General features: G+C 36.8%; 13 protein-coding genes, 4 long non-coding RNA genes and 1 pseudogene across 31 annotated transcripts; 11 read left to right on the top strand and 7 right to left on the bottom strand.

The window, feature by feature from the left end:
• Positions 1 to 886: 886 nt before the first annotated feature.
• LOC109108031 (tumor necrosis factor receptor superfamily member 6-like) lies at positions 887 to 7682 on the bottom strand. The gene is made up of 10 exons (XM_042773983.1): positions 7600 to 7682; positions 6568 to 6597; positions 6430 to 6473; positions 5953 to 6061; positions 5533 to 5661; positions 5144 to 5258; positions 4623 to 4708; positions 4339 to 4451; positions 4197 to 4212; positions 887 to 3023 (listed from the first exon to the last, which is right to left on the bottom strand). The coding sequence occupies exons 3-10, from the start codon at positions 6469 to 6471 to the stop codon at positions 2731 to 2733; spliced, it is 903 nt and encodes a 300-aa protein (XP_042629917.1). The 5' UTR covers positions 6472 to 6473; positions 6568 to 6597; positions 7600 to 7682; the 3' UTR covers positions 887 to 2730.
• A 6999-nt stretch (positions 7683 to 14681) lies between these two features.
• LOC109108030 (phosphatidylinositol 3,4,5-trisphosphate 3-phosphatase and dual-specificity protein phosphatase PTEN-like) lies at positions 14682 to 29529 on the bottom strand. Of its 2 annotated transcripts, XM_042773984.1 has the most exons (10): positions 28691 to 29529; positions 25306 to 25390; positions 25071 to 25115; positions 24939 to 24982; positions 22491 to 22729; positions 22197 to 22338; positions 21380 to 21448; positions 18226 to 18392; positions 17508 to 17831; positions 14682 to 15801 (listed from the first exon to the last, which is right to left on the bottom strand). In XM_042773984.1, the coding sequence occupies exons 1-10, from the start codon at positions 28773 to 28775 to the stop codon at positions 15616 to 15618; spliced, it is 1386 nt and encodes a 461-aa protein (XP_042629918.1). In that variant the 5' UTR covers positions 28776 to 29529; the 3' UTR covers positions 14682 to 15615. The 2 variants fall into 2 exon arrangements, with proteins under 2 accessions (XP_042629918.1, XP_042629919.1); XM_042773985.1 differs by lacking the exon at positions 21380 to 21448 and having other exon boundaries at positions 28691 to 29510.
• Positions 29530 to 33307: 3778 nt separating this feature from the next.
• Positions 33308 to 48777, bottom strand: LOC109108419 (bifunctional 3'-phosphoadenosine 5'-phosphosulfate synthase 2-like). Its single transcript, XM_042773988.1, has 12 exons — positions 48162 to 48777; positions 44987 to 45101; positions 44228 to 44463; positions 43760 to 43898; positions 43533 to 43651; positions 42286 to 42399; positions 41887 to 41998; positions 41045 to 41250; positions 37053 to 37188; positions 35889 to 36157; positions 34955 to 35184; positions 33308 to 33916 (listed from the first exon to the last, which is right to left on the bottom strand). Exons 1-12 carry the CDS (start codon positions 48186 to 48188, stop codon positions 33775 to 33777), a joined length of 1845 nt encoding a protein of 614 aa, XP_042629922.1. The 5' UTR covers positions 48189 to 48777; the 3' UTR covers positions 33308 to 33774.
• A 139-nt stretch (positions 48778 to 48916) lies between these two features.
• Positions 48917 to 61592, bottom strand: LOC109108025 (multiple inositol polyphosphate phosphatase 1-like). The gene is made up of 5 exons (XM_019121200.2): positions 60852 to 61592; positions 58306 to 58497; positions 55112 to 55209; positions 54588 to 54718; positions 48917 to 49678 (listed from the first exon to the last, which is right to left on the bottom strand). Exons 1-5 carry the CDS (start codon positions 61444 to 61446, stop codon positions 49318 to 49320), a joined length of 1377 nt encoding a protein of 458 aa, XP_018976745.1. The 5' UTR covers positions 61447 to 61592; the 3' UTR covers positions 48917 to 49317.
• Positions 61593 to 62611: 1019 nt separating this feature from the next.
• Positions 62612 to 81551, top strand: LOC109108029 (annotated as a pseudogene).
• Positions 81552 to 85225: 3674 nt separating this feature from the next.
• LOC109108417 (potassium channel subfamily K member 18-like) lies at positions 85226 to 89832 on the top strand. Its single transcript, XM_042773989.1, has 3 exons — positions 85226 to 85933; positions 86184 to 86318; positions 88367 to 89832. The coding sequence occupies exons 1-3, from the start codon at positions 85705 to 85707 to the stop codon at positions 89203 to 89205; spliced, it is 1203 nt and encodes a 400-aa protein (XP_042629923.1). The 5' UTR covers positions 85226 to 85704; the 3' UTR covers positions 89206 to 89832.
• A 964-nt stretch (positions 89833 to 90796) lies between these two features.
• On the top strand, positions 90797 to 107125 carry LOC109108023 (synaptic vesicular amine transporter-like). Its single transcript, XM_042773990.1, has 16 exons — positions 90797 to 90912; positions 91227 to 91401; positions 92724 to 93060; positions 93605 to 93663; positions 93860 to 93943; positions 94520 to 94612; positions 95319 to 95408; positions 95621 to 95664; positions 99153 to 99213; positions 99678 to 99773; positions 100941 to 101019; positions 101894 to 101945; positions 102398 to 102461; positions 102934 to 103053; positions 103152 to 103285; positions 104613 to 107125. Exons 2-16 carry the CDS (start codon positions 91269 to 91271, stop codon positions 104715 to 104717), a joined length of 1551 nt encoding a protein of 516 aa, XP_042629924.1. The 5' UTR covers positions 90797 to 90912; positions 91227 to 91268; the 3' UTR covers positions 104718 to 107125.
• Positions 107126 to 107773: 648 nt separating this feature from the next.
• Positions 107774 to 142701, bottom strand: LOC109108021 (PDZ domain-containing protein 8-like). Its single transcript, XM_019121197.2, is given in 7 exon segments — positions 107774 to 113119; positions 113253 to 113415; positions 127430 to 127532; positions 129564 to 129612; positions 129615 to 129688; positions 141603 to 141638; positions 141640 to 142701. Coding segments are annotated over 7 exon segments (3534 nt in total). The 5' UTR covers positions 142488 to 142701; the 3' UTR covers positions 107774 to 110858.
• Positions 142702 to 147233: 4532 nt separating this feature from the next.
• LOC109104722 (peroxisomal membrane protein PEX13-like) lies at positions 147234 to 150639 on the top strand. The gene is made up of 4 exons (XM_019118005.2): positions 147234 to 147471; positions 147904 to 148625; positions 148899 to 149021; positions 149241 to 150639. Exons 1-4 carry the CDS (start codon positions 147401 to 147403, stop codon positions 149597 to 149599), a joined length of 1275 nt encoding a protein of 424 aa, XP_018973550.1. The 5' UTR covers positions 147234 to 147400; the 3' UTR covers positions 149600 to 150639.
• A 471-nt stretch (positions 150640 to 151110) lies between these two features.
• On the top strand, positions 151111 to 161628 carry LOC109105272 (uncharacterized protein KIAA1841-like). Of its 3 annotated transcripts, XM_042773992.1 has the most exons (21): positions 151112 to 151642; positions 152524 to 152675; positions 153316 to 153505; positions 153675 to 153768; positions 153858 to 154105; positions 154348 to 154406; positions 154790 to 154950; positions 155348 to 155434; positions 155596 to 155706; positions 155847 to 155970; positions 156898 to 157050; positions 157134 to 157267; positions 157388 to 157493; positions 158331 to 158363; positions 158596 to 158695; positions 158844 to 158932; positions 159112 to 159140; positions 159645 to 159718; positions 160068 to 160156; positions 160313 to 160404; positions 160906 to 161628. In XM_042773992.1, exons 1-21 carry the CDS (start codon positions 151591 to 151593, stop codon positions 160940 to 160942), a joined length of 2214 nt encoding a protein of 737 aa, XP_042629926.1. In that variant the 5' UTR covers positions 151112 to 151590; the 3' UTR covers positions 160943 to 161628. The 3 variants fall into 3 exon arrangements, 1 of the variants encoding a protein (XP_042629926.1); XR_006162136.1 differs by lacking the exons at positions 160313 to 160404; positions 160906 to 161628 and adding an exon at positions 159317 to 159380 and having other exon boundaries at positions 151111 to 151642; positions 159112 to 159196; positions 160068 to 160134; XR_006162135.1 differs by lacking the exons at positions 160313 to 160404; positions 160906 to 161628 and having other exon boundaries at positions 151111 to 151642; positions 159112 to 159196; positions 160068 to 160134.
• Positions 161629 to 163897: 2269 nt separating this feature from the next.
• Positions 163898 to 166747, bottom strand: LOC109104726. 2 transcript variants are annotated; one of them, XR_006162138.1, is made up of 2 exons: positions 166621 to 166747; positions 163898 to 164487 (listed from the first exon to the last, which is right to left on the bottom strand). It is a non-coding gene; the product is annotated as an uncharacterized LOC109104726 (long non-coding RNA). The 2 variants fall into 2 exon arrangements; XR_002020277.2 differs by lacking the exon at positions 166621 to 166747 and adding an exon at positions 164881 to 165037.
• On the top strand, positions 165801 to 179840 carry LOC109105273 (exportin-1). 5 transcript variants are annotated; one of them, XR_006162137.1, is made up of 25 exons: positions 165801 to 166175; positions 167816 to 167947; positions 168271 to 168372; positions 170671 to 170743; positions 171683 to 171744; positions 171833 to 171877; positions 172066 to 172247; positions 172360 to 172408; positions 172862 to 172981; positions 173319 to 173447; positions 173541 to 173699; positions 173797 to 173994; positions 174089 to 174227; positions 174318 to 174499; positions 174580 to 174736; positions 174997 to 175160; positions 175295 to 175429; positions 175530 to 175713; positions 176204 to 176310; positions 176910 to 177104; positions 177252 to 177420; positions 177513 to 177647; positions 178195 to 178354; positions 178602 to 178705; positions 178857 to 178953. XR_006162137.1 is itself a non-coding variant. In XM_042773995.1 (25 exons), the coding sequence occupies exons 2-24, from the start codon at positions 167822 to 167824 to the stop codon at positions 178636 to 178638; spliced, it is 3009 nt and encodes a 1002-aa protein (XP_042629929.1). In that variant the 5' UTR covers positions 165801 to 166175; positions 167816 to 167821; the 3' UTR covers positions 178639 to 178677; positions 178857 to 178953. The 5 variants fall into 5 exon arrangements, 4 of the variants coding, with proteins under 4 accessions (XP_042629929.1, XP_042629927.1, XP_042629928.1 ...); XM_042773995.1 differs by having other exon boundaries at positions 178602 to 178677; XM_042773993.1 differs by lacking the exon at positions 178602 to 178705 and adding an exon at positions 179319 to 179840 and having other exon boundaries at positions 165802 to 166175.
• A 3814-nt stretch (positions 179841 to 183654) lies between these two features.
• LOC122148154 lies at positions 183655 to 185923 on the top strand. 2 transcript variants are annotated; one of them, XR_006162140.1, is made up of 4 exons: positions 183655 to 183879; positions 184529 to 184635; positions 184798 to 185117; positions 185227 to 185923. It is a non-coding gene; the product is annotated as an uncharacterized LOC122148154 (long non-coding RNA). The 2 variants fall into 2 exon arrangements; XR_006162139.1 differs by having other exon boundaries at positions 184529 to 185117.
• A 717-nt stretch (positions 185924 to 186640) lies between these two features.
• LOC109104730 (kinesin-like protein CIN8) lies at positions 186641 to 190359 on the top strand. Its single transcript, XM_042774005.1, has 7 exons — positions 186641 to 186912; positions 187037 to 187117; positions 187547 to 187578; positions 187732 to 187755; positions 188236 to 188340; positions 188688 to 188717; positions 190270 to 190359. The coding sequence occupies exons 1-6, from the start codon at positions 186744 to 186746 to the stop codon at positions 188709 to 188711; spliced, it is 435 nt and encodes a 144-aa protein (XP_042629939.1). The 5' UTR covers positions 186641 to 186743; the 3' UTR covers positions 188712 to 188717; positions 190270 to 190359.
• Positions 190360 to 190964: 605 nt separating this feature from the next.
• Positions 190965 to 192069, top strand: LOC109104729. Its single transcript, XR_006162141.1, has 3 exons — positions 190965 to 191245; positions 191445 to 191540; positions 192005 to 192069. It is a non-coding gene; the product is annotated as an uncharacterized LOC109104729 (long non-coding RNA).
• A 563-nt stretch (positions 192070 to 192632) lies between these two features.
• LOC109104727 lies at positions 192633 to 200851 on the top strand. The gene is made up of 5 exons (XR_002020278.2): positions 192633 to 192770; positions 192885 to 193073; positions 196239 to 196738; positions 196969 to 197026; positions 200336 to 200851. It is a non-coding gene; the product is annotated as an uncharacterized LOC109104727 (long non-coding RNA).
• LOC122148153 (protein FAM161A-like) lies at positions 193972 to 197049 on the bottom strand. 2 transcript variants are annotated; one of them, XM_042774004.1, is made up of 4 exons: positions 196909 to 197049; positions 196442 to 196713; positions 196227 to 196308; positions 193972 to 195032 (listed from the first exon to the last, which is right to left on the bottom strand). In XM_042774004.1, the coding sequence occupies exons 1-4, from the start codon at positions 197017 to 197019 to the stop codon at positions 194568 to 194570; spliced, it is 930 nt and encodes a 309-aa protein (XP_042629938.1). In that variant the 5' UTR covers positions 197020 to 197049; the 3' UTR covers positions 193972 to 194567. The 2 variants fall into 2 exon arrangements, with proteins under 2 accessions (XP_042629938.1, XP_042629937.1); XM_042774003.1 differs by having other exon boundaries at positions 193972 to 195035.
• Positions 200852 to 200929: 78 nt separating the features above from the next.
• LOC109104724 (N-acetyllactosaminide beta-1,3-N-acetylglucosaminyltransferase 2-like) lies at positions 200930 to 223729 on the top strand. 5 transcript variants are annotated; one of them, XM_042774000.1, is made up of 3 exons: positions 200930 to 201063; positions 217727 to 217857; positions 219754 to 223729. In XM_042774000.1, exon 3 carries the CDS (start codon positions 219772 to 219774, stop codon positions 220963 to 220965), a length of 1194 nt encoding a protein of 397 aa, XP_042629934.1. In that variant the 5' UTR covers positions 200930 to 201063; positions 217727 to 217857; positions 219754 to 219771; the 3' UTR covers positions 220966 to 223729. The 5 variants fall into 5 exon arrangements, with proteins under 5 accessions (XP_042629934.1, XP_042629935.1, XP_042629932.1 ...); XM_042773998.1 differs by lacking the exon at positions 200930 to 201063 and adding an exon at positions 209034 to 209593; XM_042773999.1 differs by lacking the exon at positions 200930 to 201063 and adding an exon at positions 216527 to 217166.
• Positions 223730 to 232515: the final 8786 nt, after the last annotated feature.

The following is a 232515-nucleotide window of genomic DNA, read 5'->3' on the forward strand; positions in this document are numbered from 1 at the left end:
TTTTTAGCAGCTGTTACTCCAGTCTTCATTTTAGATAATTTAAAAATGTAATTTATTCCTGTGATGGCAAAACTGAATTTTTAGCAGAGGATTCTGAAAAAATATGAGAGACTACTGTGAGAAAAAGTTTTTAAGTCACATATAATCAGAGCGCGGGTAGATATAATATTAGAAATGATCCAGCTACAATGTTTTATAATTGTTGTTTATTTTTGAAAACAACCACATGTAAGCAACATTTCAAAATGAAGGTATGCTGGAAGTTTTTCAGTTTCAATGTTTTATAATAATGTACATGTTTATTATGTTTGATACAGCTACAAGTTGTTGTTGTTTTTTAAGAATTGAAGTTGTGATGGGAGTTAAGGTGTTTTGTAAGTGTTTCTAATATAAACTAGTCATGGGAAATTTATATAATTGTCCCATTTTTATGTTTAAAAAAAAAAAGTGAATTGTTTTCTGCATAGAGTGACATGTAAAGAGAACGTCCTCCATAATGATTTTTTAAAGGGTTGTATGATGTTGGGACAGTGTTTATATTGTCTATAGCATTAGAGCACATTTAAGTCTCCATTCCTTTAAGAAAATGCTGAATTTACCAAGAGTAAGGGTCTCTCCCCCTCATTGTGATATTTTTAAGTATTATTATACTCTTTTGTTTACAGTCTGTCATTTCTGGGATTAAATAATACATTTCCTGCTCTTTCTTGTTGTGTGACACACAACATTTGGATCAGAGGACATAGAAGAATTGGTTTGAATGTTGTACAATTAAAAAAAAATCAACAATAAATCCTCATTTAAAGAGAAGAAAAGTAAAGGAGGCTAGTCATAAGTAATCCTAAAAATAAAAGTATTCGCTCTAAAAATTACAGCATACAAATTATTTAAAATAAAAAACTAAGACATATTTTTTATTGTACCATTAATTCTTACAATATCCACATTAAGACATAAAAAAAATTTAAAAACTCACTCAATCATGATGGGCAGCAGTGATCTGGTTTGGTAATGCATTTCTCCAGCAGTGGCGATTAATGACATGCATTGTTATCATTATAGATATGTTGTATTCTGGTGCAGCTTCACGCAATCAACAAGGTGAATGGAAGAAGTCAAAAGTAATTTAAAACAAAACCAGCAACATTTGTGTAGTGGAGAAATCACACTATTCAGAGAATGGAATTGAAAAAAAATTACTATTTTGCCAACGCTTTTCAACACAAAGTCCTTCATGAAAGCTAAATATATATATATATATATATATTTAAATACTTGTGTTATTATAGGACAGACTGTTAATGAGATCTACTGTATGTAAAAACACCATTGAGATGTTCAGAAAGATAAAATAACATTTGTGAAATTGTAAATTGATATTGCACTATATGCTGGACTAATTAAGAGAATTTGATGGATGAGTCTTTGTGGCTTTAAATATGCCACATTTAAGGGCTTGGCCACATTTGTTACAAAATAATTTTATTTTGTACAGCAAATGTCCTCAGAAAACAGGGCTGCAATTACTTGAAATATCATCTTTTATCATTTCAAGTGAAGTGACCCAGCATTTACAGATGTCAATGTAAGTAATGATACAATGAGTCCTGAAAGATTACTTGTGATGAACAGTATAACGTATTAAGTAAATAAAGTAAGGGTGGAAGTATACTGAGAGAAAAAGAAATATGACACTTAAATAACACTGATTGATTGATTGATTGATTGATTGATTGATTGATTGATTTTGTTTATACAGTAGATCAGTCTAAAATTACATATTATTTTGTTATCATTCTGCCAGCTGTTAGTGAAGGAATCTATGATAGTCTTATCAGAAAGCTGAAAAAACTATATATTTGGGAAACTGCAAAATGATTTTGCACTAAATGCTGGACTTATTGGGAGAATTTTGAAGGAGTTTGGTCGAGTCTGGGCCGTTGTGACTCTGGATATGATAATTAAGAATTTGACCACATTTGTTAAAAAAATATATTTTGTTCAGAAGATATATTCAGCAAACAGGGCTGCAATTACTTAAAACATCATCTTTCATCATTTCAAGTGAAGTGACCCAGCATTAGTTAGCATTGTAGGGCTCGCAAAATTTCAAAATCCCTATAGCATATATAGAAATTAATTTAGCATATACATTTACTTAAGCATCTAAATATATTATAAGTTTGTCTTAATTGTTTAGATAATTAGAATTCAGATTCTTTCACATTTACAACTCTGTGTGTTTGCTGTGTAAAACATGGGTTGATGTTCGCATTGATCTGAACATAAATAGCAGATGGGCTTATTGAAAATGCATATTCAATGCCATAGATATGTAAACGTAGATGCCTCATTAGCGACTTTTTCTATGGGCCGCTTTACATAAGCTGCCTGCTATATTTGAAGGGTCTTGCAGTATTGATTCAGAGAGGAGGGGGGCCTTGGAGTAAAAAAAGGTTGAGAACCACTGTTTTAAGACTTCTATGGCCTTGAATTTGAATTTAACTACATTAAAGACTTTTTAAGGACCCGCAGGAATCTTGTATTTAAGGCGGTGATACATTTTGGTAACCTGACTGGAAACACAATAGCCCTGGGATGTCAGGCTAGAGATTTTGCGAGCCCTGAGTGTAAACAAAAAGTCATTAAAAATAACATTACATTTTCAAATAAAATCAGGGTGGAGGTAAACTGAGAGAAAAGGAAATTTGACACCTTTGCATCTTTAATTCACACCTCGTTCAGTCTGTCTTTCTCAACTATTTTCTTGATCTCATCTGCTGTTTTTCGTTGATTCATTTCACGCAGAGCATTGATGAGAGCTGGGTAGGCTCCACGTAAACCTTGTCTCTCGGACCAAGCCTGCAGAAGTGTGTATTTCTGTTCTTTTACATCATTTGTGTTGTTAAGCTCATGTTCCTCAATTTGAGTATTTCTCATGCCACTGCGCCTGGAAAGACGTTTCACTGTTTTCCAGTCCAGAACTTCAACAATATCTATTAGGTAAGGGTCCAGGTCTAAATCTACACAGAAAAAGAAGACAGCACTGATATAAGCTTCTTGTCCTGCTATTACTGTGATCTAATGTCTTTATATTCCAGACACTTTCCATTAGTAGGGTACAAAACAAGGCATGCATTCATTTTAATGGTTATTTTAAATAGTTTATTAATCAACAAATTACTGCGCAAAGAGGTGCTAATATTACATTATTGATAATTGAAATTGTTGAATGAACTGAACATTAATTCAACAAATACATGATGCAAGAAAATTACCATTATGAAGTTCTGAAGCCCCCCTGCAAATACCCACCCCTCCACCCCCGGAATGCGTTTTTAAACGGGAAACCAATCTAAAGCATGTGCTGCTTCCCAATGTGCCTACTTATACTACGCCCTTAAAGTATGTACTCTTTTGGTGAAGAAAAAGTACCCCTCGGATCTGATTTGTACCACCTCAGTTTAAATTAGACCCGCTCCTACCCCCTGAAACACCTCAACTTTAACCATTCGATGTGAAAGGTCTCCGGTGTATTTAGAACATTTACTGCTAAATTCAAACGTGCTTTCGAGCTTTTGTCTGGTACTGAGCTTTTTGCGCTTTTCATAGCCTATATCACAACAATGTTTACAACCACATAAAATGTATTTTAGGTTTCACACATTTAAATTAATTACTAGCAAAAAAAGACATTTGTTAAATACACACTGATGTTTGTGAGTTTGTTAAATACACTGGTGTCTATGGAAAGCAGCGATATCCTTTCAATTCAAATCTGACAATGCGTTTTATTCATATAGTACACGTTGTGTAGGTAACTATAAAGTTTACTCTATTCTTCTCTTAGTTCAACGGTGACTTTATGTTGATGATACACGGGGCAACTTTTTTTGAGCAGTGTGGCTTTGGCACTTTCCCATTGAGAATGGGTCACAAATTTCTATTTGGATACTTTAGATCGGTCATGGGCCATGTGTACCACCTGGTTGCCTGTTGATGGCAACATTGCTCAAAAAGTTGCCCCATGTATCATGAGCCTTACTTTTATGGATTTCGGGAGAAATTGATGAATTTACGTGATGCTAATCCAAAGACCTGGTGTTGGGACTGCTGATATTTGATTAAAAAAAATATAGATATATATATAAATAAATATATAAAAATATATAAATAGTTCTCAGAAGCAAACATACCTTCCACAGGTTCTGGCTACATGGGGGGGGGGGGAAAACAAGCCAATCCATCAGTCTCAAAAGTTTTAAAATGCAATTTAAAAAATTCCACTGTAACACCACAAGGGTGCAATGAAAGTTTAGAACAAGAGAATTGACTCACTGGTTCGATCGGTTTGCCATTAAAACAAAACTTGCGTTTTCTCCTTAGCCAAAAGACCACCACACCAAAAACAGCCACAAGTATGAGTAACACCAAAACAGCTACAATGGCACCTGAAATAAGCAATCATATTAGTCCATTATCTGTAATATTCTTAGCGTTTATACTGCATAAGCTTTAGAGGACTCTTTTTCAGTTATTGTTTATACTGTGTGTACACAGAAGTGCTCTTGTGACAAGGGCATTTTAACATGTACTGAAATCAGTGATAAAGCAGCCCTTGCCTTGCTGCTGTACGGGCTCTTTGGCATCATGGCACACAGTGTTGGTGGTCTCTGTACATTTTTCTTTCACTCCATGTTCCTCGCACCTGTTGTGTAAACAATAGATAAACAGAGAGAAGTCTGAATAATAAACTATAAAAATGCTTAAAATGTCAGATCTTCGAGGAACTGTTAGCAAACCCCTTAGAAGAAACACTCCATGGCCAACTGTACCAGGGTTACAGTTATTTAATATTGCTATGTATTATGTAAAGCACAAGCATTGCTGTTATTTTTCTATTTTGTCTTTTTGAGAGAGAGAGAGAGAGAGAGAGAGAGAGAGAGAAACTAAAGATAGCTTATGTCAAGAACATTTTTCCCCAAACTAAGTCTTAATATTAATATTTAATATTTTGCATAGATTTTACTTGGTTTGAATGGAAGCAACATAAGAAATCTGCATGCACAGAGCTTTTTACAGTAGTCTCCATTCTAACTTTATAAACACAGAGAGAGAAAAGGGCATTTGGCTGACTACATACGTGTCACAGGGATAACAGGCCTTGCACAGGTCACCCTTGTCACAGTAATAATTTTTCTTGCACCCGCAGACAGTGTTGGAAGATGGCGAACAGCTCCGCATTTTTTCCATGTTTGCTATTGCAAGGACAGAAAGCAGAAATAAGACTTTTTAAAATTAGTTTTGCCCATGCTTCCATTTGGGCTTCAAGAAGCACAGTACTAGCCTTTGAAAACAGTCTCTAGCATTAGTTACGTTTTGACTAATATTTTCTAAATAACAGTTGACTGTCTACTGCCCATTTGTTAAATGTCATGTTTATTAGATAGTATAAAAAAAAATAAAAAATGATTTGCAGAAAAATCTCAATTTAGTGAACAAAGCTTACAATGTTCAGATATTAAGACCTACCATTGGAATTGCAGATTTTACAAGGCCAGCATTTGTGCTCATTGTTCGAGTGATCTATATAGGTGTCAGGCTCACACAGCTCACAGACTCTGACATTTGTTTCTGTGCAGTCACTCAAGACCCTATAACCTGTAACACACACAAACACACACTGGTATATAACCTAGAGAACATCCTTTGGTTCCGATCTTATCTAAGTGATCCAGAAATAACTCGGATTGCAATTACTCTAAGTTTATCTGATCACAAAACAATATCCTATTTCATATTTTTTCACATTTATTTGTTAGGTAGCCATGTAATAAGCCCTGCTGAATCTAAATCTATTCAAACCCTATGCCTAGACTTTTGATGTGAAATAAGAAACGAAGTCCACCTCGCTAACAATATATACTGTGTATAGGCTATATTAGATCCTACCTGTGGCACAAAGGCAGCAATCTCTTCCCTCATGCTTGTAAGTCCCGTACTCACAGACGCTGCGACTCGTGCGCAGGCGCCTGCCTTCTGTCAGTCCTACAGTGAGCATCTGAAACACGGAAAACTGCACTTTACAGATCAGTTGTGAAATTAAAGTTATGCTTTCTTGTTGAAATTCTTTTCAGGCATGCTTTGTCAACCGCAGATGGGTAAATCGACCATAAACCGCTTCAGAATGCTAAGCGACAAAACGAAAAGCGAAACTGAAACTATAACATAATAATTTTTCAGAACGTTTATACTATTTTTCTCGAAATTGTATTCAATTCTTTTTAAAATAGAAATCAACAAATATAGTAAAAACCGATTGCATACACATGTATGGTTCTCGTTGTAGATTTAGATATTAGAGTAAAGTTATACAGTATTATATTCGGTAGGCTATAAAATCTAATAAGGTTTAAAGGCTTTACTTACCGCACAGCACAGAAACACGACGACATGTCGTCGTACATACATGTCTGAAGAGCAATAGGCACAAAGAAAGAGTTTAGTCGTGTTAAATCCCAAAAACAACCTTGTTACACTATCAACAACATTTACTAGGTCACCAACCCGGGAGAGAGGAAAAGGAAATGGAAGAAGCAGGGGCGCCCCCAAGGGGTGGCCAGGGGTGTGGCCTGTGGCCACCCCTAGGATGATTTGCAGTGGCTACTATTAATTTAAATCTATTTTAAATCTATTAATTTTAGATCTATATAATTTATATATCATTTAATATAGTTACTATCACACGAAGACTGTCGTTTTTCTCCAGAAGTCTGCATAATTGCAAATGTGACATTGATTTTATACAACAGTTCAATAAACAAGAAGTTAATATCAAGAGTTTTACGTTTTAGACAACATATTCACTTTTTGCGCTCTATTTCTAAAAACAAAAATCGTTCCAAACACAGCCACTGTTTTGCGTCTCTGAGCAACATGATAGTGTTTCGTTCCTGAATGAATCAACCGTTTAAATGATTCGGTTCAATCGCAATGACTCACTTATTAACAGTGACTCGCTGCCACCTACTGGCTGTTTTAATTTCACATTTAATGTACCATTTCATTTTTTTAAACAATTTCAAAAATCAGTTTTCAATGTTTTATGTTTAAAATATCAAAACATTATTTATTAATCTGTAACTCTAGGTTAAAGTATTCCATGTCCCTCAGAGCTCCATTAAACAGTGTGTAAAAACATCTAAATGGCACCTTCAGATGCAGTTTCTGTTTTCTCTGCATTGCAAAGATCAATTTTGTTGATACTGATTGCATTTGCTTGGTAACAGCCCAAATGCAAGTGTCTGACTTAAAAGATGGTGCACACTTTTAGAAAAAAATGGCGTAAAGGTTAAAAAAATAAAAAAGCTGTCAGCACACTTAGAAATAAGATATCAGCACAATAACACACACAGCAAAATATTGTCTAATTTTCGTTATCGATAAAATCCCAGAAATCACAGAGATATAAATTTTTTTTTGTCAATATTGCAAACCCTTTATTTATTTATTTATTTTTTGATGTGCCACCCCAAGATTTACTGTGGCCTCATCTGGCCACCCCTATTAAAATTTTCTGGGGGCGCCACTGGGAAGAAGGCTGTGTTATTCGCGAGCTTATTGTTCTTTTGAACCGAATCTTATCAATCGGTCTAAACAAAGTCGCTCAATCATGGTCCAAGCTATTCTCGAGATAATAAAAAATCACATACTTATTGAACTGAGTATATAATAGTTGGTTTTAATGAATAGCATTAATTGTATAGACCTCAAGGAGCGCGTGATTTCCTAAATACGGTATGACGTTAACAAATCAAACGAACCGGTTCACTGAAACGAACTGTTCAAAAGAACCGATTCGAGGTAAGAGATCGGACTTTCCATCAACGCTACTTACAGTGCTGTGTTAGGCTAGTCTAGGGAATCCCCATTATTGAGCTTTATTCAGATTTCAGGTCGGTCTTACTACAAACATTTGTAGACCAAAAATGATCTTTAAAAACTATTAATTTCAAGCATTAGCATCTGGCATTTTTATCAAACAACACTTAATTAAGATGTACCTTTATGAGGCTTTGTACAGCTGTTGCACTGGAAATGGTCATGTGATTTACAACAGTTGTTCAATAGAATGCCAGCTACAGTTTATTTCTATTTCTCATTCTCTTCTGTTACACTGTGTGAACCCAGGACATACCAGGGCAATGCACGCCATTTCATAAGTTTCTTGAAACTTCTCATTCTCCAAACACAGGATCGGTGTGTTCACTTCTCACTGCTGTGTGTGTGCACTTGCATGGGTAAAATGCAAAGCACCAATTCCGAATGCAAATCTCACGACTTTCACTTTCACTTCCACTTCAAACTGACAATGCTCCTTTCCATAACTCGGTCAGTGTTCAATAAACTAGCCTACTATATGCAATGACTGATTTATAGATTTAATTTGATTTAAATTTCAAATACACCAACCTTTGCAGGTTAAACAACAGCAGTTTCAGTGAATAGGCTATTATCTTGTCTTCAAAACTATAATTTTACCAAAGTATAATGTGAGGTACCGTGGTTTTCCGTAAAACAATGCCTTTAAACCAGTATGGCAGACAAAAATTAGGGTAGGCCTACCTGGTAGCTACTACCCAACCTTTTTCAGCATGACCTTTTGGCGGTTATTCTATTCAGAAACTGCACGTGTTTGAGCGTGTGCTCTCTGTTTGGGTGTTACCATAATGTTGCATCATCTTTTTTTCTGAAAACCACACAGGAAGGTGACACGTGTGGGGTGCATGTGGGGAGGTGGGGTTAGGTGAGATAGCCATTTCAGATCAACCCCTTCATACCTGAACAACGAAAAGGAGTTCTTAGTAACCAGGAACTCTGACTTTGAGATAATGTGTGCTTGTGTTCTTATGTAACACTGCGGCCACACACATTCTTTCAAAGACTGACTCTCAGCTGTGTAACCCAGTTTCTGTGATTTTCTTATTGGTTGAGCCCCTGCTGTGAATTACTGGATTTTTTATACTTCTGCTTTGTTACTGGCAGATGGCACCAGAGGACAATATACATATACACTTCTCAGTGACAATATCAATGAGACTCACACAGTATGAATATGAAAATTAGTACATTTAATGTATGGTGATATCATTCTATGGTTCCATTAAGAATTTTTAACATATATGGAACTTTTCCATTGTACAAAAAATGTCTTCATAATGAAAAAAAAAAAAAAGTTATTTAGATTACTAAAATGTTCATTACAATAAGAAAAAATTATTCTTTCAAGAACTGTTGACTTAAAGGTTCTTTGGAAAACCCAAATGGTTCTTATATGGCATCACTGTAAAAAAATTAAATAAAATAAAACCCTCTTAGGAACCTTTATTTGTAAGAGTGCCAAAGAGAATTATTTTGATTTGAACAAACATTAAAGCACTAATATCACATCAAAACAACACAGAGCCCTGCTGAGTTTAGATTCAATCCTAATTAAACACACCTGATCCAACTAATCAAGTCCCTCAGGCTTCTTTGAGAACTACATGGAATGTGTGTTGGAACAAAACTCTGCATGGCTCTGGCCCTCCAGGAATTGAGTTTGACACCCCTGTCTTACACATTACCCATCTAGCGCTGCTGTAGGCCATAAAACTGACACATTCATTGATTTCTCACCCCTTTATTCATATGTAACAATACAGTGCAGGAAACCACAAAAGTCTCAACTTAGTCGGCTTTCTTTCACCTTTCTACTGTCATTGTCAGCTATAGAAGTGGAGAACTGTCAGATGAAGCTTTTTGCTACGTGACAAGCATTGCTAGTTAGAGAAAACTGGAGGGGGTAAAAAGACATGCTGGGGTCTAGTATTTGCATTAGAAATCCTAATTTGCAGTATTATCGGTCCTGCAGTTTGTTAGTTAATGACAACCTATTTCCTATGCAGCCATAATAACTCAATAAATTCCTGTTTTATTTTTTTTGCTTATTGTGTCTTCATGATCAGTTCTCTTTAGCTATAGGCTCCTATAGAGGATTTTGTGGCCTTAAATACGTATAAGCTGGGAATAACTGCACATTCACACGTTATCGTTATCCCTGTGTGTTTGTCGTTGGGTATTAGTGTGTGTGTTAATATCATGACGTGTTAATGTGTCACATCAACAAAGTCTGAGAAGTTTTCTGAGGTTTTCATAATCTGGGGTCGACTCGAAGCCATTTCAAAACTCTTTATGATCGCCTTTGTGCACATATGAGATGTGTGACAGTAAGCTGAGTTCATGCAGAGGACACACTCCTCTGCACTGATATGAGAAGTGTTGGTGTCTGTTATCTGAGCCCCATATTAATTTGGCTGTGACGGATGTTAGCCTGGTCTAGCGTAGCCGATCGTCTTTGGGGAAAAAACGCCATAATCCTGTAATCCTTTCCTCTTGGGATTCTGTCTAATCAAGCACTCTTTAAAATGAAAGAGCACACACACTCTGAATACTAACACCCATACATTTACAAACTCTTGTCAATCGGTATCTGCCACAGCTCTTCTGTAAGTACAGTGCTCAGTTTTTCCCTCAGAGACTTTGAGACATCAGTTCAGTGTCTCCATTTATACAGGTAACCTACTTGATTTAATCATAGAAACTTGAAGAGGCTGTTTATTTATTGACACTGGAGCAAGTGTGCTGTCCACAAACAGACAACCATAATGTTTGAGCACGACAGACCTTAACAGGATTATTTCTGGTTCAACATGTTAAGCTCGACAGCACTTGTGGCGTAATGTTGATTACCACTAAGAATAATTTCCACTTGTCCATCCTTTTCTTTATTAAAAAGGCAAAAATTTGGGTTACTGACAGTGAGGTACTGACAGTGAATGAGGCCAGAAAGTAAATGTTAAAATAGGAAATGTTCCAATAGTATAGGCATAAATCATAACATCAGTGTTTACTTCCAGAACATACATTCAAAAGATTATGGAAAGATTATGGAAAAAGAAAAAAAATTACACCAAAGAGAAATATGTTGTTTTCACCAGAAGATCAAGTTATTACATCCCAAAAACAACAACAACAAAAAAAAACTTAATTGGATAAATCATTCATAAGATCAAGGTGCTTTTACAAAACATACATACTTTAGTGCGAAAAATGGCTTTTCATGAACCTTTTCTGTGTATTTAGTTGCCATGATACCCAAAATTTTCCATAAAAATGGTGTGAATTTTAGAGTTCTAATAGAATTGTAGAAAATAATCATCTTATTTCTGCTGAATATTGGCCCCATTTACTTACATTGAAAGTGCTTCACTGTAACCTCAATATTTGTTTGATGGTAAACATTGCACCACAAATGTGGTTTACTGGGCTAAATTTATTAAATACAGAATACCCTCCTTTTAGGTCAACAGAGGTAATAAGGTTAATTCTGAAACTAGCCTACACTTTCAGATTTTATCTTAGACCATAGTTATATTTGTTAAAAATGAAGAACAAAAAAAAAAAAAAGACAAAGAAAAAAATAGTGCAGCCCCTGTACTTCTCTCAGGGCTGTTTAGCTCTTTTAAAGAAAAGCAGAACCTGTCACCCAGGCCAGTTAATCCCCACTTCCTGTTTCATTCTGGGCCTAATCCAAACTGCACAGCTGTGCTCTAACAGCAAGTTTTTGCCAGATTAGTTTCATACTGTCCAACAGTGTTGATGAAGGGTTGCCAGGTTGAGCAAATACTTTCCAAACTGAGAAAGAAAACAAGAAAAAGGTGAACATGCTAATGCTGCAATTAACTGAAATACTGAATAACTTAACTGAGTCAAAGCTAAGGGATTTCCATGCTCTAATCAAATCACACTGCTGTATAAAGCTGCTCTTAAAATCCCCCAAAATGTGCATAAGAGGGCATAGCGGTTGCCAGATTGTCATGCCATTGCATCAGCAACAAATTCTAAGATGTCAACTGGAGGCGCAACCGTTCTTGGTGACTGAACCCCTCTCTGATGGAAGAAGCAGTGCTTGCCGACAGATGAGGGCAAGCACCTCATTGGTCATTCAGGGCTGGTTTCTATGACTCCCCGGTGGGCAACCAATTACAGTGTAGCAGAACAGTTCTCGTCTCCATCATTAGCTGGTGTGACTGAGTCTAGTTTGATGTTTTTATCAACATCAGAGGATATGAGAGCATGGTGTAAATGGACAATAGGGCATAAAATTGACCAAAAGCAATAGGGAAGACAGAAATGAAGAGAAAGACGGATTATATATCTATGTCCTCTCCTCTTTGTTATGAGATTAATAATTTCCTCCATGTCTATGTGCTCTAATCTAATGACTGCAGAAAGCTATAGTTATGCAGAGACAGCATTACGACTGGACAGACTAGTCAGATTACCCATTCCCACAGTAACTATCAAGATTTTTTTTTTATCATCGTAATTATGAGACAATTTTCACTACTTATGAAGCACTAAACCCTAAATAGCTGCCTGAACCAACATCTGCTTCAGACTACTGAAGTGCTGTGCCGAAACCCATCATTTATGGCAATATGACAAAAATATCCTCATCAACCTGGAAATCCGATAGAAGTCCCCAATTTCAAATATGTATTATAGTCTGCATTATAGTAATAATATATTGAAATGCTTTCTACATTCCCAAAAGAGAAAGTTTAACACCACAGACAGACAGTAAGACAAGGGAGAGGGAGCTTCAAGCAAGCACCTTATTTGAAAATGAAGTTTCAACTTATAGGGATAGTTCACCCAAAAATGAAAATTACCCCATAATTTACTTACACTCAATCCATCCTAGTCGTGTATGACTTTCTTCTTTCAGACGACTCCAATCTGAGTTATATTAAAAAATAAATAAATGTCCTGGCTCTTCCAAGATTTATAATGGCAGTGAAGGGCTGTTATTTTTCAATAGCCCAAAAAAACATCAGAAAGTTCATCCATCCATCCATTATAAAAAAAAAAGGTGTCCCACACAGCTCCGGGGGGTTAATAAAGGCTTTCTGGAACGAATCGATGCATTTGTGTAAGAAAAATATCCATATTTAAAACTTAATAAACCATAATCTCTAGCTTCCGCTAATGGTCGTTCATTCAATTTTTCTATTGTGAAGGTGCATACAACAGTTAGCGAAGCTAGAGATTATGGTTTATAACATTTTAAATATGGATTTTTCATACAAAAACGCATTGATTCACTACAGGAGGCCTTTATTTACCCCCTGGAACCGTGTAGAGAAAGATATAACGCATTGAATGTTATAATTTTAAGTTTATGGTTATTTTCTGTTTATGATAAGTATTTATTTTTAATTTTTACTAGTAAATAGCTAATATTAAAGGGTTAAAACTCATTTTATATAGTTAAAAAAATTGGGGTCAGTAGACTTTTACATTGTTACAAAATTACATTTCAAATAAGTGCTGTTCTTTTGAACTTTGCTCATCAAAAAAATCTGGGGGGAAATCAGTTAGCATAATATTAAAAAGCACAGCTGTTTTCAACATCAAACATGTGTAAGAATAATTTCTGAAGGATCATGTGACACTCAAGACTGAAGTAATGGCTGCTGAAAATTCAGCTTTGCACATCACAGGAATAAATTACATTTTAAAATATATTAACGGAAAACAGTTTTAACAATTTTAAACTAATAATATTCCACAGTATTTCTGTTTACTGTATTTTTGATTAAAATAAACAGCCTTGGTGAGCACAACGTTCAATAATAAAAAGTCTTACCAACTCCAAATGGTAGTCCACAGTTTGTAATCATTGGAAAAAAAAACACTTTAAATTCTCCAATTTAGGCAACATTATAATGTACAGTTTGAAAACAAATGTAATCTTCAGTAAATAAAATTACCATGTATTGTTAGTGTTTTAAGGCTCAACTTGTTAGATGATGGCAAAGTAAACAATGCAGAGGAAGTGAGCATAAACTTAATATCTGACAAATAATAATAAAAAAAATTTGGTGTGTGTGTGCATCAGTATCAAAACTTCAAGCTATAATAGTTTATTGCACTATATATATATATATATATATATATATATATATATATATATATATATATATATATATATATATATATACATATATATACATATATATATATATATATAATTGTGACCACTTACAGGACATTGTGACCACTTACAGTATATATATATATATATATATATACATATATATACATATATATACATATATATATATATATATATATATATATATATATACATATATATACATATATATATATATATATATATACATATATATATATATACATATATTTACATATATACATATACATATATATATACATATATATATACATATATATATATATATACATATATATACATATATATATACATATACATATACATATATATATACATATATATATATATACATATATATATATATATATATATATATATACATATTTACATATATATATATACATATATATATATATATATATATATATATATATATAGATATATATATATATATATATATATATATATAGATATACATATATAATAACAATTACAGCTCGAATATATTTATTATATATATATATATATATATATATATAAAAACAATTACAGCTCGAATTTTTTATACTGACTTTTGTAAATTGATCTCAGACGACTGTTTAAGAGAGTTCTGACACTTCTGTTTTAATAAAAACACATCATATAGCATTTATTAAACATGGACACTGACTCCAATGACATGCACACCAATTTGTCCTTTAAATGTTGAGTGTTAACATTATTGCAAACACTGGTTCCCTGCGCTTTCATGTATTATATTTTTTATTATCTTAGGATAAAAAAGAAAAAAATAAAGAAAAAACACAGACAATTACATGGGATGTCGTGTTTTTCTGCATAATTTATCGTTATACACAGTGGGATGGGGGTGGGGTAGGTTGTGAGGCTAGGAAAAAGGAACGCTGGCGTGCCGTAGCCTTTGTACAACAGCCTAAAGGACTACGTACACCAGCAAACACCGCGCAGGAAGGGGTCAAAGGTCTTAGCGCCTGCAGACAGCACGAGAAGCATTCACAGTAAGGAGGGGAAGAGCGAGGGAGAGGGGGAGAGGGTGATTGCAGCACTGGCCTGGGTGAAGACAGGGAGAAGGAGAGATGTGTGTTCTGCTCTACCTCTCCTCCCCTCCCCTCTCCTCCCCTCGCCTGATTGCCTAGATTTGTAACGTCTTTGACACAAAAAAGGGATTTTATATACACAGAATAGCTACAGGACCCTCCCTCCCACCTCAGGCAACGGTGTTGTTATCCACACACAAAATTCATCATAATCAAAATGAAGTAAAACAATATATTGGTCAGGATATTTTTCTTCGTCTGTGATCAATGGCATTCGACACGGCTGTCCTCGAGCTGTTTTTAGGGGTAGAGGAGGAAGGGTCCTTTTCTCTTCAGTTTATTTTCAAGTTTTCTCCTTTTTTATTTCACTGGTGTTGGTTGGTTTTTCTTGTTTTTGTCCGGCATGTATTTGTTTGTGTATATGAATGTGTGTGTGTGTGTGTGTGTGTGTGTGTGTGTGTAGATGCCAAAAAGTGTTCAGACTTTTGTAATCTGTGCGTGTTGTTCCTCATCAAAAGGTTCATTTTCCGGATCGGAATCAGTGGTGTCTGAATAGCGGTAGTGATCGGGTTCATTATCACTCACATCTGGAGTGACAGAAGTTGAAGTGCTCGCTTCTGAGTTTGAGGGCTCCTCCACGGTCTTTGTGAAGTACAACTTTACCTGACAGAGACAAAAGATAGCATAAATATGCGTGATTCTTAATGTATGCATCAGTGTATATATATATATATATAGAGCTGTTCAAAAGTTTGGGATCAGCAAGACTTGTAATGTTTTTTTAAAAAAACAAAAAACAATAAACAAAGTCTCTTCTGCTCATCAAGGCTGCATTTATTTTAATAATCTTTTAGTAATCTTGCAAAATGTTATTACAATATAAAATAATGGTTTCTATTTTAATATCCTTTAAAAGAAAATGTATTTCTGTGATGCAAAGCTGAATTTCCATCAGCCATTAGTCCAGTTTAAAGTGTCATATGATCCTTAAGAAATCCTTCTAATGTGCTGATTTATTATTAGAATTATCAATGTTGGCAATAGTTGTGCTGCCACGTTTTTTTGGAAACGGCAATACTTTTTTCAGGAATCTTAGATGAATACAATGTTAAAAAGAACAGCATTTATTCAAAATATAAATATTTTCTAACCATATAAATCTTTGCTATCACTTCTTAAAAATTTAACATCCTTGCTGAATAAAATTTTTAGTTTCTTTCAAAAAAAAAAAAAAAAAAAAAAAAGAACAAAAATTTACTGACCCCAAACTTTTTTTAACTGTAGTGTGTATTGTTAGAAAAGGATTCTATTTTAAATAAATGCTCTTCTTTTTAACTTTTTATTTATCAAAAAATCCTGAACAAAAGTATCACAGGTTTCAAAAAGCAGCACAACAATTTCCAGCACTAATAAATCAGCATATTAGAAGGATTTCTGAAGGATCATGTGACACTGAATACTGGGCAAATGATGTAAATTCAGCTTTGCATCACATGAATAAATCAGATTTTAATGTATATTAAAACAGAAAAACTTTATTTTACATCATAATAATATTACACAATGTAAATTTTTTTCCTGTATTTTTGATCAAATAAATACAGCCTTGATGAGCATAAGAAACTCCTGTAAAAAAAACCTTAAAAATCGTTCTGACCCCAAACTTTTGACTGGTAGTGTATATACACACACACACACACTTGCTCTCCAAGGCTGCATTCGTTTCATCCAATTCAAATCAATAATGTTCAAATAACTGTTTTCTGTTTAAATATATTCAAAACTGTAATTTATTCCTGAAATTATTCTTATATGCTGATCTGGTGCCAGAAATTTTTTTTTCTTTGCATCAATGCTGAAAAATTTATGCTGCTTAATATTTTCATGGAAACCAAGATTAAATGTTTTTCAGGATTCTTGGATGATTAGAATTTTTTTTTAAATAAGTATTTATTTTATACACTTTTTTTTTTAATCATTTAAATGTAAATGTCACTTTTCATCAATTGAATGAGTCATTCAGAGAAAAATAACATACTGAGTAATATTTGGAAAGTCATGTGATCAACACCTTCAACCCAAGAGGACAAATAAATCATAACTGTAAGTGTACATCAGTTTAAACAAAAGTACTGAAGCTGCACAACTGAAATTAAAAACACATTCAATTACTTATTTTTTTTTTCAGACATTGCGATTTGAATTGTGATTTAAACATTAAAAAACCCACACTGCTGAAGTCCCATATTGCTGCAATATTTCAGCAATCTTGTGTCTCCAAATTAACTCATGTTTTACTGACAGTAGATGAGTTATTATAAAGCTACTTTGATCAATCCATTGTTCAGTATTGAATGGTGTGCCCTCACCTTGAAGTTGGGTGAGAAATATCGGTTAGCTTTGTCCTTATTGGCCTTATCCAAGTCGTTTTTCGTTAAGGTCAGAATCAAGTAGTCTTTATCTCCATCCGCTACTCCTGCTCGCTCTCCTCCCCTTTCTGCCCCCTTTTCTCTTTCAAATCCTCCCACTGCGATCCCTCGCTCCATCTCTCTCTCCCTCTCTGCCAGAGAACTCTGGCTCTGAGAGGAGAGGCTGTCCACATCGCTGACCACCGAACCATTCTCCACTTTCTCCCCAGCTTCCTCGGGACCCGGGATGAAGAATGTGTTTATCCAGAAATGGAACATTTTATCCTGCGAACGCACATGAGCACACAGCAAACGGTTTACATTTGGGCATTGGATGGCCAGAAATAGCAAGTGTTTACAAACACAAATACACATTCTAACAACAGCACTTATAAACACATTTATATAGAGCAGAAACACAAACACACACAGGACAGACATGCTCTGTTGGAAGAAAGAAAAAACTAAAATGAGGAAGCAAACATATTTAGAACAAGCACAAAAGGACGCAGTAGCTGCTAAAGCAAAGACCAAAGACATTAAACAATAGGAAAACCACAAACTGCCAAAAGGCAACGTCTCTCTGCAGACTTGGTAAAGGGGTCAAGATCCTGTGATACGGTGTGCCAAAAACATTATGGTATTGAGAGAAGGGTTATAAGTTTACACAAGAACTTACCTTCTTCATCATCTTGCTCAGTTTGTGGAAGAATTCCACTTTGATGTCGCCACAAACTGGAAGAGGCTGAGGGAACTCAAAGATCATGTGCTTATCTTCCCTCCGTGTGTGGGCTGGGTTTGACGTGTGGATTTTTACCTTCAACTGATACACAACGAACTGAGGGTCTGTTAGACAGAACAGAGAGATGGGGAGAGTGAGAAAGAGACGGAGACAGGGAGGAAGAGGAGAATGGTGGGAATAAATTTAAAATGAGAAAGAGAAAATAAAAGGAAAAGGCAAAAGAATTGTATTGAGGAAAGAGGAAATAAAGAAAGGTGTTAATTATCAAGAAGCCCACACTAAGTGAAATAACTCCACCGCCAGTTCTGACATCCTCAGTCAAGGCAATGTCAGTGATTAGGAACGGGGCTGATGCAAAGGGAGATATGGATGTCAAAAGTACTGACTTCGGACGATATCAGCATTTCCCGCTAGCATTTTGAGCGGATTCTTAAACACCTCTGATTGGCCACTGTTTGAAAATGTTTTTGAAAGCTGTGTCAGTGGATCAGTCTATGAGCAGATATATTAGGGATCTGCTGAAAGAAGCGCTCCTGTGTGTATCTGTGCAAACGCTCAGTGAAGAGCGTGAAGAAGCGATGATCACTGTAGCCAATCACAGACATATCTGTTGAGCGTGTAAACACAATGACCAATCAGAGGTTTTTAGGAATCCGCCGAACAGCACTCAAAATGCTAGCGGGAAATGCTGATATAGTCACATTTTTAAAAATTTCTGTACCGACTGATAGGGTTGAGTATTGTTTGAATTTTTTCAATTCTGATTCTTATCAATTCCTAATTTTTGATTCCAATAAAATAAAAAAAATCCCCAAAAAAAAAAAAGTCAAACACTTAGGTGTCAAACATATTTATTCTGTCTTTTCACAAAATATTCTGTTGCAGCTGAATAACATCAGCAAAACTCAGCAACCTACTGAGCACTTAGGCCTACAAGAGGAACATTTGCCTATGGTTTTAACAAAATACCACAGCAAAAACTAGACTAACATAAATTTAAAAAATTAATTGGTTAAAGACAAGTAGACAGCAGTAATAAAAAAGGGGCAAAAAAACATTTTGCAATATAAATAAGTCCAATAAATCCGGTTACACACGTGTTTTCTTTCGTGTCTGTTTACGTTCACTTCAGACAAAAAACAGCTGTGTTTACAAGGATACAGACGCAATTTTGTATTTATTGCTTGCAAGATATGAAAGATTCCCCAGAAATACCTTTTCTGCAGTGGAAATACACTGAACGGTTTGAAAACGAATACGGTCCATGACACCCGCACCGGGATCATGTTCTCTATGCTAGTTCTTTCCCTTCCTGCGCTTAAATCATTTAAAATCAAATGAAAATGCGAACACGAGAATCGTTAAGTGGAATCGAAATGCATGTTTTATCGAATATCCATAACCAAGCCTACCGACTGGTACTGAAGTCGTTACTTTTGACAATCCTAAAGGGAGAAATGCATCCAAGAACAAGCACCCAGCCACCAAACCCCTGCATGCACCCAGCACAGTCAGCATGTAACACAGGGAGGTTCTTGTTTGAAATAAGTACACTAGGTGTGCGGCATGACAGTACATTGTCAACTAATAGATTGTTTTTCTATTTACACACACTACTGTTCAAAGGTAAAAAATAAATAAATAATTAGTTTTTGTTTTTGTTAAAGCAAGTATACATTAAATTGATTAGGTAAAGACTTTTACACTGACACAAAAAAAAGAAAAATTATTTCAAATAAAAACTTACTTTGAACTATTCATTATAGAATCATGAAAATAATTTATCTTGATTTCCACAAAAAATTCAACTATGTTAAAAAGGTTTTACCACTCGCAAACTTTTTACTAGGTAACTAACCGGTAGTACATATTTAACATTGTAAAAAATTAAATAATTAGTAACAATAATGTAATAGTAAAAATAGTACATTTACTTAAATGGATACTCCACCCCAAAATAAAAATTTTGTCATTAATCACTTACCCCCATGTCGTTCCAAACCCATAGAAACTCTGTTTATCTTCGGAACACAATTTAAGGTATTTTGGATGAAAACCTGGAGGCCTGACACTGTCCCATAGACTGCCAAGTAAATAACAGTGTCAAGGTCCATAAAAGATATGCGCTATTTTATTTCAAATCAAAGCTAAATACATGTAGAAACAGCGCATTCTTGTGGTGCGGATGACACAGAAGAGCATATGCAGCATATGGTGATATGTAGAGACACAGAGGAGACCATTGACAAAGTAATTTATCAAATAAAGTCGTTATTTTTGTTTTCTTCGCTTACAAAAAGTGTTCCCGTCGCTTCATATAACCCAGATTGCACCTCTCATGGCAGATGGAATATTCTGACGACGACTTTCATACCTTTTATGGACCTTGACACTGTTATTTACTTGGCAATCTATGGGACAGTCTCAATCCTCCCGGTTTTCATCCAAAATATCTTAAATTTTGTTCCGAAGACGAACGGAACAAAATTTTTATTTTGGGGTGGAGTATCCCTTTAAGACTATAATAAATTTGATACTTTAAACATTTAATTCATAGTTTTTACATGACGTCACACCCTTACAGGAACGCCCACCTGGAGGGCAAAACAAGGTCAAAATCACATTAAACTTCCACTTTCACATAAAATTTTAGAATGTACCGCTATTTTTAGTGATTAAAATATTGCGGCTGGTGCTTTATATGGATTGCTAATGGCTAGTGACTGAAAACTAAGAATTCACCAGTATTTAATTTCCATACCACTACCATAAAATAAATCATACCATGATATGAAATTTAAGTCATACCGCCCACTTAATGCACAGCAAATTTATTCAAAGAGACATTTATAATTCTATCTCTGTAAGAAAACTGATGTTTTTTGTTCTTGATGAAAATAGAGCATCTCTATGGGTTTTAGAGCAGATAAAATATTTAGGACTTCTTTCTACCTGTTTTTGGGCTCCTGCCTGAAAGAGACTACAGCAATAAATGCTGTACTGAACTGTACTGAATGCAGTACAGGGCAGGGCCTGTCTGACATTTGAAGATATTTCCCTTAAGAGTAGTAGTAAAGTAATGCCATTTTACCCCAGTGCCAGTTGCCTTTCTTGAAGCCCTGGGGATTCACCTCACTCCTGTTTTTTACAGTACTGTCCCCTTAGAGAGAGAGAAGGAAGTTAAACACCATCACCATCAGCCTGGCCAAGAGCTCGGCTGCACCGCACTGGCCCTGGCATGACAGCCATCTCTCTCAAACACACACACACACACACACACAAGATCTGGAAATCTGGAGTCTACCTCTGAATCATGGGAGTTCTGAGACTGAATCTGCACTTTTAGTTCCAATTTTGATACATAAAGAACTTCCCAAAAATGGGTGTAATGTAGGGTGCAGTTCGGGTTGGCGTTCAGCCTGGCTGTGGCGCACAGTTCCACGAACATGAACAAAACATGGAATAGCACATTATGTATGAATGGGGGAATGGGAAGACAGAGGGCGCGATCTGTGATGTCATTATACGCGAGACTGTGTTGTGGGCTGCAGGAGCTGATATGTCAGAACAGAGTCCTCAAGGGAAATTTTTAAAGAAAAGAAAACAGGAACAGAGAAAGACAGCGTACCCATGAGTGTTAGTGTTAGGGACATAGCCAAAAGATGTGGTACAGGATTAAAATGGCAAACACAATGGCAGGTCCTTGTGAGTGTGACCACAACCCCACATGACAACATAACCAGGTCAGTTTTATCAAATAACACACTTTCAAAACATCTCAGGCTTTTGTATGTATAACATAAATACAAATATGCTTTTAAAATCACTTTACTACACAACATCATTCCAAAAAGCTGAATTGTGACATTGTCATGTTTAAGACAAGGTTAAAGGAGAATAAGACTTACTGCAGTTTCCCCCACTGAACATCGGCAGAGTCTGGAATACCATTTTATGGAAGAGGAGAGCAATGGGTTTATATTCCAGCTTGTTCTTCAGCAGGTAGCTGTAGTAATACACATACCTGCGCTGGCTGGGAATGGTGACCCCCTGAAAAAGAAAAAGGAAAATGGCTTAGTGACTTACAGGGAAAAATGTTTGTGTTCCATTAAAACTTGGGAATGTTAAATAGCTGTAATACCTCTTCTTCAGTACAACAGCAGTTACGCATCATAAATAGAACAAAGAAACAAACGTTGTACCTTTTTATCCCTGGTCCTGACTTCCCCATAAAAGTCCAGTGCTTCTTGTGCCTCTGAGAACTTCCTGCGATGCAACAGGTAGGCGCATATCATGACCCCCGTGCGACCTTTGCCTGCCTTGCAGTGGATGGCTGCCACGTGGCTCTCATCTTCAGACAGCCATTGGTCGAGATCCTCGCAGAAGGGCTTTATTAATTCCAACTGTGGCGGGTTATGGTCCTCAAAGGGATATTGAGCCACTAAAGACAAAAAGATTTAAGATTTAGTACTCAGGAGATTTTTGAATTACCTTTATAATCCTTCAGAATAGGACAAAGAATTAAAACATAATGCTTGAGAATACACCGGTATTGATATCATGAAATACTGATAACATGTTAACACTACACATTTGATAATATGGTAAATTATCTGGTTGACACTCAAAGTAGGTGGCAATATTGGACCTTAAAGGGATAGTTTACCCAAAAATGACAATTTGATATTTATCTGCTTAACCCCAGGGCATCCAAGATGTAGGTGACTTTGTTTCCTCAGTAGAAGCCAAACCAAGATTTTAAACTCAAACCGTTGCAGTCTATCACTCTTATAATGTAAGTGAATAGGAATCACAGCTAAAACATACAATATAATATTTACTCAAACAAAACCAGATTAAACCCTGCGGCTCGTGACGATACATTGATGTGTAAAGACAGAAAACGATCAATCTGTGCAAGAAACTGAACAGTATTTATATAGGTTTTTTTCCCCTCTGATTCACGCAATGTCCGAACTGTTAACACTACCCTACCAAGTATTGAGTACATGTACAGTAAATGAACATACTTTCCAAAAGGCCAACAATTCACTAAAAAATGTTTTTTTTTTTATTGGTCGTATTCTTATGACGTATTCTAATTTGTTGAGATAGTGTATCGGTGGGTTTTTGTTAAATGAGAGCCAAAATCATCACAATTAAAAGAACCAAAGACTTAAACTACTTCAGTCTGTGTGCGTTGAATTTATTTAATACACGAGTTGAATTACTGAAATAAATTAACTTTTCCACGACATTCTAATTTATTCAGATGCACCTGTATGTGCATTACCGGCACCTATCTCTCAAATGGACCATTTGAGAGAAAGGTGGCGGAAATGCACTTATAAGTCTGCGATCCGCCATAAAGGCATAGGAGAAGACACTCAGGAGAGTTATGACAGTTCGTTCGTTTGTTGTCTTTACACATCAATGTATCGTCATGAGCCGCAAAGTTTAATTTGGTTTTGTTTGAGTATTTTTTTGTTTGTTTGTTTTATTGTATGTTTAGCTGTGATTCCCATCCACTTACATTATAAGAGTGATAGACTGCAACGGTTTGAGTTAAAAATCTTGGTTTGTGTTCTTCTGAAGAAACAAAGTCACCTACATCTTGGATGCCCTGGGGGTAAGCAGATAAACATCAAATTTTCATTTTTGGGTGAACTATCCTTTTAATGTAAGTTGCCACCTGTCAAGAAACACAAAAAAGACAACGATATGACGCACAAAATCATGTCGGAAGAGATGACAGATGAAGGCAAGACACTCTGGCGGCATCTAAAAAAATGTGCTTATTTTTTTGAAACGCGTCAAAAAAAGATGTTAGACATGTTCTGAAGGAACTGTTGATCAATTATTTTGAATGGTTTTTCTAGTCCGCTTCACTCATACTTTGAGGGCTATCCAAAAAAAAAAAATAAATAATAATAATAATACCATTATTGCGACTTCTTTTGGCCATAACAATCATGTAATGAAAATCTGATATTGTGACAGCCCTGGTCACTAACTAAAACAGACATCAAAACAGTTGCTTTTTGTGTTTTTAATAAACAGCAGAAAAGCTTCCGCAATTCAAATTTAAAAAAAAACAACAACATTTTTTTTTTAACAGTTTCAGGTTAGGGAAGACTTGACACCAAGTGTTGCTTCCTTGTCACTGCATGTGATTAGCACAAAACTCATTCCTAAAAGCTAAATCTGCACAACAATTTCCCATCAATAACCATCAATAACAAACCATCTCATCAAACAACTGAAGCAGACACTCAAATATCAGTTAAATATGATGTGTTATATATAATGTGTGATATTAACTGTGGACAAAGCAAATGTTAAAATGTGCCACCCCTCATCTCTTTCTAAAATCCTGTATTGTACTCTGAATCTAAAAAAAAAAAGAACTGTGCTTTATCATACATGAGGCAATTTTCGGTCAACTCTGATCACCCAAAATCTGTAGACTAGCTAAGACTTTCCGTAACTTTCCAACTCCATTCCAGACTGCAAATCAGGGCAAATGTTATGTAGTGTATTCCAGCCTTAAAAATCAAACTGAAAGTACTTGCCATCACCACTTTTCAGACAAAAAACAAAAACCCCAAAAGCTCCAGTTTAAAAATTAAAATGAAAGTAGAAGTACTCACCCCTACAATTGAATTTGGATGCATCGTAGTGTCGTTCAGCACATCTGGAAGGAAAAGCACAGCTCTGAGCACCAATAATCTTACAATAATAACTCATATTGTGAATTTAACCAAAAATAACCAAATACTTACAGATTATAAATTTTATAATGATGTTTGTGCTTCGAATCTAGGAATCTGAAAAAAAAAAAAAAAAAAAAAACACCACCATATGAGAAAACCTGAAATGACAGTATATTCTTTTGGAGACTGTGGTTGACAATGTTTAACTTAAGAAAAGACTTTAACGTCAAATTTAAAGTGGGATGAACTAGAAGAAAAAAAAAAAAAAGAGCTAGAGATTTTGCGTTTTTCCAATTGGACTTACCGAACCACATCATCTATATTGTTTCTGTAAACTCCCTCCAACCGTTCTGCAGGGAATCCCATGGCAATGATATTTGGGTAGATGTCTCATATGCTAGTTAAGGAAAATGAAGTGACTGTACAACACTTCACAAGATTTAAGTTAAGATTATACTCACAAGTGACAAGAACAAAAACAAGATGAACATCAAAAAGATGGCAAGACATTTTCGCAGCAACATAAACATGGAACGATATTGCATGTTTGGACAGAGATTCCCCTGAATGCTGAAAAAAAAAGACAAAAAGTTCAGATGGCCTGTAGCTTACCCAAGACTTCAAAATCAACAAGCAGAAAACAAAGGTAAAACTTGTGATACAGATGCTCAGCTGTCTGTAAAGTGTAAATGTCACACTCTCACCATCATCATTATGCATTGACCTTTTAGCAAAGCGTCAGACCGTAGGCACAAGAGTGTCTGCACTTTCTACCTACACAAACCAGGTCAAACAGCTGCACAACTCTCAGCTACACCAACCAGGTCAAAGGTCACCAAGCAGCTAGAGCACTCAAATGCAGCTCACATGTAATCATGCAGCCTTTCTGACATGGAGAGACAAAGCGGTCTCCTCACAGAGCCTTATTCTCGTCCACTCTTTCATTTCTCACTTCCCTTGCTTGCTGTGCATCTGCAGGCATTTCTACTGTATGCTCTCGCACCCATGATGTGTGCAGACTCTGGGGGATGTTCACACCTCAACCACAACACGGAGGAGAAAGAGGGAGATAAGCAGGGCTTCTCTGTTCTGTTCATTTCCTGTCATACACTGTCAGAATAGAAAGCCAGAAGCTTTTGAATTGGATGAGTCACGCTTATTTTTAGCCCAATTCCTTTAAAACAGTTAGCGACTCATGCATCATAACTACTGTTAAAGAAATCTAAAGCACTAAAATAGCTGGTGCTCAAAACCAATATACCCTGGAAAAAGCAAAAGGTGGATGAATGTGCACAGTATTGTACATGGAAAGGAAAATGGCATGTTTTTAAGGTTAGCACACCTCGAAACAAGATGGATGATGAACAAAGCATTTAGAAGGATTCTCAAATCACAGTAGGACAATATAAGACCCTCCGACATCAAAATTAATAATCAAACTTCTTGCAAACAACCTTGTTGTTTAATCGGTAACTGCAATACTGCAAGGCAACTGCAAACTGTATTGTGCACTCCTACACCATCATAGTAACAATCACCACAAGGTTGCATGTGTTTTGGCGATGCCATTCATTGTCTTGTGTACATTTTTTGTAAGTAAAGATGAAACTTCAATGTGAATAAAATATACAATCAACCAAGGCATGTTCTTTATGTGTAAGTAACATACCACAGACAGCGGAACAATATATCTGCATTGCATCCCTCTCCTTCAGCTGCTAAGCAGTATCTCAGTGTCAAGCAAGCAATGTACACACACACAGTCACACTGACAGAGCCAGTGGTTTTAACATGTAAACCATTTCCACCCAGAATGCTAAAACACCCTCCACCCATTCTGAACATAGCTGCATACTAAAATGACACTTAAACCACTCACACAGACTAAAAATAAATCTCAGAAATCAAGCAAGAAAGTAAATCTTTCAATGTTCTACAGCAACAGAGAGCACACTCATTTAAATAAATATCTATGATGAAGAGACTACGGCATTAAACATCTGCAGCTCTGACCGCTTGTATGACATTTGACCTTTCCCAGCATGCTCAGTACGCCAGTGGTGTAGCTTTGCAAAACCAGAGGGGAGATTTAATGCAGCGAGGGGAAAAGCCAAGGGTGGACAACCATGACCATCAGAGTTTAACAATGACCAGCTGGAGTTTTCGATTATTTAGAAAAACCCCATAAGTTAGAATTTATCAACCTCACTTACGAATCTGATAGATTGCTCTTATACCTGCCATCTCACCCCATTTAAAAATGCTTGTCTAAGACAACAGCAGGCCATTTACTGTCAAACACCTGACCTGCCACACTTCCTCAAATCTACGAGGCTTAGCAGCAGTAAAGTCAAACAGCTTGCTGCTGCAAAAACTGCACGGAACAATCACATCTGCTACATTCTCGGAAATGTGAGTTAAAAAGACCTCACACTTTACCTACATTCCCTTGCACTAACGGTGTTTGCACACAAGGGCCAAATTGTTAAAACAAAAGGCTGTCTGATATTGGCCAAATGAAAATGAGGAAGAGCAAATGGAGACCTAACATAATTCCTTCAATAGTCACGATGAGTTCACAATCAAAAGGGAATTTCCACCAAACTTCTGTTTTTCTGTTAACAATAAAATATCCCTTTTGTTTTATGGATTAATAACACATCATCAACCAGGCCAATCTGACTAATCAGCCGACATATGGACGTTTTGAGAGTCAGTGGAGATTAGTCAGATCCTAATTTAACTGACAGCTTTGTCGATTTATATTAAATCATTTCTGTTTTCAAAGTTTTCATCAATTTTGTGTAAAACTAGTTCACAGGCATCTCTATGATATATATCAGCCACTAACCAACATGCTTTCAAGAGTTTTTCAATGGCCGATATCGGTCAACCACTTTTACTGATAAAGTAAACAAAATGTTTATCTTTCGTACATCAGAATCATTACCATAATTTATCATTTGCCCACAGCATATGGACTTGATGACAAAGCAGGTGACATGCTGACCTAGACACATGACTGAGTAATTACCTTTTTGATAGGCTAAAGACGTTCAATATTTTATTGTAACGAAGACCGAGTTGGACATTCTATGGAGTCACAGGACATCCCGGCCAACTCAACTTATCTTCACAAGTGTGTATAGAAAGAGTTTTAAGAATGGCAAGGTTTGAACACACTCCACACTGCATTGTCCACTAAGTCCACTGAAAAGACCTCTCATGTATTTACATGATCAATAGTACTGTCATTAGATAATGGAAGAAATCACGGATTTGTCAATACACACTGATTCGTTCAATCTCTTCAGTAAACTGTTGTGATTGTTGTGCTAAGCACCTATAGAAGCTGTCAAACAGCAAAACGCACTGATGTTCAACAAAATGACAGGGCATCCCATACTGTATGTAAAACTGGCAGACTGTAAAGAGAGTAGCTGTCAAACCAGATATCTGCATCCTAAAAAAAGATATTTCGTTATTAGGACAGTAAGAGCGTCATGACTAAGCATTTAAAAAGGGTTTGCCTAACATATACAAAGACATTAGGAGGAGGAAACCATGTAGGGACAGCATACCCATCATTCTCACAAAGCTCTGACGTTTACACGATATGACACATATATTTAACATAAAGCGAAAAGAAAAATTAAAGTAGCTTAGACAGTAAATAGGAGTAAGGATACATGTTAAGTCCAAATCGAACCCATCTTCTTGGTAGCGCCTCTTATTCCGACTGACTATTTCTTTAATTTTTGCAGCCATTGCCATGACAGCAGATCAAAACACTTCAGTTTTATTCCCGGTTTATTGTTAGAAAGGGGGTTAACGTTATGTTTGCTCGGAATGGCTCCGTGCCCCTTCTCACCCTTGAGTGTATATGTGTGCTCGCGCGGGCTGGCCCGGTGGGTTTCGCGCAGCGGGCCGGATTACAGCTTTTCGCAGACGGGCCTCTATCCGCTCCGGCGCAGCAGGCCCGACTCTATCGGTCCCGATCGCTCAGTCCTCCGAGCTGGTGAAAAGGTCCTCCGATCCCGCGGCCCGGTCAATCCGGGATGCATCCGATACAGTAACAACAATAGTAAGGCAGAAGTCTGTGTATCCGGCGCACGCGCCGTGATCAGGTCCAGAGAGAGGAGCGAATCCTCTCCATCTCCACGCGAAGAAAACACACAGGCGAGCCTTTCCCGACTAGCATCGCCCGCTAGCCACCACTGCTAAACCGCCCCCCCTCAAAACCCTCCTAACGAATGATCATCGTCGTCGCTGGATGGCCAAGTTGGTTCCGTGAAAAATGACAACTGCCAGTCTCCACCTGAGCTGTGTGTTAGATATACGACGGTAGCCGTTGGGGAAGAGTGAAGATGTGCGGTTTATCGGCGGGACTCATCTCTCCTCAGTGCGCTCCGCTTTCAAACTGCCATCATGGCTTCCCACGGAGGAAAAAAGAACGTAAATCCGGCACGTTTACCCAGAGAGAAAAAACATATCTTTCCGCCACGAACAGAAATAGTGCGCGGACGCGTGCCGTTTAGTGTTAGAAATAAGCGATACGAGCAGTCGCTTTTAAAAATATCAGCTGAAGGAAAAAAAATTAAACGAGGGGAGTTCCAAAGCGCAGTGCTGATAAAGCGACATTCGAGTAGAAGGGCGGAAGGATATGAATGTGAGGATGTAGGTGGTGCTTCTCCCTGTCAGAGCGGTCACGTGCGCGCACGGTGTTGGTACATTGTTTCGTTACGTGCAGAGCGCTGGTCTCACCCCCACATACAGCCAATAGAATGAGTAACCTATATTTTCGTAGATGATTTAACAGCGGAGTCTGTGGGCCTCGAGGGTCCCTGATGGTGCACCGGGGGTCCACGGAGAAGATAAATAAAACATAATTTTCTTGCATTCTCATTGCATTTATAACTATTAACTTATTTCCATCTTTAAAACTAATGCAGTGGTTCTCGACCGTTTTGACCCCATTATCGACAACAGGGCACCCTCTTATTGAGGATAAGAATAAAAAACAAACGAACAAACGAACAAAACAAAAAAAAAAAAACATGTTTTACTCACAATTTCTACCCGATATCATATTTTAGAGCTGTGGTGTAAAAATGCATATTCATTATAAAATGACCATGTCGTTTTAAGATTTTATTTACACGTCTTTCTGGGTCTAGAAATCACACTGGGAAAATTAATTAATTAATTTAAATTTAAATTATTGATCTTGAGGCCTCTTGGAAGTTTGCTTGGATGAAAAGCACTTAAGTAATGATCTGTTAAGCAATCATTGATACTTGATTATTGTTAATATTGTTCAGCAAATAGTTATGTAAATGTTTATAAGTTATAATTAAGGTTTTTTATATATATTCTCTGGGTTGACAGAGTCTGCAATGCATGATGTCCCTGTATCTATAAGATTTTTTTAGTGTGTTAGAGTTAGGCCTGCTTACAACAAAAAACTACCACATTAAACATCTTCAGCAGCATTTTGAGAAATATGAGGACATAGGGTCAGGTCATTTAAGAGCCATTTGGTGTAGGTTCAAAAAACACATACTGTACATTATTGTTTCTCCTCTATGCCCCGCCTTTCTGATTTTTACAAGTCTCATCGCTCTGAAAAGCGAGGTGTGTTGTGTGTGTTGTGATTGGCTGAATGCCTCAAGCGTGTGACGGAAATGTTACGCCTCATAATATATTGTGGTGCCTTGTCCGGCCAGAGCAACGAGACATAAACATAAAACCCATTATAAACGTGATATAAACATGATTTCTATTTGTGTCTTCTTTTGGAAGGCCAAACAAAGTAGTTTCGCTTTCTCAACGAAACAGCGTCACACACCGCGGCCTTGAGTGAGCAGAGGCCGGAGGCATAGAGTGAGCCGCGGCCGGCTTGAGTGAGCAGAGGCTGGAGGCCTAGAGTGAGCCGTGGTCTAGAGTGAGCCGCGGCCGGCTTGAGTGAGCAGAGGCTGGAGGCCTAGAGTGAGCCGTGGTCAAGAGTGAGCCGCGGCCGGCTTGAGTGAGCAGAGGCTGGAGGCCTAGAGTGAGCCGTGGTCTAGAGTGAGCCGCGGCCGGCTTGAGTGAGCAGAGGCGGGCAGCTTGAGAACGGTGCGGCAGGCGGTTTCTACGAAGGAGCGTACCTTGTGCTTGTGGCAACCACATGTGACGACACCGGGCTGGATGCCGCTTCGTCCACGGTGAAAACATATTCTGTGATCCACAGTGCAAAGTTGATGTATTTCCTCAGCGACCAGCACGGGTCAGCTCTAGGCATGACGAAGCGGATATTGTCCTCTTTTGGAAGGCCAAACAAAGTAGTTTCGCTTTCACAGTGAAACACACAGCGTCTATATGACATGGAGGCGGCAGCAACGACAATAAAGCATAAAATAAAATAAAGCATTAATGTAAATATTAAATATTAAAATAATAACAAAAAGTTAGAGTTGAAACACTTGTTAGTAAAATTACTAACTGGAAATAAATAAACTTAAATAAAAATAAATTAAACCTAAACAGTAATATTTTCTATAAATTAAAAGCTATTTAAAAAAATATTAATAAATATTATAAAAGTATATAAATAACACTAAAATAACACTGATATAAAAATGTGTCTATTTCAACATGAAATAAGTGATATACAATTTTATGGGGTCTTTAAACCCATTCAGCACTCAGTAAGATCCTAAAAACCTTTTATTAACCCAGAGTTTAACAACCTTGTTCCTAGAACACTTCTTGCAGTCTCCCAAATCAAACACACCCGTTTCAACTTGTTAGTACTCCAAGACTTAAAATGAGCAAGGGAGACATCCAAAAAGTGTTATGGGGGGTGGGGGCACTAGATTTAGGGAAATGGGTGAGTGTGTCCTGTCCTTAACCCAGAGTAGGTCTCTGTGCCTCTGGCGGCTTATTTTCTAGATGCTTGTTCCCTGGGAAAATCCATGCCACACATTCTCTGCATACTCACTGTAACCTTTTCAGAATTGCACAGCACTGCACCAGCAGTTAGCAGATTTAAATAGGGTTACAACATATTGAATCTAATGCTCTCATCCGCACTAAGTCTAGTTGGGAATCTCCTAAATCCATTTGGGAATGCCTAGGGTCTAGCGGAACACACTCACAGCCCTGCTCCCTAAATCCATCCATCCGTCATTTTAGGATTTATTCACCCATAACAGATTTTGAGACTATATGTTCTAGGGCGCATCATGGCTGCATTCGGCCTATGACCTCATATAAACCAATTATGAACTGCATTTTGAATCATTAAGGAATTAAAATCTCCACAAAACAGCTTGCTTATGTACTGTAACTGTTAGCTTAAGTTATATTTCAGGACTCAACGCTAAGGAGTTTTTCTACTATAAATTAAATATAGATTAATAATTATTAAAACTACAAAGTTACTCGACTAGACGGGTATTTTGACATGCTTGTATGTATTTGTCCATTCAAGCGCAAGCACGAACTGTGTGCACATGAGTACTGAATGTTATCTTTTTGCTTGAATGCTTTAAGAACATGTGCAAATGATAAACTTTTGTGACAAGCGTCTTTTACACTGGCCTGGCAAGTCCTTATTGTCGAGCCCTGTGTTTGCATAATTTTTCCCATGGTGCTATGTGGGTTGTGTACACTGGTGACCACAAGATGGCAGTAGAGAGTCAATATTTACGTGGATGTGTACAGCATTACTCATTTACTCAATCCATCTCTTAAATGTAACTTTTGCCCTTGTTTCAGAGAACAGAAAGCAAGCTGTACGTACAGTCACGCACTGTGAACATCTAAAATCAGCCACATGATCAGAATTATGTTATCACATTGAAAAGCTTTAATTAAAAGAGATAAGATAAACAGAATAGCCAAATAACATTATATTGCATTTGCTGTTAAATCTTTAATAAAACAATGTTATTCATTATTGTCTTTGAATGAATAAAATAAATAGTTTCCCTAGTATGCTTTCCGGAATATGATCCCCAGATAGCAGCCCCTTTTTTTTTTGGGGGGGGGGGGGGGGGGGGTTCAGTAAGATTTTTTAAAAGAAAATAATATATTTAGCAAGATACATTAATCAAAACTGACAGAAAAGAAGTTTATATTGTTACAGAAAATTTCATCAAAGAATATTGTAAAGTTATCAAAGTTTCCACAAAAATATTAATCAGTACAACTGTTGTCAGCATTTATTATAATAAGAAATGTTTCTTGAGCACCAAATCAGCATATTACAATGATTTCTGAAGGATTATGTGAGACTGAAAACTAATGCGATGGCTACTGAAAATTCAGCTTTGCCATCACAGCAATAAATAAAATTTATAATATATTAAAACTGTTATTTTTTAATGTAACGATATTTTACAATATTACTATTTTAACTATCTTTTTTTTTAAAAAACGTAAAAATCTTATCCACTTGTTCATTTATATTACGATTGCTATACTTTTTCTTTTAAATGCTTTCTAAAGCTTACAAGACATGTTTCGAAATACAATAATTAAAAATAGATCTCATAATCTCTTCAGGATTGACAATCTGTTAATCAAGGCACATCAGTTTAAATTTCACAGTTGAAAAACCATGTTCATATTCACAGGAAATCTTGACCACCTTTGCTACCAGCTTGTTGTAAGTGTGTGCCTTCATTTTTCAATGCCTTGATGTAGTTTAGTGAACTGAGTCATTCTCAGTGTGGACCACATGCACTGTGATCTGAGGTTTTCTGTTTGTTGGAACTTCTTGTATGTGTCATCACTCATCTTTCTGTAGAGAAGTATAATAATCTGTGAGGACCTTCCAGGCTTTAGGGGCCATGAAGCCATCTGGAGGATTCTCTCCACTGCGGGCCAGTTTGCGCATCTTGGTCCCAGAGATGAACTCAAAATCAGCATGTCTGCATTGTTTGGAAAAAAAGAGATGTAAAAGCAGCCTATTTTTCATGGTTCACAATCACTAAATAACCACTTTCACATTCAAATAAGGTTTGCTTAAGTTCCTGGTTATTGGAAAAAGACATTTACATACATAACCGCTATTGAAATTCTCCTGAATCAGCATATTTTAAATAGTCTAAGAGATGCACATTCATCTGTTTGTGTTAATTTCTTATCAAATCTTTCCATTTAAGTCTTTTTATTATTATTATTCATTTTGCACAGTAATTTAATCGATGAGCACAATGAATTGAAATATCATAAGTCAAGTGTTGCTTACTGTGCTTTTACTGGTCTGTATATTTAATCACATTCATTTATTTTAACATGTTTGATTTATTTTGTATCTTCTTTCCTCCAAAATATTTCTCTATAATTAGTGATAAACATTTTTGTTTGCATGTAAATGTGGTCAGTTTGTGGTATAAATCATTGCTATAGCCACTTACAGGAATAGTTCACCCAAAAATTTAAATTTGCTGAAAATTTACTCCTCAGGTCATCCAAGATCTTAATGAGTTTGTTTCTGCATCAAAACAGATTTGGAGAAATTTAGCATTACATCACTTGCTCACCCAAAGGTCCTCTGCAATGAATTGGTGCTGTCGGAAGGACAAACAGCTGATAAAAACATCACAATAATCCACAAGTATGGCTCCAGTCCATCAAATAATGTCTTGTGAGGCAAAAAGCTGTGTGTTTATATTAAACAAATCCATCATGAGTTGTGTGGATTGCTTGAGGATTATTGCAATGTTTTTATCAGCTGTTTGGACTCTTATTCTGTAGAGACTCTCAAATTGCAGAGCATCCATTGGTGAGCAAGTGATTTAATGCTATTTTTTCTAAATCTGTTCTGTGAACTTTCATTCAATTTTCTGTTCATTTTCATTTTTTGAGTAAACTATTTCTTTATTGGATACCAACAACAGAGAGTTATTAGCAGTATGCTTTAAAATATTTTTAATACTGTTACACTTTATGCAGTTCAGTCTTACCTGTCTTTGTCATAGAAGTCCATAGCCTTTTTGGTCTTATTGTATGCAGCCACTCTGAAGGGGATAATTTCCACAGAGGTGAGTCCAGGGGCCATGGACAGAACTGTACCTCCATGAGATGGATCATACAGGTCCTGTCTTGTCTCTGGGTGGGGCATCCCAGCAGGATCACGACCCACAATGTAGAAATTAGAACCTGATACCATCCTTGCACGGCAGTGCCACTGGACCTGACAGACAAATGGAAAAGTTTAGCTGTTTTATAAGAGTGGCACCTATATGTAATGGGTGAAATGACAGGAGTTCATGGGAATCTTTGGTGGCATCCGAAATCACATACTTCTCAACAACATTGCGATACATTCATTACCACATTCATACTATATAGAACATACTGTGTTTAATGGTCACAAAGTAATTACTTGTTTTAAAGAAATACCTAATATTACTTTATTTACACTAACATTTAAAAGTTTGGGGTTGTTAAGATCCTTAAAACAAGAAAGCATTTATTTGATCAAAAATGCAGTAAAAACAATAATACTGTGATATAATTACAATTTAAAAGAAATGTTTTCTATTTAAATATATATTGAAATGTAATTTATTCCTGTGATGGCATTAGTCCAGGCTTTGTGTCACATGATCATTCTAACATGCTGATTTGTTGCTCAAACAACAACAACTGATTTGTTGCTCAAGAACAGCATTCATTTGAAATAAAAATCTTTTGTTTATAATAACATTATAATTACCTTTAGTTTCACTTTTGATCAATTTAATGCATCCTTGCTCAATGAAAGTAATAATTTCTTTCAAAGAAAAAAATTTGATCCCAAAACTTTGAACGGTAAACTATAAAGTGCTTAAAAATGATTTCCATTTAGTATTTCATTTTCCTAAGTGTGTGTGTGAAAGACAACCGTCTTCATACCTCTGTAGGCCCAGAGTACATCATAGGGGAGGGAAAGATGGCCACAATGGTGGATTGTGGGTCTAGAATCCCATCCTCCAGGACGGCTGCATGTTGTTTCATCCTCCAATCTAGAGGCACGTCATCATCTTTGGTCCAACCACCCAAAGGATGCAAAAGTAGCACTGGCCTTCGATACCCACGTTCCTCCAATCTTCGACGTGTGTCAGTCATAAGCAGGGAATGGCCATTGTGCACCGGGTTCCTGAGCTGAAAAGCAAACACTGCATCTGGGATCAATTCCAGTGCTTTAATTAGTCGTTGCATAACCATGGTGAAATCCAGAATATAGTACTTTTTTCAATTGGGAGCTAAGGATCTAAAAAGCCAGAAATCCAAGACACTCATGTGGGGTATAAGATTAACAATGCTGATTTCTTATTTGACTTTTTCAAATTGAAACCAGCCAATGAAAAGGAAAGGAGAGGACATAGTGTCCCATACAGTACTTGGAATTTAACTTTTAACCCATCCAAGTGCACACACACAGCAGTGAGTAGTGAACAAATACACACATACACTGTGAACACACACCTGCAGGCAGCCAATGCTGCAGCACCCGGGGAGCAGTTGGGGTTTCAGTGCCTTGCTCAGTGGTCTCACCTCAGTCGTGACCTGAGACTCGAACCCGCGACCTTCGGGTTACAAGTCCGACTCTCTATCCATTAGGCCAAGACTGCCCCACAAATGTGACTTTTTTAGCCACACCCTATCTATGAACAATCCACTCTATGCTGCAATCCACATGCTTTATCAAGCCAAAAAAGTGTCAGTTTTGTTTTTTACTTATAGGTTTAAAAGCCCAAATTTACTATTATTACATTTTTAACATTGTGCCCTACATGAGTGGTTTAGATTCTATGCTTCATATACAGCCACAACAACCCTGATACAATATCTTGCTGCCATATTTTTGGCTGCCAAGAACCTGTTTGGCTTCATGGTTTTACAAAATCAGGTCTAGATCAAAATCAGGTCATTCTAGGTCTAGAATGACAGTGAGTTTCATTGGAGATGCATAGGTATTGCCAAACTTAATCAAGTTAAAGTGTCTCCAGAAGAACACTCTGTAAACGTAGTTACTTGTTAACTCTTAACAGTCCTCTTTAACCCATTTGCTTTTACCTGCTTTCATCTCTTTAAATTTCTGCTTCAGCTCCCGTGGAGTGAGACGGTACTGATCCAGCCCATCGTTCCATCTGATTCTCTCCAATACCTCTAGTTCACCTCCTACCAGCCAATCACCACTTTCCAAAACCATCTGTTCATAGGTGAGCAGTTAAAGCATGTATTTAGTGTACATTTTTAACTAAAAAAAAATCAACCATTGCAACAGCTGTATTTAAATAAATAACAATATATATTATATATTATATTATTTTCCGTTAGAAATCCTTTTATTATTATTATTATTATTATTATTATTATTATTATTATTATTATTATTACTATTATTTAAAAGACAGTGTTCTGCTGTTTCTGAACCCTCTTTTCTGGTACTATTAATTTAATATTAATGTATTAAGTGGAGTCTTAATTGCAAGAAAGTTTAGAGAAAGTTTCCCTCAATACTTTGGTGGTTTGTTATACATTCATTCTCAAGGTTTTTGCTTTAATTACTGTGTGTCTTACCCTGGTAAATACGTGTGAATTGTGGCGTTTAGTTTTGCGTTTGCCTATCGCAGGACTGGACAGTTTCGGTCTGCTAAATAGGGAGGCGTGACAAGCTGACTTCAATCACAGGTAATCAGGCAAATATATAAGTGGTAGGTGTCACCGGCGGCAGCGGTCGCGGCAGCCCTCGTGTGAAGCCTCCTCGTGTGAAGACCGACGAGTGTAAAGACCATCGACTCTACCTGCGCGACTCCACCGAGCAAGGACACCGACAGGGCACTTGAGTATTGCTTTTCTCCCCTTCAATTTTTGTACAGCTCGTCCTCAAATACTTATTTTGGTCACTTGTAGTCACTTTGTGCTTTCAGATCTCTAATATCACTACTAACACTCGGAGAGCATGCTATGTACGCCGAAGGAAGGCCTGCCTGACAAATCTAAGGCCTGTCCCTCTGACCTCTACTCCAATGCTCTCTATTCCAGTTGGTCTCTGGAACTGCCAGTCCGCTGTTAACAAAGCAGACTTCATTTCTTCTATTGCTACTCATTCTGGTCTCAGCCTCATGGCACTGACTGAGACCTGGATCAAACCTGAGGACACTGCCACTCCCGCAGCCCTCTCCACTCATTTTACTTGTTCCCACACCCCTCGTACGACTGGGAGGGGTGGAGGTACTGGTCTCCTTATATCGAAAGATTGGAAATTTGATCTTCAACCACCACCTACAGGTCACGGTTCATTTGAATCACATGCTGTTACTGTAACCCACCCTGTTCAAATCCACTTTGTGGTCATTTATCGTCCCCCAGGTCAATTGGGAATCTTGGAGGAGTTGGACGTGCTGCTATCAAACTATCCTGAAGATGGTACTTCTCTGGTACTGCTTGGTGAATTCAACATCCACCTAGATAAACCCCAGGCTGCTGACTTCAACACTCTGCTCGCCTCATTTGATCTCAAGCGAGTCTCTACTACAGCGACTCACAAATCGGGCAACCAACTGGACCTCATCTACACGCGCTGTTGCTCAGTGGACAACACTTTAGTTACTCCACTGCACACCTCAGACCACTTCCTCATTACTGCTAATCTAGCACTTACTCCTGAAGCGGCACACGCTCCAACGCGGGTCACCTTTCGACGGAACCTACGCTCACTCTCTCCATCTCGCCTATCCTCTGTGGTTGCATCCTCACTTCCTTCACTCTCGCAGTTTTCAGCTCTGGACACGAACAGTGCTACGGACACTTTTTGTTCCACTCTGACCTCTTGCTTGGACAACTTTTGCCCAGTGTCGTCTAGACCAGCACGCACCACCCCATCTGCCCCCTGGCTGTCCGATGTACTCCGTGAACATCGCTCTAAACTCAGGGCTGCAGAGAGGAAATGGCTTAAATCAAGAAACTCTACCGACCTCAGTGTGTATCAGTCTCTCCTCTCTTCCTTCTCTGCATATGTCTTCACTGCTAAAACATCATATTACCACGACAAGATTAACAACTGTTGTGACGCTCGGATACTCTTCAAAACCTTCTCTTCTCTTCTTTGTCCTCCTCCACCTCCTCCTCAATCGACTCTTACAGCTGATGACTTTGCAGTTTTCTTCACAAATAAGACAAGAACCATCAGTGACCAATTCTCCACACCGGAGACTGAGGATAACTTCATAACGACTAATGCTCACTCGTTCTCCTCCTTCTCTCCACTCTCAGAGACGGACGTTTCCAAACTTATCCTGTCCAGTCATCCTACTACTACTTGCCCACTGGATCCGATCCCCACTCACCTCCTTCAAGCGATTTCTTCTTCAGTCATACCTTCACTTACTCACATTATCAACTCCTCTCTTCACTCTGGAACATTTCCCTCAGCATTTAAGCAGGCTCGGGTAAGCCCACTGCTGAAGAAACCATCTCTAAATCCAGCACTTCTAGAAAACTACAGACCCATATCCCTTCTTCCCTTCATTGCAAAGACACTCGAACGAGCTGTGTTCAACCAGCTCTCTGTGTTTCTTGTACAGAACAACGTCCTGGACAGCAACCAATCTGGCTTCAAAAGTGGCCACTCAACTGACACTGCCCTGCTCTTGGTTACTGAAGCCCTGCGACTGGCAAGAGCAGCTTCAAAATTCTCAGTATTCATTTTGCTGGACCTGTCTGCTGCTTTTGACACCGTTAATCACCAGATTCTTCTATCCACCCTCAGAAAGATGGGCATCTCTGGAACCGCACTCCAGTGGCTTAACTCCTACCTGTCTGATAGATCCTTCATGGTGTCTTGGAGGGGTGAAGTTTCTAAGTCACAACAGCTTGCTACTGGGGTTCCTCAAGGCTCTGTACTTGGACCGCTTCTCTTCTCCATCTACATGACGTCATTAGGATCTGTCATTCAGAAGCATGGCTTTTCCTATGACTGCTACGCTGATGACACTCAACTCTACTTCTCATTCCAACCAGATGACCCGACGGTAGTTGCTCGCATTTCAGCCTGTCTGAGTGACATTTCTAGCTGGGTGAATGACCATCACCTTCAGCTCAACCTTACTAAGACTGAACTGCTGGTGGTTCCAGCTAACCCATCGTTTCATCACAACTTCTCTATACAGCTGGGTTCGTCAACCATAACTCCTTCCAGGACAGCCAGAAACCTAGGAGTTGTGATGGATCATCAGTTAAGCTTCACAGACCATATTGCTACAACGACCCGGTCCTGTAGATTTGCCTTATTCAACATTAGGAAGATTAGACCCTTCCTGTCAGAGCAATCCACTCAACTTCTTGTCCAAGCTCTTGTTCTCTCCAGACTGGACTATTGCAATGCTCTCCTGGCGGGCCTTCCTGCATGTACTATCAAGGCTCTACAACTGATCCAGAATGCAGCAGCGAGGGTTGTCTTCAATGAGCCGAAAACAGCCCATGTTACTCCTCTCCTCATCAGGTTACACTGGCTACCAGTAGCCGCTCGCATCAAATTCAAGGTACTGATGCTTGCCTACAAAATGACCACTGGCATGGCGCCAACTTACCTAAACTCACTAGTTCAATCTTATGCACCCTCCAGAAGTTTGTGCTCTGCAAGTGAACGACGCCTTGTGTTGCCATCCCAAAGAGGTTCAAAATCACTCTCACAGACTTTTTCCTGGACTGCTCCCAGCTGGTGGAATGACCTCCCGATCTCAGTTCGAACAGCTGAGTCTTTACTCATTTTGAAAAAACATCTAAAGACTCATCTTTTTCGCCTGCACTTAACCAACTTATACTAGTACTTACCTTTTTTCTTTTTCTTTTCTATCATATTCCAAAAAAAAAAAAAAAAAAAAAAAAAAAAAAAAACCCTGGCTACGTGTTCTGTACTAGACTAACTGAGACTTGTCATAGCACTTGTATACCGTTGTTGTTTTCTCGTTGATCTGATTGTTTCTACTGTTCTCATTTGTAAGTCGCTTTGGATAAAAGCGTCTGCTAAATGATTAAATGTAAATGTAAATGTAAATTCATACCTTTATGTAAGGGTGTTTGGGGCAGGTTGTCCCCCATTGGCGAGCACATCGCTCTTCTTTTCGATGCTCAAAGAACTCTGGGTTGCGTAAGATGGCGACACGTTTTCCCTGATACTCCAGAGCCACAGCCATGCTGCCTTGTAGACATTCTTTAATCTCGGTGGCAACAGGAAGGACAATGGGTACTGAGAGGTTGATGGTACCACCTGTATTTAGGAATAGGTAGGTTAATCAGCATAGAAATAATTTTAACAAGATGACTGAAATCACAGAAACTATTTCTTTATAATTATTTGTATTTTTTTAATTATAGAAAAAACCTATCCAAATACCTTTAACACAAAACAACTAAATTCGATATGCATCAATAGCTGCCTGCTCCACTAAATCCCACTAACAGTGTATATTAGTGCACTTTGAATGTTATTTGCTTGCATGCAATTGCAACTACTATTAAAAAAAACAGCCTCCTCCCCTGACCGATGTTCGCTGACCAACCCAATTAAACCAAACAAAGCATGAGAATTTCACAGGAAGCCAGATCATTGCATCATTCTGTGTCCTGAAAGCAGCTTCAGCTCTGGCAACTGCTATTTTATGCATGAAACATCTTCTAAATAACAGTGCAGAGCTTAGATCAGCCTTCTGTTGCTGGTATAAGTATTGCCAGCATGAATACAATTAACCTAACTAAGTCTGATTGCTGTGTGTACTGCAGAATAAAAATGAGTTGTGCTATTAAATGGAGGAATATGGAGGGAGGTGTTTAGTACTGCAACAAGAGACTGGCAATGGCTAAAACGTTTCACCTCTGGTTTTAAATGTGTGTGCTTATATGTTACCATCCAGTAGGGTGTTGAAGTGAATGACTTGTAGGTATTCTCTCTCCCTCATGAAGCCCTTCAGAGGACTAGCCCATCCTTCAGCCAAAACCTGCACCCACTGTAAGTCTAACTGCACACACAAATACAGAGAGCTGTGTTTACAAACAGAACAGTTAGCTAATATTGCATTCTTCTAAAAGTCTGTTATATTATATAACATCATGGAATAATAGGTGTGAGTAACTTTAAGGAACAGCATTCAATGTTGTGGTTTATGGAATAAATTTGCATTTTAAATTAGGCAACAGCACACTGTTCACGGGCTGATAAAGCAGTTGTGTGTCTTCTTGCCAATAATTCACTCATATTTATGAACATGATTGATCCCTGGCCTTGAGGACGAATGCTACTGGTTACCTTGGTGATGCTGATAGAGGGCAGGATGCTGGCGTCTGTCTGTGCCAGCTTGAGGTTGTTTTCAGGCACAAAGAGTTCATGAATCTCCTCTACAACTCCACTGGGAATGATGCTCTAAGAAAGAGAAATCATCAAAGGGTTGAATAAATATACTGTATTTTCCATCTAATGGCATGTGCAGTTGTTACCATAAGAAGCTATTTTTATCTGATCTGCCCATAAAAATGACTTTCATTAACGTAATTGCAATGTTGTCAGGTTTGTGTTTAATGGGAAGGTCAAGATTTTAAGTGGAAAAACTGCATGGACTTTTTTTTAGTTATCAACACGGCTTCTGAAGACTTGGACTGTAACTCATGAGTTTTTTTTAGTGTTTTATTACAGTATTTTATGGTGCACAACTCTTGTGTAAATTATAAACTTATTGTTATCTATGGGAAGATTCTTAAATTACAGTAGTGTTCAAAAATGTTTTTGAAAGTAGTTTTTAAGAAAAAACAGTAAAATCAGTAATATTGTGATATATAATTATATTTTAAAATAATAGTTTTCATTTATTTGTATTACCATATATTTTAAAATGTAATTTATCCCTGTGATGGCAAAGCTAAATTTACAGCTGCCATTATCCAGTCTTCAGTGTCACATGATCTTTCAGAAATTATTCTAATATGCTGATTTGGTAATGAAAAAAATTCTTATTTATTATAAACCACAGTTGTGCTGCTTAATATGCAAATTATTCACATGTTTTTTTTTTTTCAGAATATTTGCTAAATATAATTTTTTATTGCAGTATGTCTGTCAATTTATTATGTGTCAATTTTGCAGCTTAATAAATCATTGCTGAATACAAGTATTAATTTCTTAAATAGAAAAAAATCCTGACCCCAGACTTTTGAACGGTAGTGCATTTTTGTCTTTCACAGAAGAAAAAAAACCACACATAGGTTTAGAATGACATGAGGGTAAGCAGGTAATGACAGAATTTTATTTTTGGGAGAACTATCCCTTTAAGGAAGAACAGATTCAATTTTTACCACATGTGCACTGGAGTAAAATATCCTGCCCCATCTACTAATGCTGTGCCCTTCAGACAGATATGTTGACAGAGTCTTGCAGGTGGTTATAATGGTTACAACTATGGACTTCTGACCATGAGGTACTCCAAAGATAAAGGTACAAGCACCAATCTGGAAATGGCAGATGAAAGGTATTCTTAAGCCTGTGTTCGGCTCCTGACTAACCTGCTCCTTCAAATGGTCTACCAACTGCTGAATGCATTCGTTCACTGTGAGCTTTCCGGTCTTCAGAATCAGCTCAGGAGCCTCTGGACACTCATACTCAGAATCTATACCAGTGAAGCCTGAGTGAGGAATAAAAGAAGGCAAATAAATGTTTTGTGTTTTTGTAGATTTTTTTACTTACTTTTTGGAACTGCACAGTTTTAAAGTTTCCATGTTTTTTACATTACCTTTAATCTCTCCCGCTCTTGCTTTTTTGTAGAGTCCTTTAACATCTCTGCTCTCGCACACCTCCAGAGGAGCGTTCACAAACACCTCAAAAAATGGCAAACCTGCTTTCTCATGTATTGTCCGGGCCTCCGCACGGTCCTGCAGAGGCAAGATGTTGAGCATTATGTATTTTAAAGAACATTTTTATTAGAAATGGTTAAAGAAAATTAAAACACAGTGTTTGTTTCTCCATGTGTTTACATATTCAATTGTCTGCTTTGATTATTTTAGAAGTCACTTTGAACATCAGAATCTGCTAAAACGAACAAATGGGGGCCATTTATTCTGCAGTGGGTTTAAAACCTCTCAAAACATACTGATAATATTGTTATCTTAGTCTTGTGATTTGGATTTGATTTAAAACCTGATTTAACCAGTTTCACAGTATTAGTGATAAAACAATCCCAGACGTTGGTTTGTTTGCTCACTTTGGTAAACGGTGAAATGAAACTTGTAATGCAAACAAGCCCAGCGTCTGCAAACAGTTTGGCCACTTCAGCAACACGGCGAATATTCTCCTCTCGATCCACAGAAGTAAAGCCGAGGTTCTTATTCAGGCCGTGACGGATGTTATCACCATCCAAAGAGTAGCAGGGAATGGCGTGAGAGACCAGATACTCCTCTAAAGCGAATCCCACCGTTGTCTTACCAGCCCCTGACAGACCTGTGTAAACACACAAAGTAATTCCTTACACTTGGATATAATTTGATTTGGCTTTGTTAATCTTAAACTACTGTTTAAAAGTTAAGATTGTGATTAAATCATGATCATGACAGTCTTGAATTTTTTCACTTTCTTTTCAAGTAAAGAAACAAAAAGTGTGTGCAAGTTGTTATCAGGAACAAGGAACATGTTTCTGGTTCGTGTTCATGAAATGAAACTTGAGCCACACTGAGGGGGTAGTGGAGGTACAGAAGACAAAAATCTGTATTGAAAAACCCAGTGTGCTGAAAAACTATATAGTCAGCGCCTGGGGTTTCAAATTCAGACCAACTTGCTTTGCAGGTGACACAGGTTTGTGAAATGATTTCCCGAAATCTGCCTAGCCTGACATCTCGTGTCATTGCTGTTTTTAAACAGATGCATGTTTTGGATTTCTTTATTCAGACTTGTTGGATGTGGTTTAAGGTTTTTTTTTTTTTTTTTTTTTTTTACAGTTGTTTGTGTGTGTGTGGCCATGCATTACCTGTGAGCCAGACTGTACATCCTCTGAAACCACCTCTGGTTCCCACCACCTGCCCTCTCTTGCTGCGGCTGACATGATGGGCCTGGTAAACCACATTAGTGGACTTTTGCAGATCCTACAAACAAACATGCATACAACATTTAGTGCAAATTTTTGTGTAGTATTAGAATTTTATATATCTAAGCACAGGAATACACAATGAGCTTTGATACTCCATTTACATTTTCCACTGAAGTTATATTTATGCATTTGGTAGACACTTTTGTACATTTTGATATCAAGGAAGTTTTGGGGGAAAAAATCCATTAATGATTATTGTACACCTTTAATTAATAAATATTTGAAAAAAAAAAATGCTAACAATTTATGCAAAAAATTATGCAGATTATTAATGCCTTTTTTACAGTGTTTTAGAGGCTGTTCAGTTCTGGTATTTAATAACAATTGCTTCCAAGTTTTCATGAGAATCTGTTTCCTTGATTTTTTCTTTTTTAAGATGAAATGAACACTTTTATTTATCAAGAATGAATAAAATCAATAATCACAATTGTATAGAAGATTTCTATTTAATATAAATACTGTTCTTTGGAATTTTCTATTCATCAAAATCTAGAAAAAAATAGTATGTTTTTTTCCAAAATATTTAATATTAAGCAATTGTTTTCAAAATTGATAATAAGAACTGTATCTTGAGCACCAAATCAATATATTCGAATGATTTCTAAATTCAGCTCCCATCACAAGAAGAAATTACATTTTAAAATATATTAAAATAGAAAGTTACTATTTTAAACTGTTATCATATTTCACAACAGTGCTATTTTACTGCATTTTTGTAATCAAATAAATGCAGCCTTGGTGAACATAAGAGACTTCTTTCAAAAACATCTTACCAACCCCAAAATTTTGAATGGTATTTGTGTGGGGGATAGAAATCAAAGCAATGGACACAATTTTTCAAATATGTCATTAGTATTCCCAAAGATGAAACATATATAAACCAAATCACATGCAAATTGCTTAACCTCTCTTTTCCACAGTGTGCTGTAAAGAATGAACTATCACACTATACAAAATGTACAAAGGATTTATGGTATGAAGCAATAAGTAGTTAATATATCAGTGTGTGTTACTGCTATTGGTCTCAGATCGGGGATCATTAATGCAATGTGGTCAATATACAACCGTTGTAGCTGTAAATGTTGGTAATTCACATCTTTCTTGCTCTCTCACACACTCATATGCTGTATTGCCTCAGCCTCATTACCCTGCAGAGCTCCTCACTAAGAACCAAGGTGGAAAAATACTGGGTTTGTGCGAGATGAGCTGCAGGAAAACCGCTGCTTCATAAACAGACTATTATGTTCATTAACTAGGAATGCATCAACTTTGGACAGGACACACATCCTCACACAGGGTTAGATATGAATATGATATTCTTGCTGGCTGTTATTTGTCAGATAAAAAAAAGGACAAATCATGCATTTACAACTCAGTCAATGACATAAATTAGCTACACACAGCCTTTTCTTCCGTCTCGAATTTACTTGTGGACTGCTTGAAAAACAAATAGATTCATTCATTACTGACTTCCAGTGAATCCTATTGACAGAGCACCTCTCTTAAATACATGCTTTTTCCCTTTTATTTTCTGTTAAACCAGGCATGCAGTGCCAGTATAGCCTTTTATGAAGATGTCAAAGATAACATATGAATGACTGGCATTATATCAACTAAATAATCTCGGACCTCTGAACAGGGTCTAACAGACTCTGAATCTTTGTACGCCTGTCTTACTGGCTGCAGGTGTCATATTTCAGTGTTTTCTAACAGATCTGTGTAGAAAAATATTGTAATGTCTTTGTTTGAAGATGTTTTTTTTGTTTGTTTGTTTTCTGGCTATCCGTAACAAAAATGAATGTGGAGGGAGGGGCTTCTTTTTCCTTTTGAGTAATATGTGGCAGAAAATGCAGCCATTTAAGAAGCTTGATTCCGGCAAAGTGTCGGCAAATCACTGTATGAGTGAGTCACTGAGTCATCCATTCAACCGATTCGTTCAAACGGCTTATTGATTCAGTAACGAAACATGTTGTGTGCTCAGATGCAAAACAGTTCTGCTGTGGCTTTGTTTGAAACTATTTTAGTTGTCGAAATAGAGCAAAAACAGAAACTTGTCCATAAAATGTAAGGCAATTAATATTAACTATGTTTATTGAACTTTCATAAAATCATATCACATTTGCAATCGTACTGATATTTGGAGAAAAAAACTGTAGGCTACTCTTTGTGTCATATTAACTATATCATCTTATATAAATATAAAAGACATATAAAAGACAAACATGTGCATATTTGCCCCCTTCTCTTGAATTTTGGGGTAATTCTTAATGTATTTTAATAGACTAAATCACACAGTGAAAGCGTGAACTTTTTCATCATAGGCTACATGTCACATGTTACAATGTCAAGTTTTTAATGGTAGGCTATAAATGTATAGCTCAATGAAGGCTACTTATTTCAGTACTAATAAAGAAATATCAAACCATTATTTTGTTCAGTATTTCATTTTACAGTTTTCAATAATTGTTCTTTGCATTCCTTCATAATTAAATCAGTTATAAAGGAATGAAAATAACAATTAATGATTTTTTTTTTTTACAATTATTTATTTACAAGGCATAGTTTAATGGCAGGTTTCCATTATGGCAGCTGTGCACCAAAGACAACGTGTATTCAGTGAACTGTATAATGTCAATAAAGTTCAGCAGAGTAGTAGAACTGTAGTAGTCAAAACGTGTGAAAACGAGTCACATTTCTGTTTAGTATTCATAATTATTTTATTAATTATCTATTTATTTAGTTCTCTTATTTCAGTGTTATAACCTCACATTTAATGACTGTTTTTAAAGCCAGTGTGTCTAGCTTTACAGTAGGTCTACTGATTTGCAGCTGAGCGCTTATATCTCCCCAAATGATCGCCGGCAGTTATATAACACATGAAAAAAAAAGTTAGCTGACATTTCGAAGAACCCCATATCCGTGCATGTCAGACATCATCTGCAAAACACACCAAGTATCCGAGGACCGCCAGAGAAGAAAATACAGCCCTGACAAAAAAAAAAAAAAAAAAAATCTACTGAGGAGTTTTTTTGCTGGGCTTTCTGTCTAAGCTCCCCGGTTTTGGTGTTGCATTTCCAGGCATCTCGCTCCAGTAGTGAAGTGCGCTCGGGATTGGACCTTCGCTCGGAGGCGGGGCAGACTGAACTCGCAGGTAAACTTCTTGAAGGTAGTTTGTGGAGACGCGGAAAGAGAAGTGATTTTAAGAGTGTAGCGAGACACGTCGCATTCCAACGGCCCTGCCCTCGTCCAACCTCCCGGCTCCCGCAATCTGCATACGGCTGAATGGAGAGCAGTACCGGTGTGAGACTGCACTGAGGAGGAGGAGGAGGGATCATGAGCTACGGGATAGAAGGGGGCGGGGAGAAGGATGTAACGAGAAAAAGAACCCCTTGTTCTGCATTCATGTGTAAGTTAAAATGACTTTTTGTGCAGAGTACAAATAATTCAACGACTTTTAAACGAGTAGACTTTTTAAGGGACTTTCTGTCCATAATTTTCTATTTTCAAATTGCCGTCAAAAGACTTTTTAAACAAAACTTTTTGCATTATATAGGAAAAATAAAATGACGATATCTATCTATCTAGCTATCTATCACAAGAAACTTTAAAATTTTTCACAAAGTTGTTCCTAAGGTAACAAACTGACAAATCATACTTCATACAACATATAAAATAATTTCAAGGTTCCCACACTTTTTGTCCAATGAGTTTCCATGACATTTCCAGCCCTTCCTGATTAACGAAAAAAAAGTAATTGCATTCACAGAGTAATTCTACAGTCTTGAAATTTCAGAGCATAACTACAAAAAAGCATATTCACTACATTTTATTAACCTTCATTCATTTCGTAAGAACAAAACTGCATGGAAATTTTATCTGCTGAATCCGAAATGTTTTCACACATACATATAGACTTCAAATAAAATTAGATTAGATATTATATTAGATATTGTATATCTAAAACAATCTTTGGTCTGAATAAATTGGAATTTGAGGTCTCTTACAGGTCCGTAACATTAGAAAGTAATACTGTGGGGTCATATTTGGATATATATAATTAATATATAAAAATCTTTTCTTTCATTTACTGTTCTGTCAACAGTAAAATGTTGTATAACCTATTTAAAAGACATTTTGTTTTCTCTTTGCTGGTTGTTGCTTCTATGAAAATGTCAGTCAACTGGCCTTTGTGATGTGTTGAACTTTTATCTTCATGAATTGTTCATTTTACACACAGTCTCTTGGTCACAACCCTCCAGCAGAGCATGGTAGCGTTTCTTCACATCCTCATACATTGGGACGGGGTCATTGAGTCCAGGCAATGTCAAAGATTTCTCATTGAGTCGCACACCCATTCTAATCCCCTCCGGGCATTTATACAGCACTACCAGCAGGTTGGCAGCGTAGGGCACAATGTTCCCACTTCTAAATATTCTGTTATTCTGGGTTGCATAGTTAGTTGAGCTGAGAGGGATGTCATCCTTGAACAGATCCAGCAGGGTGAGGAGGGGTAACAGGGTCTCAGCATGGCCAACCTGCACTGTCACAGCTTCCGACAGAGCACCATCTGAGCTGAGAAAGAGAGAGAGAGAGAAGATAAACAATAATACAGAATTAAACAGAGAAACCTGAGAACACCTTGAACCCCTAAAAATGGGTATATATAAACATTAATGTAAGTATTTTTCTTAAACAAGTGTGTTACAACACTTCTTGTACATGCTTTACTGAAGCTCAAACAGTAGAGCAGGTCGTTTGCACTGCCAAAGTCATGGGTTCGATTCTCAGCGAACTGAACATGCATGAACTAATAAAAAATGTATGCTTTCAATGCAGTGCAAGTTTATTTTGATAAAAGTGTCTGCAACATGAATAAATGTTAATACAGATACCCTCTGAGGGTAGTTGAGAAACTTATTTCAGGTCTGTGCAGCTGCATTTAACTGTGTAAGTATGTGGGTCAAATTCAACGCAAACATAATAATTATAATATACATTTTGTATGCATATTTCATTACAGGTCAGTGTGTCTACACTTTGGAGGAATTATCATGACCCTAAATGAGAAAAGTCGCAAAATGTCAAGGAGAAAACCATAATTTACCTAGAATTACAGGCAACTCAAAAAATGTAAAGACGTAAAATTGACATACAACCTAATACAAGGGTTAATCTTGCCTCTAAAAAAAATTGCAATACTCTACATTATCTACCTTAAATAGTTCTGAATGCATGTCCTTAAAGTTTAATTCAGAGTTATCTCACATTGCACTTGGCCTTACATTGTGCTTGGTGTTACAAAGCCCAGAGGACTTGAATTACAAATCACTGTTTGGATTTTCCAGATGACATTAGTGTGTGTCTAGGTACTTATACGTCACTGTGGGTTTTTCCCTCACTAATGTTTACCACTACTGCTTGTGGAGTGGTGTTCCATAAACTCTGAACATGACCAAAAGTGATCTTTGAAAAGAAGATATAAACTACCAAATACATACTGTATATATACACATCAATGTCCTTATACTGAGAACAATGAAACAAACACAAAGGGAATGTGAACAGGGAGTTCACCACTAATACTGAACATAATGCACAAGAATACCAGCAATAAAAACTTCCTGCTGTGCAGTCATTCATAAAACACATTGACCATAAATGGGCCTGAGCAGCACTTTCTGAAAGTGTAGGTCAAAGTTATTACCTCATAAACATTTAAAAGCTGATGAATCCTAAATAAACAAACTCTTTCACTGCAAATAGGTCGACCAGTTAGGCAACACTAGCAGAGGGAGGAAGATTTGTTAATGGTGATGTCAGCACAAAGTAGTATTATGAAGAGTTTTAGAAAACACTATTTAAATATACACTAGACAGACGTGTTTGACTGTTGTGCTTGTGTCTTGCAACTCGCGCATGACATAGCATTTTACAAACATGATGCTAGAGTACCCTTAGTGAATCACACCTTAATGTACTTTGAGACTTCTGAGTGTTTTAAAACTACTCCAACAAAACATAACATATGATTGTTTTAAAGTTTTTCTTTTTACAAAAGCATCTGCAAATAGAATTCTTCAATACACAACTGTAAAGTGATAGATGTCTAGGCTGAAAGCTTGCTTGGTTGTCACTGATAGGATGTCTCAAATGGGCTTGTTTGGTCAAAAATTACCAGTTGTAGAATATACTCACTTGATCTACTGCAATAACATTATTTTGATGTCAAGCAGTGAGTTTTTAAATAACATGTACCCTGGACAAACATGTTTAGGCTTCAGCACATGTCTGAATATCATAGACAAGAATTTAGATGTGTGAGGGACGTTCACATCATATCAGCCTACAGTATTTTAGTATCTGGAGTAAAATTGTCTTATTTCCTTCTTGTCTGATGCTATTAGCTACTTTAAGATTTATTTAGTTATGATAAGCATCGGGGGGTGGGGGGGGGTCAGATTAACATCAAGAAGCACATGCAAAACCTGTTTGGCTGGATTTCTGGAAATGCCTAGAGATGGCTAAATTACGGTTCCGTACACACTGCATAGAATTTCTGTAAATGCAGTTGTCGCTACCTGTATTTTTCAGGAATTTATGCTCTTTTTTTGGTCAATTATGTGTGTACAGAACGCAGTTAAAAAGTAAAAGGTGAACTGACAACCGTATTTAGCTGCAGTGTGTATGTGGCCAACTTCATTTGAACATTCCATCATTTACTCACCGTCATGATGTTCTAAACCTGTATGGCCATCTTTCCACCGTCAAACACAAAAGGAGAAGTTTAGCACAATGTTCAAGCTGCTCTTTTCCATACTGGGAAACCAATTAATAACTACAAGCTTTCAAGCTCAAAAAAGCAAGATATAAGTATGAACAATTTGATAGTATGACTAAAATTTACAGTGTCATACTTTCAGAAGCATGGCGAAAGTATCTCAGCAAATAAAGTTACATGAAGTAAATGAGTAAATGAATATTCTCAAATGAATGAATGGCCAAATGTATACATGTAAATATAAGGACATGTATACTTATTTGTGGATACACTCAACCATCTAGTTTTATGACACAAGTTTGCCTAACTTTCGGTATGAAATTCAAACATAGAAAAGGGTGTTTAACAGACCCAAGGGAATGATGAATAGGAGGAATACTAGTTGAATTATATCACCCTAGTTCCGGTTCAGATGCTGTGTGTTCAGTGTAATGTGGTGTGTTGGCACTCTGTGTGTGAAGTGGGCAGTGGGCAGTGGGTGTGAGGCCGTATTTGTGGTATGACGCTAGTTAGGCAATAAATTTAACAAGAAACACCTTTTATTTTATTTTTATTTTTTTTGCATGCACGACTGCGCTCAAATAGATATATTACTGGTTAGCAAAACACTCTATCTTTCTGGCTACATTCACACATAGTATTCGGGATTGATAACGATCTTTGCTATAAGGTTTAACATTCAGTAGCAGACAGGAGCAAATCAAACAATGACAGATGGTGACAGATAATGAGGTTGACAGATGTAACATTATTAGTGACTGACAACAAAGAACAAATGAAAAATGCAGGAAGCAGAGGACAAGGTGTGTGCATTTATTGATAGATTGTTCCGATATCTGCATCTGTGCAATTCTTTGTCATAAATGCAGTTTACATAACGTGTGTCACGTATATGTTCCCATTCTCCTTATTTGTTTTTTCCTGTTCCTGTCCTCGTCATGTGAATTCTTCCCCAGTTGTGTTTGATTAATTAGTTTGTATTGTTCCCAGGTGTGTCCCATTAGTATCTGTCCTATTTAGTTCTAGCCCGTTCTGTTCTCCCTTTCTGGAATTGTTTGTGTCTACAGTGCTACGTGTGTTTTCCTGTCTTCCTTTGGATTTATTAAAGACTTTGAATAGGACATTGCCTTTCCTCGTTCCGTGCTCCTCACAGTAGCATCCCGTGACAGAATTCCAGACCAAACTGTAAGCGACACCCCCTCTCGCTGCGTTTATTTTCCACTTTTTGAAAAGTGTTTTGTTTTTTCTTCTGCTCGATCCACCACGCCTACATGGGTGAACGAGCAAGGTTCATTGCAGTGGCTCAGGCGAGCCCAGACCCCGTTGTCTTCGCAAGGGCCTTTGTGCCGCTTGCCTGAGCCAACTCCTTCGAGAGGGAAAACCTCACAATGCTATTCCGGATCGGGATGATGTTCCATCATCCCACGGAGCTAGACACCACCAACCTCGGCTGGAAGGAGATAGTCATCCGGTGTCTGGAGAGTCTCTGATCCCGATCCGGAACCCCTACACCGGCAGTTCCCAAGTCAAGCCTGCCATCCGCGGCTCACAAAAGCACGCCGGTTGTTAATGTGGCAAGCCCAAAGGACATTAATATGCCAACCCCAAAGCTCACTCCAGTGCCAGCTCCTCGAAAGCACCTTCCAGAGCGCCCTCCAGTGCCTGCTCCTCGTAAGCACCTTCTAGAGTTTGCTCCAGTGTTGGCCCAGACCATGCCTTTTCCTCCCTCGAGCCAGAAGAGGAAACTAGGGTTGAGGAGAAAGGTGTTGGCCCAGCCCCAGAGCAAAGCCCAGGAAGGGCTCCAGATCCTCAGTCTAGCCCATTCCTATTTCATTTAAATGCTATTCTTTTTAACTTTCCATTCATCAAAGAATCCTGGAAAAATATGTATAGCAGCATAACTGTTTTATAACATTAATAAAAATGTTTCTTGAGCACCAAATTAGCAATTTACAATGATTTCTGAAGACACATGTAAGACTGAAGTAATGGCTGAAAATTCAGCTTTGCCATCACAGGAATAAATTACATATTTAAATATATTAAAATATAAAACATTAAATTGTAATATTAGATTTAAATTATAATAATACTTCACAATATCACTGTTTTACACTATTTTGTCAAAGTCAGCCTTGGTGACCTTGATTGTCTACTGTTATTTTGTTCATACAGCTCATATCAGTTTAATTTGTTCCTAAAATTCCCTTGGAAAGAGTTTTGCAACCAACTCTTTTCCCCTTTTGCTCCTGTGAATTGGTTTATTAGCTGAAAGACTAAACAGAGACACAGGTTGAAACGGATGTTCCCACGACACCCTCACAGCTAAACTCCACTAGCTTTTTCCAGTGCTGTCTGTTTGTACCTGTTGATCTTATTCAATTACTTCTTAGCCATAATAACTGATACTGCTGTGAAAGCAGGTACTAGATTATATTCTTTCTCAGAAAGGAGAGCTGGTCCCTGGCTCTTTCGTGGGAAAATAAAATCCCTCAAGCCAATTGTGAAACAAAAATAAAAGGTTTTAACTTAAGAAACAACAGCACAATGGCAAATAAATGTAGATGGATTTTTGAATAAAACAGAAATTGTATTAGATTTTTCTTATTATAATTATATTATAATATGCATTGTATTATGCATTAATATATATAATATATAATATGCATTATATAAAGACAAGAGAGATGTCACTGATCTTACTTGATCTGGGCTACAACTTGGTTAAGACGATGGAAAAGATCATGGAAGAGGATGCAGCTAGACTTGCTGTTGATATCATGCCCATAGCTTCGCTTCCAGTACTGTTTCAGGTCACCAGCATACTCCATCACCAAAAGACAGAACACAGTACCTTTAAACATCTACAGGTACATAGGACCTTTCACCGGTGTGCAACAATATTCAAACATTATTAGAGTAGCATTCTGAATTTCAAATCTCAATTGGTCTAAAAATAAAAGTTTTTTTTTTTTTAATGTAGTCTCTTATGCTTACCAAGGCTGCATTAAAAAACAGCGATACAGCCTCATATGATTATTGAACTTTAAAAAAAGGCATCGATTTAATTTAAAGTTAAGCACAGATGAGTAGGCGGAGCTAGTGAAGGAGACACGCTGAATATATATAATATATATATATATATTTAAGAAATTTTTTGTTCTTTAAATAAAACCTCCCAGGAAAAGTAAACATTGGCAAACAGAAGAACTGCACTGTTCCAGTACCTGTGCATCTTCCTCGTCAAACAACTGGCACCAGGGTGAGTTCAGATCATGGATAGTAAACTCATATGCACACAGGAAGAAAGCTGCTTCCACTGAATCTGTGAAGCAAAATAAATATTAAGACAATGTGTCATTTGCTAACACGTTACACAGTAGACCAAATTAGACAGTACATTATATATTTCTTTATGTAATGTTAATTCTTTGTTATGTCTGGGTATTTGATAAAAATGTGTTGGTGTACATGACAATCTAATATTTTTGCACTTTCACTAAGTTCTTAAAAACAATAAACACTGCCATCTAATGGTCATACTAAAGACTGCAGTAGCTACAATAGGCGAAATTCTGTCCCTCTCTCACTATCTCTCACTCACTGTTTGTGTATTGATATATAACTGCTGACAGCAGCAGATCAAGTGAGCAGCCCTGACCTCTAGACTTTTTAAGTAAATCCTGCTTCATCCACTCTGGAATGGTTTTCTTGCTTTTGTGCTTCTCATTCCCAAATGTTCCCATCTTAATTCTATTCTTGAGAGTAAAAGCTACAGCAAACTGTCAAAATAAACTGAAGTGTTTCATATGGAAACCCAGTGCTTCAATCTATTTCAACAAAATAATAATGGATACTGTCCCATGATTTTTTAGTTCAAGAAGAAAATGTAAGTGCAAAATAGGAGATGTATTTTAACCTCATAAGTAGGGTTGGAGAACCGGTTCTGTTCTTTGAAAAGAATCGGAACCGTAAGCAATTTCTAAGTTTCGGTTCGAAACCGGTTCTGGTGCGACACGTGACCAAGCGCTGTGAGCAGCCTTCCGCCGGTGTTCTGACTATTCGGCGTTTCCCGTAAAGGATGTCACAGACCAAATAACAGAAACGCCGCCCTGCCTTTTTAATTACTGAGCACACTGATTCCAATGACGCGCATTCCACAGACGCCTCGCGTCTTTAACTACCGAACACATGTTTCTCACGACTGCACGCGCACTCGCGCCTTTGATAACTGTGCACGTCGTTTTGTCTGAATGTGCATGTTGCGTCTTTAACTGCCGGCCGCCACTAAATTACATTATATTTGTCCCATATTCTCATTAATATACATACTGACTTCAACTTGGGCCACTAAATAAATAGACTGCTATTGTTATGTAAGTATGAGGGTTAGATTATTTAGTTTAAAGGTCATTTCAAGAGTGATAAACAAAGTGATAAAAAATATTTATTTTCATGCATTTTAAATGTTTAAAAATTTGGAAACCACTCATTGCATCACACCATCTCCTGACTGCATTATTATTTGTAAAATAGGGGGCTTTATGGAGTGTGTGTATACATGGTTATAAGTATAACAGTTTATATTTCATTGATTTAGGGAAATGAACAAGTGTCTTAGCCCTCAAATGACTGTTTGCTGCTTGAAAAGCAAAATGTTACTGATAGTGTAAAAAACATCACCTTTGAAGCAGATGCTGATTGATGGACTAGCATTACTCAACATTACTTACTACTACCTTCCAGCAGCACAACATTCAGTGAAGGTAAAATAGTAAAAAAAACATAATAATAGTTTGTTTTTTTTGGTGCCGGAATCGGAAAATTTCTAACAATACCTAACCCTACTTATGAAGATCTGTATAATGTAATATATGTTGAATTTTGACATTGCCAACCTTTAAATTAAGTAAGTAATAGACAGTATTGAGCATTGAGAGGTTGAGTATTGTGCATTTTTCCTCACCACAATTTTTTAATAGTTATTTAATGATTTTAATGGAACCGGAAAATTTCTAACGATTCTCAACCCTACTCATAAGCATACATATTTCAACAGGTCAATCAGAAAAGGTGCTGGAATTAAAAAAAAAATTCAAATGAATGTGTGTCTGTTTGATGAAAAAGCAAGCTTAGCATGCAGATTTTTTTCTGTGGCTATCTAACCTATAGGACATATTAGTGCTGTGGTTGCAATGCATATGTAAAATTTTGAACTTTGGAAGCCCAGGCCTGTCAACCAGTTCAAGTTACGGACTTGTAATCTCTTAATCTTTTAGATTTCCAACCATTTTAATTTGTAGATTTTTTAAATATATTTATAAATAACCTCAAGAATTTCTAATCCAATATGCATGATGCTTTATATGCATCCTCACTGCACAGAAATATATGAAAAGGCAAACAATGGTAGTTACTAGAAAAATTATGTTTCTGTCTTTAGGTTCTCATCTAAAAATGTTTATTTCACATATCAGTCTCACATGCAATCAGGAAGGAAGTGTGTGTAATAATATACTGATGTGCAAAGATTTGTGGTTGAGATAGTCTTGCGTAGCCAAGACTGACGGCTGAAGGTCTGGAATCCATGGCGGCTTTCACTGGCCAAGGCCCACCCATGGGGCCATTTGACCATCATGTCAAACAGCCAATCACAGTTCGTTTCGTTTCAGCATCACATTTCAGGGCGTGGAAATGTCACCAAAATAACAGACCGGTGTGTAAAACTCTTGGACGTATTATAAAGATTCTATGCCGCAAACTAAAATATTTCACATACTTTTGAGAACCCAGCATTTAGTTGATCCTGATAAGCGCTCGTCGTCACAGTTGTAAACACGGCGTCTTTCTTCTTTCGTGAGGGGGTTTGGCGCCACAGTATTTTTGTGTCCAGGCAGAACGTTAAAGAATGCGACACACACGTCTCCTGGAAATCCTGTATAATTCAACCAATCCGATGACAACTTCAAAACTCCTGAAGTGTTTCCACTTTTGTGTGCCATATGCATTAGACCTTCAGCCAACGGTACATGGGCGTGATGTCTGAGGCTGAGACTAGGTTGCTGAGGTTGCAAGGGCATTACATTTAGAGAGAACTGAATTTGCAACATATTTTCTGAAACTGGTGGTAGTACAACAGCTCTTTCCATAAAACAAAACCAACATATCAAATTAAAGTGGTCTTCAAAGTTACGACGCTCAAAGGTCAATGCAAAGAGAGATATTTTCTTTTAAAGAAATCGTTAAGCACTACAACAAACTTCTTCCCATACGCCAATCTGTCTGCACAGCACCGATGCATCTTGAACAAGCCTATTATCACACTTCTAAACTGCACAGCAACATCTTCAACACTGCTTTATTTTAGCATTTGTGACTGTGTAAAAAGGTCATGATCATATTACTATAAGTCATCACTGACCATCGGTGATGCTGGCGTAAGGGACCTTCAGCCTGTCAGCCATTTTCGCCATTACTCTTTTCATCTCAGGGCCTTCTTTAAAACGTTTCACTTCCTCCAAGGCGCTCTTGTTGTTCTCCACTTCTTTCACAAACCGTTCACACTGGTCAAAGTAACGCATTAAAGCGTCATTAACAGCTGGTTCCAACTCAACTAGAAAAAGAAACAAATAAATACATTTAAAAAATAAAACATGATGGCCTTAGCAGAACTGACATTAAAAATTTACAACCCTGGCACTACAACTCTTAAAACCAGACTTTATGTTGTTTTGTAATCTTATTTTATCAGTTGAGGAAGTTAAATTCAGCATAGATTTCTAATAAAAATTGGGTTGATCAAAACACTAATTGATCAAAATATATTTGTTTTTGTGGATGTGTTTTCTGTGTTTGTTTGTCCATTTAGCTAGAAGTTTCTTTGCTTGTGTGGGAAATGTAAGCATCTACTATACAGGTTGAAGGTCCACATAAGCATATTTAAGTTTTAAGATGATGTGTAATCCATAAACAGGTATCACATCATTGAATATGCATTACTGTAGAGCAAAGTGTAGGTGATAAGACAATAATGATTTCTGTGAATATTGATATATCAGTCAGGAGACACATTAAGCTACTGTGGTCTATTTCAAAGGAAAATTCTGGAGAAGACTAAAGCAAAAGTCTCCATTTGCTCTTCACTGAATACCCTGTCAATGAAATACAACTGACTTAGTTATTTTTTAAAGTTTTATATGAGAATTGAAACAGGCACTTGATAGAACTGAAAAGTGCAAGTCTCCATTTTCTCTTCACTGAATCTCACAGCTGTTGAGAAAAACCAATGAGCACTATTGCAAACATTGTATGAAGAACCAAGATTATAGACTAGGGCTAAATTAAGCATACAGGTGCATCTCAATAAATTAGAATGTCGTGGAAAAGTTCATTTATTTCAGTAATTCAAATTGTGAAACTTGTGTATTAAATAAATTCAGTGCACACACACACTGAAGAAGTTTAAGTCTTTGGTTCTTTTAATTGTGATGATTTCGGCTCTCATTTAACAAAACACCCACCAATTCACTTTCTCAACAAATCAGAATACTTCATAAGACCAATAAAAAAAACATTTTTAGTGAATTGTTGGCCTTCTGGAAAGTATGTTAATTTACTGTACATGTACTCAATACTTGGTAGGGGCTTGTTTTGCTTTAATTACGGTCTCAATTCGGCGTGGCATGGAGGTGATCAGTTTGTGGCACTGCTGAGGTGGTATGGAAGCCCAGGTTTCTTTGACAATGGCCTTCAGCTCATCTGCATTTTTCGTTCTCTTGTTTCTCATTTTCCTCTTGACAATACTCTATAGAATCTCTATGGGGTTCAGGTCTGGTGAGTTTGCTGGCCAGCGGAGTTCAGCTAATCCATGGTCATTTAACCAACTTTTGGTGCAGTGTGGGCAGGTGCCAAATCCTGCTGAAAATGAAATCAGCATCTTCAAAAAGCTGGTCAGCATAAAGAAGCATTTTTTGGTAAACGGGTGCAGTGACTTTGGTTTTAAAAAAACACAATGGACCAACACCAGCAGATGACATTGCACTCCAAATCATCACAGACTGTGGAAACATAACACTGGACTTCAAGCAACTTGGGCTATGAGCTTCTCCACCCTTCCTCCAGACTCTAGGACCTTGGTTTCCAAATGAAATACAAAACTTGCTCTCATCAGAAAAGAGGACTTTGGACCACTGGGCAACAGTCCAGTTCTTCTTCTCCTTAGCCCAGGTGAGACGCCTCTGACGTTGTCTGTGGTTCAGGAGTGGCTTAACAAGAGGAATACGACAACTGTAGCCAAATTCCTTGACACTTCTGTGTGAGGTGACTCTTGATGCCTTGACCCCAGCCTCAGTCCATTCCTTGTGAAGTTCACTCAAATTCTTGAATCGATTTTGCTTGACAATCCTCTTAAGGCTGCGGTTCTCTCGGTTGGTTGTGCATCTTTTTCTTCCACACTTTTTCTTTCCAATTACTTGTGTGTTTAAATGATTTTATTGAGTAGTTTTTGATTGGCCAGCTTCTTTGGCAATGAATCTTTGTGCTTACCCTCCTTGTGAAGGGTGTCAACCATTGTCTTCTGGACAAGTGTCAGATCAGCAGTCTTCCCCATGATTGTGTAGCCTAGTGAAGCAAACTGAGAGACCATTTTGAAGGCTCAGGAAACCTTTGCAGGTATTTTGAGTTGATAAGCTGATTGGCATGTCACCATATTCTAATTTGTTGAGATAGTGAATTGGTGGGTTTTTGTTAAATGTGAGCCAACATCATCACAATTAAAAGAACCAATGACTTAAACTACTACTGAATTTATTTAATACACGAGTTTCACTGAAATAATACTGAAATAAGTGAACTTTTCCGCGACATTCTTATTTATTGAGATGCACCTGTATGTTCATGCTGGAAAACTATGATTTAACAGTACGGCATGCAGATGATTCAGTGCAGGGCTGGGTCCTCAAGCATTACCTTCTATGCCGAGTCCTTTCATTAGTCCCTCTCTGAAAGCGATGGTACTGTTCACACACCTGTGCTTGGAGCTGGTGATCAGTTTCACGCGTCCGTGACGCACATTGCCCTCGGTCAGCAAAGAAGGGAACCATTTGATGAGTCTCTGCGCTAGGTACCCGTGATCCACACGGCCCTTGTCCACCAGTCGCCCGTCCATTTCATCCGTGTACCACATCTTCCACTGCGACTTTATCTCTGACAAACAGTTTAAGTCGCCGGTCGCATCACGCACGACGAGATCATAAAAATCGCGCATCTTCTGAATGTTTTTAGTGGTCGGGTACCTCGTCCCGTGCCGGATTATAGCCGTCAGATGAATTTCTCTGCATTGCGAGGAAGGCAGCGTCACAAGAGAGTTGTTTGTGGCCAAAAGATTGTCGATTAAGTACGTGTTGACCTCTTCATAGCGACCTTTGGATCCAAAATACCTGGCGATCGCTGGAATGCTGATTTTTGGGAATGAGTGGATGCTACAAGAGGACATAAACGCCCAGTAACCTATAATGCAATGAAAAAGAGCAAAGCATATGGTTGTTACCACTTGTTTGACCATGTTTGTGTTTTGGGGTGCGTTGCTCGGTCTCTCTCTCCTTTTGCACAACTGAAAGGTGACTCATTTCAGTGAGATTTTACTCGCAGGCTGATGTTTGCGGATGTTTACACTGAGTACCTCGGAGATGTTGGCCAAATAGTAGCTTTCCCTGGTATATTGCTTTCTCTGTCTCTGCATTTGTATCGGTTGCGCTGGTACTGACAAATACTAAAATACGTGGGTAAAATAAATAAAAAATTAAATGGCCATGAAACCAACGAAATTAAGAGAATTTACAGAAATAACAGGATTGTGTTATTTCTAGGTCTAGGTCTATTTCTGCCCTGAATACTTTAGAAAAAAATAATTTTAGTGACGTAAAATCGGTGCCAAAGTGAACGTTTAAAGAAGGACGAAAACACGTAGAAATTCCAAGAATTATTTCACAGTATTATTAATACTTAAATGATTCTGTACAATGTATGATTTGGTTTGGGTTGTAGTAGGCCTAAATAAGTATGTATGTTACTACGTTAATTATGATTAATTACTGTGTCATAACAAAATAATATCCGGTTAATTCAAGTTTATTTAGTAAGAAAACACGTTTAACACACACACATTGTATTCAACACTAGAAATATATATAACTTATGAATGGGAGAAACTTATAAATGGTAGCCGACCCGTCTTATAAAAGAAAGAGCCAATCGCTGATTGGTAAAGTTATTGCGTCACTGCAGCTGCCATGCGCATTGGCTGGTCTAGCCTGAAAAATACGCTTTTTTTAACGCTATTTGAGCATAAATAACAACATTTATGGTGCAGTTCATTTCAGATTTGGTTGCTGATTTGAAATATGTAATTTAATTGTGAAGTCAGCAGGCAGTTTTTTAAGATTTCAGAATTCCTCAATATCCTTCATACCAGTTTCATAGTTATAGAAAAAAAAATATAGCCATATAAAATGTGTAAAATGTGTCTTTGGTTTGATTTTAATTTATTTTTTTTTTTATTTATTATTATATTATTTGATTTTGATGTGAGGTAATGTATTGTTTGAGTAGACAAACCCATATATTCAATATATTTAATATTTAACACACTTATATACAGATTAATCCAGTGTTCCGTTCTGGTTGGACTCCGAAGAGGGGGCGGGGCGGGGAGTACTACGTCACGGGCAGTGGGAGAAGAAGGGATCCCCCTCCCTTCTCTTTCTTCTTCTTCTCGCAGGTCTGACCGCTTTAAATCCGCCCCCTGACGCGCACGTCTCCTGCTTGGTGTACGCGGCTAAAAACACCAACCCCATCACAACACAGTTACACAGTTACACTCATCTTACGGGGATAGATTACGCGACAGCAGGGTTGTCGGGAGAGGCGTATTGGTTTGGCCTGGATCGGGATCGCCTCTGCTCAGGATCGGACGAGCTACAAGTCTGCTTTGTAAAAAATAACAACACGGTGAGTTCCACTCAACGGAGCTGTTTTGCTCTTTACTCTCCCCGGGCCTCTCTAAGAACACATTTCTTGTATTTTGACGTCTATTAGTCCTCTATAGGTCTCTCATAACCGCCCGATGTGGGCTAGGGGAATTTATTTTCCACTAGGATCGAGTGATCCTTTGCTGTGTAATCTCTCTTTAATCGCTTGCCTAATCATCTGGACCACCAAGTTATCGTTTCTAAAGAGCTGCTTTGACACGACACACCGAGAGGGAATGGTAGCTTTTGCCACGTAAAAATGGAAAGCATTTGTCATAATTGCGCGTGATCTCGATGGCCGTAATAAAGTGTCACGCTGCTCTCGCGCCAGACGAGTCAGTTGACGAGAACCGTAACAATTTATGTAACTCAAAGTGATGAGTGACAACCGGATGAGCCTAGTGCGAAAAAGTGGGTGATTCAGTTTGTTAGAGGCTGAGTGGCCCACATGTTGCTTTCTGGGGTTGTTGTTTACGCAGTCCGATTTAACATGTCCTATTTAAAACCGTTGCCAAATATGCCACCGAACGCGAAAGGGATCGTTCACCCAAAAATGTAAAGTTCTGTGCGAGAAATATTCAGTGCCTTTTAAATGGTCACTTAAAAATGTTTTCTGCTTGAAATCTTCTGCGCAAAATAAACCGGTTTTCGTTGGTGTTATCGCTAACCATCTTAAATACGTTTTATACTAAACACTAACAATTTTCGTGTTATATTGTGAAGTGTAAAGTGCAATAAAACGATAAATAATGACAGTATTTGCCGATGACACGCGATCGAGCGGCAGTTGCCTCCTAAAGCAAATGCGATTTTTGTTCGCGAATGTACACATTTAGCGCACTCGGACTGTGTTTTCTAATTTTTATGTTCACTGAAATGTTGTTGGATACTTTGTACTTAAAAACGATATTTTATTTGTAAAATAAGCGTATTTAAAACACATTTTTCATTAAAGGGGACATAACACACACACACACACACACACAGTTTCAGGCAATGTTCGCTCGTGGTAATCTTGAGTACCTTAATAGTAGTATTGCATCCTTCATATCTTCAAAGAGTCTTTAGATTTATCAGATTTATAAAAGAAAGATACAGCTTTACTATTCTCTCTGAGTCTGAAAACAGCCGAGTTCCTGGAGGCGTGCCGTGGGAGGAGCTAAAGAGTCCAGAGCACTTATGCCGCGTTCCAGGCAGGTTTTTGAGCCTCTGGTTGCTGTGTGTGTGCGTTTGCGCGCTCTTCCGGAAGAAGTGCCCATACAAGGAATTCTGCCCTGCATGATGTCATGAAGGGCCATGCTCAAAAAGAACTTTCAGAAACTTATACGAACCTGGAAGTAGTGTATTTGGCACAGGAATACCAAAGCCACTTGAAGGCAAGCCTGCAACCTTTAGCCAAAAAAGTGTAACGGCTAATGCTAACGTTTCCGCTTTGCCAGTACGTGGGGAAGGAGACCGTTTTTTGAATGGATGTCAAAAGAGGGGAGGCTTCACTATGCTGAATAAACAGCTTTTTTGAGGAAACGGCTTATCATTTAATGAATTGGCTAAACTTCAACATGTTTTACACTAAACAATAGTTTTGGATTTAACTATTTTTAATGTTTACAACAAAAAAGTTTTATAAGAGAAGTCACAGACTTTTTGCGACAGGTGGGATAGCTTATGGCCTTTTTCATTTATTCCTATGGTGTCCGTAAACAGCGATTGAGTGTCGCACAGCTTTGACTGAAATTCAGTGACATCAAGGCTGTAATGTGATTGGTTATCAAGGCACACATGATCTAAGTTGACCGTTATGCTTTCTCCAATAGTAAGTAATACAGACCCTCTCATCTCCCAATAGTAAGACAATCTCTGGAAATACCCCGCCATACGTCCAAATCGTTTTTTTGAAACTTTGGCCATGTTTAGCATGAGAATGTAACTCTTTAGCAGTATACATAAATCATAATGCATGAAATAGCATTAGACAACCCCCCCCCCACCCCTTTAACCTAAATGGCATCAAGCCAAACATCATTCCAGCATTGTTCCAAACCTGTATGTTTTTCCATCTTCCTGTTTTCTTATGGGAATAAAAAAAGCAGATGTTAGAAAAACATTCACTTCTTTCCATACTTTTCCATAAACTGAAAATTAATAGTGACTGAGTCTGTTATTCTAACTTCTCCTTTTGTGTTCTAAGAAAAAAAGAAAGTCATAGGAGTTTGTAACAGCAAAAGGTTGAGCAGAAGACAGAGTACTCATTTTGAGGCAAACTATTCCTTTGTACTTCCAGGTCTGTTGAAATGGTGGCAGGCAAAATATTATTTGTCCCCGACTTCAGTGAATTCTTTGCACTCTGAATCCAGATACACCTGAGTAAGACCTTATCTTACATGACCCTCTCTAGTTATTCATTTCTGATTGATTAACATTTGTCCACTTAAGCTGTAAAACTACTGCTGTGTCTTCACAGCTGATACTTCATTTACTGCCAGCAGTGAGGACTTTGACCTTGTGCTTGTGTTTACATGCAGAATATCTGGAAGAGAATATTGACCTTTCAAAAGGCTCTAAAATCACATCGTTTTGATAAGAGTGTTAAAACAGCTGGTCTTAAGCCACATAGAGGGTTGCTTGATCTTTTTGATGGAATGAAGAGAATAAAATCTGGAGTCAGATGTTTTCTGTGTTGTTGTGATGGCCACAATTCTATAGTTCGAATTCTTACAGTTTGTTTCTGTCTAAAGAAGCAGAAGAGTGCCTAAACCACTTTTTTTTTCTCTCAGGAATGACATGAAACTGGGCCACATCATGGAAGTTGTATAGTGAGGAAAAAAATGTGTTTCTAATTACTGGGAAGGAGAGCAGGAAAGAGGGAGATAACAAAATGCTCACCTCGGCGTGTTTCACATTTAGGCTTATTTTAAGAAAGATATAAATCTCTGATTTCCATAGTGAGGTGTGTTATTCTACATATCTGTGTAATCTTAAACAATCAGGTGATTTTTTTTAAGTTAGATGTGATGTAAAATTAAAACTCGTGATTTATGTGGTTTTGCAATGAATATATGAGGATGTGGAGTCATTGTAACATGTCTGTTCAGTTTCTTTCACGTGCCACCCTTCTCTGTCAGTGTTTTTTTTCTTTCTATCTCTGTTTTTCATTTTTTACTCAGACACACATGCTCTTGTCCCTGTTTTTTTCCTATCATACAATTTGTCCTACTTAAAGTGAAATGTCATATACAGTCTAATTATAGGAAGAGGTCTGTATTTTTATCATCAATATCCCAGTGAGGTTAATAACAACGTTCACAAGCAGAGCCTTAAATTCATGGGACCCAGAATTTTTTTTTTTTTTTTTTAATAAGTAGACAATATATCATAGAAGACATTATTAGGTCCCCCTGTTGTCACAGACCACAAGTGAAAGTGTATATGTTTGGGGCAAGTTTCTGTATTTTTCTGGTGTGTTGGCTCTTCTAGTCATCTGTTTGTTTCACTTTTTCCATCTGTTCCAACAAACGGCGACTATACCTCGCATTCGCATTTGTATGAATGTTAGTAAAGCTTCTATTAGTGCATTTAGATGGCAGGTGGTGTTTTGATGTGGTTTTAAGCTCAAAACTCTGGAGTATTCCAGCAGTGTTTTCAACCAGTTAATGCACTGATTACACACTTCACTTCATCACATGCATAAAAAAACACGATTACTGTACTCGGTGCATATTAAGGAGGTTAAATATCAGAATTTAATCTTATTTCCAACACGTGCAGACTAAAGTACTGGCCCAGGGTGAGTGAGTATAATGAGGTAATAACAACTATTAAGCATGTTTTGGGAGACCTGATCAGCCCTCAAAGATCATTTAATATCTGCCCCTTGCGGAATAAATCACCCAAATGCACTCACTATCCCTCTGTTTGTGGCACAGAAGACTGTGTGTTCTTGTAATTTGAATGATAAAGATTACATCATGAGACATTTCACTCTTTACACACTAATGACAGTTTGGTTTTGGTGTGCCGGTGTTTATGGATGTGTCTGTTTTTTGTTCAGTATGTTATAGTCAAACAATGCAAGGTAAACAGTACGCCAAAGCAAATGTTTACAATAAACTGTCCATGGTTTACACTACATAACAGTTACTGGTGGTTTGTTTAAACAAATGAATGGTGTGGTATTGCAAGCTAAATTAAAAGAAACCACATGTAGGAGGAAAAGTGGAATAGAAAAAGAAAATAAGGAAGAGAAATTTGGAAATGTGTAGAAATGAATTTAAATTCAAGGAAGTGCTTTGCGGTTGAGTTATTAAATTATGAATGTGTGACCTGCGGGGAAGAGTTGTGATTTCTGGGACAAAGTGTCTAAGTTATGTAGAGGTCAGATAGTTCCTGCTTAGGGGATGGTTAGGGAGAGAATGCATACTCATAAGGTTAATTAACAAAAACATTTAAAGTGCAAACAGGAAGAGGGGAGGTTTTGGGAGTTTGTACCTAGAGTTGCAGGTGTTTAGAGTAGCTGGGTTGAAAGATGACCTTGTCAAGGTCACTGAAGAAGGAGTACATGTTTTGCATAACAGCAGTTACAGTTACTGTAAATTGTATTTCATTTCAAGGTGTGAGAAAATAAAGTACTGTATTTTGGTGATTAGAGTATCAGCCGCTATGTTTTATTTTCCACATACACAGGGCAGGTGTGGGAACCACAAGACTTATGCAACAATGGACAGCTTTCATAAATGGTTTTCTTTAAGGAGATAGCAAAAGTTATGTGTGTTTGCATAGTCCACCAAAATTGCTGGGTCAGAAGTAATTCATTCCTTATATTTTATGTATCTAATATATATATGTGATATATTAATGTATATCTAATGTATCTAATGTATATATATGATATATATATATTTATTATTATTTATTTATTTATTTATTTTTATTTATTTATTTTTTTATTTATATTTTCATTTTTTCACCCTCATGCTGTTACAAGCCTGTAGGACAGGGATTTCCAAATTTACTTGTACTTTGACCACAAATACCCCCGAGAAGTTAATATTTAAATATTTCAAAACATTTGCATAATCATGGTTCTTTAATGTCATATGTCACATGACATGCAGTAAACAATTAAAATATGTAATGTTTTTTAAGTGTTTTATTTTAATAAAAATTATTTTATATTTTTGTGACTTAATGAATTATTAGCTTTTCATCAACTCCTTGCAGTTTTCTTAAGAAACCCCACTGGTTCCCAAACATCAGTTTGGGAAACCCTGCTGTAGGATATTCTTCTATGGAACACAAAAGAAGATATTTTGAGAAATGTCTCAGAGTTTCATTCATTTGTTTATTTATTTACTTATTTGTCCATACAAGGAAAGTCATTGAATAGAGTTCGGTGTTGTTTTGGACCCCATAGACTTTAATTTTATCGACAAAGACAGTTGAATCATTCTTCAGAAATATCCTCTTTTGTGTTTCACAGAAGGTTGAAAGTCATACAGATTTGGAACAACTTGAGCGTGAGTAAATGATGACAAAATATTCATTTCTGGGTGAACTATCCCTATAACTGCACTGAACTTTAAATAAAGCACTTTCTATCTCTTCATATAAATAGATCATTAGAAATCCCACTGGCATCAGCTGTTTAAGCTGCGTTCCTTTAGCCTGTATTTGGTAGTGCAATGCTAAGGCTATGGGTTTGATTCCAAGGAAACATGAATATTTTAATCTGATACTGTAAGATGCATTGGATAAAAGTGTTTGCCTAATGCATAAATGAAAATAAACACAACAAAAATAGCATATGTGGTGGATTCAGGCTCACAGGGCTATGTAAAGGTACACATCTGTGAGGAGGATGTGGGCTGTAGATGTAGGGCAGAATAGCAAGGAGAGTACCAAAACAGTGTTGATGTCTTAGTCTTGGAAGCACTGATGAATTAACCTGTGCTGTAACTTGTTTCTGAAGTCTGTAATTTCCTTATGCAGGGCTGGTAGAGCAAAAATGATTTATTTCATCTCTGAATCACAGAGACAGACACTGAAAACGTCTCCTAATGGAAAAATCCACACACACACTTGCAGAGCACAGCTGGAGATTTTAGTAGATGGCTTGCTTTCCTCCTCTAAAGAAACATTTGCTTTCCCACAACCTCTCTCTTACAAAACAAAATGGACATAAAAGGACATAAAATGCTTATGTCATCTGTACAATTCGAATTTTTAAATGTCATCATTCAGATTTTAGTTTTTAGATAACAAGTAAAAAAAAATTGGGCAAAATTTCACAATTGATAAAACTGATTTTGTATGATTTCTTGAGGTAAGTTTGGTAATAACTCCGTGTCCACTTCTGCAATTTTATGAAATGGTGATGTGAATGCAACTATCCTTATGCAACTACATTTACATTTATTAATTTAGCAGACACTTTTATCCAAAACGACTTGAAGAATACAAGCGATTCACCATAAAGAGGCAATTAAACACATTAAGTGCTCTAATAAAAGATTTCAGACATTGTTCAGATTAGTACAAGCTTATGTATGCGAAGAAAACAAAAATTTCTTTGTCAACAGTCTCCTCTGTGTCTCTCCATATCACCATATACTGCGTATGCTCTTCTGTGTCATCCACACCACAAGGATGCGCTGTTTTCTTTCAAATCAAAGCTAAATACACGTAGAAACAGCGCATTCCTTGTGGCGCTTATGATACAGAAGAGCATTCGCAGCGTACGATGATATGGAGAGACACCGAGGAGACTGTTGACAAAGGGAATTGTTGAATAAAGTTGTTATTTTTGTTTTCTTCGCTTCTGGAGTAGATGCAGACTCATAAGAGTGAGTGGAAGTAGGAAGGTGCTGTTCTATACACAAGCATCAATGTCTTAAACTTCTTAAATATATGAAATATATGTCTTAAACTGGTAGCCGGTGCAGGGAGATTAAGAGAGAGGTGTGACATGGGCCCTTTTTGGGCTAATTGAAAATCAGTTTTGCTGTTGCATTCTGAATTATTTGTAGAGGTTTGATTGCGCATGATGGAAGTTCAGACAGAAGGGCTTTGCAGTAGTCCAGCATAGAAATGACAAGGGCCTGGACTAGAGGTGTGCGACTGTGTGGACACTGCACTTATTCGCAGTCACAAAAGTACATTAAACATTTCATTCGTGTGGTGTTCTGACAAGCAGCTTTTCTGAGTGTGTACAGCTGAAAGGCTCGCACATGATTTCTGATTACTGGATTAAGTTATATTTCGGGTATGATTGCACTAATACTGTCAAAAACACACAAGGTTTATATATAAACACAGCTGGGTATGTCTAAAGTGAAAGTAAACAGTAGAAAGAAAAACGAATGTGTACCTGTATATTAGATGCAGGCTTTGTGGTCACCAGCCTTTTTAAGCCCAAGATCCCTGTGTTTTGCTTTTATTTATGAGAGGAGATATATATATTTTGGGATGGTCGATAGGAAAAGACATCAGATTTTGTTTTTAATTTTTGGGCTTTTATTTAGTATTTTAAGTAATTTAGTATTTTATGTAATCTTACACTGCAAAATAATAACTCAAAAAAGATTAAAAGATAACATCATAATTATTTACTGAACCCTTAAATTAATCATAATTATATAATGAAAGCCATAAAAAACAGACAATCATGATAATTGCCAAAGACCTAAAACAGACAATTAATCCCAATAACCGTGACTATTTTTAGACAATTAATCGTCAGCCAAATTTCGTAATCGTGACAGCCCTAAACCAAACCTAAAAGTATAGATGCCACAAATGTATAACTATATATTGCAATTCTATAATTCTGAAATGACAATGATTTAGAATTGTATGGGATGCCAGATGGCTTTTACTGGCATGATGCATGATGCATTTAACTGCCTGTAAAATGTAATATGAACCAGAATGTCCAGTTGTAAGCAAATCCTAGTGTACTAATTTTGAGTAAAGGCAAATAAGCTATTTATTCCTGCCATGACTTTAAAGAGAACTGAGGCTTTTCTGCCAGTACACATAGTGTGATAATTAGAAACCAAGAGTATGTGCTTAGATGTCCTATATGTTAGTGATGCGCGGGTCAGATTTTTTTCCAACCCGCAGGTCCCGCTTTTATGAAAATATTTGGCCCGCCCCACAAAGAAAGTACAATTTCTTTACCCACCCCAACCCGACCTGCGGGGTCCGCGTGTTATGAGATGACCGGCGCATCGTGGACATCACGCAAGTAGACCTTCGTATTATAACCTTATCAAATAACCTAATAAAATATGAAAATATATTTTCCAAATATTTAATATAGGCTATAGGGAATTGAACGCAACATACATGGATGTTTTTTATTTTGTTTTTAATGACCCGCCCCAATCCGACCCGCAAGTAAAGTGCCAATTTCTTTACCCGAGCCGCAGGTTACCCGTGTGGTCCGCGGTTATGAGATGACCCGCGCATCACTACTATATGTGTATTGACCTGCACAGGTGTGTGTGTGTGTGTGTGTGTGTGTGTCATTGTGTCCTGTTTGGCCAATGATTGGTCTTTATGTAAAATTGGTTATGTCTAGTCTTAATGGTTGCAGGGGTTTCTTTTGTGGTAGCAGGTGTGTTTTTCATTCATTTCAAGTGTGTCATCTGTTAAACAAAAGTTTCACCAATGACAAACATGACTGTTTCCACCTTTCCATTGGTTGGACTGTCTACTAAAGAATGGACAATATTATTGACGTGGACTTTAATGGCTAGATGACTCTTCTATTCACATCACTAGCTCGTAGTGATCTCTTTTTCTTTTGCTTGCATGCACATTTGTCTAGGAGTTGTGTCCTTGTATATGTTCTGTAAATATTTGCCACCCTTTGTGAATAGGAACTGAGCCAGGTGTGTTAAGAGGCCATTTGTTTTAATATTATGTAAAATGATACGTAATCAAAACTCACAGAGCAACTACATAAAAATAAAGGTAGCTCTTGCATCTATGCCATTAATTTGTGTTTCAAATTTAAGACATGCAAAAATGTTGTTTTTAAAGCTCATTTGGTCAAAGTTCTGTTCCTCAATACGCAGCTGTTCTAAATGTTCGTATTGTTGTTGACAAGCTATCTATGGTGGATGATCCTTTTTGCCAATAAATAAAAATTTTTCTGTATATGTCAAACTTACTAGGTTAGACTGTTTGTTGACGCTATCTATGGTTTTGCCAATAATTTAGTTTTTATGTATGATGTGTTAATTTTAGTGAGAGTGTGAATTTTCATACAGCCAAGTATGGTGACCCATACTCAGAATTGGTGCTCTGCATTTAACCCATCCAAAGTGCACACACACAGCAGTGAACACACACACATCGTAAACACACATCCGGAGCAGTGGGCAGCCATTTATGCTGCGGCGCCCGGGGAGCAGTTGGGGGTTCGGTGCCTTGCTCAAGGACACCTCAGTCGTGGTCCGACTCTCTAACCATTAGGCCACAACTTCCCCTTATTTACTATTTATTCAATTTTTTAAGGTATCTAATATTTTAATACTTAATTTCCACGATCTAAATATTCTTAACAATTAAAAGTTTCTTGTCATTTGAAAGTGTGTTGGCCTTCTTGCATTAATATGCTTTTATATTATGATTATATATTCAGTGGCTTAAAATGGTCTTAAAATGATAATAATATTATTTATCGCAATTATTTCTGGGGCAATATATTACACAACAAAAAGTTGTTATCGTGACAGGCCTAGTTCCATAAATTCTGCAGTTGATTTTCCTTGATGCAGTAATTATCAAACAGTCAAATGTTTTTCTTGGTCCTGCTATAATATTATGTATATATTACACATTATAATGTATAATATAATACTGTGCACTACCAGTAACAAAAGACACTGTAACAGTCTGTCACAAGCAATTCTAGTTGGATTTTTCATCAATGAATTTCTTAAAATGATCCTTTGACTGTGTTCTGGCCCTCCATGTAGTGGCGAAAATGGTATGTTTTTGGCCTGATGTCAAACTTACTTGCAGACCCCTGGTGTAGGCTGTTGAGAACTGAAAGCCTTGTGTTTGTCAAGAGAGGTTTTTTAATTTTTAATTTATTAAATATCATGTCATGCAGGTTTTTTATTGTACTGTCAGCTGTGTATACTGAAGTCTGTGTTTATCCACATGGGTGTTCTCGCACAACATCTGCTTGATTATTATTATTTTTATTTTTTTTTCTGTATCAAATGCTGTCGCTTTTTCATTCATAGCTGTTTTGGATGTCACCCTTTGAGGAAGAAAGGCTGTGTGTTTGGTTTGTGTACGGAGAATCAGCAGCAGTGTTAAATGAGGCTTTATAGAAAATCTTAATGAGCAGGTTTATTTAGTGGGTCAAGGCGAGATTTGTTTATTCATGTCAGTTTGTTCATTGTTTATTTGAGGCTTTTTTAATCCAGTGTGCTTCATTCATTTACACATTAATGTAGATAGCTTACTGGAAAAACTGGAACAAACTGCAATGATGCACACATAATTAACATCTGAACACTCATTGTTAATGATTAATCGTATTAAATGGAAATGCATTGTTTTAGGACTATTAAAACGAAAATGTCAAGTAGAGAGGCTCTAAAGATTAATGCTGGCTAATATATGTTGCAGAGTGGGTTGGCAAAACAGAATGAGCAGTGTGTCCTGAATTTTAAGAATGTTTATATAACAGAATTGAACTTGCTCAAGTGACCCTTGTTTTCTAACTACTAAATGTTTTTAAAAAAAATTTACTAACAGTATCAAGTTGAATTTTAACCGCCTAAGTTAAAATTCAACTTTTACACTTTTAAAATGCAAAAAGATATTTCAAGAAAGGAAGTGTTACTGTGGAAAACTAAACTGCTTCTTACCCACTGGTTATTTCTCTAAAAGCAACAGAGATCTGCTAAAAGGATGAAAGCTAATGGTTGGCTGGTCATCTGACATATATGGCCTGTGGTTTTTTTGGCATCATTTCCAAGTTGCTATTTAGTTGTTGTTGTTTCTCAGTTCTGGGTGGTTATGCTTTGTGTGTGTGGGTGTGTGTGATCTAATCTGATCTAATAACCAAAGGTCTTCTAAACATAGTGTTGAGTCAGAGACTTTTAATCTCTCTGCTCTTTGTATTCTGCTGCATGCTTAATTACACACACATTCAAGTTACAGCTTGGCAGGTAGAATCGTAATCTGCATTTCAGAACACTCAGGGTGTGTGTGGTGTAGTTATTACGTAACAAGTAATATATTGTCTATCTATATGTCCTGAGTCAATATGCATAGTCAAAGCTGGAAGTATTGACTTTTAAATAAAGTTTGTACAGCTCTACAATGAGCTACACTTTATGTACCTAACAATATATACAAATAGAACAAAGCAGTGACAGTGACTGCCCACTGTTGCTTCAGGAGGTATTTTCCCATTCATGTTCCTATTTCTCCCAGCTTTGAATCAAACCGAACAGCTCTGAGATGAATTACAAAATTACAAACTTTTTAAAAAAGGAGTTTTTTTCTCATTGGACAAATGAATATTGGAATTCATGTTTTATTAATCATATGTTTTGACTCATCCCTTGATTCATTGTGAAGTATTGATTATAAGTATTAGTAAAGTGTATTTGTTAATATATACAAACCTTTGTGTCAATAAGATGTTATAAAAGGAAATTAATAATTTTATTCAGCACGGATTCATCAAAAGTGACAGTACATTTTTTAAAAATGTAACAAAAGATTTTTATTTCAAATAAATGCTGCTCTTTTGAACTTTGTGTTCATCAAAGAATCCTGAAAAAAGTGTATCACAGTTTACACAATTTTAAGCAACACATTGTTTTCAACGTTGATATAAATAAGAAATATTTGTAATACTTTAGTGACTAATTCTCACTCTTAACTAGTTGCTTATTAGCATGCATTACTAGCATATTGGGTTTTTGTTAGTACTTATAAACCACATTTTTACATTACAATGCCTTTTTATGTACAAAGTTATACTCATATATTATTTTTTTAGATCCCCTTATCCTACAATACATTCAGTTCGCAATCGTTCACCAGTAGCCCTAAACTTGATAACAACTACTTGCGCGGCGGCGTTACGCGCAGGCTATTACTAATAAGCATCCAAATTTTGGATCCTTTTACAGCAAATTTGGAGTTTACTGAGGGAAAAGTCCTACTTATTAGTTAGTTAATAGTAAGAATTGGACCTTAAAATTTTGTTTGGCTGAAATTTTTCTTGTTAGAATGACTTCTGAAAGATCATGTGACACTGAAGACTGGAGTATTGTTTGGTTGCAAATTAGGTAATTTTTATGAATTTTTATGGATATTGTAAAGTAGTTATACCATTAAAGTTTTTACTGTATCAAGTAAATGCAGCCTTGGTAAAAATAAGTGACTTATTTAAAAATATTTAATAATCTTGCAGACCCCAAACTTTTGAACTATGTATGTTGGTATTTATGTAATTATGTATTAAGCAGATTGCATCATTTTCTTTCCATTTCAATTTAAATTAAATTAATGTTAATACATTTGTTATTAAGTTATAATCACACTGACTTTCAGTAGTGCTGTCTTCTGGAGAAGCAAATGTGCTCTTTTTCTACTGAAGAACTGTTGTAGATTAAGATGGTGATTCAGATTCGGGTGTGTCAGTGTGGTTTGGCCATTTTTTTTTTTGTTTTTTTTTTGCCCATACTGCTGAACTACAGTTGCTATGGTTGGGAAATACTCTAACAAACAATGAATATTGCCTATATATATTCCTCTAACACACACACACACACACACTGTGTTCCACAGTTACTGTCGTTGGGCCAAATTATCAAACAGGATGTATGCTTGTGACACACACACATGTCTGTGTAACTGTCAGAATTTTTTTTGTTGTTTTCTAGGACTGCTAGGGCAAATAATTACTCACTTTTTCTGTAATAGCAAATCACGATCTGTTAGCTAACTTGTATGTGCTTTTCTTTCTTCAGGGCTGTACATTGGTGCACACACTGGATTCAGCATCCTTGAGACTACAAAAATTTGTCAGATTTTGCCATTACTAAATTTTTACAACAGCGGAGGAGGAGGGGGTGAAAAATTGGACCTCCCAGCTACTCTCTTCCAATGTCCCAGAGACAGTATGACTGCTGTCAGGGCACTAAACTGCTGAGTGGAAACCCCTGAAAAGGCCTTCCTACTTTCTCTTACCCAGACATGAAGGAGGTGAGGCTGTGGACAGCGAGTGATGTCTCCGATTGGCTGACTGATGAAGGCATGCAGGAGTACATGGATGCACTGCGGAATGTGGATGGCCCTGCCCTCTTTATTGTGTCTGTGTGAGGATTTATTTTATGTCTTTTGTTTGTGGTTGGTGGGGGGGGTGGTCGACAACTTTTGGAGCGTATAGAGACTTTGCGCTTCACCAACCAAATGAAGGCGCACAAGAACAACAACCACGAAAACAGTAACCAAGCCAATGGTCACACTGGCATCACCCTTAGTGTTAGCAACAGCAAGATCCCCAACGGCAGTCCAAAGAATGGCTTGCACTCGAAGGCGGTTCGCATCTTGATTCCATCGCTGCCTGAGCAGGAGCGCACGCCGTATCCCACAGAGTGGTTCAAAACAGGCGTGGCCTTCCTTTACGCTCTGTTCTGCTTCCTCACAACAACAGTTGTGATCTCAGTGGTGCACGAACGTGTCCCACCCAAGGAAGAGTCTCCACCCCTGCCAGATAAATTCTTTGATCTGTTCAATCGTGTGGAGTGGGCGTTTTCCATCTGTGAGATCAATGGCATGCTGCTTGTGGGACTGTGGTTTACACAGTGGCTTCTGCTTAAACACAGGTCAGTTCCTTAATCATTTTTCAAGTGGTTTTAATCTATGGCCACTCCTAGTTTCTGTACATTAAAAAAGAAACTGCACTAAATACTGATTAAAGAACTTGCATGACTTTAGAGTTTGGCATAACTAGAAATAAATATACAATAATAATAATGGCCACTCCTAGTTTCTGTACATTAAAAAAGAAAAAATATTTTATTTGATAGTTATATATATATATATCTATATATATATATATATATATCTATATATATATATATATATATATAAAATATAAAATAGACTTACTCCTATATCCAGTTTATTCAAGGCTGTGGGAATCCTCATTCTTCAAAGAAAAAAAAACAGTTGTTGAGGGAGAGAAGTCAAATAAGAAATATTGGGATATTTAATTCAGCTTTTGAAGCCATTTTTATTTTATTTAAATCATCTCCTGTCATGACTCATAAACAGTCCAGAATGCTTTCTTCAGCATAGAGATCCATAAACTATGTGACCTATCCTATGATCTGGCTGTTTTCTGACCCTGATTTCTCTCCATTTGCAGGTCCATAATCGGTCGCCGGTTCTTTTTTATTGTGGGGACTCTGTATTTGTACAGATGCGTGACCATGTACGTTACGACATTACCTGTGCCAGGCATGCATTTCAAGTGCTCCCCCAAGGTAACTGTGGAAGGACGACAATACTTGTAGTTTGTCATTGAAACTAGACCTTAATGCAGGTTAATGTTGATCTAGAATAGGCTTACTTTCTGAAGTGGATTGTGCTAAATACAGGTGTAAACAGGGTCAAGTGCTCAAACCACATGTAGATGAAAACAAATGACATCAAAAAACCACGCTCTCTGCCATAATTTCAGATCTCATTCATGCTTCTAAATATAAATATGCACATGCAACTGATGTTTTAGAGCTGCAGCAAAAATGATCTGTGACTAATGACCTATATTTCGGTCTGCTCTTCATACAAAGAATTTACCGACACCTTGTGGTTTCTGATTTCATTGTATCAGAAAATCTGCATTAACAATATAAAATACAATGAAGGCAGTGAAGGCAGAATATTTATTTTGGAGTATCTCACTCTTATGTGTATGTGCTGTTGTCATATGTCGTTTGTACTTGTTTTAAACAAAATGCTCCACTGCCCTAGTTTATTTGGAAGGAAGGACTATTCCTTTGAATCAAAATTTGTGAGAGAGGATAACGTAATATGGATAACATAATGTATTAATGAAATAACATTTTGGTTGTTTGTCTACCTATAAATCGTTTTGTGCTTGTATACACTTATATTTGTGTGTTTGTGTGTGTTCCAGCTCTTCGGTGACTGGGAGGCACAGTCACGGCGGGTGATGAAAATGATGGCCGGTGGCGGGCTGTCAATCACTGGCTCTCACTCTTTGTGTGGAGATTACTTGTACAGTGGACACACAGTGATGCTGACTCTAACATACCTCTTTATTAAAGAGTGTGAGTACACCTATTCCTAAACAATCATGTCAAAAGATACTTTAGAATGTGATTTTTAGCCTCTGAACGTTGTTTTGGTTTGTTGATAAGGCCATCTAGTGGAAATGAAATGCAATGACATATACACTAAAAACACATTATTATACAATACACAAAAATACTTACACCATTAGTTTGGTACATACGTCTACCTGCACCATGAAATTATTATACCAATTTTTTTTTCTAATGGGTAACAGATTCTCCACGGAGGTTCTGGTGGTATCACTGGATCTGCTGGTGCCTGAGTGCCGTCGGTATCTTCTGCATCCTGTTGGCTCATGATCATTACACCATTGATGTGGTTTTGGCCTACTTCATGACCACACGCCTCTTCTGGTGGTACCATACAATGGCCAATCAGCAGGTACATTTGGAGTTTGTACCTTGTACCTTTATTTATGTACTAACAATAACACATTTTAAGTATTAAAATAAGGTGCTAAGTAATTAATAAAAATAAGATTCAAAACATATATAATACATAAATTAGACATTTATCAAGAGATTATGAAGAAAAACATATTTTAATACATATACATGGATGATCTTTGATTATATTGATCAAGCCACCTAAAAATACATTTTGCTACAGTTGTTGGGTAACTGTCTTCACTTAGTAACATCTGCATTTGATATATTTCTGAAGAACTGGAAGACTGTGGCATTACATATTTTGTCTCCAAACTTGATCTCTTCTGGTGTCCTATAGGCTCTAAAGGAAATTTCCACTGGCAACCTGTTCTCTCGTGTGTGGTGGTTCAGCCCATTCCAGTACTTCGAGAGTAACGTCCGTGGCATTGTGCCTAGAAACTACCAGCTGCCGTTCTTGTTGCAGACAATGACGAGTGCCCGGGTTAAGTACAGTAAGCTGGACTCCCGTGAGTCATGACCCATGACTCCTGATTGGCTGGAGCTCTGTGAGACTCTAAAAGAAAAACTACTCTTCCCATCATGCCCTGCAAAACTGGTTGAGCACTGTGACGCATATACACTGATCATTTTGTAGTATTTGAAGCTTTTCAACGTCTGTAGCAGGTATGTATATGTAGAGCAGAGCATCTAACAACAGGATTTGATTTGCTGCTCTTTATAAACATTAAAAATGCCCAGGCCTTTGTCTGATTGAGCACTAAGCCTTTTTGCTGTCTTCTCAATGGACTTGGTCTGGCAGAATAGGTCATCTATGGTTCATTTACCTGCCAAAACCGTATTGAATAAACTGGAACCCTTATAGAAACAGATTTTCTTTTTAAAAAGCATCTTTTTGTAATAATTTTGTTAATTCTGGAGTAAGATTTTTTCTAAATATTTCGCAGGTTTATTTTCCAAAAAAAAGTTGTCATCCAAATAGAGTATCTTTTTTAGATTTGTACCTTGCTGAAAGCTGGAACCTATACAGCTTCAGTGTTTTATAGTGCCTTTCTTCCATACACAAATATATATTTCATCATACAGTACAAACACATGTAATATACACACACATCAATACATCCACAATATACATGCTTTAAACATTTACCGTAAATAATGTGTTAACCCGCAGTGTTGTCTATCTGATTGTCTAAATGTTTTGTTTAGCCTGTAATCATTAAGAGAGGCAGTATGTTTTTGTAGAAGCTTTGAATGTGGGAGCTCAGTTCTGCCTTTTACATTGCAGCAAACCTTCAAATCAAACCCTGAGCACACACACACTTCCTAGTCTTTTAAATTGGATAATTATGTTCAATTATTCATTACTGGAGATTTACTAGTTTTGAAGTTTTTTGATCAGAATATAGTGTTATTTTGACCAAACACTGCTCAAATTTTGTCATGACTAAAGGGCTGTTCATACAGGATGTGTTTTTGCTTTCAAAAAAGGTATACGTAGTGCATTGAAATGAAATGTTTTAATAGTTTAACTGTTTTTGACACATAAAATGCAGTGATTGTGGTCAAAGATGTCTGTTAAGGTTGTTTACATAGCAAAATAACTTAAAAAAGTTGCAAAAGTATACCAGAACACATCTTGTATGAATGGCCTCAGCGTGTGTTTTGTTAACTAATTTAATGCACCAACGTTTTAAATATGAGATTAGCTCAGTCTCTTACTGCAAAATTATTTTCATAGAGAATCGAAGCTAGGCTTTGGACACCATCTTGATATTAAGGAATGTCAGATCGTGTTCTTTGACAGAAAGGATTTACTCATACAGACTGAATGTTGTTTACAATATCACACATGAAACTAATGATATAAGTGTGTGTAGATCGGGTAATCTGTACATTAAAGAACATGTATTATTGTTGTATACTGTACAACATTACATGTTCATCTATCAAAGGAAATTATCCCTTTTTGTGTAGATTGTCAAAACTAAAGAAGTTTGGTAAAAGAAGGTATTTGAGGGCTTCTGCTTTAATGTGAAGTTTGTCTGCTCAAAATGTGCTTTTGCTAGCCAAAGGGAATCATAAAGTCTCTTACTAAATAGCCAGAAGTGTTGTAAATGTTCTGGAGCAAGAACCAAATCGAAACTGGTGGTATTTGTGACAGGTAGACTGAATGATGAGGTGAGACAGGCCTGTAAAACGACTGAATGAGTCTCTGAAGTGTGAATGTACAATCAGTGACTAAATCAGAAGCACTTTAAAACGATGCCCAGCCACACACTTTTCTGACACGCTGCATTTCAGTGACCTGCACACTAATAAACCTGCAGGGTAAAAACACTATTTTATTATTCCCCCAAGTTACAGCCTGATTGATGATGGTTTTACGATATGTCTTTCATATGAAACTGACAGTGGAATCAGACCTGTGAATGTGCGACACCATGTACCATTTAGTGTGGATATGAATGGCTGCAATATGCCACAGATTTTTATTGTTTTTTTTTTTTTTTTTTGTGTTTTTTTTTTTTAAACCATGGAAAAGTCATGAAAACCAGTTTTGGGTTATAAAAGATTTTAAATACTAAATAATTAAGTGTGTTTATTTAATTGGGAAATCCAGATTGTTAAGCTGTTAATTTAGCTTTGTGTTACACTGTCAACTGATTGACTTGATAAGTGAACAGAGTGTTGGTTTTTGATATGATGACTGTAAATGTATGTTGTTGTTTTTGTCGTTTTGTTTCATTTTCATGTTTTAATCATAAATCCATCATTGTCAAATTACTTTGTTGTCTAATGTAAACCAGGTTATTTGTGTGCTAAACAATCTCTTAATATGAGACAAGGAGTGGGACAGATATTGAATAAAAAAATTTAATATTCTATATTGTCTAAATTGCCATTATTTTCCCTTTACTTAACTCCAAGAATCAATTAGATGACTGCTGTTCTTCATCAGCTCTTATTTCAGATGCTAGTGTTTTAAATAATACTGCCTGACAATAACTTTTTAGATCTAGATGGTTAGTCATATAGCATCACTCATGCTGACAGTATATTGAGCAGATGTTGACTATTCCACAATATCAAGTACAGTGTATTTGAAATATTCATAAAGTAAGCCATAGTCAAACACATTTTTTATCATTTTTGTCACCTTGTTGTCTTGCAGCCAGATTTACTAACAGTTTGTGCTAGCACATAACTACAATCAGTATTTTCTTAAGATGTGCAATGAAAAGACATGTTATTTTTGGGGCTGACGTTATCGCATACGCATTTGTCAGAGTTTCCCTTTCAGGCACAGAATTGATGGGAGAGATTTAAATGAGTCATGCATGGTGATTTACTAAAGATTATGGTAGTCTGTTCATTGGTATTGGTGCCATTATTTAATGCCCAAAAGAAGCATGTCTTACCCCTTTCTGCGAATCCTATTCACCTGATTATCACTGGTTCTGTTTGTTTGCGACTCTAAGTTGATTTGCCCCGTCTTAGTAAATATGGCCCATATTATCCTTAGGTAAATTTGCCTTGTCCCCATTTAGGGGTATTTGGTATTTGGAGCAATCTAGCCTTCTAATACAGTTGGGAAAATATTTATATGATCCCCTGCTGATTTTGTAAGTTTGCCCACTTACAGAGAAATGAAGGGTCTGTAATTTTTATGGTAGGTTTATTTTAACGTATAGAGACAGAATACCAACCAAAAAATCTAGAAAAAGACGCATATAAAGGTTAGAAAATGATTTGCATTTCAGTGTGTGAAATAAGTATTTGATCCCCTAGCAAAACATGACTTAGTACTTGGTGCAGAATCCCTTGCTGGCAAGCACAGAGGTAAGACTTTTTTGTTGAAGTTGGTCACCAGGTTTGCACACATCTCAGGAGGGATTTTAATCCACTCCTCTTTACAGATCCTCTCTAAATCCTTAAGGTTTCTTGGCTGTCATTTGGCTACTCGAAGTTTCAGCTCCCTCTACAGATTTTCTGTAGGATTGAGGTCTGGAGACTGGCTCGGCCACTCCATGACCTTAATGTGCGTCTTCTTGAGCCACTCACTTGTTGCCTTGGTGGTATGTTTCGGGTCATTGTCAATGTGGAAGACCCATCTTCAGTGTTCTGGCTGAAGGAAGGAGGCTCTTGTCCAAGATTTTACAGTACATGGCCCCATCCATTTGCCCCTCGATGCGGTGAAGTCATCCTGTACCCTTAGCAGAAAAACTGCCCAAAAGCACAATGTTTCTACCATCCGACTGTAGTGATGGTGTTCTTGGGGTCATAGTCAGCATTTCTCTCCCTCCAAACACAGCGAGTTGAGTTAATGCCAAAGAGCTCAATTTTGGTCTCCTGACCACAGCACTTTCTCCCAAGCCTTCTCTGAATTATTTAGATGTTCTTTGGCAAACTTTAAATGGGCCTGTACATGTGCCTTCTTGAGTAGGGTAACCTTGTGGATGCTGTAGGATTTCAGTCATTGCAGCATAGTGTGTTACCAATGTTTTGCTTGGTGACTGTGGTCCCAACTGCCTTAAAGGGATACTCCACCCCAAAATGAAAATTTTGTCATTAATCACTTACCCCCATGTCGTTCCAAACCCATAAAAACTCAGTTCGTCTTCGGAACACAATTTAAGATATTTTGGATGAAAAATGGGAGGCCTGTGACTGTCCCATAGACTGCCAAGTAAATAACAGTGTCAAAGTCCAGAAAAGGTATGAAAGTCGTCGTCAGAATACTCCATCTGCCATCAGACGTGCAATATGGGTTATATGAAGTGACGGGAACAAAATTAACGACTTTATTCAACAATTCCTTTGTCAACAGTCTCCTCTGTGTCTCTCTATATCACCGTATGCAGTATGCTGTTCTGTATCATCCGCGCCACAATATGTCAATTTTATGTCAATTTTATCATAATTGACTTCTTAATTTTGTAATTTTGACTTTTCTGTAATAATTTAATAAAATTTATCTTATAATTTTGCCATTTTATTTCATAATCTTCATAACTTTCATAAAAGTTTTCACCTGTTAGCCTAGTTTTTGCTAGTAAATTTCACAAGTAACACTTAAGCATGAAATCTTGAAGTAGAGAGACTGAAAAAGTATTTTCTTGTAAAACATACTCCAATAATCTGTTTTATTTACAGCTTCAAAAAATACTGTTTAATGATGACTTTTATGTAATAATTTCTTTTTATCTCATTATTTTGACATATCTCATAATTGTCTTTTTCTGTATTTTATGATTTTTCATCACAAAAGTTTGACTTTTTAATTCCATAATTATGTTTTGTCATAATTATGATTTTATCAAATGACATTTATGTTGCAGAAATGGGCTTCCATACCTTCATGTTTACTTTTGTGTCACCCAAATTCAGACTAGCAGTATTTGAAAAAAAAGAAGATCAGCATGATGATGTTTCATATTATTATTACTTTTGAATAATATGTAAATAATTTAGTCTACTCTGTTCAGACAGCTGGTGAAAATAGCATAGCATACAACCCAACAGTAAATGTATTGTTGTGATGCTCAAATGAAAGAAATGTCAGTTTCAGTTAGTGGTTAAACATGCTCAAGCTTTATTTTTTCATTTATTACCCAGCTAAAAGCAATGCCACATGTCCCAATGATATACAGACTCATGAGGTTTAATCACATTTTTACAATGAGGTTAGCAAAGATATTAAATAAACAAGCACACAAGGGTTAAGGGATGTGTAGATCGTCCCAGTGTGTTCACCCGTGATGCGCAACACTCCAACACAAGTACAGGGCATTGGTCTCAGACTGAGCATTCTCATTGCTTACATGGGGTTAGAAGACCAACAAAATTACATCATGATTTTCCATGATGGCCATGAAGAAGCTGCATCTGTCCAGTAGGTGATCTGGAATCTGTGGGTGGCAAACACTATGGCTTTCTGCATAAATATTTACTCATTTAGAACATTAACCAGACAGTGGAGCTGTCAATGCCTCAGACTGCCTTTACATCATTCCAAAGCCAGCTATATATACAAAGATACAGCATTGTTTTCTTTATATGAGTTGTGTAGTCTTCTGTCACACTGCTTCTGTTTTAAGATTAAGTTTGATGTGAAGTGAAAGTGAGAGCAGATGTGTCCTGATATAGATAGTTATTATATGTGTCTAGTCTTACATGCTGAAAGATTTCAGTAAGACTTTAGGTCATTTCCTCTCAAGCGCATCACTGTGAGTTATTAAGCTGTAAGTGACCCATCAAGTGCATCTTTAACATCCGGTGGAGTTTTCATACAACCCTGCTGGGCGAAACACTGAAGATGCACAAGAGTCAAATGTTGGCTATTAGATAAGTGCATGGCAGCATGGTTCTAAATAATTTAAACATGTAAAGATAGTAAAAGGCCACACCTAAAATGCACAGTCACTAAAATACTGTAGCAGTCATGACCAGCATCTCACAGCTAACAAAATCATTTTGATGAGTGATGATCATTGTAATATTTATATATTATTATGCCTTTAAAAAACTAACAAGGTTTATGGGATGATGGATGATGATCATTACGAGAGCAAATTAATCTATTAAATTAATTTCATTTAATGGTCAACATACACACAGATTATGTTATTTTCGATTCTTCAAAGTAGCCACCTTTTGCTTTGATGACAGCTTTATCATTTCACAACTGTTAACCCAAAAATAATGTTTGCACATATGTTCACGTTGACAAAAAAAGGCACCCCTTTTTTGGGAACGACTCATCCAATCAGGGGTCAAGGGCAGCTCTGGCATCCAAGCTAAAATTTCACATATCTGCACCTGTCGCTCCCAATGCTTTCACAATGGACTTCCCAGCTGAGCGTATAGCTGTGTCTCCAGTGAGATCATTGTTTAAGCTTAAACATGAAGTTGAACAGGCAGTTTAGGTCTGTGGTTTGTTTCTGCAGCGGGGTGGTGTCCATATGGCTCCTGACCACACTGCCATGAGAAGACAGACTCGTCTCCTCAGCCATTAGCGCTTCTCTGAATGACTGAGAGATGTCCGTGGAGGTGGAAGAGGAACGAAAGGCAGACCCAAAGAGGAGATGCGCGAAACTGTTTTGGCGTTTGTTTTCTCATGTTTTCCTCATTTTATCCCTTATTTTATATGCGGTTTTAGGAGCGCAGATCTTTCAACAAATTGAGAGCAAGAATACTCACACTGAGTCGCAGCTGGAGATCCGTGCGGTGGCGCGAAATGTGGTGGAAACTGTGCAGAATCACACAGGTCTTATCTTGAGCTTATATTTAAATGATAATTTATTATAAACTATAGGCTTTGTATGGTTTCCATGCGTTTAAATGATTCTATCATTTATTTTTTATGTGATACTGTATATAATAAAATGTAGGCTAACTAATGTTCACTTGTAATGTAAATATTTACGTATTTTTAAATAAGGTAGTATTTATGCTAAGCTTACTTTTTAATTTTTTTAATTAGCATTTTTTCCGCTTCATTTCATTTTATTAATTAGATGCCTCAACACAGGAAGCGTTATTAATTCAAATAGAACATATTTTGACCGAATTCCGTAATGAAACGGAGAAGTATCAGAACTGGAGCTTCTACAGTTCGCTTTTCTTCTCCTGTACAGTGTTCACTACTTTAGGTGAGTAGTCTTATTGTTTTTCTGGAACTTCACAAAGTTTGTAAAGTGTTCTGTTTTATTGGGTTTTAACCAAGATATTTTAAGTCTGTATGTTTGTCTCAAAGTGTTGTTGCATTCAATGCAACACTGAGTTTGTTATTTGCATGAGAAGCTTGACCTTTGGCTGTTCCCAGTTCACACATAATATCCCTGTTGCCCTCAGTAACCAGCCTAACCATGATAAGACAAAAAACAGGTGTCGCCATCTGCATGTTAAGGATTACTTTTTACCCTTTAATATTTTTATTAATTCATGTGTATCCATAGGCTATCCATTAAGATCAATGAGTGTAATAGGCTATGGATGAGACTCCTGTAGAGGGTGTAAGACATTGAAAAGACATCTATATTTTGTTTGTGTTGCAATGCTCATGCAATAGCCAAAAGCTAGGTTTAAGCCAAGAGATAAATTATATAGATTATGGTTATGGTTCTCTACCATTATGCACTTGTCCAACAAGCGTATATTGAAATGTAGTATTGAAGAGATTGAGGATGAAGAGCCCACAATACCATTATTATTTTTTAATTGACGCAGCTGTAAGTAAGCACAAATAATAATATTATATTTTGAAATGTTATTATGAAAGTTAATTAAGCAACTGTGTATGTAGTTTTGTGTATTTTTTGGAGCGCACTACAGTTAAGTGAGTGGAATTCACTGTCGTAATTACAGTGTATAGCTGAATAGGTGCATTTGTTGCTGCCGTAAAGCAATCTGACCTTTTCGTGCCTGCTCACCATACTTACATAGGGTACTCCCAAAAAAAAACAAAAAAACAACAACAACAAAAAACATTTGTCTTATTAGTAGTCAGTGTACAATTAGAATAATTTATTTTAAAAAGTTCTTGTTAAAGTTTCTTGTTAAAATTTGTTAAAACTTGTAAGCTTTTTAGATAGGAAAGTGTAGGTGAAGCAGGTAACAACAGGGAGGCCTGGACTCAAACTCAGGTCACCTACCCACAGCCCAACTAGGGTGTAGCTTAAAAAATAATGTGATCCTGGATGGAAAATACAAGATTCAGACACAGATAATTGTGCCATTTCCAAAAACCATTAATGGTTTTTGTTCTCAGGTTAATTGTTTACTTGTTTTGTTTTTTTTTTCAGAATAACTGTAGGAGCAACATGTCTTTTGTATCTAATCAGTGACAAATTTTGTTCTTTTGAATTCATGGCTGGGGAGGATGTGGGAAAAAAATATCTAGTCACAGCAAACCACAGCTCAGATATTAACTGAATGTAAACTTTCATCTTTCAGCAAATCTTACAGAAAAGCATTTTGTAAAAGTGCCAAACACAGCAGTCTATTGTGGATGTCCATTATGTTATCTAGGAAGGGCGTAGCTTTGATTATCTCAGCAGCTAACCTTAATGAGTATTGGTTTTTGAGGCTGATGAGTTCAGATGAGTCTATCTTTTTCTCTTACTTTCATTCTGTATATATTATTTTTTACATCAACCTCTCTGACACTTGCTCTGATGAAAAAAGACATTATCACCTACCCAGACAGTGGCAACAATGAGACTTACTTGTCGTCTGACAAAGCAATTGTAGATGCTTAACCAAGTTAAAACAACTTAATGTTTTCAATAGCTTTGAAATTTTGAAACATTTGGCTTTGATGCTTGGACTAAAAACAGGTGTCCTTGACCTTTGGGAAGAAAAGTTCATGATAAAATAAAATAGCAACCATGTGACACCATGAAAATAATCTACTAAAATCTTAAATGTATTGCCTCATATTAAGAGGACAGTTTACGCCATAATAATAATATAATAATGAATCATTATAATTATAATAATTTATATTATAACATTATATATTCTTAATTACATACCTTAACTTTTACTGTAGTTAGCACATTGCATTACTGATTAACTGATAACGACATCCAGCAGGTGGCAGTAATAAGGTCTAATGGGTGAAGAAAATGGAAATTGTGTAAGAAATAGAATTTCTAACTCCGTTATGCTCTGTCGCTCTGTTTTTCTTGTATAACAGGTTATGGACGAATGTATCCAGTGACTTATGAAGGCAAGGTGGCTTGTATCGTGTATGCGATGGTGGGCATCCCTCTCATGCTGCTAGTCATCTCAGATGTGGGCGATATCTTAGCTGTTCTTCTCTCTAAAGCGTACACTCACCTCAGCCTGTTCTTCAGGAAATGGATGTTACATCGCTCATGCATTCACAGGCTTGAAAAGGCAACGCCTCCAAAACAATTTCAAGGTGCTGATACCAACGACACCTATATGTTAAGCCAGGATGTTGTGGTGCATGAGACAAAGAACTTTAAACAGGTGATAAAAACCCAGTCGTCCCTCAAACACACTTCCGTACAGATTTGTAACAACAAAGAGATCTTTGACCGCATGATTATTAAGGAGAACTTCAAGCTCAAAGGCACTCTGACAAAATCCTGCTCATGCCCAGACCTCGACCGTATACCACCTACCAAAACCAGCTCTAAGTTATTCATCGGTATCGGACAGGAGATGGACCACTTTAAAGTCCCTCTGCTGGTTATCTTGCTGGTGGTATTTGCATATATGGTGGTCTGCAGTCAAATTCTGAAACGCTGGGAGAAGCAGATGGGCCATTTTGATGCCTTTTATTTCACCTTCATCACCTTGACCACCATTGGTTTTGGTGACATTGTGCCTGAACACCCAAAGTACTTCATGGTAACTTTTTTGTTTATTATCATGGGCATGGCCATTATGAGTATGGCCTTCAAACTTGGCCAATCGCGAATTGTTAGCTTTTACAGGCGGTGCATACAGTGTGTTAGCATGGGCAGGGTAGGAATATACAAAGACCTAGTCCTAGACAGTAGCTGAAGGCAGAAAGAAGCACATTGTTGATGTTTTTTTGTGGCTTTGCTAATGGCCCAGGAAAAGCATGAGCATCCTCAGCACAGGATGCAAATAAGTTTTAATATCTATATATCACTGCCAGTTGAAGGGAAATGAACCAAAGTTCTGCTGCAGTAAACAAGTATAAGAGAAAGAGACTCAGAATGAAGTATACACTCCTGTTAACTATTTCAGCCAAAAACATGGAAAATTGGAGGAAAATAGCATGGGACGTTGTTTGTGTTTATTTTGTTTAGATATGTAGCTCGTCAGAAATGCACTAGCAATGCAAGTCACTTAGCAAGTCCATTTATTCCTGACATTTATTCATGTTCATGCAAGATGTATTGTATAACCTACTGGGTATTATAATATATATGGATAAGAATATAATCAGTATTGTTTTTATTTTTTCATTGTATGTCAAGAGTGTAATATGATTCAACTTTCTGATCAATGCATTACTTTTCTCTTAGTGGCATTAATGTCATGAAAGTGTGTATGTAAAATTAATGTATTCACTAATACAAAAGCTAGCATGTTAATATACACCTGTGAAATGTAATATTATCCACTGATCATGCACTTTGAAACCAAGTGAATAAATGAATCATTCAGTGCCATCTAATGAGTTTGTATGTTTACAAAAATATCTCTATCCACATCTCTTCTCCTCTTTCTCAACTGATGCTGGAGTAGATGCACCAAAGTCAAAGGTTTAATTCCTAAGAAACACACTCAACTAACTAACAGGCAACGTTCTCATCATTTGGCAGGGTTCTCTCAAAGTTATGAACAAATGTTCTTCCAGTAATGTTCGTTAAAACGTTCCTGAACGTTCGTTAAAAAGTATGTGGTCTAGAACAAATGCATGATTTAGCCTATACAACTTTTTATTTTTTTTGCCTTACATTTTTAATTGCACTCTTTGAGAGATCATTCAAAAATAACATTTCCATAATGCTTGCACAATTATACAATGGAATGTTCCTTTTAACGTTCGCATGCCCATGAAAAACGTTTCGGAGGGACATTCAGAAATAACGTTTTCCACTTAATGGGAACGTTAGCAAAAAAGAAAATATTTTTGTTAGCTGGGCACAAACGCTACAAAATACAGCCAGAATTTTCTTTAAGACACTTCAAATAAAAGCATCTACCAAATGCATAAACCTAACACCTCACTCAAGATGGCGCTGTTGTAAAATAAATTGAAGAAAGAAGGCTGCTGATTTCACCCATCTGATAAAACGCACTGAAACACTTGATGTCAAGCTGCTTCTGTTTAACGTCTCACCAAAGTGATTGCAAATTTCCTTCTGCAAATAACTTCCTAATATTTGTAAAGATGGCTAAAAGAGCCGCATCACAATCTTAAAGCGCACATACGACTTGTATCAAATTAATCTGAAAATAATAGCCTATAAAGAACTTATATTTAACTTGATTTTAAATGAAGTAGTGTCTAAATAGATTAATAAAATGAAGCTAATAACAGTAAATAAGGTGCTCCTGCCTTTCTCATTTTTATGTGACGTTCATTCGTGTCACAGCACAACATTGCACCCATTTGAGCTCTCTGTGAAACAGCGTGACGTCAAACACCAGTCAAGCACCTAAAACGCTCCGCATCCAGCGTGCCTTTCATCTGCTGGATCTGACAGCAAAGCTCAATGCAAATGTGCTTATAAGGTAAGAATTAAAACCATACTCAATATATTTTTCAGCGCAAATATTTAGATTTGGTGGGGGGTTATGTTGGAGGGAGTAGCCTACAAGAAAGGGAAAATGTTCATAGTGTATTATTTTCAGAGAGCTTCAGTGCATACTTTTATAATTGTATAAAAGTTTAAATTTAGTTGAATATTTGACTTATTTCTCTCATATTAGTATTCATCCCCCAAGGTTCCTCTCTGTAGCGTATTATTAAACATTTTATAATGTTTTGATGTCACTGATGGTCTTTGACAGTCTTTTTTTTTGTATTATTATTATTTTCGTTGCAGGATCTTTTTTCAGTCGCTCTTTGGAATTTGGATTTGATTAAAATGGGCCTATTTGATGCTCTTAGAGATTTTAGTTTATTAACATGGCTAAGAGAAGAAAGACAGTCTCGGAGGCTGATTCTGTTGATCGTTTTCATTGCTTTGCTGTTGGACAACATGCTGTTGACGGTGGTCGGTAAGTGCTACTGTTGTTCACACCTGTTACATGTGCAGGCACATATGATGCGAAGAGCACAAATCCCTCACAGCGACCAATGATAAACTGTTCATGCAATGCTTATATACATAAGATGCATTTTTATGATAAAATATATTATCATATATTATGCTGTCATAATATAGCCTAAAATGTCTGTAACATTCACAAAACTTACCATTTCATATATTTATAGCCTATATTTTCATATATATATATATATTATATATATATATTTATATATCAATTTGATATATAGCCTATATATATTTATATATCAATTTGATATATGTTGCATTATGTATTATGAAAATGTGAAAAAGTGTCACTAACAGTATACAAATGTTAATTACTGCACGTAAATAATTAATAGAGCGGGTCTTCGAATAAACAAAATTATCATTGGATTTTTTTTTTGTATATATGTAATATTTATTGATTGATTTATTTATTTAATAATCGATTTTAAATCAATACTAATTTAAATAAATTGTTTGATTTAAAGTATTTCAAAAACGTTATTTGTTAAGACAGGGGGGGAAAGTGCATTAAAAGTAAAATGATCAATCTGCTTAATGCGCCTATGAATAAAATACCTTTAACTATCCTAAACGATTGTTTCCCCGTGTAAACTCTAAATTGTCGGCTGCTCTAGTGGCTGCGGTTGATCAGAATTAAAGTAGCATATCATATCCTCTAACGCTGCCAGAGCTCCGTCCGCACGAGAGTCTCATAATGTGACAGTGTGACGCGCGCTCTAAACTGTCTTTGTTTGTTCTCACGTCCGCGAGCCAAGAAACGGCCACGGTAATTCAGCTGGAAATAATACACAAGATGAATATGGCCTGTGTGTACATACAGATGGAACCAGGCGAAAACTGAACCTGTCGTTCTTTGGCTCAAGTGTTGAATGAAGAGGCTTTTGAGCGTTATCGCACACGGTGTCCCTGTGGGTTATTTATGCATGATAATGTCAAACACATCTAAGAAACCCAATATTGTTCACAAGAAAGGTCATATGTGGGCTTACACAGATAGAAAAATCTTTGAAATTAATTTGTATTTATTTATTTATTTGTAAAATGATTGGTAAACTGATTCTAGTTGTCTAAAACTAATGCGTGATTTTCTGAACGTTATGTTTTAAGAGTAGAACAAAGCTTGCTTACTGTGAAACCTCAAGTCTGTGAGGAACCCTTAAGTATTGTAGGATATAATTTAAGACTATGTATAAACAAATTATTGATATCACTGTCTCTATCTCATGGTTATTATTATCTCTGCTCTTTCCTCTCTTGTAGTGCCTATTATTCCAAGCTACCTGTACTCAGTGGATGATGAGGCTGCTCAGTCGGTCCGGAATCACTCCATGTCCCCTCTGTCCCCATCTGGCACCTTTCAGAGCATTGTGTCTCTGTATGATAACACAACACGCCTGACCGGTCTCAGCCCACAGATGAGCACGGCTGGCCCAATGACCCCGGCCCCTACTTCTGTGATGCCCTCTCAAAATAAGTCTGACTGCCCTAAAGCAGATGACCAGCTTCTGAATGAGAATGTGAAAGTGGGTCTGTTGTTTGCCTCTAAAGCAACAGTACAGTTAATTACTAACCCCTTTATAGGGCCCCTTACCAACAGGTGGGTTAAGGCAAAATCACACGTTTAAAGTACAGCAGCTACCATTTCTCTCAAAAGGAGCATGAGATTGCATGATATTTTGTGCATGCAGTGAGTGTAAATGGAGTGTAAGTAAGGTGAATATTGCAGTGCAATTGTCTTTCTGCCTCTGTCTGTTGAGTGATCAGCAGTAGTTTGATCACTCGTGCATGTGCCGTCACCCCTTTAGTATTGGCCTGTCCAGTTTAATTCATCACTGCTGCATTGATCGGATCCCACTAGAGCTTGCCAAAATCTTGGGATCGGTCAGCTATAATATTTTGTAGCAATGCGCATCACTGTTAGTGGTACACAAAGTGTAACTCACAAGATGTGAAGCAGAAGCAAAAATACATTATTTATATGATCTTATAATTATTATAATAAAAGAAAATATTAATTTGACTTATGAGTGATGCCAGCACTGTAAGTTCAATGTTTGTGTGTAAAATGAAAAAAGTTGGTGCAAGAGTTTTAAGTTCCATAGGTTAGACATTCGTGATTCATTTCTTATTTATAATTGCAGAATAGGATACCAGATCCCGATGTTTGCTGGTTTCTGCATCATGTTTGTGTCAACCCTAAGTGAGTACATAAAGAGTCATTTCTAACCTTTTTTTTAAACATTAATCTAATTACTAAGTGTCTTTATGGAAAGGGGTGGAGAAGATGCCATATATTTATACAATGTAAGATTTAGCTACAAGCTATCCGTTGTCTATTTCTATGATAAATATGTTTACTTTTTCTTTTTCTCCTGTCTGTTTTACTCTGTGTGAAGTGTTTGCGTTTTCATCAAGCTATACGTTGCTGTTTTTGGCCAGATCTCTACAAGGTGTTGGCTCCTCCTGTTCTTCTGTGGCGGGTAACAGATCTTGTACAATATTATGTTAGAATTCAAAAGTATTCTGTCAAAAGCTGCAACGTAATGCTTTATTATCCCTTAGTAAATCTTGAGTGTGCTAAAACGCATTTGACTTTGATGTTCTCAGAACTCTGCATGCATAAAGCCTGATAAAGTTAATGGTGTTCAGGTGCTTGTGTAAAATGCATCCTGTTCCCATTCAAATATGTATACAGCCTTGGATCTTAATTATAAAACTGGCTCCTGATTAGTGATTTCATTGTAAAAATTCATACGTTATTGAGTTTATTTTTTGGTTTATTGCTAGAATTTAAAGGGTCTATATTGTAATGAACCACATTTACCTCAGTCTTTTGAAAGAGCTTGAACACAGAAATATGTACACCTCAAAAAGAGCATAAAAGTATTTTTTTGTGATGTCACACTGATGGATGCTAAAAAAGCTTAAGAAATTTTAAATATTATTATATTGCACAACACTGTTATATTGCACAACACTGCACAAAATACTAATATAACAGACAAGAAAAAAACTTTACCCTCTGTAACTAACTATTTCTGTGTGTCATTATACAGGTATGGGGATGCTGGCAAGTGTTTACACAGATGATGAGGAAAGAGGAAATGCTATAGGAATTGCTCTGGGAGGCCTAGCCATGGGAGTTTTGGGTGTGTACTGTATGATTAGGATTTTATTATATATATATATATTGATCTGCAAAACAGGTACAATGGAGATCTTGAATCCTAGAAACGGGGGGGTTATGCATTAAGTGCCTTGGAGTTTAAGGTTTGGAGGTAATTTTAAGTGGCATGTTTAAAGCCCAAGAGCAGTGGTCAGAAGAAATGCCCTGAGTGGGGCCTGAACCTGGTGCTTCCTGTTAATGATGTCATGCTTTAACCACTGTTGCAGGATGTTTAATCCCTGATAGTCCATTATTTTATTCATAATGGCAAGTAAGGCATTAAAAAATGTTGATCCACTGGATAAGAGCTATTTTGTCCTAAGTGATTACATTTTGCTAGCGTCATTAAAGTGCGCAAATACTGTACTTGTTAATCAAGTGGAGAGCAGCAGAAAAATGGAGCACAGTAATTTCACTTAAAACCTATAAAACTATATTCATCTGGATAGTTTCAGACTTGAAATGGGTTTGTTGCTGCAGAACACATTATTGTTTCACTGTGGTTTGGTAACCTTGGTAATGTAAACTGTTCTCCAGAGCAATTAGTATTGGATTTGTGGCCTGTGTTAATTCAAAGCATATTGGCAATGACAAGAGTTTTCAAAGTAAAGATACTTTGAGGAGCAGTACTTGCATCTAGTCTTTGAGTAGTATGCAGTATACTGTATATATGTGTGTGTGTTGTGCAGTTGGCCCTCCGTTTGGAAGTGTCATGTATGAGTTTGTTGGTAAGACGGCTCCTTTCCTTATCCTGGCAGTGCTGGCGGTGCTTGATGGAGGTGAGTTCATCAATCTCTCTTTTTTAAGCTTGCCAACATTTTTCCAATCAAAACAATGAGAATGATAGATTAAGCAGTAAAGCTTTGTGTTATTGTGATAGAAATGTGGAATTGAATGCTGATGACAGAAACTCATTATAACTGAATTTCTGATCCTAAATAATGTTGGCTTTATATCTGACTTGTTTTTTTTTTCTCATTTTCATGAACAGCTCTGCAGCTATTTGTGCTTCAGCCTTCTAAAGTTGATCCAGAGGTGAGTACAGTACCTTCTTTCCTGATTTAATTTGATCTAACTGATCTAAAAGTGATGTATAGTATTAGGTAAACACTCACATAAAGGTCAAGCTCTGCGTAAGCATCTGTGTAAGCATTTTGACAAAGAATGTGTGTTTAGGTGTGAATACTTGGGTTTTATAGCTACACTGTTATTTACAATGATATTTGGGACTTAAAATGTCAATTGTTTTGGCTAAAATCCTGAGCAAGAAGCTTACTATGACCTAGCATTAGATTTTGCAAAGCCTATTAATCATGATTTGGGCTCATGTTTGTAATTTTGTAATTGGGAAGATGTAGCTTCAACAAGCTACACATTATATTGAACCTTTAGTTAGTATTCCTCTTGTGGGCAGAAACTGGGAGAAGAAGCTTTGGGAATGATTTCTTTCTTACTATTATTGGTCTAGTCTTATCTGTAACAGGACTAGAATGATTTGCAAGAGGAGTTTGGGTCTCTCACACTGGGTACTTTTAAACAAAATGTATTTGGGATTGAAAATATGTTATATGGATTACAGTGTGTATGTATGTGTAGATTGTAGTGAATGTTGATAGCAATGTGTGTAGATGGACAGTGTATTTGGAATAATGCTTTGGTTTGCATCACAGTAATAGGAAATGTACAGTGGAGTGGCTGATCCAATCAAAGCATTTCTGACTTTGATCAATGGGGTTGATGCTATCAGTTACTACGGAGACCCCAAGTGCCCCTTCAGACAGTGTGTGTGTTTATGTAGCTACTTGTGTTTAGGTGATCTATGGGATCTTGTCGTATTTCATGTGGAATGAAGCACTAACAGTGGGTTATGTTTTCCAGCAATAAATAAGCTTAAAATAAATCTAATGGGAAATGTTGCTACATTCTTAAAAATAAAAGTTCTTTATTGGAATTTATGGAAAAACATTTAATATCCATGGAAACTTTTTATTGTTAAAAAAAAAAAATCCTTTCGATTTTAAAATGTTCTTCACGCTAAGAAAAAAAAAATCTTTTAAGAACTGTTCACAAAAAGGTGATTTGGGAAACAAAAATTGTTTTTCTGTGTCATAACTGCAAAAAAACCTTTTTGAACCTTTATTTTTGTATATTGTCAGTTAGTGATGTGAAAGAGTAATTAAGACAAGTGAGCTTAACAATTTAAGAAAGCAAAAAAAAAAAAAGTGTCCTTCTGTACTTTTTGCAGGTTGTTTGGCTAAGATTTAATATACACTGACTAAGAAAAGCTCTTACATGATGAAGTATGTGACATAAAGATTACATTTTCAACACATCTGAGTGACTTCAATTAAAAGGTCAGTTTCTTTTGTCATCATACCACAGTTAAGACCAGAAGGTGGTGGGCCGGTAATCTCAAATCAGTAATCAATCAGGTCAATAATGCTTGGAGTGTCAATATCCAACAGGATTATGAAAAAGAATAGCAGTGAGTGACAACTAATTGTTTGGGGGCTGTGATCATTCACAGAATTAATTAACCTGGTTAGGGCAGTACAACTGAATGTGACAGGGTGTTTTGAGTGGGATGACATGTCCACAGAGAAGTATGTGCAGTGAAGTGGAGTAAAGAAGTGCTGATTTTATGAGGGGGTAATTGTCAGTCTTTGTCTGGTGACGGCTCCAAAAAAAAAATCAATTGAAAGTTAGCATCACTACGGGTATTTCTTCCAACACAAGAAATATCATAACTACAATTTCACATTTTAAAGCTGTAGCGTGTCACTTACATCATAATGAAATGTGAAATGTTAAAGAATGATGTTCACATAGGTTACCGAAACAGTCTCCCTGTCTACCATTGGTTAAATAAAAATAATGCCCCAAATTCATGTCATTGGTTGAGCTAATGTCGCTGTTGCTTAAAACCAGAGCAATGTTTCCTATCAACCTACAAATGGTTTAATCATTGTCTCTATGTGTTTCTATGTATTATGCTGTGATAGATGAAACATTTTTAACATTGAAAAAAGTATACGTATCATCATTTAATCACTTACTAGAATAATTTGTTAACTAATATGCTTTACCTTTCTTTTAGCAAAAGTCATACCTAAAGTAAAAAAAAAAAAAAAAAAAGGAAATATTATTTCTGAAATCTTTTAGTCCCTTCAAGAAATGTAGCATAGACATTTGCACTAAAGATGCCTCAGTTCCCACATCAAATATGTAAATAAATAAATGTCTTATTATATCCTGTTTTTTTGTTGTAAATAAATAAATGTCTTATTATATCCTGTATATATGTAAAAAATGTTGCTTCAGTGTGAACTTTAGCAGTGTATTTAGCAGCATTCAAGAAATTGAATGAACAAAATATAAAAATACAACGCTACATACACTTCACTGTATAAATTATACAAAGATTCTTATTAAATGAACATTATTAAAGCTCTTCAGTCAAGAGCAGTGAGTGATTTTTCTCTGTTTTGTTATTTAAATAACATTAAAGGGATAGTTCACCCAAAAATGAAAAATCTGACACCATTTACTCACTCTCAAGTTGTTTTTGTTTTGAATGAGTTTCTTTATTTTGTTTTTTATGTTGAAAGTTATTTTCAGTTATTTTGATGAATGTGGATAAAGTTGCTGTTGCTGGTCCCCAGTGACTTTATAAAAGTCAATGGGAACCAGCAACTGCTTGGTTACCCACATTCTTCTGAATGTCTACTTCGTGTTCTGTACAAGAAAGAAATTAATATAGGTTTTGTACAATATGAGAGTCAGTAAATAATGACAGAATTAAAATTTTTGGGTGAACTATCCCTTTAATGACACATTGTGTTTACATTACATTATGTTAAGTACTTTTAGTCTGCTGTCACTTTAAGACCTGCACACATCTAAAATACAGGCACGCATCCATTTTTCTCTTAACTGTTCACCTCCACTTTAGACATAAACAAACTTACAGTTTATATGTAAACCTTGTGTGTTTTTGACAGTATTAGCGCAATCAGACGTGAAAGATAACTTAGTCCAGTAATCAGGTGCTGTTTGACAGGCTTTTTCGAGTGCAAGCGCTTTAAGTGTGCAGATGTCAGAACAGCACACGAATGAATTGCTTTACTGGCAAGGCTTTAAAGCACATGCAAATAAAGTACTTTTGTGATTGCGAATGAGTGCAGTGTCCCGTCAGTGTAAAACTGGCACTACATTATTTCTTCAAAAGCTGATTGTGGAGACATTTTAATTATCCTCGTTCAAAAATCGTGATATCGGACACCCCTACTTCAAATGTAGCAAAAATTTATAGAAAACATTTCTTTTGATTTTTCCCCTAAGAAATAAATGGATAACTGTGGTATCCAGGATTTGTTTCCTGTGGCCCAAGACCATGTACCCAGTATATGACACGTTTTTGATTGGCAAGGGCCTCGTTGCAGTTGTTTTTCCACTGCAACGTTGATGTTCAGGGTGAATTGTTTACTTTATTTTAATGAACTGATGTTTTAATTTTTTTCCAGAGCCAAAAAGGAACATCAATAATTACCCTCATGAAGGATCCATACATCCTCATCGCAGCAGGTCAGACCAGACAAATAAACTGTTCATTCCTACTGTTTTATCAAAAACAAAAAATGCAAACCTTATTATCTTTTTAAAGTTGAATAGATTCAGATATGTATGTCTTTGAATACATGTGAAAAAAGAAACCAATGGTTTAACCAATTATGCAAGACACTAATTGTGCTTTAGGGGGTGTGACACATTTAAGTGGGTCACCTTTCTGTGACAGAGAAGGATAAGAAAGTGTCAAGTGTGTGTATATGTGAGAAAGAGAGAGAGAGTGAAGTGGTCAAGAATCACATCTGTGTTTGTCTCTTCCTCCCCTCCTCTCCAATTACAGCCTGAGTGCAGGGGCAAGATGATGCTGTTTATTATATCTGACAAAGGAAAAGAATGGGTGCTGAGGGAGTGGGGAAACAAGGACAGAAAGAGAGAATTTTTCAGAGGATGAATCCACTTACCCTCCTCATTTTCTTTTTCAGGTTCTATTTGTTTTGCTAACATGGCCATTGCTATGCTGGAGCCAGCTCTGCCCATCTGGATGATGGAGACAATGTGTCCCAGGAAATGGCAGCTAGGTTGGAGAATGTGCTTCTTGTTAATGTGCACACTTACACATTTCTTCAATTCTTGTTTTTCCAGAGAAATTTTTACTGTGGGCAAGATGGAAAATAGGTCATAATTTACAATGAAATATGGACGAAGTGAAAGAAACAGCAAATAAGGCATAAATTATGTTTTATTATTAGTATATTAATGTAACATTAGGGACACAAGCTAAAGACAGCCAATATTAGTAAAGAGTTAAAAACAGTGAATATCAATAAAAATGTCCAGATCGTATTTTACAGCAAAATTAAAAGAAAAAAAAAATATTTAAAAATATATTTTAAATAATAATATATTATTTATTTTTAATAGTATTATTTATTTGTTTGAATTGTAACTTTTTTTGTGATTTAATTACTAAATTTATTTACTAAACTTAATTTATGCTGATTCTAATTATATATAATCTATAAAATGATTATAAAATTATAACTATAAAATGATTGGGCCTGAACTGGATGATTTTCTTTATCGTATAAATGACAATGTGATTTTTTTGCATTATAGTAATGAGAATGAATTTCTTTTATTATAATGGGAATGAAATTTGAATACCATTTTAGGAGGAAATGTCCTTTTTTTGTCATAATGTTCTTAATTTTATATATATCTGTTTAGTTTTTTTGTGAGGGAATCAAATTACATATTTCTGTCCACAGATTCACACAATTTGCTAATAGTAATAATATTTTTAGAATAGTTTAATAATTATTCCCACATACTTCCAGAATTGTGTAAAGAAAAAGCACTAAAAGGACTAAACTCTTGTTCTCCGTACAGTGCACGTCACCCTCCACACTGTAAAATACAATTTAAACAGTTAGTGTCTTCTGGGTTTCTCCACAGTTTTCATGCTGTTTACAAAGCTTTGACAGATAATAAAGAGAACGAGAAAGAAAGGAAAGCAGAGAAACAGGGAGAGTGAGGATGGGAAAGGGAGTGTCTTTGGTCTGGCAGGATATTGAGGTGTTATTGGCAGGCAAAGGAAAGCAAGAGAGCTAATGAAAGAGAAGGAGCGGGAGAATGAGAGAAGCAGCTTCATAACCGCATCTGTGAGACGAACAGCAGCTTTGAGATCAAACTGATATTGTGTCTTCTTATCTGAGCTCTCCCCTCTCTCTCCTTTCTCCTTTTAGGGGTTGCGTTCCTGCCAGCCAGCATCTCATATCTAATAGGGACCAACATCTTTGCCGTTTTGGCTCACAAAATGGGGAGGTAGGAGAGGGAAATTAATGCGTTTTTTCCCTACTTCTCTTGCCTTATCTTCCTCCGCTTTGCTATCAGTTTCCTCTGTTTTGAAAGAGCACTAAATGAGTTTCTGTCACCAGGTTTTGTAATTGTGTTTTAAAAAATCAGTCTCAGCATGCTGTTTATTTGTTTATTTATACTATACACACTACTTAAAATGAGCTATAGGCACTTATAAGAGGCAAAGACATAATTCCCATTATCAGAATATGTTATGTCTGCAGGGTCCAAAATTAAGTCTGTCACACCTGCCAATGGCGACTGGGAGAATATTATTGGCCATGAATATTTCTTACAGAATTATGTTTGTTTTCATTAAAATTAGTAAATATAATTTATTATTTATTAGATAGATGGATAGACAGATAGATTTTTGATAAAAAAAAAACAGTACTTTACAATATTTTAAAGGTTCATTTATTCCTGTGATGGCAAAGTTTCAGTGCTGCCCTAGTTTTTGTTAGTTATTGACATTTTAATCAGGTTACTTGTCCGGTCGGGCAAGTAAAATTCTCTTTCAATTGCCCTTTCACGAAATCCACTTGTCCCGGACAAGCGTTAATATCGAGCCCTGGTTTCTAAGAAAAGGCAGGCATGTCTGGCAAAGCATTTGAATTGTCAGTGGAAAAACACAGCAGGGCCTGTAGATTTGCACTGTGACATTTTATGAACTTTATATATCTCTATTAGGACTGGTGCTGTTGTTGTGAGCTTTGTGACCTAAGGTTTGTTACTGAATGTCTTAGTCCCCAGTCAACCTCTGGTTCAGAACAGCAGGCTTCATCTTCAGTTTCTCTCTCTCTCTCTCTCTCTCTCTCTCTCTCTCTCTCTCTCTCTGTAGATGGCTGTGCTCACTTATAGGGATGCTTCTGGTTGGAATCAGCATTCTCTGTGTAAGTTCTTTTAGACGAAATCCCTGTCAGGGATTAACTTCTCTCAGAGAACACACCACACCTGTGAATATTTCAACACCTTATCATCTGTCGTTTCAATACTGCAGAGGCCTAAGAAGTTGTATTGCCCACTATCTTGGTTGAGGGCTGGAAAGAAGGTTTATTTTGAAATTAGAGCTCTGACTGTCTTTGCCCTGGACATATCCTGCTAAGCAGGAAGACAGTCTGTTCTCTTATAGATGCTTATCGGATTAGACTGGAAAACAAGTTCAGATGAGAGTCAAGTACACATTTGGAATTTTGCTTATGGAAAAAACATCAGGGATAAAAAGGTTATGAAAAGTCTTCTGTTCTACAGAATGTTAACTGCATTTGATGTTTTCACGTAATCAATAAGTTATAAAAAAATATGTGGCATCTTCCAGTATTGAGCTCTTCTAATTGTTCTACAGGTGCCTCTTGCAAAAGACATATATGGACTCATTGTGCCAAACTTTGGAGTTGGATTTGCAATAGGTAAGCTTTGCTCTTTACTCTATCTATATCAGAATTTCTTAAAATACTATTGTACTATGTTAATATCAAATCAGATCACCTGTATTTATATTGCACTTTATACAAAAGAGATTGTAGTAGGACTTTAGCAGGGCTAAAATGACAACAGCGTCATTATTCAGCTCCGATCAGTTCAGTGTTGATTGGGTTCAGTTCAAAAACTGTAATGTTCAACAGACATAAAATAGGTTCAATTCAGTGTAACTTACTTACTGTAATGTAACATATTCACTGTAGAGGTGGTTCTCTTTTAAAATTTGTATAATTTAAAATGAAATGAAAAAATTAAAATGAAAGTAAACAAACAAAATTGCTATGATTATAATACTGTAGAATTTGTAATGAAAATTGTATTAGAAAATGCAAAATAGGAGCATTTCACTAATGGCATTAGACCCACTTTATGAAATAGTCCATATTTTGTGGTCTGCAGGTATGGTGGACTCCTCTATGATGCCTATCATGGGTTACCTAGTAGATCTGAGGCATGTGTCTGTGTATGGTAGTGTGTATGCCATTGCTGATGTTGCCTTCTGCATGGGCTTTGCAATAGGTAATTTTTCCAATTATGTTATTAATTTGAATTTCTACTTGGAAGGTTTTTAGAGGAATGTGTTAACAGCATTTAACACTCGTGTGTGTGTTGTGTAGGTCCATCAGCAGGCGGAGCGATTGCGCGGAGCATCGGCTTTCCCTGGCTCATGACCATCATTGGTGTAATAGACATCCTGTTTGCTCCTCTCTGTTTCTTCCTGAGAAATCCTCCCGCCAACGAGGAAAAGATGGTCAGACCCCACAATATGTCATCCATCAATTCAGCATACATTAAATTCATTCCAATCTACTCACTCTTTAACACAAATACTACAGCAGTTACAGCTCATGTGCATATATTTACAATTCCAAGTAAATTTTCATTTGAAATCCGTTTTACTCCCAAAATGTGACAATTTCCACCCAAAACAGGATATTTCATGAGAAGAATTGTAGGGACTTGACTTTATACATAGGGAATGGATCAGATGATGTTACAGACATCATTACAAACCAGAATGGATCCAGGCCAAATGCATGTTTGATAAATAGCTGATCCAACAGCAAACAATGCCAAAGTCATGTCAGAAATAATGATACGTCATTTCAGTGGAATAACAATTTTTTGCAAAGACAAACATTTACATGCACAAAGCATTTACAAAAAGACCAGTAAACAAGAGTCCATTTTGATTTCATGTTGGCTTTAATATGGACAGTTTTTATTTGTGATTTTTGCACTTTGATGCCAAAAAAGATGGACGTATCCTGACTCATATCCATATTCTCTTCATTATTATAATTGTTATTATTCCAGTAGTAACCATATGTTCACTCTCCACCTGCCATTTACACACGCTTTCCTTTTGATTTCATCTCTAACTTCAAGTCACTGACATGATAGAATATGACTGCAATAGGAAATTATGTTACATAATAGATACAAATAAAAACTGCGCAGGATGCCCTCAAGCTAAGATCAAAGAGTGATGTTGATCTGAACAGATTCGTGCGTTTGCCCTCAAATGCTGCGTGATCAAAGCCAAGCATCATGGTCTTTCTTTCTCAAGAGGAGCACTACACTAACGTGCACACGCACACAAGCCAGATCTCTACGCCTCTGTGCTTACGCACTCTTTATCAAAGCCTCATTCAATCACAGTGCAATAAATCCACCATCTCTCACTATCAGTGGTGTACTGCCAATGAGATCAGCTCCACCCACAGTTGATGACATCACATATGGTCATATCGGGTGTGAATTCATATTGCTGATGGAGACAGTGAGGTTATGCAAATTCATCCCTCTTGTTCAATACTTTACTCCTTATTTTCTTTAAAGTTAATCATTGATTCATTGGTGTTGTTTTTATTTGTCACACATAACTGCAGGTCTACAGAGGTCTACATTTTTTTCTGCATATGGAATTCTTGTGTAAATACATATATGCTGCGTCTATGTAAATGCACAGTATTTTTGCTTTGATGTGGTTTGTATGTGATAGGTAAATGTAACAGCATAAGCTGTGAGGTGTAGCGCTCACCAATGATGGTTTCTTATCTCTGTGTCTTTCTCAGGCCATTTTGATGGACTCTAGCTGTTCAATGAAGACCCGTTCCTACTCCACCCAGGGCTCCAGCTACCAAATGGGCGAGGATTTTGATCCTGAGAGCCCTGAATAGGCCTCAGCCCTCAGCCATGTATGTCACCCAGAGTATCTATTTTGTTGTTTGAAAGAGGAAAACCACAATGCTAATTTGTGAGAATGTCCCTTATCTGTCCAACACTGTCCTGTGGTCGTGATGGTCATGTTCTTCTGAAGCAAACCAAAGTTGTTCTTGTTGCCGTTTGTTCTCAATGTGGGAGAGGTGAAATATCTAACCAACAGCCTTATCGATATGGATAACATTTGTGTGTGATTGAAAATGCAGGATTTGAGAGCGGATAAAAGGATAACATTAAATACAATTTTATTCAGCATAACACTATTCATATTTTCTCATTCAAAAGTCAGACAGGGTAGTTGAAAATATTCATTCAGTATGACCTAATGGACAGATATGTATTGGATATTTATTGTTTGTCTGTGGTGGTAGGAAAGTATGTATCTATCAGTCCTGTTGAAGTCTTTTCATAGGTGTAAACGTCAGTGAAGGTGGATTCTAGTCAGATAAATGGATTATATCACACCTCGAAATGGGCCTTAAAATGTTGCTATTCGTATCATAATCGGTTCAAACTACATAATACATTATAGAGAACAGCTGAAGAACATTTAAAGCAAATTAAAACTAGAATTTTTACATTTGGGATCGATTTCTTCAAATCTGGTACATTAATAAATTACATTGCTGTTGTTTTAATTTAGGCTTTTGAGAGGAGATTTTAATATATTCTTGTGTTGGAGTGTAGGTCCTAAGCTTAACACATTTCAAAATATGTCTTCTTTTTTTTTTTGCTTTTTGAAAAAGCAAAAGGTCTGACAGCATCAGATAATCAAGCAGAATGTCAACAAGTCCTCCTGTACCGTTCTGTTTGTGTGACTTACGTGATGTCGCTAAAAATGATGTACTGTATTATCAAAGATGAGCCACAGCTACATTTTGAATACACATGGTGACAAACTGTTTCAGTTTAGTTAAATAAAAGTAAATTATTGCTGTAAAGCATCCAGATACTTTAGGTACTTTAGATTATATTTTGCTTTTAAAGTGTATATAGTATATATATATATATATATATTTTAGTAAGTCCTTTGAATGTGCTGGAATGCTAATACGTTCATTAGTAAAGAACGCCTCAATAATGCTCTTTCCCATTTTTGAGTTTTCATTTTCCTCTGTTTTCCTTTGTGTTATTAATCTTTTTAAGAACTGAATTGGCTGTGAAATGAACATGGCCTTAAATTGAGCTCCTTAAATCTTAAAGCCATATATAAAATTACTGGGGTTTTATTAAGAATATAAATATTTATTTAGTTTAGGCAATGAGCTTAATTATCAAGTCAGGTGTCTGTGCAGGGTCAATGGTTTTATTTATTAATTTATTTATTTATTATTATTAAATAAATACACATTCTATGCCTTAAAATCAGACAACCTGTTGCAAACACTATTTAATGGCAAGTGTAGCTGTAAATGTGTTTTTGAGAAACAGTCTTATTGTTTCATGGACCCTATTCTTCATATGCTAAATGACAGCTTAATCTAATATTAAAAGCATGTCTAATTCCCATCTTTTGTTTATCAAATAGATTATATCAGGCTTTTTCATATGGGCTGAACTAGTTGGTTTTGGAGGTAAATTATCTGACTAGTACAAGTAAAATAGTTTAGAAATAAGTCTTCAATATAGATTGATTCTCCTTTATTTTCTTGGCATTGATGTACCGAGGGAAACATTCTTTTATTGCCCACAGGAAAATAAAATCATGGATTTGATACACAGCATGTTTTCCTCTGGAGCTACAATCCGTTTAACGCAAATGTTGCGACCAGAACTAGCCTTTGAGAAAAATCATGTTAGCTCAGCTTTAAGTATCTGCACAACCGGAGGATGTTTGTGTTCGATGTGAGGAACGGTGCACTGCTCCCAATCTGCTATCATTAACTGCAGTTGTGGACAGAACAAATGCACGAGAGTCAAATTCGCCAGTGTAATGCACAGGTTGATTCCACTATGAACTAAAACAAGCTCAGATTTTTAAATGCAAACACAACTATAAGGTGTCCACGCAGGTTTAATCAGATTGGTAAATGTGCTGCCAATGTTTGAGTTGCAGCAGTGTCCTTTAACCTCGATGTCGTTTTTAACCTGTTTACCCAGTAAGGGTTGAGAAGAGTATTATGTCATTTATATTCAAATTGTTTTTTTTTTGTTTTTTGTTTTTTTCAGAAATTAGTGTATGTGCCAACGTCAGTGTGTGCCTTCAGACTGGTATGTCTTGTTTGTGTTTACACTATATCAACTAGGAGGTTGAGCTGCTGGTTTTATATCCAGTGTTTGGTCTGGTGGTTAGGTTTTACATCAGCTTTAGAGCTCTGAAGATAATGTGTGTGTGACAGCAACTGAAAATAAATGTTTAAAAAGACATGATTCTTGTTTTTCCCCAATGATTTGAATAATTTTGCAAACAAAACTGACTTTACATGATTGACAATTCATTTTAGTTCATACAATACTGGAATGAAAAGAGAACCTGCTAGAATGACAATTCATGACTGCATTATCCAATGAAAATCCAACTTTAATACGTTCTATTGATTTAAAAATGTTCTTTGCTTTACTCAGTTGGACCAAGGTTTAAGTGTGTTATTTCCTGTTATTGATTCTGCAGTGTGGCAATCTTGTTAATGGGTTCACCACTAACCACTAAATGCCACCTGCTCCCAATGTCTTATCAATGGCTAATATTATGAATGTTTAGTTTATAATAATCCTGATATAAACTCGCAGGGTTTTCAGAAGTGACTGTCCATACAGTTTTGCCCACTAAACATATTTTATACACGTTTTCCATTAAACACAGGCTAGATGGATGTACTTGAGTGTTGCACTCACATCTTTTGAAGTATCTTGTGCACAACACGGCGTTCTCTTCTCACTGGTTTCATACCATTGCAACTGGCTTCTCAGATTATGAAGTGTAGCGAAAATGAACACAGATGACCTAAAAATTAATACTGTTGCAGTATTAGTGTATGGGAAGAATGAGAAGGTGAAAAAATTACAGAGGAACTTTTTTCATTTCTAATAATTTATTTATCTCAAGTGCATAAGCAAATATGATATGTCAGTGCGTAAAGGTCTTGCAGCAAGTTTAAAAGCTGTGCACTTTGTCGGAAGATGCCCTCCACCATAAATAAAACCCACAAAAGAACAAAATCATATTTACATTAAGCAAAAACAACAACAACAACAAAAAAGAAAGGATGAACCCACATGTTGAACACTATATAAGTCCAGGGAGAAAGAACAGGGTTTAAAGTCACCTACATTACTAGGCTTTTTACAATAGCGCTTTAAAACAAGACACAGCTTCCAATAAGAACAAGAGCTTTCCCAGAAAAGCTTAACCACAGTTTGCCAAAGAAGATGTGATGTTTCATACTTATTTTTTTTTATTTTTTTTATTGTGATAAAGATAATTGGAGAAATATTTTGAGAGCATATGATGGTGGTGTTGTATTGACAAGCACAGGATTACAACAGCAGCAACTAGTCAAGAAGCCAAAAAAAAAAAAACAGCCTTTTTAGTCATTTTATGACTAATTTAGAAAGCGTACCATTTAATGTTATTCCTTCAAGTGAATCAAAAGGAGTGGTAGTGAACTTCTTATGCAAATATTGCACAAGCAAAAACCAATTCTACACTAGCTGAATAGTGTATGCTGTCCAAGGCCCTGTGGCCAGAGGGGCCCACTAAGGTCCTCTATGGTAATACATACTCATTGGGCCAGGGTGAGGGAGACCAAACCTTAAAAATGATGTCCCAGGCCCACTGAGTAGATGATTTAGCAGCAGAAATGTTAACAAGGACAGCACGACTGTTAACACAGATTGGTTGGACTAGGACAAGACTAGGACTTCTGTCCTGGAGAGCCACAGTCCTGCAGAGTTTCGCTCCAACTCTAATCAAACACACCTGATCAAGCTAATCAAGGTCTAATGGCGCGTTCAAGTCATGTCGGATACGTTTTTACGAGTTAAACGCACATGAATGCCACCACAAAGTCATAATTACGAGTGGGAAACTCTGAATTTTCTTTAAGCTCCGAGTTTTCGAGTTGGGGGCGTGTCAATGAGAAACATGACAGAATCAATGGATCGATGGATGCAACATCTGTTGTTGACGTTAATTTTTTAGTTAAAATTGATAGACAGGATTGCTATATAACAATAAGTTTTTATGTGATACAGATTAAAGTGGCTTCATAAATTAATTTAAAAAAAATTAAAAATGCAAAACACACTTGATGCAAATTCTTTGCTCTTCATTTTATATAAGCAGAGTTAACAAACCCTGTTGTATTTTCTTGTAATTTATTAAAAGAAGGGACAACGCCATCTTGTGCCGACTAAACTGACTTGAACGCACCCGACGTTGTAATTACAACTCGTAAGTACGAACTTCCCAGGAGGACTTGAACGCAGTATAAGGGTTACTAGAAAGCTACAGGCGGGTCAGTTTTTAATCAGAGTTGGAGCAAAACTCTTCAGGACTGTGGCTCTCCAAGACCGAAGTTGGCCACGCCTGGATTAGGAGTTTGGTCCTCGCCACCTAAAGGCCTAGTCATTTGTTTTTACTAAAAAGCTTTAATTCAGGAAACCGATCCAGTAATGCATGTAGCCAATTACAGTTGTTCATGTGCAAACCGTATGTAGTAACAGCAAAAAAGTCTTTCTTCGATCAAATCCAAGTCCATTTAAAGTAAATGAAGTAAATGAAAACTAACCAGCAATATACAGACAGAGGCCACAATTGACTCAGCTTTTGAGCCCAGCAGACAGGTTACAGACTGTTTGTGAACGTACACATTAGCTTTGGGAATTAAGGAATACTGTATGCACTGACAAATGAGAGTTTTTAATGATGTAGTTTTACACTTTGAGAGATGTGCTGAGAGGTGAACGGAATAATGAATGTAAAGTGAGTCATTTGGGAGATAAATTCATTAGTACACATGTAAAATCAACTTTCAATGATAACAATGCGTGCCAAAGCACGCAGATGTGAGACATACTGAAAGTTTGCTTGCATGATAATAAATTGACACATTCCAATACATAAACCAAACCAAAAACAAACAGGCTGACACATTCACACATACATAACCATTCACCAGGACCAATTGATGGTGGATAAAAAAGTATCCAAATTGGTTTGAGAAAAAATCATAAAGGCTCAAAACATATTAATTGTGAGATTATATAATGACAATTATTGGAAACATATATTATGAAACATACATAAGTAATATAAATATACTTCCCTCAAAAAAAGAAAAGAGTCACATTGGCTTTGTGACAAATTTAAATTAGACAAAGAATGGTCCCCAGTAAAATAATAACTTTAAGATTATTTGTCCTATGAGGATTCCCTCTCAGTTCAACATTAAACATTCAAAAAATAACAAAACATGAACATTAAAGAAATTATGCTTTAAAATTAACAATTAGGAACAAAAGGTGCTTAACAGAGAGAAAAATGTTGGTTGGGAATGGCATCATGTTTTATGGACTGTTATTTTGTACATTTTGTAGTGAGGGGCGTGAAGCTTAAAACACAATGGACAGGGTATTTCCAACCATGAACATAACTAAGAGCAAACATGTATATAATTCAGTCTCTACCAATACACAAAGTTAAAATAAGAATATGTATTTAAGCTTATCTAGCTTCAAGCTCACACCTCTCCCTATTGAAGCTTATGTAAAAAAAAAAAAAAAAAAATGTACTGCCCCTTTCAGGTAAGGCAGGTAAAACTTGGTTTGATCATGTCATGGGAACTCATATTCTGTGTATTTGATGTAATACTGCCGAAAATCTACAGATTGATGGTTATGCCCTTTAAAACAGTAACTAAGGACTAAAGATGGGGGAAAATATTTATTAAAAAAATTAAAATGTAAAAAAAAAAAAGAAAAAAAAAAAATTGGTAAACTACTGACACTCTCACAAAATTCCACAATTGACAGTTCATCTTTAGGAATACTTTTGCAAACCTCACAATCACCTGTGGAACACCCACAGGTCAACCAAGTCATACTTGAGAAAAAGTTTTTGTTCTTGAATCCCAAGCCCCTGATGCCTTTTGTCATCTTTATGGTAATGCCTCTACACAGATCTGCTCCTCTGTAATCTCATCCAGCATCTGAACACCAACAGGACTGCAAATGTCACTGTCGTACACTTCTGTGCCCATCAGCGCCTCCTCCAGACCCTCAGCTTTGGTCTTCGGAAAGCCATGCTGTTCAGATGGTGAGGTGCTTTCTACAGACTCTAGGTCTTCGATGCCAGCACGGTAGTGAATCATGAGCAGTGTCAACGCTTGGAGTCGTTCCCCGGACTTGGCCAGAGCTGCTGAGACGAGGACCTTGTGCCGGGAGTCAACTGTTTCTCGCTCTTCCACACTCAAAGAGTTGTTATGCTCCAGCTCCTGGTCAATCTCCTGCTGCAACTTGTCCAACATCAACTCCAGTTTCTGTGAACGCTCATCTGTTGGGAGGCCACGGTAAAGATCTCGACCAATCTCTTTGACGGCAATGAAGACACTGTCATCCAGCCCACCTTCCTTGCGCACCAGTTTGGAGCCACCGCTACCAGGTGGCTGCTTGGAAGGACTGGCCCCAGTATAGGTCTCTGTGTCACTGCTCTCATTGTCAGATGTGTTAGGTGTCTGTTTCGGGGAAGGCTCCACCGCCCCTGATCCTATTTCTGCAACCTGTTCTGCAAGTCTGGCTTTGGGCACCTGCCTCAGATTGAGGAGTCGAGAGCTAGTGTTGATAATGTGACGTGTAAGGCCAGTAGTTGCCCGATTGATGGTAGACTTGGCCTCAGGATCTGCCCCACGTCGGACTGAGGCAGCTACGCAATTAGGGAACTCTGTTAGACACTTTTCCTGACATTTCTTGTGACAGACATAAGAACAGGTCATGCACTGCGAGGCAGCCTTGGTCCACACCTTCTTCTTGCAATAATCGCAATAAGTGGGATTCTGGAACTGAGTGTCTTGAAAATTGTGCCGCATATCTCCAAACTGCATCCCGCTGTAACTTGGTTCATCCCGGGTTGCCGTGAGTACCTGCTCCCGTTCCTTTTCCCGGTGTTTTAAGTTCTCTTCCTGAAGACTCCCATCCCGCTCACGTTCTACCAGTCCACTGGAGAGGTCTGACTCCCCATCTGCAAGGTAAGTGAAGTTGAGTGTAACATCTCCATAGCAGAGTTTCTCATTGAAACCTTTGTGAGTGCTCAAGCTGCGCAAAGCAGTGCGGCTGACGCTGGCCCTTGGTTCAGGAGCACATAGACGAAAGGTGCTCTGATATTCAGCAGATGACGTAGCTAAGCATTCCAGTGCTATGTGTTCTAAGTGCAAGCTGACATGCCCTAAGCACAAGAGACTACCAAGCTTGAAGGGGTCCTTGCACCAAAGTGCTACATTAAGGAATTTGTAGTGACTTTCCACCTCAAAGATCACAGAGGCTTTGTTCCAGCGGGCAGCTCTGCTGCGATACATGGTTTCAGATGATTCCCAGAGACCCTGCTCATCGACACTGTCTCTAGTGTTGGAGGAGCTCTCGGATATCTTGTCTTTGGCTGAATCTTGCTTGTTTGTGGCTGGAATATTTGGAATTTCCTCTGCAAGCTCTGGGTGCTTGCTCACAGGCTTCGGCTCTGGTGACTTAACAGGGATTTTATCTACTGGTTTGTCACCATTGCCAGCAGTGGGTTGCGTTTTCTCTGGACTTTTTTCCACCACAGGTTCGTTACCTTCAAACAGGCTCTGGGTTTCTGAGGAGGCAGATGTGACTTTTATATGGGGCCTGGGAGGGACAGGAGGGCGTGCAGGTGGTGGAGGAGGGGGCACCATTGGTCTCTGTGGTGGTTCAGAAGGTTCAGCAGCCTTGAGAGTTGGTGCCTTTGGTGATTCTTTGGGCTGGGGTTTGAGTGGGGACTGAAGGTTCAGTCTGCGGTTGAGAATTGGTGAGATGGAACCAAGGGGCTTGGCCAAGTTAGCCACAGTTTTTTTGGGACTTTGGTTTACAGTGAGCAGGAAATCCTCCTTAGTGTCAACAGTGACTGGAGCTGCAGTTGATCTGGACTCAACGATTAGCTCCTCAAACTCAGAGTCATTGTCTCTGTTATCAGATATGTCCATGGTGGTTATTGGGGCTGGGTCCTCCTCGTAGCCCCCAGGATGATGAAGATAACTGGGCTCCTCCATTGGGCCTAGGGTTTCTTGGAGTGTCCCCAAACCCACAGTAGGCACCTGGTGCCGGACCGGCCTCTCATATAAGACTATCACTCTTTCTCCAGCTTGTTTTAGCAGCTTCGGCACTTGGACAGAGGACGTCACTTTGACTCCTATGCAAACAGACATGAAGAATGATTGATGCTTTGCAAATCTATTATAAAATCGTATAAAATTGTCCATCAAATGAACTATCCACAAAGTCAAACATTCCATTTGAATATTAAAATTAAAAGTAAGACTAACCTCCAATAGCAATGAGGCGATCTCCTCTCTGTAACTCTGCCAGGGCAGCTGGGGAGTTTGGGGTGACAGTCTCTATGCTCACATGCACCGTGTCGCCATCACTGGCTGGGACATGCCTGAAAGTCATTCCCACGCTCCCAGATGGTCCTTTGATCACCTCAGTCTGCAACAGACAAAGAGAAACAATATCAGATTTGCTAATAATCTTAATGAAAAGGTTGTGTAATTGAAGAAACTTGGGATTGACTATTATAATTAGATTCCAAGTAGATTTGTAATTTGTAATTGTAATCTTTTCTTTATTGCAGGTGTTGTTCTGGCATACATTACTTTAAGTCTTAAGATCACCAAGTGGGACTGGATCGGAAAGAAGTTGTTAGGGGAAGCTTTTGTTGCTAGTTGAGAGGAACACTAGCAGTTAAGCCAAAAGACAGTGTTTCTTAAAGTTTAGCTTTTGACAGCAACAGCGGTTTATAATTAGGGCGGACAACCTACATTATGATGTGAACAAGACAGCCTTCACTTTCTATAGAAAGCTCTCTCTTCCCATCACATCTAACAATTTTCATGGTGATAAAACAATGCACTCTAAAATGAAGGAAGGGAGGTCTGCAATTACTGCTAATTTCACTGCAAATGTGTCACAAAGTAGCAGCTGCTGTTTCAGGACTGGCTGCATCACTAAGCCTACATCAAAAAAATCCACCTGCAGGTCCACCTGCACCTCGGGTCGACACCATACAACAAGACGCACATATGTTAGGAGCAAGTTCGTGTACCAAAGTGAGGAAAAATCCACTAGATCCACCAAGAGACAAGAATGATGATCTGAACTGTATAATAGTAGCACAAATACGAGTGATAGTTTTTCATTGATCTTTCCATGATATGTCCTCTGTGTCTCCCTTGTTCTCTCTTTGTCGTCTGTGCTGGGGGTGAGCAAAAAAGACAGGATGCAGATCTAAGCTGCTGAGATGGATGACTGTAATTTTGCTGCTGTCATTTGTTATAACCCTTGAGAAGGGCACTGATTGAGTTAAACATGGGATGAAAAAACAGACAATCTACACAAGCTGGCAAGCAGAAGACTGACTTGCCCAGTTTTGACCAGTGACTAACTGTCTATTGAAACATTCAAGAACCCTCTGAAAGTTCTTAGAAGGCAACTTACAAAAAGAAACCCAAATTCAACCATATAAAACTATAATATTTAGTTTCAACTATAATATCTATCTATCTATCTATCTATCTATCTATCTATCTATCTATCTATCTTCCTTCCTTCCATGGCAACTATAAACAGATTATAGTTAGATTAGCAAACTCTATTACTATATTATATGTTCATTTATTATTTAGTCTGAATATTATATTATTAATACATCTAACTATTTGACATTGATATCTTATAGTGCTATTGCCATTGTGCTACTGATCAAACACAAAAATAATGTTTAATTTGAATATTTACTGTTTAAAATGGTCAAGTGAACATCACAAAAAATGGTAAAAACTGATTCATCAAATTATTTCAAAGCATGCTTTTTACATAATAAATTGCTTTGCCACTGAAGAAAGGCATCTGTGGTAGCCTTAGGAGTAAGAAATGAGACAAGGGGAGAACACTTGTGCCAATACTATTTGCAAACTTGTCAGCTAGTTGAGATGCTGAAGATAAGCTTGTTTATAACTGACAAAATAAATACACAGGAACATAAATCTTAATGACTGAAGGGCTGCTGTGAAACTCTCCACAGAGATGATTAATTCTGAACATTTCCTCCCTCAGGACACAACCTGATCCCACCCTTTACACGTGTCAGAGAGGGTTCGTGGGAGAAAAACAAAAGCTCCAGGCTTTTTTGAGGACACTGTTTGTCTTTTACCAGAATGTTTGGGATAATTCATTGCAACCTGTTCAAGATAGAGAATGAAAATGAAAGCAAGGCGTATGTAAGGAATCTTCTTATTCACCACAGATATAATCCAGAATAAAAGTGATATTCTGGATTTAATGAGTTAAATTACTGAAACAAATATGCCCGAAAACAAGACACCATTGTTTGCATGGTGGACAAAGGGCTGTGATCTAGAGATGGCTTTCATCTGATATTAACCATAACAAACACTAAAAATTACTTCCAAACATCCAGATCAAAGTCTTCCGGTACAGGAACATCAGAACTGGTTGGACCTCCATTATATGATGCCTTGAATTTAAGACTGAATGAGCAACATTTAGTCAAGTAATCTGCATAAAAAAATGACCACAGAAGCGTTACCATCAGACATAATTGCAGTTAAGTCCACAACTAAATTTCAATTACAATAGAAAACAACAGGATTTACCTTAAACCAAAAATAAATAAAACAGCAACTAGCAGAGGGTGAAAGACACACCTGCTCTTAACGTGCATCTTTGTTTTCCCACTTTTAGAACGGCAAAATGACAAGGTTTAAAGAGAGAGAGAAGAAATGAAAGAGAGAAAGAAAGATTTGTCTGACACTGGAACCAAACGGCGACATTGAGCGGCAATTACAGGCGATTTCTGTAGCTGAGCGGTGGCTAAGGGGTAATTACACAACCATGGAAAGGCACAGCAGGAGGAATGCTCATTGTGTGCACTACTGTGTGTCTGCGTGTGTTGAGTGCAGGTAAACGGACTGCTGCCGCTCCGACTGGTACGTGAGGACGCTGTTCATGAGTCAATTTGCTGTCCGTCTCACCTCATCACCACAAGGTTCACAAATACACCCTCACATCAAGTATCAGGGAAATATAAAACAGCTTTTCATCAACAAACAAACACAGGAGGCCTGTGGGACATTTTCAGGTCAGTTCCACTGATTACAGCATAAATGTCAGAATTAACACACAATACTCACATACCAGTAGACATTCAATAGAACCACGAGAAAAACAGGCCTGCGGCTGAGAAAATGAAATGTCATTATTTATTCACCCACATGTCATGCCAATCACATATGACTTACTTCTCTGAAATATAAATTATGAATAATGTTCTGGTTCCCACAATGTGGAATTGGGTGTGCAAGCTCTAAAAAGGGCACAAAAAAAGTTTTAAAGAATTAAGTATAAAAGAAAAGTACTCCACACAACTCGTGCACACAATTACATGCCTTCTGAAGGCCTACATGTATTTTGTTCAGATTTGTAGTTGGCCCTGGCAGAATTCATCAGATTAATTTTTAAAAGATATTAAAATACTGAATTTACTTCATATTTTACAATATTTATGTTTTACTGTATTTTGAGCATAAGATACTTATTTTAAAAACATTCATTTTCTATCATAACATACAGTGGGTATAGAAAAAAATCACTGCTTTAAAATAATCACATTTTGTTGCTTTGTAGCCTGAAATGAAGATGGACACAGTTTTTATTTTATCCAGCTGTATATTTACTCAGTGCAACTTATAATATCCAAGTGAAAGAAATAACAACACCATGTCAGAAAAAAATGAAAAAATAAATAAATAAATAATAATAAAAATTAAAAAAACTCACAGAACCAACCAGAATGGTGTTACTTGGATGGTGAGCTGGATTGGATTTCCGCCAGACATACGGTTTGATGTTGAGGCCAAATAATTGAATTTTAGTCTCATCTGCCTCAGAATCTTCAAGGTGTGTTTTGGCAAAACTCAATCTTGACTGCATGTGGCCTTTCTTGAGGAGTAGCTTTTTTCTTGCAACTCTCCCATTTAAGCCACATTTCACCCATAGTTGATGATTTGCTTCAGTTGCACTAGCAAGGACTGAAATGCTCCAGAAAAGCTCTTTTCATGCTGAACTAATCAAAATGAACACAGCTGAAAGTCAAATGGTTTTGTGTGACATTGAGAAGCTGATTAGCCGATTGAGTTTACAAGTCATTTTTGGTGGGGGGGTGATCCTTTTTCCAACTCAGTGATTCTGTTTATTTTTTTTCTGACATGTTGTTGTTATATCTTTCACCTGGATGTTATATTTTGCACTGAGTAAATACATTTGGATAAAACTGTGTCCGTCTTCATTTCAGGCTGCAAGGCAACAAAATGTGATTATTTTAAAGGGGTGATTCTTTTCTGTACCCTCTGTACAATCAAATACTGAAGTTAAAAAAATTTAAAAGATCAACAAACAAACATGCCAAATATTTGTTTCCATGGAAGATAGTATATCAAATGAGGCTGGAACAATGTGAAGGTGACTAAATATTGACAAAGTAATCTTAAAAGCTTTACACTGAATTGAAAACAAAAAAGGTCACACTTTATTTTAAGGTCTATTAACTATTAATTAACTATTAACTATGATTTTGGCCTCAATAAACTCCTTATTACTGCATATTAATAGTTAGTAAAGTAGTTGTTAAATTTAGGTATTGGGTCGGATTAGGGATGTAGAATATGGTCATGCAGAACATGTGATTTATACGACCTAATAAACAGTCAATATGCTACTTATATAGTTACCGAAAGTTACCATTGTTACCAAAAAATCTTGATAATGTTACATTACTAAAGCATCTCTGACGATGAAGGAGAGGCAAACACATGACAAAACAGCATCAAATTTTGATTTAATTTACTTTTCTCGTTTTTCTCTGATGCCTCTCTCTCGCTCACATGCACAACACAAAACATACAGCGTATGCTTGGCCACCCTGATACGGCCTCTAAATGCACACAGACATCAAATCGTACTGTGCACTCAAAGAGACAGACAGACAGATGAATAACTGCTCAGAAAAAGAAAACATGTCACACAAAATCAGCCCTACACACTCTATACAACAAATGAGAAGTTTTCTTCTTGTCATCAGGTGTCAGCGAGTGCAGACGTGTTTGTAGGTGGCAGACGTGTTACGTGCACCGCTGTGATTGTTGACAGATGCCCATTGAAGCTATTGTACAGAACGGTCAGTTGCCTTGTGTGTACACCTGTTGCTGGAGGAGTGACTGTGTGTGTTCAGCCAAACCTCCCACTCTCCATTTCAATCTCTCTCTCTTTACCTCCGTTTTTCCTGCTATCCATTTCATTCATCCTCCCACTCCCTTCATCCCCCACCTTTCTCTTCAACTGGCTTATATAAATCTACCCTTTTCAGAACAGACTCTCATCCTTTACTTAAGCAACACGGGCGATAATGATGGTGCCCAGCAGACAACACACAACTGATACATACTTTGCGTTACCCTTTGAATAATAAATAAATAGTAATTAAACAAAAAAACATGGAAAAACGTATTTCTTTGCAGTTTGTGGTTGCTTACAAACTATTTTTTGGATCTTCAGAAGTCTTTTATGCCCACCAAAGCTGCATTTAAATCAAATTTGCAGTAAAAAACCAGTAACATTGTGAAAAAGCCTTCAGCAACTTCAGATGCATGAAGCATCACAGTGAAGCATACAGCTTTTGTATACTCTGTGTCTCCTGAGAGCCTGTTTCTCTTAAAGGTTTGTTTTTTTTAATCTGTTGGTTTTCTCCACAAGCTGAACCACAGAGGTGAGCTAATGAAATTACGTTCGACAAGCACATTCAGAATCACTCCCACCAGCTGGCAAAAAGAGAAAACACAAACAAAAGAGTCATGCAACAACAAAGAAATATTTCTGTAAATAATATTTAAAATACACATTTTTAGAGATGGATTAGATTATTTTAAATGAATAAGAATGCTAACTTCTTGTTTTCTCCTTGTAATATGGTTTATTTCAAGAAAAAAAAGTGTGAAAACAACATTTTAACTAGATTTTTCTTTTGTATGTAAAAATATAATTACATGAAACATTTTGAATGGAATTGGCCACAATAGCTGTTGAGCTGCAATTATGATTCATCCATCCTTTTAAGCCATTTCGGAGCAAATATACAAACAGATATCATGAAAAGGCTGAAAAAGACCAAGATATATATTTTTTAGCTACAGTACACTGGCCAGTTCTACTCTGCAAGCAGTCTGCGTCTTCCTCACACACAACGGCTGAGTAGTGAGAGCCTTCAGAGCAATGGTCAGTAATCGAATCATCTGGCACATGTCAGAGAGATTAGTGTTAGGGTATAGGGTAGCAGTCCCCGCAAGGCATGTGCCCACACACACACACACACACACACACACACAGCATCAGAGAGCTCTAGCGATTAATAGTTTATTTCAAAGGAAGAAGAAAAAAGTAAGAGAGACGTGAAAGAAAGGATGCTTAGATCGATCAGCTGAAGTGGATGCATAGAGGATTTTAGAACTGATTAAAACAGAAGTGAACTACAGATTTTAAAAGAACATGTTTTCTCAAATAACAAATCTTATACTTTTTTTTTTTTTTTAATTTTTTTAAAGAAGAAAAAATATGTGTTGTGGAAAATATTATTTTTTTTGTGTAGAGTATATATACACCACACAGAAACACATACATAAATACACATTAAAAATGCACATACAATTATCTAAAAAGAAATGTTAATATCTAATAACTTACACTCTAATAACTAATTACTTAGACTTAACTATAATATCTTTTTACCCTTAAAGTAAACTTATATTGCATATTGTAAAATTGATTTTTAGATATTTTTCCCATAAAAAAAAAAAAAAGTAAAATCTAATTAGAAAAATTATTTTTGCAATGACCTGGCTCACGGCTGATCAACACGATCACTTAAACTGAAATCAATGATTAATACAAAACTAATACATGTATTTGTCTTTTGAGTAAAGTGATGTGACTTTTTAAATCTGTAAAGGTTCTTAATGATTTTTTTCCCTTCAGAATTACAACAAAACTACAAGGATTCATAACCTCAGATAAAGTGAAAACATTTATTCTCAATTATCCTATTAGTAACAAGGTTAAAAATTAAGCAGTGGAAATGTTATATTGAGAAATTTCAGAGCTTGATGAAAACTCAATTTCTAAATGTCTGACAGCCAAAGCTGGCAGGAAGTGAGGATAATTAAGCAGGAAGTGTTGCTGTGGATTAATGTGTTTTATATTAAGTTGGCTGATTTGAGTCACATGTGGCATAATAACTAATGGCGTGGTGGAATATCATCAACACTGCCCTTTTCCGACACTCAGCTAATTCAATCACTCACTCTTCTTCATTTCACCCATCCTCCAATCCATGCAAATTAACAAAACACTGCTTCAAATATAGTTACACGACAATGACATGAGGTTACAATTTACAAAATCTACCAGATCCTGTTCTGACTCAGAGTTTTGAGTTAGAGGGAGACAATTTAAACTAAATATAAAATATCATAAAAACCTTAACGAAAACCTACCACAAATTTGCTGATTCCAAATCAAACTAAAGTGCTAAATAAGCCTTTATTTTTTGTAAGAAACCCTCAATCATGGGTTCAGCAAGTTGCACTAATTGCTTCTAATTTTTTTCTGACGAACCTGTTCCAGGAATCACTCTGATTTGCACACATTTGTTCAAAGCTGGGATGAATGCAGTTGCGTCTCATCACAGACGGCCTGAATTTTCATGTTGCCGCAACGTTTTTGTGATAGGAGGAGGCTTTTCAGAGAGTGGCACACAAAAGGGAGTGTTGTTATGGATACAGGGGACATTCAAAAACAAGACCCTTCTCATCCCCTCATTTGCAATTGTTCACAGCGACCAGAGCGTTCTTTAACGTCTGTCCAAGTTGGTTCCATTTTTAGCACCTTCATTGTTATTCAGATGCTCAGGAAATGTCCCCTCATCTACCCCAGTTTAACCCCCATGTGTGAAAGGTAGAACGAGAATGGCCAAATGAAAGATTGAAGGCAAAATGAAGACTTTCTCCTATCAACGCTCAAAAGCCATGTGAAGGGGGTGAGGGGGCATGAGTGCATCCTTATCACTCTGGCATTTTATTTGTCATTTTCATTCTCTAAGCTTAAACTGAGTCAGTTACTTGAAAGTGGAGTTTCAAATGTCCCTTTCTCATGCAATCGACAGCTGTCTGATACGGTCAAAAGATTCATGGCTTCATAGCTCTTCCAACAGCAGCGCTATATTCAACAGGTGACATTTTGCTTCAAAGAGTGATGGACTCTGATCTAGACTATAGCACCGGGTTCTAATCTGACTGCAAGCAATTAATACTCCTCCAAATACAAGTGTCAAACACTGTTTGTCCGTTAATATCAGTTTCAGCTGTCAGCAATGTGAACAGAAAGACACCATTGTAGCTCTTTCCTTTAGATTACCATGAAAAAACTACTATTTACCAACCCAGCCATCACTAGACAATAACTGCTCCAGTAACAGAAACAGTTCTGCATCAATGCAATTAAAAAACAGCGAGACAAAGAAAGAAAGAAAGAAAGAAAGTTTAGCTAAAGTTAATGCAGTATAAGAATAAAAAAGGGAGGAAAAAAGGATGATAAAACAAAAAAAAAGGAAGTAATGAAGGAAAGAATAAAAAGGAAATGAAGGAAGTAAAAGATTAAGGAAATATAGTAAATAGCTAAAGGAAGGAAATGAAGGGGAACATAGGAAATGAAATCAAAAGAAAGGAAAAAGACAAAGGAAATAAGCTGAGGAAGAAAGGAAGTTCACAAATGGGAATGAGTAAGTTTAGGAAAGTTTAGGAAAGCAAAGTTTAGAAAAGGAAAGGAAAGATGAAATTGCAAAACATTAAAGAAGAAAAGGAAGTAAGGAATAAAAAGTGGAAGGAAATAAATGCAAAGTAGTAAAAAAAGGATGGAAAAAGGAAATAAGGGAAGTAAAAAGATGTTAATAAGTGAAGTAGTAAAGAAAAGGAAATGAAGGAACAAGGAAAGAAAGGAAGGAAAGAAAGGGGGAATTAGGAAAGTAAACGAGGGGAGATGAGAGGACAAAAAAGATGAAAATAAGGAAAGGAAAATAAGAAAATCAGAAAGGAAATGGAAAAAACAAGGAAGGAAATGTAGAAAAAGCAAATCAAAGCAAAAAAAAAAAAAGTAGTTGTAAGTAAAGCTATATAATGTTAGAGCCTCGTGGTCATCTCTGCAGCTCTCTCTTTCTCTCTCCAGTCTTTTTATTTCCAGGAGAGGTGCCCAGCCAAGCAGAGAGCAGCAATAAACTGCATAAAAATGAGATTTAGCGGCAATATACTTCAGACTGCATCAAATCGTAACAGCACAGACAAAGAGCAGCTGGCCTGTCAGACACCACAGTACTAACAATAATTAACTCAAAATACAGCAGCAGCTGACTGCAGGCAATACATACTTCAGAACAAAGTTAAAGACACCTGGTCCTGACCCTGTACACTCAGCTGGGAGAAGAAGAACTGGCTGAGAGAGTCATGCTGTGCTGACTGAAGGCAAGGAGGTTTCTCCATACATCGCCATGCAAAATGCTGCTCTAATGCATCACAACAATTTTTACCACTTTGCAAATAATGCTGTCCTTAAGATACAAATCTTTGCGGTTGTGAAAAGTACATCAAGACAGAATCCATTAAATTCATCTGCAAAATATTGATTTATTAGAAATGATCCAGATGGTTACAACATTTCCTTTATCTGTTGCAACTTGCGTCATCTTATAAACATTATTATAAACTACTTACAAACTTATAAACTACACTCTTTGCGTGTTCACATGCAGCAAAGCTCGGCCAACCATTCAGTGTGCTGCTTTTCTGTTGTGGAGGGAGGAGCTGGGATTCATTTAGTGATGGGCCTGGAACATCCAGCAATGAGTGTTAGCGTCTGTGGCGTTGGTAATACACCCATCAGAAGCTCCGTCATGCACAAGGACGGCTGTCAAATTAGTTTGATCATCATCATTGGCACACAGAGCAAAATCAATTGGAAAACAGCCTGGGAAACCCTTAATGACAGACCCTAAATTATATGTAAGACTTTCTTACGCACAGAAAAAAAGAAGAACACATTATATATATATATATATATATATATATATATATATATATATATATTATTTTTTTTATTATATAAATATACTTAATTTGTTTTTTTTTTTTTTTTTGTTAAATAACTTAAGGTTGCTGTTAGGTATCCAATGAGAAATGCTTTTATTATAAATGATCACAAATAATTTAAATTATATATTTAATTCTATACTTATAAAATGTAAAACATATTTATAATTACACATTAAATTCTAAAATTTAATTTAAATTTTATTGAATTTTTTTAGATACCAACAATGCATCATTGTGGCCCGAAAGCCAGTCCTTGGGTGGGGTGGGGGGGGTGGGGGGGGGGCTGTGATAAGATAGGGCGCTGCGGATGAAACAGCCATCTTAGAGCCATTATGAAAGATGTTTGTGTCTGAATAAGCTAAGATGAATAGATCTGAACTGATATCCTGACAAAGCAGGTATACAGAGGGTTATTTGTCTTTGGTTTAAATAAGATTTAAATCTAGGTGGGCAAATGGAAACACACAAAAATGGCAGCTGGATAACACACACACCACAAATTGAAGGCAAAATTGAGCCCAAGTGTGTGTGTGTGTGTGTGTGTGCGCATCTAGGGGATATTCAACAGCAAACATCACAAACATGTTATAAAAGCTATATAGACCTAACAGGACTTCAAATATAAAACACACAAACTCAAATGAGCAAAAGGCATGTCAATCAACTAAAAAAAAAAATGAAGGAAAGGAAATGGAAGCCCCTGATCTGAGAGGCAACATGTTTTAAACTACGTCACGACTCTCTAAACAACGATGACGGAAAAATCCCAGTGACAGAGCTAGATTCCCATAACACACACTGACATATACATGCACACACACAAATAAACACAGCACACACACCCCCTGCAGCACTCGCTGGTGTTATTTGGATTGTAAGGAACTCACACAGACCTTATTTTGAAAAACGGGGACATTCTGTGTTATTCTCAGAGAAATGTCTAACACGTTTCTAACGCATCTTGCATCTGGAATAACAACATCAGAAAATATTTTGCTGGAGAAAAGCCTGATTGACTACACAGAATCGTCCACACAGACGTTGATGTCAGGTTGTTAAGAGAAATGATCAGGCAGGCATCAGAGCAGATGTGCAAATACACGTCAATTCAAACACTGAAACACTCACTCGCTGCTCCATTGGAAAAGAGCTTCTGTGACCTTTCCAGCCATTTGCAAATACTGGATAATAATTCCTTACTAATCATTTATGAATTTATTAGGAATCATTTTGCACTCAATTTCTCTCAATAGCTGATCTCACTTTAAAAATGCCAAAAAAACTTTTTTTATTATATTTATTTTTGCTCTCTATGAGTGCAAACTCTATAAAATGATTCTTATTTTTGATTATTTTTTATATAATTATTCTATTAATCATCTTAATTTGTAATATATATGTAATTTTAACATTATTATACTCACAGTAAACAAGTAAAATATATAAATGTTAAAAATCTTTCAAAATTTTATACAATTTTATATTTGTTTAAAAAAGGGTTTCTTAGCATGAACATGTGTTACGGTCTCTAACATATCTAGATGACCACGTACACTGAGGTTTGCTGGAAATGGGCATCGGCGGGCGAGCGACTGCAGGGCGGTGCAGGTCGATGGTGAGAGCGGCTGGAACGGCAGGAGATAAGAACAAATGAAAAGACCCCAGAGGCTCAGTATCACTTACTTATTACTGATAGCAGTGTTAGCCTCTCTGCACCAGAGGCATAAGCTAAGAAAACATGCTTTAACACTTTACAGCGTTTAGATCATGTTAAAAAACAATCCCCCAGCATGCACACAAAGACAGTATGGGTTTCATGAGTGCTACCATGCACATATTCTTTTGTGCACATACCATGGTTATGCCCTGGAGTGCCATGAAAATACCACGTATCAGAATCAGAATCAGAATCAACGACTCTGAACCATTGTACTTCTGAGCAGAGATCAGAGCGTGTTTTACATGTAAAATTAGTTTAGGATATGAGGAACGTATATAGAGAGATGAAAAACAAAGAGAGGAAAGAGATATCCAGTGGAGTGAATGAGAAAGAGAATGATGGGATGTTCATGAGAGAGAAGAGGAAAGAAAAACAATGACCTTTTCCAGATGATATCTGTACTAATCCTGTGTTTGAGTCCCTGCTGAGGTCTCTGAATCTGGGGGTCTGGGGGGAAGCTGATAAACACCGGGTGAAACGCACAGTGTCCAGTGTGCATCTGCATCTCCGTGCACAATTCTGTATTTCAAATAAACATGCCTGCATGTGTGCACATTCATATGAGTGTCTACGCAAAGGCACACTTCAGCATGCATGCAGTTATTCGAACACTGCTCGTCCTTGCTGATAGGATTGGTTAATATAAGATATGTTACATATGTAGAGTCATCAAGGATATAAACATGCTGTGTCAGTGCTGGTGCATGCCTGTTACAGTGATCAGATCTCTCACTCTCTCTCTCACGCACATGCGTAGGCTGGATTTTTGTTTTTCTTAATTAAGTAGAGTCTACAACCACACACAAAGAAATATATTCTAGTTTCAGTGCAGCTGTTCATTTCAGATGTATTCTTTTACTTCTAAAAACCAGATGAGGTCAGATAAGTGAATAAATAAACAGTAAATAAATATTATAATAATAATAACTTCTATGTTATTATACATTCTGTACACTACCCTTCAAACAAACTACCCTTTTTTTTATAGAATTTAATACTTTTATTCAGCACAGACACATTAACTTGATCAAAGTGCACAGCAAATGTATCTATATCACTAAAGACTTCTATTTTTAAAATGCTGTTCTTTCTATTCATCAAAGAATCCTGGAAAAGGTATCAATATTTCCAAAATGCATTAAGCAACAACTAATTTCATCAATGTTCATAATCAGAAATGTTTCTGAACACCGAATAAGCATATTGGAATGATTTCTGAAGGATCATGTGACACTGAAGACTATAATGCACTAGGGTTAGTCGGTTTTACCAAAATCTAATATCATGGTTTGAGTAATTTTCTTATATCAAAATAAGTAATTAGTATACTCCATATAACAATGCATTACTGGCTTTTTGGAAATTCATTTTCCAGTGAATTAAATACTTCACAAATGAACAGTGCTTCATCTCTTTTGATTATTTCCTTCTTCATTAGGAGCTTGTTCAAACACAAACAAAAAGATATGATTATTCATAACAAATGAGTGATGAGTCTGGCATCAGTGCACAAACAGATCCATGTTATGCAACAACCGCATTAAAAACAAAAGACTCATAGATTAATAGGTAACAGATTACAAATCGCATTGGATGGACCTTTATAAAATAGCCTGTGAGTGTACATTAGTTGAATTCTATTTTAATTAAAGTTGTGACGTCGCTTGGAAATGTAAACAACCTAGTCTTTCTACACCGGATGTGAGCTTGGTGCTGGATTTAATAGGGGATGAGACACTAAATAAAACGACTAGAATGGAGCGATTTAATTTGACATTTACTGACTGCTGTCATTGACTGCTTAGTGAATTCGCAGTTGGCAGGTAGAAAGGGAAAAGGTTTTTGCAAAATATGAATTTGTTTACATCAACAGCAATTAGATTGTGTTTGTCCTTCCTCCAAAAGGAAGACAAACAGACATTTATAATAGAGGGAAATAGACTACAGATTTATTATGGACACAAGCCACTTCATAAAGCTAACCTTTTTGGTAGATAAGCAAAGAAATTAGCTGAAATGTGCCTAACCCTAACTACAAACTAAAGCACAACCGATATTATATTTATGTACCGAGTCTAAATAACTCCTTATGGTAGAGAAGAACAAATGAGCAACACCCGACTTCCATCAAAATGAATAACCTCACATATTACTGTGCCATTTCTAATGATGACCAACACATATATTCCTAAACATTCTGCCATGTAGCATCCCCAAACAACATATTTTCCAAGCTGTGCTGCACATCATTATCTCCTGTTTCTTACATTTGCCAACACTAAAATAATAGCAAAGAACTACAGTTTAAATATAGCTGGAAATATTCTGGTTTATCTACCCATCCTTGACTTTTGACCTGTGCTATAAACAACAGTGTGCATGCATGTCTGCTTGTGCACATGTATTTATTAATGCATATCAAACATGCGTGTTTGTGCATGTGCGCAGCGCAGTAAACCTAGTGCAGCGCCCTCAGGCAGAGAGAAACACATGCAGCAGGTCATGTAACGTGTACCTCTTTGATGGAGCTGCGAGTTTTTTCCCGCCATTGGTCAGAGCTGAGCTCTAAGGTGCAGTGAACATATGCCTCCCTTTCATATGAGCCCAGGATAAACAATCTGTAGAGAGAACACAGAAAAAGAAAAAACAAAGTAATTTTCAAATTTTTAAAGTACCTGTATATTTCAGTACATTATATACAATAACTGAATTATATACAATACTACATTATATACAATAACTGAATTGGACAAACAAAATGAAAAGGAAATAGTGTTTTAATACTGTGATCAAAAGAAATCAATAGGGCAAATGTAGCTCTGAAACCTGATCAACAGACATTCAGTTCAAATGACCTTTTATAAGCTACTACTGCCATCTGCTGGATAAACATTTCCATTACAAGCACTAAAAGAAAAGAAGCATTCGGCTATAAAAAATAAAATAAAAAATACATTCACACCACCATTCAAAAGTTAAAATTTATTAATAAATTAAGGCTTTAATACTTTTAAAAGTGACAGTAAAGAAATTTGTTACAAAAGATTTCTATCTCAAATAAATGCTGTTCAGTTTAATTTCTTTATTCATCAAAACCTTTAAAACTTTTTGTATTATATAATATCTTATTAAAATAATAATTTATAAAATTATTTTAAATTGCAATATATCACAATATTACTGTTTTATTGTATTGTTGATCAAATAAATCCAACCTTGGTGAGCATAAGACTCACCAACCACAAACTTTTGAATGTTAGTAAAAATGTATTACAAAATATAAAAATATAATACTTAAGAACAGACGTAAAGATTATTAGTGAGTTATTAATACCAAACTGTTTTTGCTTTGTGTGTTTTGATTAAAAACTTACACTTTCTCCATTAATAAATAAATAAATAAATACTTTTTTTCCCCCCATCACATTTGTAATTAAGGCAGTGATGCCAATCCTGCTCCTGGAGGGCCTCCTTGAGCTCCGACTTTAACTAAACAATCATCAACAACCAAAACACAACTGGCCCTCCAGAAGCATGACTGGTCCACTGTTGCCCTCTGGTGGTGCAAAAGCCACAGCACAGTTGAGAAATAAACTTTACCAAACTTAATGCTACATGGAAAGATCCAGTGTGCAGACTACAAATAGTGTGTGTGTGTGTGTGTGTGTGTGTGTGTGTGTGTGTGCACACATCAGGGTTGAGTTGGGTTTGTAATTGTCAAAGGCTCTGCATTATTAATAGAAAGCCCATTACAAACACAATTGAAGTCTGTTACTAATCTGACAAAGACACAATAGTAAGAAGAATACAGCTTTTGTTGCAATGTGTGTGTGCTCTCAAACACAACAGCTTGCAACCAGGCCATTTCAAATATTATTGGCTTAGAATGTTATGGCTGTCTGTGAGTTTTGTGTCCCAGAAGAATAAGAAAACAGAAACACCAGTGTACTAACCTGAATAGACACATATAATTTCAGACTCTTTATATGAATGTTTTTGTAAGTTTTATATGTGCTACTACTTAATTAGAATTAAGAGAAAACAAAGGCAGGTGTAAATGCACTTATCTATTGAATAGAGGCTAGCAGTACAAAATTAATTTAATATGCCTGATCTGAAATAACACTGAAAACTGCACAAGAGACACATGACAAGCTGTGCTTATTAAACTGTGCAAGACAATTTCCAATACTTTTACTTTTAGATTACAATTGTCTTCATTTAATGCCCACTTAAAGTGAGCACTCCAATTTTTAAACAGATTAACAAATAACCCTGCTATATATTTAAATATTAACCAGATCGCTAAATTAATGTTACTTTTTCATACTGTACATTACAATGTTGTGATGCCTAAATTCACTTGTAGCATTAAAATAACTGGTTTAATTTTTTTTTTTTTGTTTTTTTGTTTTTATTTTTTTTTTTATTTAGAAGAAAAGGATTTTAATTTTGGTATTGACATAAATAACCATCTGCTTACACTGGCCAGCATTTTAATGACAGTGCATTATAACTATTATTATTATGCCCTACTGTTACCTAATCAAGTGTACTTACTAACCTCCCATGTTTTATTTGCCCAAAAAAAGATTAAAGATTAAGTAACTGTAGATTGTGTCATGCACAGCAACAGAAGTCTGCCCTACCTGCTACATTCAACAAGTGTGACACGTAGACGCCCCTCCACAATAGCGTTTCTCGGATGGAGATGTCCAGGTCACATGATGATGCCAGCGGTGGCTGAACTTGGAAAGGAAAAAAGGGCTTGTACCTGTAGATCAAAAACAGACAAAATCATCAGATGCAAAAACTGTCCATGCCTTTTTCACTGCGTGTCTTCAGCAAATCCTGACAGAAGTTTAAGCCCAAAAGAGAGCCAGCGCTGGAGCAAGCTGTTAGTAATTCTGGCCCTAACTTCATTACTGCAAAACAGTAAGTCACGATTTGAATCGTGAGGTCAACAGAAAATGTTTGCAAAGTCAGTGGTCATTCTGGGTGTGTGTAACCCATTCACTCTACCCTTACTGGAAAAACAGTGTGTGTGTGTGTTTTGTCCTTCCACACAAAGACTTGAGGGGCAGAACAGCAGGTTCAGTTGCAAGGATTTTAGGCCCTTTCAAATTATGCAAATCATCAAGACAGGTAGGTTTCAAGCAAAACAAAAGTGAAAACTACGATGTTAAATTTCAGACTCCATCAAGGTGAAACAAAAACTTATGCCTTTGCTCGAGGTCTCCCTACAACTCATTACCCAGCAGTTTCTGGTTATTAAGTACACCTTGACATCTCATGTTTTTTTTAAGCAGCAGAGGCACGGATCCTGTGTTTTGTTTTGTTTTATGTGAAATCTAGTAGTTTTCATAACATAACTAGTAGTATCCAACATAATATTAACTCATGCATGATAACCTGAGAATTATAAATTAAATCAATCAATCAAAAATTTAAAACAGTTCATATTAATTTTTTTAAAAGGTTAACCACCACCGCATCAGATAAAAAATCTTTAGGTCCTATTTTGTGCCCTATTTATGGAACCCCTTACATCATCAGTGTCAAAATATTCCTAATGAGTGACTTCCACTGATCTATAATATAGAATATATAGATCAGTGTTGACTTCATGTAATTCAGTTGTGAAACACCCAGACTCATCGTCTGTGAAGTCACTTTTTTCCCACGACAAAAGAGGTCATGAAATAAAGAGAAACGGATCCGAAAGTCAACGAGGGAAAAACTCATCTGGAGTTTCCTCCTCTTAATTTACCTGCTCCTTTAAGATGCTTTTAAAGAGTTTCCCACATATTTATTCAGACCAAGTATTAAACTAAATGTTTTAGTACAGGGAGATGCTTCTTTCTTAATGAGTTCTCTTAATTCTGGGTTCTGCTCTATTTGTGCCTGTGTTGCAAGTATGAACTTTCAACACCAAGTAAGCATTTGTTTCAAAATGAAAAAATGTTTATGTCATGTGTTCAATCGTAACTGACAGTCAAACCGGACTGAATATAAGGAACTTTCAGAACACGGTGATTCCTTATGCAGAATGCAGCACTGATTAGAGTTTAGCAGCATTCCTCTGAGGAGAGCGGCCTGATGCTATTTCAAGACTCTTTACTGCTAATAATAACCTGAGAGATTAGTGTTCCTAAAACAGGAAGTGCCTTTCTCTCACTCCATACAAAGCCCTCTGATTTGCCCTCGTGAGGTACAAAATATTATAAAACCTGTCAGTCTCAGAAGTTGCTTCATTGGCCTTTTTCTGAAACTCCAGACAGATTGATTTGTCTGCCTTATCATCATCACAAATTGCCATGGAAACAGGCTAAGGAAGGGACAATTTTCAAAAGCAAACATTAGGTTTATGCATGACCCACAAAATCTTCACACTATTATTAATAGATCAAAGAGGACATAAGGACTTTGTATGAATGTTTATATTTTAAGACAAAACACACAAACTGTACTGATATCTAAACATTTCAGAACATTTTCAGGAAATTGCTATGTCTCTGAAAATAAAATAAAAAATCACATGCTTTCACAAAGGAGGTCAGAGTGAAATGAAACACTCCTCTAAACAACACAAATAGACAATTTTATTAACTTCTATGTAAACACAATCCTGAGATTAAGACATGATTTAGTGGAGTCACATGGATATAATGCTTTGTCAACAAAAAAGTCATAATCAAAAACAATTGCTCTAAATTAAAGATGACTGAGATGTATTAGTGACCACCCTTATGAACTAGCTTATAAAACTACCTGAAGTGCAATTCTGTGACAACCTTGATCTTTCACCCTAACTCTGTTAACCTAAAGACCCAGTTTACAACCATCTTTGATGATCCATTTACAAGTGGACAGCATTAAACATGTCTGAAACAGTGTTGCTTTTGGTAATTAAAAAAAACTATTAAAACATGTTTCTGTTAACTGAAGCTGATATAAAATACAAAAATGAGATGAAAAACGTAAGAAAGTTAGAAATTTTGCCTTGCGACATTTCTAACCAAAATAAATAAATAAATAAATAAAACTGAAAATATAAAAATAAAGGCTCATTCAAAATATTAATAAATGTCATATAAATAACACTAAAATAACAATGTTGTAAACAGGGTACAAAATGTTTTGTGACTCTAATGGGCAGTTCAGTGATTCTACTTCCTGTTCCTGTTCAGACACCTCATGATGCAAAGCTCTGGGAACAAGATCCTGGTCTAGTAACACTCTCATTGTGCCCCTTCCTCCCTCTCCATTTCCCAGCTGCTTAATTGCAGGACATGACTTCAGTTTGTTCCAGAGCACACACAGGGCATGGAGCGCAGCCCTATCACTTACCACCAACACAGTTACAGGAACAAAGCCAGCCTGCAGCATTAAAAATACAACACTCACTCACCTCACAGAAAAATGTAATGCCTCAAGTCTGGACCTTGCAGTCTATATCAACTGTAAGCAGTTACATGAACACATACAAACTAGTGTAAATTAACAACAGTAATTATCTATTCCCATTTATTATGTCAATCGACAGTTCTAGTCAATGAATAAAGCAGTCTCTGTGTGGTTCCTGGTGTCGTTAGCTGAAGGAAATTCATCATGGGAAAAATACTCCATAAACCAACAGCTCTTTAGTATAATAATACACCCCAAAATAAAAATTCTGTCATCATTTATTCTCAAATCTCATCAACACTTCTGTAATTACTAGATATTTAACAACCAATGATGTTTTAGCACAATTGATGTCAAACTTGGTTTAGACAAAGCATATCCAATATTATTTTAGTATTATTTTTAAACTATTATAGTATTTATTGATATTATGAATCAATGTTATTTTTTATGGTTTCATTTTTTAATTTTAGTTTTAGCAGTTTTTCATGAGTTTTCATCATTCTCATCAGTCTTTGGGTCTTTTTTCTATTCAGCTTGAATTTATTTTTATTTCAGTTTTTAAGTAATTAAACCTTAAACATTTCAATTTTAGTCAGCTGCCAAGGCAACTTTTTTTCACACATAATTTATCAAATATTTTCAACTTTATTTCAACTTTATTCCAATTAACAAAGAGATTTTTCACAGTTATAGTTAATTATGAGATCTTCAGTGAATAACACCTTAAACAAAGTTGAACATAGATGTATGGACCACATTTATGATACTTTTCTTGTATGGTATCTATATAACTATTCTGGTCACTATATAATTTCATTGTATGGAAGAGAGCAGCTTGAGCATTTTTTTTTTTTTAAATATCTCCTTTTGTGTTCCACAGAAAAAAGACAAAAGAAAAAAATCATACCGGCCTGGTATGAAATGACAGTGAGTAAATGATGAGAGAATGATGACATGACAAAAATTTTTGTGCTAAACTATTCCTTTAAAACACTAACTCATTCTGAGGAAACTTTATGGCTCTCTTGCTATGGGAAAATTAGTAGGAAGATTGTTACCATTGTCTTATCTTTACAATAGCATCCTGTGTACTTTTCACTATAGCATACAGAAGATATTCTTCAAGGGGGTGAACTTCACTGAACTGAATTGAAGAACACTTAACCTGTATGGCAAAACACTTTGCTGCTTAAAGTACTTTTAAGGGTTTCCAGCAGGAGTGTGAGAATACTTGTGGTAAGCAGCTCTAAGAGAAAAGGGCCAGCAAAGGACTATCAACTGTGAAGGCCTTATCCTGATCACCATCTATCTTACTCTGTACTCTTGAGGTGTTAAGTGTAAGCAGAAAAAAAAGCCATATCCGCAAAATATTTCAGAAACCACAGGAAACTCCTTGGTTAACTACAAACATACACACGCGCACATTTTAAGCAGACACACGCAAATATTCACACGCATACATCCATTTATTCAGTTAGATTATATAAGCATATGACTGTCTTCAGTCATTTAACAATTAATATAATGCATAATCAATTTTCTTAATGCAACTAATTTATTTTTTGATAGACCATGAAACTAAATGTCAGCAAATTAGGTTTTATAGTTCTCATACATGCCTTAATCATCGTCTAACAGTCATTGGTAGAGTAAAAACAGTCTGTAAGAGTTATACAATAAGAGATGCGCGCAATAAAAGTTGATGTAAGCCACACAAACACATCTGCTGTGTCTTTGACTGGAGATGTGCTGCTGACCGGATTAAAACCCACTCATATCACTAGCACCTCTCTAAATATCTCATATTCACCACTGCCAGGTCACGGAGGACAAACCAAATCAGCTTGGTTTTATTTGCAGCAGGAAGAAACGTATGACTTTGCCAAATTGGGTGAAAGTGCTAGGAGCTTATCGTGTGTGTTCTGCGAGCTGACTGCAAAAAATGTGCCTGTTTTAAATTGCATGTATAAGCACTGCAGCAAAACTACACAGTGAGTATTTTATTTGATAACAGCCAAAAATTACTATATAATAGTTATCAGGAGAGGACATGTTTTAGTGGTCGACCGATATTGTTTTTTTTTTGACAGCCGATGCCGATATCTTGGAAAGCAGGGGGCCGATAGCCGATATAAAGCTGATACATTTATTATTTTTTAATTAATATTTAAGAATTTTGAAATCTTTTGACAATGGATTAAAAAAATACATGTGTAAAATAAACATACTTGTACTTTAGATGGCAAAGTATTTTTCACAAATAAAAAAAAAAAAAAAAAAAATATGATCATAATATGATGATTATAATGTTTGCCTTTCTATTACTAATAATATAAAAGCAATCGTTATAATACTTTTTGTATGCATTTTAATTCCTTTGTTTAACCGTTCTATCTGATTATTAGACAGACTTCTGTCCTTATTAAACAGAACTGTTAACGACGACGTGCTCTCAGCACCGTCAAAATAAAAGTCCCGCCTCGAACACATCAGCCAAGCAGAAAAACTTACTGGCCGATGCCGATATTTGAAAAATGCCAACTACCGGCCGATATATCAGTTGACCACTATTAAGAACCATTACAAACTTTGTCATAAAATATAATTTACATTAGGAATGCACAATATCAGTACCATACTTTTTTTTTTTTTTTTTTTTTTTTAGACAAAATAGTACAGGCTATGAGTCACAAAATTAAATTAATTATTGGATTCTATGCATCAACCAGAATTTTTATACGCAACCATAATTTACACAAATCTATGAAGAAAAGATAATTTTCAGACCTTAGTAAAGAGTACAAAACAGCAGCTAAATGCATAAATATCTCTGGAAACGGTGCTTACTTAGGAATGTTTGTATTTTCCCAGGAGTTTGTGTGATGTAATCAAATGAAAATGATTACAAAATTTGATCATTGTCTCTAGCCTCTGATGTTCTATTCATGAATAGAGCATGAGAGGGCAAAAATAAAGGGATTTCATCCCAGCTGAACTTTGGCCAGACTGTCTTTGCTAATGTACACAGAAGGTCCTTCCTGCAAGTTTACACTTTGAGATATGAGGATCAATCACCTCAGAGGTCAGATGAAACATGGCTGAAATGGTCAAAGAGGTGCATTTTGATGTCACGGCGCCATTTGGCTTGGAACAGGTTACTATTTTTTTAAAATGCACTGCTGAGGCTTTCTCTAAGTCTAGCGAGAGAAAGAGACAGAACATGCATATCGTGAGAGGGGGATGTAAAATAACAAATATTTGTAAGCGTGTACAAACAGAAGCACAGATGTTTTCAGAAGAGCACTTACGTAAGTGGACTTTAGAGACATGGAGAAAGGAAAAGAAGAGAGAATAAGGTATAAGTTTCCATCACAGTCAAGTCTGATGATCTGAGATGGCCGCAATGCACACTGCACAGTCACAGAATGTAGAACTGAGTAGGGCTGCACGATTAATCGCATGCATTTGTCATGCGTGTCTCATCAGTAAAGCCGGTTCCGTGATTAGCGGTAAATGTCTGTCACCTGTTTTCAAACGGGAGCGGCAGTTAATACACAGAGCCATAGTTCACTGACAAGCTACGCAATATTCTGTTCATAATTGAGATTAATCGCATTCGATTATGAACACGATATTGCGTAGCTTGTCAGTGAACTACGGCTCTGTGTATGACCTGCCGCTCCCGTTTGAAAACAGGTGACAGACATTTACCGCTAATCACGGAACCGGCTTTACTGATGAGACACGCATGACAAATGCATGCGATTAATCGTGCAGCCCTAGAACTGAGTCACTGATAGATCACTCGATGTCCTTTTCAAAGTGATGACTAGGGAGAAAAGGCACATTTAACTAAGCAAAACTTAAATCTGCCTCCTTTTATCAGCCATATAATGAATTCATAAATAGCCAATATATTTAAAAGGCACAATATGTACGATTTTTTACTTAAAATATTCAAAAACCACTAGAACAGTGTTATATATTTTGCTGAATTGTGTACTTATATCATCCCAAATGTTTCGAAGAATGTTTAAATCCAGAAAAATAAGCAATTTTAACTAGTGGCACGGACCGTGTGTCTCATTGTGTCGTCTGCCAATGATGTCATAACCCCTAGATTTTTTATTTTTTGTGTAGGAAACATATGAAACCACCAAAGACGCTTTAATATGTTGTGCAATTTAATAGACCGGTGACGACCGCACAGAGTAGCATTATGACAGAACTTTTAAACGTATCTAGTATGATAAAACAGCGCTGCTTTTTTCCCCCAGATTCACAGATTTTTTCCCTAGACTAATGGTTATTTCACAGACAAAACAACATAGCTTTTCACATGTATATCCACTTAATGTGCTATAGGTGCCTCAAACTACATCTATCAAACATTTGATACCAATTTTTGAGAAAAAAAACATATTACTGTTGTATTAAAGTGTATTGTCATGTCAGCTTCACAGGTTATTTAGTGGCAGATACAAATAACATATATACAAAACAAGTCTTTTAAAGTTTGTCCTGACAAAATTTGACATTAAAAATTGCGCATTGCAGCCAAGGGAGTGCTTACAATATTGACATTTTGGTGGTTCTTCGTCCTTCAATAAATACCCATGAGTTGCAAACACTATGTGTCCCTAATCCTGGAAGTAATGCCAGCCAATCAGATCTGAAGCTGGTGATTTTAGTCAGCTCTTGTCATAAGCACATAAAAATGGCTTCTCACTTTAAATTTAGATTACTAGTTAATCATGACACATCAGTTCCTGTTTGCTTTGAATGTGAAGAATCCATAAGTCGACAGTTTCAAACAAGCACAGCTGGCAGTTTCTCTGGCAAGGGGCATTTAAAAAGCCAAACTCCATCACTGTCACACGGATGGATTGAATGCTGTGTCTTTTTCTATTGAGAATGTGTTTCTCTAATGCCTCTGAGGAACTGGACCATTACATCAGCACAGTCAGGAAAATTTGTCCCGATCCTCGCTCAAGGGCATGCAGCTGATAAGGGTCTATCAGTAACTCTTTGTACAGATCACCCCCCAACTGGGCCTGTACTGACCCAAACATACAGAGTCGCTCCATCTTTGAGAACAGAAGGTGTCATTAAACACCTATCAATAACAGCTAGACACGCAAACACACCAGACGTGACATCAACTGGTGTAACCGGAGAACAGCACGGATTAGAGATCTCAAAAACTGCATCGCACCATCATATATCAAACATCTACAACATCTGAGAACATCATTCATAATTTATTTGTGATAACAGAACTACTAATGATGGGGAGGGAGAAACCTTCACAATTACATCTCTTATCACAACAGCGTGAGAAGCGACAATGTCTGAAGAACAGGTAAATGCACATAAACAACAAATGCTCATTTCTGACTCTCAAGTTTTGGCCATCTGTGACATGGAGCCCATCCAGGATGCACCAGAGATGACGTCATACAGTCCTGGGTTTTTTAAATACCCCCGTAGGTACAGAATACAGGACTCCTGTACACTGAATAGCTTGCAATAAACCTTTCTATAGCTGGTTTAGACTATATTACTTCAGGTATTACTCAGCATTTAACAGTAAGCCACTGTGGGTCATAAACTAATGCTGTTCTTTACACACATTGTATCTAATATCTCCCAATATTATAGACCTTTCATGTCACTGCAGTGCAGATGACAATTTCACTTTAAACAGTGTTAAGACCTCCCGTTGTCCTCTGTTAAGATCTTCATTTGGACAAAGGAGCTGGATCAGCGTAATAGACCGTCCTCTACACAATAACAGAAGGTGTTTGCTGAGGAAATTAGAGCATTTCCTTGCATAATAAATGTCTTTTACGTTGATTCACATAATCAGTGCAAATGCAGTGTTTATGTAAAATGAGCAATGGTCCAAACATCAGACAGTGAAAATTCTTCTATTCTGCATTTTTCTTGTATTGAAAAAAAAAAATCATCAATATTTTTTCTCAAAAGAGAAAAACATTGAAAAAATAAATAAAACAATTGAAAAAAATGAATGAAGGAATAAATACATACATAAATGCTGTAATTTAAGTGATTTTAGACATTGATATTTCTATTCAGAAAGGATTAGTTTAACTGAAGACAGTAAAGACATTAATAATGTTACAATAAATGTAATAATTTTCATATAAATGCTGTTTGCATGTTGCCAAGTCTGCGGTTGTTTTTCATGTCCGCGGGTTGAAGCGACCCCAATACCAATAATGTGATATTTAGCCCCTAAAATGCGAATTTTACTAAGGCAACCCTGCCAAAAAACGTATATTTTAACCCCGGGATGCAATTTTTATCGGGGAACCTCCTGGAAACGCGATTGGGCTAGTTTTGGACTAGTTTTGAGAAGCAACTGGGCAGGATTTGTTGTGGAAACCTGGCAACCCTGGTCTTAACGCACGTGTTGGAGATATACTACTAATCACAGGAGCGTCTTCTTTACTGATGAGATGCGCATGAAAATCGCATTCAATTTTTTGCATAGCCCTAGGATGCTGAAAATTAAGCTTTGCCGTCACAGGAATAAATTACCTTTTAAAATATATTCAAATAGAAAACAGCAGTATGGGTAGTATTCCAAAAAACAAAACCCTAAAAAAAAAAAGAAAAAGAAAAGTTCTCTCAACCAAGCCATTAATCATTTCAACTTTCACCATTTCAGTCTTTCTTCATCCTGGTGACACACAAAACAGCTATCTAAAACACAGACAGCAAATCTATTAATTTGTCATGCCATATTTATTGCCATAGTATTTTAAAAGCATTTCAACCTCACTAGTCTCCGGCAGTTTTGTCCACACACACACAATTGTCCTGTTCTGAACACCTCCTCCATCTGACTGTGACACTTTCATCCCACACAGGGATGACTGAAATGGATTGTGGCCTGCCCGCTTGTTTTGTCCCTGGACCACGCTGTTTGCTTTTTAAACTGACACACTTGTTTAATAGAGAATATTGTCAGCGCCTTAACGTCACCTCCCGCGTCACAAATTAAACAGTAAGTACTTTTCATTTCAGCCCTAAAGCAAACACAATTAAACTCTGAGGCAGTAAAACATGACTAGTGCATGAATGCTGTACCCATCCACCTACATAAAGAGGAAAAATATCTCATCTCAAACACCAATGAAGTGATTCCGACTTTTGGGAAGATGCCAATACTGAGAAAATGAGTGTATCGTTTAATGTCTCACATCATTGAGAAGTTCTTTCCCTTTGAGTAATGTAGAGTGTTTAGCTTCAGTAAGTTTGCTGCTGGCTGTGTATGTGCGTGCTGTGATGACTAAAACTCTTTAGTTCTGCAGCACGCGTCCTTATGGTGTATAACAGAGGGCACAGCGTCAATGCAGGATGCTGAATCCAAAGGAAAGAGAGAAATGATGAAGCCGAAACTCTCCGTACTAATCATGCTCTTGTATTGAGACACTCTAATCAATGGTTCAGGGTGACGTTTAACAGAGAGTGCAGTGATCTAATTCACTACTCACAATCCCAGCTGTGTGGGGTCAAAGTTCAAATGCACCATTCGAACTGACGAAGATTCAATTTATCTAGCTGTTTTTTTCCTTCCATTGACACTACAATTAACTTAATGGATAAAATCACAGTGTGGTGCTCAGTGCTGTGTTTGACTTTGTGATTTGCACATTATGTACACAGACATTGTATGTCAACAGAAAGATGAGCAATTTGACTGATGAGCCAAATGAGGCAATCCAACTCTCTCCATTTCTATTGTGGGAAGCTGCTTCCTTGTCATTTATGACTTGTAACAAAAAACAGAGCAATGCATAAAAGCTGCTATGTGACAAGGTGTACAGTAAACAACTAAAAAACTCAGAACTATCTTTTTATAAGCTGTCAACCCCCCAAAAAAATGAGCGTGGTGGGCGTGGTTTTCATATTATGATGCGTGCCGCTGTGTCTCTATTGGCAACCAAACATTTTAGGTGTGCCAAGTAATGCAGAGTAATAGAGAGCATTGAGGTGTAGGTGGATGAATCCTGCAAGCAATCAATCCACAGCTTGGTTGAAAGCCTTAGTCACAGATCTTTTTTTTTTTTTTTCTCGGCTAAAAACAGGAAGTAACAAAACCCTCTGAGTTGTTTTCACTTTTAACGGTCAGGAATATGAGCACAGTAAAGGGAATCGTAAATGAAAGGGGAAGGTGGCCTCCAGTTCACACTTGCTGTTCTCGACACACAACTCCACCAATAATCTCAGAAATTTAGTGCCACAGTACTTCTGTCTGTTCACTTTCACAACCCTTTTCAGACATGAACACACACTACCGGTTTCACAACCTCTTGAGACTCTTTGTCTACAATAAAAGCAAAGCTCAGAAAATAGCTTGACAGATATCTTTTACAGATAATTACACTTTTCCACTTAATAACGGGTCTAAAATTAATTCCCATCATTTGGGAGGTCTCTCAATAAAAATATACAACAACAGCAAATTATTTAATGTGTTGTTTGAAAGGTCTTTCATGAACGTCTTTTATTCTGCAGTAAAAATTTGTTGCATAATTACACACACACACACAAAATATAACCGTCAAGATGGCAAAAAATTAGAAATATTATGACAAATAATACAAATAATTATAGTTATTATAAAATATCATATTATAACTTTATTTATATTTAAAATGTATTATAATAAAATATTGTTGTTATTACAATAAAATAATAACACATCACAATAACAATAATTTGTTTTTAGTTTATTTAAAATTAATTTATTAGAAAAATATTACATTATTAGTAGCTGCAGTATAAGGTGTAGTAGTATATTGCGGCTGCTGCTTTCTAAAAAGGTTATTTATTTGTATTATTTATTTATTTATTTATTCTATAATTGATCCTTTTTATTGTGTCAAAAATATGTATACATAATGAATATTTTAAATAATAAAAAATTGGTCTGACATACTATTTAACAAAATAATAGGTATTGGTTTGTGTATGTATATATATATATATATATATATATATATATATATATATATATATATATATATATATATATATAAACAACACTGCCCAAAATCACAGCTTAAAAATAACCTGCAAGGAATGGATTTTTGGGATCAGCTACAATCAATCATTCATCTTCAAGGCCCCAAACTTTGACTGTTCTGCCAAAGTTGAGGACATTCACTCCAGACCTGGGACCCCAGATGAACTACACAGAAGTATTGCGGTAAGCATGTGACAGCAGTAAGACACTGAGACATTACCTTATTTTGTAGTTTGGTAAGGTGTGCTTCTTCTTGAACTCTCTTTAGCTGATTGACTATGATGGAGGTGAGCTGGGGCAGGGGACGGCCCTCAAACTGAGACTTCACCTCGAAGTCTATGAGCGGGTCCTCCAGGAAGGAGAAAGACCAGTGCGTGAAAGGCATGCGGGTGAACTGCAGCTTCAGGCGGCCGGCCACCCGGGTCATCTTCACAAACAGATAAGCCGATTTCCCGAATACTAAATCGACATCAATGGCCAGATGAAAGCCGCCGTTATATTCTAGGTCAACCTCGAAATTGAGCTCCTCTGGCATGTTGTCTTCATTGAGAGCCACTGGCTTCATGAGTCTGGCTGTTTTGAAGACGGGAACAGAGTTGCCCAGAGAGATATCCCGCAGACTGAGCCCCTCCAGCAGACGCCCGGCGGTCTTGGTCAGGAGGAGCTCCTCAAACTCTACCTTGATCTTTTTGGTGATCCAGTGCCTGATGACTGGGGTGTCTCGAAACTCGCGGAATAAGAACAGAAATATGGCATTGAGGAAATCGCATGTCTCTGCTTTGGAGGTGTGCGGGGAGTCGCTCAGCGAAGGCGGTGGCGAGGACGGCTGCTGTTTAGGGCTGCTGCCGGGGACGGTGGTCTCTTGGTGCTTCGGGGAAGCGGCCTCTGGTTGTTTGGAGGCAGACGATGTGCTGTCTGATTGTTGCTGCGTTGATTCGGCTTGTTGGTTGCTAAAGTAATCCTTTAGTGCTGGATCAGGAACTGCATTGACATACTGAACTGTCCTAGCGATAGGCTCCGGGCTCCTCCGGTACAACAGCAAGAGCTGCAGAAGGAGCGTGACGATGGCCCCGGAGAAGGCAGAAATTAATATCAGGTATATCATCTTCGGATCCCCCGCTGCGGCGTGCGGGTTAAAGTGTACTCATGTTGCGCTGTCAGCCCGATTAAACAAAAGCGAGTTCCACCTGGCCGCTCACAAAGCTGCCATATCATCTGCTCCTTTCCTGGGCTTCGAAAACTGCCACTGATTGGTGGAACGTAACATCGCGTCAACGCGCTGGAAGTCCTGCGTCATGACGGCATCTGCCGGGCAGCGACCGAACGGCTGTGATCGCGACAAATAAGGCATAACAATTGTCACAGGAAGCGCACTGGAACGTTTTAAGCAGAATATTTATCATTTATGTGTTTTTTGTTATTATGATAATAAAACTATTTTTCATTAACTTTTCCATAACATAGCATATATGCAATAAAGATTTTTTTAACTGGTAAATGTCATAAAGAGGGAACTAAATGTAGTTTTCCAGCTGAATGGAAATTATGATGTAATGCAAAGACCATGAGAAAAATAAAATAAACATATATAATTATTATATAGGATGTTCCGTAAATTAAAATCAAACAATCTGGCTCCAAACCATTTTTTTTATTTAATAAATGAATGTAAAGTGTTTTGCATTGTTGTATTTAGATCAGTGAAGCAGCATAATTTTTACTACAGTTTTAGAGGTCCTCTCTTGAACCTTTATTATTATAATTATTATTATCATCATCATCATCATCATTTATATATATTGGTTCCATAATTTACCCAGTTATTTTACTCGCCCCTTTGAGACTAATGGGCTGACGAGTGATAATAATTGAAGTGAAGTGACATACATACTCAGAATTTGTGCTCTGCATTTAACCCATCCAAAGTGCACACACACAGCAGTGAACACACACACCGTGAACACACACCCGGAGCAGTGGGCAGCCATTTATGCTGCAGCACCCGGGGAGCAGTTTTGGGGTTCGGTGCCTTGCTCAAGGGCACCTCAGTCGTAGTTTTGCTGGCCCGAGACTCAAACCCACAACCTTAGGGTTAGGAGTCAAACTCTCTAATCACTAGGCCAGGACTTCCCCAACTGAGATAATAAGTTGTTAAATGACAGTTTTAGTGATGCATTATCTCAGCATAATTTAAAAATGTATTCATTAATATTGTCTTTGAAAAAATATACCCTATCTGCAGAGAATTTTTATCTTGCCATACTGTCATATTTCGTACAATGCACATGCTGTATTTAGAATTGCAATTAGGCCTAACATTTTGAACAGAGATATGCAGAGGCACTTATATGACCTAAACAGCGGTCAAAACTTAACCGAGCCTAATCTGTTTAAAAAAAAAAAAAAAGTTTTCCCATACTGAGCCAGGGAGCTGCTTCTGAGGACTGTTTAGTTCTCAGCCAACAGCAATGCATATGTTTAACCACTGGGTGTGCAGCCATTAACCTGATTGAAACAATCAATCCCCATGTTGGCTGGCAGCAAATACCCTCTCACAAATCCTGTTTGATCTTTATCAACTCATGTTTCACTGCTGCTGGAGATCTGATCTATTGCAGTCCAGAGACACATTTATAATAGATTATTTACAATAGTGGTCAACCAAATTCAAACTAAGGTGAACATTGCTCCAGCTCCATCTTGTGGCCTGTCAAAGATAGTGCTGCACAAAACAACCATGCAATTATGCACTTATAACGACATATTGCATCTAATGCAACAGGCGTCATATAATAGTCGTGCATTTACTATCATTTGATGTACTGTGGTTTAATTTATAAGATGTTTATGTTAACATGTGTCTATGTTTAAGTTAACATCCGTATAATTATAAAGAATTTAACAATTTATAAATATTATTTGTATACAATAAATACTGAAAGGGGTTGTTTATGTCACTTTTTTTAGATTATCATAGATTCTTTCAGTTTGACATTGAAAGTCTGGTTTTGAAAATAGGCTTTAATGACAGTAAGAATTTTATGTATGATTTGGAAAAATCCTTATTGCATTCAGCTAGGTCAGTGGTTCCCAATCCTGGTCCTGGAGAACCCCCAACACTGCACATTTTAGATGTGTCTTTGATTTAATTTATGTGATTCAACTCATCAGCTCATTATAACTGCCTTGTCCAAACACCCACACTTGCGGTCTTTGCACTTGACCACTTATATGACGTATTTCCTGTGTTTGGCCCAAGTGTTCAAGTGAGGATGAAGACCACAAGTGTGTGTCGAACATTTCATTACTTGATGGGACACACTAAGTGTTGTAAAAATGCAAGTTTTTACATAGCTTTATTTAAATTTTAAATACTTTACATTTTAAAATCAACTTCTAAATGTATGTTCAGTAGTCCCTATAACATGACATAATTTTAATTTGTGGTGCTTCTAATTAAGTGATAAAAAAGCAGTTGCAAATGTTGTACAAAATAAATATCACCACTACTCATCTTTGCACCAATAAAACGTAAAAAAAACTTATTTTTTTCTACCAAATTATATGTAATATCTAATTACAAAACTTGTAGAAACATACAGAAACAGGGAAGCGAGACATGAATATATTCCAACAAAAAGCAATCATAAAAATAAGAACAGAAAACAAATATTCTGGATTTGCATATTATCCATAAAAGTGCAAAAATACACTTACATTCTTTTAGAAAAGTTGTCATAATACATAAAAAATTTGGCACTCTTTTTGTTATTTGTAGGTAAAAGATGAGACAAGAGTGCAATTCAACAAGAAAAAAGGGAAAGACAAAAGAGATTTAAGCCATTTTTGAATGAATGAAGAATTTTGCATTCAGTATTTCAAGAAAATTAACAACATATTCAGCATATAATAGCTTTGGATTTTCATAATAAAAGATAACATCTTTGAGGACGAAGGTATGAGACACATTTGTAAGGTTAGAAACATAGGTGCTTAAGTCAATCCATAATTTGTTGGTAACACTACAATCAAAAAACAAATGGGCAGCTGTTTCCTCAACAAAACCACAAAATGAGCAAGACTCATCAACATTAGAATATTTAGAAATAGCCTAATTTAATTTTATGAAGGATTTTATAATGAATCTCCTTAATCTTGTTAGAAATGCAAAAGTTATTGGGAAAAGCCAGGCCTTTCTCCAATTTATATTTGTTATAAAGGAACCCCAATAGAATTTCCCTCTTGGAGTAATTTTTTTCTTTGTCTGAAATATTTTGCGGATATGTCTGTTATTGCATTTCCGATCTAAAATACCGATACCACCCACACATAAAGCCGGATAAACACTGTTGCCTTTACTGAAGCGTACTGGGATGGCTCTCATCAAAGTATTATATTCCTTTGGGACTGGAAAATTATGGAGATTCAGAAATTGTTCGTAAGTTAAAATATTACCAAAATCATCAAACACAGATAGAATACAGTTCAAGTTGTTATTAAACCATCTGGGGGGGGAAAGAGACTTATTTCTATCAGTTGTATCAGCATTATTCCAAAGGAGAACTTTGTGGGGGAACAACCAAAAACAATTTCCACGAAAGAAGACATTGCTGAAGGAAGTTAGATAAGGAAATAGGTAACTTGCCAGGCAAGAAATTACATTTTAGTAAGAAATACAGGCCACCAAGTTGGTCAAATATCTTATTTGGAATAAAAAAACACAGTGACATTGGATTTGCAAGATATCTTTTCAGCCAGTTTACTTTAAAGGTGTTTACAGTATCTGCAAAGTCCAAAAAATCAAGACCTCCTTCGCTTCTGGAGTAGCAAGCACATCTCTTTTTAATTTGTGTCTATTTTTCCAAATAAAATCCAAAAATATTTTTTTAATTTCCTTTATATTTTTTTCTTTGGTAGAAAGAGAATGTGTTTTTAATTTGTGTTTATTTTTCCATTTAACTTTAGATAAAAGAACTCTACCGTATAATGAAAGATCTCTCTGAAGCCAGATGTTAAAGATCTGTTTCGTTTTTATCATTTAATCAGAACAATTTTAATGTCTACTGATTGAATTTTTAGTGATATGAATTCCTAAATATTTTAATATTTGTTTAGTTTTTATTGATATGAATTCCTAAATATTTTACACTAAGTGACAAGGCACTTAAATGTGTGTGTCAGATACCAAAAAAACGTGCAGTGTTGGGGGTTCTCCAGCACCAGGACTGGGAAGCACTGAGCTATAATAAAACAAAGTTTCCAGGGTGCTTTTCTGCACTGCCAAAAGGCAGAGCTGTCAAGGCACCCAACTTCACCCTTCTTCAATAAAATAACCTTCTCTTCTCTTGCCACGTGTGCTTTCAAATCTCTGACAAAGTGGTTTTAAATAAAAATACCTAATATAGGCCTACTTTTTTTCTAAATTCTATGAAATGAACGCAACTGGAAGCTTTTAAAATATCCGTTTCAAAAAAATTCTGGCTCAAGGGTTTTCTACCTTCTCAGGAATTGAGGCTTCTATCCTCCAAATGGAGACGTGGGTTAAAATCCCCCTTCTTACAAGCTTTAGTCTTTTTACATTGAAAGAACTCGAAATATAAACTAGGGTTATTCCATAGGTTTATTCACCCAGAACATCGTGTGCTGCACTAGAGCAATGTCAAATCTATGACACCTTAAGCATTCACGTCTCACAGTCACGATTTCCACGAAGGGGTTGGTTAGATTATTAGTCAGTGATTTTGCTTTATGTACGTCGGTTTCAATTATTTTAGCAGCAGATCACTTACATATTGAATTCATTAACTACATTGTTTAAATTGTTTTAGATTACAACAAGACAGCAAGAATAGAAAAAAGTACATTGCAATCGATTCAGTGATAGATTGCTTTAGTCTAGTGTCGCAAGACAGTCAGAACGATGTGAAGTATGGATTGCTTTTTCTGGCGTGTGGGCCAGTTTCTGTTCATGACGTTTGTTGCTCTGTGCAGCTCGACTTTGGTCTGGAATATAAAATAATGGCTTATCCTCCACCAAAACCATGGGAAAGGCGAATCCCTGGAACCATGTCTGCACAACCAAACTATCGGTTCGTAAAATTGGTATTACTCTGGCCAGTACGTCCAAAAGACGAAGTGTAGAAACGCTAGCAAGCCTGTTAGCTAACGAGCTCTTATTTATTCAAAATACATTTACATGTCAAATAGGTATTTAGTTATCAAATGAATACGTATGTGCATAAGTTTTATGTTAATGCGATACTGGTTTGTATTGACACTTTTATCTGTGCTAATAAGTTACGCAAACTTAATGCTTGGCTCGTGCTCGAGCGCGACAGTGTTTGCGTGTGAGTGTCAAAGTTCACTCCTACAGTACATACACATGCTGTGTTCTGTCTTTTACTTTTAAATATACATTTATTTGGCAACTTTCAACTGTGTTATTGTTATTATTATTATTGGTCTTATTATATATGGTGTTTCGTTTGACTCAGTTTTTTTATTATTATTATTATATCTAGCTCAACTGACTTTGGATCAGCATCACAAAGTGGGCCATCTTTGTCTGGTCCTCCAGTTCTAACACGTGTGACACCACCCATCCCTCCAAGACCAGTCCAGCAAGCATACCGCCCTACATACAGCTCATTTTCCTCCTCATACAGCCCTTATGGGAGCTCCATCTACGGGGGCTACAGCCCCTACAGCTACAGTGGTTATGGAGTTGGAGGCAGTCTGGGTTATAACCGTTATAACCAAACGGACGACATCCCACCCAGCCGCTTTGTCCAGCAGGCGGAGGAGAGCAGCCGTGGAGCATTTCAGTCCATTGAGAGCATTGTTCATGCCTTCTCGTCAGTCAGCATGATGATGGACGCTACGTTCTCTGCTGTCTACAACAGCTTCCGTGCTGTTCTGGATGTGGCCAATCACTTCTCCCGCATGCGCATACATTTCACAAAAGTGCTGTCTGCCTTCGCTCTGGTTAGGACCCTTAGATACCTTTATCGCAGGCTGCAGAGGCTGCTAGGATTCCGTCAGGATTCAGAGGTGGATGACTTGTGGGCGGACAGCGCCGCTTCCTCCATGGTGTCTGCTTCAGGAACCAGAGGCGCAGGGATTGATGACCCCAGAGCGAATTCTGTCAAATCATGGCCCATTTTCTTGTTTTTTGCTGTAGTTCTTGGAGGGCCGTATTTGATCTGGAAGCTTTTGCGGTCTGCTGAGGGTCCTGAGGAAAATGGTGAGACATTTTTCTCCCTTCCTGTTCTGTCTGTTCTCATCTTAAGCTTCACACACTCTTTTCACTATTTATTGGTCTGACATGAGGCTTCTTAAAAAGCTAAAGATGCCTTTGCTTTATCATTTTGTTTGTCAGCAGCCTATAGAAATTATTGGATGACCTAAATGTGTTTGTATGTAGTTTTTTTTTTTTTTTTGTCAGAATATATAGCTGCATCTGATTGTTTGTGCTGGGTTTAAGTTCTGAAGCATGTGTCTGTGTTCTGTTTTATAGCCACTGACTGGGCAAGTGGGGAGGATGACCATGTGGTAGCACGATCTGAGTATGACTTCACAGCTGCATCTGAGGAAGAAATCTCTCTACAGGCTGGAGACATGCTTAATCTTGCCCCTAAAGGTAAAAGAACAAGAAACATTCTGAACATAAGAGTACTTAAACACTTTGACATGCATAAATACACAAGCTAGTGTGGCAACTATTCTCAAATTAAACAATGTAACATTTAAAATTTCACTGATGTCAAGCATATTAAAACAATGTACGTTTTGTCCTAGGTATTATAAAAACTGACTCAAAGCAAAGCTTGTACTCAGTGTATTTCACTCTTATTTTCAGAACAACAGCCCAGGGTGCGTGGCTGGCTGTTAGCCAGTGTGGATGGGCAGACCACTGGCCTCGTACCTGCCAACTATGTCAAAGTTTTGGGCCGGAGAAGAGGCAGAAAGCATGCAGAATTAGAGAGGATGGCACAGGCCCAGCAGGCTGCACAGAACCTTCCAGCACCTCAAACTGCTCTGGCTACAGCTTCTGTTCCCAACTCCAGGCAGGCGATCCCAACCACATCAGATCCAGATGAGCTTTTGGAGTCTGTTTACAGTGAAAAACAAGGCCTTCATGCTACCCTGGAGGTGCAACCTTCTACAAACAAAAACAGTGATACTGTAGAGATAACATCAGAAAAGATGGACTTATGAGTCATTTTTATGTGCAGGGAGGTGTGTGTGTGTGTGTCTTGGTGGGAGCTAGGAGAAAAAGTGTATCCTTCATTAGAATGTATCACCCTCTATGTGACTTAGTCCAACACCTAAAAAAAAAAGGAGAGGAACAAATGAAAAAAATGGAGGTGTTGTGGAGGGGAGGTCATTTTCCTTTATCGTGTGAACTGCATAATTCTGTAAATTTCAGTAGACTGTTAGGCTCAAAGCAATTACCAATATTTGTTCACATTTTCATTCAACAAAAATATTGGGTATTTCAGCATTATAGGTTGTATGATTGTGTTAAGACCCATTGATTTATTTTGAATAATTATTAGGAAAAATGGATTCAGTTTGTTTTGATATGCTCACATCAAACATAAAATGTTACAAATATGTGGGTGATTCAAGCATACACAGTTAATGCATCTGATTAGTTTAAATTATGTGGTGTCATATCAGTCTAAATTTATAATGCAGTGTTTATCACGAATTTCTCCTAATGTAAGAGTTTTAGATTACTGTTCATCTTGCTGCAATGTGAATATTTAATATTTTAAGTTGTGTTGTATCAAGAATTAGTTTGTGCATTTTTCAGGCTTGTTTTTTCATACTACTAACACAGTGTGCAATTATGTAAATACATGCGATTATTTTGCCAGTAAATACTAAAAAAAAAAAAAAAAAGTATCTCCTGTCATTTTCAATTGTGTAGTAAAGTTCCAGCATTTCCAAGATTACAGAAAATTACTGACATTGACATGTAGCTGGGTAAGAAATGTAGGTGCATTTGTATATAAATAAATAAAGAGAAGTAATAAAAATGTGTTACACTGTAACTCTGCTAACAGTTACTCTACCATGAAAAGTTTGGGGTCAGTAAGATTTTTAAAATATTTTTTAAAAACATATTATGCTCACTGGAGCTGTATTAGTTTATTTAAAAATGTAGTACAAAAAAGATCAAATCAGCAGAAGAAGAGAACTCAAAACATCCCCTTTGTGAGAGACTGTCAATAAATGTCTATATTTTTGGAGCTGTGGTGTACCGAATTTATCTTTTTTTTCTTTTTTTTCTGTTTTGTTATTTTTGTCCAAGCACCCACTTTAATGCAATGAGTTTTAAAAGTATAGTAAAAAAAGTAATATTATGAAATACTACTACAATTTAAGTTACTGATTACTATTTTAATATATTTTTAAAATGTAGTTTATTCTTCTTATGGAACAGGTGGATTTTTTAGCAGCCATTACTCCAGTCTTTACATGATTCTGTACTAATATTATTTGTGGAAACTGAGACACATTTTTCATGATTCATGAAACACTACTGCACACTATTTCTGTCTAAAAAAGCGTTTAGTCTGTCAGCATATCTAGAGTGCTACTTCTTTCAGCAATTTCATTGACTTGATCATAGCGACTAGATGCTTTTGGGTTTGTTCGGGTCCCAGAATCCCATCAATCTAATGGAATGTTGGGGCTATCGCCTAGCAACGGACACGCCGGCGCGCACCTGCTGCACTGCGGCACCGGAAATAGAGAGCGCAACACAGCGGCTGTGAGCAGGCGATGTGCAGTTAATCCTTTCCACGGGTCGCCTTCAATAGTTTTTGTCAGTTTCCTTTTTGAGGCTCGGGTCAACGAGCTTTGGCATCCTGTCAAATCACAGCAGACGGAGGGACGAGCCGCTTAATCAGGGACACTGCAGCAGCGAGAGCATCATCATCATGGCACACGCCGCATCACTCTCTCTGCCATCTCTGGCATTTTAACAAGAGCCACTTCATCAAGAGGAGAGAGACCGACGTGGGTAGTCATGCCCACCAAATCGGCGAATTTCAGCCTGACCATTTGTTTTTACTATTATTTGTATATGCTGTGTCGACGTGAGCTTTACTGGTTTCCCCGGATAAAATCAAAGTAAGCCACAGCATCTCTGTAGATGTTCCTCATACCCAGCGCGCTATCAGCACCACTCAGCTGGTATGAAAGAAGAGCACTGTCACCAGAGGAAACAGCGCATAAATCTGCAACAGGGTAAACTGGCGATGTGATTGTGTGAATTACCTTAGCGTTTCACAGGGTGATGCGACAAAAAACCTAAGGAATGCCACGATCTGTTATTTATGATGCTAGCTAAGCATCTTTAAAGCTGCACACACTGAATATTCGTAGCGAAGAAAGGTGTATTTTCTTAGCACTGTTAGTTTTTGTTGTATCTGAGCTCATATGCTCATACTTTACCAGATATCAGATTTGACAGCTGTCATTTATGGAAGCATACAGGTAGCAAAATTAAATTAAAAATGCAATATTCAAAATGGCAATGTATTTCTGTATTTACATTTACATTTTCCATGACCCATATGTGCAAAGTTTGGTGCAAAAGGAAAATGAAAATTAAATTATATAATTTACATGTTCCATTTCCAACAGTATTTTTAATATGTAAATTGCAAACTAATTTTAACGCTTTAGAAGTTGCGAAATGAAAATGTATAACCCACATTGATTTGATATTTGTAACATGTCCAAACAGAAATAGTAGCAAAATGATCATTTAAATGCTATTTGTCCTAAATGCATTTAGACCACCAGTTAGGACACCTAGGATTGCGTTTTCATCATGATGCTGTGGGATATTTGTAGCAAAATTCGGTGCGGCTTTGAAAATGCATTCCGAGCTGACCACGCCCACCCTCAGTCAATCATTGCTTCAAGGCAGGGATTGGCAGCATTTAAATTGATTTTTTTTATACATATATGCTTCCATAGTCATGCCCTCAGATTGTCCCTTGTTTCTCTGAAATTCAATACAAAGGGATGGTAGAGAGCTAGTCGATGCTAATTATTGAAGGTTATTCTTAAATTATAGACTTTTTTCTACAATAGATGATATTTTTCTTCTTTCTTTGCAGAAATGAATCGCCTGTGCTCTGTTAATAATAACTTTCCATATGATAACAACCTCCTGGTGCTGGACATGGTCCTGAGCTCACTGTGGGCTTCGCCTCAGCCAATCAACTGGGAGAATGTTGCCAAGTTGGTCCCAGGGTTCACACCTAAAGAGGTAAGAGACATTAGGACCTTTAACTATATAATCTAACTATATTTTGTGCACTATAAACTATAAAAAACTACATTCTTAGTTTTATAAAGTAATTTTTCATATTTTACCACACAGACTTTTAGAAGCTAAATAATAGCTGGGGGAAAACACAAACCATTTCCATTTTTGTTGTGTGAAAAAGTTTTAAATATATATATTTACTAGATGTTTATATAGTTGTACTGTCATTTCCATCACAGCCAACAGCCACAGCCTTTTATCTAAAGTTAGTGTACTTGGTTACCAAAGAGACAACGCTATCTAAAGTTAGTGTACTTGGTTACCAAGTAGAGTAAGGTTGTAATTTTGTAAAATTACAAAAATTAAAAAGTGTGAAAATATTATAGAATTATGTAGAATGCCTCTGAAATTAACAAGAAATTAGCAAGAACTTGTGATTTGTGCCATTTTATTCCACAACTATTTAATATAATAAAATATTTTAATCCAAAAATATATTTAAAAATATAATAAATATAATCTAGTAAAATTTTTATATAATAACAATAATATTTCCCATCACATAATGCTGTCAATGACATTTGAGACCTTTTTACACAAAGATCCAGAAGTTTCCTCAGCAAATCTTATATTTTTGTAGTGTGCTCAGAGGTTTGAAGAGCTGAAGACTACAGGCAGTTTCCCTCATGTTGATGACCAGTGTAACCCACTGACCAGAGCAGTGAGCTCTCCATCGGAACCCTTTTCCACCTACATCAAATCCAATTTATTGGACATTACCGGAGATACAGTGGAACCACCGTCCAATCAGGCCACTCTTTCAGTGTCAGGTGAGTCAGTGTGTGGGGGCTGGATAAAAATGTCCAATCCGTTATTTAGTGCTGAACTTTAAACATCACCTAAATATACAGAATTTTGGTATTCTTGATTGTATGGGATGATTTCATAAATACAAGATAAATCAAATTTACTGAAATGGGACTGTTTATACATATTCAGGCCTCACTGTGTTCCCTACTGACCAAAGAGCTTCTTCAGACAGTGAGATAGCAGATCCTGCCAAGAAGATTGAGAAAACGGAAGAGAATAAAAGGTGAGGCACGTTCACACCAATCAGGCCATCAGTTAATCATCTTCTACTAATAAAGACTTTTTTGTTTTGTATTATTTCCTTTCACATAGCCCCAACATGGTAATCCACGTTTGTGATGAGGCAAAGAACCTGAAGCAGGACTTTGTGTGTCCGAGGAACCTCCTGGTAAAAGAGATGCGTTACTTTGAAGAGTATCTTTCTGTGGACCCACAGCGCTGGGACGAGGTGGACATTTCTGTCCACTGTGACATCCAGATCTTCGACTGGCTCATGAACTACGTCACGAGTCACAACACTGAACATTCGCATGGAAAACACATGGACAAACCCAGACTGGGTAATTGTCTTTTGGGAACCGTTTCAGATGTTCTGTGTGTGTTTACTGTTGTGTATTTAATTTCTATAATCAAAGATACCATCAGAGTTGTTTTGTAATGTTTGTTCTCTGACCTGGCTGAATGGCGTTTGTAAGTGGTGGATGGTGTTTTATGTGGTTGTAAACGGTTATGCATTGGCTGTGAGTTTGATGTTTCGCTGTTTGTGATGTTGTCGGTTATGTTATGTGGTGTTTGGTTGCAGAGGACAGCAATGTCATCTCAATCCTGATCTCCTCCGAGTTCTTGAAGATGGAAACTTTAGTAAGTGTTGTGAGGGGTGACAATGTTTTGGGTAAAGTAGCAAGTGTTTTCTGAGCTGGGTGACCTTTAGGTAGTAGTGCACATTAAAAAGCATGATGCATCATGGCTGTTTCATCATTTGTGTTGTTTTTCTGGATGACTCTGTGCACTGCCCAAACAAGCACTAATGAGTTATAGAACAGTAATTTTCAGGAAGGACCTGGTGAATGTTGATGGCTTCATGTGCTTGGAGAAAATGATCAATAATCAAATGAGTATTATTATCCCACAACTTGTCTGAGCAGTGTTCAGAAAGCATGTTGGTTGATCTCATCAGAATTTATTCATCCAGTTGTTAAATGGGCTTCAGGTGTTTGATTATCTTGTGTTTTGTGGATCTGAAGGTTGAGGAGTGTATCCAGTATTGTCACAAACATATGAGTGCCATCATAGCAACACCATGCAATATGAACTGCATCAATAACAACCTGGCTGGACGCATTGTTGATTTGTTCAGCCACAATGAGGCAGATGACCTCAAGGACAAAAGAGACAAATTTAAAAGGTGAGAACAGCACACACATGAATCAGAAACAGAAATATCTAAAGGAGCTGGATATTTACTGGCTATAACAGTCTCTTGTGCTCACCAAGGCTGAATTTATTTGCATTTATTTGATCAAAAATACAGTTAAAGCTGTAATATTGTGAAATATGACTGCAGTTAAAAAGAACTTGCAAGTTGATTTTGCAGAATATAAGAGAAATCTTTTTACTGTTGCCCTTGATCAATTCCATTCATCCTTGCTTAATACAATGCTTTAAAAAAAAAATCTTACTGACCCCAAACTTTTGAATGGTAGTGTACAGATAATATAATTTTTAATACAATATAATGGTCATATAAAATACATAAAAGTATTCTGCAGTTTTATTTGTGATCATTTGTTCCTTCTTACCAGTAAACTGTTTCAGAAGAAGATTGAGAGATTATTTGATCATGGTTATGAGAATCACGATTCCCCTGGTAACGCATCTACTCTGTACAGGTGAGAGTCTTTTAAATTGCAGTGCAAGCTGTAATACTGTATTAGCATGATAATAGCATGATTTATTGTATAGACATGCACTGGAAGTATAATAAATGATTCTTCTGGTTTATTACAGTGGATTACAGTGTAGTAATTTACATTTGTGGTTCTTTCCACAGATGTGGACTTTGCCTTAAGCTTTTAACCAAAGAAACTGAGAGAAAAATCCCTTGTGTTCCAAACAAAATCAACATAGATGCTCGGGGAAACATTGTATTCAATCATACCAGGTTATATACTTTTATAACATACACACAAAGTGTTTAAAACACAATTTCATTGAATTCTTAGATTCCAAATGCTTATATTCCAGCATTATACACACATACACACATATATAATGAGATGTTGGTAATTGGTGTGTCTGTAGACATAAGGCCTGGGAGGTGCATGAGTATGTGAATGGCCTTTATGAAGAGTTGAAGTCCTGGGTACTGGTCTACTGGAGGATCTGGGGCACCATAAACTTCCTTACCTGCTCACGCTGCAGACAGGTAAATAAATGTGTACTTCACAAATCATAATTTAAGATTTTGGTAAAGGACAGGCAGATTTAAAGGTGCTGTATGTAAGATTTTGACTCTACTAAAGCATAAAAATACCATAATATGTTTGTAGATATTAAAGAAACATGCTAAGTTAACATACTTGTTTATCTGAAAAACAATTCTACAGTCAGTTATTCTTTGAAAATGTGCGTTCCGGGCCGGAATGTCAGTGTTTGTTTTGGTTTGTGAAACCCGCCCACTGCAAGTTTACCCAATTGTTTTTCAGCACCCCGGGTTGCCAGTTGGTGGAAAACACAGCGTAATTTCATTCAACGTCAAGTGCGCTCATTCCTGTTTGTGTCGTCAATCTGGCAACCTACGTGTGTGTCAAGTCTGAGGAGGACGGGCCGGGTGAAAAAACCCTCTCCAATATTTTGAATTTGGACTGCAATACCTAGTTCAACCACTCTGTGTCAATCCTACATACAGCACCTTTAAAGGAATAATTCACACAAAAATAAACATTTGCTGAAAATGTATTCGCCTCCAGGCCATCCAAGATACAGATGAGTTTGTTTCTTCATCGGAACAGATTTAGAGAAATTTAGCATTACATCACTTACTCACAAGTGGATCCTCTGCAGTGAATAAGTGCCGTCAAAATGAGTTCAAACAGCTGACAAAAACATCACAATAATACACAATTCATCTACATGACTCCAGGCCATCAATTAATGTCTCATGAAGAGAAAAGCTGTGGGATTTCTCTAAATCTGTTCATCTCATCTATCTCTTGGATGGCCTGAGGTTAGTACATTTTCAGCTAATTTTCATTTTTGTTGAACTATTCCTTTAATCATGGACATACATTATGTATATATGTCACATGAGTATGTTGGAAATAAAAAAGTGCATGTTGTATGTTCTCGGCAGGCATTCCTGTGTACAGATTTGGGCCAGTGTAAGTACCACCCAGAGACAGTTGTGTACCCTGGCATTGGGGCTGATCATAGATGGCACGGCATTGGTCTTTACCCCTGCTGCAACCAGAAAGTCCTAAGATTTGATCCCTCCTCCATGCCCAAGGTTTATGTTGTTGCATTAGAATATGTTTTCTTAAACTCAGATGACCTGATTTTCACCATGAATGCCTGTGTATGTCTGTGTAGGGCTGTAAAATAAGAGACCACATTGTGAGTGCGGCAGATGGTGGTGACTGCAACGATCACAATGTAAACTCAACCCAGACCAGAATACTCAATGACCTGCTGCTACACAGAGAGGCTGTGTGTGTGCCAGAGAGGTCAGATTATAATAACTTCCTTCAGAAAAAAAATATTGGTTCTCTGTTGCATGCCATGTTTGATTAGTTTGATGTTTGTTTTTTTTGACTATGTTTTATGCTCTAATCCATTTTGTTTAGCGGTAGCACTGAGGACGCTTCTGCAGATAGTGAACGTGTGCCAGGATGTGATGTAATGCTGGAGCCAGGGGTGCTTACAGCTCACAGACCCAAGGAAACCACAGCTGTGAGTCTATCAGATTGATTCTTTTTGTTTTCTTTTTATTTATTTTTGAACTTTTTTTTCTTTTTTTATGCAACCATCAACAACATACACTACCGGTCAAATGTTTCAATTTAAAATGATTTTATTGTAATATGTTCAAAGGACTACAGTCTTCAGTGTCACATCATCCTTCAGAAATCATTCTAATATGCTGAGTTTGGTGCTTAAGATTCATTTCCTATTATCAGTTATTTTAAATTGTAATCATATTTCACAATATTACTGTTTTACTTTTTCTCATAATTGCAGCCTTGGTAAGCAGAAGAGACATTAAAAATCTTAATTCAAATCGGTAGTTTACAATTACATATCAACACAAAAAGACAACAGTACACCTGTACAAACAGAAAAAACAAAGAGTTTAAAATAAGTTTAAAATAAGAAACAGTCACATTATGAAGTGTTAAGATGAAACTGGAAAATAAAGTTTCTTGCTACTAAAACTTTATCTAAAATTCTAACTATAAATTCCATATAATTTCCCATTGTGCAATAAAGTCACAAGAAATGCATTGGCAGTTGTGAGATAGTTTAAAATAAGAAATAAAGCAATATTGTGAGATATTAAGTTGCAATTGTAAGATAAATTTTCAATTGCAAGAAATAGTTTAAAATTACATTTTAAGATATAAATTAAGTTATAATTGAGAAATTAAGTAAGAATTTTTGTGTGTGTGTGTGTCCGCAGTGCTGATATCAGACTTTCATTTGTTGTGATTAATGCATCGGTTTATAGTTTATCTAAATTTGTTTTTCCAAGCTCAAATTATGACAGCACCTTTTTTCCTTCTCTTGCAGTTTTCACTGTTAAAAAACTGGAGTCTTCAGCTGGTAAGAAGCAAGTTCCTCAAATATAAAATGCAGCACCATTGTTGTTTGGTTTGTTTTTTTAATTCTCTCTTTTTTTTATGTATGTGTGTTGCGATGGTGTGTGCTTGTTTATGGTTTACTGCTGGCTGTGAAACAATTTGCAACTTTGGGGATAATAATGTTGACCTTAACCTTAATTCTTATGTACCTACACTGAAAAACATATCTCAGATGTTGCTTTGTCCTTTTGCAGCGGCAGCAGTCTCTTCTGTCTGAAGATGAGGAGTACACTACAGGGTCAGAGGTCACAGAGGATGAGATCGGGGATGAAGAAGACACATTAAAAAAACAAGGTGGACTAAAATGTTACACATTAGTAAAAAAAAAAAATTGCCAGCTAATTTTTGATATGCAGTACTTCATTACGGTCAAAAGGTGGCAGTCAGGTACAATTTCAATGAGACTGAAATTAAAGCTGGGTTTGTGATTTTGTGTAAATAGCTACAAGGAAGGCAAGAAAATCTGGAAAATCATTGAAAAGACAAGTGTCCTCCCCCAGTTTCCAGCGTAAGGAGAAATCTGGAGAAAAGGTAAATGCAACATATTATTTTGCGAATTTCTCAAATGCATCAGTGCTTGATTTTTTATTTTTATTTTTTCAAGCAAAAGGATTTATGGTGACGTTTACGTGGGAAAACACTCAGAATTTTTTTAAGTCTGGTTTAGTTGTTGTTGTATGTCACTTTTGTTCTATCCTGTTGTTTTAAAGGCACCATCTCGAGACTCAACCCCGTTCATGTGAGTGATTCCAAGACTTGCTGTTTTCTGTAGAAGAATAAGTGGCAAATTTAAAGGTATAGTTCACCCAAAAATGAAAAACTCTCATGTTGTTCTTTCTTCTTTAGAAATCAAAAGAATATGTTGTACTGACAAAAACAGTTGAAAAAATATGTTTGTTTATGGTGTTTTACCAGAGAAAAAAATCATAAGTTTGGAATGACATGAGGGTGTAAATGAGGACAGCATTTAAATTTTAGGGTGAGCTATCACTTTAAAAATACTAGAACTTTTACTGAAGACCAAAGTCTACAGTTTATATACTGTAGTATTGCTTTAATTTTTTTATTTAATGTAATTGTTTGCAGTTTTAATTGACCTAATTCTGTTAATAATCTCAGTTGTAGATTTTTTTTAATCACTGTATTGTAATGCTTTCTCGTGCCTCTCGTGTGATTGAGAAGGGATTTCTAAGCTTCTGAATGAGACATTTTTTCTCTTTCTTTGTCCTTCTTTTGCTCTTAGCGTCAGCATCCAGAAGAATAAGTGGGATAGCAATCGCTCCATGAGGTACAATCAGGATGCACAGAGGGAGGAGGGTAGGTACCTTTTTCAGATCCTCTGACTGTAACAAAGATCCTCACAATTGCACAGTGGTTGTGAGTTAAAACCACTTGAAAACAATAGAAAATCTCATCAGCGAAAGTTAAATCCAGCCGTTGGCATGTACATCTGTCAACTCTTTGGAAGACTAAATCAGTTTTTGTTTTATAAACACTTTTGTATTCAAAATAGGATTATTGAAAGATTTATAATGGTAATTAATCAATGGTTTTAAATAATTTATAGGCATTTTTGGCTGTGCTTCTGACACTGAAGTTTTCAGGTAGATTATGTGTAGATTTGCAGTGCTCTTGATAGATGTCTATACATTCAAACTCACTCTAGATCAGAGGAGAATGGAGGAGATAATAGCCAATCTCACTAAAATGCGCTTTGGTGACCAAGAGCAGACGAAATTTAAAGACATAAAAGAGGTACAAAATATCGTTACTCTCTTTGCTAAACCAGCTAAAGCACCATTAAGTTTTTGTACTTGTTTTCACATGCATGTTCTTATTTATTGCTGTTTTATTACCATCTTTTACAGCAGTAGTCCAAAATTGTACTCATGTGTGTTTGTGTGGTTCCAGCCTGCAGGGGGGCTCTACTCGAGGCTGGAGGCCCAGTTTAAGGCCTCGTCCCAGTCCAACGGAAGACACAGCAGCTCAGAGAAAACTCTAAGGTACCACAGTCACCTCGAACACAGAAGACACTGTACAGACAAGCAAAATGAGTGAAAGGGTTCCAAATTATGATTCATGATTTTAATCATGCGATTTAGAAGGATTGGGAACATGTTTGTTTTGATGCTAAACTGGCTTGTCTGCTCTTGTCAGGCAAATTTAAAAGAATAGTTCACCCAAAGATGAAAAACATGTTCTTTCTTCTGTGGATATTTTAATCCATATAGTGAAAGTCAATGGGGTCTAGTGTTGTTTTGGACCCCAATGACTTTCATTGTACAGACATAAAAATTGGTTTTGATTTCTTTTGATAGAAAGTCATTCAGGTTTGGAACAGCTTGAGTGTGAGTAAATGATGACAGAATATTTTTAGGTCTACTGTTTATATAAAATTTCTTAACTTTTTAATATACTTGCTTGCAGCTTTATTTTTTTTTACTTACTCCCTTTCTCTTATTCTCTCAGTTCCATTTTTAACCAGCACTTTGTTCTTTTTTTAGAGCGAAGACACGCTTGGGGCAGTCAAGACCGACTTAGAGAAAATGTGGAGATAAGTGGATGCGTTTTTGAAAAGGAGGAGTAAACGAGGTTGCTGCTGTTTGACGAGGCAGAAGAATCCATCACTCTCTTCGCTCCACTCCTCACCCCCTCCTCCTCCAAACTCTGTACAGTTACAGCAGGAATAGCATTAGAGTCTTTTCCATCACAATCCCGGGAGAAGAATGGATTGCTGGTGTGGTCACTGATGTCATAACTGTAGCTATAGAACATAAACAATGGACCTAATAAAATCAGTTGCACTGTAAACAATACATGCTTTTGGCTGCTAATGAATTGGTTGCACCCACTATAAAAAATCTGTGTTATACTAGTACCATTTAAGTTTATTTTGCACTTTTTGCTTTATCTCATCTCATGTCTAGCTCAGGATTCATCCCAGCTGCAGTGTGTTGTAATGTCCCTGCTTCATTCTAGTGGACTCAGGTGACCAGACAAAGCTTATCTCTGTGGTGGTACTGACCCTGCACTTTAAGCCGTCTTAATGCAATGACTCAAACCTGTATAATACACAAAGAAGCCGCAGGGTAAAGTGTCATGCTGATGACTAATACCTGTGAGGTCCATGAATATGTTGCACTGAAACTATCACAACTGTGCCATTTGGACCAATGTGACGTGGGGTAGAATACAGAATCAGTAGAATAAAAATCATTTAAAATAAACATGTGTCTTTTTTATGGCTGTAGAATTATTTTAAGTTACAAATGAGTTATTGCTTGGCCTTTGATTTGGAAAATTTAAGTCTGTAAATACACAGTGCTTTTTCACACAATTACTTCATGGCCTGGTTTCACAGACAGGACTTAGTTCAATTAGGACATTCAAGTATCTTTTATAAATGTACCTTAGAAAAAAACATTACTGGTGAGAATCAACAACAAGTTTCTTTCAGTTAAAACAGCCCAGACATGCATTCTAGACTTGTCTGTGATTGTGAAACGGGGGCATGTGTTTAAAAAAGCAAGGTATTAGTGGTTTATCTCATGATCAGTCAATCTCATAGAGGTGGATTTACAGCACAACTGTTACCATGACAACAGAAAAGGGAAGTAGAAGTTCTGCATGTGTGGGGGGAGGCGGAGGCAGGGGAGCTTCCATGAGCTGGTCTGCCTTTTTTGGTGACAGTTGGTGTTTGATAGAGCTCAGGCAGGTTGGGTTGCAGTACTACTAGGCCACCTGCCAGCCAAGAACACAAATGATCATGTGTTAATTCCCTCTGCTGGTAGGAAATAGATCCATCATAACCCCCACCATTCAACAGATATCTCTCTCTTTCCAAGCGTCGTCTCTGTCTTACTCTGAAAAGTTGACAGTTCTGAGAAAGCAGACCAAGCAGTTCTAAACAATACTCAAAACAATTCATATTGGATTTTCTTTACTTATTATTTATTTATTTATTTATTGTCATTTTATTATTAAACTACCAGTATATTTTTAACACTTTAACAAACAATACAGTTATACGTACACTACTGTTCAAAAGTTTGTGGTCAGTGAGTCTCTTATGCTCAACGAGGCTGCATTTATTTGATTGAAAATACAGTAATTTATTCCTGTGATGGTATAAGTGAATTTTTACATTACTTGAGTCTTCAGTGTCACATTATCCTTCAGAAACCATTCTGATATGCTGATTTGGTGCTCAAGAAACTTAGTATTATCATCACAGTTGTGCACATTTTCAGTGTGTCATGGAGATTCTTAATTAACTTTTAAGCATCAAGATGGAAAATGTTAAGCTCTGATAAAAATTCTAGAGGTGACAGGAATGTGAGCTAATCTGATAGATTGGTTATAAGGAACAGAAAGAGCAGCGATTCAGCAGAGCGAAAGGTGGAGGACAGTAGCTGCCCTCATTCCCTCAGTACTCAGTCAAAGGTCATATCCTCATCATTCAATGCTCTTTTGTCCATTGTTATTTGTAACAAGTGTTTTGTTGGCATTGGTTTTGTGCAATTGTTTAGAATGGCATGGATTTGTTTTCTTTAAAGAATGAAAGTACCACCATCACCAAATCATTTTGGATGAATACTGTTTTGGTTTGTACTATTGTCACTAGAGGGAGCTTTTTGTATCTAAACATTATCCTCTTGAAGCCAAACTTACTGAGCAGCAAGACCTCCCTCATTGTCTGTGTTGTTGTCATGAGGTTCACCTCTCTCAAGAAGGACAGAGCTATTTATAGTGACCACCATTAGGAAAACACCCCTGCAAATAGCCCAAGCTACAACAAATAGTTTATAATGATTTATTGTACACTGCACAATTTTAATAAGCCAACACATAATTGCAAATAACTAGAATAATCATGCAAGTTTTATATTTTAAAGTGGATATGCATCAAATGATATTAGCAATTCTCCATGCTTCATGAATATATGATAATAATAATAATTATTATAATAATCAAGTATATAAATAATTTTCTAATAATGATAATAATACTAATAGTAGTAAAGGACATACATATAAACAAGGACAAGGACATGCTTACAAACATATTCACTATTAAATAAAAAAAATAAAATTAGGCAGGATTCATAGGTTATGAGAAAGTATATAACACAACCTTAACAAGACAACTGTCAAACTTGTTTGAGTGACGGGGAGGAGCAGGTTATGATATTATATGTAAATGGAAAGGCAGGACCAGATAGAACGGGTTTAAGCTAGCCCAATCCTGAACAGAGCAGCCCACCTCATTTCACATGTATGTGTGCCACAATGCAGTGCACTGCTCACTTCAACAAGATGACCTCTTTTGGTCGTCCCCGTGACCTTGTTAACTTTCAGACCTTCTGTATTTGTTGATTAATGACATACTTTAACAGAGGAAATGTAAGGTTTTGCAAGTGTCAACAAAAATGCATTCGGTCCCTTAGTAAATATGCATGATCTGAGACCTGCAATAAACAAAACCAGACGTCCAGATAAGTTTCAATGGTTTATTGTATTTCTCAAAATAATTCAAAACAGCTGAGAAAACAAAGAAAGGAAGATTGTCAAGTTTTCTGTTACACAAAGTGAAGTCATAGCCTAAAAATAAGAGCACGTTTGCTGATTGCCGTTTTAAAGCAGTTACAATGTTTAATTGTGGGGTTTCAACTCACACATATGACTCTCAAATTATGACCTGTGCAAAAACATTTAACAAAACAAAAACATATGATTCAGGTCATACAGGTCAGGAAACAATTTGTGAAGTATTATCTAAAAGATATGAAAATGCACCCACTCTCTGTTCATTAAATACTAATTGTTTTATCATAAAAACCTACAGTACAGTATTCAACATTGATCTTGTTTTTGAAAAAAAAAAAAAAAACTGGAACATCATGCTTCTTGGGGTTCAGATCATTTTGCCTGTGGTTCCTGGAAAGCAGGTTGAAGCAAGAAAGGAAAGCAAGAAACTTAAGTTGTGGCACTGACTTTACTCGCAGTCAGGTAAACATGAACACCTACAATTTATTTAATCCTCATCACACTTATCTCAGCTTCCAAAGTTTACAGTTGCATGGGACCTACATGTAATAAAAGATAAAAAAGGAGTAAATATGGATCTGATATACACAACAACAGCTGATTATCAAATTATTTCTGGACCCATTAAAAATCACAAAATGCAATGCTAGTGTCTGTTCCAGAATAAACCTAAAGACCTGCATTTGGATTCAAGTTTCACGTTCACTGGACGTGAGATCAGTTTGTTGGTTAAGGCTGAGCATATATAATTTAACAAATTACTGGTCTAAACTGCTGTAACAATGCTTATTTAGTTAACCATTTTAAAAGGTGTGTAGAATGAGCCACATGCTGGACTATAGGGAAATACTGCATCAGATATTCAACATGTAAGTTAGTACACACCTTATGAAATGTAACAGTTTTATGAAAAATGCATAAGCATGAATTACTTCTTGATTTCAGGACAATGTATTCTTTTTCCTCATTCTTTGTTCAGTGCAGACACTACATTAGTTTGCTCACACAAAATCCAGTATTTTTCCATCAGCTGACGTTTAAACTGCGTTGTGTCACGTGACTTACAAAGGGGGAGGAGAGGGGGCACACGGGAGCGTTTGACGTCCCTGTAAGCACCATCACGGCCGGTTTATTAGTATGTTTTCGAGTGATTCGATGTGTTTATCATACATCACTGCCATATTGAAGTTAACTACGCGGTAGTTAAGTTTATGGAGAACATCACAAGCCAGTTGTATCAGGCTCTGACCCATGCCATGCGTATCATACCCTGAGTCTGAACAACCACTCCCCTTCGTGGCTCGTGGAAAATTACCAGCTTACAATCAGCACAAGTAACGTTACAGGCTCCAAAATCCGCCTCACGGACTCGATGCCCTCGATCTCCTCCAGTCCACCGTGAAATTAATTTTTCCGAACATGTTTACAATTACCAAGCGATCGCTGTTGTTGAATATCAAAAAAACGGATCATTTAAAGCACACGGAAAATATAAACAGTGGGTGTTTTTCGGAAGAGTCTCGCAAAATACGTAACTCGGAACTTGCATTTCCCTACAAAAAAAAAAGGAGCAACAAACAACAAAATAATACGCGATCATAATATTATAGCAAATTGCAAGTCCACTCTGCACGCAGTTTGCCTTCTTTTTCTCTAAACGGGCGGAGCAGCCGCGTGGGCACTCGAAAGAGTTGCGATTGATTGACGTGCGCGACATCCAATGGATTGCGAGCAAGGAAGTGCTTAGCAACGCTGCGGCCAATGGCACACCTCTATGGGCGTGACGTTAATCCAAACTTTTCGCGGCGCCATCGGCTGAAAACTAAACCGAGATGGAATCTCCCAGTCTGAACCGGTTTCAACCGGTTACGAGTTTGTTGCTTGTGGGAAGGAGGCACAGGCTCAGTCTCTATTACCGCCCTGGTGCAAAATATACTTCAGTGCAGAGCACATTTCAGGTTAACTTTGTGTCGTAACATGAACCGGACTGAGAAAATACCGAACTCGCCGTGATTGTTGATGCGGAATTCACATCCTTGTGGTCCTTAAATCAAGCTACTAGCTTGTGTAGTCTTCACAGAGGAATAGTGGGGCTGGCCAGTCAACGACTCATCCTAAAAAAAAAAAAAAAAACACCCGGCACCAACGATACTGGATCAAATAAACATAATTTTAGCAACTCTGGCAGACAAGCCCACCTTCTTTCTCTCAAAGGCTTGGACTTTAGGTAGGTAATGGGGTGAAAAACTTACAGCTAGAGTGCTTGGGTTGGTTTGTGCTTTGTGGAGGATGGTGATGCTGTGAGATTGTGTAGAAATGCCTAGAAATTGCACGTTTGGGGGTTAAGGTCGAGAGAAAGTGAATGGCTTTGCTACTGAGGGTTTACGAGGGATGTTGCGGGTGTGTTGCGTGATGTTCAGCACTGGTGTCACGCTGGACTGAGTAATGTATCTGGGTTTTGTTCGTTTTAACAATCGTTACATCTCACGAAACATCAAAACAGCCACAAATACATCACGAGCTACTAAGCGCTAACCATTAGCGCGGTCCCAGATGATGTTGTTTCAGCGAGCAAATTTCAATTGTTGTATTCATTCGGGACAATTTCAGAGCTCTATTCATTCATTTGACGTATTAATGGCAAATAAAAGTACACGCGGTCTAGTTCTTACCTTGTTCACTGCTAGTAAAGTCTGCACAGCGTTCAGGTGTAGGGTGCAGAGCATAGTGTTGGTGGGAGGGGTTGCTCCGGTTGCAGGGAGGGAGATCCTTGCAAAGTCACCCCCGCTGAAGTCATCTGAGGCGGGTGTAGACCGCCAGAGAAACATCGCTGTCTGTTATGGACGAGCCGCTCGCTGGAACCTTTTTAATGTCAGTTGTGCACTAAAAGCATTTGTTTTGCTGTCCATTTAAGCGCATTAGTATGACAGCATGCATGCGTAATTGTTGCCACAGTAAGTAAAGCGATGCATTATTAGGAATGTTGACAGTAAACGTGGCCAAACAGCTGCTGTAGAGAACAACGATCGCATCAGTACTGAAAGTTGTTGCGCTTCTCAGCGTGGATCTTAGGCCAACCCAGTTGTGTTTTGAAGACGTGTGCATGAAATCAGCTGATTGGTAGCTCTGTGTTGGGATACAGATCCTGTTGTGGCCGTTGCTTATTGAATTAAACAAGGTGAGGTGTGGAAAAGGCGGGTAAATCAACAGGTTGCGCAGTACCGAGGACTAGTTATGGCACCGTCGCTTTATTTAGGCCTGAGAGACTTGTGATCTCACAAAGCTTTACTGTGTCGCGTCCAACTAAATTCTTGAAATTTCATCCAATGCCAAACTTTTTTTCTCTGGGTTCTTGGCCGTCATGCTTACCTCGTTACGCAATAGTTTGGGTCCGTGGTGCAAATTGAATTAACTTGAGCATCGGCCCTTCGAGTGAACTTCAAACTGTATGTAAACATTATTGAAGTCTTATTGAAGTTCGATACGAGTAGAAAAAAAAAAACAGTTCATAAGTCGGAGAGCTCAGTACGTCTCTTGTGTTATATGTAAACAGAGTGACGTCAGCGAGAGGGCTGCCTAGCACGTGGTCTCATTCAGAGAATAATGACGAGCCCAGTGAGTGGACATATTAGGATATTCATTCTGCAAGCATGTTACCTTTATAGCGCCACCCACCTATTCCATTGTTATTGAGGATTAAACCCTCCAGCAGGCATTGGTGAGTTGGCAGGCCAGGTCATATAAGGCTTTTTGGATGGTCCTGGGTCGAGGGAGGGGGGTAGTGGTCAGCTGTTTGGATTTGTGTATCCAAATGTTCATTTCACTTGACTTTGCCCCTGCTGGATGTTTCCCCCCTGTCCCCCACAGAGCTCTATGCCAGCAATTATGACAATGTTAGCCGACCATGCAGCCAGACAGCTGCTGGACTTTAACCAGAAACTGGATATCAACCTGCTGGATAATGTGGTCAACTGTCTGTACCATGGGGTTGGGCCACAGGTAAGTATACACACACACACAAAAAGACAGAAATAAATTAGCAAGGACCATTCATCAAAAGTGACAATAAATAAGACATGTAACAAAAGATTTCAATTTAATGTAAATTTTGAACAGCTTCAAAGAATCCTGAAAAAAAGTTTTACTGTTTCTACAAAAATATTAAGCAGCACAACTGTTTTTAACAGTGATAATATCAATATATTTTTCTCTTGTATGTATGTGTGTATTCATGCACTAGTGTAAGCATTGACATCATTAATACGTAGCCACTTTTTTGTTGATTTATAGTGTAAGTTAAGACTAATGTTTCTCTATTTTAGCAAAGAATGGCCCAGGAGGTGCTGACTCATTTGAAGGAGCACCCAGACGCGTGGACTCGTGTTGACACTATTCTGGAGTTCTCTCAAAACATGAACACCAAAGTAAGCTGAGTCCCAAGTTTCTCCATTGGAGGGTCATGGTTTCTATACTTTGAGGAAGATCTGATCTCTTTCCACACATTATACAGGAACACAATTTTGTTTAGTTTTTTCTTAAAACCAGCAATACCCATTCCTTAAGTGTATTGGGGTTGCCTAGCATCATGTCAAAAACAGATTCCTCTGTACACATGTGAGATCACATTTTCCTACACCTCTCCTTACATTCTTCTCCTGGTCAAGCAAAGTCATAGTTAAAGTTGGCGTGTGAGGATCCTCAGTTGAGAGTGAAATACCTCAGTGTCTCCATCTGTACAGCAGCCGGAGGTGTGTTAATGACTGACTCTTTAGTGTTAAGATATATAAAACACTTGATCCATGTGATCCAAGTTTTTATCCATGGATTTCTATTTTATTATGTTTAATAAGTAAAGTAGAGGATGCACGTAGTGTAGAATTTCTAGTATACTGAAACTCACACTCCCAGAGTTCATATCAACGTAGTGTATTTGTTCACTTTGTATTTAGTAGACTGAATGTAAATCATTTAGTAGTATTTGGGATGAATTGTCTTCCTCAGTGTGTTAACAGACTTCCTCAAAGTACTGCTGGCCCAGTTTGCCGTCTGCTTGCCTTTTAAGATTGCTCTTAACACTCTGGTCATTACTAATGATTGAGTTGGTTTATCAACAGTATCTGTAATATCAAAATGATAATGGCCCAAAAGTGGGGGCTCTAGAAGAACAGACAGGAAAATATACAGAGCAGGTAAATTCTTTGAATTTGTCTAAATTCATCAAGCAAAATACAGAAAGAGCGCATTAAAGTGCTTGTGAACATTTGGCTTTTTGCTTAATTTACTAACAGCCTTTTTGTAGGAGAAAAAAACAAACAAAAGACAATTAATTGAAGTTGTTCATATTTGATATTAATCACAATGTTCCATTATGTTGATTGCTTGTAATAGGACGAAAAGGGGTGTGTCTTCCTGTGCACCTTGACACAGCTAGGCTTTGGCGGCAGGCCTCCACAAGGTCTACCTTTTCATTCCCTTACTCTCAATTCTGCTGTGCCTCCATTCACACTGCACATGCCTCATATGGAGCTCAGAGACGGCAGGGAAATAGGCAGGCAGTTTATCCCCTTTTTTAACCTTCGTTATGAATAGTAACAGTTATTTCCACTGTAGGGATTATCAGTGTCTCTCTGTGCTGTGGTTCCCTTTTTTTTCACCCCAAGCATTTCTTGATCCTACACCAAGAAATATTGCAACATCACATGTGAGCTATAAAGACTTGATGCTTTGCGTAGTTTTGCAATGTTTTTCTTTCTTGCCTTTATTTATTTTAATTTTTTTTATTTATTAATCTATGAAAAATTAAGGGTGAAAGTATCCTGGTGATTTTTTTACAGGGCTAAATGTGTCCGTATGCAAGTAACCTACTTCTCCAGGCCTCACCTTTAATATCCTCATTCAGTATGTGACCTGTATTCCCTGTTTTGCTTTAACACATTAATTTTTAGCATCACATTTTTCTCTTTTCTCATTAATCCCTACAGTTGAAATGCTGTTTATCCAAATAATACTAGTGACCAGAACAAGAACACTAATACACCATGAATACCCTTTTAAAAGCAGTATATAAAACATCTGAAGGCAGTCTATAGAACAAATCCTGTGGCTGGTCTTGCTGTTCCTGAGACCCACACCATTTACTGGTGAAAACAGTAGTGTCACATAAAGACAGAAAGGGGTGTGGTCTTTATCTGACCAACGGGGAAAACATCACTGATGATTAAAGCCTTGAGAGTGGCTATTGACTCTTAAAAGAATCCTTCGGTTGGTTTTGCTTTCAGACACAGTTGTTGCGTCGCTTCCCCAAGCTGCTTGCTTTGTTGTGGTCAGGCACAGAATCAAGCCATTAGCTGTTTACCATTAGTGTCTCCTTTCCTGTCTTTCACATTCTGGTGTGACATGGCCAGAAACAGCAAAACTTCTACAGAATTCCATACAAACATTGTGTAGTTTTGATGGGGGATTATGAGTTTTTTTTATTTTTTGGTTCTCTTTTTGAGTTTATAATAAAATTCTTACTAAAGTCAAATCTGCATGTTTTTTTTTTTTTTTTTTTTTTTTTTTTCAATTTGAATTCATTTGGAATAAACCAAAGAATGTGTGAAAATATATTAGGCAGTCAAGGTTAAGAGCAATTTTTTTTTGTTGTGTAAGGGTACAGCTCTGGTAGATTGGCTGGTCAATGATTTATCATTAACTCTTGATTTGTTCTCTTGGCATTACAGTACTATGCTCTGCAGATTCTGGAAACAGTTATTAAAACAAGATGGAAGATTCTGCCCAGAAACCAGTGTGAAGGTAAGACTGACTCACAAGAATTCCCCTCACCACACTGAGATGAACAAGTAATTCATAGCTCAGTCTAAATCAATTCTTAAGTCATAAGCAGCTCAAAGGCTGGATTTGGACTCGCAGTGATGGGATCATTGACATGTAGAAGTAAACATTCCACTGCGATGGACTTGACTCTACAGAACATTTCTAGCAGGCCAACACATTCATTAGAATCAAGTGTGTGATTGCCAAGTTGAGCTGAATTCCCCTTTTAAAAATGCATGGAAGGTCGTCTGCACAGCTTAGTGTTTATCTGTTTACGAAAAAAACAAAAACAGAATCTGCTCTCTGAAAGATAGCATGAAATGATAAACATGATCTAAGCTTTTTTATAATTGCTAATAAATCAACACTTAGATACTTTTTGTGCCGTACATCTCAACCAATATTGATGTCTCAACAACATCCAAAAAAATGTCTCTGTATGAGCTGTCAGTCTGCACCCAGCCAAATGAATAAATAAAAAGAATGTTACACAAAGTTAAGAGTTTGGTTAGTCTGGCTTGTGATTCAAACACTGAAAAGCAAGGTATTATTTAAAGAAAATTATACAAATAGTATGGTATAACATTAATTTCATAATTTAATTTTAATTTCTCAGGTTCAAATATTTGTAATTACTAAATCTTGTTAAATTAAGCAGTATTTGATATTCGGTCAACAGACATTTTGCATCATTCACTTTAAATCATTTAACTTTTAAATTATAATTTCAAGTGGTTTTTTGTTTCTTTGAATGTGAAAAAGGCAGAAAATCTTTAATATGCTGATGTAGATCTGCAAATGAACAGACAGTAACAATTCCTCTGAGACGAGCTGCCTTCATCTGGATGGGGAGCTCATGGGGTTTTATGCTGCCTTACTGTTTGCATTGAGGCTCTTCACTGCTCTGCTTTATTTCAGGCATTAAAAAGTATGTTGTGGGCCTCATTATAAAGACATCATCAGATGCAGCCAATGTCGAGGTCAGTGAACTTCCACTTATTTTGTTTACCGTCTTCCTGTGGCTTCTGTCTGGTTGTTTGTTTTATGCTATGCTCTGCCTCTTTTCAGAAAGAGAAAGTGTACATTGGAAAACTCAACATGATATTAGTACAGGTGAGGTTTGTTTGACTGTTATTTCTTAGTAGATTAGAGATTCACAGCCACAGTTTTACGAATAGCAGTAAATGTCGCAAAACATGATGATGTGTGTGTGTGTGTGTGTATTAGATGACCGCAATGAAAATGTCTGTTACCTTTTCTTCAGGTTTGTGTAATATGTTACTTGCTGTTTTTGTGTTTAGATCCTGAAGCAGGAGTGGCCGAAACACTGGCCCACATTTATCAGTGACATTGTTGGAGCGAGCCGCACCAGTGAGAGCCTTTGCCAGAACAATATGATCATTCTCAAGCTCCTCAGTGAGGAGGTGTTTGACTTCTCCAGTGGCCAGATGACACAAGTGAAAGCCAAACACCTGAAGGACAGGTATGACGGCATTAAAAGAAAATAATTTTATGGTTGAGAATGAGGTAGTATTTACATTATTTGTTCTTGTTAATTAATCTGTATTGTTTTGTGATCTGGTTTCCATCCGCAGCATGTGCAATGAGTTCTCCCAGATATTCCAGTTGTGCCAGTTTGTGATGGTATGTGTTTTTTTCATCCATAAACACCTATATTCTAAAATCTTGTTTATTAAGGCACTGATTCTCAAAGTGTTGCTCCACTAGTGATGCGCCAGCTTTCTCTAGTGGTACGCAGAGAAAGCTTCGTTTCCAACAAAGCATTTTTGGCAAGCAAATTTTTCAATTGTTTTAAATGAGAGTGCCGCCCGCATTTTTATAAAACAGCAGGAGCGTGCCAAGCGCTGAATGTCTTTTTTACGCTTAGCGCTCAGGCATTTTTTTTTCCCTGCACCACGAGTTGAAGAATGTTCTACTTTGGGTAAAATGCAACGCTCATCAATGTCACTATTTAGTCAGCTTTAACTGTGTAACTTCAAATGTTGATTTGTATACACAACAATCCATGTGTTTATGACTGAGTTTTACTGGCCTAAACTGTTTTTTTCTTTTTTCTTTTTCCCATACAATTCTCAGGAAAATTCCCAGAATGCCCCACTTGTGCATGCTACATTAGAGACTCTGCTGAGGTTTCTCAACTGGATTCCCTTGGGCTATATCTTTGAAACTAAACTCATCAGTACTCTGGTGTACAAGGTAATGTATCTGGAGATTTTCTTACTCTTACACAGATTTTGTGAAAAACTAGGAATTAAGTAGAATGCTTTTGCTGTTGCTGTTGTTTGATAGATGGCTTCATTTTTATCTCATATAAACCAACACAGAAATATACTTCTATTAAAAAACTAAATTTTTAGCATGCATCAGTTATCCAATCAGAAGCCAGTGTTCCAGACATAGTGTAATAAATGGATTTGTACAATGAAATAGTAAAGTAACATAGTCATACAATAATAACTGCAAAGATTGTATTTCACACTTACAAAGCAGTGGCTAATTGTTGGCCCCTCTCCTCTGTTGGGTTGATCTGTAGTTTTTAAATGTGCCGATGTTTCGCAACGTGACGCTGAAGTGCTTGACTGAGATAGCAGGAGTCAGTGTCAGCCAGTACGAGGAGCAGTTCGTCAGTCTCTTCACTCTGACCATGATGCAGCTCAAACAGGTAACCTCCTTTCTAATGCAGATCAATGTACAATTCCTGTATACCAGTTGCTTTTGGGCCAGTCTGATGTTTTCTTTCTTATTTGTATGTTGAATGCTTCCTTTGAACACCAACATTCGATTGGCGTATGCAAATGGTAAAGATGATGAGCAAAACTTCATTCAGAACCTCAGCCTGTTCCTCTGCACCTTCCTCAAAGAGCACGGACAGCTGATAGAAAAGAGACTGAACCTCAGAGAGACGCTTATGGAGGTATACACACTCGTGGACTAAACTTCATATAGTTATGGAGAATCAGCTTCAGTCATTGATACTATTGTGTTAAGGCCCTGTTTGTTTATCTGTTTAGGCTCTACATTACATGTTGCTAGTGTCAGAGGTGGAGGAGACCGAGATCTTTAAGATCTGTTTGGAGTACTGGAACCACCTGGCAGCCGAGCTTTACAGAGAGAGTCCTTTCTCAACATCCACCTCTCCTCTCCTCTCAGGGAGCCAACACTTCGATGTACCTCCCCGCAGACAACTCTACCTGCCTGTGCTGTCTAAGGTTGGCTCACATACATAAGACTAAAGAAGAAATTTCACCTGAGATGACAATTTAAGATCGAAACTATAAGGATGTTTGTGTTCTTGTCCTGCAGGTGCGTTTGTTGATGGTGAGCCGCATGGCCAAGCCAGAAGAAGTGCTAGTGGTGGAGAACGATCAGGGCGAGGTGGTTCGAGAGTTCATGAAGGATACAGACTCCATTAACCTTTACAAGAACATGAGGGAGACGCTTGGTGAGAGCTCTACCCCTTTATATTATGATTGCAGAGGTTTGGACGCTAAACTGTGTTTATCATCATATTTCTCTGTTTTTCTCTCTGCAGTCTATCTTACCCATCTGGACTATGCCGATACCGAGCGTATTATGACAGAAAAGCTTCATAATCAGGTGAATGGTACTGAGTGGTCCTGGAAGAACCTGAACACGTTGTGCTGGGCCATTGGTTCCATCAGTGGAGCCATGCATGAAGAGGATGAGAAGCGGTTCCTTGTCACTGTCATTAAGGTGCAGAAATCTTACAATGCAAAGATTGTGCAGTCATATGTAATATTAGAACTATAATATTGTGCCCATGTGATCAACAGGACCTTTTGGGTCTATGTGAGCAGAAGAGAGGCAAGGATAACAAGGCCATCATTGCCTCCAACATCATGTACATAGTGGGCCAGTATCCACGGTTCCTACGTGCACACTGGAAATTCCTGAAGACTGTTGTCAACAAATTGTTTGAGTTCATGCATGGTGAGTCACAAAGTCTTTGAAGCCTTAGAATAGAATCAGGGATTTGCATCTGTATACCGCTGTGATATCTTTGGATCGATCTTTAAATAGAAGCAGATTTGATGTCACATTTGATTACACATACACAGCAGTGTTTCATTTTAGTCATTTATGGAGCAGCTCGGTTATAATATATAAATTTGAGCTTCTAATTTTAGCTTGATTGTAAGTAAGAAGTAATCCTTTTCTCTTAGAAGTATTTTACTATTCTTTCTTCTTAGAAACCCATGATGGAGTGCAAGACATGGCGTGTGACACATTCATTAAGATTGCTCAGAAGTGCAGGAGGCATTTTGTGCAGGTGCAGGTGGGAGAGGTGATGCCCTTCATTGATGAGATCCTCAACAACATCAACACCATCATCTGTGACCTCCAGCCCCAGCAGGTACCAAATAACCCAATCCATTTCAGTTAGCCTGCTCCGTCTGTCATTGTGACACATGGTGCTTTAGAAATATATATTTTGAGGAGATGTTGCAGAGCTACTGGACTTGAGTGACCAATTGTGTGTGTTCTCAGGTGCATACATTTTACGAAGCTGTTGGCTATATGATTGGAGCGCAGACCGACCAGGCTGTACAGGAACACCTGATAGAGAAGTACATGTTGTTGCCTAATCAGGTGTGGGACAGCATCATTCAGCAGGCCACCAAGGTGTGTTATTTATTTATTTAGAAACAGCTATTTTTTTTTTCAGTTAAACTTTAGCCTGTTTTTAATACTTCCTTAAATGGATGCTTTTATCCTGCTGTAGAATGTGGACATCCTGAAGGACCCGGAGACAGTGAAGCAGTTGGGCAGCATCCTGAAGACCAATGTCAGAGCATGTAAAGCCGTGGGACACCCTTTTGTTATTCAGCTGGGCCGGATCTACCTGGACATGCTAAATGTATACAAGTGCCTCAGTGAAAACATCTCTGCTGCCATCCAAACTAACGGTGAGTGTTGTTCTTTAGGCAATGAAATCACTCTCTGTACGTTTCAGAGTTTATCATCACAGATGGGCATATGTTTTAGAGAAATAGTTTAATTCCAGAATTACCTTATGTATGTGTATATTAAGTGTGTATTTGCATCTCTGTTGGTTTTCTCAGAGTGACAGATCCGCATTAAACTGAAGTCAGTTTAATTATACAAACTCACTCAGCTGGAAGACAAAAGGCTGCTGTAGAGCTTAGCACCATGTGCGTATGTGAACGGCAGTCCATTACAGGGCTGTCTGGGCAGCTATATATAGCACTGCATCTAGAACAGAATGAGTGACGTTTAACTAAATAGTTGCACAAAGAAAATTCTAAATGAGAAAGTCTGACTTTCTCTGAACACTTCAATGTATTGCTTAAACATTATATAACTGACTGCACTCAAGAACCACAAATGCTTTGTTTACGTCTACATATGTGATTTGTGGTTGTCTGTTTTATATAGGTGAGATGGTGACAAAGCAGCCTCTCATCAGGAGCATGCGCACAGTAAAGAGAGAGACTCTAAAGCTGATCTCAGGCTGGGTCAGCCGCTCCAATGACCCACAGATGGTGAGACAAAGGCTCTGTACTTAAAGTACAAAAGAAAATCAAGCTGTTAAATGTGTAGTTGACATTAAATACTTTTGTGAAGTTGACATATCCTGCAATATTGCATGTTGCTTATTCTTAAACAACATTCTCATAAATTTTTAAATATATTTTTTCATTCTTTTAATTTCTTTTTTTTTAAATAAAATATAAAAAATAGCAATATTAAATACAATACAAGTTTTAAATACAATTTAAAACTTGTTCATACAGCATATTTTTACTTTTAAATCTTTGTCACAAAACATCTAAAGTTAACTAGTGACAGCACGAAAAATATATTAGAAATTGTGATGGGATAAGTAACAGGATCCAAAATATTAATCTAGTTTTGAAACTGAAATCTCGGGAAGCAAGTGAAGCTCAAAGCTTTTAGGTTTCAAGTCTTTGTGTTTGTTAGATCCAGTATTTGTGTCTTTGTGCAGATAATTCTGTTATACCTGCTTCAGATCTGTCATTCTGGACCTGTTCAGATTAGTGCTGTCTTAACCCAACACACACTTATCCACTCATCCTTTAAGCCTGTCTGCACATGCATGTGTATTTTGTTCGTACTACAGGTGGGGGAGAACTTTGTTCCTCCGCTGTTGGATGCTGTGCTCATTGATTACCAGCGCAATGTACCAGCGGCAAGAGAACCGGAAGTGCTCAGTACCATGGCAACAATCGTAAACAAACTGGGTGGACACATTACTGGAGAGATCCCACAGATATTTGATGCAGTGTTTGAGTGCACATTAAACATGATCAACAAAGTAAGCTGCCTATATCTCTCTGCATTCTGTGATACATTTTAAATATCCCATTGTCATTTATTATTAAAACCTGATTCTGTGTGTTTGTTCTATCGAAGAGTCTTTTGAAATGTTTAATTATTATTATTTTTTTTTATTTTTTTTTAAGATTTTGAAGAGTACCCAGAACACCGGACACATTTCTTCTACCTGCTGCAGGCGGTGAACTCTCACTGTTTCCCAGCATTCTTGGCCATCCCACCAGCCCAGTTTAAGCTTGTGCTTGACTCTATTATATGGGCTTTTAAACACACTATGAGAAATGTGGCAGACACCGGTGAGAACACAAATGCATTTATCGCAGCAATATTTACCCTAATCATTTGTCAAAACATGCATACAACAACTACCATGAAAACTGTCATGCAGGCCTTCAGATTCTCTACACGCTGCTGCAGAACGTGGCTCAGGAAGAAGCGGCAGCTCAGAGCTTTTATCAGACATACTTCTGTGATATCCTACAACACATCTTCTCTGTAGTCACAGATACATCACATACAGCCGGTCAGTTCTGGCCACCCTCTTCTCTCTCTTGCTCTTAAAGACTTTTTTTTATTATTTTCTGAACACTGTGTAACCATGTAGTAATCATGAGTAATATACACTTTATTTTGATTAAACAATTTAAATAGTATAGGAATAATCTATTTAATTATTAACTATTATTTTTAATGAGCTTTAAAACAAATATTTAAAATAATTTTTTTTATAATTTTATTGTAATATATTTGGATTTTTGGTTACACTTTATTTTAAGGTGTCCTTGTTACAGTGTAATTATGCATTTAAGTACTGAGTAATATTAATTAACTACATATACTAACTATAAGGTTAGGATTAGGGGTTTTGCATGAAATTGCATAATTAATTGTTATTATAATATTAAGTACATGTAACATCTGTAACAAGGACACCTTAAAATAAAGTGTTACCTAATTTTTTTATAACATTAAAATCCATTTATTTGTTTGTGACTAATTAAATTTGTAAATGCTTCTTTTCCTGTTTCTTTAACCTCTACATATTTTGCATCTGCATATTTATCTCGCAGGTTTGACTATGCATGCTTCTATTCTGGCGTACATGTTTAACCTTGTTGAGGAAGGAAAAATCAGTACAGCTCTAAACCCCTCAAGCCCAGTCAACAACCAAGTGTTTATTCAGGAGTATGTGGCCAACTTGCTCAAATCAGCTTTTCCACACTTACAAGAGTGAGTATGCCACAGTGCACCTAAACCAATCCTTTACGAGAGCTAGTGCATTCCATAGACTGCATCTCTCCAGTCTTTGAGCTTTGGAGATACATGAATACATGAAAATGTCTCAATAACATTGGCTTTATATCTTTAATATAAATGTCACTTGTATGGTTTGATATTCCAAAAACACTGGGAGCTTTGTATGTTCTTGTATGTTTTAACACAAGGACTTTCATTTTTACTTTTTATTTTATTTAAGAACATGCAGGTCAAGAACATGTCTCAAGTGCCTATAAATACACCAATTGCAGTTGGTGTGATGATTATTGCATTGGGTTGAGTATTACACAACATATCTCTTAGGTATAAGCTTGTTCTCTCAGTAGACATCTTGCTCTCAGATTAATTAAAAGGTTTTTGTTCCACAGTGACAATCTTTTTGAAATATTTAGGACTGTTTGTGTCTGGTTTTATTAATGTTTCCTGTCTATGTTTGTTCTCTTCCTCTTTGTAGTGCCCAGGTCAAAGTATTTGTGACTGGCCTGTTCAGTTTAAACCAAGACATCCCAGCATTCAAAGAACACTTGAGGGATTTCCTTGTACAGATCAAGGTGAGCTGCAAGCCGTCTGTCCTTCTATGACAAGGACACTGAGAGCCATAATAATAGTTAATAGTATAATAATGGAACAAAATGTTGTCTTTGCCATATGCAAATATTTTGATATCAGTAGTAATAGTGTTTATGCAGTTGAAAGTGTGTACATAGCGGAAATAGAGAATGTGTGTGAGAGAGTGGGTGCTGTCCCTTTGACCTTTAAGGGATTGTGAAGTATGGTTTTACTGTATGGGTCATCTGCAGTGCACGATGGAGAGTGATTATAGCTTTAGAGTATGGCAGAGATGACAGTGCCCTGGCAGAGCGGTTAGTGCAAGCAGAACATACAAATGCTCACACGTTTCTCTGTGTACCTGTAGGAATTTGCGGGTGAGGACACCTCAGATCTATTCCTGGAGGAGAGAGAGGCATCGCTGCGTCAGGCCCATGAGGAGAAACACAAGCTGCAGATGTCCGTGCCTGGCATCCTCAACCCTCACGAAATACCTGAGGAGATGTGCGACTGAATTCGCACACAAACTCACAGCACACACACTGCGCTGACTCCTAAACAAACTAAACACACGACTAAAGTGGTGTTGTGGCTGCTCTTCTGTGGGTTTTCTCGTAAGTGTGTGTGTGAGCACTTAGGCTCTTCCTGCAAGGAGGCGATTTCCGCACTTGGCTGTCTCTTGACCAAAACAATGCCAATATGTAAAAGATACTGTCACCCAGTGGCCCTATTTGCATAGTACGTGTTTCATACAGACACTTTTACGTTTTACCTTTCCATTGTTAACTGCTTACATTTGGTCACTGTAATCCGAACATGCATGAAGTGTCACATCTGTACAATTAACTCGCTTGTGCTCGCTTTTTTTTTTTTTTTTTTTTTTTTTTTTTTTTTTTTTTTTTTTTTTTTTTTGCCCCTCTCCCCTTTTATTTCCTTGTCTCCTTCCACACATCATGTATTTGTTTATGTATATTATATATAAAGACCAGAGTGAAGTTTGTGTTTGCAGAGAGCTGTATGTGTTTTGGCAGCGGGTAGATGGTACCTAGTGTCTGTGTGGGCCATGAGTGACGCATCTGGTCCAGCCAATGAGAATGTCAATGAATGTCTGTTGGGTGAGGAGCCAGAAGTGGTTCAGGACTAAAGTACCTCTCAGCAGAATGTGAAGCGGATCGCTGAGTTGAACGGTCTGATCGATGCTGCTGTGGTTGTGAGTGGTGTTTTGAAACAAAACTCCATTCACTTTTTCTACACAGGAGTGTTCATCAGCCCCTCGACATGTTCATATCAGCATCACTGTACAGCATCTTTACTACCATGGGAACATGCAGATGTTTCGTCCTGTTTTGTTGTGGGTGTGGGTGTGTGAGCGTGCGTGTGTTGTCGCTAAGCCGACATCAGGTTTTTTGTTTTCCTCAATGAGGACGGTTGCTCCTTTTGTGAGCTTTCATTAAAATTGAAGTTTTAAAAAAAAGTGGTTGAAATATTTATGGGTTCTTGTAGGCTACACCTTTATAACTGCTCATGTAAACTCGCTCAGAGACTGCTTTGGAGTTTTTGAATTGTACTAATTTACATTGTTTACCATTCTGTAGTGCTGAAGGACACTACTTAGAGCAAAATAAATCTGTTTACATTTAATTTTGTATTATTTCATTTTTATCTTTACGTCCTGTCCAAATAAAATGCAAGAGTTTAATTCTGAGAAATATAAACATAAATGCCAACATTCTCATTAGGAAGAAAAATGTACCAATCCAAATACTGATTATCAATGGTGAATTTCCCCTTTACTATGTGTTGCATTTGTTGTGAAACTTTCTGAACTGATTAAAGTTGGAAGAATTTGTATAATTCTGTTTGATTACTCGTTTGTTTGTTTGTTTGTTTGTTTTCCTTCTTTTGGGTAAATTCATAATTGGAGATTAGAAGTACAGGGATAGTTCATCCAAAAATGACATTTGTCATTTTCTTGCCCTCATTTGTACTTTTTTCCTGTGGAAAACACAAAAATATATTTTTGTCTATACAATTCAAGCCAGTGGGGTTTTTGTTTAGACCGTGGCACTCATTGTCATGGTTTTCATAAAATTTTGTTTTATTATTATAATTTTATATGCTATTAAGATAAAATTTGAATTAGTTTTTTATGTTTTAATATGAGTAATTTTGCTATGTGCTTTTGTCATTTTCTTATTTTTATATACCTTTTTTTTATATCACATTTAGTCATTTCAGTGTTTTCAGTATATTTCAATTACCAGTTTTTTAATAGTATTAGATAACACTGTTGCTCAAAAGAAAGAAAGTCATCTGGATTTGGAATGACATGAGGGTGAGTAAAGTATGACAGAATTTTAATGGTTGAGTGAACTATCCCTTTAGGCCTAACACCACATTAGGTTGGTAAAGAGAATGTTGTATACCACATCAGCTCAGAAACAAGCAGCTGGAATCAAACTAGCTGATCTTCACGAACCCTACCTTCCACCTGCTCTATCCTAGCAGCTGATATCCATTTCCACGCTAATGCTTCTCAAAGGCTGTGGTTAAAACTAAACCCGTCATCCACTGAGCTCTAACAGTATCCTACTGTATGAATAGATCTGTGAGAGTGACGTGACTGGCATGGAAGAGCAGTGCTGAGTTTCTCCTCTAGTGCATTTTCCTCGAACAGTTCTACTCTAGTATGCACATCCCAAGAAATGCATCTCTTTCTGTGTACTCAAGAGTGATTTGTATGCAGACGCAGGCCTCATCTGACATGCCAACAGTTGTTTGTTTTTGCCAGTGCCACATCCAGCACAGCTCTGGAGATATGATTAGACAAAGTCTCTGGAATTCCCAGGGAACGTGTTTGGGTCTAGAACTTTAAGAAAACATCCAAGTGAAGTTCTGAACCCCTCCGGATTCCACTGAAGTTGTAGAACTCTGAAAATTCTATAACTTTGGGTTGGAAGTTTTTAAACTCTATTTCCTGTGAGCTTGTGTGACGTTATTTGCCTGCAGTAAAATTCATTCCCCTGGAAAGATGAGCTCTCTCTCCCCCTGACCCACTTTGCAACTGGAATCCGGTCCGATGGGTTCCAGTAGAACCTCTTCCAGAAATGCTGTTCAGGGGTCAATCCAGTCCACCCCTACTCATTTAAACAGGTAGTTTAGTGTTAAACAAAACCAGTTTGCATTTTACTTCTGAAAGTATGCTTTTTAGAATTTGAAACACGTTAAGAGTTTTTTTGTGTATACTGTGTATCTGAGTTTTGATGTCCATTAAATATATATTATTGACATTTGCAGCATTATATTCATTGAGTGAGATTATATTTATTAGTCCAGAGAAAGGGGCATGTTTAACATAATCTAATTTACATGAATGTTATGTAATTATACAAAAAAAAAAATCTTCTTTTCGTAACTTCACAACATGAGAAATAAGCCTATATTGGCTGTATTGGCTGTATTCATAGCGTTGTGAAGCCTATACTGCCATCTATAGGTGTGATTTGCACTATTTAGTGCGTGAGTTGCATTTAAAGCAGTGGTTTTCAACCTTTTTGATTCCAATGTACTTTACCTGATAAACCTGATAAAATATTTTAGAGCTTGTAATAACTAGAAAAAATGTAAATTCGTGATAAAAACGCCAATAGAGTTTTAAGATATTATTAATTTACACAAAGTTCGCTATTTTTATTATTTTTAGTAGTCATAGTTTATTTCAGTGCTTGTTTTGTGTCATTTTAAATTATTTTATTAATATGTTATTATATTAATTTTCATATTTATAATTTTATTTTTCCACCTTAAGTATATTGGATTATACTTATATCCAATAATAATTATTATACCTTTATAAAATTGTAACAGATCTATGTTTTTACCCATTGCAGCTAGTTCTAAAAAAGGATTAATGTCAGGTGAAGTGACAGTTAAACTAGACTATAAGACACCGAGATACAGAGCATCAGGTATCTCTGCCCTTTGACACTGACACAGCTGGCAATGGCAGCACTCTCTCTCCCTGTATGTAAAGGCTCAAATTGTGCAATATTTCTGACAGTGTATTGACCCACTGGATATGTGTCCAATTTTATGATGCACACATTCCTCCTCCAAGCACCTTGTAAAGGAGTAAAGGACACTGCTGGAGGAGAGGTACAGGGGTCAAGAGGAACAGACATAAGTTGTCACACACAAGCATTCCAGACTGGTGCTCCGGCAATGTCTGTGCGCAAAAGAGTGTGGAATGGTTGAAAATACAATCCTGTATTGATATACAAGTATGACCATGCTAGTTATTGAAAAAACAAAGCTTATTTAAAACCTTAAAGCCTGCAAAACTGCAAACAACATATTAGGCAGATTATTCCTAACATCTTAATGCTTTTCTGGTTTTAGCTCTTCTTTTTGTTGGTTTTATAAGGGTTCTTGGACAGCCTTCAGATGAGCTGGCTCGGAAAACAGTATGTGAGACCATCTTAAACCATCAAGACCAGAAAAGCATCTTTTTTTTAGTAAGGATAGTTTATTGGTTACGTTTGAATGTAATAAAATAATATTTAAGTCCAAGTCTGAGGATTATTTCCATTTTTTTTTCTGGGTGGCTGAATTATTGGTTAAAAAATTTTCACATTTTCAGCACACATTCACAATCCGAGTGAAGCGCCTCACTGCGCGCGCGTGGATCATAGGAACGCCAATTAAACAGTGCACGAGACTACGGGCTCTTCCGCGCGACCTGAGGTGATGAGTGATGCACAACAGGAGCTTTCAAAATATTCAAACAAAAAATGTAAGTGTGATATTTGCAGCTATACAGAGACCGGCTGGCTATCTGGAAATGGATTCCAAGATTGTTATTGCAGGAGTAATGTGCTCTGGAGAGACTGTAGCTTGACTTCATAAACAGCTGAAGCAGTTGAACAGAGGTAGGTCTCTCCACACATAATCATATCTCAGATAAGTTCGTTTTTTTATTATTATTTGACGGTTTGAAGCGCGTCAATTGTAGGTTCGACTTTCTAAGGAAACTAAATTTATATTATTTTAATTAATATCAAATAGTTTTGTTATTAATTTCAGTACATTAATGTTATCAACAGTTATAGTTTGCGTAGGCCAACTCTTGTTTATTGTATTTGGATTTACGTGTTGCGGTGTTTATCGTACACTTTATGCTGTTGAGTTATTGTTTAATGTTTATTGTAATATTTAAAAATCATATGTGTTAACATGATGGTGTTTTGTATATGTATAGTTTATGACACTTAAGTGCATCGCTTGTGTATTTTGTGTGTTTGTTGTTTATTTGGTTTTTTGATTTTTTGAGTTGTATCGGTATTTTACAGTAATTTCTGACAACCACAGCTGACGTTTTTTACTGTATTTAACAGCAGTTATTGTTATTACTATTATTATTATTATTTGCTCACAATTTTTTTTTTTTTTTTTACATTTATCCCTGTAAAAGTACATGTAAATTTGAACAACTTTAATATATATTTTTAAATTCTTGTTTATAATTTAAATCATGCATTTATATCTCCGTCTTTGTCTACAACATTTATCCTGGTCAAGAAGCCAAAGTTTGAATAGGATGTCTGCAAGAAAACGGCTAAATGCAGAGAAGAGTTTCAGAGTGGTTGTCTGTCTGTGTGCCTGTGAGAACACACACTCACACACAGGTCTTACACACATGCTCTCAACCATATATAAAAAACAATGTATATATTAAGGGTTTGCACAACTTTTATTGATGTTTGTATGATTACTTTCTTTCATTGTATTACCTCACTCCATTATTCTTATCTTGATTTCTGCAAAAACCACATTTTTCAATTCCTCAGCGAACAGACCAGAACATTCTGTCTCTTTAGATGAACCCGGAGCCTCTATCAAAGTGACACAGATCAACAGAGTAGTTGTTGACACTGGAAGGTTGATTGTTGATTCGAATGAGCTCACAGATGTTACTTAATTAGATTCATCATCCTCGTTTACAAAAACAGAATGAAATGATTCAAGTGAAACCAAAGTATGCAATACAGTCAAGATGTTTTTAAACTTTGTTGTCATTCTCCAGAGTCACAAGCCTCATATTATAGACCTTGATGCAGTCTTAAATGAGGAGGCATCTCAGAGAGATGTTTATGAGTCAACAACAAAGGTTCAAAGAATGTTCTTCTTAGCTAGAATTGGCATGTTTAATACTAGTCCTTAATATATTTTATTTGCAAATTGTGATACTAATCTATCTTTCTGTCTTTCTGCCCCAGTCTCTGGTCGAATATCTAATGCAGGGTTATAATGGCTGTGTAATTGTCTATGGCTCTCCGGGCAGCGGTAAGACTCACACCATGCAAGGATGCAGTGTGTCAGCCAAACACAGAGGCATCATCAGCCGCGCAGCTGAGGACATCTTCGCCTGTATCAAACCTTCAGGCTGTTGGATTTAGAAAGTCACATCTTAAGATTTCATGTTCTTTTGTAGACAAGAGAGACTTATAACACATACTGTATATTGCAATAACATTCCATTCCTCATTCACTGCATCAGCATCCTAGAACAATCCTTAATTTGAATAATCCAGCCCCCAAGGCATCTCACTGCAAAATCAGTGTCTCATTTTACCACATTTTCAATGAAAAAATATATGACCTATTGGTAAGTATTTTTGGAATAATTAAATCACTGTATCAGTTAAATCAATCAATCACAATTATTCTACATAAATGCATTTGGCAGAATCTTTTTTTTTCTTAAGAGAAACGTACATTGCACACATTTATCAGTTCATGGGAACATTCACATGGCTGTGGTATTTCTGGTGGCACTACAGGAATGGAATATTAAGCCTCATTATCATCATAAAATTTGATTCTTATTACAACATTTTAATGTTTTTGAAAGAAGTCTTAATAAAAAAATAAAAACAGTAATATTGTGTAATAATATTACAATTTAAAATAAGTGTTTTCTATTTTAATATATTTTAAAATGTAATTTATTACTGTGATGCCAAAGCAGCAGCCATTACTCCAGACCTCAATGTAACATGATCCTTCAGAAATGATTTTAATATGCAGTTGAAAACTTCTGCTTAAAGGGATACTCCACCCCAAAATGAAAATTTTGTCATTAATCACTTACCCCCATGTTGTTCCAAACCCGTAAAAGTTTTGTTTGTCTTTGGAACACAATTTAAGATATTTTGGATGAAAACCGGGAGGCTTGTGACTGTCCCATAGACTGCCAAGTAAGTAACACTGTCAAGGTCCAGAAAAGTATGAAAGACATCGTCAGAATAGTCCATCTGCCATCAGTGATTCAACCGTAACGTTATGAAGTGACGAGAATACTTTTTGTAAGCGAAGAAAACAAAAATAATGACTTTATTCAATAATTCCTTTGTCAACAGTCTCCTCTGTGTTTCTCCATATCACCGTAAGCTGCTTATGCTCTTCTGTATCAGCTGTTTGTCAACAGTCTCCTCTGTGTTTCTCCATATCACTTTGAAAGAAAATAACGCACCCTTGTGGTGCGGCTGATTTTGGGGTGCAGTATCCTTTAATATGTAGCGCTATAAATATTTAATAAACTGTTGCATTTTTTTGTAACAATGTAAAAAATCTTTATTGTCACTTTTGATTCCTTGTTTCTACAATTTAATGCATCCTTGTTGGCTATTAAAAAAAAATCGTACTGATCCCAAACTTTTGAACTTTTAGGGAACCAGTAAATTGCATCAGTTAAAAAAAAAAAAACCTTTAGAAGATAAAGGAAAGTTTTCAGATGCTCTTGTGTCTCACTTCCACCGTTCAGGATCCAAAAAGGAGTGAGGTGATCTGGGTGCGTGACTTTGAGGAGGTTGTGCGTCTCGATGGGTTGACAGAGGTGGAAGTGAACTCCCCCCAGGATCTGCTACAGGTGCATCGCCGTGGCTCTGCCCTCAGACACACAGGTGATCAATCAGGCACTCAATCTGATCTGATGAGTAAACACTTTCATCTGAAGTATGATGATCTGAGTGATCTCAGCTTGCTTTATTAAATCAGACTCATTTGTCATATCTTTCTATTCTTCAGGGATCTCAAAGGGAGATTTTCCAAGCCGATCCCACAAGGTATTCAACATTGTGGTCATTAACACAATGCTCCAGTCCCGTGGTAGGTGTTTTATGTTTTTATGTTTCTTAAACATATATATCTTTCTAGCTTCCCTGAATTATGTATGTATTATATATATTCCCAAAATTTTATTATCTTATTAGATTAATAAAATAAATTGTTTTAGGAGAGCTACATTGGCATTCTATTACATTTTCACTTGTTTTTAATGGGTAAATCGGCCCATATTGTCGGTCAATAGCTCCCCTCAGTCAACCCCCTACACATAAGTCAGCTCTAGGAACCTCTGCCTGTGGTCTGATTGTTATTGTAGAGAGATATGAACATACCAGAGCCTCCCGCAAGGTCTCCCAGTACCCCCTGCAGTGGTGTGTTGCAAACTCACAGTGTCGCAGTGTAATTATGTTCTATTAATACAAATCTGATTAACCACCTCCCTTTGTGTGTGTTTGTGTTTAATGGTTGCAGAGGGAGTTTTGACAGCCAGCAAACTCACTCTGGTAAGATGACAGCATCGGAGACTCCTTTTGGAATAACTGAACTATTAGGTATTCTCTGTGTGAAGTATACATTCTTTGCATACTTGTGGTGAGCACCATGTTTGTGAATTAATAAAGATTTATGAAACTCGCATGATTTTTGCTTTTTGTTAGGTGGATCTGGCAAGCTCTGGAAAGGTACGTTTATATGTTACTCCGAATTGTTTCTGAGTCAGATCTATTATAATATTAAAGTATTGTTTTTCTAAAATAATGAACATTATTTTAACCATGCAAGTGTTTTTTTTTTTTTTAAATGTTTACCTAAAGAAAATCTTATCTCCAGTCGGTGGCGACAATCGTCTTTATGAATGAGTCATTAAAGTAATGAATCAGTCAATTCGTTCAAACACGGATTCATTCAGAAATGTGTGTGTTGCTCAGAGAGGCACAACAGACGTTGCTTTGTGTGTAACTGTTTTTGTTGTTGAAGCAAAATGTAAGTTTGTTCAATACAAAACAGTTTGTTTAATTTAACAAGTCATTTCCAAAATCATTTGATACAAAACATTCCATTGTTGACATATCTATATTTTAAATACACAGGTTTGGGTTACAAATAATAGAGTTTCAGTTTTAAACTACACTCTTCTTTTTTCTCTCCCACTGTTGCATTAGTGTCGCAGTTCTGCGGTTCCTGACGTGAGGAGAACTTTAAATGCCACAAATGTAAACCCGAAAGAGACCAGGATGCTGAAACGCTCCCTCACCATATTCGGAAATGTTAGTAATACCTCAAACATTTCAGCAAAAAAGAGCACGTTCTATCTATTATCACTGTTGTCCCGGTCAGACTAAGGGCATTTTTGAAGAGCAGAGTTTAAATATCTGAAGCCATATCCAGGTGACTATTTATCAGTCTAATGATCAGTCTATCATATCAATGTGTTGGCTGCATATGCAGGAAATTAGACAGGAAATGATCTGTAGGGTTACATGGTTTTCCATTTAGGGAAGGGAAGATGTCATGTCACATTAAATTGTGAGAGATTATAAAGTATATACTACTATAAAAAAAAAGTAATAAAATGCAAAATGCAGAAAATCACAATCTTTTCCTTCTTTTTTAGGTGATTTTTGCCCTCGGCTCTTAGGGACTGGTGAGCATCATCAACATGCGCATCATTATTTCTCCACTTTTTTCAACATCTGTGTAAATTCTGAGTTTGATGTTTAATTTGATAACTGGTTTAGTTTAGGCGGGAACTGCCGGACATGTTTAGTGGTCTATTCCTTTAAATATGTGATATTTTTTCCAGTGACCACTTTACACTTGCATATCATAACCACATGCACAATACTGGTGAAATCTTACACACGTCACCCTTATCTAACTTTTTTATAAAATCAGCTTGTTGATAAATTCTCGTTCAGTAATCTCACAAAAATGTTCTATCCATGTGCATATCTGAATGGGAAGAAGCACATGAATCATCTGAACAGACAGCAGATTTTACAACCGGTTGGATCTGACAGAAAAGTGAGACTCAAACTCACACATATTTACATAGACATAATTTATAGCTTCACTTTAAACCCTGAATGTGTTTGTATGTCAGGTGCCCTTTTGTAGCTGAGTGAGTCGTAAAGATGAAAGGGGCAACTTTTATTGTGCTCATCAATTTGACTCTTCATTTGAATAGTTTTGCCTCTTGTGGCCTGTTTCTAAAGTTACAGTATAGTGAGAGAGAATGACATCAGGACACTCTGAGCCAGAGGAAATTTGAATATACAATATACATTGTTTTAATGGGACATGCAGTCCTTGTGTACATTATAACTGGGATACGAATATCGTAGAATTCCCATGGAACAAGCCTGAGGTCAAATAGCCGAAAAAATTCCTTTGTAAACAGTATATAAAATATTTCAAAATCCTTTAATGATATATAGCAGGGCCTCATATAGCAACTTAAACAGTTGCAATTTGCAAATATGATAAAAGTTAAAATATGTTAGAATAATTTATTTAAAATTTAGGGGGGAAAGCTGGTTTGTGCAATCCTAGTCAGTTGAGGAAAAAATTATCTTATGAACTACTTCTTTATTATGAGTCAGTCAAAAAGATCCATGAAGCAGTCTCAAACTTGCTCAAGTGAGTCATTTGAATGAATCAGTGAATTGTTTAGTGTCGTTGTTTGAGTTCACAACTGTGATGTATACTTTCTATTAGTTTGGCATTCAATTTTCTGAATGGCTGTTAATATAATTATAAGGAGGTATGTAAACTTGTATAAATTAAAAACTAAATCAATATTATTGTTTAACATACTTAAATGTTTCATTTTAAAAGCCAGTGTCTCCATTGTCATTAGTTTTGACTGGAGCCCTGCATAGCTTCACACTAATTGCAGTTTATGAATATATCAGATATGATTAAAGCAAAGGAGAAATTTATAAACAATATCTTTTAAAAATTGAAAGCTTCTATTCTAACTATAGAATTTTTTAGTTAAATGTCAGATGATAGACCTGCATGCAGTGTAGTAGGTTTAATAAACAGGACTGTACACTAGACCTTAAAGGCTTTGTTTTAAAAATGTCTTGCTTTTGAAATTTTAATAAATTAACTTTTTTATCATTCACAGCATGTTTCTTCTGACAGAGTATGATTTTGTATCCTCATATTTTGTTTATTTGCTATATTTTCAGTCACAGACATACTTGCTTCCCATTCTTTTGAGTTCAGTCAGTCCCTCTGAACCTAAACTCAGCTCAAGTCACTGTGGAGATGGGCCGGAGCTCAGAAAGGGATCTTTTCTTCCCCAGCTAGAGGGCTCTCCACCTCCTTTCTTGAAAACCAGCCCCGAAAACCGAACCACTCTGAGTTCAAAAAGGGCATTACAGCCGAGGAAATGGAATCTCGACATCTGATAGGAATATTAAAGACTGGAGATGTCACTTGGAGAATCTTTTCCCGATCATATAACTCTGAAGAAACAGAGCTGATGGTAAACAAGATTCTGCAATACTACATTTTCAACAACAAAATCAGTATGTCACTTTAAAACTTAAAACTCTTATTGCTCACTAAGGCTGCATTTATTTGATCATAAATTCACTAAAACAATCATTTTGTTAATTATTATTACAATTAAAAAAAAAACTGTTTGTATTTTAATATATTTTAAAATTATTAATATTTATTCCTATGATTACAAGGATGAATTTTCAGCAGGCATTACTCCAGTCTTCAGTGTCGCATGATCCTTCAGAAATCATTCCAATATGCTGATTTGGTGCTCAAGAAACATTTCTTATTATTTATGTTCTAACAGTTGTGCTGCTTAGAATTTTTGTGGAAACATGATAATTTTTTTTCTCTGGATTCTTTGATGAACAAAAAATTTAAAAGAACAGCATTTATTCGAAATTCAAAAGCTGTGTGAAAAAACAAAGATGAGTACAGAAATGTCTCAGCTTGTCCTGCAGGTGTGTTTGCAAACAGAAGCAGAGGGTCTGAGATCAGAGCTGAATGCCTGTTGTGAGAGAGAGAAGATGCTGACACAAACACTGCATTCTGAGAGAGAGAGAGAGACTGACTCAGGACGCCCAGACACTGCTCACACAGCTCAACAGCACCAGAGAGAGAAACAACCAGCTTGTGTCAACCCTTAACAACCAGCGGGTACAAATCACACACAGCCTACTAATGTAGAGTTTTAGAAAGTACTTTTTTTTTATTTGATGATGTTGTGAAACAATAAAGAGATATTTTTTGATTTATGATTAAAGTGAGGTGTAGTGTGATCACTTTAGATTGCAGTCATTTTTGTCTATGAATGTAGTTTGATATTCATGTTATTACTGTGCTGTTTGTATGGTAGGAGAGCTTGTTGGCAGAACTACAGACCAGCAGAGAGGAGCTTGAATGATTTCGAGAGAATGTGTCACTTACCCTCAGCCAGCTCAAGACTGTAAAGGTTTCATGTTTTATTCTGTTCTTATTATTTTATTTGTATAAACATTTTTCTATTAGACTTTTTCATAAGATCATTATCTTTCAATAGATAACTTGGAATAAATACACTGTTACCAAACCTTAAAAGCAAAGTGTGTAATTTCTGTTTCATAAATACTACCTCCTGTCTGGTATTGGTTAGATAAACAGATAGTCCCGCCCCCAAACTCACACCATTGGTTGACCCAGTGTTGTTATATTGTGTCACTGGGAGGCTCAAACAAACAGCAATCTTTTAAAAAGGTTTTTTCACCTTTTTGGGGCAATCAACCTACACATTGCCTGTTTCTAGTTGTCTCTGGATATTAAGGCATAGGATAAAGATAACACTAACAAAGTACCACACCTTTACTGGAGAATGAAATTAGATGTGTGTTGGCCTTTATTGGTAGATTGTGTGAACTGCAGTTTAATTTTCTTTTACAGGCTGAACTGATGTCACACTTACAAGACACAAAAATTTCCTATGAAAAGGTAACCTAAGACATATACTACCAATCAAAATGTATGTTTTTGAAAGAAATCTCTCACCAAGTCATGCATTTATTTGATGAATAATACAGTAAAAATAATAATATTGTGAAATATTATTACTATGTATTTTAAAATGTAATTTATTCCTGTGATTGCAAATCTAAATTTTCAGCAGCCATTACGCCAGTCTTCAGTGTCACATGATCCTTCAGGAAACATTCGCAGGAATCATAAACAAAGGATGAGTGTGTATGCATACTGTTTCTACAGATGTGCTTGGAAAATGCTGGTTTGAGACAGAAACTCAAGTCATTTTTGAGGGAGATCAATTAGGCACCCTTCACAGAATGCAGCAGTCCAGACACTAACACTTCGCATACACATGCAGTCACAACGAATACTGAGATGATTGTCGTTTCACACCATGTGTCTCAGCAATGTCCTGCAGGTGTCACACAAGGCAGGAGATCCATATATTCTCTTTTTCATCATTTGAGAAAACAGCTACAGCATCTACATCAGCCTTATTCATTATACAGTGTGTAGGCTATAGGTAATCTTTTAATGTTAATGTTTTTTCAGCAGGAAGTGAATGCTGCTTTAGTCAGTGTGAAGGGTTTCAGCATCCTGAGGAGGAGCATACAGAGAAATCTGAAACCACAAACAAGAGCAACTTTGAACACCCTCTGTACAAACCCCAAAACCTCTATAAGCAGTTGTGAGTATCTGTTGATCAAACAAACATATGCGCATGTATCTTATCAATATGAGTTTATAGGAGTTATATTGGACTGTCAGAGCTTATGCAGTGGGTTCTGTGTTGTGTCTGCAGGAGGAGGGAGCACAGACTGTTACTGGACGTGATGCTGGTTCTGTACAGAAGAGAGTGGTTTCTGCAGGATGCCATACCATACGTCAGACGTACACTCAGGAAGTGTGGACTGAGGCCTGAGGATTTAGACTAAAGACTGTTCTTGCGTGTGAGTGAATGAAGAAGGTGTCACTGGGGCCACATCCTATGGTACAAAAGCTAAAAGTTAGGTCTTTGTACCTTATTTACCCCTAAATGCCACATATTAATACCTTAAAGGTACATATCAGTACTTTTAAGTACATATTAGTTCCTAAATTGTACATACTAGTAATTTTTGAAAGGTTATCGCCCCAATCTATCTTTTTTTTTTTTTTTTGAGAGTGTACAGTACAGTGAATGTATGAAGAAGCATTCAAGATTTAAAGCACTGTAAAATTATCATAAAAGCTGTATAAACAGCTTTATGTGAGTAACAGACCAACATTTACTGAAAATATTGGCATCCTCCCATGGGAGATGATGAGAGTTCATGAGGCAAAGTGTTCGATTTATGAATGAATTGTTCTTATGATTCAGTTATCACAGCAGTTAACTGAAAATTACTGAAATATTACCAGTAAATTACTTAAATCTTAGTCTGTTTCTCACACTAAGTTATCGTATGACTTCAGCAGAGTTTGAATATAGTGCATGAGTCATATGGACTACTTTTTATGATACTTTAATGATGCTTTTCCATCTTTTTTTGAAGATTAAAGGCTTCATTCCCTATTGCAATTGCATGCAAAAGAAGGACCAGCACAATATATGTTCATGTTCTATAGAAGAAACAAAGTCATCGCAGGTTAGGAACAACATGACAGTGAGGAAATGATGCTTTTGGGTGAACTATTTCTCTAAGTTTAAAACTGATGTGATGATATATTTAACTTAACTAAGGGAACAATAAAGAAAAAACACTGCTAACAAAGTAATGAACTTGACACCCAGATTCATCATGTTTGTATCATATCATTTCATTTATTTAATGCAAGAATTAAATTTGGAATCCATTTAAAATCCAGCAGAAAATGCATTCAACCAAAAGACATGTAAACTATTAAATAATCATTTTATGAGTTTATTTATTGATTTGTTTTGATCGTTTTTCTCCATAGCAACACAATGAAAAAACAAAACCGATCTCTGTTTCTATCACACCATGTAGTTATAGAGTTATAGTACTGATGATGAATTTTGTATTGTAGGCTGTGGTTTACTGTATCTGTGTCAGTATTTAAACACTGATGTAGTCACTCTTGCCGGTATTCAGGGGTTCTTGGCTGTGGCAGAGGCTGGTCCTGCGTAGGGGATGAATGTAGGACCAGTCTCTGTCTTTTTCTCTGTTCCTCTTTCTCTCCATCTCTTCCTCCACCTGCAGCGCACCCTTGTTCTTCCATTTCTTGAGGTTGCTGCTGCAGCGTGATATGTCTGTGCTCTGTGGCCTTGAAAATTCATAATCATACTCATTCTCGGCCTCCTCTCCCTCCTGCAGCATGTCCTCCAGAATGCTAGGAGGCAGTGCTGAGCCTCTGTGATTCAGATTAACTGCCTCGTATATCTGGCAAGTTGGTGTGCTGGGCCTGTATAGAGACCTCGGCACGGGTCTGGCTTTAAACACACTTCGTTCTGTTTTGGGAGTTAGGTTGTTTAGCTCATCCTCTAGTTTTTTCTCTCTTTTCTTTCGCTCTCTTTCAATGAAGCTAAATGGCTGTTGTGGAAGAGGAGGTGTTTGGCGTTGGGAGCCCTGTTTGTGGTGGTTTCCACCGTGGTCCATTTGGTTGATAGATTTTTTTGTAGCTGGAGCTTCTTTGGGTGCTTAGTGATGATGTCATAGCAAAGCAAGTATGTAGAGGTGGGGGCCGGCCTAGCACGAAACTTCTTGCTACATTCTTTCAGCTCGTCCAGTTCTTTCTTCAGTCTCTCGTTTTCTAGTTCCATCTCAGAGCGTGTTTTCACATTGCGTCGCTTGCGATCCTCTTCACGAAGCATCATGCGAAACGGTTTGGGAACGGTTACTTTGGAATTCTGTCTCAGGCTGTCCATCCCCTGATTGGCTGCACTGTAAGATGAGTTCTGCTGAGAATGTGACAACTTCCTCTGGATCCCTAAGGAATTCTGTTGAGCCTGCTTTTAAAAAAATTGAATTAAATTAATTTTTGTACTGTTCTCTACAACTCTTTGTACCAGTTGTGATTCAAAATGAAATGCAGTTTTGCTTTTTAAATCAGAACAACAAAATCAAAAGATTTACCATTCCTCTTAATATTCAAAATAATACACAATGTGATATTGATTTCAGTAATACATACATATCTAAAAAAATTGTTTTAGGGTTTAATGACCCTTTAAGAATTATAATTTAGAGCAGTGGTTCACAACTAGGGGGCCTCAGTAAACTTCCAGGGCCCAAATAAATCTTACAATTATTTAAATTTAGTTATGCTAATAAATATAAAAGACAATAAATACAATATTAAATTGACAATATTTTTGAGTTTATTTATTTCCATTACAACAGAAATGCATGTCAACTTAGAGAGAAGAGACTTTGAATATTGTCTTAAACAACATTGGGCCTTTACAGTGGGGTCTTTTTTCCTCAATTATTATATAAAACATTTTGGATGACAAAAATTTTGCTGAAATATTAACATCAAATTTCAGAATGTCAGTATTTGGTATGTCCCACTTTTGCTTTAATAACAGCAATACTTGAGCTGCATGACCTCCACAAGCTTGTATAACACCTGACCTGATGATCATATTATTCTCCAGCATGATTTGAGGATGATGCAAAGAGCATCTTGTGCTTCGGTGGAAGCGAGATCATCTGATCATCCCTATAAAAGGTTCACATGATTAATGTTACAAATTTGCTTATTTGATTAGTGACCCTCTACACTCAAGAACTGTTTGAATCTCTCAGCTCCTCCTGCATAACCACAAAGCATCTAAAAGTAACCATGTGCTGACTCATAATGGTATTTTCAGTGGAAACTGTCTCCGTTCTTCATATAGACAGTATAAGTTACTATAATAGGCAACGGAATGTTGCTGAAGAAATTTAGACTGGTGACCAATTTGAAGGGTTTTGTAATGCACATATTTATAATGTATGCAAATTTCCATATCTGTGCACCATAGCAACCTTCAGTAAACTAAGCTTTCAAGCACTTAAAAACAGCTTGTTCAGACTGATGTGCACTTTATACACAACTATTGTTATGTCTTTTCTGAGTGTTAAAAGATTCTTGAAAATGATGGACAAATCCTTGAAGAAGTTCATCTCAGGTCTCATCTTCAGATTCACTCACTGACCTTTAATTTCAGATGAGAAACACCATTCTTCAGACGGCCCACTGATGCCTTCCTCCCAACCTGGATGAGCTCCACCTGTTCACTAATGAAAGAGGTCAAAGGTCACCATGTGTTTAATCTGAGGTTTTATAGGAGCAATTTAGTTTTTAGTAGTTGAATGTTTGAAAATATAATTTTTATTGTCATTTATTTCATTTTTAGCCACAGTTGCAGACCTCTCTGTATCTTCTCCATTTTGTCTCCAGCAAGTAATGAGCTGTCTTTCTCTCTGACCGGGTTTGATCTGGCTCAGGTTGAGTTTTTCCAGCTCAGCTATGTTTCTCAGGTGTTCTCTCTTCAGCTCCTCTAGTTTGGTGTAGTATTCCTGTTTGGAGAATGTGGGTCCCTGCAGATGAGGGGCTGCACATGGCTTCCCATAGTCAACATCAGAAAGAGAACTGAAGTCGCACGGCACTATGTTATCACCATCAGTCTGCAGCTCACACACCTGAGAAACCGAAAACAAGCAAACCGTAAGCAAACTACTGTTCAAATTGAACTAAAATCACCTCAAATGTTACAGTACAGTATAAAAAAGAATATCAAGTGGTTCTTCCATTACAGAGTATCTGTATCAATTCATCTGGAAATGCTTAATTAAAAGGGGAATTAGTCTTTTACATTGTACAAGTCAGATGTCTACCTCTGTGTGATGAACAATATCATTCAGGGAGCATGAATAATCCTTCTCCTCTCCAAACAGAGCCTGAAGTTCACTCGGCTGCAGCCTCTCTGTGCGCAGTATCGGAGTCATGGTCCAGGTACTTTATTCTTCAGTACAGCAAAGCTCGTGAATTCGCTTTCATATAGCTTCAGATAAGTATTTCTCTGCTTCCTTTCGCCTCTTGATTTCGTTAGTTCCTCTCAGGTGTGGACTGCCACACTACATTAGGTTAGGATTTCTCACCACCCACATCCACACTCAGATGTGCCACAGTTTATCCCTGTGGATAAGCCCCAAAGGGTCACGGTTAAGAGGTCCATGCCTGTTCACCATATGTCCCATATATTCTTTAAACCCTGATTTACACCTTTAAATGTGATTTAAAGTGAACTGTCCCATTCCAAACCTCAAATTAGATTTAGAGATTAACAACAACGTCATTTACACTGTTGGCAACTCTTGCAAGACAAATAAGCAACCACAGCTTCAAAAATAAGCCCAAAACAAGCCCAATATTATTTGATTATTTATTATCATAAATATTATTTATCATCAATTATTTATCCACTCTTTTATTTGAAAAGCAAAAACAGAATTTATCTGACAAAAATCACCTGTGAACAGAATAAGACTGAAGAGATGGAAAAGAAGAAAAAGGCATTAGCTTTAAGAGAGAGCTGTAACATAGCCACATATTTAGAGCCTAATAAAATATATTTGAAATGTTAGTATTGGTATAGGCCTACTTGTTTTTTATTAGGCCGTGATAATTAATTACAAAAACATAGTAACAATTAAAAATGTACCTTATAAAAGAAAGTCATCTCATTCCTCTATTACATTTACTATTCGATTTTCCAAACAAGCGATCATATTTTTTAAAATAAGCCCAAAAGACCAAAACCCTGCGACCCAGGATTTTTTTCACGCAATTTAACAAAAAAAAGAATTATAAGTGGACTTTGCAACTCTGGTCAACAACAGCATGAGTCCAGGAATGTGAAAATGTTCAGCTAAAGGTGTTTGGAGAATTTCCTTCTTTTTTTTTCTTCTTCTTTTTTTTGTTGCAACTATCACAGTAACAGATATTAAACATGATAGCACTATTGAAAACTCTACAGAAGCCTATTTCCACTTCAGCATAAAATAAATAGAAAATAGGTAATATATAGAATATCATATCTCATAATTGCAATTTGATAACTCACAATTCAACATTATCTGTTATGACATCATTTCTTGCAGTTAAGTCTTAAGTCTTTCTCATAATTTCAACTTAATTTTTCATGTTTGCTGCTTTGTATCCCAAAAGTGGAAAATTATTTCTCACAATTGACTTTCTTGCAGTTAATATTTTGCAATTGTAAGTATGTTTATTGTTATTAAGAATTACTTTCTTTCGGTTGCGACCTAATTTATCGTAATTGTGATTTCATATCTTACAATTGTATCTTTATTTCTCATAATTTCAGCTTTGTATCTCACAGTTACATAATTTTTTCACAATTGTCTTAAAAATGTGACTTCACATCTCGCAATTGCAAGTTTATTTCTCATGATTATGACTTTCTTTCGAACAAATGCAAGGTTATTTCTCATAACTGCCATTTCATATCTCAGAATTGCACCTTTTTTCATAATTGAGGCTTTGCATCTTAATATTGTGGCTTTATGCGTCATAATTGTGGCTTGATAACTCACAGTGTGACTATTTGTTTTTTTAAACCTTTAACCACAATTGCTAGTTTTACTCTGTGGCTTCATATAAAACTGTCTGCCTAGTGAATGCATGTGTTTGTTTGTGCTGTTAAAATCTGTGTATGTGTTCAGGGTTAATCAGTTTATTGCAGAAACCTGTGTTCACACTCTAACAGCTAACATACAGCTGACACTTCAATCTGCCAACCCATCTGCTACCACAAATAATAACAAACACATGCGCACAACAACCTAATTCCTACATTTTAACTTTCATCAGTCTTTGTAAAAAAAGGATTCATAAATCTCCAGTCATCGCATTCGTGCATTTGTATGAGAGCACACAAGCGAGTCATTCTGAAACAACAACACAAATAAAATCATGACACGAAACACAATACTTTGTTTTCAGAGGTTAATATATCTGTTCTGAGACAATCGGACAGGATTATACAGCCTAGAAAGTGTGTCGTCTATAATCACTAAAAGCTATTATTCACTTAAGTTCATCGCGAATGAAGCTGTCTGCACTGCATAATGAATCTCTTCTTTACATTGTATCTGCACAATGTTATAATGAGAGGATTCGTGAGCTTGCAGAACTCAGCACTTGACAAAAACTTGGCGTTTTGAGTGGTGAGTGAATATTTGATGCGCTCCAGAACACAAATACACACTGGAGCGTTTGCCAAATATGTTTCGCCAATATCAGTTGGGTCCCCCTGATTCTCAACTCTCAGCGCTTACCTCGCTTATTGGTTAAGTCCGCCCCTGCTAATTCTGACACCCTGCCATTTACTGGATAAACTTACTACAAGGATTTCTAAATCAGGTGTCTTTTCTCTGTAACTCCCTCTAAACTGAGACTGTCAGGCTGTGTGTATTAAATGCAGAAAAAGACTAAATTTCTTTTATGTAGCTGTTTGGTTTGTTTTCATGGTTGTTGTGTAGTTACAACACTGCACATTTTAGACGTCTCCCTATTCAAACACACCTGATTCAGCTCATCAGCTCATTAGTGAAGACTACAAGACCTTAAATGTGTGTGTCAGATAAGAGAGACACCAAAAACGTGCAGTGTTAGGGGTTCTCCAGGACCAGGATTGGGAACCACTAATGTACCTGAACACATATTTTATATTAACCACAAGGGAGCGATGTTGTTCTTAAGTAGCCATACTGATGTTGTGATTTGCTAAGTGAGACAAAGAACACTGAACCAGAGGAAGAGTTTAAGTGCTGTTAAGTTTAGAGTTGAAATACACCTTATGAAATACTTTATATTTCTTTATATGTCAGTTTTTACATTAGACATAAGTGGAAGTTTGCCTTAATTCCAGTCTGTCAGATTAGATTAGATTAATTTGGTCATTGCTGATGGTTGAGCGGTCTATTTATTGCAGCATTACTCTTAAATACACGTGCACTTTTCATGAAGTAAACCATGTGTTTATGAGCAATGTATGACTTCAGTTTCAGTTGTTTCATTCATCTTCCTTCCTCTTTCTGCACTTCCCCAAATATGTCAAATCACACTTGTGTCAGTGTGACCTATAATCACAAGTTCCTCACACCAGTGCTCTCATACAAATGTGTGAGAATTTTCCTTTGAAGGTCATTCAATCCAGAGTACATTAGTCAATGATTTGCTAGATGCCTTACTGAAGGTCAGCTATGAATAACGGAAAGTTACGGAATGTGTTGATAGGCTTGTGTAGACCCAGAAGAGCAATTCACATACACAGTCATCCTGAAGTCTGGTACCATAATGAGGTGACTCCTCCTCCTTCAACATCATCAGGTGGAACGTCACAGTTACGTCACGTCTGCTCCTGGCAAGTCTGTGTGATTTTCTTGTTCTGATCTAGATATGAAAGTGCCCTGTGTTCTGTAAAAGGACAGTTTGTGTAAACAAGTCTTGTTCCCTCTGCAGCCAAACATGTATGAATGCGTATGTTTGACTTGGAAGTGTGAGTGTCAGTGAAGAGTCAAGATCTTGCTCTCTGCTATAAATGTTTAGGGTCAGAAAGCACTGAAAAAACACTTTCTTAATAAGTATTTGTGTCTTGTATGCCAGTAAAAATATCTAAAAATCTTTCAAATGTACTTGATATATAAAAAAGAACCATAATATAACGTTTTCAGGAACAATTTTGCACAATATCTAATTTACAATATTTAATATTTGTACTGGAAAACAGGAATAAAATGCCTGTGACTTTTTCTTTTTTAAATCTTTTATTGTTATTTATATATGTAATTATTTTATTTTGCAGCGAGACTGCCTTATTTTCCCCTGTAGCTGCAGAAGTGCACACACTGCATATGCTGCACACTTGAGCTTCAACAGAATTATGCTTCCTGTTTTGTTCAAAACCACATCAAGGACAGAAGTGCATTGAATCTACAAAGAACAGAACGAGGATTTGAGACCAGGTAGATCTTGAATCGTTCTGTCTCACAAACTTTCTTTGTGTTGTATTTTTATCTTTCTTTTCTCAGTCTTATCTTGTTCCTCTCAAACACACGCAGTCAAGACTTCCTTCAGATTGTGATCTAAATGTGGTCTGTCGGGCATCGTTTGCTGCACAGAAGTGTTCCAGTTTATTATATTTTCTTAAAAATCTCTTCATGGTTCAACCTAATTCTGTTGGCTATGAAAAACACTGTTTACTCTAAGAATGCAGAATTTCTTTATTTTCCGGATTTAATCAGTGCTCTAGATCTCAGAAGGACCTTCTGTTTTCTCCTCTCTCTCTCTCTACTTGATCATCTCCACACTGCTTACATACTGAGAAACGAATACAAACCAAACTTCTATAAAACCACACACGTGGTTACTTATTTTTTATCGTATATATATCTATACTTGATCACATTTGAGAACCAAATCGAACACACGGCGCACACAAGTCAAGCCTGGTCAAGAAGAGCCTGTGAAGAGCATTCAGCTGGCTGAGAGTGAGATCAAGGCCTGAAGACTTTTGCCTTTAATAGCTGGAGAGAGTAGTCTGGACAAAGTAAACATTGAGGAAACTGTTTTTCTCTTTCTTCTTCCTCTCTCTTTTTGTCTATGGAACATTTATCTTCCCAGATAAATCTTCCCAGGCTCTTGTTTACATGTCTGCTGGAAGTTGGAAGGGCTTATATTTATGTGCTCGCTCTCGTTTTCCAGTATGGAGATCATGTCACGCAGGAGATGAGATGGAAGACAGAAAGCAGAAGGGAGGTGCTGTGTTAAGTTCATTGTTCACCTATAAAATCAGCTTACCTATCAGAAATCCTTTCATTGTCCTATGTTTTTCAGGGAATTTGGTGCAGAAATCCCTTTGTGTATACTGTAGACTTGGGATGTTAGGATTGTGGGATGTCCTGTTTATTTATAAGACAGTCATCAGATCACTCTCCTTCATGAAATGTAATCTGAATCTTGTACTGCTCATTATGAAATATTTGCACAGCCTCGTTTTTTTTTTTTTTTGGATGACCTAATTTCATACCTCATGAGACTTAATGCCATTCTTAGGACTGTTTAATATGTCAACTTGGTCTCAGATGTTTCTACTAAATCCTTGAAATCTAGATAAATTAGACAGTTATTGACAAATAAGGGGTAGCGCTGTAATATTAATGTGCATAATGGATCTCAAAGAATGTTTTGGAGAAATTGGAGAGTCCATTTTCATAATAATCTATGACGTATGATTTCACAAGTGAGTATTTTGCATTTAAATTCGGAGTTGTATTTGAGTTACAGTTTCCGTATGGCAAAAATGCATTACACAAAATGAATATTTGATACAGATTGGTACGATATCTAACTTTTATTGTATTCCTCGCATGTATCTGTTTTTCGCTGTGTACGTGCTACAAAAATGAGCTACAATTGCGTCAAGTAGTCAACAGTTTGCAAAAAATCAGACTGCTACGATTTCAGTCAGACTAGTTTATATATGAAAATGATTAATTAATGAATTAGTCCAAATAAAAAAGAAACGTATATAAATGCACTTTAATGTTGAAATATTTTATGTAATTCTAGAGAAAACACACCTGAGTTTAATCTGAAAAGCAAGAAGACTTGTCTGCTGTAGCTTTAAGATTTGGTTTCACTAGAAATAAAGGGCCAAACCAGACCTAGTAATTACTCTTTGTCCATGTAATAATGAACAGAACTAAAGGTAAGTTAAAATGGTTGGGAGATACCATATGATATAAAGATGCAATTCCAGATATAAATGTGTACCCAACATTAAGATAAAATTCTGATGTTTTAGGTTGGTTTTGCAAAGGCATATCCTTTAGGTGATCATTCCCCTTCAGGACAGCTGGTCCTCTGTGTCAGAGAGAACTTAGAACACCCACTTGGATTCAATGACTAAGCTGAAAGACAAGCTCTTTTTTTACTCTATAGTCAGCAGAATGGAGATCCGGCAGATCTGGTGGTTTGATGTTACAAAAGACAATGAGGTACTGAATCTGAGTCGGAGCGAGTTCATATCCTAAATTAACAATAAAGAATTGAAAAAGAGGAAAGAACGGTATAGATTCTGGTGGTAGGCAGTTCCGATACAAGTCAGGGTGAACTTCAGATCACCTGATCTATCACCACTGTGCTTTTCAGCAATGTCAGGTTCATCCAAGTAGGTAGTTCTACAGATAATGAATTGTAATTGGCTTTGCATAAGAGGCATCTGCTTTATGCCAAGATGCTCAAACTGGATTACAGAGATGGGAGATATTTCACCTCCATATGATGATGTCTTGGTGCTCTTGATTCAGATGTTCCAATCTCTTAATCTGATTTGTTTTTCTGATCTCTTCTTCTAACTGATCTTTTCATCTCCCAGTTTGGTGCTACATTGCTGATGTTGCTATATTGCCATGGCAACTGTAAAATAAATGCACTGGGAGCACTGCATTATTGATCAGTGCTAATGAGTTAAAGGTGTGGCAGAGTGTGTAGAAGGATTCTGTTGTCAAAATGTCTGTAATCTGACTGACTTTATACCCTGCTCTGTGTGTGTGTGTGTGCCACTGCATCCCAGGTCTTAAATCATGAACATCATAATAGGGCCGGGAATCAGTAGGGACCTGGAGAAATGCTAATATATATTAATATATGGGTCACCATACAATAACATTACTTGTAGGTTGTGACTGACAAGAAAATTTCTTATATATATGTCTCATCTATACAGAAGTCGTAAGTGGCCATGGATTATACATTTTCTTTCTTTCTTGTTTTGTCATGATAACGACTTAATTATCTTGTGATCTTGTGAAGTTGTTTTCTCGTGATCATGACATAACAAGTTGTTTTCTTGTGATCTCGACATAACGAAAGTTGTTTTATCCTTATCATGACTTAATATTTTTTGGTGATCTCGACATAATGAAAGTTGTTTTCTCGTTATCACAATTGAATATTTTCTCGTGATAATAGTCTGCCTAATTACGCCTAATAGTATGCTTAATGTCTATTAAAAAGACAACCCTCAGGGGGACGCAGAACTAATGGTCTCAAATGGAAAACAGTAGTCTCTCTTTTGGTCTGTGTATCTGCGTGTTTAAAGGCTTGGTTTTGTATGCCTGGGCAGATTTACATGCTTCAAGCACTCAACAACATGTGACAAGAACAACAACAACAAACCCTTTCATACTTCTGAGATGACAGAAGGTCTTGGAAAAATGCGGCATCATTTCAAAGCAGTAATGAGAAGACAACAAGGTTTTCTTTGAAAATACTAAAGGAGGGGCCTTGTGTACAGAACATACACTCAGTGTCCCTTGCTCCGTTTCCATGGTTCTCTCTCCCCTGGTGATGATAATGCTCTCTTCCTAACCATCTCTATGGTTATAGGGTTCCACAGAACCAAAAACATTTCCAATTCTGCTGTACTGTACTGAGAGCATGGAAGCAAGCAAAATAAACAGCACAGAGCTGCTCAGTACTTAATGGCCTTTGAGCAGACCTGGCCATATTTTTTCTTCTCAGCATGTCTTGATGGATTAACATCTTAATGTCAGTCATCTTAACCTCGCACACTGCACATAATAATGCAAAAGTGGATAATGAAGCAAAACAGAATAAGTACCAAAATAACATTTCGACATCTCAAGCATTGTTTTTTTTGTGTGTGTGTGTTGGCTTTAAAATTCAAACATGCACACAAGCTGTGAAGACACACCAGGGGTATTTCCTTCAAACTACCCCGGGTTTCACAGAAATCAGACAAAAACCCACAGCTGAGCAGTCAGTTTTGACTTTGACTTCCTATGGTATTGAGGCATATGATGGACTATTCAGAAATTATTTAAATATACAAGACTGAATGCATTTACAACTGTATACAACACACCACTGAATTTTTTTTTTCCAGAATTATAGCTATTAATTGTCATTTATTCTTTGTCACATGGAAGCTCCTTTTAGATATAGAATCAAACTTTACTAGACACTCTCGGCTGAAATCAGTGGATAATGTTTACTATTAATGCTTTTAAGGAAAGGTTAAGAGATTTTTTTGTTATCTGTACAATGTGTATTTGGTGATAATAGCTTAAACTGGAGTGTTTTTTTTTTTTTTTTTAATGGGAAAGCGACTATCAATTAAGCTGTGTTTTGATGACTCCTTTGGTTATTGGTTTTATTTTTATTGTATATTTCTCTAAAACCAGTAGCTTCTCTCCTCCTCTTACTCACCATCATGCACCTAGACACATGTTAAAAAGAGCTTTTACAGAAATGCATTAGCATTATTAATATTGTTAATATATGATTTAATATCATTTGTAAATCTGATAACTTATTTTTCAGGGGAAAGGTGCTTTTAATTTTCCTATTAGTTGGCTTTTTTTTCTCTTGCATTTTGTTGAGGGTCATTAATCTCAGAGTGCGTGGATGAAGATGGATGAATCATGTGGTTTGAGATTCTGTAAAGGAAATGGTCTGTTAACTCAGACTGCATAGACATGACATAGAAACTGTAGGATACTGTGATAAACTTTTGCATACATTGCTCCAGGAAACCATTTCTTTGTTTAATGCATCATAGAATATATTTGATATTCAGAAGGTCTAATGTCAAGTTCAGTGTTATGCCTGAGAGAGCAGTAGAGGCTTGACATTTTCCTTATTTGACTTACACTGCATTAACACTTTATTTCATCTAATATGTTGCCACAACATTGTAGTTTCCAAACAACAGCACGTCCGCATACACCCACGCACACACACACACACACACACACACACACACACACACACTAAATATTTGAGCATACCCTTTGACATATTACATACTTGAGTATCTGCTTCATATTCCCAAACTGTCTATAAAAGATAATAATTTGAGGGGCTGAACTATAACTTAAGAATCCAGACTTTCAGACTTTGTGCTTTGTTTGAACACGAAATAAGTTATTTTGAAGAATGTTTCAACTGTCCTTACAATGAAAATCCCAAACAACACGCTGGGTCCCACAGATTTATATTCTAGGTATTTAAACATGTCTTATCCCAAGACATTTTTCAAAATATCTTCTCTTATGTTCCACTGAGGAAAGTAAATGATGAAAGAATTTTTATTTCTGAGTGAACTATTCCATCATTTGCCCTTCTACATGATGCATCTTCAATGACAAAAAACAACTTGTTTAGCCCAGAAGCAGCCTTAATTTGTGTATCAGGAAACAGATTCGAGATTAGAGCTGTGGGCATTTTGAGGGTCTGTTACAAACTGCAAGGTTTGAAAATCCTCTTAAACCTTCTCTAACTAACCACACTAACAGAGGGTTCTTGATATCAGTCTTTTATCACCTGTTACCATCTGCCCTTTTAACTATTTATCAGCAAGCAGTGCGGTTTTATCTGCCTTTTTTAATCCTGACCATTTTCTCACATAGCGATGCGTGATCTGTGTGCGAGTGATTTGAGCAAAATGTAAATTAGGTCTTTTTCTAGATCACTGGTGTGGATGTTTCTGAGTCTGTGATTCCTGTCTGACCCATGCACGTACCAAATGCTAGAATGTGTTCAGTCTTTGCATAACTATGGATCTAGAGTTGCTGCTACCATGGCTGGCATGCAAACCAGCCTGAAATGATGCAGCAGACAGGATTGACAGATGTTACGAGGCTTTCCTAGAGTACATATGTTAGGGGTAAAGGAGAGGTTGGTCTTCAGTCTTCATTTCACATGTTTGTATAGAGAACCATCCAAACAAATCGGACACCACACTGAAAATCTGAGATTTAAAATCTGCTTTAAAGCTAAAAGGTTTAGAATTTAGAATGAAAGATATTTTATGTAGATTCTGCACTATTTCTAGGTCTTTAATCAACATCTGTAAGATTGACCATGTGACTCTTATTGTACAGATGGTCAGATGTTTATGCTCTCATCTCAAATCAAACTTGAGAACATCATGATTTTTTTTTAATGTTTATGCTTATCAAGGCTGCATTTATTTGATTAAAAATACAGTAAATACAGTAATGTGAAGTATTATTATAAATTAAAACAACTGTTTTCTAATTTAATATACTTTGAAATGTAAATTATTCTTGAGATGAGATGGTAAAGCTGAATTTTCAGAAGCCATTATTCCAGTCTTTAGTGTCGCGTGATCCTTCAGAAATCATTTTAGTGCTGATTTGGTGCCCAAGAAACATTTCTTACTATAATCAGTGTTAAAGCAGTTTCGCTACTTCATATTTTTGTGGATCTTTAATGAATAGAAAATTCACAAGAAAGGCATTTATTTGAAATATAAGTATTTTGTAGCATTATACATGTCTTTACTGACACTTTTTATCCATACATCATTACTGAATAGTAATGAAGTATTAAAAAAAACAAAAAAACATATAAAAGCATTTTCAGTGTGGTATCAGATGGTATTTACTAGAAAATATAAATGTTAAAGAATGTAGGTCTGGTTTGCTCTCCATACAGGATGGTTTTGGATTCAAACTCAGCATGCTGAATGAGAAGTTAGGGTGGAGCAGGAATGCTACAAGAATTGTCGGAAGAAATGATGTAAGAGATGTTTACACTTCCTCAGAGTTGTGACTGGTGGACTCATATGAACACACTTCTCCAGAAACCTCTGTAAAGAGGGTTACATCCACAGTTGTGTGTGAAGTCACAGACAAAGCCTCACCATTCAGAAAAACAAAACAAAAAAGAACATAATCAATAAGGACATATGATCTTGCACAACTCACACCTTTCAAACACATCTGTTGTTCCTGGTGAGCTGACTGACAGGACAGACTCACTTGTTAATGTTAATATGAACCAGTAGTCAAAGAAAAATAAATATGGACAGAGACTTTTTGTGTGAAGACATCAGGATGCAGCATAAAGAGCTTTGTCTGTGCTGAGCAAACAATGGAAACTGATATTTATTAAAAAGCATGACTTATTTCCCCTTGTGACAGACCATACTTCAGTCATGCATTACATCTGACCGCAATTCAGTCATGTTGGCAAAGGGAATCCAACACAAATGTGGATTTCAACATTTCCCTGGCGAAAAACTAGTTCTTCAGTACCAGTACTGGTAGGGGAGAGTGAGGTAAGATGAGCCATTTTTTAACTATGTGGTCCTCAAGATAAGGGAAAAGGAGGCAGAAGTACAATTAAAGTATCTAAAGTCATTTCAGTATGTTTTTTTATCATTTAAAATTATCAGAATGTATCAAAGGGTTCTAAAAATATGGCTTCTTATTAAAAAAGTGTTCCTGTGGCTGAATTTTCCCCCAGGTCAGGGGTAAGTTGATCTGAGTCAGTGGGTAAGATGCACCATCTGGGCTTGAAATGACCATCTACTGTAACTGAATCCGATTCAAACCCTTGTGATTTACCTCTTTTAAAAACAAATGTAATCATCGAATTCCCTTTTACAAACAGTCACATTTCTTGTCTTAAAGCTAACTTCAACGACAACAAAAAACAACCAAATGAAGTTTAAATTACAATCTTTAATTGTTTGCATTTCTGAAACAATGCACATTGAACACCAAAGTTGTAACCTTCCCAAAAACAGACTAAACAGAGAATAGCTAGCTCAACAATTCAGGCTAATATTTAGCTAAATGATTTGCATGGTTTTATATGTTGATAAATCACGTATATGCATCATAAATATTTTCACACCTGGATAAATTTGCGTTGATGTAACAGTAGTTACATTTGTTATGCTAAAATTTTACTTTGACAAGCCCAAAACAGTTTTTAAAGTAAAAACGTCCTTCCACTCCTCCCATGCATTTCTCCTCTTCACAGACTGACAGAAATGATGGGTGGTTTCAAAATAAAAGGTCACATGACAGTAAAAGTATCAGGGTGTGGAGCAACTAACCCACTGACTCAACTTACCCCACTCCCCCTTACAGATATTTTCTGGTCTTCCTGTCTGGTCAGACTGGTTTTAAGTGGGGTTTGAGGTCGGTTCATTGCTTGTTAATTGTGGTCTTTAAACCATCATATGGCCAGCTGTTAACTAGTTTATTGTTGGTTTGGACAAGCTAGAAACCTGCTAACATGGTCCAAACACTGCTATTGTTTTACAGCAGATGCTATTATAGCCTTTCGTCCTCACATGAATGTTTAGAATGAGCTTAAGTAGTTTAAAATCTAATTAAATATATAATTTACATTTTATACAGTAGTATTCGCCAGAATTTAGCTCTAAAAACCGATGTAAACCCAAAATAAATCAACCAGTCGAAGTGCAAGGAACTTCCAGAAGTATTTCCAGGTAAAGCAAACACTAGGCAATGAGTTTTCATTCCAGTGACGAATAGAGCACTGTAAACAAAGTGAAACTATGGTAGTTAGTGTGGTAAATACATAGTAAGGATGATTTATACCCCGCCCTGGGAGGAGTTGATCATCATGAGCAGATCTGGAGACATGCAGGATGTGAACGCGCTCTCTCAAAGCTGGAGCTGAAAGGTAATAATGACTTTTACAAAGAGAAAGTTTCGCATTAGATCAGTTCGGCTCCAGTCGGGGTTCGCTGAGGTTTGATAGAAAGAAGTCCGAATGTTTCGACTTTAACTTTCATGTTGTGCGCGAGGCGAGGAGAGCGAAACGGACGTTAGTCGTCCGCGTGCGGCTGAGTTTTGACGTTAGCAGCTCCGCTAAAACAGCCCGCAAACACCCCCTTTTATGTGCTTTACAGCTTTGTTTATATAAAGATGTAAACGGGTTCTCTTTACGAATACTGTTTTAGCGAAAGTAAATGTGAATGTGGTGACTTTTTGACATTTAACGGTCAGAAGTAAAGTTCGTTTGTTGCTTGTTCGGCGTCACCGGGGTGAGAGAGCTAGTCACAGATTGCTTATCATCGTTAAAATAGTAAACAGCCTCGGAAATCCGAGAAACTTGTAAGGTGATTCACAGAAATAACTAACGTTACTCCGAAGAAGTCTAAATTTAGTCTCTGCCAGGATCGCTCTCATTGGAAGCTGTTTATATTAATGCTTACGTGAGTAGCTTATCTGGTGTATACAATATCGGTGTTATGTTTTATTAGATAAAGTGAGTGCTAATCATAGCCGCACAACATGTTTTATATGGGGGGGGGGGGGGGGTGCTGGGGGCGGGGCTTGATGTTGCAGGGAGGGGCCATGGCGGGGATAAACATACAAAGGAAGATGTATATGCGAATCAATATATTTGTGCTTTGTGATTTTAGTTCCAGAGTTTTTTCTGTAATATTTCTATTATTTAAAGAGGGTTTTACTAAATATTAATGTCGCTGATAAGCAAAAGTTTTGGTCAGTGCACTTTGGTGAATTCTCTCATCAGAAACAACAAAGTGCAGATGCACCTACATGCGATGTAAGATATTAATTCATCATGCACTACAGACAACATCACTGATTATAGCTTGTAGATTTTTTTTAAAGTGCTTACACTCACGCTAGACTGAATTCAGTGATATTCTTTGATAATGTTAATGTTCTTTGCTTGCTTTATAATTTGTCCGTTGTTTGAATAACTTAATCGTGGACATGCTGCGTTATAATTAAACTTAAGATGTGTTTTAAAGGGGTCATATGATGCTTTTTTAAAGATCATTATTTTGTGTATTTGGTGTAACAGAATATGTTGACATGCTTTAATGTTCAAAAAAACACATTTTTCAAATACTGTACATTATTGTAGGTCTTCTATGCCCCGCCTTTCTCAAACGCATCCTTTCAGAAGTCCCTCCTTCTGACAAGTGCAGTCTGCTCTGATTGGCCAACTAACCAAGTGCATAGTGATTGGCTGAACATCGCAAGCACTCGTCGGAAATGTAACGCCCCTTTCCATAATTGCGAGCTTCATCTTTCAAAATAAATGTAAAGATGGTTAATAATGTCCTTAGTTTTACCATCAGTTCAAGCCTGAAAGGGGAACAGTTGCGTGACACACAGTGATGCTCATATGTGTTTGCAGTACACAAGCTATTTATTGTTCTTTGTTTTAAATCCAGTTTGTGGCTCAGTGGCGTTCTGTTTATTTCTTTCTCTCGCTCACACACACACACACACACACACACACACACACGACGTGCAAAACTCCGCATTTGAACAGGCAATAGCAAATACTTTAATAACAAAACATACTTACAGTAGCTGATTCAGAAGCGCCAAATTGGTGTAGCAAAGTCTGAATTACCTCCACTCCTAGGTTCACAAAACGGTCGTCCATAAAATGCGTTGCTGTTCTGTTGTAAGTAATCTTAAAGATTCCTAAATGCATCTACTTTAGGAAGGCCAAATAAAGTGATTTTTTACACACAGCATCTCCCTGACATAGCTGCTGCAGCACTAACTGCGGTTACTGAAACCATGCCTTCTTTCTTTGCGTGAACATTTGGGTGGCATTATGCAAATATTTCCACATAGTGACGTAAATATGTTTGAACGAGCCATTTTAGAGGGGCGTGGCAGAGGCTTAACTTTGATAAAGAATGTCTCTTTGGATGCGAGAAAGCGAGATCTTGAGAAGCGAGAAAGTTTCGGAAAACAGCTCATTAAAAGAACGAAGACTAGTTCCCGCGGCCATGGTGTTAATAGTAGTAGAGGATATCAGCTGTTACCCCTTTTCAGTTTCACTCGCTGTAATTTAAAGTCTGCATGAAATCAAAATTGACTTTATTTACTTTACTAGCACACATTGCTAGTCTTAAAGTATACAATTAATCCGTGCAAGTTAATCCGCTGAAAAAAAATTCAGTAATTGAAAAAGAAAAAAAAAAAAAGGAGGAGCGCGTGACTTTAAAGTCCACGTGAACTGGAAGTTGGTGCCAACTTTATTTCATGGAAGTGACGTATTTCCAGCTGAAACGGAATATTGAATAGAGGGCATGGTTTTATGTTTGCGCTTCTCCTCTCTGTCTCTCACTCATAGCAATCTAATGGTTGGAGGGGTGTGTTTAAGGATATTCTGCCCAAGCCATCAAACTGACGTCATCAGTGGAGGAATGCCATTCGAGAGTGTAAGCAAATGTTCAGATTTTGATTAAAGATTACAAAGACAAAAAAAAAATTTTCAGCGGATTAACTTGCACGGATTAATTGTTTACATCAAGACTAGCAATGTGCGCTAGTAAAGTAAATAAAGTCAATTTTGATTTCATGCAGACTTTAAATGAATCCTCATAAGGTTGGACTCGTGGTCTTTGTCATCAGGTTGTGACCTGCCTGATCATGTCTGTACATGGGATGAATTTACTTTTGACAGTGGGGCAGCTGTGGTCTAATGATTAGAGAATTGGACTTGTAACCAGAAGGTCGCAGGTTTGAGTCTCTGTGCTGGCAAGAGTTGTAGGTGGGTGGGGAGTAAATGAACAGCGCTGGATATAGCTGCCCACTGCTCCGGGTGTGTGTTCACGGTGTGTTCACTTCTCACTGCTGTGTGTGTGCACTTGGATGGGTTAAATGCTGAGCACCAATTCCGAGTATGGGTCACCATACTTGGCAAAATGTCATGACTTTTACTTTCACTTTCATATTATATGGTGTAAATGTTGGTTTAGAACAACTCAGTGGGTTAATGGTATGAACAGGAACATTCTTCTTCCGTTTATAAAATGCATCATTTACTCATAACAATCTTTATAGCTTTTTAATCAAACATATTGCACAGTTTTATGGTGTGTGTGTGCCTTGTTTGCATGTAGTTTGAATTTTGACTCCTGCGCACAGTCAGGTGGAAAGTGAATCAAAATGTCAGTTAAGTTAAAATGATAGTTTAAAGGAATCGAATGACAGCTTTTCAGTTAAAATACATTAAATGACCTTTTTAATGCTCTTCTAATTCTAAAAATGTATTCTTCCTCTGTTTGAATCCAGCCTAAACAAAAATTCATAATGTAACCTAAGGTTCTTTCTCTCATCTACAGGATCCTTTTCCCCCTAAACTTTATTTGTTGTTGCAGTTGTCAGTTAGAAATTACATTGTGTGTTAGCTTTCATCGGTGATGCTTTATAACATAAATGTATTCAGACTGTTCGCTGAAGGGGCTGAAAAGGCAGACGAAGATTAGTGGCTACTTGCAGGAATGTTTCTTAAGTTTAATTCTGTTTAAACTTAATTTTAAACTTTAATTTAATTTTGTTTAATTCTGATTGCCCGTTCTCAGAGAAGGACAAAAAGAAAGTCATCCTTATGGATTAGCATGAGTAACCGAGTACTCTGAAGCAGAGATGGGCACTCAAGTTAGAGAGGGAGAGAGAGAGGGGTTTGAAACATGGCAGGAGCCACCCTTCTAACATTTGGTTATAGTGTGTCAGAATCAGGAACTTCACGAAGATCGGCTAGATGCAGTGAATGTGGAAAAGATACCGGAATGACAGCATCAAATCTTAGAATGCATCACATCTTATAGCGCATCTACACAGGTTAATAACATTAACTCACATACAGTTTGCTGCAGTGTGCCCTGTTAAAACATGAACGAAAAATCTAGCCTCAAACCGAGCACGTTTATCAGTCTTTTCAAAATATACGAAGATACAGATTTTCTCTCTCTTCATCGCTAGTAACCATTACAAGTGGTTTTAACTGTGGAGTCAGAAGTTTCATTCCTGTCTGGGTTTCACTAGCATGTAGAATGTTAGCCTGACTGCAAAGAGATTGCATGCTCTTAGGGAATGTATGGTGGTCTTCAAGTCTGTGCTTGGGCTTAGTACAACCCTCATAAGTCTTTTAGGTCAGCGGTTCTCAATTCCAGTCCTCGTGCCCCCCAGCTTTGCATATTTTCCATGTCTCTCTTTGTTAACACGTCTGATTCAGATAATCAGCTTGTTAGAAGTGAGCCCCGTGTATGAACTGTGTTCCCATTGACATGGTCCCTACACAGTGCTCATTGCTCCCTACCCCCTGAGCAGGGGAAATCTGTTGAAGTTTACCTCACTTCGAAAAATTCATTCATGGATTTGCACTGCGCAACGTCGTCACACATGGACAAGTGTGACATCATACACCTCTGTAAATAAATACAATTTAAATTCAGGTCTCACACTTCAGTGCACTTGGATGGAACATATATGTTCGCTTCAAACTGGAATCATGGCGGAATATCCTGTGATGTCCACTTCGCAGGGCACTTACGTATTGTTTGTAATATGATTAAGGTGGTTTTTGAATTATTGGTTTTGTTTTTGTTTAACTTGTCAGACAATAAGTAATATGAGAAAGAATCATAGAATGAAAATATACCTTTGCAGCCTCATTTGATAGTTTCTAATAAACCAAAAATTATCTAAATTAAATTTTACCTTTTTAAATACCTTTTTATATGCGTTTTAAAACTAAGACATAAGTCCAAATAAACCCCTAAGTATTTATATTTCGAAACAAACTGTAATCTCTATCCCGAAATGAAAATATCATGTTTTATATCAGCACTGTGTCCTTTAAAAAAAGAACATGCAAGTTGTTTTTGATGCATTTAATTTCAGATAACACTGATTGAGCCAGGATATGATTTTTGCAAGAACATCTGTCAACTTATTTGCAACATCTTCGTCATTTTCACCATGCGTAAAAATGACTGTATCGTCAGAATACAATATGATATTACATTGTTGACACACCATGGGTAAATCATTAATATACACGTTAAAGAGAATGGGCCCCAGTATGGACCCTTGTGGAACACCAGCTGATGAGGGGTATTGTTTGTTTTTGTTTTTTAATTATCATTTACTACCTGAGAACAAGAAGAGAGTTAAGATTCAATTAAATGTATAGAATTTGTCGAAAAATTTAAATTGAGTAATTTATGTAAAAGAATATTATGAATTACAGTATCAGATGCTTTCTGTAAATCAAGAAATACAGTCCCTACCTCTCCACCTTTATCCATTAATGCCTTTACCTTTTCAATAAAATAACAAGTAGCCGTTTCCGTTGAATGATTTATGCTAAAGCTGAACTGCATTGGATGTAATTGAAAAGGGCTATTATTAAAATGGTCAATAATTTGTTTAGCCACCAGTTTTTCAAACACGTTTGATATTGTGTAGAGCACACTAAGGTGGGGAATCTCCCTTGATCTAATGAACTATTAATAATATGTTTTAAAGAGTTAACTATTGAGGAACTGATTTGTTTCAATAAAATGTGTCAATACCACAGGTATTTTTAGCCCTTGAGGCACACTAAGGTGGGGAATTGCTTTTGAAACATCTGAGTATTTTTAGCCCTTGAGGACTTAAGAGACATGTACTGGTCTTAATACTAAAGCTGTCTCACTAGCATTATTTGTTCATAAATAAGGTTGTTGTACTGTGAAACTTTGAACAATTTTATCCACTGATTCAATAAAATAGTGATTAAAGGCCTGTGTCACATCAATTGGGCTCTGTAAAATTGTATCATTAGGCTAATCTTCAATTCAATTGGCTTTGTTTTGATATTATTTTGCTTGTTAATTTTTCATCTGTCTCCATATAGTTTGAGTTACCATGAGCATTTTCAATAATTGTGCTAAAAAAATCTGCCTTTGCTTTCCTTAATACTCGTACTACCTTATTTCTTAACATTACACATTTATATCATGAGTCTATCACTTTTGCCAGTTAGCTAAGAGTTTTAATGTGTTTTAATGCCAGTTTTTCATAATAAGTGAAGTAAATAATTACATTTTGATTTTCTCTTTATATTTAGAACTTGTCAAGGCAAGACAAATAAGTTTGAGTATATGTAATATAACAAGTATAATCAATTATATTAATAGCACTATACAAATAAATGTGAAGTGAATCGAACTGAAGTTTGGCATCGGTATAGAAATGGCTTCAGTAAAGACAGGAAAGCTGTAATATGCATAGTTCCATCTCTGAAACTGTGAAAACCTAACCATACATGCACACCTGTAACCGCACGTCAGTTGAATTCTGTATTAATGCAGTAAGTTGCGATGTTTCCAAGCAACTGTAGTCAATTCAGCTCTGCTTTGCATTGTGCCAAAAGACAGAACAGTGGATTCTTACTTGTTTTGACTCATTCTGGAAAAGTTCTCAACAATGCTCTTTACATTTCTCATTACATTTACATTCACCTTTTCTCACATGTAAAAAATCTAAATCCGTCTTGCCTGCTGAGAGCTGTGCAAAAATACAAATAAATACTCCATACCAGGGTTCTCCAAACCTGGTCCTGGAGGGCTGTTGTCCTGCAGAGTTTAGCTCCAACTTGCCTCAACACACCTGAATCAGCTAATCAATCTCTTCCTAGGTATAATAGAAACTTCCAGGCAGGTGTGTTTAATTAGGGTTGGAGCTAAACTCTGCTGACACTGGCCCTCCAGGACCGAGTTTGGAGACTCCTGCTCCATACACACAAATGTAAATGTATCTACAGCAGTAGCACAAAATATTTGTGACCCAATGGTGTATAATCCTATTTTTTGGCATTGCCTAGTTGCTGTGGTTTCTGCTTTGGATTTTGGGCACGGTTGCTTAAGTTCCTTTCCTAACCAACAGCAAGATGATTAACCAACAAGTTGGTTGGGTTTACAAAACGGAAAATTCTTCACAACTGTAGATGAGCTGGATAGTAAAAGTGAATGGAGTTAAACCGTTTGTAAAGGGCTAGTGAAAGGATCAGTGTGATTTCTTTATTCTGTTGATGTGAGGTGGAGAGTGATTCAGTTCATTGTTTACACAGCAAATGCAGTGTTAATTATTAATAAGAGACTTCCCCTCCAGGGGACTCTTCAGCTATTTGGTGCACTTACGGTCAGAGAGAATAGGAGCAAATGCACTAAATGTCTGGATTGTAGTTCTTGCACAAGTCATCAGTGCCCTCGAAAGTACTTTATGCCCTGGACATGGCTTTCATTGTTGTGGCGATGTCTTTAACAGAAATGAGTCTTCCATCCATTAAGATCAGTAGGCCTACTTATAGCCCCATTTCAGTTGGAGACGGTTTTGTCGTAGACCCATTATATTCCATGGCAACAGTGTAAGCTCTATCTTCCCACCTCCTCTACACCCCCTGCTCCCCACGGAAGAACAAGAGAGTGAGATTTCATTGAAATGTTTTTAATGTTTAGAAAAGGTATGCTAATGTTTGTTTATTTGTAGTTTTAGATTCTTTTTTTCAGTAAAATATTCTGATTTTAGGTTAATTTTAATGTCATGTTCTTATGGGGGAAAAAATCAGGCCTGATATATATTAAATGTGTTTTAGTTGTTTCCATTTTAATTTGTCAGTTTCAGACAGTGATTTGCATTGTGGCATTGTGGATATGAAGATGATTTGAGTGGAGCCACAGTGGAAGAGGGTGTGAAGGGAAGAGTGTTCTTTGCTAATAATCTCAGAATTTGTTTAGCTTTAGAGTTTGATGTACCTTTGTGAAAAGTACAAAAAATTTTAGTCACTCAGTGATAAGTGATTTTTTTTTTACCTAGTGATTTCAAGCAAGGTCAACAAATAATTGAGCTCAGACCACCTGGATTAATCCTCAAGTGTGAACAGACTGTTTACTTTTGCTGTTTCAGGCACTGATGTTCCCTAAAATCTTCTGTGTGTCCATTAGTGCAGCAGTAGAAAAACATGTTTGTTTTTCTTTCTCCCCAGATCTGGATTTCCTCTCCACATTGTCCCCGTTTCTGTGATTCGCTCTGTTAGTGAGTCAGGATGGGCTAAAAACATTTGCTAGCACCTGCGCACCATACATCTGGACCCTCCACAGTCTTGCCTGTGCACAGGTAAACAGGCACACATGGCCCTAAGTAATTAGTTCATAATTCAATAGTATTTTAGCTGAGAAAAAAAAGATTCTGATTGTATTAGTTATTTTGTTGAGTGTTGACTGATAACTGATACAGATTTTATCATGTTTTTTCTTGTCCAGTGCCCCTTTTTTTTTTTTTTTTTTGGAGAGATCAAGGTGACTGGGAGATATAATTCCGATCATATAACAGGAAAAAAATGATCCTGCACACCACAGCTTGCTAAAATTGCATTCCCATCGGTAGAAATTGTGTTGGGCCAGGGTTTGCATCAGGCCCCCTCTCAGATCAGGGCCCTTGGAATCGTTACGGCCCCACTGGGTGTGGGTGACCCTTGTACTAGTTTTGATCATTATATAATAAAATGCAATTTAATGTTCATAAATGACATGTATGCTAAATTATTGACATCAACCATTTGTTGTTTACAATACTGAGTCATAATTTACTAAAATAAGAAGTTTTTAGTTTATAGTGTGGGCATTATGCATTTTTTTTAAGTCTAAACATAAAGATAATGCCGTTTCTTGTTGGAAATCAGTGACTCTGTCATTGACTGGCTCATATGTAGTCTTTAAATCACCACTGATCCCAGAGGCCAGCTGGCTCATGCAGCCACTCTAAATTTAGTCCTTTATGTCGTGCCTGTACACAGAAAGAATGGAAAAGTAAGCTGAACTGAAGAAAGTAGAGTTGAATAAATGAGAGAAACCATGTGCAACAGAGCAGAGGGGTTGCTGGGAGACAAAAGCAACGAAGCAAGAGAAAGAGAGAAGAGTTGGTGAAAGAGAAGCAGCAGGTGGATGAAAAAGTGACATTTTTAGATTTAATAAAGGAAGTGATATTAGTCTTCAATAAGTGTGAACTGTCCGAATTGAAACATTTCTCATATTATTGGAATTTTGAATGTCAAGAGACTAAATTTATTACAAGTCTTCCCAAAAAAAAAAAGAAAAAAAAGTGTTCTTTATGAAATTGCGCGTTTAACTCTCATATAGAGTTAAACATAAAGACGTTCCCTTAGTTTAATTTTAGCTTGCCAGTCTAAAATTAAAACAGCCATGCTTGAAATTTGGTCCTTCAAGTAACTGATGTCTTTGTGTCCACTGATTCTCTGTCTTCTCGACTTACAATGACTTTAGTCATCTATGGTTGACATTTACGCTGCTTATTATTATTATTATTATTATTATTATTATTATTATTATTAGCATGCAGTACTCGAACATTTTTGTTGCCAACATGTGCACAAACAATCTTTGAAGCATTACATGTTTTACCATCAAACAGGATTTGCTTAGTGGTTATCTGCATCGTGTTAATATTTTTGGGCATGTGTTTAAGAAATTTTTGACCCTGTTGTTTTTTTGTTTTTTTTTCTCAAACAAGTAAAAAAATTCACATTTTTAACCTTTTTGAAAGCAGTCTCTTATTCTCACCAAGGCTGCATTTATTTAATCAAAAGTACAGTAAAGACCGTAATATTGTGAAATATTACTATTTAAAACCAGTCATCAGTGTCACATGATCCTATAGAAATCCTTATGATATGCTGATTTGGTGCTAATTTTTTATTATAATTGCTGAAAACATTTGTGCTGCTAAATATATTTGTGGAAACGGTGATACATTTGTTTAGGATTCTTGGATGAATAGAAAGTTCAAAAGAACAGCATTTATTTAAATGGAAATCTTTTAGTAACATTTATAAATGTGTTTGTCACTTTTGATCAATTATTATCCGCTCTATCACTTTGGCTCATAAATGTTTAGTTTTAGGAGCCAATGGATGCCTAGTCACCTTTTAGTCTGTAGTCCTGAGAATTGTCCCTAACATCCTTACCTATGTTATTTTTTGTCTCTGCTGTTTAGGTGTTGAGTCTCGACACCATGCAGGGACCTCGGAGGAAGATGAAGGTCATGGTGATGATGACAATGGTGTTCATCTTCATAGTGGTGGAGGTCTCTCGCAATGCTGGGAAGGGTGACAGGAACAAAAATAAGCAGCTGGTTCCCACGAAGCGTTTCTGGGCTAAAGATCTTCCCAGTGACGCCTACTGGAATCGCCTGCAGCAACAGCTGAACTACATCAACAACCGCAACCTAGAAAAGCTCAACTTCACAACTGATAAGCTTCCAGACTGGCTAAACGATACAGTCAGGCTGGACTCCTGTGAGCCAGACTTCAGGGTAACCACCCAAGTCAAGGATTACAACTCGCTTCCGGATCGCTTCAAGGACTTCCTGCTGTCTATGCGCTGCAGGTCCTATCCCATCGTGGTGGACCAACAAAACATGTGCAAAGACCCACCTTTCCTCCTCCTAGGTATTAAATCTTTAGTCCCACACTTTGATCGACGACAGGCCATCCGCGAGTCGTGGGGCAAAGCTGGTCGCCTTGCAAACAAAACAGTTGTTACGGTGTTTCTTCTTGGAAAAGCAGCCTCGGAGGACCACTTCCCAGATCTCTCAAAGATGCTCCACCATGAGAGCTCCATACATAAAGATATTCTTCAATGGGACTATAGGGACACCTTCTTCAACCTCACCATCAAGGAAGTGCTTTTCCTGGAATGGCTGAGCACCCGCTGTCCTGGAGTCAGTTACATTTTCAAGGGCGATGACGATGTTTTTGTTAACACCGTCCGCATTATAGACTTCCTAAGCAATCTTTCTCATGCCAAAGCCAAGGAACTGTTTGTAGGAGATGTGATCACCAACGCTGGTCCACATAGAGACAAAAAGGTTAAGTATTTTATCCCGGAAAGCGTGTTTGTTGGATCGTACCCTGCCTATGCGGGTGGGGGCGGTTATTTGTTCTCGGGACAGCTGGTCCAGAAACTTCATAACATCTCAAGGTTGGTGCCCCTCTACCCCATTGATGATGTATACACAGGTATGTGCCTTAAGAAACTGGGCCTTGCACCTAAGAAGCACAAAGGCTTCAAAACCTTTGATATCGAGGAAAAATATCGCAATAATGCCTGTGCCTATAACAGCCTGATGCTGGTCCATCCCAGAAGTCCTCAACATATGATTAAAATCTGGGCCTGGCTGAATGACCCAGCCTTGAACTGTAAGTGAACTCCTGATCTAGGGTTTTGGCTGCTTTAAAGGGACAGTTCACCCAAAAACATTAATTCTGTCATCATTTACTCACCTCTATGACATTCCAAACCTGTATGACTGACTTCCTAACCTTTTTTTTTTCTTCATTTTTTGACCAGAAAAACACTGTGATATTTTTCAATGAAAGTCAGTGGGATCCAGTTTTTTTGACCCCACTAACTTTCATTATATGGACATAGGCATTTTTCAGAATGTATTCTTCTGCGGTTTGGAACAACAAGAAAGTAATTTTGGGTGAACTATCCCTTTAACATTTTACCGTTGTTCTATTGTGATTTTATTTAGCATCTTTATGTACTTCATTTCATGTCAAATGTCAGAAGCAATGATGAGCTCTTTAGATGTGGCTCCGATATGCTACCCACATAGTATTGCAATTGCTTGACTTTTTGTGTCAAGAAATTCTGCTGATAATGTTACAAGTATTTATACAGTGCTCTCTGGTTGTGAGATCAGCAGTGCTGAGGATTGTGGGGAATGTAGTTCAGCTGGCCTGGACATTGCACTGACAATACACTGCACGCCTAGGCAAATAACTGTTGATCATTTTGATAATTTTTTTGTTCTATTGGAGAATTCTGTTGCATTATGCTAAAATGAACAGACATGTTTGAACCTTTGAATCTTTTTGAAGCATCTATATGCAGCCATTACAAGCCTAATCCATACTTGCTGTTTTAGTGCTCTGTAATGTGTAGGAACATATTGCCTTCCGTGTGGAGTTGGCTCATTTTAGAGCCCTATTTGTGGGGACAGTGGTTTTGGATAACAACTAAATATAGGTTGCCTACCCAAACCTCTACATACATGCTTTTGACTTCATGCATCACTGTCTCTCTTCCTTCTAGCTTATTTTTTCTTTTTCAGGAGTGGACAATCAGTTGCAAGTCATAATCTTAGTTTTGTATTAATAGATTAGCCAAAACCAGGTCATTGCTCCAAAGAAATATGTAAAAAGTACAAAATCATTAACTCCTTTTCTGAAAAACCAGACTAAATGCTTGTTCCCCTCTCAGATCTGATTCTCAATCTTTACAGGATGTTGTTTTTTTTTTTTTTGTTTGTTTGTTTTGAGAGAGAGAGTTTTGGTCAAAATATCAAGCTTGTAAATCAGTTATGTGGTGTAAAGACAGTGATAAAGTTCAAAGCAAATGAAAGACCATGGGGTTTCATTTTTCATTTTAAATCCAGGGATCCCACAGTTTACCTTCTTGACTAAATGAATGGAACTTTGTAGCCAGTTTTCCAGACCCAAATTAAGCCTGTCTCTGTCGTCATCATGCTGTCCTTGCTTTTTCTCTCCTATAAAGAGGCAGGCCAGAGCTGGATGACTTAACTAAATTTGACAAAACGGCCCATGTTACACTGTTGCAGTGACCCCTGCTGGTCTGTATATGTTTTTTTCCTTCTCTCTATTTTTTTCCTTTTCTTTTTTTAAATAAACACTGGACCTTTATTCATAATCTGCCTTCAGCTTGATGGAATATATAAATCATGTCTATGGCCTGCCAGTCAACTAGTAATGCAAATATGTTTTTCTGTTTTTTTTTTTTTTTGGTTATGACTGTTTATCATCAACCGTGTCTCCTATTTTTTTTTTTTTTTTTTTTTTTTGGTTATGACTGTTTATCATCAACCGTGTCTCCTATTTTTTTTTTTTTTTTTTTTTTTTTAAGACACTTAGGCCTAGTAATTATCACACCGTGTGCTGACTATATCCACTCTATAAATATAATCCATTCGTTTTCGCCCTGTTTCATTGGTTGTTTGCTGAAGAGCTAAATCAAGCTTGTGTTATGTAGTGTTTATGTAGTGTCACAATTTGTAGTGTTTAATATTAAGTTTTCCAAAAGCTATGAGGAATGAGGCCGTTTTATATTGACTCAAGCAAACCGTTTAACAGCCTGGTGTTGCGTTTGGTGAGAGAAACGAAGTGTTTACATGAGCTCATGAACAGTGCAAAATGCTTGTATTTATAAACTACGATTTTATTCATGACAAAGGTGGATTATGCAAGTTTTTATACACTGGTATTTAATGCACTCCCATGAGTTTCAAACTCTTTAGGCCGTTGTTGTTCATGCATCTGTGCATAACATTGCAGAAAATGAACTCCTGTTCTTGCTTCATGTTGTCCACAACTGTGATGTTTATGTATCAGAAATTATTTTAAAAAGCAATTTAGTTTAGTTTAAAATATTTTTTTTTTCTGTCATAAGATATTCAAATGTATCCGATGCCTTAAATATGGCAGTTGTGCATGTATGTATATTTATGTGTATTTATGGTGATGCATGTGTGTGTACATATAGGCTGGGGAGTATGATTATGAAAATCCAGTTTTACAGATTAAATCAATGCTGTCTTTTTAAATGAATCTATTTGTATTTTTGAATTATTACTCTGTCATGTGTCTATTTAGAATTTCTGAATCCTAATAGCTTTCAGGTATTTCACTTTTCTCCACAAAAATAATTTTAGAGCAGTCAAATTACTTTTTGCCACACATTTATATGCCTGCTTATTATTTTCTGGCAACGCCTCTTACCAAAAACAGTCAGCTACACAAACATTATTACCAAAATGTGCCTGTTAATAATTCTGATTGTTAATCATTGTCTGTCTGTCTTTTGCTGTTGAATATGCACATTTATGTTTGTCACGTTTACGCCTTTCTTTTTTTATTCTTATAATAAATGAAATAAACTGATGTTTTGTACATTACTGTCTTGAGTGCTATTATTAATTTTCTGTTCAGTTCTGCTATCAAATTTGATCATATTGAAATTTGATAAATGAGGAATACATTTTTGCCTCTGCCCTACTTTTGTGAGGATGGTATGGTGTGTGTGTGTGTGTGTGTGTGTGTGTTTGTGTGTGTGTGTGTGTGTGTGTGTGTGTGTGTGTGTGTGTGTGTGTGTGTGTGTGTGTGTGTGGCTGTGTGTGTGTGTGTGTGTGCAGCAGAGGGCATCTTGGTTCTTTGTGTGTGTGATATAGCATCAGTGTGCCTGAGATCTCCTGCAGTGGATAATTTTTGTCACTCCATTTTGTCTGACACATACATTATCAGTCATTTCTTATAGCTGGATGTCATCCTCTCTTTGATTTACTAATGTACTTTGTCATGATCAGTTCTGTGACACTTGTTCCAACATGCTGCGTAATTTTTCCTCTAACACTCTGACATTTAATTATAGCAGTGCTCACAAATCATCTGTGGCTATGTAAGAGGTCTACAGCTCAGCTTAACATAGAATTTTCATACCTAACTACACATAACATGTTCCCTGTACTGCAAAAAACACTCGATCTTATTTACAGCTCTTACATTTCTCTCAGTACTTGATTTGTGTCATTTACTACCTGCTGAGATAACAATGCAGTACATGCACTTTCTCTTGGTCGCTTAGAAAGAAAAAAAAAATTGGTGTAAATGTAGCTGGGTAGTCAAGAAATAACATGGGCTTGGACATTCCTTCTAACATGATTTAATGTAATAAAATATCCATCTCAGCTTCAGACATTAATGCAAAAGGGAGACAAAAATTAAATGCTGGGCAACAATTAATCGTGATTAATCGCATCCGAATTAAAAGTTTTTATTTACATAATATGTGTGTGTACTGTTTATAATTATTATGTATATATAAATACACACATATGCATTTATATATTTAAGAAAATATAAAGTTAATATATTTAGCCTACATATCCTATAAATTATATGAATATAATTATATACATGTAAAAACATTTAAATATTTTCAAAATACATACTGTATGTGTGTGTATTTATAAATTACAATAAATATACACAGCACACACACATATATTATGTAAACAAAATACTGATACAATGTGATATTTTTTTTATATACAATGTGAAATGTTACTGCTATATAAAATACCTGTTTTCAATTTATATATAGATTTATTCCTGTGATGGCAAAACTGAATTTTCATCAGCCATTACCACAGTCTTCAGTGTCGCATGATCTTTCAGAAATTATTCTAATGTGATTATCGACATATCAATTTGGATGAAAGTATATTGTATTAAATAGCCTTACAATGTGACAAATACATTTTAAAACTAGAATCTTGCTGCATTTTAATGATAAATTCGAAATTAATAATGAAAGAGACATTTGAATTATCATATTTCCCCATAGTCTTTGAAATGTCGGTTTGGGAGGCAGGTAGGAATTGCATATCCTCGTGGTAGGTGAGATGTTTAAGCAGAAAATCTCAAAGTGTGTGTTTTGTAAATGAAAAATGGCAGTGTCAGACCCTTTCCTGACACCTTTTCCCTAAAGACATGGAGCGAGAGGACGGATGAGGAGTTGCTATAGAGACTTCCTCTCTACGGATGGAGGGGTGATCTTCTGTGAATGTGTGATTGAGAGATTTTGGATGGTTTCAGGGTTTCTCAGAGACCAAATGACAGTCTAATCAAACAGGCATGTGTGTTTGTGTGACACACTGTCGTATTTCGACTTTGCTGTACAGAAGTGATCAGGGTAGTGGAGTGACACTATTTACAATCATATTTCTCATAGCCTCAGGGAATGAGTGAAACTAGTGTTTACTATTGTCATTTTGCATTATTGTCACACTTTTTTCCTAATTAATGCTGTACAGTTGCTTTGTCACAATCTGTATTGTTTAAAGTGCTAAATAAATAGAGGTGACTTGACTTGACTGAAAATAATAGCAGATGAAGAATGATCTGAGCATGCAGGGAGTATAACATCATTACCTTTTACTTTCCCTCTCCTCCGCACAAGCAGAGCAAGCAATCACGGCCATGTATGGATATGAAAAATCAGAAATGAGACATAAAAGAAACCTAGTTGATAGAGAAACATGTGCTAAATTCTTTTTAGCTTGGCTGTGGTGAATCCAGTTCTGCCAAGTCATTCTTTTATAAGTAGCAAGCATCATGTTTTCCTTTTGCTCCCTGTTTCCAAATTGACCTATTCTGAAGGATGTCTCTGTATGGAGATTCACACTGTAGTGGACTGTAAAAGAAGACCCAGGTCTGTATTTAATCTTCGTGCCGTGATGCTTTGACAGGATTTGATGGAGATTTCAGAACAGAAAAAACTAAACAAAAAAAACCTTTCATTCACATTTGTTTCTTTGCTTCAGAGTGTTCTCCAGAAGTGCCCCCACCCCCATTCATTTTTCTTGGCATGCAATGTGATAGCTAATTTCTTTGGCACTCATTGGACACGTTGGAATTTAGGAGCTGTTTTTTTTACTCTTTCTTCTGCTCATGATTGCAATAGATTGCAAATACATAGAAAGAAATGTACATCATTCTGCACTCACTGGATCTAGATCAGGTCTTAGGGACCATTTATACAGGTTTATGCATTTGAAAGGCAAGAAGCTAGTCAATGGAATGAAATAAGTAAAGTCTAGAAAAGCATCTTTTTAAAAGTTGAACTTCTTTTAACTTGAGCGTTGTGTTTTTAGAATGCCGTGTCATGCGTGAGATGCTGCAAAAGATGCAAGTGTAACATTGCAATACATGCATCTGTATATGAGGAAACAATGGAGTAGCAGTGGAGTGGAATGAAAAAACATGTTCTGTGTGAATGGCCCCTTAACATATAGGCCTACTATATAGCCTACTCTCTCAATAAATATATAGTGGCACTTGGAAAGACATCTACTACTAATACTCATGCTAGAAATAAAGGGATGCAAATAAGCTATATATTTCACTTTGGTGCATAACGTGCCTTGCTCAGTTAGTGCTATGAGAGGTATAATGTTACTTTCTAAGCAATCAGTGAATGGCAAGATGTGCTAAAATCCCTTGGAATTAAAGGGATAGTTCACCCAAAAAACACAAGATATTTTGAAGAAATCAGGTAAGAAAACAGTTGACGGTAGCCATTCACTTCCATAGTATTTTTTCCATACTATAGCAGTCAATGGCTACCATCAACTGTTTGGTTATCAACATTTTTCAAAATATTTTCTTTTGTGTTCAACAGAATAAAGAAACTCATACAGGTGTGGAACAAACTGAGGGTGAGTAAATGATGACAGAATTAAAATTTTTGGGTGAACTTTCCTTTTAACACCCTAGTACCTACACAGAAACATGGTAGGGTTCAATTCACACAGAAATTTTTTTGCATTCCACTAAGCTGCTTTAATTGGTTTTCTATGTTACATGAATTTGACTGAGGATTCTTGAGTCGCCCTATCTGATTCTTAGCATTTAGAAAGAGCATCATGTTTTTAAAGTTCAACTTATAAAAATGTGTCTTGTGACCTTCTGTTCTTTTAGATTCCTTGGCACTGTCACACATTTTTAAAAGTCCTTCTGTGTGAATGGCCCCTAAAAGAACATCTTAGCAACTGCATATAGCAAAAGCATGATAGTGTGACCTTTTTATAAGTTTGTTATAGAGTGATCAAGACGCTATCACTTATCTGAAGTAACTGCTGCAGAGGGACATGCAGCATTTCAGCATTTTTTTTAAAAATTGGATGACCTATGAATTCTGAATTATGAATTTTCGTCGTAAGCCCTCAAGCCCTCAAGGAATGTATGTATTTGAGAGAAGATATTACACTCTGATTCTTCATATTTACGTGAACACATATGTTTGCTTTTCTTTCATGATGGAGAGTTTTCATTGACTTCGTTTGCTAGTATTTGCACACATATATGTTTATGCCCTCTTCTGCTGCACCTCAGATAGTGGTCCTCCTAGGCAGAAGAAAGAAATCTGCAGTTAGTAAATGGTCAAACATGTGAAGAAAGATGTAATCATGCACAATACTCTTATCTGTATTGGACCGATCATGTGTTTCAGCTTCCTTTGAACGGATCTGACGCTTCTCTGCACTTCTCTGTGTTTAGACAGCAGCTGGAGATCTAAAGGAGCAGATACAGCTAGAGAAGGTGAAAAAGAGGACAATGTGTCAGCCTCAGGACCTGGATTAACATGAGTTTGACAGCTGCATTCATCCTTATGTATTTCAGGTTAAATAGAGTTAATGCACAACAAAAACATCTGAAAGTACCTGACATGATGTTTCTGACATGTATAATGAAGCGTGTGACATTTAATAATTATCTAACGTGTCCAATGTGTTCGTGATCTGATTTCATTTGAGTGATTCAGGTGCCCATATCAAATCAGCTTTACAGATATTATAAATGTACATTATATACGTTATATTCTTTATGTCTACCCCGTCCCCTGTTTTTTACATTAAAATAATAAATATACTTCTGTATATTTATAGTTTCTCCAAGAGCATTATTTCCTAGAGATACAGATGTTATTTTCTGTGTGAATTGAGATGGGACACAAAGACTAAAGTGAGGACAATAAACGGAAAGAGCAAGAGAGAGGACTTAACATTCATCAAAGTTATTAAATCTTCCAGAGGGACTTTTGTTTGTTCAGAGTAATAAAATAACCAGTCCATGCTTCCTCTGACGCAGCAGTCCAGTGGAAAAAGAAACTACAGAATAACACTAATTGTTACATAACGGATGTTCACATGACCTGGTACAGACAGTCGGCTCAAACTTAAGCCAATGCAAAGTCACAAAAGCCTTAGTGACAGACTCAGTTTTGTTTAGGGCCACAAATCCAAAGCATTCATTATTTACTGTGTATGATTATTTTGTCTAGAAGACTGAGGTTCTATAACAGCTTCTGTAACCTGTATTTGCACACACACACTCTCTCTATATGCGGTAATGGCAGTATTCACTCTAATGGCAGGAGTCACTCAGTATTTCCATGTTGCCAGACTGGAAACTCAACAGGACTGGAAAGTCTCTGTCCTTGGCATTCCCTTGATGAATTGATTTACAGGGTGTTAATGTTCAGCCAACGCTCCTTCAAAGAAATTCAACCACTTTCATAGTGAATGGTTTTATAGCTGTATGATTTGTGTAGTCAATCAGACAAAGACAGGGACTTTGTTAGCAGCTGAGCTTGTTTGAAATGTTGACTCAATAGATGGTCCATCTCTCATGGTTTAGCAAGATACAGCAGTAAATATTCCAAAAATATGTATTTTTGTATGTATGTATGCATGTATTACTATCAATTGATTGATTGATTGAAAATCAATCTGTGCTTTCTGCAAAATGAATTAAACAAAAATGTGCATTTTCACAGACCTTAAACTTTAGCTGACATGAATTAAGACACTTATGTAAGCTTGCATAAATGTGCATTTTCACACACACACACACGCACACACACACACACATGTTGGTATATATGATTTACAGGGATTCTTTATAGGTGTAATTGTTTTAATAGTTTCTAATGGTTTCTAACTTTAACCCTAACCTATACTGTACAAATTGTATTTTCTACCCTTTTACTCCAACCTTACCCCTAAACCTACCATCACAGAAAACTTTCTGCATTTTTTGATTTTCAAAAAGCACAGTTCAGTATGTTTTTTATAATATTTAGTTTATGAGGACACAGGAAGTGAAATTACATTTAATTACACATTGCAATTCCTGTGTTATTATACACATTTGTGTCCTTATAAACCAAAACTCTACACACACACACACACACACACACACACACACACACACACACACACACACACACACACACTGGTTTCCATGTTTTATGGAGACATTCCATAGGAGTAATGATTTTTATACTGCACATTTTTATAGTATTTTCTATCCCCTAACTCTAAACCTAAAAGAAAACTTTCTGCATTTTTAGATTTTCAGAAAAGTCCCCAAAGGTCAAAAAGTACTGGTATTGCTATTTTTGTGGGGACATTTGGTCTCCATAATGTATTGAATACTAGGTACACACACAGAGATATTTGATGCAGTGAATCTTGATGTTATATGTCTGAAATCAATATGTGGTTCAATTTTTAATGCAGCCAATGTGAATGAATTGATTTAGCAGTTGGGACTTGGATAAAGCATTGAAACCCAAACTGCAAAGCTGGAAGTGCGTAAGAAAAAGAGATTGATGAGAAGTTTTTCAGTTTCTGTTGATTTGCTTCAGGCGGGGAACTTTCTTCATGAGAGAGAATGAATGTGTGGGTGGACATGTAGCTGCTTTCTCCCCATTTACATGTTCTTCATACTTTAGTGCTGAGTTCCTCACACACACACACACACACACACACATTCTTTGTGTCAGATGCTTGTCCCAGTTCACACATGACACTGATATACTGAATAAGCTGACACTGCGTTTCCCCTGCTGCAGGGAGTTCATTTTATCCTCATAAACTAACCAACTCCAAAGTTCTCCCCTCGGCCCTCCAGCAGCTCTACAAACACCTTTATTATTTCACCTGCATGCAATGAGAGCCTAACTACACACAGTATCAGCAGGAAGATAATTTTGCCATCCCCCTTTGGTTTTCCTCTAATATCACATGCTGTCGTAAAGTCAGCTGCCTAGAAATGAGTTAAAAAATCCTTGTTTTCTCTTTTTCTTTGTTGCTTCATTTTTATTTATCACCTTCTAACACTCTTTTTTTTTTCTTATTCATCTTCATCTTATTTAAGTTTTTCAGTACACTGGTACTTAGGTGGGCCAACTGGCACTGGCCTATCCAATCACAAATGCACACTTTCTTAAGATGTGAAATATCCCTGAGAATATAATGTGCTAATAGCTGTGCTCTTGCAAAAGAGAGAGGAAAAACTTTTTTATTCTCTCTAATAATTTTCATTTTGTCTATAAGCCCATCCCATACTAAAGCCAAAATGCTACAGTACATCACACTCTCTGTTCACGCCTCTTCAAATTTTCTCCCCAGAATTCCATTCTCCTGCACTTTTGCATCGTGGGCAGAGAAAATCGGCAAAGCTCATTGTGTGGCTTTCAACAAGTATTGGAACATATGTGCATGTGTGTGTGTGTGTGTGAGAGAGTTGCTCATTGCAGATAACAGCCTGCTCTCCCATCCTGATATACTGCCCACAGATTGAACACACCACTTTGAAACATAAATGTGATATCAGACAGGCAACATAATGATTACAAGGTGCCCTTTAGATGAAGGTTGTTTTATATGGGTCATGCATTGACTCCACATATGTTTTATAAGGCATGAATGATGCCATATAACCCATAAAGATATTTTATTACAGGCATGTTGCCAGGTCATTTCAGAAGTTGATGTTTCTGCACATTTTTTTCAGGTTAGTGTGTGTTGCACATTCTAGAAATTATGCAAACTCAGTTATAATGTGATGTTTATGATTTCACCCACAGAGCAGAGTCTGACTCAGCATCAGTTGTGTGTATGTGTATACACATTTTTGCTCAGTATCATTTGTTGTTGTTGTTGTCTCTCAGGTCAGTTTATGGTCATTTTAAGAAGACAGATCACTCAAAAATGAGCATTCTGTCATTTTTCATCACCCTCCTCATTATGCCTCCTATGCTGCAGCTCTCATATCTCATTTGCATTTCTCCATAATCAGACTACTTGTGTTGTGAATGTGATTTGTCACATCACGTTATTGTCAAACTTGAGGTGTTGCATAAATTCATGATATTTTAATGGATGCATGCAGTGGAATGAAAGATTTGAAATGATTAAGAGAGGTAATTATGATTTTATGAAATGGTTAAGATTTTATACAATAAATTATTTGTACAAATGGTACAAACCATGCACTTTGGAGCTTGACAGCCCAGATCCCATATTATATGGAAAATGCTGGTCAGTACATTTTTCAAAATATCTCCTTTTTTTTTTGTGTTCCACAGAAGAAAAAAAGAAGAAAAAAGAAATCATGCAAGGTTGGAACAGCATTTTCATTTTCTGTGAGCCATCATTTGTCAGAGTCTCTCCTGATCCAAAAAACTTCATTTTGCATTTTGGTTTATAAAACTAAATTGATCTATAAGCCAGATCGTGACTTCTTTTGGTCTTTATTGCTAAAATTGGTAGTCACAACTGATCTGGAATACGATTACATTAAATTTGTAGTAATTTAGATTTTGTTAAGTCATGCATTCATGTAGCTTAGTATTGTGGGTTGCTTTCTCATCAGAAAGCACAGAAAAGATAAAGCTGCCATGTCTGCTTCGAATTAACAACTCCCATCTGTTCTCCATTATCCAGTGCTAGAGCCCAGGAGTGAAAATATACCACTGAATAAGATTGTATACAAGGTGTTCTAAGCACATTCGAATGTAATTTGGACTGTGATCTGAAACAAATGTTTGTACAGTATGTCCAGAGGTGACCTGACAGTGTGAAATCTCAGAGGTGTGGTGATGGATTGACCCTTTCAGGCATTGCTAACCCCTGGGAAGCGCTGGAAACCCTTTGTCGGTCTAAAGAGGCAACTGTGTGATTTGAAGTGCAGAACAGCAGGAGGTGATGTCATACTTACAGACAGCAAAACATATCAAATCAAATTAATCTTTAGCCACTATTAAGGCCTATTCAGATCCATCTATGGCTAACTTATGTTTCAGATCAAAGATTTCATTTTTTTAAGTA

This window comes from Cyprinus carpio, chromosome A17 (assembly GCF_018340385.1).
Source record: "Cyprinus carpio isolate SPL01 chromosome A17, ASM1834038v1, whole genome shotgun sequence".
In the NCBI taxonomy this organism is placed as follows: domain Eukaryota; kingdom Metazoa; phylum Chordata; class Actinopteri; order Cypriniformes; family Cyprinidae; genus Cyprinus; species Cyprinus carpio.

Bases quoted from the DNA above. Each gene is read 5' to 3' on its own strand.
- LOC109108031 (XM_042773983.1), bottom strand. From the start codon at position 6,471: ATGTATGTACGACGACATGTCGTCGTGTTTCTGTGCTGTGCG. The intron at 6,062-6,429 runs GTAAGTAAAGCC...TCCGTGTTTCAG, and splicing joins TCGTGTTTCTGTGCTGTGCG to ATGCTCACTGTAGGACTGAC. The intron at 5,259-5,532 runs GTAGGTCTTAAT...TCCTTGCAATAG, and splicing joins TAAAATCTGCAATTCCAATG to CAAACATGGAAAAAATGCGG.
- LOC109108023 (XM_042773990.1), top strand. From the start codon at position 91,269: ATGGGCCTATTTGATGCTCTTAGAGATTTTAGTTTATTAACATGGCTA. The intron at 93,061-93,604 runs GTGGGTTAAGGC...TTATAATTGCAG, and splicing joins ATAGGGCCCCTTACCAACAG to AATAGGATACCAGATCCCGA. The intron at 102,462-102,933 runs GTAAGCTTTGCT...TGTGGTCTGCAG, and splicing joins TGGAGTTGGATTTGCAATAG to GTATGGTGGACTCCTCTATG.
- LOC109108419 (XM_042773988.1), bottom strand. From the start codon at position 48,188: ATGCCTGGAAATGCAACACCAAAACCG. The intron at 43,899-44,227 runs GTGAGCAAACAA...TTGCCTCTGCAG, and splicing joins TCATTTCACCGTTTACCAAA to GACCGTGCGGAGGCCCGGAC. The intron at 41,999-42,285 runs GTAACCAGTAGC...TTGTGTGTGCAG, and splicing joins CCTCTATCAGCATCACCAAG to TTAGACTTACAGTGGGTGCA.
- LOC109105272 (XM_042773992.1), top strand. From the start codon at position 151,591: ATGAAAGAAGAGCACTGTCACCAGAGGAAACAGCGCATAAATCTGCAA. The intron at 153,769-153,857 runs GTGAGGCACGTT...CCTTTCACATAG, and splicing joins AAAACGGAAGAGAATAAAAG to CCCCAACATGGTAATCCACG. The intron at 158,364-158,595 runs GTAAGAAGCAAG...GTCCTTTTGCAG, and splicing joins AAAACTGGAGTCTTCAGCTG to CGGCAGCAGTCTCTTCTGTC.
- LOC109104730 (XM_042774005.1), top strand. From the start codon at position 186,744: ATGCTCTTGTGTCTCACTTCCACCGTTCAGGATCCAAAAAGGAGTGAG. The intron at 186,913-187,036 runs GTGATCAATCAG...TCTATTCTTCAG, and splicing joins CTCTGCCCTCAGACACACAG to GGATCTCAAAGGGAGATTTT. The intron at 187,756-188,235 runs GTACGTTTATAT...CTGTTGCATTAG, and splicing joins ATCTGGCAAGCTCTGGAAAG to TGTCGCAGTTCTGCGGTTCC.
- LOC109104724 (XM_042774000.1), top strand. From the start codon at position 219,772: ATGCAGGGACCTCGGAGGAAGATGAAGGTCATGGTGATGATGACAATG.
- LOC109104722 (XM_019118005.2), top strand. From the start codon at position 147,401: ATGGCTTATCCTCCACCAAAACCATGGGAAAGGCGAATCCCTGGAACC. The intron at 148,626-148,898 runs GTGAGACATTTT...TCTGTTTTATAG, and splicing joins TGAGGGTCCTGAGGAAAATG to CCACTGACTGGGCAAGTGGG. The intron at 149,022-149,240 runs GTAAAAGAACAA...TCTTATTTTCAG, and splicing joins GCTTAATCTTGCCCCTAAAG to AACAACAGCCCAGGGTGCGT.
- LOC109105273 (XM_042773993.1), top strand. From the start codon at position 167,822: ATGCCAGCAATTATGACAATGTTAGCCGACCATGCAGCCAGACAGCTG. The intron at 173,700-173,796 runs GTATACACACTC...TTATCTGTTTAG, and splicing joins TCAGAGAGACGCTTATGGAG to GCTCTACATTACATGTTGCT. The intron at 173,995-174,088 runs GTTGGCTCACAT...CTTGTCCTGCAG, and splicing joins ACCTGCCTGTGCTGTCTAAG to GTGCGTTTGTTGATGGTGAG.
- LOC122148153 (XM_042774003.1), bottom strand. From the start codon at position 197,019: ATGACTCCGATACTGCGCACAGAGAGGCTGCAGCCGAGTGAACTTCAG. The intron at 196,714-196,908 runs GTAGACATCTGA...TCGGTTTCTCAG, and splicing joins ATATTGTTCATCACACAGAG to GTGTGTGAGCTGCAGACTGA. The intron at 195,036-196,226 runs GTCAGTGAGTGA...TTTTTTTAAAAG, and splicing joins TTTCTCATCTGAAATTAAAG to CAGGCTCAACAGAATTCCTT.
- LOC109108030 (XM_042773984.1), bottom strand. From the start codon at position 28,775: ATGGCAATGGCTGCAAAAATTAAAGAAATAGTCAGTCGGAATAAGAGG. The intron at 24,983-25,070 runs GTAAGTATTTGG...TTTTCCTTCCAG, and splicing joins CATTATAAAATTTATAATCT to ATGTGCTGAACGACACTACG. The intron at 18,393-21,379 runs GTAAAATGGCAT...TCTGTCTAACAG, and splicing joins GAAAGGCAACTGGCACTGGG to ACCCTCAGTTCGTTGTGTAT.
- LOC109108025 (XM_019121200.2), bottom strand. From the start codon at position 61,446: ATGGTCAAACAAGTGGTAACAACCATATGCTTTGCTCTTTTTCATTGC. The intron at 55,210-58,305 runs GTCAGTGATGAC...TTTGCTTCACAG, and splicing joins TTACGCCAGCATCACCGATG to ATTCAGTGGAAGCAGCTTTC. The intron at 54,719-55,111 runs GTACTGGAACAG...TTCTGTCTTTTG, and splicing joins TTGACGAGGAAGATGCACAG to GTGATGGAGTATGCTGGTGA.
- LOC109108417 (XM_042773989.1), top strand. From the start codon at position 85,705: ATGTCCGTGGAGGTGGAAGAGGAACGAAAGGCAGACCCAAAGAGGAGA. The intron at 85,934-86,183 runs GTCTTATCTTGA...TTTATTAATTAG, and splicing joins AACTGTGCAGAATCACACAG to ATGCCTCAACACAGGAAGCG. The intron at 86,319-88,366 runs GTGAGTAGTCTT...CTTGTATAACAG, and splicing joins TACAGTGTTCACTACTTTAG to GTTATGGACGAATGTATCCA.